General features: G+C 36.8%; 2 protein-coding genes and 2 long non-coding RNA genes across 10 annotated transcripts; 1 reads left to right on the forward strand and 3 right to left on the reverse strand.

The window, feature by feature from the left end:
• Positions 1–9215: 9215 nt before the first annotated feature.
• On the reverse strand, positions 9216–13400 carry LOC139122451 (uncharacterized). Its single transcript, XR_011549475.1, has 2 exons — positions 13210–13400; positions 9216–11842 (listed from the first exon to the last, which is right to left on the reverse strand). It is a non-coding gene; the product is annotated as an uncharacterized lncRNA (long non-coding RNA).
• LOC139122450 (uncharacterized) lies at positions 12786–19652 on the forward strand. Of its 2 annotated transcripts, XR_011549474.1 has the most exons (4): positions 12838–12852; positions 13043–15695; positions 17278–19289; positions 19329–19652. It is a non-coding gene; the product is annotated as an uncharacterized lncRNA (long non-coding RNA). The 2 variants fall into 2 exon arrangements; XR_011549473.1 differs by having other exon boundaries at positions 12786–12852; positions 17278–19652.
• A 15733-nt stretch (positions 19653–35385) lies between these two features.
• Positions 35386–61234, reverse strand: LOC139122452 (uncharacterized). The gene is made up of 3 exons (XM_070687832.1): positions 61042–61234; positions 38681–38847; positions 35386–37775 (listed from the first exon to the last, which is right to left on the reverse strand). Exon 3 carries the CDS (start codon positions 37555–37557, stop codon positions 35785–35787), a length of 1773 nt encoding a protein of 590 aa, XP_070543933.1. The 5' UTR covers positions 37558–37775; positions 38681–38847; positions 61042–61234; the 3' UTR covers positions 35386–35784.
• A 15321-nt stretch (positions 61235–76555) lies between these two features.
• On the reverse strand, positions 76556–194473 carry LOC139122459 (adhesion G protein-coupled receptor L2-like). Of its 6 annotated transcripts, none has more exons than XM_070687847.1 (25): positions 194250–194471; positions 167480–167626; positions 126335–126459; positions 115669–115788; positions 105784–106086; positions 104959–105282; positions 103364–103423; positions 101286–101405; positions 100786–100892; positions 100061–100318; positions 99258–99465; positions 98231–98362; positions 97404–97473; positions 95335–95497; positions 94962–95011; positions 93679–93802; positions 93333–93442; positions 92518–92617; positions 90963–91125; positions 90748–90814; positions 90359–90419; positions 87120–87205; positions 85739–85865; positions 80062–80388; positions 76556–77328 (listed from the first exon to the last, which is right to left on the reverse strand). In XM_070687847.1, the coding sequence occupies exons 3-25, from the start codon at positions 126429–126431 to the stop codon at positions 77260–77262; spliced, it is 3246 nt and encodes a 1081-aa protein (XP_070543948.1). In that variant the 5' UTR covers positions 126432–126459; positions 167480–167626; positions 194250–194471; the 3' UTR covers positions 76556–77259. The 6 variants fall into 6 exon arrangements, with proteins under 6 accessions (XP_070543948.1, XP_070543943.1, XP_070543945.1 ...); XM_070687842.1 differs by lacking the exon at positions 167480–167626 and adding an exon at positions 181389–181476 and having other exon boundaries at positions 194250–194384; XM_070687844.1 differs by lacking the exon at positions 194250–194471 and adding an exon at positions 103059–103089 and having other exon boundaries at positions 103395–103423; positions 167480–167798.
• Positions 194474–215512: the final 21039 nt, after the last annotated feature.

Consider the following 215512-nt stretch of genomic DNA (forward strand, 5'->3'; position numbering starts at 1 on the left):
ACTACTGTTCAAGTTTCATCGTTATTATAAAATCATATTGATGCCTCCATACTTGCAAGTAAACAAATGTCACTAGATGCTGAAGTGAGTGCGTTTGTCTTCAACATGGCGCCATCTGTGTTGTAACGGCGCTTCAGCAAACCCATAAATTTAAATGCTTTCTTCGCCAATTTACAGTATCTCCGAAATCCAATTACTTCAAGATACAATTTCGGTTTGGATTGCTTGATTTTTGTTATTCTTGGGTAAATCAATGTATTCTTCGGTGACGAAATTTTCTGAATACAATTACCTGGATTAACAATATAAATCCCGGAGCACGACGCTTACTCTCTAGGCGTATTTTGTATTTTAAGAAGTCAGAAAATGTATTAGAAACTGTGCAAGCCAGACAGATTATATTTCCCATTACCTAGGAATATCGACACAACATCGTCATCATACACACGGAAGGAAACTAGTGTGACGATGTTAATACTGGATAGCATGATGCAAACATTTCAAATTCTTTGAAATTTTGGAACTACTCTACATTGTGAGATGAAATTGCATATGCATAGAAAACTAACGTTACAATATCTAATATTGCCGTATCTAAGAAGCAAGATAAAAACCTGTTCATTATGTATGTACATTTAACCACGTGACTTTTTTGTCAGAGAATGTTTGATTAAGAATTTAAGGATGTACAGCATGTCTTCTCGAATTATTTTATTGACCATTAGAATGCGAGTATTGCAGCTTCCTGTGATTAGGTAATTAAACTTATTTCGGTTGAGAAAAAATCCGAAGAGATGAGCCAAGATGACGGATGTCAAATATTATCTGTATTGTTGACAAAAGAAAGCCATACGATTATCTTCAATATCTTCCAAGAAAATAGTCAGAGTTTGTATTATTTAAGTATCATTGAAGTGTGATAGGGAGAGTTTAAAAATATCTTTACTTTATATCTGCATTGTAGATTCTTGTATAGTATGCTCATGCTAGCAAGCGAAGATGTCACTCAAAGACGCCTTATATTCGCGCAGATATATAAATTCATACATTTAAAGGTTGGGGAACAGAGATTCGTATTCTTCGACGATAAGCGATGATTCAAGGGGGCAAATTCTCACACGCTGAGTAATCTAAATCCTATCGTCTCCAGTTTGCAGTTCAAAGTTCATTATGGCATCTTAGAGGTTACCATGGTTCCGCATGTCACTTGAAAATGACAGGAAGAACCATAATTGGTTTGTTATTCCTTAAAGATATCCAGTTGAAATGCAAACACACGTCCGAAACTTCTGCACGGCTGAAAGTAACAAAAAGTTGCTATGAGATTTTACAGGTCAAGGAACAGGTCCAAGGTCTCTTGACGATATACTACTAATCAATGTCACTTCAATTTCAGTGGTGATTAACTCATTAACCATTATTTATGAATATCATCCTCCTTAAGATTGGCAACTCTACGTTGTGCTGTTACGAAAATTGATTCTCTTTTCAAAATGCACATACCATTTTAAACTTATTATAAATGACTGCATTAGACATTAGGGAATTTTAAAACCTTACCAGATTGACGGGATGGCTTGTCATTACACGCATGGCTAGATGCAATCAGTTCAATCGAATGGTAAATAGTCAATATCGATACATATCTTTAACTATGCAAATCCTTTGCGATTTGAATGTTTATACAACGTTGACTGAACGCGGCAATTAATTCATGTCTCAGTAATCTAAAGTAATCATACTGCGACAGAGATGACAAAGAAATTTGGTCGGTATGACCAAAAGAAGTGATAAAAACAAAATCGTAAATTTCTGTCTGGTGTCAAAATTTGTGAATTAACAAACTATTGGCATTTGGTTTTGGTTAAGCAGTGATGATGTTTACGTTACCGTGCATTGATTTCAATTGATAAGATTCTGACGCAATCAAAGAGATTATGAAGAAGAGGAGACACGACACACCACTGGTGACAGCCACTGTTTCTGACAGATTTGACGTGATACCAAATCGAATAAAGAATACCGTGTCTGATACGTCAGTGAGAAAATCAAAGCCAACAGTACAAGTGAAATGGAATTCCGAGATAGATTTGACAGTATTTCAGAGAGGACAGACATGGACTTCTCTGTCTACAATAAAACAAATTTTAATCATCGAAAATAATAATAATTTCCGATACAGTGACATATTTGACAGCATGTCAGTTAGAACATACACAAAATTCCTTCGAACCCCCAAGGTGATTACTCGTACGTTCAACTGCTCGTTTTCTGTTTTGACATGACTGACTTGAAACGATTTGACAGAGACTGATATCGTGAAGAAGCGTTCGATCGATTTCTTTTACTCGGAACTATACAGAAAGATTGTTTCGATGTATTTCCGGCTTGTTGCCATTCAGCTTAGCAAATGGTCCATTAAACTACGTAAGACGGTTTATGTTGCTGTGTGAGATTTTCCTTACAATCAATTTTACGGGTCAGAGTATTCTTATCCCTGTAAAAGGCTGGCAAGCGTTCCACAAAGATTTATGGCAAAGAGCAAAGAACTATCAAGAATCATTTAGCTGAAATGAGAGAACTGGCTAAATACGACATTACAACGACAGGCTTATATGAGTACAGGTTTGTGATGTCCATGGCAATTCCTGATTTTCAAAGACCACCGCAATACCTTATTTACAACGTGAAAGGTGACTGTGACCACGCATTGAACGGTCGAGTTGAAAAAATTCTAAATTGAATAAATACTTTTATTAGTCGCTGGTGTTTCATTTTCGCACTTGATATGGTCTTACCATAAAACTTTAGTTTTTCTATGTCTGAATTTAGTTCCAGTTTGAATAGACAATTTACGTCATTAAATCAATGAAGTTCATTTTATAATTTTACAGTTTGTTAAATGCATTCAATACTGATCAGACTACATGATAGTATGAGAGACGGCCATCTGTGTCCCGGCATTTCGCCAAGGCATTTAATAGCTTCGCTGACTTCAAGAGATTTTGTCTATCTTCGTCGTTGACAATTATTTGATACGACAACGATAAAGGGACACCTAGAAAATATTCACATTTTAATGATTCATGGGTCACAAGGAGCTGCACTGCAGTGTACTTAATAATACTGAATAATGTGAACTCTATACAGAAAAAGCTTGAGTTACATCGGAGAAAAACATCATGATATAAAGCAAGAAGATGATCACAGCCATGCTGTCTATGTTCTTGTGTACGTGATAGCGCGTCCTTGAATATCCCATTGCATGAAATTTAAATCGTTCTTCAAGACAAAAGAAAAATTGTGTTAAGGGAACACTAACATCTAGCGAGCAAAATTCCTTTAAGTGAGCAAAATTTCTTCAAAGTTTGTGATAAATATACCGCACCTGTTCCATGGCACTAAGCCTAAATTCTTTGCACCAATGATTATGATTATAATTACAGCTCTTAACTTATTAGTCTTGTTTTGACAATATTATTTATAATTAATTGATCACATTGACAAAAAACCGTTCTGCTCTGACACAAATCAATATTTCATTTCGAGAGTCAACTGTAGAAAAAGAAGGCTTGGTGATTTTAAAACTCCTGAAGTGTAAAAATTTGGAAGTTGAGTTTGAGGAGACCACAAGGAGATACATTTCGGAGCTGTATTAGTCAGTAATTACGACAACTGATGAGTAATACAGCACGGCAATCTTTCTGCATGAACAAGGACACGGTCAATTCCGCCGTCTCGGCTCAATTATTGCGTCCAGGTATGCTAAACTAAGGAGAAGTACACTTTGTTGAATAGAGACTGCCAGCAGTCACTAGAGCCATTTCGCTACCACCTTTTTTGCAAGCTTGTGAGGCTCAACAGATTCCAGGCAAATCACTGTATCCCGCAACTCTTCTCCTTGGACCACGACTACAACCAGAAATCACAGAAATCACGAGCGAGTAACTTTCGTCAGTTTGAGTAATCGCTAATCCGCTTTAGTGGCCTTGTCCCCTGCAGAATACTTTCAACATCAGCTCAAGTATATGGTCATTGCCCTAAGCGGAATTGAATTTATATTAGAACAGACCTTTCTTGCCAAGAGCAGGGAAGGCTAATGAGCGAGGTCGCCTTAACCTTTGTATCTCAACCTCAAATCGGTAACGTAGCCAGTTGACCTTTGTGTGCAAGCATTCTAGCGACAACATATGCCTAGTTTTGTTTTCTTTTGACAGCTAATAATTCAAAACAGACTTGACCTGACACTTACCTTATTTTTGCAAGACTCGGCTCCTTCTGTATTACTGTCTAAAACACTTGAATGATTGACGACTTCATCTTTACTTTCTGCAGAGGTGAACAACCATGTCTTAATGAAACAATATAACTCAGTGCTGCAGCACATGAGAGCAAACCACATTTATACTTTTGTGGGGTTTTATCTTTCTCTTTTGACAAGATTACAATTTTCCACCCAGACAGTTGTATAAGCGTAGTTAATAATAAAAGTAGTGTCTGATTCGATAGTGGAACCGGAGATTTGTCCAGCACAATGGAAGATGGAAAGAGCCATATTCAGTTTAACGACAGTATTTCAATTTCTTACCTGCCAAGTTAGGGTGGTCGGCCTCTTGAACATTTTTATCAAATGTAATTGCATGAAAATGGAACGAGGTTTATTGCTCTAAGCTATGCAGGTCAACTGTTTCTAACCTTTTTAACTTGCCGGCTGTACTCAGCAGTATTGGGGACAAATACAAATGCCACATCAGATAAACTTCAGTGTTTGTGGTTGAGAAGGGTTACATAGGGAAATGAGTTTTAACCTAATGAGTGCCAAGTTACTTTGTCTGAACCTCAAGTACAAACTTTGAATTATATCCTTGGAAAGTAGATAGTCGTCCCTACTCCCATTCTGCGTGAAATTAGTGAAGGATGGACAATCAGTTTGAATCAAAATGTGAACAAAACAAGCCGCTGAAAAGACGCTGCCTTAAATTCGTAGTTTCTTTATTAAGATTTTGTGTGTGGGGCAATCCATGATATTATGTAAAGTGATGATGTGTGTTCTCCATGGTCGGTATATCTCATGCGTCACCACTTCGTGCATATAAGGTGAAGCTTGCTTGTAAGCGCCATCTACGATATAATTTACAACACCGAAGGCAGCAATCATTATATCGTATTAAATTCAAACCACATCCTGATATCGCGTCTACGATTATCTTTACCTGTCAAAGGGAAAGAAAGATGTGGCGGTTACAAAGAGTACACTGTGAAAGAAAGATGTGGCGGTTACAAAGAGTACACTGTGAAAGAAAGATGTGGCGGTTACAAAGAGTACACTGTGAAAGAAAGATGTGGCGGTTACAAAGAGTACACTGTGAAAGAAAGATGTGGCGGTTACAAAGAGAACACTGTGAAAGAAAGATGTGGCGGGTACAAAGAGTACACTGTGAAAGAAAGATGTGGCGGGTACAAAGAGTACACTGTGAAAGAAAGATGTGGCGGTTACAAAGAGAACACTGTGAAAGAAAGATGTGGCGGTTACAAAGAGTACACTGTGAAAGAAATTAAAGCTGCGTAGGAGACACTGAAATCAAGTCATGTGTTCAAAAAAATTTTACACGGCAAAGTATAGACTGAATATCGATTTAGAGACAGTTACTAGTGCTTGATAGGCTCTGCCTTTATTTGCAACTTGTCTCAAATTCTTGGCTTCCGTTTCAAACTTTCTTAATCAGCTTCTATCGCAAACCATCTTATAGCATTTACTCTGCAGTCAATCATATATTCCTTCGTAACTAGTACATCAATGTTGAGCTGCATGTTGCCACACATTTTTTTTCAAAGCAGTATTTCTCATCTAAGATGACAAGGAAACCCCATCATACTATGTATTTTCAAAAAGCAGAGACTCCAAATTTACTATGGTAGCAATAGTTACTCGAAGGATTAAGGTGCAGTATATTTGGGGTAAAAAATTAACTTTGGTATTAATGATAAAAACTAATTTAAGTCAAAAAGTTGATACTATTTTCTGAAATGTAGTATTTCACTTGAAACAAGAGTAGATGAAGAAAATAAAAGACTTTTTTTATTTTTCATTATCTATCCTCATTCTAAAGTGGCATGGGTTGAAAGACTGACACCCTAAAAAGTGATTAAAAACATGATTAGCAAAATTAAATGCCTCTTCAAAATGTAAGAACTTTATTGCCAAATAAAATAGTCGTTTTGTTATACAGTATTTAAAGAACATAGTGTGTAATTTCAGAAAATTTGTCCCAGCCAAAGTGGAGTTAATATTTGGAAAGCTTGAAATTGAGAGAAAAGAGAAGCCAGGAAATCGGGTAATATGCATACATTTGCATAAATTAATTTCTTTATCACGCAACTTACTACTGCTTGACAAGTTAACAGGTGAACCCGGCCAATATTTTAATCTTTGGTTGAAAAATCAATTAAAATTAAATAAAAATATGCGAAAAAGTGATGTTGAGCAAAATATGCTGTGTTGGGTGCAGTTTAACACTCACAAACGTTTAACTTGGCCTGTCTCTCATATGAAGTACACGTATTGTCTCTAGATCTTTTATTATTCATGAATACTTTTCCTTGTCCTGGCGTACTATGAAAGGGTGATTTGCCTCAAGTTTAGTCTTTGCGATCAGGTGAAGCTATTTACAACGAATTATTTCAGGTTTAGCAGCGTGTAATTCAGTGAAGTCACATATACCTATTTGCGCCAGGCCAGAATGCAGGTGCATTCTCTATGTAATGCGTACGATCTGTGGTAACTTGTCCCATGTTGTGGAATAGACGAATCATGTGTTACTCTGATTTATACATTTACAAAGCTGAAAAGCCTGCTTAGTTTGAAAGTGCTCAGTAAATTTTGGAGAGTGCCAATGAGTGAGAAATATGCCATTATAGGCAGGTAAATGAGCGATAATTGTTCTAAAGGGTGAAATCAATAATAAATATCTCACTTTTTCGCCATAAAAAGTGAAAGCGGTGTAGAAACTTCACACTTGAATATTGTAAATCGATTTTTCAAAATGTCAGGGAAAATCAGCAAGGCAGAGCGGCTCTGAAGAGACACCCAGGGAAACAATACGACCTACTACAGGAGTAGGTTGACTCTAGATAAACAAACCTTTGTTGGAATATGTCCTCAAAATTATAACACGTTGACAATAAGATACTTAACTGTACAGATAGTGCCGGTGTCAATAGTCTCTGAATGTAAAACGGTGCATACAATTTTCAGTAGGTCATAGAGTGTTTCGTAGGATACTTATTTCATGGGGAAAGCTGTTCTCTTCCAACTTCAACAAAGTGATCTCATTTTCCAACACAAACTGTTCGTTAATATAAAAGTATGCTAATACCTGATTTTTAAATTGTCATTGTATTAGTTTTTGTATTTCTCTTCTTTTGAAGGCTTTATAATAAAATAATAATAATAATAATAATAATTGTCAATTAATATTGTTAGTTCTCACTGATAGTATAATGTAATGTTCATAAGATGTATTCCTTTTAACTAGGATAATATATGTTGAAATTGTTATTTGTGAGGTATTGATGCTATGGCAGATTCAGATAGACAACAGACAACCTGTGTGTTATTCATATCTTCTGAAACAGTTAGGTTCGAAGTTATTGGAGTCGTTCCTTAGTTACCGTCTCCACAAAAACAATCGTCATTTAATGAATTTAACACTACAAAGTTGGTTATCTTCAGCTACAGGAAAATTAAAAGACAATGGAAATTTGGGGATTTTTTCCTTAAAAATCAAAAAGTCTCCGTAGAAGCCGAGAAAGCACCGTCGAGGGCGCTAGTCCTTTTCTTGAAATTCCGAAAATCCTATTTATTAAAATTCCGATTACTCTTCTCAAGCTAGATGATGTGCGTAAATGTCATCTCTCTCTCTCTCTCTCTCTCTCTCTCTCTCTCTCTCTCTCTCTCTCTCTCTCTCTCTCTCTCTCTCTCTCTGGTCCACAGAGGCGATGGCGGACTACATATTTCAATTGTTTGCACATTCTTTTAAAGGGACAGTCATAAATCCCAGATTCTCGCATTAGTCCTTGTCGACATTGAGGATTTACATGGTGTTAGCCCTTTGTTTTCCATTGAAATATTTAACTATGTACTGATTGGCAACTATTGCAATGGACACACACATTATGTAACACCATGCAGCCTGGTACATCAAAATTGGTGATACAATCTACCATAGCAAGGTAAAAATGTCCTCTTGTAAAATTGTATTACTTGGAATTGATGTAAACAGTATTTGGTAATAAATCAAGCAGTAATATTTAAGAAAACAACTTAGTAGGCTTTCAAGATCGTTTAAACAGTTCTATGGTAGATATGGAGACATAGTTTCTGAACACCACATTTCTGTGACACAAATGATATGTGACAGCGTTGCTGACTTCGACTTATAAAGTCACTCAGAAGCTTAACTGGATTATTTTTGATTTTGACACTTTTGGGCCATTCTTCAAGTGTGGCATGCTAGCAGGGTACATGTACCCATTCCGGACACCTGGTACCATCATATACGTGGTTCAAGAGGGTCCTTTCTGAAATTGTCATTTTTGTGTTTATGCGACCTGATAACTTTATTACGTTGAATGATTTGGATTATTGGGTTTGTTTTGACGTCATATTATTATTCGCTTGGAAGTCTTTGGTTGTGTTTCTGTAAGAATATCACAAACATGTATACTTCTTGCTCATAGTTACTGATATTTTCACAAACTTTATACTTTTGCTGCTCATTATTTTTTCATTTAGCATACTTTTTGCCAATGACGACTTCATTCAAACTAATTCCCATTTACAGTTTAGCAAGCACCTACACACCAAATACAAAGGTGTAATATGCAGTGGCTCTAAAGTTTATGCAATTCCACCAAGGAATTCATGAATGAGATATGTGGCATATTTTCGGACCAAAAAAATGTCGCAAAAATACAATATTGCATATATTTATCACAATTTGAATGTACTCAAGTAAGTTTGCCCCAAGGAATATGCATACAAAGTCTCAAAGCTATCGGACAAGAGATTTTAGGGAAAAGAATTTTTTTGACGAAAAATGGGAAAAATTGCCTAAAAATACGAATATGAAACTGTCATCACAATATAAATACTCTCAACTAAGGTTGTCCCTATTTATATGCATATCAAGTTTCAAAGCAATCAGAACAGTTAATTCAGAGAGATGTTTTTAATTTAAAATGCAAAATATTGCCCCCAAAATACACATACTAACATTTCACCACAATTTGAACAAAGCTGACAGAGGAAGGTGCTAGGATCCTGCATATCAATTTTCAAAGTAACCAAGCGAGAACTTTGGGGAGAAAATGATTTTTTGACCAAAACTTGGAAAGATTTCCCAAAAATAAAAACATAAAAATACAGTCAAGGACACTATGTGCTCACATTCGGTTTGAATTGGTCCATTCAAGAAATATTTAAACCAGAAAAACAAGAATGACAAACGCAAATAAGGTCTCCAACTTAGTACTGGAGCTCATCTTTAGGAACATGCATCTCAACTGCTATAGCAATGGGACAAGCAGATCCTAAATACATAAGCAAATGTCAACAAAAAAATTAGCCAGAGAAGGCTTGATAAAAAGAAAACGTGCGACTGGGGAAAAAATGTACAAGGGATCTGGTAAAAAAGTAATACTACCTCATCAACCTTCTAGACCCTACCCCCTCCTGAATATCAAGTGTTCTACCCCTCATGTTTACATAAGGCCAGATGGCAGGACATGTATTTATAACCTTGGGGATTTTTAATTAATGCTATGAGTGCTATCATTCTAATGTAAACAGCACTTATTATAGTGAAATGCCTTCCATTGTGAGGTTGATGACGACATCTGGAATTATCCTGGATCCAAATTTCTCATCAGTTCTTGTGTGTCTTACATAGAAAAGTTGCAAAATTTGGTCCGCAAAGAAAAAATAACCTCAGCTTTGTTTTCTGGGTCAAATTTTCCTACAAATTGATACCAAATATGACAAAATTATGTTCATAGCCTTTGCAACTGTATCACAACATATCCTAGGTTGGTGTAGGTCATTTAAGGTCACAAACTGAGAAAATTACCTAAAATATACAAATTTGGGGGTTTCCCAACAGTTTGAGCACAAAATGTATCTAATAACATCCCTTGGGACTTTTATACCAAATTACAAAACTGTCGGACAAGTAATTTTGAGAACATGGTTTCTTGACCAAAAATGACAAAATTGTCTTAAAAATACAAATTTTGTATATGTTAGGACAACTTCCACATATCTAACTGTTGTCATCTCTGGACATCACTATACCAAACATAAAGTTGCCTGTCCAGTGGCTTTAAAAAGAAAATATTTTTTAAGATTTTTTGACCAAAATGACAAAAATTGTCCCAAAATAATTTTTCCAAGTTTGTCATAATTTCAACAAACTAGAAGGGTAACACCCTTGCAAACATCCCACCCAAATTTGAGAGCAATTGGGCTGGCAGTTCCAGAGTTAAAGAATTTTTACTTGAAATGAGAACAAAAAAATCAGCAAAAAATACAAAATTAAAGGGACTTGCACACAAATTTTTAAAGCAATCAAAACAGCGGTTCTTGATTTATTTATTCTTGACCATTTTCACATTTTTAAAGCTCATTTGCATAATTTTGGCAATGCAAACTTTATTTGGAGAAAATTCCATCTATAGCCCACGATGCATCAACACACCAATTACCAAGCTGAAATGTGCAGCGGTTTGCGAGTTTTTGATGTTGACGGACATACATACGTACAGACGCCACCGACTTCAGCTTATACTATAACCTCACATTGGTATACCAAATGTGAGCTAAAAATTACTAAACTTTAGTTTTGTGTGACGTTTTGTTCAATAGTGGTCCATTATGGTACTTCCAATCAGCAGCATTATCTTTGAAGTCCCCCCGATCATGTAACCTCAATTTTAAAGTTCCCTTGCAATTCCCCTTTTGATGTGTTTTTGAACGCACCCTTATACAACATTTTATCACCAAACACAAGATTATTCAACTTTTCAAATGTATTTATATTGTAGAAATGAATGTTATTTTATGATTTACGTAACAGCCTGAAAACATAAAATTTGAAGAAATCGTCAGCACACAATATGCAAATGATGTATTTCTTCATATTATTGTACATAACGTATTTGTTGGTTGTGTCACATTGTCACATACATGGGAATGGGCAGTAATAAGAGTTCACAATATTGCATAGTCGGTCATTGTTAAATCATGTTAGTGATTTGCATAGATGTATTCAAAGTGTCACAATTCCAATATTTTCCAAGTTGCATAAAATAATTCCATTGTAAGCCTTACAACTCTGTAAACACTATATGAGATCCCCGATGACATTGCGAAATGTCTGGACTGGGTGGCTTTATCCAATGAACTGAGGTAAGTTGATGAACATGGCCGATTGTTCATTGCACTCGTGACATTCAAATCGAATGAGAGGTATTGTCAGAAATTGGATGACACATCCTCGTAGAATGTTGTATCCAGGCTGTTCCTGGCCATTTCTTCCCAAAGTCGTCTTCTTCTCCTTTCAAGGTGTCTGTCTTTGGAAGTATCATTATTTTTATATGAATAATATGTGATACATAGAATTACAAGTAAAGCCATTCCGATTGTACCTCCGATTATCGCCCACATAATAGCATATCTAGCTGATGCAGTCGAAGTCCATGGGTTTCCCTCCGTGTCACGACGATTACGGATGGCTATCTTTCTCTTATCCGTGGATTCGATATTCTCTTCCTTGTCATCTTGCTTCTGAAAAACAACACAATTAATAGTTGCATAAAGGTAAATTCCCCGACGAGAAGAAAAAAGTCTAGAAAGGAAGGTGTGCATACTAATGAAATTTATCCAAGTTTAACGACCTCCTCCTTTCCAATTTTATGGCGACCTAGAGAGGTAAATTAAAATTTAAAAGTACTTGTCAATCACACTTGCATTATTACATGTCAATGCTAACTCTCAGCGTTGTATGATATGCATAGTGTCGATGTCCTGGTCGCAGCCACTATCGATGTCTTTTGACGGTATATCATACTGAAAGCATTAAAACAATAACATTATTCTCTCTATTGCAGTCTTTAGTCGATATTGAGGGAACAAAATTTCTAATCAGCACGACTTTACAAAATACACTTGCATATCATCCTTGTTAATGTTTAGTACTACTGCAGATAGTCCGTTTGATAATTTGTCTTCCTCGTGGAACCTCTAAATTTTGGCGTGTTCAAATCGCCATTAGATATGCATATGAGCTTGTCAGTGGAACCAGACAAAGTTTGGTTAACATGGCATTGTTTACTATGGCGTCACTGAATCTCGCGATACTTGCGTAACATGAGAAAGCAAATATGTTAGCCAACGAAAAGGGCATCAACTCGTTACGCGAGCGTCACTGATTCTGACACGGGTTTTAAAGTAACATCGCAATCGGTAAATCGACCGTTGACTTTGCGTAGAAGCGCAGAAAAATGGAACATAAGTCAGTATGATTTCCAATGTACATTTCTTTTGGCAATTATCACTAACATTTCACACAGGACCTGGCATCGTTCAGAGCAGACAGTGCAGACCACATAAATAGTCTGACCACTCTGCGTCAACGTACTTCCCAGTATTATACCGGGAATGATGACAGGTAGCCTAGATCCTTTCCGTCCGCTTGCCTCCGTAGTGGGGACGGAGGTACGGAGGCAAGCGGACGGAAAGGATCTAGGCTAGATGACAGGAAACCATGGCCGTGATTCGATATACACGGAAATTAGGTACCAGAGGCACACTGTTACAAGAAGTATTAGAATTCTCAAACTTTATTGCACTGTGGATGTGCTTTAACAGCTCTTATGGAATGTTACTGTACTACTGTACGTATGTTTGTTCAATCAGTATGTTATCTCACAAGATTACTATAATTTTCTGCTTTATACTTGACCTAATTCCGTTTCTGTTTTATAGAGTACACTCACGTTGGTGAAGTCAGCCCTGGTGTTAGTGTGAAGGTGGTTTTCATGTTGGTAGTAGAGACTAAATGACACATCTATGTTTAAATTGCAAGCAGTGTTACCGTTGTGTCAATAATTCTTATGTTTACGACGGAGACAGAAACAAGCGTAAAAACAAACCTTAATTCCGACATTTGAAATGTAGGTTTTGTAAACTGTCTCGAGTTCTCTCAAGAAGGGGCCATCGTTGGAGCTTTCTACGCCGACAAATATGGAGGTCAACACGATAAGGAGAAATACTGGTGACATCACAGTAACACGCAAGGCAAGGCTAGGAGACCGTTATGTTGAGCGTAGACGAGTCTGCCCTCGGCGAACTCAATGTGACATTTGAAGATGATAACTGACAAAGTAGTTGTGTCAAGACGAATGCACACAATGAAAAATAGTAATGGGGAAGGATATTGTGACGTCGTCTGTTGCCAACAAAGTTAATGATTAACAGTACTGGTATGTCATACGATAGGTGATAAATATGTCAGGTCAAAGGTCATCATGACTACTCAGGAAGTCCAAGTAATATGATCTCTCAGCTCTGTGAGCATAAATTTGTTGGTGTAAATGTGCAGCGTCGCATAGCTTATTGGTTGGCTGAATGTTACTGTTATTATTCAATCACTATCTACGATGGTTGACTGGTAGTGAATATGAACGTGTCTTACTTGAAAGTCTTTGTTTGCATCACCCGTAAATCCTGTAAGTTATACCGTCTTCTTCGTTCTGTGAGTTCTGTGAGAATTACGCACGGTATATGGTAGTATTGTATCAGGGACAAATTACCTGTGTCTTTGTGACGATTCAAAATTACACAAATTCATCACACCTCGAGCATGTTCAGTTTAATAAAGAGAATAGTTCGAGAATGCTGGATGACAATTGTCGTTAATTCAATTTTCAGTGTCACAGCCATTCAACTTCTCCAACATGTAACTGGTGTTAGGAAATGTGATACTATTACTTTGTAATTAGCGTTGGACCGTTTGATATCCGGCAAAATGATTTCGAGAGGTTGCATTTGAAGCCAAAGATGGTAGAAAAAATATTTAAAAATTGCCATTAGATATTAAGTAGAATAATGCATGGATAGTTACTTTAGGTCTTTACAAAAATTTTCTGCGCGCCCTCCGGGCACTCCGGGAACTTCATTTTGTAATATCTTTCATTTATGGCGTGTCCGACGGTACCTTAATTTTGTAACATCTTTGATTTTTGACGCACCCTTTGGACCTGATATTGTCAAAACATTTCATTTTGTTAATGCCCGGATTTGATTAATAATTTCACTCACACTTTTGCTGCTGTTTTTAACATATACTCTGTGTTTCAATTTGAAGCATAAAGGATTGCATTATTCATTTTTTCTGCTACAGTTTCTCATGCTTGCACCTTAAAATATCTTGACTACTCAATAGAATTTGTCCACATAGTCTGCACCGGATATCGTGTGTCCATTGTTGTTCTTTACAATGATGTGCCAGGCTTATCATGACTTGTCAACAAAATAAGGTTTTATATAAAGTGGTTCCCGTACTCTACCGAATATTAATGTTTCTAGAACTACTCTTTTCAATTTCTAACAATTTTAATCAAAACGTCTGCAATGCAATGTGACGAGTGTTGAACAAGGATGCAAGAAGTTCCTTTTCTTATTTATTTGACTTCTCCTGCGCTGACCCGGTTGTGACACTCTCAGGGACAGTGGGTACTTATGCATGTTCCCAAAATCACGGAAAAGGGGTGTTTTTGTCCATCTACAAGTTAAGGTCCTTGAAAACAAGCATAAAGGGTACAATCCAGAAACCTGGCCTGTTAAAGGATTAGAGAAATCATCGGATACTTCAAACTCACAGAAAAGTACATAAGTTTAGGTCTCCTTTTTTAGAACCGACTAATACCGTGAATTTAAAATGTAGATCAGTGCATCATTTAAAATGCAACCCTTATTCTGGAGAGTTTATATTGAAAACAATCCAATGTGTGGAACAGGTTGGATACCTATCTATCCTGGGAATGCCACTCAAGAGTCATGGACTGGACTGAAACTAAACGTGAGAAATCCGTCCATGTTTTCTATTTGATCGAATGATTATCATCAGAACACGCTAACTTTATCCTCTTGTAGTTCTTCAAAATTTTAATATCATTAATCTTTGATTTACGATGTCATTTCTCTTATTTTGTCTTTGGATTCAATCATGATCACTGTACTAGCATTAGCATCAGCCTACAATGGCTAACTTCACGAACATTGCAATGTGAGTCAACGTTGTTTATCTCTCAGAGTAAATATTTGATATATGTTGTACATTAATAATATTTAAATTACGTAGTATGACAGTCTGTGCACGGATGACACGATCTATTAAACATTAACCCGGATGAGCAAGCGGACACGAACTGAACCCGGCAGAGGATGGTACACATCTAAATCAAAGACTTTGTGATTTTCGTTCGATCAAAATATTCCAAAGAGTTTTACAGGAGAAGAAATGGATTATCTAGCCTCTACATTTGTTGTATTATGTTTTATGGTGACAGGATCTTTAGGGAACCATGACGCGGAGCCTTCCAAAGTAAATCACGTATCAATAAATCGTGATGGCGAGGTATGTTTACTAATCAGACCGACTGTTGATATCCTGTATACTTTGATGGAAACACTTACTGCTGTCTAATTATCGTGTCAATCATCGTATCAATCATTGTTTGAAAAATTAAATATCTGTGATTAAGTTTGAGCTCATGGAGTGAACTAAACTGTAGTTCGTAGAGAAAACGGCCCGAGTCTTCAACCGTTGCAATCATTTATGAGGTCAAAGTTCACTGCTATGTCAACTATAACAATGCCAGCGATTCTACTGATGTGCGTATCAACTTTGTAAAAGAACTTTTCAATTTGAATAGTTGGTTGTCGATCTTTTTGTAGTGCGTAAAATCGTTTTACGATACTGACGATTGGATCATTCGTCCATTTTGTTGTACGGTGATCTCGTTTTCCCTTATTGTTTTGAATCGTATAAATATCGCCAGGACGACTTGCATTTTACTGGCATTTATCTGTTCAACAAAATTCTGAATTCAAAATCTGAGATGTTTTGGAAGCGTCGTGTTATACTAAAATGGAAAATACAATAAGCTTGACAACGACTCACTGACAATTTTTATTCGAATACATTACGGCTACGCTAAGAGTAACCGTGAATAGATGTACTTTGAAATACCATCGCTCCTTTCTAGAGATAGGAGTTCTTCGATAGATTTTACAAAATGAAAGGGTTAGGAACAGGTTCAGCCACCAAAGCAGTTTACGCCGTGGGGGAGGCACTATTCTTAACGGGCATTTGCTTCGTTACGTGTCAGTGGCATTTAAAAGCAAGAAAGTTGCCGGCTTAACAAAGGAATAATACTTTGCTTAGTCGGATTAAAACTTTATTAAGATTGTATTGTTTGCGAGGTTTGTCGGTGAGGAAAGTTAAATCATGAAATGGCAGAAATGGCAGTAGGGCATCAAATGGGAGGGGGCATTGGGTAGCAATTCTGCAGTGAGAAGAGGTCACTGGGGAGTTTTTGCACTAGGAAAGAGGCTCCCAGGGGCTTTGTAATAGGAAAGAGGATTCCTCAGTTACCCTGGCAGAGGGAGAGAAAGTAAAATTAGTGTAGCGGAGAGGATTTTTAGTCGTAGTGGGAGGTTAGTTTTAGATAGATTATACTTCCTCTCCAAAGTATGATTTTGCTGAAAATAAGACAAAATCTCTGTTTACAGCTAGTTTCCTGCTTCAGTCCAGGGAATTTGTGAATAAATTGAAAATTATTCTCTCTTTGTGATGTTGATAATCCCCCGTGTTTTTGATCGACTGTTATTACACTTTGCAGTTACTGGAGAAAGTCAAATGAGAAAATACATGACATACAACGATGGATGTGAAATAGAGAGCGTTATTAGTCTACTTTACCAAATTGAATGCAAGATATGTTACCTATTTCGAGAATATTTGTCAACACTACCTGGCCCTTTCCTCAAAGGATAATATCTTATAAAACGTCTTTTTATTCAATCAGTTTTTTACAGTATCGTTGATCATACAGAACATATAATGTGACATTTAAAACTTGTGTTGTTTATTTATTTCTGACAAATCATGAAAACGTGATAATGACCCTAGAGAGATTATGCTTGTGTTTTGTCAGATACAGCATGATTTGATCAAGACGATGAAACAATTGAAGGCAGATAAACATCAACTGGATGACGCGATATTGCCATACATCGACGCCAATACCAATGCAAATACATCGTGGAGTAACCCATGGCGCCAGCCTGTAGATTCTGCAATAACTTGGACAATCATAGGAGCTACGCTTGGCTTTAGTATTGCCGTCATTCTGTTGTTCACATTATGGTCTCTGATTTGTAACTCGTCTCCAGAAAAGAGAAAAAAGGAGCGAAAACGGAATGATCTCAGCAGGGAACTTGAAGAAACAATGGAGAATCAAGCGACAGAAGCAGCTACCTCGCATACTTCAAAACATGACCCATACAACGATGAAGACTTGTGGGCATGGGATCGATCGGAATCCAGATATTAAAATAGCTACTTTGTTGAGATAAATAGACAAATCAGTTATCGCAGATATCTAACATTCGTAACTGTCACATATCAATCATATAAATAAAACAATTTGCTTGCCCAAAGTCTTCTTTTCATTACAAATGCAGATATATTTACATCGAAAAGAAACACCACAATCAAAGAAAACCTTAACATTACCTGATATGTTATTGCGTTTTAAAATGTTTACATCGCCACATGTTCGTGATTTAAGAGTTATTTTAAATTGAAGTAATTGTTTTGGAGACTGTAATGACTGATGGTGCATCAAGCCAATTATGAACAGAACTCTTATTCCAAGTGTAATAATGCAACATATAACATTTTTCAAAAAATGTTTTTATAGACATTTTGAACATGATATTTTCTTTGCTTAATTCTTCACTAAATTTACTAAATGTTTTGATGTTGAAGAAATGCGGTATTCAATTCTAATGTCACAAATATTTTATATAACGTTGCATTCAGGGATTCTTGAAGATTTCCCAAGACTGTTCAAACTTTGTTTAAAATTTTGTTTCATTTATATTCCTGTATTAGCTCTATTCAGAGAAATCGAAATATTTGTGTTGTTACAGCTTTTTTATCTCCGCTTAAATGCGCGTTTGATCTCATACATCTCCTCAACATCAAGTCGAATACTTAGCCTTGTTCGACTTTCACCGCAAATTAATTCTTTTGCCACAGCTACCGTTAGATAAGCTGACTCAACTCAAACTTTTGATGTAATATTTTTAAAGTTCATATATGTTCCGCTTGTCACGGTTAGCGTGCATAAAGTGTCATGAATCTGTGCCATTATTATGCCATCAATCAGTGCCATTATAATGAGCACTGCTCTTGCATCTTTGAACTTGAATTTTTTCATTCGAATTTTGAAATTCTGTATTATGATCATGAAGTGCTTAGAGAACAAATAGTCAACCTCGTAAGGCAAACACTTGTCTCAGTCACTTCTCACCGTCAGCTAAACCAATCTAATGTGTAAAGTTACCAGCTAATAAAGGTGATATCATCTAATGTGTAAAGTTACCAGCTAATAGAGGTGATATCATCTAATGTGTAAAGTTACCAGCTAATAGAGGTGATATCATCTAATGTGTAAAGTTACCAGCTAATAGAGGTGATATCATCTAATGTGTAAAGTTACCAGCTAATAGAGGTGATATCATCTAATGTGTAAAGTTACCAGCTAATAGAGGTGAATCATCTAATGTGTAAAGTTACCAGCTAATAGAGGTGATATCATCTAATGTGTAAAGTTACCAGCTAATAGAGGTGATATCATCTAATGTGTAAAGTTACCAGCTAATAGAGGTGATATCATCTAATGTGTAAAGTTACCAGCTAATAGAGGTGATATCATCTAATGTGTAAAGTTACCAGCTAATAGAGGTGATATCATCTAATGTGTAAAGTTACCAGCTAATAGAGGTGATATCATCTAATGTGTAAAGTTACCAGCTAATAGAGGTGATATCATCTAATGTGTAAAGTTACCAGCTAATAGAGGTGATATCATCTAATGTGTAAAGTTACCAGCTAATAGAGGTGATATCATCTAATGTGTAAAGTTACCAGCTAATAGAGGTGATATCATCTAATGTGTATAGTTACCAGCTAATAGAGGTGATATCATCTAATGTGTAAAGTTACCAGCTAATAGAGGTGATATCATCTAATGTGTAAAGTTACCAGCTAATAGAGGTGATATCATCTAATGTGTAAAGTTACCAGCTAATAGAGGTGATATCATCTAATGTGTAAAGTTACCAGCTAATAGAGGTGATATCATCTAATGTGTAAAGTTACCAGCTAATAGAGGTGATATCATTTACACCTCCATTATGTTTAATTTGTTCTTGCATATTTGCAACTTTATTTGCTGTATATGGTCATCATTATTCGAGTGAATATATAGAGAGGGAACGAATAAAGATTCCTGAAATTAAATGAACTTGAGTGGATAGCATTTTTCCTTGACTCCAAAAATCAGGCTGATACACCTTATGTTCACAGGTTGACAAGTAGTACCAAATAATGGGATTTAATTTCTTGAATCCCCATTTCTTACCCAGTATTATCTGCAAAGCTTAAAATATTTGTAATATAAGACAAATACGAGGACAATTTGATACTGGAATAGTCGATTCGGAAAAGTTTGCGATACGGAAACAATTATGCCCTTACAAATTCCGTAAACAGCAAAATTTATCAACAAAAAATGACGGCGCACGACATAATACGTACGTGGCTCCACGCTTACCCACATTAGGGACCGTTCAGTTTTTACGGCCTGGGGGCGGCAAAATCCATGGAAGGATCATCGTAATTTTGGAATCCGCGAAGGGGGGGGGGTTATCACTTTTTCAAAAACATAATACCTACAATAAAGTTAACTTTATGCCATGGCCATGATCGACCCTCTTTACCAGCGGGCTACCTTCGGTGGCCCGCTACAAGAAATATACTTTATGTATTACGCCTTTGGTGGCCCACTCCAATTAGGTTTACTTCGTGCAACGGCAATGATCGACCCTCTTTACCGGCAGGCCACCTTCGGCGGCCCACTACAATAAATTGACTTTATGTAATAGCCCATGAATGACCCTCTTAATGGGCGGACGCCTTTGGTGGCCCACTCCAATTAGGTTTACTTCATGCAATGGCCATGATCAACCCTCTTTACCGGCGGGCCACCTTTGGTGGCCCACTAGAATATTCACTTAACGTAATGGCCCATGACCCTCTTAACCGGAGGGCTGCCTTTGACTAACCACTCCAATAAAGTTTACTTTATACAATGTCCATGGACATAAGTTGTCTATGGAAATGAAGTTAAAAATTGCCTCACAGCTGTCCTAATTAACAGACGTTTGCATGGATGTGGCTGGGAAGTTTGTGCACTAGCATCTCTGCTGCACGAATAAAGTGCGCCACATACCGGAGTTCAAATCCAAACTGTGCGAGTAAATTTGACATATAAGTTTTGGTTATTTTTCAGCGGGGGTGGGGGCTGGGTGGGGGGGGGTCATCAAATTTTTTCGTCTGACTAAGGGGGGGGTCATCTTTTTTTCACGAAAAATGCAGGGGGGTCTATATTTTTTTAAACACCGGCGACAAGATTTCCCCATCCCCCAGGCCGTAAAAACTAAACGGTCTCTTAGGCCAATAGTCTGGTTCCCTTACCCAATTCTACTGCTGACAGCGCTGCTAATGAAAATAGGGTCAGGTATGGGCTAATGTTTCAGTCAAAATTTTGGCTGCATATTAATGAGCACAGTCACCTGACAAGATCATGTGATCAGCACATCTGTACAGTGGCAAGCTCGGAAATTAGATGACGAAACATCGAACGTTGAAGTTGTTTGCACGGCTTCACTTTTATTCAAGTCTCCGATGCTGTTCTGCCATGATGGTATTTAGTGTGGACGATAATTGTCTATGATTTTTTTCTCAGAGGTGACCTGGTGACCATAGTGACCTTTAGCATGTGCGGCAATGACTCACAAATACATGATATTTCGTTTTTCATTCAATGTCGACATAGGATGCTTGATTCGTGAAACTATGGAGATAAAATTACTCCATGGCCATACGAAATCTAAATTCTAAGTTGGAAATTCTAAGTTGGAAATAAATTCAACGCAGTCACTGCAAGCGTACTGTTAATTGACCGAAGATAGCCATGCTTGCAATAGCCCATACCTGACCCGATTTTCGTAAGCAGCGCAGCCAGCGGTAGAAGTGGGTCAGGGAGCCAGAACAATTCCAACTGCCCACAGACTGAGGAACAACACAAAGTTAATTTTAATATGAACAGATGGACATTTGGGACAAACAGGTGAATGACACGGGAAAGTGGGTCATCGTTTCAGTCCGGCGTGATATCGTAGGGTGTGCAATTCTGTTCTTGGCTGAGATCCTGTAAAGATATTTTGAAGACTTGATCGCTAAAGAACCTTCAACCGCATTAGGTAATATTGTGGATGTGCGGCAGTGACGTCATTGACGGCAAATCTTAGAAGAATTTCATCAAACAGAATCGAACATGTAGAATCCAAGGCACTCAACTATGAAGGTAAATAACTGTCCAACCAAACACCCTTGTAACATTTTCACTTGACAGGAAAGTAGTGCCGCAAAACCGACACTTTACCAAAAGAGGAATGTTCAATATCACCGAGCAGGGCCAGTATACTTGGCTGTGCGTTGCCGAAGACAATAATAAGACAACACTGAATGTCTTCGTCGAGCAAGAACATATTTGATCGTTAAATCGAGACGAGGGGCAAGATTTCTACATGTCAAGATTTCTCTGGTGACAGCGGGTAAAAATATAGGATTCATGTGTTTGCTTGATAGCACGATATGGGTTAAGTTGTCAACGTCTTGATATTACGTTTAAAATGCCCTTGATGATGTTAATGGAGCAACGTCGAGATGCACAGAATGGGATTATAAGCTTACCTATTTTTGAAAACTGTGTTTGATTTTTGAAAATTATGTTTGATCAAGTATAAAGTAAATGAAGGAAAATTCAGACATCGGATCTGCCTTTGTTGGTGATACGATCTAGTGAGTGGATCATTGGAAAATGGGGAGACTAGTTGCACCTGTTTGTCCATCAAAAAGATATTTACTTTTCCCCATTGATATGAGAAAGGAAATTTGCATGTTAGCTTTTGTTAGAGAATAACATTCTCAGTTGGCGACAACTTGCTTCCCAAAAGTATTGCATTTGTAGTATCTGCAGACCACAGCATTTTGTGGTTTTATTTGATGGGTTTTTTGAAACCTTTACCGTAATATCTAAACATAGTTTTTAAATGTTTCACATCTTTGCTAATATGCAAATTCTATTAGACAGGCAACCTTCAGGGGTACATATCAAAGAGAATAGTGGGTAATTTGTAGGATTGTTAGTGTCCAATTGAAATTCACACGAGTCACAGATACAGTACAACACAGGTGAGATCAGTGTAGCCAAACGGTCACTGTGAGCCTACACTATGACATCCAGGAGTATCCGGAGAAGATGCCGATCAAATTATTGTAGCCTTAAGCTAGGGTTCATTTAGATGACAAACAGGATTTAGATTTGAAGTATATGGTACAAAGTTTGCATCTGCAAGATCTGTCACCGTGTCATTTGTCAGTTATGTCGATGAATTTGAATTTTCTATCATTGGAAATTGTAAAGATGTAGACAAACTTTCCAAGGAACGGTTATCTCTATGTATTGAGTGTCGTGTGTTTACATGTTGTATTGGGTGCCAAAAATGTCAGCGAACTTGCAGAATCTACGTAAAAGTTAAGCAAACATTCAAGCGTGTTTGCGATCGTCTTCCATTTAACTTAGTAAGTTTATCAGGAATATGTATTACATACGTAAACCACTGAATAGAGAAGTTTGATGTGTTCATATCATCTTTACTATTCTGACCCTTCGTTCTTATCATCGATGTACAGTTTATACGGGACTCATTATTTCCATTGCGCTAGATGATACTTCATTTCATCAAGGTTCCGTCTGAAAAATTGCTCAGCACAATTTTGTTAACAATTACAATGCAAATGTATGGAGTTGATTATGCCCTCTATGGCTGTTTTGGTAAAATATACCGTGTGTCACCAAACGTTTTCACTGCAGAACACAAAAATGAAAGACCTTTTGAAAGTTATAAGCACACCTTTCAGGAGAGATATTGATTGCAATATATTGAAAATAAATGAAGTGTTTCCATATTCCCGTTTTAATACATGGTTTGATGCAAACAAGATCAAGATTCAGCAATAGTCTGACAGATTCCGTTTGAAGAATTGTGAGAAACACGGAAATTATTTAGAGAGAAGAGTAACATCAAATTATCTTTCGGCAAAAGTTACCGTTTTGCATCGTCGATTTTCATCATGCCAAAATGTACTTGGATGATAATTCGTTTAAAGACTTGGATGATAATCCGTTTATGCTTTGCTGATTACTGAAATTATGTTTTCATCACTGAGAGTAAAGCTTAACATATTTACTACTAAGGGACAGTTTTGAATTTTGAAATTTCAATTTTGGTCTGCTGAAAGTTCACTTGTTGTGTTACAGAGATATTTTATCTCAGGCAAAGGTTAATGAACCTAGCGGTCATCGACACCAGTAAAATGGTTAATTAAAACAACAAGAATTCAATTATAAGTCGATATGCATAAGAACCATATTTTAGGCACACGCACAATAACGCTAATTCCGTTTTACGAGGGTGTTTACGGAAGTCAGGACGAAAACAAGAACATGTGTCACAGTGACGTTTGAATATTAATTGTGACACTGATGTTTATGATTGGATGTATCATTTTATCTTTAATTCATGTCTATCGTATGATCGAAGCCACGCCTTAAAGATAACGTTTAAAATCCCATCCTTAAACATACAACGAGCAGAGAGAGTTGCTCGAGGAGATTGGAACATTGAGAGAGGAACACAGCGGACCCAAGACATCTAGACTATGGGAGAAACGTATCTTGGGCGATGGCAACTGTCAAGCTTGTCTACAGAGAAATAAAGTCTATGTAGTACCAACGAACTCTAAACGTCTCGTGTAGTCAATACACTGAAGATCCCCAGGTACCTCTCGGCAGCCAAGGCGAGTTCAACACATAAACTCCCCTTTGAAAGAACGAATAGTAATAGGGTGGCCGGAACGTTACTACTTTGAAGAAAAAACGATAGTAACAGTTTGCAAATACATATGCAAGTTTCAGCTTAACACTGGACATTGTAACACATTGTAACCCTTTCACCATCATGGTGAAAAGGTTCAGAGAGAACCTTTTAATGACAGATTCAGAAAAGAAACTATCACAAGTAGTAGCATAAACAGAGTAGAATCACGCCTTTGCCCTTTGCCGTGGACAAAGTACCACCTTATTTTACATTTCAAGACCCTCCTATAGTGTCCTATACCTATTCTAAGACCATAGGTAGGAAATTGTTTAATTACAATAGGGTCTTGAAAGAAATTGATATTAGGAACAATGTTCATGATGGTACTTGTGATTGTATGTCATCTCCCTTTTGTTACAAACCTCACGGTCATATAATAACAGGTGACATGAAAATAGTTCCACATCCTAAGCTTCGGCAGCTGTTCCAGTTTGGCCCAAAATATCGCGAGCCACCCAAAGTAAACTGGAACTTTAACTTTAAGTTAATCATGGATGCTGCTGAGGCTTATGCTAAGAAGTGGGCTGCCCTTGAAGACGAAGACGTTGGATGTCTTTCGGACTGGCTTCGCACTGTCCGTGATAAGGTAAAATCTCGCATTTCACGTCTTCGTTCTTTACACACTGTCATCAACACTACATCTGCCTTCGATGACCCTTCTGTACGGGAATGTCTAGATGCTTTACACGATAAATATGTTGTTGTGCCTGCAGACAAAGCTTCAAACAACATCATTTTTGTCTGCAAGCAATATTACATTCAATGTTTAAAGAACGAACTTCAGATTAACTCAGATGATGAGAGTAGCACAACATACTCTCTTTCAACCTTATCTGAAGAGGAAATATTGCAGAACCATTCAACAGTTTTGAGTGAGTTTGGCATCGAGTTAGCACAAGATGACAAGGTATTACCTAATCTATATTGGATTCCTAAGATCCATAAGAATCCCTATAAACAACGTTTCATAGCTGGTTCCAGTAAGTGTACAACAAAACGCTTGTCACAACTTTTAACCATCATTTTATCAACCATTAAATCTGGTTTGGTACGGTATTGTGACAAAATTTATGAAACTAGTGGGGTCAATCAAATATGGATATTAAAGAACTCCAAAGAATTGTTACATGTTTTACAAAATAACAAAAACATGTACAATTCAATCCACACATTTGATTTTTCAACGTTGTACACAACCATCCCACATAACAAACTTAAAGACAGACTATCATCTCTTGTGAAGAAAGCCTTCTTTTACAAGAATGGTAGTCGTAGGTATGAATACATTGCCATCAAGCGCAACTTAGGCTATTTCACCAACAATAGTGATGCCAAACTCAAATACAGTGATGTTGAGGTGATTCAAATGCTATATTTCCTAATTGACAACATATTTATCAAGTTTGCTGGCATGACATTCAGGCAAACCATAGGCATTCCCATGGGCACAAACTGCGCCCCACTTCTTGCAGACTTATTTTTATATTCGTATGAAGCAGAGTTCATGCAATCACTTCAGAAATCTGGGTGTAAAAGGATTGCCAAGCGATTTAACAACACCCACAGATATATTGATGATCTCATCAGTTTAAACAATCCTGGTATATCCAATTATCTACACCACATCTACCCAGATGATTTAGAAATAAAAGAAACAACTGAAAGTGTGGACTCGGCATCATACCTAGATGTATTGTTTGAAATTAGACATAATACACTATATACTAAGCTGTATGACAAAAGAGACGATTTCAATTTTGAAATCATAAACTTTCCTTTTTGTCGAGCAATATACCATCATCTCCAGCTTATGGTGTGTATATTTCACAACTCCTCAGATACAGTAGAGCATGCCATTCATATGAAGACTTTCGAGTTAGACACAGCCTATTAGCTCAAAAGTTAGTGAGGCAAGGATTCTCAGAAAGTAGATTAGTGAAATCATTTAAGAAGTTCTACGGTAGATACGGAGATGTTGTATCCAAATATGACCTGTCTGTTTCTCAAATGATGAGTGACAGCATACCAAATTTTGACTCACAAAAGTAATTTGGTGAATTCACCAAATAACAATGAATTTGTCGCTTTTGGTCAATCTTGACGGGTGCGGCTAGCTGGCAGGGTACGCTTACCCATTCCGGACACCTGGTACCACCACTATTTCGTGGTTCAAGATGGCCCCATTGCCTTTGTCATCATCTATATGTTCCTTGGACCTGGTAAATTTCATAGTTTACCTTGAATGATAACGATTATTGGACCTGATTTGATGTCTATTACCATAACCATGAACAGGAGCAAAGAAAAGTGGGCATTATTTCTTGATTCAATTTCATCTCCTGAGAAGCCTGAAGAGCTAATTTTATAAGTTGTAGCCAAATCTGATGTACACAGACAGTGTAGCCAAATCTGATGTACACAGACAGTGTAGCCAAATCTGATGTACACAGACAGTGTAGCCAAAATCTGATGTACACAGTGTAGCCAAAATCTGATGTACACAGACAGTGTAGCCAAATCTGATGTACACTGTGTAGCCAAATCTGATGTACACAGACAGTGTAGCCAAATCTGATGTACACAGACAGTGTAGCCAAATCTGATGTACACAGACAGTGTAGACAAAATCTGATGTACACAGTGTAGCCAAATCTGATGTACATAGACAGTGTAGCCAAATCTGATGTACACAGACAGTGTAGCCAAATCTGATGTACACAGACAGTGTAGCCAAAATCTGATGTACTCAGACAGTGTCATGCTTTCTAATTAAATTGCAGATTTCATGTTGAGTACACTTTGCGATTTCAATTTAGAAACAAGTATCTCGATTATACAAACATCAAGGTATCTCTGATATATATATATATATATATATATATATATATATATATATATATATATATATATATATATAATAGATTTCATTACTTTGTACTTGAAGTAATCTGTTTATTTATTTATTTATTTATAACGCTCTGCTTTTTGCATTGAGCACTGTAATTTCCCTCGAGGACATCTGTATACTTCGATATATATGTATATATATATATATATAATCCCATGGTATTTTTCTCTGTTTGACGTCATCCTACAAGAGTGTTTTTCGGCTCCGCGAAAAACACGAGTATACGATGACGTCAAACAGAGAAAAATTCCATGGGATTATATATTTATCACATGAACAGTCTTCCTTTTTTTGATGTTGATGGATTAAAATTATTGTAACAAATTGCATGATTTTTATCGCGATTTTGTGTTTTATTTATGCGGATTACTTTCATTTAATGAGTAAAGCGGCTCGTCACCCAGGAGATGTGCGAATGTTAACAGGTATATTTTCATTCATTTCATTCGTCGAACTTTTGATACATGGAATGGTATCTCCACCAATCAGACATACGTATTCGGTCAAGTGCGCGTGTCAATCATTGTCTCGCGCTGGACCGATGCCAAGGCAAGTCTGCCATCGGTGGAGATAGTTTTCACCGCGCTAGTGACGGATAACCATAGTATTTTTTATTTTTTTGAGTTATTTAGAATATTTACAATCATATTTAGGAAGCTAATGCAACAACAAGATCGAAACAGTAGTTATCATTCTTAGAGATGCTGTGGATTTTAAAATATCACAAGTTTACGACCTTGGCGAGCCCGAAAGATTCAGATCGATGACACACACAGAATGTACGCTTGCAGTGGGCACTGCCGTCATCGGTCTTCGCCGTAGGCCATCGCGGTCGTCAATTTTTCGTCTTACGGACTTTGATGTTTGCTGTGACACATATATCGCCGTAGGTACATCTCAATTTTGTTACTTGACGGGAACTCTGTTCTGTTTTGAGTGTTGTCTGAGTCAACTTTCGTAGCGCTGCACAGCAGCTAGACTTAAGGCTGCAGGTCGACAGCTTATGTTTTCACTACAGCGTTACGCTTTAGATTTGATTCTGATCAAGAAACGACGGAATAATTTGTGTGATGAAGGAAATTTATTGTTGTTCGTCGAATGGCGTTATGCTTGTGCCTGCTATGTCGCTTTCCCGAAGATAATACGGTACTCATTTATAAAATTTAACTTTCGTTGAGGTGTATATTTCGGCTTTATCGCCAACCGGGATCGCCAGGTACGACGACGTCCACATTGAGCTTTACGACTGGAGCCGTGACGTTACTGAGCCATTAAAACGATTGATGGTATCCTCATTCGATTCTTGGGAATTTCGTTGGTCATGCCTTCTATATTTCCATATCTTGATTTATTGGGTCACCTTTTTTGTCAAAATGCCATGAGAGCACGGCATTGATCACGACAAATCGGTCTGTGTCGCGACGTGTATGTACGAAAAACACTCTTGTAGGATGACGTCAAACAGAGAAAAATACCATGGGATTATAAATATATATATATATATATATATATATATATATATATATATATATATATATATATATATATATATATATATATATATATATCTCGAAGTATACAGATGTCCTCGTGGGAAATTACAGTGCTCGATGCTAAAGCAGAGCGTCATAAATAATAACACAAATTTACTTCAAGTACAAAGTAATGATATCTGTTACTCAAGTTTCATGCCTCCTGCAATCATTAGACAGAAGAAGTGAAAGTATTCTTAGCTCAACACTCTTACATATGTATGATTGGGACGTACCATTCTATTTGTAGGTGGTGTTACAATTTGATAAATAATATTTGTTTTGGTGGCGGCAGTTTGAAACCAACTCCCAGCGTTTGTTTAACAGCGTGCATTTGTAAGCGTTGATAATGTGTAGTTTTTCTGATATACAAAGCTTTGCTTTTTCCGCTTGCTTATATTAGAGTAACTTGGTACTTGTCAATGATTGACCTCGAAATGCCAAAGACCTAATTCATTTGTCTCAAGGACCAGACGTACTTGGACAACTCCGTACAGTGTCGATATAATACATTTCGTTAGGAAACGATTGCATGTGATTAGCGAAGCGCGTCTTGAAGGTGTTATTAGTGAGTCCGAAGTAGACCTTCTCGGCGTTGTCCCCCGTTGATACCTTGGCCTTGTAAACCACATCTTTGACTTGACAGTTACCCTTCAAGGGGCATGTAGATTTGTCCCGGCAATTACAATCAGCTGGTCGATCTTGACGTTGGTCTCCAGTAAATGCTCTCTTATAAATAATGTGATTTGATTATAGGCCTACTAGCCATATTCTTCATACAGCTGTAACTCACTTTAATTGTGTTTCTAGAAGATCTTATGAAGCTTAGACCCCTTTGGAAAGTGATTGTCAACAAGTTGAAGGAATTTCTTGCCGATATTAGTTTCCACGTTCTTGCTGAAAGGGGAGTTGAACCACGTGATGTTACGTTTCCTGTTATTGTTTCTCATTCTGATTGGTGGTTGGTCTTGACATATTCACTTTGGTCTATGTACCCGCTTGACTTTAACGCTGCGTCGTGGTGACCTTTGTGTTTGTCAAAGATGCCTTTATCACTGGATATCGTTGAGATTCGATCGTTTGCTTATTGCGTCAGGTATGTGTTTAATTATAGTTGGCAGGTGATTAGGGACTGGTCAGTTTCTTTGGCCTGGGGGACGGTGGATTATTTTTTGCCGACGTCAAAAAGTGACAGACCCCCCATTCCAAATTTTGAAAACAGGGTGACCCCCATCTTCGCGCGACAACGGTAAAACAAAAGGTGGATATAAATTATATATATATATATATATATATATATATATATATATATATATATATATATATATATATATATATATATATATATATATATATATATATATATTATAGTTTATATATATTAATTTCAACAGTCATTCTGTGTTTTAATGAAATTGTTGACTTGTCAGTTGTAAGATAGGATTTTCAAAGAGTCAATTTTAAAGTTTGAATACAGTACATTTTGAATGAGCTGTGTCTTTCACACTTTGTATGCTTAACCAGATATCCTTAAGTGTTGTACAGAAATGGATGTCAATTACTGATATCAGAGAGGAAAAAGCAGTAAGCTAAATCCAAAACTTTGATGGGTGACCCCCTATTACCAAAGTCAAAAACAGGGTGAACCCCCCATGAATCCAGTCATCCTATTAAATCTCCTGAGAAGCCATAGAGAGCTATTTTAAATCTGATGTGGGCAGTGTCTGAGAGGACCTTTTCTTGTAACATTGAAACCATAAAAGCACAGCTAATAATGACGAAAACTGCCTTTTTTAACTGTTATTTTAGTCATAAAAAAGCATCTTTTTAGAGAAAACCTGAGACACAAAGGAAAATAGTTGCATCAATGAGAACGAAAGATATCTTGTCATTTTTCTATCTCTAAACTAAGTCACTGTATCAAATATATATATATATATTGTGAAATATTTGTGCATGTTGCTTTCTCATACTGAATTCTCATAGAGACTATAGAAAAGTATCAGGAATTTGTCATGCTTTCCATATGAACTGTATATTTCATAATAGTACACTTTCACTTAGCAAACATCAAGGTATCTCTGACATATATATATATATATATATATATATATATATTATATATTTATTTATTTATTTTATAAGTTACGCGCCGAGAACGGCAATTGAATGAGTAATTCGTGACTGATATGATGCATTTATGCAATTTTGAGCCAGTGTCCTGATTCAAAAACACTGACCCCCCGCCCCCTATCGAGTATTTTATAAACATGGTGACACCCCAATTCAACGAAATCGAAAACACTGTTGACCCAACCCATGGATACACCCCCAGGCCGAAGAAACTGACCAGTCCCTAAGACTGGGGCTACATAGAAGACTTAACTGTAGTGGATCCCAATTCCGAAAGACCACATAGCAAAGGTTCTCTGACCAGATTCCGTGCGAAACCGTGGAAAATTAAGTTTACACGTGGAAGCGGCAAGCGTAGGATAGTGGTGGATATTCGTCATCGGTACAACCATATCACCAATATAGTTGGAATTGATTTCTCAAAATAATTGTAGACTAAAATAAAGGTAAAATACAAAAATACGTTGCTTGGCGGAGAGAACATCAGCGGCTTCAAACAGAGATTCACTTGGGGTATCAAACTCTGTATCAAGTGGGACTGTTGGCGCTCTTTTCTAAATTTTGCACATTCTATCTTTGTATTTCATAGTTGCATTACCCCACACAACGCAGTAGTAGTCTATAGCGGACTGAATTAAACCATTTCATAGTTGCATTACCCCACACAACGCAACAGTAATCTGTAGTGGACTGAATTAAACCATTTCATAGTTGCATTACCCCACACAACGCAACACTAGTCTATAGTGGACTGAATTAAACCATTTCATAGTTGCATTACCCAACACAACGCAACAGTAGTCTGTAGTGGACTGAATTAAACCATTTCATAGTTGCATTACCCTACACAACGCAAAAGTAGTCTATAGCGGACTGAATTAGTTGCATTACCCCACACAACGCAACAGTAGTCGACTGAATTAAACCATTTCATACTCGCATTACCCCACAAAACGCAAAAGTAGTCTATAGCGGACTGAATTGAACCATTCCATAGTTGCATTACTCCACACAACGCAGCAGTAAATTATAGCGGACTGAATTAAACCAAGTACAATGTCTTTATGGCGTGAAAAGGAATACATCTATGTCAAATTTATGCTACTTTAATTTTCTTGTTTCTGTAAACTTACCTCTTTGTACCGTCTGTATTCAGACACATCAGCAGGACACAGTAGAGGCATGACTAACTCTGTAAATTTCGAAACTTAATATTTCTCAATTACGGTCGAAAAAAATCTTTAAACGTTCATTATTGGTTATTATTTTTAGAACTTGACTTTCGCGATATAATATCCGTTATGATTGATGATAGTGATGGCTTATAGATGAACTTTGATGTGTTTGGCAAAGACTAGACTTTTTAACTGTACATTTAGTTATTTAGTTAATATCACATGTTATTGCATTCTTACGTCATAACCAAACCAAGTTCAGTTATTAATTATGCAAACTATAACGTCACACATATGTCCTTTGTTGGAATGGTGTTTCGATGCGACCCACACCAGCGGCATCAAATAGTTTCAATACAACTGACGATGGTGACGTTCTACCGTCGACATCAATTCAAATTTAAAATTTGTCTATTGCGCACATTCTCGTCCGTGCTGCAAATATCAGCATGTCGTCAATGCTATGCAACTGAGACAAAATTTGTAGTCTGGAAATAGTAGTGGCAAAGAATGATTAATTTGAGTGGTGGTCAATTGGTCTAGTTGGCCAAGGTCAAGCTCTGCTGATGAAAATTATTGAGTAAAATACACAGGGAAATTATTGATGGTATTGTAATAGTTTATTCATAATTTTATATATCAGTATATGACAAATGTTATTGCACTTGTGTTGTGACATATATTTTACTCTTGTACTAAAAGAACTCATGAAATTACTTTGCACTGACTGCCAAGTTAAATAATTGTATGTACATAAAATTACTTTCAGTGATTGTCGATTTTAAATTGATGTTCATACCACATACTTGCTCCTAGTTGTGAATTCTATGAATTTCTTATTATATGAAGTCTTCTTTTTATTGTTATGTTCAAAGAACATTTGTGAGAGGCGTTTTAAATACAATGCGATTCAAACATTTCTTACATAGCACAAAATTCAAATTGAAAAACCCTGAAGGTTAAAGCTTGAACACAAACAAAACACATGTGGTATTTATTCCTCAAAAAACTATATACCCATTGCTATTTCTTCCTGGTACTTTTGCAGCAGAATTGTTGCTATTAGTCAATCTGTGTCAGTGCAGTTTAAATCCCCAATTGCATTATCACATTGAAGTTTGGTAGACGAATATAACAGTCACTGTCATGAAATGAGACATGGTGCATGTCTATTTGGTGACCTACCGACCACATTTCTTTTGTTATATGTCTATAGGTGACCTACCGACCACATTTCTTTTGTTATATGTCTATAGGTGACCTACCGACCACATTTCTTTTGTTATATGTCTATTTGGTGACCTACCGACCACATTTCTTTTGTTATATTTCTATTTTGTGACTGAATTAAGCAGCAAATATCCCAACATATATTTAGACACAATACGATTTAATAACTATATTTTTAAAAAGATAACTCTTGTCTGATTTAGACTCATATTAGAGTCGATTAGACTGGCAAAGATGGCGGCATAGTTGTGAGTAAGTCACTTAAATGTGTTCCACTGAGGCGTTTCATGTTCCTAAGAAAACGAATGTTGATAACATGTTACCGATCATGAAAATTTGCAAATATTCTTCCGATGTTTAACATTTAATGATGAAATCATGCACGATTTTATTTGCTTTAAATTCTTGAAGATGGCGATTTCCATCGCTAGATGTCACACCTACGTTGTCCCGTTGAAATGTCACATTAGAACCACAAGCCGTGATATACTGTTAGATCAAAAACACTGCAAATACGTTTCCTTTACTGAAAAAACATCTGACACTTAGGCCTATCTATTTATTACAGTTGCTTTGTGACATGTCTTGTAAGATTTTGTTTGGAAATGAAAACGTTTAAAAACAGTGGTCTTTCATTAAATCTCCCTTGTATGACAATTGTCTGCCATTGTCAACTTTTGGTGAGTACATCGATTGTACAAATACGCGATAGGTGAGCTTTATATCGATTTTCATTGTATTACCCTGTACAATTTGATTTGAAATAATACATGAATTATCATTATTTAAAAAGAACGAATGCAAGCTATCTTTATAATCAGAGAGAGACTTCATTCTTGCTACTTATTTACTGAATTTTGTCTCACTATAGCATACTGATAAGAGATGATAAATAAGAAGAAAATACTGACACTAACAAAAGTGAAACTCACACTAGTACGGATGTAACTACACACTTATTAAAAATTAATTATGGTCGAAATTCAGACAATTTATGAAATTGGTAGAAGGTTGATTACCTAAAGCAATATTAATATAACCATCGATCAAAATCGAAGGACAGACAGGTATGTAACTAATTTCTATGACAATCTCAAACCTTGCTTTGCTCTTATAGTATATTACAATGATGTATGATGAACTGACTCTTCCCTCAGAAATGAACAAATAAATCTTAAAAGTCGACAAAACCTATTAATGAATTTTACAAAAATCATATTCATTTATGATGTGTACAAATCAAATCATCACCTAAATTTTGGAACATATTTAATTGAACTAAGAAAGTCCTTGACATACGGTGTGTTCCTTATATATATATAAATATATATATATATATATATATATATATATATATATATATATATATATATATATATATATATATATATATATATATATATACACACACACACACAAAATGTATACAATGTGCCCTCCCGGTTATCACCATAATGTCTTTATGGCAACCTCTGAACTTGGGCACAGAGAGTACATGTATATATATATATATATATATATATATATTATATATATATATATATATATATATATATATATATATATATATATATATATATATATATATATATATATATATGATAACACAAATTTCTTCAAGTACAAAATAATAATATCTGTTACTTAAGTTTCATGCATCCTGCAATCTTCAGACAGAAGTGAAAGGATTCTTAGCTCTACACTCTCATTTATGTGTTGGGACCTACAATTCTCATAAAAATGAGAGTGTGGAGCTAAGAATCCTTCATTTCTGTCTGAAGATAGCAGGATGCTTGAAACTTGAGTAATAGATATTTTTACTTTGCTTGAAGTAATTTTTGTTATTTTGTGTAACACTCTGCTATCCGCATCAATATATATATATATATATATATATATATATATATATATATATATATATATATATATATATATATATATATATATATATATATATATATATATATATATATATAAGTAATTGTTTATAATTGTGACTTGCAACTCTATGAATTGCCTAGCCTAATGGGCTTATAAGTCCCCATTCTATTAACTTTTAAACATTTATACAGTACAATTATGTATATATCACTATGCAGGTCAACACCGCTACTCTGTACTCACAGTTCTACCGGTCAATCTTGATGAAAACAATGCTCAACTGATAATAGATCACTATTTTACTTCTGACTGTACGGATGTCGTTTAATGTTTTCCTCTTTAAACTTTTAAGTATAGAATGTTTTGTTGATAACAGTTTACTAACAAAATGATCTCTTGTAACCGAAAATATTGAGTTGAAATGTTTCGTCTCTGTACATCATATCTAAGGCATTGTCCAATGTTTCAACATATTGCTTTACCTGACCCTTACACTCTCTATTTATTTCAACCATTGTGAGATGTCATGTGTCTTGAGAGATGGTGGCGTTCACGGAAAGTCTCGCCACAAATACCACAGCGAAGTTTCTCTTCTCGTTTTCGCTTGACAGAAGGATCAACCTGGTCTCGCTTGTGGTGAGTTCTCATGTGATAGACTAGATCACTCGTCATCCTAAATGTGGCATTGCACTTAGCACACCAATTTTGGGCAAAGTTAAGTGCGGTTGCCGTTAGAGGCATAATCGCCTGTGACGGTGATTTTTGGAGAGAGAATGGAATAGCAGGATCACCATCATAAAGTCGCGGGTACACAGGAAATGATGACAGCGCCCCCACTTCTGTTGAAGGAGGAGGTAATGGTACTCCAGTGAATCTCACCTGGTCAGAGCCGTTAGGTAATATGCCCGGCAAAACTCCGGATGAACTTTTCATGTTTAACTCAGAGAAATTTTTAAAGGCTCTTCTTATGCTATCGTAGTACTGAGAACTGCTATTTGGTGTTGGAAAGGCAGCCTTTGAAACTGGCGAAGTTTTCTGCAGGTAATCCAATATCCCTGCTTGTTGTACGAGTTGTTCAGCGCTCTGACTCGGTGGAGAAAATGCACTTTTACTTGTGGTCAACATATCTTGGTGAAAACCGGATCTGAAAGCGCCAACGGGGCAGGTTACGCCAATGACAGATGGGGAAGCTGATTTCCCAATATTTGGACCAACATCAGATCGTGTAGAGAACGTGGGTGCGTGAGTCAGCGGTGTTGGCGAAAGATGACGGCGATTAGTGATATTCTGTTCATCTGTGATATTGAGTAGATCATTAAAACGACTTGAAAATGGCCTTAAGCCAACTTGCGGTTTATAACCACTCAAGTTATAGGCCATTCCAATAGGTGACACTTTCCTTTCGGTGTGACCCTCTAAGTCATTGAAACGTAGCCTAGTATCAACTTCAGTCGAAAAGGACGAATCTGTCGACAATTTTCGTTTGGTAACTTCACGAAAAGCACTTCGCTTTACCTCGATCTTTTCCGGCAACGGATCAGTAGATTTCGGAGAGGGGGTTCCATCTTCATTTGCGCGGCTGTTCAGGAGATTTGTTACTGATTTGTAGTCAATGCGCTTATTACCTGCTCTACCATTGGTATTTTGCGCTTGATTTTTGCTGTATCCAAGCACGTCAGTTACTTCGTATTCTCGATCTCCAGGAATGCGTTTTGCGAGTAGAATATCCCGATGTCTTGGCTGGCCGTCATCTTTATTCTCACGCGTTGTTGGTGAGCCTGAACCATCTGTGCCGGTGGAAAAGTCCACATTGCCAGTTTGAAGTTGAAAGTGCCGCCTACTTAAATCGGTAGAACTATCAAATTCGTTGTTAATTTTGTTTTTTTCCAAAACCATGCAAGGCACCTCGCTGTAGGTTTTATCCTTGCTACAGTAACTTAGCAACGGTGGTATTGGCTTCAGTGATCTCTTCATCAAAGGTATAGAAAAATTCGATTTTGTCTTCTTGGATAAAGACACGTCTTCCAATTCCCTGTCATTTTCACCGTCAAACTTTCTTTTATTTGATGTCAATGGCGCCCTCTGCAAATCATCAAAGAATAAACGATGGCTACCGAATTCATCGGCCAACGAAATTTGCTGAGTAGAAAAGCCACCATTATTGGTGTGTTCATTTGCTTTATCTTCTCTGACACCGAGTTGCGATGATATCCCCTTGTTTAACATATGTGAGTCCATTCGGGTATTGTTGCTGTTCTTTGTTTCATACATGGCCAACATATTTGTCTTCTTAAGTAAAAGTTAATCCGACGACAGGTTGTGGCTAATCGATCCAATAATCTACAACACTATCCATCAGGTCAAACACATATCCAAAATTAAGAGATGAATGACCGTTATTTTCCGTCAGACTGAAGATTTAGAGGATGGTCAGTTACTGTTTTCAAAATGGTTTCCTAGAGCCATGAATGTCACGTCAACTGCAGCACTGTATATCTCTGTGAAATGCAAAATACCAAGAAAGCATTATCGGAAGGATAATCTTGGTGATGAGCAGACATCGAGTAGTGATCATTTAACTGAATTTATAAACTCTTTGTTCGTAGACACGTTGATAAAAAACGTTTACACTATTGTTGAATATGAGATAGAGACCGACAGCAACGATGCAATGAAAGCGGCCAAACGTTGATCGATGCCGCGGGCGTTCAGAATTCAAACATAGGCCATCTGTCGGCTCTTTGGGTCAAAGCCTGTATTCTCGGAGTGCTTTCGAAATTGTAACAAGACCTACGGAAGAGATGCACCACTACATTCGCACACAGTAGAGACAAAAATCACGTTTCAGAGATGAATCGAGAAATATTACACCACGTCAAGACGACGAAGAATACATTCACTGTGGAATACGACCCCGTTTCGTACATATGTCATCTCCCATACAAGCAATTAAAATAAAATTACTGAGACACGTGATAGGTGAAGCGAACTAGTGGGGTACAGATGGTACCCCAAGGCCGGTAGTTTGACTATAACATTCAGATCATAGGGATAGCTATATTTGTTAGTGTCTGGTTCACTTTACTGAGCAAAAATGAGAAAATGTGAAGTCAATATCATATTTGACATTTAAATTTAGCGGATTATGATTTGTTTTAGAATTTACGTATACAGGCTCTGCGTTCACGGTGGTGGTGCATGTACTTTGAGGATAGGATACATATTCGAGCCATGCATATTAAAATTATTGATCTAAGCACGCGAGCTGCACGCTCTGAACTCTAATGGTGAAAATCGACAAATGTTTTGTGGCAGCCTGGGGCTTTCAGAACCTGACACCCTGTATTGCCGACCCTGAACACCGAAAATACAACATTCTTTATACAATAAAAGATTTGCTCACCTATTTTATGTATTGTATCAACGGATCTCAGGCGAGTCTTGATACACAAGCCACACTGAACACTGCAACTGCTCCCTTTGCTTCTACCTGTGTGTGCATTCACCTTAGAAGTTGAGTTACCAAGGCGACGTCAAGAATTACCATACAGGACATGCGCAGACATAGATCTGTAAAAAAATGATAAGCGAGTCACAGTGAGATGATGATTCAATACGAATTGTTCTACTAGAGCTTATTGCACCGGTTTTTCCTCAAAATTATGAAAAGTTGCGGGCAATACTTATACACAAACGACGGGAAATCTGCATTTATATTTATAATTGTACAAGGCAAGTAATTCTCAGTGTCTTGTGTATCTGCTTCAGTAAAAGCAGCGTGGTACAGCTCCGTTGTGAGCCGTATGCGATGTGGACAATTTACGGCTGACTCGCAGCGTGTTTGCAAGGTTATATCTGATTGGTCGATTGTCACTATTCACAGCAACTTAGGGAGTTTATTTGTATTATTTCATTATAACGGTACGATTCTGCCAACCAATTGGATAACAGCTTCGAAATCGCTGCGAGTCGGCCCACAATTTATGGCATATGACATACGTCTTACCATACAGTGACATGACGACCGCAATTTCCATGGAAAGATCACAACTCACACACTAAAACGCATTTTGCTGTCCTGGATAATTGGAGCATACCATATCCCGGTCACCGAAATAGACATCAATATTGATCAACTATGTGAGATTATGACTTTAGCGTAGATCGCTAACGTTATAGAGTCAAATAAAGCATTTGGACGTCAGAGTGGGTACCATAAAACCAATATTTCAAAATTTGACATGAATATTTATTGCAGCACGGTTCATGACTCAATCATTTTTCAAGCTAAGTTGAAGTCACTTTACTTGAGCGAGCACTCAGCAGATGGAGCTTCCATACGATATTGAAGCATACTGTACTCTTTCAAGTCCCATAATTACCCCGGAGGTGCATTAGAATTACATTAACTGGTAATTAGGGCTGCAAAATGGACCTGAAAAGTAACCGTGTGAATAATGCGCTGTCCTTTTGGGAGAAAGAAATAAAAATGTTGAGACCCACAGTTTGTCACATCCAACATCCTGTTAATAAAAAGTACATATTCGCATTTTGTGAAGTCATGAATATTGGCAGATCGATATTTGATTTTATTGACTCACTCATATAACAAAGTTATGAAAAAGAGGAAATGGTAGAGCTTGATTATTATCTGAAGACTGTATTACTCGGAAACACCAGCTTATACCAGATGCATATCGTGATAGATCTAGACACTGTGCGCAGAGGTGACTGGTCGCTAATATTCGTAATCAATGATTGTTTGGTAAGGAGCCGAATAGTGCTGAGTGCGAGGTTTGTTTACCATCGTAATGACAATTTTCAATTTCAGATTCTATTTTTCAGTTTGGCAACGTTTAACCGTGAAAAATAAAATGCAATCGACATTAAACTAAAAATGTGACAGGAGAGAATGGCGGAAATATGACTAGCCAAGCGTTTGTTGCTCATGGAAGCAACTGCTGTCTAATCTTTCCATGTCAATTTTCAGGAATCACGGATCATTAGGGAATGTTCCAGTAATTTCCTGACCACTCAATACCGGTTTAAGTTATAACAATCAACTAAACCGAAGCGGAATTTATAACAGGATCATGCAAAATAATGCAGTCGTCCGTTTATTCATTGGGTTCAAAGTGACTGAAAGTAAACAGTTTCAACTTAGTAAATGAAGGAATAATAATCGACTCATTAAACTGATTTCAATGACACTGTTGTAAACCTTCCAATTTAACTTATCAAGTTATTTTCAGTCAGAATGATAGCGTTATTTGTCGGCTGTTCAAGGAAGTGGACCACGCAGACGTTTTGTATCGATCTGCACCGGCGTTTCGGTAAATTGATCAGAGGATGTTGGTGAGCAGACAGCAAGTTCAGTGCCTTTAACTGCCCTTACTCGTAATTTCCTACCATTCAAATGTCTGTAACTCACTTGCATTCATCTAGGTCTATTTTTGTTGCGTTTTGCATGGAAACGAAGCTTGACGCCTTTTTTTACTTTTTAATGACCATAAGTAGTGTTTTTATGATTATGTTATCGTTGACTGGAAATATTTTATAAAAATTTTATTTCTCATATCACCAAGAAATTATGAATTCAATAATAAGAGTAGAAAAATGGTCTGACAGTGGAAACGTTTTAGAGGACGAATCAAAATGTGGGGCAAAGTACCCTAATTACATCTGGTTGCTTTCACTGTTATGTATATGGCATCGAGTCGGACACAGGTGTTTTCATAAATGAAGGAATTTGGTATTATCGTGGACAAAATTACACTTTTGTTCATCAAGTCAACTTTCAAAATATACAACATTCAACAGGCTAAGTACTTACTCTATGTTATTTCTTCAGCACGACAAAAACCTACACCTTCATAGTGATCTAAACTCTTTCACTAGTCATGATATATTTTAATGAATTATTTCTTAAAATCTAGCGTACTACTTGATCTACGTGCCATTGCTGCTTGGAAAGAAGAAAGACATATGTTTGCACTTGGATTGTTGATGGAGCGAATGGTGAATGTTGGTCTTTTTTCACAAAGCAATGAGGAATAGGAAATTGATGATATTTCACATCATTTGGCCCATTTCCAATAAACATTACTTTAATTTACGTCATATGTGTATATTTCCGACAGCTTTTCATCAATGTCAGAATTATGTAATGTGTCAAAAAATAACTGTTGTCTCACAGATTACCCCCTTCTTCAATTAATACACGTGTTGGACGGTAGCGAGCTCGTCAGCTTCCTGGCTGCAACTTCTAGATTTCTTGTTACCTAGCATATGGCTAATCACAATTGGGAGCTAAAACACATAGCCTGGAGGGTTCGTCGGATAGACATCTTGTCCCAACGGACTGCATTTATCAATACTGAAGAAACGATGTCACGGACTCTCCACATAAAAACCTGAAAAGTTCAGTATGACTGATAACCATTGTAATCACCGCTATTGTAACGTCACTGCTATCTTCATCTCCTACGAAGTTGTCTTTCCTTCTCAAATGGTAATTGAAAGCTGATTTTTTTTCATTCTAAAAGCCGATAAAACTGTATCTTGAGGCGAGAGCATGCTGAGAGTTTTATAAGCTAAACATGAATGTTTCCATAGTGACTAAACCGACGCCGAAATCCTTTGTGCGACTCGAAACATGAATTGTAGCGAGCACATGTCATAAAATTATGATTTAAAGTTGGCCTGTCTGTTTGCTTTAGACGAAATAGTTCATTCCGATTTTTTACATTGTTTTCTGAAAAATTGTTTGGTCACAGTTTTGAGTAAATTTTGTGAAAAACATTAAACTGATCTTTCTTGTGGTCAAAACCAAGCATTTTTTATGAAAGAGCTGAAAAAATATGAATCGCCGGGCTTTTAATCTGTTTCTGTCGAGGTTGTCATCATCACGTGAGGAGCTGGCATCATGTATTTTGAGATATAAACATTTCTACATAATCATAAACGGCAAAGTTTATCGAAAAGGTTTTCGCTTTGTAAATGCTTTTTATCTTGTGATGTAGTTGAAAAGTTTAGAGGTGACATGTAATCCCAGTTTATCATATTGTAGAGGACGAATCGTCCGTTGGGCTTGGAGGGCATTGTTCCTCACAACATATTGGTAGAGGTGGAGTCGTCCATTGGCTAGGAAGGCATTGGCCCTCGTACCATATTGGTAGAGGCCGAGTCGTCCATTGGCTGGGAAGGCATTGGCCCTCGTACCATATTGGTAGAGGCCGAGTCGTCCATTGGCTGGGAAGGCATTGGCCCTCGTACCATATTGGTAGAGGCCGAAACGTTCATTGGGAGAGCATCGACCCTCATATTACTGTACTATAAAACATAACTATTTTACTATCTACCATATACTGTAGTTGTGTATTGAATACATTGACAATGATTCGTAAATCTAAAAATAACATTTCTGCATCTTCGATAAATCCCAGCATATCCTATTGGTAGAGGATTAAACATCTTCTCAATTTAGACAAAAGCCTTCAAAATGATTTTAAAGAACACGGCATGGATAAAACTTCAATGCATAGAAATGTCTGACCAATTACTAAACGGTGGACTAGAAGAACACGAGACTCCATCTTCTGCATGACAAAAATCTAGTTTACTTAGAGGGTCTTCCAATCGTGACTAGAATAGAACCCCTAAGATTACTTTGCTTTGTGAAATTGTTATGTGTGTGCTCAGTCTTCATGATGGGTTTTGTAAACGGTCAAACTTCGACAAAATCCATATTTTTCAATACAAAGCATCGCGTGTAATACATTTGTGATCACGTGCCGGGGAGATTGATATCACCGCTTTTGCCCGTTCTGTATACCATGAAAAGTGAGGCCTTATGTCACTCTATTGAATAGTATGAGTTACGTTATACGAAACTGTTGAAGAAATTCATCAATAATTTGGCCAAAGTAAAGAATTTGGAGCCATACCTTTCATCTTTCATATTATCGCGCGTGAAGGGTCACAAGTATATTTAAATTTGAAAAAAAAAAACGTTTATGTAAAATACAAAAATACTTATACTAAACATATTATCAAATGCAATCTTGCTAACTGTAGATTATAAATGATGACCTTGCGTCACGTTGGATTGGAGAGTTCGGTAGATCGTGCGATTCAAATGAAACATTTGTTTGGACTTTGAGGTTCAAGAGAGTGAGGTCACGCACGGAAATACATTCTTGTCTTGTGACTTCCCCAGTATTTTGATCGGTGATGTTTTCTGTGTCGAGATGCCCGTAACACTAGTATTTGCCGTCAATTATTTTATGACTTATCATGAAATTTGAACTGACAAACAAACAAAATCTTTGATCAGGTGTTTGTCGATCAACGATGGTTGTATGAACAAACGTTCAAATTTTCATAACAACGGTCTCGATTTAAACACGGCTTAAGGCAATACTAAATTTGATGAAGAGTATCGCTAAATTGCTGTGCCTGACAAGTGAATTGACGCAACAAAATTAACTTGCATGTCTCAAATACTGCCTATACAGAGACGTGTTCATAACGCACAGTCCTGCATTCTTGACTAATGTTGCAGAACATTTGCGGCCAGCAACTAAGCTATTTTTAAATGGTACATGTAGTGTAACGCCTTGCAGTTTAGTTGAAATTCCAATTCCGCCATCAAAAGTCTTAGTTGTTGTTGTATTTATTTGCTTAAATTAATTTCTTTTGCAATTTTTAAACTGAATGTCTGTTAACATCTAGTACATATGCATGATAAAGCCCGATCGGGTCCTATATCATGTCATGTATACATTAATAGCTGTGAGTCCTAACACTTCACAGGATGTGGTTGGCCGTCACGCTTTTCATTTTTTAACCCTCTCTTCTACACAACGTGCGACAAGAAAGTGTAAGTTTATGATGAGGCATGGCAAAATTTTATATTACAAGATGGCGAATTATTTTATGCGTGCTAATGATTCAATAATGATCAGATCTTCAAAATCTGTTAAATGTACATTTCGAAATAGCATAATGATTTTACAAAATTCATAATACATAAGTGAAACGCCTATTCGAAGTCAAGTTTGTAAACTCCTGATTTCATACATTAGTGCCTCCAGGGAAAGACATGGCGACAACATTTGACCTGGAATCGTGATCAACTACTGTACATTGGGAATCTACTTACCAGCAGATATAGCTGGCAAACACATGCCGCTCTGTAAGGAAATGGACAGCGGTGATATCCATCAAAACCATGCACCATTTTGATGTACTCAAATGATGATATTTAAAGAAAAATGTGCTACTTCATGGAGAATAGGACTATTCAGGATTATAGAATGTCTTTCAGCTTATCACGTATGTATACTTTTTGAGAATAATTATTTCAGGAAAACGTGCCACTGATCAAAGTAACTGAGAACTGTTAAAATGTCATGTACATACAGCGCACTAAACGTGGTGAACTGCACGGAACCATCTAGAACTATACAAAAACAAAACAAAATACGTGCTCTTCACAGCATGTCTTACACATCTCTGCTTGCGGCACCGCAAATGGCACGAAAGGGCCACAAACAGCACGAAGGGCCGCAAATACTCGAGAAAGGAACAAAGGAACAAACTGCCAGTTCGAACATAGGGGGTCCAATCTCCGATGATGACGATGATGATGATTAAATATTTAAAAATGAAGATAAATAAACATATATTTGGACTCAGTAAATTTGTTTATGTTGTTGTTATTGTTGTTGTCGTTGTTGATACTATTTGCAGAAAAGAACAAAGTATGCGCTGCAAATTTCAACACAGCCTAACTATACATGTGCGTCGCAAATTCAATACAGCCTAACTATACATGTGCGTTGCAAATTCAATACAGCCTAACTATACATGTGCGTTGCTGCCTAACTATACATGTGCGTTGCAAATTCAATACAGCCTAACATTACCCAAGGGGTGTCACTTCATTGCCACACACTTTTTTCGATCGCCAAAAATGCACCTAGCATGCATCGAAATCGGTAAAATTCGACGTAGGGTCAAAGCACATTAGTCCTTCTCAATAATACTCCAACATTTTTACCTCTTACCGATGAAAAGTCGAGAAATCAGCAAGTTTTTCAGCGTATCTGGACGTCTCTTACATTTCAGATTTAAAAGGCGAGGCAGTGTATTGAGTCACGTGGGCGCTTTTCAAATCGAACCAATAGCAGAGCTCGCCAAAATGCACCCAGCAAGCATCGAGAGCGGTAAAATTCGATGTAGGGTCAGAGCCCGTACTGAACGAATGGGCCCAGCGTGAAAACCCGGCAGTAACGTAAGTTTCTCACGTCTTTGGAAGACTATGGGTGACACTGTCTGCGTGCGTCTGCATACGAAATTCTGGTAACTTTAACAGTTTCCAGTTCACCCGTAGCAAGAGATCGTTCTTTCCAAAGATGTGAGAAACTTACGTTGCCTCCGGGTTTTCACGCTGGTCCATTCAGCTCTGCTATTGGTTCGATTTGAAAAGCGCCCACGTGACTCAATACACTGCCTCGCCTTTTAAATCTGAAATGTAAGAGACGTCCAGATACGCTGAAAAACTTGCTGATTTCTCGACTTTTCATCGGTAAGAGGTAAAAATGTTGGAGTATTATTGAGAAGGACTAATGTGCTTTGACCCTACGTCGAATTTTACCGATTTCGATGCATGCTAGGTGCATTTTTGGCGATCGAAAAAAGTGTGTGGCAATGAAGTGACACCCCTTGGGTAATGTTAGGCTGTATTGAATTTGCAACGCACATGTATAGTTAGGCAGCAACGCACATGTATAGTTAGGCTGTATTGAATTTGCAACGCACATGTATAGTTAGGCAGCAACGCACATGTATAGTTAGGCTGTATTGAATTTGCAACGCACATGTATAGTTAGGCTGTATTGAATTTGCGACGCACATGTATAGTTAGGCTGTGTTGAAATTTGCAGCGCATACTTTGTTCTTTTCTGCAAATAGTATCAACAACGACAACAACAATAACAACAACAATAACAACAAATTTACTGAGTCCAATATATGTTTATTTATCTTCATTTTTAAATATTTAATCATCATCATCGTCATCATCGGAGATTGGACCCCCTATGGTTCGAATGCTTCAAAAGACTACATTATTTGATACAGAACGCCGGTCAGCCATCAAAAGCCTTGCTCAGGATATGTCATGAAATGGCTTATTAAAGAGCGGCAGAATCTTATTCCGTTTTACTCTCTTATGCGTGTCTAACCAAGTGAACCAGTGGTACGATGAGTGTAATATTTGTTAGAGTTGAAGTTGAAAAGATTTGGAGAGAACAAAAAAAGCCAAGCGGTAATGCTCGGAATGACTGCGAACAAACGTTTTATGCACAATAGTTGATAAGTGGGGCTGAGTTACGTCAGAAATTATTAACTGTCTTAGTCTGATCACTCTAATCACTTTGAACTTTTTCATACGTCTGTTTCAGTTTACTTCTGTCATTCTCCAGTAGTGTGCTGTACTTATTTCGCGTTTCATTCTCAAAGGAAACGTGATTTTCTGATAATTTTTCACCGTTCCTGCCAAATTATGCACGGGTTGACAATTTATTTTTATTTTAATGGGGGAAATTTTTCATCCACAATAATGATTTTATAAATAAGATAAAAAGCGACAAGTCATAATGTTACCATGAAACGTGGCATCAAAAATTGACGCACGTGAATCCCGGAAATAACGAGATAGGAAACTCTTAACGTTATTCCTGTCATCCGTATTTTATGAACATACCTGTTCATATTCGTGCATTTTAAAGACTGACTCATACAGAGTTTTGCTTTGTTCAACTCGGAAACGAACGGTCTACACACACGTGACCGGCAACGATATTTTCTGTTGACAGTTACGGGCTCATAAATGTCATATTATTTCGTTCCTCCTTTGTGTACAGATGCAGCTGTATCTAGTCAGAAAAAAGTGACAGAGAAAACAGAAACGATCACGGCACTCTTGGGAAACATACCTTGCGTAATTCGATCCATCTGGCGGCTCTTGAAAGGTGGCAGATCACGTTCGACTTAGCCAGTTAGTTTGTAAAGATGCTATCGTTAAAGATATCCGAAATGTGCGCACCATGTTGTGAATATATTGAGATCAAATGACTTTACGAAAGCATGAGTGGAATCCTTTATGTGTAGCACTGAAAGAATAAAATCGAACTGAAAATAGCACTTGGCTTCAATTCAATGTGCAATGATTTGAACAACCTTAAACTTGTGCAAAACTTGGTAGCAGATTTGTTCCATCGATTGGCGTTGCTATTTCAGCAGTTGTTTTGTATTGCATGATGTGCTATACCTATGGACTTCTATTCTCACTGTAAGTATGTTACAGACACGAACATCAACACATCTCCCCAACAGACGACGATTCTGTTGTAACCAACTTGAAAACATCACAAATCAATAAGTGAAATACGCGATTTCCAGCATTATAGGCGATTAAAATTTTGCTGTTTTCAATGTTTTAGTTGAAAAACCAATTGAGGGAAATTTTATTGAATGATTTAGTACCATTTATTGAACGCGGTAGCTCTACATTTCAATTGTCTACTTTGGGACAAATTTTACTGAATATAATCACACGTCAATGGGGAATCAAAATTACCTGATTAGAAGAACAGAATATGACGCCTTTATAGTATGTTTATGGCAAAGAAACGTTACTTAATTTGCCGATAAGGATACAAAATAGCAGGTCCTCTGTGCAGTGCGTATTTGACAAGGCAGCATGTTTAGGTAGATCTGTTATTGAACTTTGCTTACCATTAGTGGCTCTATTGTGAGTTTAAAAAATAGTTACTTGAGTCTATTTCAACCGTGTTGGTACGTGTATTTCAACGTGGAACCACTTTTCCAGGAGCACCATTGAATGTTTAGCATCCGTTATTTCACAGTCTCAAAAAAGACACGCATTGCTTAATTACAGTTAAGTTAATCCAACCTAACAACTATCCGCACCACATGAATAGCCATGGGATAAGAAGAATTTTAAGTGATTTTGACTAAACAATTCGACCTAGGTTCAGTTTCGCCGTTTGGATACCACGATGAATGACGGCGCATTTTGAATTAAACTTGTCAAAAAATCACAGTACACTGAAAATAAAGTATGATTTCATTGACATGTACTTCCTCTTTCACTTTTATGGCGTGCTCACATCTCAGTCATATAAAGCGTGCTCACATCTCAGTCCTGTATAGCGTGCTCACATCATCTCAGTCCTACATACACTCAGTGTGACAGTTTTCGGACGACCTCAGTTTTCGGACATTTAATGACATGCTATTCGTTGTACTCACTTCGCTCTGTATTGATCGCGTTTTACAAGTCATAGTACTGCATATTAAGTCAGGTGATGCTGCTGTCCCGTTTTGGATAGTTTTTTTTCGGTAGAAGCTATTTTGGGCGATACAAACTTGGTGAAGTTAGACACACCGTACGATACAAGGCGTCGAAAGCAACACACAGAGACAGTCCATGTCCGATATGTAAGCGCCATACACTTCGAAATATAGTTGCGTCGTCCATGGATTAAACGTAACTAATTTATCACGAAATATTTATATACAGTTTTCTAAACACACCTTAATTGAAAATCGGGGGTTTGAAGTTTCAAAATATCAATATTTAGCCCCTACAATCATATTCCAAATACGACGTCCGATTACTACGCACTCAACTTGGGGTCAAAAATTTGACAACTTTTACCCTCTAAATACCACTTCCGTCGTGTTAACAGTTTGAGGATAAACACAATAAAGTTTCGAATGGTATGATAATAAAATTTTGTTGTGCTTGCCATTTATGAAACGGCTTTGGGCGAAATTCACCATCCTATCCGAAAACTGTCACACTGAGTGTAGCGTGCTCACATCTCAGTCATGCATGGCGTGCTAACATCTCAGTCCTGTATAGAATAGCGTGCTCACATCTCAGTCCTGTATAGAATAGTGTGCTCACATCTCAGTCATGTATAGCGTGCTAACATCTCAGTCATATATAGCGTGCTCACATCTCAGTCCTGTATAAAATAGCGTGGTCACATCTCAGTCATGCATAGCGTGCTAACATCATCTCAGTCCTACATAGCGTGCTAACATCTCAGTCATATATAGCGTGCTCACATCTCAGTCCTGTATAGAATAGCGTGCTAACATCTCAGTCATATATAGCGTGCTCACATCATCTCAGTCCTCAATAGCGTGCTTACATCTCAGTCATGCATAGCATGCTCACATCTCAGTCCTGCATAACGTGCTCACGTCTCAGTCCTGTATAGAACAGCATGCTCACATCTCACTCATGCATAGCGTGCTCACCTCTCAACCTAGCATAGCATGCTCACATATCAGTCCTTCATAGCTATAGTGCTTTATACGACCATGCCAGTCTAAGTCTGACAATATCATTTTGTATTTCTCAGTTTCATTGCATATGACGAGGCACACGTGCATTTTGAGACTAATTACATGTTTTGTTTTACCAATCTCCCTAAACATTTTCTCCTTTGTTGTCAATTGATACATGATCTACGATTTCATGACTGACGTTCTCTACATGTAAACGACAATCTGAATTTGGCGTCTTATTATCTAATACGGGCATAACTTTAAGCAAAAAGAATTATATTTGTCAGGGTTTGCTTTATTTTTCTGTCCTATGTTTAGCTCACGTGTTCACGCACGTGAGCTAATATCGTACAGATGTCTCTGTCTGCCTATCTGTCTGTCTGTCTGTCCGTCTGTCTGAGGAACGGTTCTTCGTGATGAAATCAAATCATGTACATAGCTTTTGTTTGGCAATGACGTTAGAACTGATACGTTTTTGGTGGGTGTGGCTTGTATAACTAATAACAATTCGCATAATTATTTCTTAAGAAATCAGATATTCTCAGAATGACGGTATCATATCTTATGGATCTTCTGACAGATGTTAATACGTTATTGGTGGGTATGGCTCGCATAACTTATGACAATTCTCATGATTATTTTTAAGAAATAAGACATTCTCAGAATGACAGTATCATATCTTATGAATCTTCTGACAGATGTTAATCGAGGAATCATATTGCAGATTTCAAGATAATTTAGAAGTTTTATGGCGATGGCCTTGCTTAGTATTTGTATATTTAACCAACTTTCATAATTAGGGAGGTAAATCTGTATTGACATGACGAAAGTTGATGAAACTTGCGATGTACGTTGGCGACACTGTGATATAAAAGTAATGGAAGTCGTTTTGCATTTTTACATCAGATAATTACGAATTTACATATTTAACGAACCTTCTTAATTAGGGATATATTTCTGGATTGACTGGACCGAAGTTGACGAAACTTATAACTTATAATGAAGATAGAAGATACTATGACATACCGTTAGTGAAAGTGATTAAGAATTTTAAAACCAGCTGTTTACCAATTTGCATATTTAATGACCTATACTAATTAAGACATAGGATTGGCAGGACATAAACGACGTTGCTATGTGTGTTGATGATATAATGATGTCACAGTAGTGAAGAACATTAGTATTTTACGTCAGCTAATTATTAATCTGAATATTTAATAACAATACCAACTTATGAAATTTAACAGGAAAGACTTGGCCAAAGTAGACAAACTTAATATGTATAATGATGAGACCATGTTTTTGTAGTTGTGAAAGGTATTTTGCATTTCACGTCAGGTAATCTATTATTTGCATATGTAAATAGTTTTCATAAGTTAGCATAATAATTTCAAAAACTTTACCAGGGCAATTAAACCTGCTACATAAAGTGGCGATGCAATGATATGGCAGTAGTGAAAGATATTTATCATTCCATTTCTGAATCAGCTAAATGCCGATTTGTATACGTAATGATTTTCGTTAATGGAAGCTATACATGATGAATATTGTTCGTGATGTTGATTATAACTTACAGACAATTGCAACATATAGTGAAACACGACAGTATTTTCAGTTCATATCTGGTTCTGTTCGAGTTTACAGATTTTTATTTAGAGAATGATGTATTGGTAAACCCGTCATTAAAATAACGGGTACAATTTTTGCCTGCTGTATACAGATGGTTCCTCGTTTGTGTAGGTCTGTGTTGGGCTGATGACCTGTAATCTGAATAGCTGTGTTGGGCCAATGATCTGTAATCTGTATAATATGTATACCATTAAACCAGCACCTCTTGTTTGTCAGCGTGGGTACAAATCGGTTTTGTAGGTATTTCATCATCGGATGGGAAAATTGGCAATCTTGAATAGCCTGGTAGAATAACAAAAGTGTGCTGTCGATGTTGTCACAGTTATTCATGATGTTACTGTTGTGTATGCTGCGTCAACGTCACCACTCTGATAAGACAGTGCTGATATTGTCGATAATATCCTATCTACTGAATCTGTGTTGAGTTTGTCTGCTATATAGCTTCAAGTCTCTAGACTACGACTGATTTAATGCATCAACTCACCAAGACCAAAAAATCTATCCCAAGTCAATAGTCAACAATCTACAGTAACACAAATGCACAGTAAGTGAGGCTACCCACAATTCTCCATGATCTGTACACACGGAGATCACTCACTGAACTGAAGCAAATTTCTTCTGTACACAGAACAACTCGGTCCATATTTCAAAATTCTGGCAACATAGTTCTGATAATCATAATTTTCTGATTTCTCACTGTGAATAATGAGAAGATCAACCCCTTTTCCGCGGAGGAGATAGCAATTTTGTAATTTTGTCGACACAGATTTTTGACAGCCATACACAATATTTTCAAGGAAACTAAGGGAATAAGTTGCATCTGTGTTGGCAAAAGAAAGGGTATTGATTTTTTTTAATGTTTGCAACAAAGGAAATTTGCATGTCTGACAGGTGGTATGATGAGACCATCTTAGTTGCTGATAACTTTATCTTGACAAGTGTGCAATTTTTAGCATCTTCAAACATCGACTTCTCATTCAATTTACTCTTGAATTTTAAACATAATCAATAATTTTGGAACATAGTTTTAACAAATAATCCTGAACTTAAATTATAAGTTTAAAATTGTTAAGGAACTGATACAATTGAAAAAGCCTTTAGCAAAAAATGTCTGAGTGAACAAATCAAGGGGAATTGTGGGTAGCCTCACTTACTGTCAAATGTGTCTGCTAAATACAGAACCAACGTCTGTCATAAACAAATCGGTGTGAGCAATCCGACATCAGCCACTATCGCTATGTTGTAATATTTATTATAATTTATTTTTACTCATAGCATGTACTGAATTAAGTATATTTGGGTTTTTTTATTTTATAGGCATCAAACCAGTTTACCGAAACATAATTTGTCGTCATGTTTGTCACTTAACCTAATATCCCAGAGTTGCTGGGTTGTTCAGTTGGTTGGAAGCTATTACAATATATCGATCAGATTTACCCATAGGCCTACTTATTACGACAATATACACACGATACAGTTGGATTCTAAAGATTCTTTAACTTTATCTTTGAGAGCTGTATTTTGTTTTCGTTTGGACTTGAAAACAATTTGCTTGTTTTTATTTTTTTCCTTCCTATCTCAGGAAACTAATAATTGCCACATTCTGTCAAGTGGGAAGATTAACAGGTCTCGCATAAACAGCTCTAACTTTTTGAATACATCAATCGAGCTTTCAAAAGCAATACTTTTCTGTCCTGGTTATACTATTACTTTGTGCCGGCATGCCTCTTCATTCGAGAATTAAAAGTGTTAAAGTCAGAAATACATCGTCTTTTGATGATGCTATTTCACATGGATGTTATAATAGGATGAACACTCGGCACTACAAAGTTCGCTCACATATTATTTTGTGATATTGTCGAAGTTTTTGAAATGCATAATGGATGTCAAACGTGACGGAAAGTGCACAGTTGCATGAACATGTATACAGAGACAGACAATGGTTATTTGATGCTGGCATGTTCAAATGCCTTACAATACAGGCGGTGAAATGTTGGATAGTCGCTTAAAAAGACCGATATTGACCAAAACTAACCCAAGGCTGAGATTAATAATACACACTAGAAACACCCGAAGCAGCGAGCTGGTGAGAAGGTACAGGCAAAGGAATCGCACACGGGTATAACTGTTGGCACACTTTACAACTACTTGAAAAATTGATTGAGATGATTAGAATGATTTTACAGAGTAGATTTATCAATTTTTGAAATATGTGTATACCGTTGTTATCTCATACTATTGAACTTTTAAGGGATTACTCCGTTGTTCTATGATTCTCAATCTTCAATCATTATTCCACCGTGACGTACAAGTTTGGAAAAACATGTTAATGGAAATAATTCACAATAACTTACTTCCAACTACGTAGTCTATGACTGTTACAAAATTCACTCACTTCTACGATTTCCCACGCTTAAAATTAAATTTTAAAATTTTAATACATTCACATTTGAGTAGTTGCAGGTCGTACTTGTAAAATTGGCGATGTTCAATATTTCTGGAATATATGAATGAATGACATCAATAATAAGCTGACTGTACGATTACACTTTTGTTATCATATTAGAAGGCATGTCATTGGTGCAACGTAACTGTCAACTGATTCGTGACGAAAATCTTCTTTATTTTCTCTGTATTCCCCTAGTTTCAATAACAGCTGTTAATCTAAATAATTACATTATATGTTTTACCTTTATCAGACAAGGTTGACGTCTTGATTGCATCTAACTCTGTCTGTCAATGACTGATGCAAATTACCTTGGAAGTCTGAACTAAAATATCGATCTACGACTTGCTCACCTTTAACTTTTTTCCACGTTTGATATATTTGGCTCATCAGTAATGATTACACGGTTAAGTGTACAGACATAAAGGAGCGTGTGGTGAGCCAGAAATCGTTTGGTTATTCGACGTGTCGTTCTGTAGGTCACTGCATAAATTATTCAGGTAAGAAAACGATCATCATCAATTAGCCGTTATTAGAAGTTTTGTTTCAGACGATCGAACATAATCAGTGATATTAAAGTAATATACATACTGCTGGACGATGCTGCATATCAGGCTATTAATAATTAACGGTTGAGTTATAATGAAAGAATAACAAAACATAACGTTTTCTAATCAATTTATGATGACGCTCGCCCTTATCTTTCTCCCGGTTGTATTATCTCTTTCTAATCGAAACACCCTTTGCTCGATGTCACCGATTTTAGAAGGAAGCCGTGAAACATCGCATTTATTCGCTTTAGCTTATCATATCTGTATTAAGACGAGACGACACGAGACAATATGAACTTCACCCAAATCAACGTGACAATATGGAAATAGATTAGTAGCAGATAACTGACCATTCAGTTTGCTTTCTCAAAGTCTTTCTTTTACAAAGTAGCCTTTCAAAACATTTACATATCAATCAAGAGTAATGGACGTCTTCTGCATTACCAGGCCATTCGGGTTATCTATGAATATTTATTTATTAATCTTATCTGTGTCCGTTTTATCTGTATACCTATGCATAACATACCTTTCAGATAAGCTTTTCCTTACCTCTAATGCTGTCCTTGCTGGTAGATTGTTGTTATCAATGAATGTACGTCTGTATGTCATTCAAACCTTCTGTTGAAAAATTTACTGTTATTTTGTGTGTTTCATCTAAAGTGTTCGACACTTTGACCAAATTAAAAGCCTATAAGCCGGCATTTTCGCAAAACGTTTTTCATTTCTTTGACAAAATTACGCTATATAGTGTTCTGAACAACGAGATGATACCGGTTGATATTTCACACAAATATGGTAGGAACTGACCTGGCACTGTCGAAGATAGTCATGTGCACGTGCCTGTACAAATGAGGTAATTAATTCTATGAATCAGCATCGAACATAGACAAATGATGACAGCTTTTTCATCGCACGTTTACAACTTTGCCCAAAGTGAAAAATGAGGTGATAGAAATGAGAGCCAAACCTGCTGTTCAGACAAATTATACGTCATCTCGGGAATGCCAGCGGCTAGCAAGGACTATTTGAGGAACAAATTAGCTTTTGGGCAGAGATTCAAGCCTTACTTTAAGATAATACCATTTCCTCCCCTTTTTATTAACGCTGAAAATGCTTATCAGATTTTGTCGAAGACATATGCAGCGGAACTTAGGTTAATTTCGAGGAATGTAGATCCTGATCACACTAACCCTCTAAATGACATCGACTTTACATATTCGAAATTTTAAGCTATGGCAGAAATTCACAAAATCTTGTTCATTGATATATGTGGAGTTGATGTAAACGTATGAACGTGTTGCGATAAGTAACTAGGTGAATAGAGAAGCACGCTTTGACCCTTCATCATATTATGTTTTAACTAAAGTGGAATAAAATTATTCATTGTGCGAACACATTCCCGCGTGCTACTTTCAACTACCATATTGTGATATCAAACAATGTCCATCGGCCCGAAAATAATATTTTAGATAAGGCATTTTTGCAACTAAATAGGACGGTTGTATACGAACTAAAATCTCAAGCTTACTGGCTTTTGCAAAGAGCTTCGTATATTTTGTGCTCGACGTGATACAGCTATGGCTCTTAGTTGAACAAATTGCCGACGACAAATTTTACCGCCTGTTCTTCTAGTGGGTGCAGGTGCGCTCCTAGCCACTAATCATTTTGCAAGCCCACTAGAGATTTAGCGCCAATTCTCAAAAGATTTGATGGTGACGTCACATGGCCTATAAAGGCTAATAATTTAAATGGTATTTGGGAGACCATATGTCGTAGAATCTTGTGATGTCTGCTGCAACTTTCAAAATGTGCCCGTGGAGCGGGAAACCCTACAACCAACCCCCTTAAGCTCTGCAATAAGGGTCTGTCTTCAACCAGCCGTCGTTGAAATATTACCCATCGAGTCGACAAATAGAAATGTATAAACCATGTTTGTACGTATGGTTGTGACAAATGGATTCAAAAATTGAAACACGCGCATTTATTCGATCCATATTGTCAAACAGATACAAGCTAACAAGAAAACATTTTTGGACTATTGACATAATTTAAATACTGAACTTGAATCGTCCGATTTCGCATTTGTAGTATCGTTCTTGATTTATTTACTCTGTGATACTCTGTTGTTTTCCTAATAATTTCAAGCTGTCAAACAATTAGGTTTCATTCGATATGCCTGCTTTTACGTCTCGAATCTGCTTTTGACCTAGGTGAACACACCGGAAAATATTGGCTGCATCATTTTTTATAAGAGATGGTGGTTCTTTATGACCATTATTTGCTGTATTAGTTTTGATCTATCACTTTTGTTTGCTATGTTCTCTTTCGTCTTTATTGCCGTCCATCGTCGGCTCTCTTGCTGAAAATGAAATCTAACTTTCATGGCATCAATGCCAACACGGCTTTTAACTTACGCATTATAATGCATGCTATATAAGTTGCAAGTATAAAGGTACCGTTCATAAGTAATTCGAAGGCTCCTGCCATGAACAATTCCTGATCTCTAATCAATGGTTCCCCAAAACAAATTTACTGAGCGACGAACAGAACAAACGTTCTGAAACAATACATTAACACAATTGAAATAATTGTGCTAGGGTTATTTGAGGTGAGGTAAAAAGAGCAAGCTAGGGGAACCATTGAGATGTCTTTCCAAAACAAATAATGCCTTTAACATGCTGTTGTATAGTCTACATATGACGACCGATAAGACATGAATCATTGACAAATTCACACAATATGCACTTTGCCACTCTACTGGTCTTCAAGTGCTTAAAGTTAATCCCTTCCCACTACGGAAATCCATCGAGTGGACGCTTTCGCATCACGTAAAACATAAACCGCCACAGTCGTATTATTAAAATTACGCGAATGAAAGCATTACCTCTAACATGGTTTTGTTATTTGCGACGCGTATTCTTACGTTCACGTTGGAAGTATTATTGTAATTGCACATTGTCTGTATGCACTCCTAGTAGAAAGAGATCCGGTATTTTTCATGTTCATGTTTGCTTTTGTTACACTGACAGCAAGTGTGACAGTTACAATTTTTATTTTTAAAAAGTGAATAGTCAAGCGGTTGTCAAAACGCGAACAGACTTGCCCTGAATAAATAGCAAGCCATATCAATCATTTCTGTTTCATTAAATTGAAACAAAAAATAATATTCACATTTTTAATACTTGTTTGCATTTTATAAGGTTGATGGAGAGCTTCAAAGAATAAAACATAGTGTATAAAGCAGCACACGGGGGTCGAATAAAACAAGCGATGTGAGCCTGGTTTCTACATAACTGACGTGAATACATACTTCCCAGCCTCAAACCGAAAATAGACGACGAGTAATCGCCCAGACGACGAGTAATCGCGCATTCGCGCTGAACACATTAAGGCTTATAAACAAAATGCGAAAACTGAGAAAATGTACGCGTTCATGATATTCGGGGAAAACGAATGTCACTGGTTTTAATCTACTGTAAAGGTCAGTAATAAGAGTACATAGGGACGGAGATACATGTATTCTAGACAGGATAACGAGAGAAAGCGTTGCTTGATAAAACTGACAACATTTTAGGCTATACAGAGAGAATTACGTGCTTCTCGGCCATGGTGAGTATTTGTCCTCACATGAGTGATGTGATGAATTTCTACTCATGTCATTCAATCCAAAATAATTCGATCGAACGAGCACTTGAGTAATGAAGCAATCGGTAAGTCTATCAGTTGATCATTACATCGATTCCAATAAAGACAGATGAACAGTGGTATTCTGGGTAATCTACGATTGGTTTACAACTGATCATCATTAATTACAGTACAAATGGTCGATCGATTGATTAAGTGGCTGATAGGCATGGATTGATATTGCTGGTGTTTTTACATATATAAGTTTAATATCAACCTTAATGAAATGGTTATATGCAGTCTGATCACACCACCGAGTACAAAACTTAACTAGCATACATTATGGAATATGCCCAGTCTTTTGAAGACAGATGCCGTACACTATAGGCAATGCAATGATACAAGATTGTCTCGGTAGGCTAATTGGCGGATGTATATGTGGATCATACTGTTACAATTCCTTTAAAATCAAGAGTGAAGGGAGATTAAGTGTGCACAGTTACAATCTCAGAAATGACATTGCGAGTTTTTTCGTCACATCGTATGAATTCTATTTTCTTTTCATTGCAAAAAATGTATTCCCTTGACAGTTTCACTAAATATTACAAACTCATATCTCGGATATTGACTTCTGATTTCTTGAAAAATAATTTTGTTGTACATTTGTCTAAACTTTGAGGTCTAAAAATTTTCACCTCTTTTTTGTTCTGATCTATTGAATCTTTTCGCAAGCGGAAGATATGAGGAGACAACGTAATATGCACAATCTCATGGCGTCTTTCCAAAGCAGATTTGTTTTCCTGAAACGGATGCAATAAAAACTGAATAAACTTGTCACTTACTATCAGCAAATCAGAACCAGAAATATGATATTTACCGTGATTACGTCAATGGACAGTCAGAGGCGTCAAGGACACTGTTGTTCTGTTGTCTTCCTCGGATGTATGTGAACACCCATTGCAATCTGCAAATTTGAAGGTTTCTAACTGGAGAAGCTTCAATTTTACCCATATGTTGCCACTCACTAAATTGACAAGAAATCAACATTGGGAGCCAAGCAGTGTAAACTACCACATTAAATTCCACCAAAGGTTTTTTTTTTAACTCAATCAGAAGTCGACATTTACCGCAGTTTCTGTTTCTAGTCTTGATAGCAAGCTGAGTTAGTTTTAATATGTCCATGAATGCCTCGAAGAAATTTCATGCTAAATGAAATTAAACTAGCTTCAAGATATAGTACACGTTCGCCTGACTCTCATCAGAAATTATTTTTTCTCTCAAATATGAAAGCAAACTGGGTAGAAGTCTATCTTCTTATGAAACGAAATTATTAACTTTATCAGTGAAATTTCGTGATCGTAACATTTCTCCCTCAATAGCTTCCCACAGTTTTTTTTTAAATCCACGATACCATAGCTACTATTTACGCTGTTGAACACTTGGTGTGTTCCCATTTCAGAAAAATTTAGTTGTTTTATTAGACATTGGGTATTCATAATTAAAGCAAGGTTTCAGTGCATGCTATATAACATATATTTCTCAAACGTTGACCACGCCGACGCTTTCAATTCCCCTTGGCGGTCTTAGTGCCTCTTTCATAAATCATTTTAAGAAGACATATTCCGTTTAAGATTACCGAATGTCGCTTTTTATAGCCTAGGTGATGCATTTTCATTTAAGTGTATCAGTTAATGACATCAAAATGGTGTTCAATTGCAATGTCATTGTAAACAATATAAAGTTTGAAAAAAAATGCAAAATTCCAAGTTGCTTGCATTTCATATTCTGTTGTGTCTGAATACTGACGATACAATGCATTTCACCGAAAAGTAGTTTTTCCGGTAATTTTCTTCAACGATATTGGAAGTTGTAGTGGTAAGCATGAGAAGTTTACGTGCCGGTAAGTGGCTATGTTTCCAAATTATAAAAAAACGTTCCGGGATACTGATCCGTCTTTGAAGTGGCGGAAACAACATCATCCCCAATTGCGTGCAATTTTGACACGGTTTTAATAATTCACTCACTGCTCTCGATAAGCCATAATTATTTTACGGGTTTCCATTGTGAGTGTCAACACATGGCTTTCAATCCTTGATATGTCACGCTCAGTGCTCTGTGGGATGAAACAACAGTCTAACGAGTTGTTTACGTTGATTTGGTAACACCAAATGATGAGTACTGTCGGTCGAGGAAAACGCCCTGCGATCTTGGTTGATGAAAATCATCAAATGAAGAGAGAAACACGAAGGCTAAATTATGAAATACTGTCACCATTCGCCGGTCATTTGAACGTAAACGTGCAGATGCAAATGTCGACTCGTGAAGTAATTAATTATTATTTCTTAACAATGACGCTCATTTACATCAAGATAAGGTAAAATACGATAACATTGTCGCAAATTTGAACTGTACGTCTTCCAATTTCTGATCATAGTGTAACTGTCTGTCTGTATCAAATACCTCTGACAAAAAGCTGCTTTTCAATTATCACGTCCGCAAGATCTCGAAAGTTAGGGTGCATAATTGACAAAATTAAATAGAAAACAAACGGTATCTACGCAGTCTTTCCTTGCGTATTGGTGTAATAACCATAGATTGGAGTGCTTTGCCGATATGAATGAAATTCGGCCTGAAATATCAAGACTAGCGTTTGTCATGTGAAGTAACTGCCATAATATGGTTTTGTCACAACACTGACAAAGACGACGCAGACTATAGCACTATTACACAGAATGCTCAGATACAAAGAACATAAAATGTGTCATTCAATGTCTTTCTCTAAAGGACCACACAGTCTTAATAGTATTGGAGGTAAAACATTGAAATGGGCCTTATCTCTAAGGTTTGGGTCACATAATACTTGCACGTGTTGCCATGTTTCTAACGAGAAAATAAATACACAGTATTGTGGTGCTGTAACACAAGCCTTTCAATTGCGACCAAAGACGTTTTGAATAGCCCAGCTAAACTAGCATATGCTGTTCTGGAGTCGAAGCCTGCCACGCGAAGCGTCCTCATGTCTTCCACCATTCATCCGTGATCGAGATGAAGAATGAATCTGCGGTACAGTCAGCTAACGCCATCCTAATTTAACAAGGCCGAATAATTCCAGCAAAAACCTACCTTCTGCTCTTGTCTGTCCGCTCGATCACCAATGTAATGCCGTCCCGATACGACCAGAGCCCTTTGCTATCACGGGCGTACAAATCTGTTATTATTACAAACGCTACGACCAATCTGTTCCAATTTCAATTCACCGAAGAACAGTGTTTACACCGCTCCGGTTTGCCTTGCCAGTTTGAGCAAACGATGCATGTATAAGAGTCCCGTGGGGCGCGCTGTCGAATTCTGCGCACGCGCTGTCCTCGTCCTCAACAAAATTTCACACCTGATTGGTCGCTTTATCGGTTGAATCTGATTATCTTATTGAAAACGTTAGCCAGAGAATAATAGGGTATGACAAACCTTATAGCAGAACAGATGTCACCTTAAAGTTGCACTACTGTTTTATCGGACATATTTGGGGCCTAGCCAATTGGACCAGGAGTATTATGCCAAGGCGGACATGGAAACGGCGTATTTTGCCACTTTGCTTGCCCTTCTATGCTAGTGTGGACGCCTACTAACGTAATTTTGGTCACGGGAGTAGCGACGCTGTGAAAAGTCAAAATTTAAAGCTATGTGAAGGAGAAGCTTCACCTTTTTAGTCATTTCATCGAACATATGTCGGAGCTTATTACTTATGCTCGCTGAATGTATACACAATTTGGCTGTTGACGGTTGGTTTTGCCGGTGTTACTTTATTGGCTAGTGAGCATATCTTTTTGTAAGCTAATAGCATATAGCTTTGTCGCCATCTGTTTCAGTGAAAATGAAGATCGATTCACTTGGTTTTCTTTAAAATATGTCTGTTTTTGTCTATCTGGATTTGTTTTCTTGGAGGATTGTGAAACTTTAATCATGTACGATCGACTTATAGGTGCAATTGAAATAAGCAGCAATGTTTCAAAGACGAAAGATCGGTGGGTATACGAATAGACGCACGCAGTTGTGCTGTAAACGTTATCGAGTTGGTCTGCATGTTACTCGTGTGAACCGATTCAGAGACCTTCAACATCAATCACTGTCACAAAAATGAATGATTACAGAAGGGGTAACGCTGGTTCAAGTTGCCAGATCGCAAGATAGAGTAGTGTAGTGTTAGCTTATAAGGCGGCCCTGGTCTCTATGATTACTGTAGGAGTTTGAATGGCCACGCCTGCCAGTTTGTCTTTTGTTGAAGGGCTTCCTTTGTTACCGCAGCACTCTACAGTCGCAAAGACAGAAATCGAAATTAAATTTGCATTACGTCAAGAAGTGCAACCCGACACTGAGTGGTGATGTCGCTCCATTATCCTTATGAAGTCAGTGATTGCATGTAAGCCTATATGCTAATGCTACCTCCCGATTTTGTTTCTCCTCATCAACGTTTTTCAGTTGGGTTTTCTTCTATATGATGAAAACATCGCTAATTTGGTAAACACTCTGTGACGCATATGGCAAACTCGGATAATTTCGCCACATGGTTGTACGGTTTTCCAAACCTCTGTATGATTTTCTAACCATGTACCAAACATGTTTGAAAAACTGAATGAATACGTTGCAAATTGATGAAATTTTCTGAAAGCGGAAATGTATTGCTACCGCGAACAGTTAGTATATTGCAAATAAAAATCAACCCGTATATCCATGGTGGCGTATTCATAGTGTGTACACTGGATAAAAACTCGTTCTTATTCCAGATTGAACTGATTTAATCGTCTGAAATCTTGTCGTAAAAATATAACAACAGTACTAGCCGATTATGCTCCCAGACAACGTACGCTTTACAAAGTAATAACATATGTTTGTGTTCATTTTTAAAATACGTAAACAAGCGAAGTAACTGCTATGTGCATGCCACCGAATTGTGTTAACCAGACCTGGTGATTTTTCGAAGTTTATTTCAACATGACTCTTGTTCACAAGCTGTACTGCTGTATCACATAAATAACATCACATTTTTATATTGGTAGTAATATAGTTGTTAATATGCGCATTGATGTTTATATGAAGACAACTGTCGACTTGTTCAAAACTAGAATATTGTATATTTGTGGTGATACCATAGTTTCGTCATATCAATAATCCTAACTATTTAAACGCTGCACTATTAATACCAAGGTAGGAATAAATTTTGATTTCATTTTACATCCTCAAGCGACAAGTGGGAATTTTAATATAGCATTTCGCTCCTAAATTACAAGAGTGACGCATCTTGTGCATTTGTTACAAGGGAAAGCCGCCCTGTAGAGGTCATGGTAAAATGCTGCCTACTCTACAAGTCCATAAAAATAATTGAAGTCCTTCACAAGCATTCTGTTTTTGCATTATAGTCATGTATCAGCCCGAAGGAAAGCACTGAGATGCATAATGCACCAGGCAGGCAAGGATCACCTTTGCCTCAGGCGATGCATTGATATGACTTGGCTTTTAGGCAACTATTTTACAGCATTGGAACACAGTAACTAGTTTTAACACAACTAATTCTTTCAATATGCTTAATATCGCGTAAAACAAAGTTGAGCCAGTTGCTTGACTGTTGCCAGTTTAGAAGTCACCCGATGTAATATATCAATGGAGCAGAGACAGCACGCAGCTGCTCTGAAAATCTACATCACCATTGGGCTTTCAAATCACTGTTTCCGGTATGTTTGCACAACACCGTAAGCCTTGGTAATCAACACCGATATATGTAATATATATTTTATACCTAAACTTTTTTCACAATTAATTATTAAATTCATTTTTCGCTCTTTCTGGTACTTGCTAATATAAGACCCGTGCAAGTAATTTCGGAGAAATATTTATAAGTGTTAGTGCAATATAAAAGTTGTCTGTCTTGACTCAGCTTGGTCATAGCATCATTTGTTATCTGTTTTACACGAAATGAAAGGAAATATAACCAAGAATTAGCTTATATTGGCAAATTTTAGTTTGTAAAAATGACATAGTGACAGAGTATGCCATAGAATATGATATTACGTCATATAATTGCTGCACAAGTTACTGCGATGTGGATACATATCAAAACTATCCGTAACACAACGTCTGTTGTTTCAAACCTACCGGGTATACTTTACTGCAAACATTTATTAACATATATTGGATAGCTTTGAATTTAATGAAAAATCATACGCATACTATCACTAAGGCTCTTTGTAACAGTTTCATGGTCACACAGGAACAACGTGTGTCGCCCATTTTACAAAATGTCCTCAATTGGTTGCGGTATTGACGGTGACAGAGAGGCAATTATTTGCATTTTACAATGCCTGCGGAATAGGCCTCTACATTCTAATGTGCGATTATACACAGCGCTTTCATTAAGGCTGCACGGAAAAAACCCCTTTCCATCGTCACATATTTTGAAATCAAATGCGGAGATTACACTCACGTCACTAACATTAGAATAGTTCAAGTTGACGTCAATAATAATTTTTTGTCAGATAATGTCTGTGGCGATTTCCCATTCTTTTCGATCAGTTTTATTAACATGTATGTATGGAGAGGTGATCAATATCCGAATTCAGTTGAAGAATCACTCGCCTCATTTGGTAGAAATCTTTACAAGAATATAGTCAGTAGAGCACGTACAGCGGTGAATCTGTTGGCTTTAATGGCACTCTAAGGAAAGTATCTCAAGAAAATGTTGTAAACACACAGAATGTTTTGAAATACCGAGAAGCTTATAAATTTTTCAACAAAGGATTTTATTATTCTTCAGGGAATATCTATTAAATTAGAATGGTAAGAGTGGAAGCGGGAAAACGTCCACAGTCCTTACAGCATTTCAAAATCTTAATTCTGCTATTAAATATTAAGATTAACACTTTTCTATCGGATTAAAGGATTACGCTTAGATCTTTAAAAAATCATAGAAGGGGTGAAGATTTCAAGGATTAAAGTCAAAATTCACAGCAAGATAATCTGAAACCAAAGCTATCTTATCATTGCTGCAGTTTTTGCTCAAAGTGTTCCTTTAAGCATCATAAATTCGATCCTTCCTCGCCAACTTACACGGCAAGAAATCAATATTTCATTGTGACTCTGAGAATCAGCTAACGTTACGATGCACAAATGTAATCTATCTAATACAGCCATTCTTACATTCAGCATTTCCGCATTGACATTAGAACTATTCAAAGAAAAAAATTAGGTTCAATAAACTTTGATATATTGGCGGTATAATATCATTGCCATGTTATGATTCATTATTTACTGAAAGGGAACTGAAGTTTTATGTTAATTATTTACACCATGACTATGGATAACATCAAGACTGTCATCCAATTTCCCCTAGATGAAAAAGAAGACTAAGATAGGGGATCTATAAAGCGCATTTCGACAGCAAGTTGTCCCTCTTCTGATTAAAAAGTCACGCAGAGACCATATTTCATTTTGTAAAAAGTCGCGAGTCAAAAGTTCACAGCAAAGAGTATTTTACTTGCTTAATTCGCTATTATGTTGGTGAAAATTTCATCAGAGACGCCAACAAAAATATTGTCAATTACAGCATATCCCCAAAACCAATTTTCAAAAATTCTGTACGGGAGATTTATTTTAATATCAATTTAATAGCCTGTCAATTAGGTTGATATTATAAGATGTGGCTTCAAATGTATTTTCTTGTAAAACATGTGACAAGTGGCTTATCGGTTGTCTTTGACACAGCCTTTAACTGCCTTTATATCAAATGTCCCAACAATTTACCGTTATAGCAAGTGACTTAAATGCCACAACCCGAATATATGTTCCCTCTTGTGATAAAGGTGCAAGTCTTGACACTGAGTGGGAAAATGAAACACTGTTTTATCACTCAACATGAGCTACTTCTAGTCAACTACAACATTTCATTAATAAATATCAGCAGAAATTTATTACTGGACTTCTTTCATTTAGAATAATGGAATCATGGAAAGTCTTAATAACGACATATGATTGTTTCTTCCATAAAAGTCAGTAGATTCATTGCCATCACAGAAAATCTATCGTTTTCTTATCACGATGATAAATTGTTTGATAACTCGTAAATAAGCTTTGTTTGTTTGTTTTGTTAGTTTTTGATTGTTTCACAGTTTCAAAACACCACAAACTGGCTATAATGTGTTCCTCTATCCACTTATTCCTCCTTTCGACGGCCTTTGGGGGAGTCAAAATATTGCTTCCCTCAAGGTTCCACTTCTGTTGGTGCCATTCGATGAGCTGATGCCACTCACTCAGTACCTGTGTCTCCCTCTTGATCATTATTTTTATCAATGAACTAAATTAGGAAGTAAATCTACAAAAAGTTCCGTTTACAAACGTATATTCATCACCCCCCCCCCCCATCTCTCTCTTTTTTAATCATCGTTCACACTTCATCTTGCAGGGTCTTTTTGAGCAATATTTGAATTGGTAGTGATTCAGCAAGTTCTCACTCCGACGCAACTTTGGAGTATTTACATTTGGATCAAGTTTTCTGAAGTGCAAGAAATAAAATCAGCGCTTTCACAAGTCTATACCGCTACCAACGCCATTTTGTTATCAGTGGCGATGACTTCTGTCAGAAATGAAATTGACATCTTGAGAGATGAAATATTAAATTAATGTCAAGGCAAACAGCGCAGTGTTACAACTGACGAACAATGACAGGCGACGCCATCTTGACAGTGCATCTCTGATGTACCTAAGCGGACGGCACACGCGAGGTCACACAGTAAGTCAAACATTCCATTTGACTGCAAAATCAAATCTTCTGTGGGTCTTACTCCTGTCACTCGGTAACAAGGTCACACTGACAGTACCCTTTAATCGAGGTCATGAGGTTAAATTCTTCAAGACAATTCCGAGATTGCAAACAATAAAAATACGATGAGTACTTACGATGCGTAAGTTGTGTGGTCTTTCGTATAAAATATTAACTGCAATTTTTCATCTGCTATTGCAAATCAGGTTCATCTAGTATGCGATGACGAATCAGTCAGTCCTCAGTTTGCTGCTATAATTGTGTTAATTTACATGTTGCCCTATTTCCAGTATCATGTGTACTATTCAATATTCATGTTATGCTAGGCTTACTTTTGCTGCCTCTGATTTTGCACTATACAGCACATGTCAATACGTCGTCACTTTCGGCGATCGTGTAAATTGTTTCATCAATATAGCTCAATTGCATCGTAATCAGACATCGAATGCCGTGTTTGTATACAACATACTTAGAATCAAAGTTAGTTTTAATTTTTCTCTCTCACTATTTCTGGCTAAATTATTGTGTACAAGCAGTCAGTATTAGACCTTAGTCATGAAATATTCTTAACAGTCAGCCTCTTGTTCAAATCAGTTAACACATAATCCCAGCACGCCTAGCGTTTCATCAGCAGCAACTTTCAAAGAGACGACTGGAAATTCCAGGATAATTAAAATATAACGGGATTTTGATCGCTATGTAAAATCCGAGTATATAAACATTCCCAGGACCAAATGTGGGTAACAATTAAAATCTAAGTGTGAAAAATGTTAGTAATGATAATATTGATTTGATGAAAAAAAACTAATCAACGTGCATAGCGCTGGTGTAATAAATCTATGTTCATCATTTAAATGACAAGCTACCAAATATTATGACAGATAAATGTCATGAAATGATTACAAATGACGGTAAAAGAGATAATGTGACTTGAAAGTCTTTGCTATCAACTTCACTCTGTATATTTTGTCAGGAGATGGTAAACGTAGCTTGATTATTGAGTCTTTTTCTCGGCTGATGAACATTCTTTATTTAACTACTACTTTCCAGTTTAAGGTTGATTTAAAGAACAATTGACTTCTTGGCTCATGATTGGTTGGTTGATCATGATTGATTGATTTATTATACTGATGACTTAATTTAGAAGAAATAGTTGAATTTGGACTTCCACTTACTAATTTTAAAGTTATGTGACTGATCAAATAGATTCATATAGCCCCAGTTTCCAATGAAATTATTAAATTGCAATATACAATTACAAAAGACGTAAAACTTGTAATGAGAGTTGAAAATAACCGGTACCATATTAATTGATACAGATGAACTAATTTCTGATAATCATGGAATTTTATATTTCCAGGTATTGTTAATGTTGTTGTTGTTGTTGTTGTTGTTGTTGTTGTTGTTGATATTGTTTGGTAAATCTGATCAAAAAGAAATTTCGTGAATGATTCAATTCCATGATAAAACCACGTGACTTCGCATTCAGTGTCACAAAATTATCAGGAAAATTTACGGGCTAAAAATATCAACCATCTCTCTTTCTGATTATTTTCTCTGGCTGAGAAAATCAGAGAAACAATCTTTATCCCATGTTAGCAGGCAAATTTTATTTTTAGCCACACAGCACGATGGTCCAGTAATAAAAATGTAATATTTTACTACTTGCTGAGAAAATTTGTAAGAATTCATCCAAATAAATAATGACGCATTTTAAGACGAAATAATTCCTCGTCTTAATCAAGAGATACATCGCATCAGTGGCATGTTTGTCTTTAAAGAAGAAATAACAGACCTTGTACATTTCCTCGTGTTTTATTTTAAAGAAGAAGTAACAGACTTTGTACATTTCAAGGTGACACAGGGTTTGCTACAATGCCCTTCATCATAATCCACCGATTCTACTACCAGACAACTCAATCAGGCCTATGAGATTTATTCACTTTCACAGGAAATGCAATCAAGTCGCCAAGACATCTGTGTTATAAGTCTGCAGCATAAGTTCGACAAACGCCAGATTAACTCAATTTTAACCGGAGGAAACATCACAAAAGTCAGTTTGCTTTCAAGTATAAGCTGTCACACGATTGAAAAGGAAAACAGGCACATCATCTATATCAAATTACATAAATTAAATAATTTAATTTGCGGTCTTAATATGGAAGTGGCAAACGCGGAAATTTTTAGAATTGCGAATTTTATAAACGCAGGGATTAGTTTAGGTATTCTGTTGACTTGCAAACGCTCCATTCTGATGATAAAATAGCACACCGTGATTAAATTAAAGTGTGATTTGGTTTGCCTGAACAAAGACGGTACGGGCTTTTGGTATATTGGTTTTGAATGGAATTATGCACAAGTCAAAAGACTTTTGGTTGTCATGCTTGATAGGATGGTAAACACTATGCACGGAACATCTAAGAGGACAATAACATTCAAGAATGATACTGTTGATTTATTTGTACTATTCTAACACTGTCAAGGCGTCCCTTTTGTTACTCAAACTCAAAAGAGCCGGTACATTTGTACCCCATAATGTGAAGTGTAACTTATGTACTGAAAAAATTTCAACCGCTACCGAATATATTTCACAATATTGAGATTGAAGTTTTGCTCCTTGTGAAATATAAGATTCAAAAGAATATACAATTTTTGTCAGTGTTTCGTTAGTGTACCAATAATTACCTACATACTCGTTTTGAACGATAAGAAACGTGTTTCTGTTTACTTGCCTTCGTGTCTATGAGATGTTTGTATTTACATTTCATCAAAGGATAGATATAATGTTTGTCCGCTTTTTTTGGTCAGCCAGACTTCCTCTCCATGGCCTTTTAAGTTCCCTCATTACACTGGAAACGTATCCTATGTTATAATTCATTTACACCTTGGGTTAACATTGGTCAAGGGATAATTGCATTAGCAACTTTTCGCTGATTCATTTTATTATTGCTTGCAACATAAAAAAAAACATACAGTATACACACATCGCGTACAACGAATAAAAAATCATAAAGATTACTGGGGTATCTTAAATATTTATTTTTGTAATGATTGCTACTTGTGAGCAAAGCCCGGTTACAAACATGCCACCCTCTAATTAAAACATTCGCACTGATACCGTCTTGTGGTGATAATATGTAAAATTGATGGAGACTGAGAATTATGATTATAAGTGTGATTGGCAGATAGGCCACGAAACGTTAAAGTTTTCATTCTTATGAAATATTCAACAAGGAAAAAGCGATAAACTGCTTTTCTTGGCATCTTAGATTAGTTTAACGGCACGGTGTGCAATATCGTCATCAACCGTGACCAATCGATTTTTATGGTGTCCCAATTATCGCCTACTCTAATATGGTTTATTTTTAAAGTCGCGTCGGACCGCTCAATCGCTGATTCATAACTTTTGTTTTAATCCTAAAAGCTTTGTTTATTTCGAGTCAATGATGTAAATATTGTTGATGTTGTTTACGTAGCTGCATATCCAGTTTTGTCGTACTTTTAAAATTATGCGTTGACAAATTCGTCCACACTGATTTCAGAAGATGGGGCCTTACTCTGTACGCAGCTAGTGAAAAAACCAAACAGTGTCTGTTCTCACTTCATTTATCGATAGCTATGACCAAACCGATATTGTAAATGATAATAGGATTCCCGAACAGAACTTGTCATTACATAGAGACATGTCACAAGTTGATCGCATGGACGTACGGCATCGTCATTGAAAGTACTACTCAACTGCATTACATCATTTTGTCCTGCACCAGTCAATCAAACGTACGATCGGAAAACGTCAGTATCCTCGATTCCAGCAATATGGCTCGTCCTGCCGTAGATCACTTCCTTCTGTAACGAGTAAAATTTATAATATTAACGCTATGGCTTGCCAAACACAAACTTAGATGACAGTTTCACACAAATTAATGTGAGAAGTGAGCGATTCAATTCTTTCTCTAAACATCCTCATTTTATCTGAAATAGCTCCAGTTACGGTAGACTTCGCGTGTACAATGAGCTTCCCAGGTGCTATGAATTAATAATAGATTCACACAAACGCTGGATAACATGTATATTCAACATGTTTTCACGGTGAATTATAAAATTACCGTCCATAATAATGACACGTATAACCATACGTATAAGCATTGTTTGCACCCTTCCCGACATTTTGGTAACAGTTAATAAATTTCAACAAACTGAGTGTATGTTAATTGATAAGCGAAATAGCTCAAAGATTTATATTTTACTCCGGCACTCTACTCCTTAATTGCTGTAAACGAGATTGCGTTTTTACATTGTCTTCTGCTCAGCATCGAAAAAGCATGCAGCTCACCGGTACGTATGAGTACAGCGCTATTTGTTTCACGATACGTTTTTACCAAAGCTTCTATGTGTAAAATGTGGCTCAGTGTACTGGATTACATTATGTTCACAAACTGTAATCCCTCAACCCGAACGGTAACCTTTTGTAGCTTTGTAAAGAGACTCGACCTATGGCAATAATGGAGCCCAATTCTTAAATTCTGGCGCCGACTCTTTGACCTCGTTCGGTAATCAACTTACACAAGAGCAATTCATTACAATACTGATGGATTTATTTGCAAGTTAAAGTTGAGAAATCGACAATAAGCATAGTACCTGTCCTTATATGGAAAATTAAACTGACACAACATTAAATGCGCTTGTACTCTATGATAAACGAAAACATCTCTATGACAACGATCATGAAATCGTTCAAGTGAAAGATTTGCCGGATAAATTTTGTAACAAAATGCACACCTACGTCAGAGTCTCAATAGATTATTAGCAGTACATTGGAAATGATAAAAATAACTTGAAAGAAACAGTTGCTGTGATAAAATCAGATAGTATGCATCAAGCTTTTAAGCTATGACAAATTTTGTAACACCGTCTGAAAAGTGACATTTTTGTCATTGTATGACACTGTGCACATTTTTGGATGTTTCGCACATTTTTTAGTAAAGTGATTCAATTTAATGAATTTTTCAAATAGTAACTATATGGCCTCTTTAACAATGACTTATTCTGTTCTCCTTTTCCTTGACACTTTATAGAAATTGAACAAACGGCTACTCTTTCATGGCAGCTAATTCACCTCTTTCTCTACAACGAGCAAGGATGATAAAATATTCAGCGCTAAGGAATTGTTGAATTTCGATTAAGGGTGTTTTTGCGAAAAATGAAATGGAAGCAGAATGCACGCATGCAGCAAGGTTATCAATAAACGTTGTTAAAGATATAAAGACTTCGACAGTGTTGTCATCATTATGTTACTTCAAATGTGCACATAAGAGGAGAAACGAATGCGTGTAGCAGAAAACAAACAAACCTGAACCGAGTGCATCATCACTCTGGCATCTAGAATGCTTGACAACTTTTGTACTTTTGCTTTAATGTCTGGAGTTGAAGGTCGATGTCGTAACCTTATCCACTTACGTCAGGATTGATCACTTCAAAAATGTCTCCCTATACGTCTGAGTAATCGTATTGAAGCTTGTTATGAATAATTTAATAAAAAAACAAAAATAAAATGGGTTTAGGATTGAAGAAATAAAATCAATGACTGCATATACAATTCAGATATTTGAAACGCCAATAATACTTGATCGAGGAATCGAGTTAAACGAAAAAGCTCGTCATACATCGTAGATGAAACCATTAGACGATACTGATATTGTTCTTGCGATGTGAAATCATGAGCATTCCTTGAAGCCCGTACATGGATATTACTGTAACATCAAGTTCGGTGATACCATCAATCATTTTGTTAACGATAAAACACTTAGTCGCAATATTTACTAGAATGAGTAAAGATTAATCCAACAAAGTCCTCAATTGAATTCTACAGTTTGAATGGTCAAAGCACGCAATTTGATCAATCTTTCTTGAATTCTGACAAGTCTATACAATGACACGACGAATTCAGATATACGGTATTTTCGCGGAAATAATGTGATACTTTATGTTTTTGTAGATGATAGGTTTATTTTTCTGAGGCGGCAAAACTGAATGTGTCGACTGACTCTGTGTAAGTTATGAATGTGTCGACTGACTCTATGTAAGTTATGAATGTTTCCACCGACTCTGTGTAAGTTACGAATGTTTCCACCGACTCTGTGTAAGCACAGACAAATATAGACACAGACTTGCAACGCGGCATGCCTTTTGTTCCATGGTTGTCTCGGTAGACTATTGCCTTTTCATATTAAAATGAGCTTCAAAGGTGTTAAACCTTATGGAGACTTTGTTTGTGGTTGATAATTGCACGAGATTATGCGAAAAATACTACGAGATGGCATCGTGCTGCCAGTCGCGTAGCAACCATAGTTACTTTGTGAGCTCTCAGGGCAGAAACACTGCTTCACGCTAATCAAAACATAACACGCCAGCAGTTTCATAAACATATCCTTCCTTGACGAACGTGCAAAAGGCGGTATGACTGACCGTAAACCATTGAGTAAAACCAGACAGTATCGATAAAAGACTTTCAAATTTGGTTCAAACACACTCATTATATATTCATAAAAATATGAAAGGAATTTTTAAAACGGTAAAACTCACTTTCCTGAAGCTCAAAAAACTCCCGTTTTTGCCAGCACGCCAATGCCGCTCAGCACCACACGACAACAACAACACAAACTTTGCCGAACATACTTTCGCTTCACAATTGGCGAAAATCCGAAAATTGCCGAAGGATGCATGGTCGGCACTCTTCATAAAAGAGAGGCGAGAGCAACCTGAGGCGAGGCGAACATGGACGGGTTACGTAACCGCTTCACGCCTTAAACATTACCCGTTGCGAGTCTGTAGTGTCTATATTTGTCTGTGGTGTAAGTTATGAATGTTTCCACCGACTCTGTGTAAGTTATGAATGTTTCCACTGACTCTGTGTAAGTTATGAATATTACCACTGACTCTGTGTAAGTTATGAATATTTCCACTGACTCTGTGTAAGTTGTGAATGTTTCCACTGACTCTGTGTAAGTTATGAATATTACCACCGACTCTGTGTAAGTTATGAATATTTCCACTGACTTTGTGTAAGTTGTGAATGTTTCCACTGACTCTGTGTAAGTTATGAATGCGTCAGATACGTTTTCATACGACACTTTCAATTGTTACGCGGGCGAGATGTTTCCCACTAAATAATCATTCATTCATTCATTCATTCATTCATTCATTCATTCATTCATTCATTCATTCATTCATTCATTCATTCATTCATTCATTCATTTATGAACATCACTTAGGTCTTTTTAGTATCTATACACATGTTGTTATTGACATACCAGCTCAATTGTGGATTTCACATCTACAAGAAATAAATGTTGTGTCTTGAAATGAAGCAAAGGTCGCTCAATTTATTGTCACACATGTACCCCATTGATAACCATTTTGCTTGGATTCATCCTACATTGTTGAACATGGAATAGAGGTTTGTTTCTTCCTAATACCGTAACACATATAGACAATAAAAAGACAACACAAATAACAATAGTGACCGGAAAGCTGTTTAGAAAGAAACGCCAACATGAACTTCCTTCATGAAATCCGGCTGTTCCCTAAATTATTCAGTTCTATGCGCAAAAATCCCTTCAAAATACAACATAGTTGCCCGTCAAAAAGGTGACACTACTTGTTCTTTAAACGCGAATAAGCATAACACCAAGTTACGCTATCATACTAATTAACATGACAACATTTATTATTCAAATCTTGCGCCATCTCTGACATACCATCAGTGATTAGAGTGAATTTTGCATTAAATATTAGATGATGTACTTTCTGGTAAAGAGAAATACCAAAGTTTTCAGAGTAATATCTATAGGAGACGATTTATGAACTCCGTAGAATGACAATGACGTCACCACTTTCACTTAGAGGTATACTGCGGTGGTTTATTGTTTTCCAGACTAAGTTTTTTTTTCAGAGTTTTAACAATAGCATTAACTTTACCGTTCAATATATTACTAATATGGAATCCAAAATGTAAGATGTAATATCTTAAATTCATCAAATCGAAAATTCCCCAGAATTTACATAAAATTCACTTGAAAGCTCAAAATCAGTGGATCACCGTAGACTTGTTTCTTGTCGATAGATATATCTTGATTGGCATTCACCATTTCACTGAGTCACAAATACACCAGCACATAAGCGACTGGCCACCACATCAACCATGTAGGTCAGTACACCAACCATAGACCAGCACATCAACCATAGACGTGCACATCAAACATGATCAGTACACCAACCGTGATCAGCACATCAACCAAAGGTCAGCAAATTTACCATAAGCTCAGATAAGCACATCAACCATAGATAAACACATTAATCATAGATAAGCACATCATCCATAATCATCACATCAACGAAAAATCAGCACATCAATCATAGTCCGGTACATCAACCATAGTCCGGTACACCAACCGTAGTCCAGTACACCAACCACAGTCCAGTACACCAACCATAGTCCAGTACACCAACCACAGTCCAGTACACCAACCACAGTCCAGTACACCAACCATAGTCCAGTACACCAACCACAGTCCAGTACATCAACCATAGTCCAGTACATCAACCATAGTCCAGTACATCAATCATAGTCCGGTACACCAACCATAGTCCAGTACATCAATCATAGTCCAGTACATCAACCATAGTCCAGTACACCAACCGTAGTCCAGTACACCAACCATAGTCCAGTACACCAACCACAGTCCAGTACACCAACCACAGTCCAGTACACCAACCATAGTCCAGTACACCAACCATAGGTCAGTCTATCAGCTATGTCAGCCCATTCTAAAAGCCAGCACGTCACCAAAAGCCATCACGTTGCCCCTAGACAAGCACACAAGACACCGGGCAGCTTATCACCTGTGCTATTTTTCAATGATAAATGTTCACCACTTGTTTCATTTCGGACTTTACCAATATCTTACATCAAAGCTATTTTTCGACTACGTCATGTCATGATTTAACAGAGGGCGTTATATCCAAATAAAATATACAAGCAAGATTCAAACGTGATTGCTTAAATGATAAATGCTTTGGGATGTGGTAGCGTAAATAAATTCTAAACACATCATTTCTATTTCGCTATTATGGTAGCTGTAATAGCTTGCGAATTTATCTTTCCCTAGTGTTACACAAAAATCTTTAAATCTCACAGAGATTACGATTCCATGGTAACAAATAGGTGTCAGGTCATGTCAACAAAATCTGACTGACACTCAGTATGTTCAGCCCGTGATCCAAACTTATGATTACCATTTTCTTTCGCTCAATCTACTGCATGTTGCCGCCCCGTTACATTCTAGGAACGAATCGTATTCCATTCGATATCGCCTGAGATTTCTGGTTAAATGTGTCGATATTTCTTCTCTGAAACTCATTTTGTAATATTTACAGTGTGGTGACGCCATAACCGACATTCATCAGTAAAAGCAAATTTAGACAAGTTTTTGATCATAAAGTCATGTTGTAATACTTCTTGGGAGAAACTTTAAAATGCAAGTAGGCCCTAAATTGCAGGAATTTTGATTTATTGGCGGTATATACAAATATTTTCATTGACATTCTTCAAACTAGTGAAGCCATTATTTCCAAGGTTATTTTTCCATACTATAATATATTTGTTACAGATAGGACAAGAAAATCACATTTATTTTGCAACTATTTCGGAGGGATGTTCATAAGCTGCCATTACCAGTTTCAGAACAGATAGGTTAAACTTTTAAAACTTACATTCGATAATACGTCATCATTTAAGTAGAATATGTAATGAAACACTGCATACAATACAAATCACAAATATTACCTTTATTTACAAATAATATCAATCTCTGACAAGTACAATGCTACTATTTTATTGTGATGTACGAAAAATGCATAGTGAAACGAGGAGTCATATAATTCATATCATGCTCAAAATGGATGCTACGTAAGTTCTAATTTCTGTTAAATTGCTGATTTTTTTATTATAAAGTTGCATACTTGTAACCACATACAGACGCCTTAGCTGTTCACAATAATGTCTCTATCAGTTTCTTCTAATTTGAATATTATTTCTACTTTTCGATAATTTTGACTATACCTGGCGTTAACGTGCCATGAATGAAAGATTACCACCTTTGGTAAATCCAGATTATATACAGTCATCGTTTTCATAGACCTTATTAATGTCATCGGTCCATGGACATTTCTCTCTTTTGGTACATTGCTATGTGTGAGTTGCATTCTCCTATTATACTTTGCTTTCTCCATGGTTTTTATTCATGGCACAATAAAAATGTACCGTTTTGTAAAAATTAAAATTACAATCTGCTGAATAGTCCATGATAAGTTAAAGTAATTTCTATCATGGCGTATATCACGGCGCAAATATCAACAATACCTAGGTATTCATTTCACTGGGCAAACTTTATTGTAATACTACTGACTAGTTGACTCTCAGGTGAAAATACGTTGCATATTTGCTGTATCAGGAACAGAGTTATCGCTGTAGTCAGTCACACAGTTGTCACTAGTTCTTCACTAAACTCAACTGTGGCATGATCTGTTTTCCTGTTCCTCATTTCCTTCAAAACAAAAGACGAAAATAGTCTTTGTTAGTAGCTGGCAGCCACTGTAACAAAAATCATAGAAATCGGAACAATTCAAGAAATCACGTGAGTTGAGGATAAGATGCAATTTATACTGTGCGTTTTACGTATTTACCTACTTACTATCTAAGGCATTGTAGAGAGAGTGAATATCATGTTTTGATTTATGGCTAAAATGCGTGACCAGCAATGTTCACTGTTGACAACGTAAATTCACAGTGCAGATTTATGCATGATGACAACACAATATCCCATAATGCATGCTGACAAATAGCAGAATTGTACACTCTGTCAGCTCATCCTGACCTCGTTGCTAAAACGAAACTGCGCCATAAAACCACAAAAAACAATGATGAGTTTTATTATTGTCAATAAAACATCGGCAGAAATAAATGATTATTTATTGGCCATGGCTCATGTTTTCGTTTGCACTTAATTCTCGTTGTCAAACAGTCATTAGTTTACTTGAATGTTCCTTTTTCTTACGTATTAAAACATTTTAAACAAAATATTTACTATTGTGCACAAACAGTGTACCATACAAGATACAACATGAGATGTACTTTGATGTGACTATATGAGAACATGGGCCAGAGAATGTAACTTGTAATTACGTATTGTTTCTGATCAGCAATTGCTGGTCACGTTCACACTGTGACATGGCTATGACAAATTTGACTTAGTCGAAAACTTTTTACATTATTAATTCCCTATATTGTGTCAAAAGCTCCCGACAAATGTATTCATTATTACACTTTGATAGAGTATGAAGGCTCCGTTTGGGTGTTTGATGTCACTCTCTTTGACAGATTTTAGAAATTATGTAAACAGATATTTGTTTGTTCCAGTAGAGCGAACGATGAAGTTTTGTGTCTGCGTTGTGGTGTTATTTTTCTGCAATTTTGTTGTGCAAGGGTGAAAATGTACTATTAAAGATCATCTGGTGTCGGAAACGAATAGAGTTTTGAATTGGCCAATCCAAGTGAGGTGTGTAATGGTGATGAAGAGACACCTACGTGAAAATTGAACTGTATCAGAAATGAAATGCAAGCACATCGGTGCATTAGAGAATGTCACAGAGGAACACAACTTTCTTTGACGTAAAGTAATGAAAGCAGACACGAATTGTCCTCAATATAGCGAGTGCCACTGTCAATTACGTTCAACAACACTACTTTGGCGATAGCCTATTCATGTGACACCCTGACTGTCGCCAAGATATTCTTGGCGATGAAATATGGCGAACGGACTAATATTTAATGATTACTTTGGCTGTCTAACTCTGGGGACACGTAATGGCGTAATGAATGATACTGGCTGTCCCAGGGCCCCCGTCCAATATCAACTTGGTGCATTCTCAACATGTTTGCTTTCTGTTGCCGTAAATTCCGTTCAGCTTGTTTAGTGTTCAGGATCTGTCAGCTCTTATCAAGTCTGACAGCAAAAGTATTGAGAGTAAATTATTTAGAATTTCATTTGATAACAGAGGAAAGAACACAAGGGGTATAGAAATTGACACTTCTTACTTCCATCGTATACTTTACCAAGTAGCAAGATATAATTCCAAGTCTTATCTTAGTTGAACTTGGTTCAGATGGAGCATTTTAATTCGGTAAAAAGGTTTAGACATGCACATAATTTATTTTTATCTCCTGCTGAATAAAAGAAATAAATGAATTGATTTCGGTCGTGAGATGAATTCCGTGAATAATATATTAATGTAAAACTTGGCTTGAGCTATGAGAGTAAAATATTAGCGATGTATCAAGTTGACCTTTCTTGAGATTTGTAATCACTTTATGTCTTTAATCAGAAAATAGCAGAATTGTTGGTAATCACTTTATGTCTTTCAGCAGCCAACTACAATAGAATATCGTGGGTTCACTTTAAATAACCCACTTAGTTTGTTATCCATTATAAGGAATAGAAATCGCTGAACATGACTTTAAAATTATTGACAAATCAACATGTACAATATCGCAGTGTTTGAAAAAAATTGTCTTTGACAATAATTTTCAATGCAGCCGCAAAAGCAATATTATGAATTACACTTGGAAACTGGCATTTGTAGACACTGACGCTTACATGTAGTATAACATGCTGAGGTGTACACATGACGATGGGAAATACATTGCCATTGTCGTACTAATATGTAGACATACATATACCGCTATTGACTGATCAAGCCGTTGTTTATTTTTCATATTAAAATTCAAGCGTTATGTGACAACTGAACACAGTATATACACAGTATATGCACAGTATATACACAGTATATACACAGTATATACAAAGGCAAAATTCGAATAATAAAGAAGGAAATTTTTGACAAAAAGAACGCGGAACACGCACACACAGACAAAACCAAGAGACAGATAAACACGTTACTCAGCTGATGGAACTAAAGTGAGTGAGTGAGTAAATTGTCATCAAAATGAGTGGGTGGAGGAAAGGCAAGTAAAGGGATGGATAAAAAGCAACAGTATGAATGACCAACTTGCTTTCTAATAAAAAGTTATAGGGACAGTAACAGTAACGTGAAGCGATAGAATTGAATTATCATTATCCACAACTTGGAAAATCTTGTATCTCAATCACTCACTGGTTTTGACATATGCACATCATGGAAGAAAATAAGGTGAAGTACACGAAACCATCAAGCTTTGATTACGATTAAAAATACATAAACAAAATAAATTAGATACATACAAAATGATTAGTACTGCTGCTAAGTCCACCAGCCCCAACGCCAGCACTGCCAACACCAGCCCCAACGCCAGCACTGCCAACACCAGCCCCTACGCTAGCACTTGCAATACTAGCCGAAGCTAGACTTCCACTGGTATGCGTGCCATGATCTGTACTTTCAGTTCGGTCTTTCTTCGAAGTAGGAGAAGTCGGTGCCCGTCTATATACGCTGTACTTGGTTGAAAATGACGGTGAGGATACGGCCAGACCAAGGCGTGCTCGGCGTTCTCTAAGAGCGGTTGCTACCTCCCCGTTGAGAACGCAGAAAAATACAAAGAAAAACGAACCCTATAAAGAAAAATACGGACATTTCATTTGCATTGAACTTACAACATAGTATAGCTACGCATTGTTCTATTTCATGTCGAAGATATTCGCTCACGAAAACACTTCAAAAAACAAACAAATCTCTTTCACAGATTATGTTTCCGTTTCCTATGTACCATTCTGTATTTATAGTTACAAATAGTGGAGTGCAATTTTCACCAAAGAAATGCAATACTTTTAATTGTAACTGAATAATTCCGTAATTGACAGTCTTATATGAGAAGAGCAATAGTTGAAAATACGACTCTAGACAATGTATTAATCAGCCGGCTCCATAGTAGCTAGCTCTTGGTACAGTCTATGTCCTAATGTGTTAAATAAGTTCATTAGTGTTTTGACATGTCTGTCATGGCGGTAACATCAAGTAAAGTCCTTATGAACTACTCTGTCTTGTAAATTCACACACTGACTACGTTATCTTCAATAATTCACATACTAATAAAATTGAGAAATACCTAGCGTCCCTGAGAGAAGCCAATCACTATCTGTTGCGATAAATGCTTTTAGTGGGTTTCTATCAAAGAGTATCTAGGGACATGCTTGCCGTCCGCAGTTCTTCGATTTTTCACTAATAAACATGGAAATACGACATTGCTTCTTTAATTCAAAATCCGTTACTCAGACAGTCTTAAAATGATATTATCTCGTTCAAAAGAAGTATTTCTCTTCGATATCATGAGCAACATTGAATCTCATATGCATAGGACGCCGCTTTATCTTCTTTCTGACTGCATTTTGATGAAGTCGCCTGTTAAAAGCCCAATAAAAATGCCGCCATGTATTTTTATGCAATCCCGAAACAATCTGATATGGCTGTTTGACTTTTACTCTTCGTCAGTAAGATAAATTACTTAGAGGCTCTTAATTCTCCGACTGTCGCAGTATTCACAAACGAAAGATGAAATTCTGTACCACTGAACATGGTTAGAAAGTCTACGATCATGCAGAAATGTAGAAAATCAAAAATCGTAGAATTTTGATGGGGATAGATGAAAAATTCTAGTTATTTCTAAATCGCCGACGACTTTTAAAGGGTTATAGGTTATGAGAGGAAGCGTATAATAGAGTTATAAATCTTACTGTTAAAAGCAGTAGGGCCACATAAAATATATATCCTGTTGATAAGTATTCATTAGGACATATTGCACTCTTATCATTACGCCGAAGCTCGGCTCAATTTTATCCAAACGACAAGTGTTATCTTTTGGGCGCCATAATTTTAACTGTTAATTTAAATAAATTGCTGCCGCCTAAACTCTGATTGAAAAACTGATATTAGCAAGTCAAGCAAGAAATCAACATCAATTGAATTAGTCTCGTGGTAAGATGTAGCTGTTAGACAAGTAAAGACAGATGTTAGCTTTTCTCTCTAGTATGTCACTTCCCGCCACTTTTGCAAATTTCATAAACATCGCTACTCTGCTCAATTAATACTCGGTCAGATTACTTATATATTTTGCGACAATAAATAACAGGCTTTTCTGTGCACGCAGTGTACCGATATTTAATGTTGATCATGACATTTTTACATGTCAATTCAAACGTTCATTTGTTATGCATACTTATTTGTCAACGCCAGAGATATCCCGTACGACAGACGTTCAGATGAAACTGTTGGAAATGTAATAGACGTTGTGTTCAAAATGATACAGCAGACGGATAACTGAGATGGACAGACTCTGAGATAATTCAGAAATATGAAACCAAAATGTTTAGACAGACAGACAGGACGATATACCATTGATGCCTAGATATCGTATTAAAATGTCAACGACCGAATGAGTATTACCGGCATTTGTAGTTTGCATGCAATCAAGGACATTTGAAAGCAATTAGAAGATAATTTGTTAAAAACATTTCAAATTTCTTAGGACGTCGAATGTGAAGTTCCAATGTTCTGAGGTTAGATATTTAACAAGAGAATTATTATATTAGCCAAAGTAAGTAAATTCTTTGTTTTGCGTCCACTCAAAATCCTAAAAGGTACGCGGGTAAGCGGCTAAAAAACACACACAGAAAATTTAACACAAAATCTGTTTGCCTTTATAGGACAATTTTCCTCAAACCACATGAATATATACTCCTGTCACAGTGTGACACACTGTATGATCACTGTATACATTTTTCATAACAAATGGATCAAAATAAACAGTCATTCTTTGACGTTTGCTTTTCTCTTATTAGTTTTAGATTTCTTTCTTGTGCATTCAAAGTGTCCACATGCCAATACCATTGCACAGCAACTTGACAGCCTTGACAGTTTGAGGAATGGGTACACTATAACAGTATGCAGTAGCAGTCTTCTTGTAGGCCCTACGTGTTTTTCAAGTTTCTTGTAATGCCTATGCTCTGATGGAATGTCATAGTTTTGCTGAAAGGTGTCTGTTTTGAAAGAAAACGCCAAACAGAAATGGTAACTTGTAGCCTCTACATTCAATTTTAGAAAGATAGGGCATCAGAGAGAAGAAGAAATTGATGATATAATTGACAAAAGTATTCCCTGTAGCTTCCTCGGGACCATCCGTAAAACCAGCACCTTTCCTTTCCATCAAATAAAAGAAAGCATTTCGCAATTGTCAGTCTCCACACACTGACTCATCTGACCCAAATTTAGATGGAAGCTTCACATCTATATTCCTTGCACTTTCAAAGTACCACACCCCAGATTGATTGAAAAGATGAAGTATCATGGCATAAATGGAAATATTCTACAGTGGGTCAAATACAAAACAGCGAGTAGTCATAAATGGAGCATCATCTAAATGGAGAATACGTCACAAGTGGTGTCCCAAAGGGTTCACTTCTTGGACCAATACTCTTTCTAATCTACATCAATCATACTGGCGGTGAAATTAGTTCTGAACTTAAAAAATTACTGACAAAACCAAGACATATCATCCCTTGCGAAATTGTAGTGATCCTGAAATTCTACAAGCTGATTTGGACAAGCTACAAAAAATGAGTGAACACTGGCGGACGCATATTGGCTACAACACCCCTTCAATAAAAACTCAATGAACAATATTTCACTGGGACGTACAACTGAAGGAAATGATCTACTTCATTCTACCTTAAAACCTTCAAGCAAATGTGATAAGTTTGTAAAAAAGCAAACAGAATGTTGATCTCATCAAACGAGCATTGTCGATCGAATAAAAAAATGTAATTCTTCGTCTTTACAAGCAACTTGTGAGACCAGAGCTCGAGCATGCAGTACAAGCTTGGTCACCATGGCTACAAAAGGACATAAAAATCTTTGCACGGCCAATAATACCTAAAGTCCAACACTACAATTATCAAAATAGACTTAAACAGCTTGGTTTGATAACACTTGAACAAGGAAGAATTCGCGGGCGACATGATTCAACGCTAGAGTTAGTTATCAAAGGCCATGACCACTGTAACCTTTCACTTGAGTTAGCAGCCGACTCGAGAACTTGAGGACACTGTCCCAAACTTCATAAACTAACCGTTCGACGGACTTAACACAAGAAAATACTTTTTTCAGTAAGAGGTGTGGACACATGGAATAAATTACCAGCCGATGTCATTAATGCAGAAAGTGTGACCTCCTTCAAGAGCAGCTACGACTGCCTACTACAAGTTTGAACTTTCACAGAGGGATTCTAATATACTTTCCAATACCCAAACTGAACAAAAAGTACGTAAAGGCCTTTCGTTTACAGGACTGATCACTGGTTTATTTTTTGTTTCAAGTTAAAATGGGCGAATTAACCAAATTTTTTTCAAACCTAAAAGACCAGTTAACTAGGATAGGCCTCACACTTTCCGATTTTTCCGTCTGCCATAGTACTCTCTGAGTCGTGGTAGCCAAGTCCAATCGGCCGACTGAATCTCTCTCTGTTCAAGTCCCGATTGCTCGCATGACCATGCCTTCAAGTTGCCGTGCAAAGGTTTCCTGTTAAACTTCGATTATTTCCCTGCTTTCATCCATTTTTTATCGTGACGACAAACCCACAACAGGCAAAGCCACAACAGACAGCGAGAACGTTAGGCCCCGGCGTGAGGCTGAGAGTATCGACAGGTGTAAATGTGAGGGGAGTACTGTTTTACGTCACCGCATGCTCCATTAGTGAAATCTGACTGCCGTAAAGGAGTGTTTCGTCGCAAAGTTAAAAGCCACGACTGGTTTTTGCTACAAAATAGCGCCACCTACGGCGAAATTTTGAAAGGAAAGTTTGTGTTTTTTTTCCGAAAAATCTCCAAAAACCTAGGCGCGCGCGGACGCAAAACAAAGAATTTACTTACTTTGGCCTTATCAAAATTGATTGAATCTCTCTCTCTCTCTCTCTCTCTCTCTCTCTCTCTCTCTCTCTCTCTCTCTCTCTCTCATTAGGAATACTTATTCGGCGAAACATTCCTAATTAACAAGACGCCATTTCATAACTTGATAAATTTCTCCCTTATATTGCCCGTAGTAAAAAGAACTTGATGAAGGTGTTCAGCCATAGTCTAAAATTTGCCCGTTCTTCCTTACGTGTGTCAATTGCCCGAATTTTATCTTCCGAATCATAATTACTTTTTATAAACAATAACAAGTAAAGTATGAGTAAAAAGCAAGAACTAGTCGATGAAAGTGTGACACGTACTGCAGATTAACCATGACGGCAATAACAGCTGTACACAATAATGTTCAATTTGTTTTGAAATCATACGTGGTTATATAACATACATGTACGCGTTTGATGCGATATGGTGTGACATTACGTATTAGCGGTATGATATGATATGATATGATATGATATGATATGATATGACAAAACACCGTGATGGTGACATAGAGGATAATGTAACATAACATAATATGACGTAATGTGAACTAATGGGACTCCATGCGGTACTGTGTCGTTTGCAATTCGATGATTTCATAGACGGGTATCCTGTGTGGTCAAGCAAGTCATGGGACTACTATTATTTTACTAGCATCTTAAAATCTCATTAGTAAATCGATGTTGGAATATTTATTATGAAAGACCGTTATCAACGTAAGTCCATCCGGCTCAGAGTTTGCAGGAGTAGTTTAATCTTCAAATGTTATTGCTTGATGTAAAGCCTTTGTCATATAATATGAATAAATTTAAATATTAAGAATGACATTGAATAATATTGAGACTACGCAGAGTGCAATGAATGGCTTTATTAGTTATGAAGAACAGTGCTTTAGCAAGAATCAAGACAGTTAATTTGACAGTCATTTGGAGCTGGACCCTGCCTTGGGGTTAATGTCAGAAAGAACAATCCGTCATATATTCATGCCAAAACTTAGTTGAGGTAACTCTCAAACACGTACCTGTAATATGACAAAGAAAGCGTAGAGAACCTGCAGGATTAGTCCAACCATCTTCACAGAAACAAAAGCAAATGCCCAGGAAATTACGATGAGAGTGATTTGTACCCAGCATCCTTTGCAGTGGTTGCTGAAAGTGAGAACAAATGCAAGTGCCTCAATTAAAATTCTGCAATATTTGTGTATAAACGTTGCTATGGTTTATACTGGTCAGTATTTACATAAGCATTTCTTTTTTCTAATCATGAATTTGGCAATCGTTCAACATCAAAAACGAAATATCAGGAAAGTGGAGTTTTAATTTTGGTTGAAATCTATTCCTCTCCAGTATGTATCAACGACAACCCTGCCCGTCCATTTTGTCAGTGTATATCCAGACGATGACATTACCTTCGCAGACAGCGTTATATAAAAGTATAAACTTTCAATGTGGTAATATCTCTTATCCAGGTTTTTAGGTGGCAAGTCTTAATTTATAATTATATAATTAAGTCCTTTGGTAATTTACATATATGATTTTGACGTATTAACACAATACCTATGACGCTTGACTAGCAGTTAGCAAATGAGCTAAACACACGTTCTACTTTGAGTGACTGGCATACTCACTTTTTACTTGTTATTTTGCTAGAGCTATACATATTGACATCAGTACTTCTAGGGAATTTCGAGTTTCCCCTTTCTCTGGTGAAATTTCACTGTATTTATTAAGAATTACTTGTCATGTCTGCAAAATCGCGTGGTCACAAATTTTAATAGTTTCACTCCAATGACATGTGGTTTATTCCTTCGCTGATTGTAAGATTGAATAATCCACAAAACTCAATACACTGTCGTCAGAGATGAAGGTACGTCCTGCTCGGTGATGTTGTTTTTTGAATCTCATCACCTTCAGGAGTTTAAAATGTCAGAGTCAATGTTGTGACTCCCAAAGCTAGAAGCAGACCAGTAGAAATACCCTATAAAGTCTAATCTCGTGATTTTTGATTTCCCTCTACGAAAACTACAAATTTGTTTAAACCAAAAATGTGCTGAAGCTACTGACATATTTTATTTTCACACTGACACAACACCATCGGGCTATCATCCAATCAAGCAAATTGAACTAGAATATTTATCGTAAAACTCTTTTACGAGCGCATAGTCATATTCTATGCATGGAAGGAAATTAAAACGTGCAAGAGTAATTCTAATCACAATGAAGGCACAACAAATAGAACACATTAGCTGATAAATAGGTATCATTTTTCCTGAACTAATAAACTCTTGGTGAGGACTTTCGATGCTAGACACAAGTGACCTGTGGTGGCGCTGTGTAGCGGAGACAATAAAGGTTGTGACCTCTCCTAACAGGGAGACCTTTGACCTTGATGTGTTTACCTACCTGACAACTTTATTTGCTTGTTTGTCTTTTGAATAGGAACTTTCCACGATATCCTTTCCAGTGAACGTCAAAACGAAGCAGGTTATCTGACGTGAAAATATGGATTCATATAGTAATAGCAATAGTAATAGTCGCGCCAGCGGCTTACTAACTACGCATGCGCATATTCATAATATACTATGCGAGTAACCGGAAGTGTACCCTTCTTTCTCATTGGGCGCCGCCATGTTTTTTTTTTTTTGAGTACTCTTAAATAAACAAATACGAAACAAATTATTATGATATAACATGCCTTTTATAAAATATACCTCTTTTATTAGCCAGTAAATGTTATTATACACCTTGTCGCTGATACAAAGTATCGTTGATATAGATAAACGGAGAAAACTGTCGTGCATATGAACGGGGGCATACGCAAAGAATGCTGGGATTGAATTATAGAAGAGCGCCCTCTGTGTCAATAATTAGATTCAAAAATTGCAAGTTTTTAGACGGAACGCTATAGTTTTCAGCTTGCAAGTGGAAGGTGGGCAGTGCGGTTACCATTGCAATGATAATTATTGCATAATACGTCCCTTGTTTAACGCCATAGGCTGTTATCATTGTAAAAATTGCCAATTTTTGTCCAAAATTTTTACACGCTACAGAAAATCTATACCTGCCTTGCTGCAGGGTTTGACGTCGTGTAAGTAAGTGAACTGCTTTCATCAGAGGGAAACTGGGCATAGTTGTTATATAAACGTTTATGAAGTAACAATTACAGTTTATCATTTTATCATGAATCAATACAAATAACATTGCCAATCTTAACCCCTGGCGCGACACCAAGGGCTGAGCCCTATATAATATTAATACGAATTAATAACACACCTTCTTAAACCCTAAAGTCGGTATGTTATTCTGGTGAACAGTGAGTGCAAGATCAGAATCTGAATGACAGTTCAGAATGAATAGTGAACTGTCTCTATGCGTTACCCTAAATAAATGAAATGGTCAGAATTACTTTCATAGCCTCCACTGATTCTCTAGGATCAGAATATGCTTCTATTTTTGTACAGAGATCTAACCGCTGATGTAAAATGGTATAGATATGGTGACAAAAAAATGAACAATGACTTTGTGCCATGCAAGAACAATTCAGTCTTTTAGAATCGAAGCTTGGTTGGATCGCCATCGCATTATGACATACATTGACCTAATCTATCATCGTTACTTTCCGAGAAAGTAGAAATTAAGTGACGAAGGTGATCACATAGCCTGACATGAAGGTGATCACATAGCCTGACATGAAGGTGATCACATAGCCTGACATAAAGGTGATCACATAGCCTGACATAAAGGTGATCACATAGCCTGACATGAAGGTGATCACATAGCCTGACATGAAGGTGATCACATAGCCTGACATGAGGGTGATCACATAGCCTGACATAAAGGTGATCACATAGCCTGACATGAAGGTGATCACATAGCCTGACATGAAGGTGATCACATAGCCTGACATATAGACATTCAGGGTAGGGGATTCATGAGAAATGAATTGCTAAAATGTTAACACAGAGGATTTAACACTTTCAAATATCATATCAAGTGGAGACGAGAATTTAAGTCTACAGTGTACAGTAAAATAAACAATAGTATCAGTTGGAATTGATTCAAAAATTTTGTCAGATGTTGAGGTATGTCAAAAACGTTGCCATAGTTAAGTGTATAATGTTATCCCTATAACATGTCACGACAAGAGTCTCTTACAACTGTAACAGAAGCCTAGACACCTGTTCCGCGTTGACAATTAATGAACAGCTTCTGAAGTCGTCTTACATGATTATATTATCCTCTCATGATTACAAATTATCGAGGCGAAGCAAAGAACAATTTCATTTTGTTTCAGAACATAGTTTCTATTATGAACACCCAGCAAAACACAATGTCGTCATTAGAGCAAGAAATTAATATAGCTCTTGCTAATTTACTCTGTAGATTACTTTGGAATTCTGATGAAAACTGTTCATCATCACTGCCTACCATAGTAATACAGTTCATATAAGCTGTCATAAATATTTCAAAGTAATTTTTGTCTGAGTAGGTTTATTAATCGCTACGAGGTTTTGGAAACGAATTGGGTGTCCTAATCCACCTAAATTACGATGGTTTAATTAGGGCTGCTGACCTGTCGTACTTCAACTGACATTCGTGTATAGAATGAAGATATCCTTTCCATGTCACGCTGTTTTGAAATCCCTAAGCTCTGATATGAATTATTTGTCATGTAAATGTTCATCTTCGACGGGTGTGATAGAAATACACGCCATGTTATTAATAACTGGTATAAAGCAATATGAAACCTGCAAAGACCAAGTGTGTGAAGTACCAGTCTATTCAACGCTTTGTCAAATCTTGGTCCAATGGATGTTCGGAAATCAATGGCCTATTGAAAGGTGTCAATAAAGTAATTACCAACTGAACTCTAAATTACTGCCTTTTCTTATCAAGCTATATAACTTGAGACATGCTTTATTATTTGGGTATAGGTTAATTATTGGAATATCTCTTCAAAATTGGATAGTACACGTTAACTCTCATACAGTCAGTATTATTACGCTTTCACATAGTAGTATTATCTACTCTGAGCCCTGACTTCTCCTTGTATCCAAAGCCTAATGGCGCAGTTCCCTCCTAGCACTGACTCAAATAAATCAACTGGCCATGTCATTATGCTTGCCAAATTAGAATAGGCTCTGCAATCAATTAAATGTGTAGAACGCAATTTTATACTAATTTTAATGATATTTGAATAGTGTGCGGGACGTAGCGGTGGACAAATTACATTCCCACTATGATATATAAGTTTCCCATGCTGGTTTGTCATCATGCTAACTTAATTGAGACACGCAACGTTAAGAATAGGTTTGATTATATACATCTCACTGCTTGGTTCCTATCACCAGTGAAAAATTCGACCTTAGCCGTACCATTTGCAACGACAGCAATATTGTGACAATTTTGTTAGAATGACGTAAATACACTTCATTTGAACATCAACCATTTCTGACTGTTCAGGCAAAATGCCTACCCTTAGTCACAAGAAATTTGAAATCATACAGGAACAGAAATTTCGCCATGACCTTTGACATTTTGTCTTTAGATGGGTTGAAAGATGCTACACACTTTGACAAAACTCGACGAGTTTATCAATATCTGGTGAAAGTTTCAAAAAAAATATGAAGTAATTTACTCACAGCCCAAACTCCAGCAACGGGCCCGACAAATAACCAAATTTGGTCCATGCTTATCCAACAACTAAAAATAATGAAGATAGGAATATTTGTCAAAGTCTATATTTCTAGTTTTTATAACATCAGTACAATAATATGCTGGTACGATTCTACGGATGCCATGTAAGCTGGAATAATATATGCTCTCATTAGTAGTTAATTTACCTCTTTGCTCTTTGTTCATAAATACTACAAATAATGTAACTGTATTACGCAAATCTTGCCACTATAACGAAGTCGATATCAAAACACATTCTTGTATGAGCTGCTATCCCACACATAAGTTTTCCTTATAGTATGCCGTGCCAAAGTTTCCGGAAATATAATCAGAAAAGAACCTGATATATACGTACATGTCTTCAGCAAAATAGTTTTCCCAGTTTGCTCCCACTAACGCTCCAACTAAGGCACCAGGAAAAACTGGAAAATTGAAAAAATAATAAGTTGACCATGGGTTTGAGTTCATTAGCATCTGAAATTCGTCACACAAATCGTGAAAATTTATCTTTCATACTCTAACAAATGATTAAAAGAGACAGAATGTATGAATAAATTAAATGATACTCACCCCAGCCTATGATGTAATATCTAAGCATAGGTCTCTGTTGTTGTGTTTCTGCATGGATAGAATTTGCTACTTCTACATAGAGGTTAAATGCTTCGTTGCATAGCCAACAGAATTCAGATGTAAAAAAGTAGTGTAAGACGATTGCAAAGCCTTTGCATAGTCCCTGCAAATGTAATTACACGATGACATTATGACACTGCAAATCGCAAAGGCAACAGACAAACAAATACATCAAATGACAAATGAATGCTGGAAATTTATCTCTCTACAACAAAGCATTGATAAAGTGGTACTGCAGCGGGTAGTCGAGAGATATCTCAATATTTAATGATATATCCATTGAAAAATCAAAATCACATCATGATATATGATTTCCTAGCTTTAATACCTGATGTATGTTTGCAATTGTGCTCTGCAGAACTATTTTCTCGAACTTGGAGGCAAATGTACTCAATATGTAATCAAAATTTCTTGCTCTATCGTGAATGTGTCCTGTCAGCTTGATCTACTTGGACGTAATATCTATGCATTTATGTTTCGTGTAACTTTAAAATCCTCTTTGAAATCCAACAGCATAATAGTATACATTAGGCCGAACAAAAAATTGTGCTGTTCCGATAACCCGACCCACCCTATTTTTTACCTGCCGACCCTAAACCTTTTTAGAGCGTAAACACGGAAGTAAAAAAAGAACGAAAAAAAACGTAAAATCACGCGTTCGTTACTTGGCATTTAAATTTGATTTTTACTTGAACGAGGATGTCTTTTATGGTGTTTTTCCCTTTTATATGTATGATACATTTTTCTGGAAATGTTGTGGCTAGTGTTTGACCGCCCTGAACCCCTGAAAAATGCATATTTAAATATAAAAATATTTTGGAAAAAAATTCCTGCCGACCTACCTACCCTATTTTTCAAAACCATGTTATCGAAACAGCACAATTTATTTATTTATTTATTTATTGCCTTGAATGTTTTCAGTATCAGGAAGCCGTTGACAAACACCATAAACGTCACAAACGTCACCATCATTTGCAAACAGTTTTAAAACATCGAGTGTAAAATTCTAAACAAACAGCCTCTCTCTCTCTCTCTCTCTCTCTCTCTCTCTCTCTCTCTCTCTCTCTCTCTCTCTCTCTCTCTCTCTCTCTCTCTCTCTCTCTCTCTCTCTCTCTCTCTCTCTCAGCTCTAGTGGAGCTGTAGCGCCCTCAGACATGTTATTCATTGAATGCGCATTGTTATAATCACCACAATGCACAAAATCTTTATTTAAGTATATCCCCTTTTCTGTCTGACATATTCAACTTATTCATTCTAGGAAAAGTCTTTTCGATAGTACATAACCAGGCCTGGAGTCGATGCCGTCAAGGAACGCGTTTACAGTCAATATTTCGGCTTTTGAATTTTGTGTAAATGAACTGCAGACAGACATGGTAGTAATAAGTAAATAAAAAAGTTGAACTTGTCAATATCTTTGGATTTGTAGCATTGCTAGAACAAGGCTGACTACCGTAACGTACACTTCTATTACTTGTAAACAACTGATATAGTATACCTCATCTTCCCGTCTTGCAACACCGATGACGTAAGAGGTTTGCGCTAAGATTATGGACATTGCAAGATTCCTGTGGACATTTACAGTATCTGACAAACACCTACGAGCAAAAAAGAAATAATGGAATGGTAAGACTTTTCAGATGTTCTGCTACGAATATGATCACGTGACCTATTGTGTTCCGACCATCCACATTTCTTGACCACGTGATTAACATTTGACCGATAACGAGCTATGAAAGAAGTTAGAGTCTTGTATCAATCAAAAAGTCAATTTCTTATATGCAAATTTATCTCGGTCGTATGCACTTGAAATGCTAACATGCATTGACTGCTATTTTATCATAATTCGGGTTTCCTTTATTCTTTTAATTCATTTTGGTCATGGTTAGTGTCCATCATTTTTAGTGTCCATCAAGCACAAAAGGCCAAAGAGATGTCTCAAATGAAAATATTCAACGCTGTTTCAACGCTCAGAGCGAAACTGAGATCGTTGTTGACTGTTATCCGTTCTCTCTGTTTCCGATCCTGGGCAATAGCTTTACTTTATGCTAAGAATATCATTAAGGAAACTAAACTATATGATCTACATGAAAATGTAAGCAATAGTTTTATAGTGATGTAGCTATCAATAAGAAATAGAATAACAGTGACAATTCTCTGTTCAATTCCGTTCTCTACCTAGATGAGAGATATATTCAATCCTTTCTAAGCAAAGATTGGACATCTATTCCTCTTTTCCTTGATCACAACAAACCAGACCAATGTATTGCAACAATTTAATTTTTACTACAAATGCATTCTATCAATACTCACTTGAAATGAGAGAAGAGGATAAGCGAAGCTATACAAAAAGCAACATTGATAATATAACCAATGTAGGCTGGTATTGTCACCTCAAATATTCGCTCATTGCAACAGTTCCACTGTAAAAGAATGGCAGATGATAGTATCATGCGTTAACTCAAGACGCAGGCTGATCAATATGTCATTCGCATCATGAAATTGATATATCGTACCATAAAATGTTTAATTGAGATTCACTTTTGTTGTGACAATATAATGCACTTGAAATAGTAACGGTCAAATTCTACTTTCAACTTATTTTCTTTTACTAAGATTGGTTAATGTGACTAGATCGCAATTACAATTAGCGACTTACGTCGATGTCGTACATATCAGTAGTGAGAGCAAAAATACCAGGATGTCGACAATGACATCGAGCCCCGTCTTGGGAATATGATAATATTTCACAGCCTTCCTTCGTCCACTTCCAGTCATCAGATCTAGAATGAATAAGAATAAATGTATAACATTAGTGATTTGTTGTTGACTCGGGAAACAAATTCACAATATTGCTCTGCAAAAGAAAAAGGGCACTTGCTAGAGGGCGTTGTCAGTGCATCATTTCTTTGTATTTACGCATTTCACATCGCATCGACTTGCCCTGATCTTCGTATATTTACCATTAGTCAATCTATGATACCATTGGAATTGAATTTCAAACGTGGAACTACATCATCGGAAGTAAAATGCTCAGACGAACACAAGTCTCCACTGAAGCATGTGAAAAGTATAATAACTGGTATCAGACATTTGCCGCTTTCGTTGGCGAGAAACCTTGACGGGAGATCTCAAACCACTGCACTACGAAAGAAGCCAGTGATAAACCTGTAGCAACAGTAAACAATTCCTGACAAAGTTTTGCATTCATAGTGACAACATCATAATAGAATTCCATTGATACACAATAGCACTGTTTCTTATCAATCAGTGCTACCCTTTTTTGCATGTGATAACTGACAAATCATGGAAAAAACACTGCCAGGAAGATTTCACGTGTCTAGCTAGCCATCAAAAACTTTACTATCACCGACAAGCTACAACAATAGCAAAGACACGTTTGATCATTTTCCTGATCACAGAAACATTTAAATGATTCACCTCCGTAATAAAAAGGACGCGCGGTGTTCTGCAGTCTCAGTGCGCCCAAGAGATCACGTGATGGCGGTACAAATAAACCCGTGTGTACAAACGCGTATGAAAATACAGAGTGCCACGTACTACTCTTGGCGTTTGTGTACGTGGTTTTAATCGTACTGTAATCCGTTCTAATTCCAGGTTGAACAAATTAACGATAGCATAAGCCAGATGATGGGAACTGTGTTCCGAGATGACCGTACCTCTCCAAACAATACATACCAAAACGCGGGATTTAAGATATCAATAATACGATAATAAAAGATGCGACCGTTAATAGTAAACGAAACAGCAATATCAGACAGATACACATTTTTGACTTGAAAACATGTAATGAACTTATCTTTTTACTATTTGCAAAGTTCAACAATGCGTGCTCGACAGACAGGTAGGCAATTGGCGACGCCATTAATGGTACAAACACGTACACATCACTGACAACAACAATGGTAGGGTAATACTCACGTGTTTGAAATATATAACGTTACACATTCAGGGTTGGAGACGTTGAAAGGCTGAAAATGGTCAAATAAATATGTATCAACTGTAGTTGTCAATTCAACAGATTTCATTTGGTATTGCTCTGAACAAACAGTGAGTCAAACAGTGAGTCTCTCAAATTTCTTCTTCTAACACCGCAAGGGAACCTCATCAGTTAATGATGAGACCCTTAAACTTTATTTCAACATTTTTTGTCGACGGACTTGAAGAACAGTAGCTTCAATTACCTTTATGCTGGTTATTTGTCTAAGTACGTATTCCATAATCATAAGAAAAGTACATCAATAGATTGCCCTTAATCATCTTACTCTACCACTCAATCAAAAAAAATACTTACTTTGTCATAACTTAAATCAATGAGTATGGGCGTGGTCAGGTTTTGAAAAATTTCTTCAGATTCAGACAGATGAATTCGTGTTGCCAATAGCGCTGTGTTTATGTTGTCTTCTTTGTGCGCGTGCTCTTTGGCTTTGTCTCTAAAATGTACCACTCTTATTGGCCTGATAGGAAAGATGGATAATAATTCGCGGTAGAAATTAACAGTAATTGGACACTCTTAATGTACAAACAGGTTGTAGTATTTAAGCCATTTTAGGCATCGACAAATTTGTAACATTCAAACTTAAAAAAATCTTCTTACGGTAGTACTCGCCTCGAAATTGAAAGACTTAAACCTTAGCTTAAACTAAACTTTAAACCATCCCTTTCGAAATCAAAAAATAATCAGGGGTCACCCTACAAATTTGGTACGACGGAAACAAATTACCCAATATTTACTGATACTTGAAATTCAAAATGGAAGCCATCCCTGTCTTAATTCTATTTCAATTTTCTCAAAAATACGACGGTGAAAATTTTAAATTTACTCTAAGCGCTTCAAAATGAGTTCTTACAGGCGGTAGACCAAAAGAGTATCGTAAAGGTTTGACAGTTCTATTATTTGTCACCAGGGCGTATTCAACCTCAAAAGTCGGTAAGGGAGCCTTCATTAATTACTGGGGGTGAGCAGGGGGAATTCCGTGCACACCTGTACTGTAAAATATGACCTTCGCCCTATCCTCCTGTCTAAAATGTGACCTTCCCTCTTGTTCGACATTCTAAAACTTGACCCTTCCCCAACCACTGTAGCATTCTCCCTAGAAATAACTGAAACAGTATCAGCTATATTAAATACCAGTTGGTTTAATTGTTATGTAAGGGACGGAAATTAAGGGGGGAGGCTAGTGTTTTGGGAGGGAGGTTCGCAATCATTCACGCAAGCATTTTGAAGGGACACGATATTTCATACATCTGCGGGAGGATCACCATATTTTGTGAAACTATAAAAAGGCAAGATGTGGCTGATATAGCAAAAATATCAAATAATAATAAAAATATCAAATAATAATACATGGAGTATATCAGGCAACTATTGACAATTTCCCCCAACAAAACAAGTTATATCTGTACATTTACATATGTTTGATATTATATTTAAATGTACTTGAAGTGGGAAGTAAAACGTGCATTTGTGTACAAGAAATTGGATTTTTGGATTTCATCGAAAAAGTTGATTCACTATACAGTAGTCCATGAGGGAACTATGAACAATTTTTTTCAAATATAAAACTAACAATATCTGTGCCTTTATGGACGTTTGATAATTGATGTAAATGTACTCGATTAGACTAGGGTGATTACAAGTCCATGTGTGTACAAGAACTTTGATTTTTGAATTTCACCGAAATGTTGATACACCATACACGGTAGTCTATGAGAGAACTATGAACACTTTTTTCAATATAAAATTAACAATATCTGTGCATTTATAAACGTTTGATAATTTATATACACTTTGCCATGCCGCATATGTTTTTGTCTGTTGTCTTTCGTCAGTTTTAACTGTTCAAGGTGTTTAATGTAGGATACCACTGCATCTTCTTTGCTTGTGATTGTGAAGCTTGTCGATAATGTGCATGTATTTAAAAGAATCGGCGCATTTCGTCGGTGATTTCCTATTCAGGAAATATCACATAGACACCCGAAGGTTTGGCCATAAAAAAATCAGCTTCTGTTAAAAGTGATCCTCCCCAAGATAGGTTTACAAAAAGTGACCCTCCTCCATGGACAGTTTTCTAAAGAGTGACCCTCCCCCAATTCCCCCGGCCCAACCCCTGTAATTACTGAAGGCTTCCTAAAATGCGATCTACGTTCCAACCTGGACTATTTCACCACTATGCCATTCAAAATCGTATTCGCCATGAAAAGTCAGTCTGCGTAACGAGTAAGAAAGTTGGACATATCATCATGAGAATGGTAAATGATGATATCCTTCCGAACGACAGTTAAAAAAGATAAAAGCGAAAAGCCGAACGAGTATTTACTCTGGGTGGCTAGAAAGCGAAAAGCCAAATAATTAGTACTTACTCTGGGTGGTTCGGAAGAAGTCTACCCAAACTATTGTATTTCGCATTTGATATTACCACATATTCAAGATCTGCAAGTTATATAAAGGTATTAAAATTCAATCAACAAATCAAGTCAGTGTTTGGCTGATCACAATGGATAACTTGCCCTTCATAATTTGAGTAGATGTTGGTAAAGGATAGATTTAAGCAAAACAGATCTACTCACGCCTCTACTTGTGCTAACTGAAGCGTATGTAGAGCTATTTGAAAACATAAAGTAAACATAAACACATCTCCTTTTGAGGGATTCTCCCACAACAAAGCCCAAAATGTGAACACCCATCTTCTTGTGAGGTACCTACCTCTTTGCTAATGGGATAGTCTATTTTCTTTTACAAAGAAATATTTAAAGGCGGGACATTCTTTCTTAGCGCCAAAACATATTGACGAGTCAAATCTTTTCAGTTCTCGGAATTCCATTTAGATTACATCGTTTACGATAGTCTTTATTGTCAAAAAAAACACTATAGAATTCGCAGTCATTGTGTTTACATCAGAGAATCTTATGAGGGACTTACTCAGTTTGCTACACGTTTACCATCACCAATATTGCTCACCTCAAACTCTCTCGTTTCGTAGACTGTAATGTACACTTATCTTGAAGTTTTATTGACAATAAAGCACGGGAATGTGAAGTAGTTGCTCAAAACTTACGAAAATCCTCAAAACCCGTAGGAAAGGGCAAATCAGAGGGGGGAAACGTTTTAAGACATTTTGAAATTTGACAACAAAAGTTTCGGAACGAGAATTTATTTTCTCATGGCGAATGAGGGCGTAATAACTCACCAGGTGTTAAATGAACTTCATTGAATAGTTCTCTTGGTAGTGAGAAATGATCGAGTAACAGCAAGTCTTCATGTCTTGTAGGAAACTTTATGCCTCTATAGTTTGATAGTTTGATGGTTATTACATCTAGAACTGTGAGAGAAAACACGTGAATTAGTGGTGAATATAAGTTCAGTGAGATTGAGTAATACAATGTACAAGATAACGTCAAGTTTTCGTTGTTAAGATATTAATCCCCGCATGCGCAAAAATTCTAAAATAAAAATAAAATTGGAGATTGAAAGTGTAACTAAAGGCAGAATAAAACTATTAATCTGTCTGGAAAGTATTTAGATTTCCATACAAATCGATGAAAACTGAAGTTGACCTCGACAGAATTGGGAAAAAACGACATTGACATTGGTGAAATGATTGTAACCTTGAACTTGATCATTAATCATAATAACGATGATGACTTTCCAATTTTTGTTATTAATGCCAAATCTAATCATACAAAAATATCATACTTTTTCATTCGATATCAAAGTCTTACATCTCATGTAGATATTTGGTTCAGAGGCCTTGACCTTAAAGAATTCAACACTTCAACTCAAAGAAACTGGCATTGTATTACGAAAGTTTATAAAACTAACATTGTTATTCTAAAGCTACAGCTATCTTTCCGAAAGTTTCCGAAACGAGAAAAGAACCCAGATTTCATCCAAAAAAGAAATTTAAGTATTTCAACTATATTGCAGAGATGAGCGTAAGTGACGGATCTCGCGGGGAATATTTACTTCTATTAAATAATTGAAGTACCTAATAATGTTACATGCAGGTTGTCTTGACCGTGTGTTTTGTTATATGAGTGTTGTCTTTTAGAATAATCACCGTGTGTTTTGTTATATGAGTGTTGCCTTTTAGAATAATCACCATTTGTTTTGTTATATGGGTGTTGCGTTTTAGGATAATCACCACCTGGGTTTTATCCCGTCCAAAGAATGTCATGAATGTGAGACTAGAATAATGATTTTGCTTAGATACGCACCAAAATTGTGTGTTAAGGCACTAATTGATGCTTCTTCATAGCTAATTTCCCCACGTCTTCTATGCAACGTCAGACTTGTGGCCAAAACATCAGTAAACTTTCGAATTACTTTCAAAAGTTGAACAGCTTCCTGACCACGAGGCTTTGTTTCACTCCAAGCTATTTCATTTTTGGAATCCATGACGGCACTGACTATATCAACAACAATCTGTGAAGAGTTTAAAATTTATCAGTCAATAAATCTAGCAAGCAGTTTCCCCTGAAATGACCGGATAGAAGTACATGTACTGTCAATCTGTCAGAGATTTGATTTTTCCCTTATAGTTTATTTCTTGTTTGTCTGTAAATATTTTCTGTTCCTTTGTTTATATGTTTACGTTTTACAGGAATATTGGGCTTTCGTCCAATAAGATCTCCTAGAAACAATAGAAATAAAGCATAAATGTAGTCTACTGACAGAGACACATATCAAACAAATTACATAGCTACAGACACATTCACAAATACCATAAACGTTTCCTCCAATATTTATGGCACGGGAGAAAGGGAAAAAATAAATGTTGAAGGCGAACAAGGATGAAAAAATAAACTCTTTAATCGTACATAGAGTGCGATAGATTGTGAGACTCTGTGAACATAATTGGAAACGTTACATTCGTTGAGGGCAGCCTTGAAGAGTACTATCATAAATATTCGTCAATATTCAAAATAGTCGCAAAACATTCATAAATAAGGTGTAATTAAAATATATAAATTTCAGATGTATTTCAGATCCAATATTTGTAAAACTAATGATATCTTACCCTAGAAAATTCTGTTGTCAGCGTAAAGGTTGGATATGCAAGGTGTGTCTGGGCGAATTTCAGCATGTCTTCTGACCAAGCAATATCGTGTAGTGATTTTGATTGGAGCTCAACCAACATGTCCAGACAAGCGATATCGATGGCTAGATCAATAGGGTTTGTCTTCCTCAGAAAAGTTTTAGTATAATTATCAAGTTTTCTCGTTAAATAGATTATAAGTGATCCGTTAATGTTTGGTTTTTCAAGGGCTTCTCTTATCTAGATGAAAAAGAAAAATGTGAACTTGATTGAAAAGAACATAAAAAGTGTCTTACTTATCAACATGCTCCTGATCATTTATTTTGACTGTTGAATATTTGTTGCTGATCACTAGATATGTCTTCAAGAATTGATAAATACTCCATTGGTAGGCTTACATTTGCCATTGACACTGCATTTTTTACAAACAGTATTCTATAAGGATTGTTTCACATTAAAAACTCTCTATGGCTACAGAAAAGTCTATGTTGAAACTTTTTCCCAGAACCAAAAGACCAGAAATTTGTTTACTTATTTACTTGGAGGCAAATTCTGGTGATGCACACGGCTTTCTTGCGAGAGTGTATATGATTAGTTCATTTTTTACGTTTATGGAGCACATTTTAATTTGTTTAACAAACGCTAAATCCTATGATATAAATTAGTAATCTTCCGACAGGCAGAGATGAGCCCTTAATTGTACAAACCTCAACACTAAGTTCCAATTGTTCCCGTGAAGCACATTGGTTGATTATAGGTACATCCCATTGTCCATGTAATCCACCTGTGTTCTGACAAGTTCGGTTAGCCCATCCTGAATGTAAAGTTTAAGTTCAAGTTAATTCTCCCAAAGGATAATCTAAAACACGTATGAACACAGTCGTTTTGTAAAGGAATCGTGGTAACCCTAAAAAGTGGTAAGAACACAAATCGACGAATTCAAGACTTTGTTTATTATTTTGCAAATAAGTGCCGCCTATACGATATCTCTCTGTTTTGTCTTTGCAATTGTCTCATATCAGTTTTTGGGCGTGAATGTTGCCGGAATCGGATAGAGAATGGGTAAGCTTATGCCTTGCGATTTGTCTCAAATGCATTGAACTATTCAAAAGTTTGTAAGATAAAGCTGTTTGTCCCAAGGAAAAAAAACATGATAGTGTGTCGATTTTAATAGAAATAACAGGTTTGACAAAACGGTTCAACTCACGCTCCAAAACATTTTCTTCGTCTTCGACATTTAAACCTGGACAAAGCAGAGACTTTGTGTGGCCTGCAGGTGTTCGGGGCCATTCTATATTCCCCGCGATGTCTTGGTTGCATTGAGGGCCTGGAATGAAAGCCAAACATTTTACTTTACATACATTACGATGTCAATACAAATTGAGCCTATCGAGCCCGGAAATTATTCAGGAAAGCTCAAATTTCATTGTTTCATTACCTATTGTTCAAAATCTCTTGTTGATGTTTATGTCTTTTTGGAGTTGGTTAATTATACCGATTACTTTTTGATTTTATGAACATTTTCTGGATCACGTTTTGGTGGATCGTTTTTCATGATTGGTTATTGTATACCATTGTCGTTCTCTTGTTATACACCTGAATCTTGCAATTACAAGAAACTGCATCATGGGATTATATTATCTATTTCGTGTCCGAAGGTGTAATTTAAATATAAATTTGAAACCAATTCTACGACAAACAATTGGTACAAACATATTTTCATTGGTTTCTTAGTGTTGCACATGACTTCTTTATCACGTGATTACTTTCCAAATTCTAATGTGATGGCGACAAAATGACCATTACCACTCATAAAAAAACATTTTCTTTCACAAAATTTATCGATAAATCAAGTGAGATACCGTAAATCTGCATTAAACTCACTATGTGTATGTTCTGTTTCAGAATTTCAACTAAAACTATTGATTTGCCATTTGCAATTTAACCATTCCGAAACTACGTCAACGTTAATCGGAGTAGTCTCAGTAGAAATTTACAATTGCTATTCTTACTCATATTTTTAAAGATTAGGTGGCAGTTTCTTCACAATTCCTGCCAGCTGCATTAAAGTGTGCATAGATACTGTGAATTGCTTTGAAGCATTGGCATTAGACGAACTAGACATATTGTCTAAATCGAGGTGTTGCCAACACTGTCAGGTGCAATTAAAAGCTAAGCGGTAACATGAGTCGATCATAAAAAATCAACTCTGCAAAAGTTGAAACATTGTTTAGCAGGAGGTCAGACGTAGTCTAAACAAAACTACCACATATGTCTAAAGCACTGTCCAAGTCTTATCACTTGCTTTCAGGTGTAGTTGTTTTGACTACATCTGACCTGCTGCGAGACAATGTTTCAACTTTGGCAGAGTTGATTTCTCTGTGGTCGACTGGAATTACTGCTCAGCTGATAATTACACCTGACAGTGTTGGCAACACCTCGATTTAGACTATGTGTCTAGTTCGTCTAATGCCAATGCTCCAAAGCAATTCACAGTAATAATCTTACTAGACGAAGTCAAGGACTCCTAACAATGAGATGAAGTTACATGACAACAGAGATAATTAAACTGTCTGCAGTCCATCTCACATTGCCTTACCAATAGTGTGGCTGCAATAACTATCACATTGTCTTACCAATAGTGTGGCTTCAATAACTATCACATTGCCTTACCAATAGTGTGGCTGCAATAACTATGGCTGCAATAACTATCGCATTGCCTTACCAATAGTGTGGCTGCAATCTCTATCACATTGCCTTACCAATAGTGTGGCTGCAATAACTATCACATGCCTTACCAATAGTGTGGCTGCAGTAACTATCACATGCCTTACCAATAGTGTGGCTGCAATAACTATCACATTGCCTTACCAATAGTGTGGCTGCAATAACTATCGCATTGCCTTACCAATAGTGTGGCTGCAATAACTATCACATGCCTTACCAATAGTGTGGCTGCAGTAACTATCACATGCCTTACCAATAGTGTGGCTGCAATAACTATCACATGCCTTACCAATAGTGTGGCTGCAATAACTATCACATGCCTTACCAATAGTGTGGCTGCAATAACTATGGCTGCAATAACTATCACATTGCCTTACCAATAGTGTGACTGCAATAACTATCACATGCCTTACCAATAGTGTGGCTGCAATAACTATCACATGCCTTACCAATAGTGTGGCTGCAATAACTATCACATTGCCTTACCAATAGTATGGCTGCAATAACTATCACATGCCTTACCAATAGTGTGGCTGCAATAACTATAACATGCCTTACCGATAGTGTGGCTGCAATAGCTATCACATGCCTTCTCTGGGTTAGTATTACATCCCGTTGCTGAAAGAAATCAAAGTCACGTTTATGAATTACGAACGAAAATAAATGAAGTAAACACTGTAAACAAAACTATCTTCGTCGGCTTCATAAGACAAGTGTCTCAACATTACATATTTCAAAACTTATTCTATACTCTGATGGTTAGTCATAAAGTGATTGTATTGTCACCATTGGAACTTTGGTTTATAAATGAAATGGTAATATACAACGTAGAATTAAGGTAGTCTGCGCCTCGAAAGTGAAAGACTCAAACATTTACTAAAACTTTCCTCAATGAAACTTTTAACCATTCTCTCACAAATCAAGAATAAAAATCAAGCTCACCATACTAAAAAACAGATTATCTAATATTTCCCAACACTTGAAGTTCAAAATGACTGCCATCTCTATGTAAACTCTACGGGGAAAATTACATTTTCAATTTTCGGAAAACTAGGACGGTGATTAGTCTTACTCCAAGAGCTTTGAAATAACCCGCACAAAGCGGTAGACCAGAAAAAGATTGTAAAACTTGGAGAGTCCGAATATCTGTCCCCGAGTTGCATTCTACCTTAAATCATATGCATTCAGGACATCGTCTAGTCCAAATAGTTTTAAAAGACTCGGCATCAAGTTTTCAAGACTGATAATTGAAATGCAGGCTAGTCTGCGCTTATCTGCTCTTGTTAATCCAGGTGGTAGGTTTAGAATGGTACGAAACGATTCATTTGCAAAACAACTTCGTCTCACGTACACGTCACAAATCTCAATAAGTAGGATCAATTTTCCCATCCATTAACAGCTCAACCGTACTCGAATAGCGGGATTATTCTATCTAGGCCAATTCAACACAAACTAAATGCATTTCAAGAGCTTTCTCAGTAATCCAGCATTAGTTGAACATTTGTTGGCTGTTCGATGCATTTGGAGTAATGCAGGTAATTTTGATTAGTAATTCAAAAATCAGAAGTTCAAACGGTACTTATAGGGTGACCTTTTTTGTGACGTCATAAGCATCGAAACTTTTTGCTCATTTTTCCTTTTATTCTGTGGGAGTCTTCGATGATTCAAAGCGATTCATGTAGATGAAAAAACAAACATTTATATCCATGGAAACAATGGACCGTGTGGTTAGCACTTCTAAAATATACATGCATTGCAGGCGGCTGATTTCAAATTGTTGGCTTCTATGATGAATGTAGAACGTGCTTCTAGTAAGAAAAGGATTTGCAAAATTAATGTTTGCTCTCAAACTGTCAAGTCCGATAGAACCAATAAATGTGTACTTTTGTCTGCTTCGCTGTGTAGACTACTTAAACTTGAATGAAACGAGCTCGAAGCGATGCCCGAAATTCAACCTGCAATTCAATTGGAGTACACTTATTTCAATATTAATATGTCATTTTCCACACTGAAGTTTACCAAAGCAAAGTTATCAAAGCATTCCTACCGAGCGATTAATACATTGTCTTTGATTTCCGTAGCGGAAGTCAAATTATATTTCAAAATATTCATCGACAGCTGGGATCCAAAACCCAATATTGCGGGAAACTTACCGAATATTCCCGAAGGCCAGCGAAGCTTCATAGACCCTCTCGTGCCGCTTCGGAAGTCGACCCACTGTACCGCATCGCCACATTGCATAAAAGTGCAGTCTTCTGATAATTTCTGTATTTGTGTCTTATTCTTTGCCTCTGTCCATACATTAACGTGACTTAAATCACCCATGAACATTCGATCCTCTTCAAACTGAAGCGTCTCACGGCTTCGCGGAGCCTGACCGAGGACAAATTCGCCAGCAATAGGTAAGGTTATATTTGTCGCTAGTTTGTCACTGCGAACAACACGTTGACCGTCAACGTACCAAGCCCAGTCTCCTCCTGAACGACAGAAAAAACGAAACTAGTTCCTGTTTGATAAAGAGTAAGCTACACCTTTGCTACTACAAACTTGGTAGCAGTGTATGCAATACAACCAACTGTTTGATTGGACTTCATTCATGTTTTTAACGTGTAACATTAATGACAATGGTGTAACATTAATGATAATGGTGTAACATTAATGACAATGGTGTAACATTAATGATAATGGTGTAACATTAATGATAATGGTGTCAAAGATTATGCCAACGTGTAACTGTTTAAACAGAAAATTCGAATCTCAGGTCAAACAAGCGCATATGCATATCTCTCTTCTTCTGAGTGGTTAAAATATATCAATAACTTTCTATTGGTAACTTTCGTTTAAGACAGGGAAGTGATATTGAATTTTTTATAGCCAGATTCAAAAACATCCCGTATATACCGACAATTGATAGTTCCTTAACAGTCTTATGGTTACTCTGTGCAAAGTCAGATAATCAGAGTGAGAGGATCGCTTACGCCTATTTGACCACGTGAACGCTAGATGTTGCCATGTGTTGACTGCAGCCTTGGTTGGACCAGGAGCGAGAACCATCTGACCAGCAACGTATATTTTGGTGTTCTTTCCTCTTTCCACCATAATCTGTGGTTTTTGATCGTTAGTACTGTACGATAAGTAAACTCTGTCTCGGTCAATCTTGGCTGCCTTAACCCACATACTGATGGTAAACGCGGAGAGTTGGGGAAATGTCTTGCCAAGAAGTAATGTGTAGCCGACTGGTTTGACATCCAGAAATTCCAATCTGGAGTCTGCAGCTTTTGCTGTAAATAGACAAGAATGTGATGATAGTAAAGTTATGAAAAAAGTTAGTGTCACTGTAGTATATTATTAAATCCTTTGCCCAAACTATATTAAAGAGGAAACTGTCCATGATGAAAGTTTTTAGACAATGTTCTGGTTCCAATTTGGTTAGACACACCGAAAATCTCGTAATTTTGTCTCCTTACGTAATTCTGTAATATGGTGCCAATACTATTTGTTATCAACGTCATATACAGGGTGAGGTCTTGTGTCATATTGTGACTCTTGGTTTATGAAATGACATACTATTTAAATAACTATTTAAATAATTTAAGGTGACTTCAAAAATGGAACGTTAATGGCGTGAATCGTTTTTGTTATTACTATGTGTGTACGTTTACTGTATGCACCTGCATACATGTACATTTAAAGTGGCTTTGGTCAGGAAGGTAAATTATGCAAATGACTCACTTCTACTGTTGTGTCACCCTGAGCCTCAATGTGCTGTATTAAGGCTGATATGACAACCTATCTTACGTTGGCTTTGAGATTAATTCTTCAAAGTAGAAATGATTTTGTTCCAAGCATAAAATTATACGCAGCAATTTGTGAAGTCATGGTGAAAATCATAAAGTAAAATATTCATCTATTCAATTATCAATATTTTTCTGACAGAAAATATTGACGTCAAATGTGCACAATCTATTATTAATGTTTTTTCACTCTATCCGGCAACGATTCCTGCCCAGATATAGTAAAGTTGTTTATCCAGTGCTGGTGTTCCGTTGTTCGGCATAATTGATTTTCCCATGTGCCTCAATACAGGAAAGAAGGTCACGAACACTTTGCAATATTCATACCTACTCAATAATGAAGTTATCGCCATCTCTGTTTAACTCGCCTCCATTTTTCCCAATGCTATGTATAAATGAAAGTATTTACTCTCAAAATTTTATTTATCTTTGGAAAAATTTTCATCAAAGACCGAATGCCATCGACTTAACTGGCGTCCCTCCGTTGTGATACAATTTAATCGTGTATGATGCAAACAATTCAAAATTCCTCCGCATTTCAATATCATAAATATTTCAACTATCTGGGAAACTGTAATATATGACTAGTTTGTTGGAATCATTTGTTGGTCGTCACGGTAGTTAACGTCTAAAAAATACTTGAGACGATATCATAGAAGGCAGGGAATTCATGGTGATGTCAAGTTACTGTATATCAAAACCGTAAGGATGGTTTAGTGTGTTGTTTTCTTGCCAGTAACTTCGATCCATCATTGTGAACGGACGGACTTGCTAGTGTAAATGTTACACCTGGTGCTTATGGGAGTTGTATTGGAAACAAGGAACTCATGGGATACCTTTCAGATGGACACCGCACTTTGATTATTGAACCGTAACATGCAACGGTCATGAAATTGTGCTGATTTGCATAATTACAGCGAATTAGCGAATGCAACCAACAATACTATACAATGAGGACATGCACCGATGTCTGCAAATTTGAATGTGTACTCAATCAGATCTGAGAATCACTCAAAGCATACATGTACGGGGACGAATAAGAAGGCTAGCGAATGATGTCGATTTACTGACAGCCAATCCCATTCGTACAGCAGAACAGAAGCATGGTGTGCTCGTATACAGATTTAACTGAAATTCTGAACTGATCTATTTACTACATTTATTCATTGATAGTTTATCATATTTGTTCATCTTGACGGTATTTCACATTTTCTGTAAAGCTGTAGACATCATTTGTGTCTCATTGATCCATCTCCTGTACGGAAGTCGCCAAAATCTTTGAATTATTGCAACGTACATTTAGCGAATCCATTGACACATAGCCTCGATATTCATTAAAGAAAAGTACGGTCATACAATTAAGAACATCATTGTAAATAAAAAAAATAATGTCATTATAGTCTCTTTTTTAAGTTTTTAGATCGAAAGACAAGCTATTTGGTAATAAACATTCACATATTCTCTGACCTGTGGATAACATGACCTGATTTGCTCGTAACGGAACGGTATTGCATCTTACCTGTGACGTAAATAAATTGATTTCTTAATTGTTTACACGACAATGCTATGCTAAGGGAATGACCCGGACCTTACCGCGGCTTTATCAAACACAGTGACTGTAAAATGCGTCCAAGTTGCAATAATTGTGCTGCCTTCTCTGGATATCTCTCGATAGTACCGCTCCAGGGATATCTACGCATTCTTATGGCTGTGCGGATCAAATGTAAGCTCCATAAACCAATTAGCACTAAAGTTTAACTTTCCTCAAATTACTGTTGACTTACTCTGAACATCCCTACTAAATGTATCTTTTTGCATTTTCTATCTTCTATCGCGTTCATTGCAAGCCTAGTCACAATCGTATGATAGATGTCTCTTGTTGTTGTTGTTGTTGTTGTTGTTGTTGTTGTTGTTGTTGTTGTAGTTGTTAATTTTCTAGTTTCTCATAACTTGTATCTGCAATAAACCTCATGTGTTCATTGTAAGTGTACGATTCCTGTTGCTTCTGTGTGAAAGTCAGACTGGGGAACCAACATCTTAGACCCAACATCAAGACAAGGGCTGTTACTGCCTCTTGGATCCGTCAACACACCAATAGAAAGGATTGTTTCAGGATCTTTCCTTATAGCTGTATCAAAAGAAAGTTTCAGATCAGCCGCTACATGACTCTGTTCTTCGAAGCTGCAGCCTAGATAATAGCTGTGCCTTTCCAATCCTAACACAACATCAACTTCGTATCTGTCTCATGCGTGACACTACAATATTGGCACTGCCCGGTGAGTGACACAAATATGAATAGACCGGATACCAAGGCGTACCACTGCACTTTGTACAGAAAATATTCCAATTATTTCGAGTTGAAGGATACCTCTACTAAAGCAGTACGCCCGAGACGAAGTAAATGATACTGAAAGCATGGTTCGCTTGTTCCAGCAAGCATCACTGTCTTGGAATGTGTTCCTTGGTGTATAGTTGGCCATTGGTTACATTTTAAGACTTGACTAATACAATTGGTGCCTCACGTTCACCATTCACAATTCTGTTAAGCCATTACAAGGGGGACATCCACGCTTTTGGCTACCCGCAGCTCTATCGCAAGGGTATCTGTGCTCGATTCATTTCTTCGTGTTTCATTTTTACATCAATGGACGCATTTGTTTAACAGATGCCAAATCATAAACATAGAAAACCTTTCCACATTGGCTAAAATAAAGGGGAATGATTTAGCACAATACGAATGATTGGGTGTACACAGAAACAAAAATTAATTGACAAATCACAGACACCTTTGCAGGAGAAGTGCGGACAGACTCTGTATTATTATCGATATTTACAAAAAGCCAAAAACTAGTATAGCAACACTTCTCTTTTATAGTTGTTTGCCATTTCCGAATTTAGTTTCTCCCAATTACTAATGAGAATACATGTTTAAACATGAAACGAGAGAATAACAAGAAAATAAAATGACTTGACCAATTTTATTCTTTGTTTACCGGTATATTGGCTACGTAATTTTATTGCCTTATCAATATGTCTTGTTTCATTAAATTTTATACAGTAATATTTATCATTATTTATGGTTCCCTGTATTTTCCCTGAAATTGTTATTTTACATGCCTAAAGTTAGATTTGACATTTGTATGACGGAAACATTCGTATTGTAAGGATTGCTATATTTTGTAATTGCAGAATTACTTTTCCTTCAGAGTTTAATTGACCTCATCGAGTGAAAACAATTGTGAGCTTGTTTGCGTAATAGCAATTCTTATGTTCACATTGCAATGTCTCTCTGCTGTCAATTTCGACATTGCCGTATATTTTATTGATGTTGTCTTTGCTGTTTCAACGACACCACTGCTAAGACTATATTGTTACCGCCAGCAATATCCTATCTTTGCCTCTCTTTATGCGTGATCTTCCCTATTATATTAACGAAACGTTAAGATTGTGACCATATGGAATTGGCCAATCTTTATGTTTGATATTTCACTAGACTAAACCTATGCTGAGTTAGCCAAAGTATGTGCGCTACAACTAATAATTTAGGGTTTGTCCCAGTCAGGTGATCGACCAACAGTCAAGCTAAAATCATGTTCATTTCAGCTTGTACGAACGGACTGTCATGTACAAATTACTTGACTAAATAGACTTCACCCCTATCGCTGACCAAATTGCAATATTTTTGCGTTTGATTTTTGTGTGCTATTCAAAGAAGGTCTCAGCTAAGTCAAACGATCTGAGAGTCCGTCCGAAAATACCGGACAAAATCTGAGAAATTGTCAGAATCAATATATCCTCGGGGTTCCATTGGTTTCACAAAGCTATGGAAGTGCCCTTCAGAAACCCAATGTTGTTATGATGAGGATTGCTCCCAGTGGTTTTCAGGTCCGCCGTACAAATGGTTGATTGGAGTTTTCCTGTCACTGATTAAAATATGTATTATCTACTAATACTGTACATCGGAGTATCTGCTTATTACTATAGTTGTGGATTGAAGTTCTCCTGTCGACTGATTAAACTATCTACTAACTACTACTGTAGATTGAAGTCATCCTGTCGACTGATTAAACTATCTACTAACTACTACTGTAGCTTGAAGTCATCCTGTCGACTGATTAAACTCTCTACTAACTACTACTGTAGATTGAAGTCATCCTGTCGACTGATTAAAATATCTACTAACTACTACTGTAGATTGAAGTCATCCTGTCGACTGATTAAACTATCTACTAACTACTACTGTAGATTGAAGTCATCCTGTCGACTGATTAAACTATCTACTATTCACCATTGTGGACTGGAGTCATCCTTTCCACGGATTGAACTAGCTGCAATCTACTGTAATTGTGGATTAGAGTTATCCTGTCGAATGATTAAACTATCTACTATACCTACTACTGTAGGTGAAGATTATCCTGTCGACTGATTAAACTATCTGCAATCCACAATTGTAGATTGGGTTATCCTGTCTTTTACTTTTATTACTGCAATGGTGACACCAATCATAGCATTGCACGGTTCAAAAGATACATGATTGTGTGTAACGTCCTCTCTTATAAAAATCCACAGTTAGCTATGATAATATCTTTGTGAGTCACCTTGGGTCTTCAGGTCACATGTCCATAAAATGTTGTCTAATGAAATCTACTTCTTCGACAAAACATTAAATTCTGTCAAATATTTCTTATTCCCTGGCTCAATATGGTCAGTTGGGTAAACTTACGTTCTATAGTCACGGCGCTCTCCTTTTTCTTTGTCTTCTGATAAATAAATATTGACACAAAATATTCGGAACAACATAAATCGTCATCGCTCCTGGTAGTAGACAACAATGCTAACCGTTAGTTACGACAGGATATTCTACAAACCTGACTCGTGTTTTTGTCAACTTACATGTAACAATATTCTCGGAATAAAGTCATCAAATTTTGTAACGCGAAAAGTTGGCGCCCAATATGAAATTTAAGTGCAGCGACAGATATGTCTTACAACAGTTTTTACAACTGTTCACTACAGTTCAATCACATCTTACCGACAGTCACTTTATAAAGAAAAACATCAAAATATTTCTCGTCTTCTCTTCTTTCCATACATTTTATAGTAGGAAATGAAGAAGGGTTCGTAAGCAAACGACATCTTAAAAATTGTTAGAAGCAAATCAAATGGCAATGTCCTTTAAGTTCTTCCCTATTTTTTGTTAAAAATATTCCAAAATATTGTGTAAACATCTTTCGCTCTTCAACGAGATATCGCATAAAACGTCGACCCAGTATTCGGGCCAGACAGATGTACATACATGCTAATGTTCACAATATGTTCATAACGGGCGAAGGATATAAAACTAAATACATCATGGATTCACTTGCTTTAAATTACAAGAACGTGTACTCAAAGGATACATTTGAACAACATTAGAATGTACCATTGAATATGAAATGTTCGACTTTTTCACGGTGGTTCCCTTTGTAAAGTCTAGCGTCGAGTTTTCTCTATATAATCCATTGTGCAATTTGCAAGGAACAGAACAGAATTGAAGTCCACTACATGGAAATAATGTCTTCAAAAGTTCATACATGAGTGTTACGAATGACGTCATCTTCAAATCTCACTGTAAGCGAACTAAGATATAAGCAACGCCATTGAATGCCTAAAAGAGCGATTAAACGAAATCAGCGAAAAAACAAGATTCTTAATGGATTTCAATTGCTAGGCATTAGTGGTAGCACCCCATGCTAACCTTCCTTACTCACAACACGAGCAAGAATAGCAGAAATGCTCCGGTCACAGAGAAAATGGATTGGATAAGATTTTTCCTTCAGATAGCTTTTAAGCGCATTGCCTAAGGCCCGAAGCTGTCAATTTCAATAAAAGACAGTGCCCCTTACGCACCTTATTCAAATTAATGCTGGCAGCTGGGTGATGCCAATATAGGGCAAATAATATTGAAGCTTTTATCTGTTATATGAGAGGTTGCCATGTTACTGTATCGTAAAATGAGTCAGTAAAGGTATATGTTACTAATTTGATTTTTTGGGTTGTCTGAGTTGTGTAATTTGGACTGGAATTTGAGATGAGGGAAAACGGCGATTCGCCATGAAGTTCAGTTTCTCTGATCAAGCTCAGTCACGACTCAGTCACCATCATTCCACCGTGGCTCAGTCACCGTCCCTCCACCGCACCTCAGTTAAAGCCACTCCAGCGCAGCTCGGTCATCGTCCCTCCACCTTGGCTCAGTCATCGTCCCTCAACCATGGCTCACTCACTGTCCCTCCGCCGTGGCTCAGTCACGTCCCGCCACTCCGGTTCAGTCACGGTCCCTCCACCGAAGCTCAGTTAGAGCCCCTCCAGCACAGCTCAGTCACCGTCTCTCCACCTTGGCTCAGTCACCGTCTCTCTACCATAGCTCACTCACTGTCACTCCACCGTGGCTCAGTCACGTCCCTCCACTCTGGTTAAGTCACGGTTCCTTCACCGCAGCTCAGTTAGAGCCCCTCATGAACAGCTCGGTCATTGTCCCTCCACCTTGGCTCAGTAACCGTCCCTCTACCATGCCTCACTCACTCACTGACCCTCCACCGTAGCTCAGTCACCGTCCCTCTACAATGGCTCACTCACTGTCCCGCCATCATCGCCCAGTCACTGTCCCTCCGACATGGCTCACTCACCGTTCCTCCACTCAGTTAGAGCCCCTCCACCGCAGCTCGATCATCATCCCTCCATCTTGAGTCACCATACCTCTACAATGGCTCACTCACTCAGGTGCAGCCAACGGAGCTATTCATCGAAAAAGCTATTCCAGGAGCAATTTTTGAGGGCAGGGGAAATTTTAATTTTGCTAGGGCAGGGGACATGTTTTTAGGTGGTAGGGGAGCAAATTTTAGGGTTTTTTTGTAGGGCAGGGCGGATATCGGTTGATTTTCCTGGGGACAGGGCTTGGCGAAAAACTTTTTGAAGGGAATTGTTTCCAGGGCAGGGGAAATTGGCAAGTTTTTTTCGCTACAGGGCGAGGGAGCTTCAAAAATTCACAGTGGGGAGGGGAAACAGGCAAAAATAATTGGGGAGTGGGTAAAAATGAAGTTTGAATGTGGGAGGGTAAGTCGAAAAATTTTTTGTGGGAGGGCAAATTATGAACAGCTAATTAATTACCCTCTTGACTTAAAATTAGTCAGTTCACATTATTTGTCATGCACAATATATCTTATCATAGTAAGGACCTTTTTAAAAGTGCATTGTTCGTTGGCTGCACCTGACTCACTGTCCCTCCACCATTTCTCAGTCATGCCCCTCCAGTGAGGCTCAGTTACCGTCCCTCCACCGTGGCCCACTCACTGTCCTTCCACTCTGGTTCAGTCACGGTCCCTCCACTGCAGCTCAGTTAGAAACCCTCCAGCGCAGCTCGGTCACCGTCCCTCCACCGTGGCTCAGTCACTGTCCATCTACCATGCCTCACTCACTGCCCTCCACCATGGCTAAGTCACCGTCCCTCCACTTTGGCTCAGTCACCGTCCCTCTATACCTCACTCACTCTTCCGCCACCGTGGCTCAGTCACCGTCCCTCCACCGTGAATCAGTCAACTTTACAACTACAATAATACGTTGAAAACTTTCCCAGATAATGTTAGGTACTCGGTGTTCGACTATATACGTAGAAAATACTGTTTTACTCGGCAAATGTTCAATGTTCGGGACAATGGTGAACTTATGAACTTGTTTCTACAAAGTATGCTGCTCTCTGAATCTCTAAAAAGTCAGTGAACGGAAGCAATGCTCTCCGAATAAGATAATCTGATTCCATGTGTTAATTTATCATCCAAAGAGAAGTTATTTTGTGTGTTTTGGTACATTTACAATTTAGTATGTTTATCAAACCCTCGCATTGTATTCCTTTTCGAATGTTTTTACTGGAAGTTGATTAAGAATCATAGCAAAGATTATATTATAGAAAATCGCCGGATTAACGCCATTAGTGAGTGCTCTCACCTTGTGACGTTGCCAGAACCCATGGCTCGTTTGTGTTTGAAGCATTTAACACCACAAATACGACAAAGTTGTGAGTAATTTTATTGTAACTTGTTTATGATATATAAAATTCTATTGGCAAATATTCTATGTTATCCACCGTGACCGGTACTTTCAAATTCGTTCAATCTTCTATATGTGAATTCGCTATCATCATGTAGTGAAAGTCTCTGCCAGCATGAAGGTCGCTATTCAACGATCGTCGACGAAATCAAATCGCTGTCAACGGCCCGGGTTTATCGAATTTAATTGGTTAGATTTTACGTCTATCGTAGTTCGACGGAATCACATGATAGCAAATGCCGAAAGATATAGCCCACACAGGTAGACTTGCTTCCTATCCCACACTTGACTCATCATCAAGCAAGATACCAACACCTTACACTGTATGGCAAACTTGTGACACGGTCGTTATGTGTCAACCATTCATCAATTGTCTTTCGTACTTTTAAGAGTTTCAAAATACACCATGTGTCTGTCATCAATTATGTTAAGGCTAGAGGAAACAAATTGTTGTTCCTCGCATTTTTTGGCAAAGCTACAAAGCTGGCGGTTGTTTTTATTAATTTTTTTTAAGAACCAGCAAAAAGTCCCACAAGTTACATTGTTACTGATGACTCGTAGTCTAGATTTTACAAAGTGTCCAAAATAACGGAGGCAGTACTAGTGACAGAACAAGTTCTTAGCATTTCCAGATGCTCCAAGAAGAAAACAAAAACTGTAGAAGTAGGCAAAACAAAGATCCTCTGAGAGTTGCAATGCGATACAGAAATACATATTTATCAAAATTTCGAAAAAATAAAATCTAAAGTAGCTAAAATAGAAGCGACGATTTAGAGAAACAATTTAATTTTTCTTTCTGGCCTAAAGAAGCTGTACAGATTGTATAAATATGAAGGACAGGTTACATAAATGTCAAGCTTGTGAACAATGACCAGTGTTTACATCTTTGTATTTTCTTGGAAAAAGCAATCATACTTCCATTATTGACGAGATCAATAATAAAAGCAGCAAAATGGATATATATAGTTGGATAATAGGAGGACCTACCTACACACATGTGACTGTTCCATTCAAAACCCGGTCCGCATTCACAAAGGTAGGCACCTGGAGTGTCAATGCATTTTGGAAACTTGTGATATCCCGGGTGACAAGGGGTATGATAGTGACCTGAAAGTAACAATTGCCTCAATTTAACAAAATTGTCTTCTGTCATTCTGAAGCCCGAGTAGGTCAAATAATACAAAGCAATTTGTATAGCAAGTTCGCTAAGTGTAATTTGTTCAATTAACACATCCTTTGATCAGTTGATATTTTTAGTTCGTCTAGCCCGAATACTTTTTAACTACAAAAAAATATCTGCAAATGACGCATATGCATTCTTCAACCAGCAATGGACTGCAGAATATTAATGAATTGGAGAAGTACCTTTAAAACGTACTATAGCGACATAGATTATCACATTGAGAAAATGAGAAATCGATACACTCAGTTGACGTTACGTGTATCATCAAGATCTACAGACAGGTATCAAAAGTTTGCTAGTTACTTTTGCATTGGTAGATAGGCTACATTTAGTGTATAATGTCAGTAAGATGTGTTTCATCAAACTCACTTCTTTAGTTGCAAAGTGCAATGTACACTGTATTAAAAGCATCAATGGCAGTCGACATACAACGCTTGGTATGTCAAAAATTGTCTTTGACATTATACATTATAAGTAATTTAATGAGATACATGAATATTTTAGACTCTTAACATGAGACTTCAAAACTCAAAAACAACTGAAAAAAGAGTGTTAAAGAATGTTAGCAAACGTGGTTAGGTTTGCAGTTTTCTACTAGAATTTATCGAAAGATATTTTGAACATTGCAATATAATAAAAAAAATGACATGGTCCTTGCAAAGAGCGGGTTGTTGCTAAGAGTTATTCTATTGTTTTGTTGTAAGGATACCGCCGTACGCCGTAGCTTTCATATTCCCAACGAACTGGGAGGTCCTTTAAGATACTATGGTGAACTTAATCATTTCTAACTAATCGCGTTTGAACTTTTTGTATTCTGGAAACCGTCAAGAGCTCTTGCTTAGAATCTAAGAACTTCCAATGATTATAAAATGATGAAAAAAATCATGTTTCAATGAAACTCAAAATCTGTAAAATGCTAACAAATCTAGATCAGCGACGGGGTAAAAGGATCACAAACACAGACCGAACGCGCTATTCTAAGACAATATTGAATTGTACGAATTGACATTGTGCTATTGAGTCTCGCTTAAGATAGAGAACTACCTACGGATAGCGTAGCATAAGCCAATTCCATTGGTTTGCACGTGAAAATGCAAGAAAATATCTTTGTAATATGATTTTCTTGAAAGTTTTGTTAAAATACTTGGAAAACAAAATATATTTAAAAAGTGGTGTTACCGTGCTAGATTTAAAGAAGAAATGACAAGATATTATGCCTTTCTATAAAACCTGTCAATAAAGCGGACGCAGCAGTTTTCTTGGTGCTTTTGATAAGTATGTAATTGTGTACCTCCATTTCATGGTCAGCAATGCACATTGTCTACAGTTCATTTGTGAAGGGACATTTTCAAAACTTTACGCTGCAGTAAATAGCAATGCTTTAGTCTCAATCAGCTCCCTACGTGTTTATGGGCAGAAAAAAATTGTCATAAGCAGATCGAGTGACAAAATCAAAGAGCATCTCAAAATGTAAAATAGAAACAGTTATTTTTCTGATCATATTTCTTGTCTACTCGCTATACCCTAAAAGACATTAAATTACAAGAAAAGGACAGAGCATTTCAAATTGTACAGTCGGCGACTTTGATGTATTGCCATATGACTTGCGTTCAATGTTGAACTGTTCGAGTCTCACTCAAATGTTGGGTTTCACGAATTTGTTCAACGTTCTGGCTCGATGATCTTTGAGTTATATGAGTGTCTTATTCAGTGTTGAGTTCTGCCAGTATCATATCGAGTAAACGTGCTACAACAAATCATTCAATTATAATAAATGAAAAGTCATATAGCGAGTTAATTCACCACGCAAATTACATATGATAACGAACAATGGAGGTTTCACAACGTAAATGTATAGACTCAAGTGAGACTTACAAGTATAAAGTTTGCTTATAGATAAATACATATTTCGTTTGCATGAATTAGAAAATTAGGAGTTCGCTCAACTTCCGAACATTTTTTCAAATGTCACCAAACTGGTCAAGACCAAATTCAAAGCAAAGATGAGCAATTCAATCCAATATTTCTTGTCGATGTGGTAGGCATGCGTAAAAGGTCATCATTCATTTTAGCCGAGCCGTCTTCGACTCATCAGATCGATGTGCAGTTTAATATAATTGATTTGCATATTGGATCACGATTTTAATTAAAAAATGGAGTTTGACGGAGAATGCCAACTACTGTCTAGACGCTTATACAGGCAACACTAAACAACTCCAGTCTGAAAAACGAATCATTTCAAATCTACATGAAGCCTGTGTATATAGAGCACGAAAATGCTATATCCAGAGACAAGCTAAAGGGTTAGCTAAAATAGATCTGTCCATCAGCGGCTCGGCCTGCCCTAAGAGGATGACCTTTATATCTTTCTGAGAGATGTTTCCGTCTACAATTCTATTAGTGAAGGTCGAATGTTGATTGGATTTATTTGTATGCGATTGTGAGGATCTAGGAAATACCATTGAGTGTTTTCATGCGTACATGGTGACTGAAAGGACTGAGATAAAATGTGTAGTGGACACAGTATGGTGCTTTAGAGACATTAAGTTATTATTGAGCATTGCTGAGCAGGTATAATGCGCGATTATGTGTAAATAAAAGAAATAACAATAGCCATACTTCTATTTTTCATTTCTAAACTTGCTCAATGATGTAAGTCAAAACAACCTATTATGGCGTTTCTGAAATTTTTCAGGCAAAGTAGTTAATGATTGCTACGTTTACATCGCTTGCTGAGCTAATATCTTAAGAACAATGTCTTTCAGTGATACTGTTGTATCGATGGTTTTCCATTTAAGCGTCGCTAATGAGCTATCGTTTTCAGTGGCTGCAAAAAATGTGTAAGATGGTAAACATGTAATATCGGGTAATGTTCATATTGTTTCTTTGTTGACTTGTAGCAAAGGCCGACGAAAAGTATCAAGGATAGGAATACATGTTCACTATACTTGCAGCATTTGATTTGCAGGTCTTGCTCAAGGTTGAGAATCCGCAAAGCCTAACTGAAATGTCAGAGATTGAAACACATCATAATCCTATGCCAGCTGTCTAAGCTTCAAAGATAAGCACCATTTTAGTTTCAAATTACATTCAAAGCAAGCGATAACTTGTAGGCAGAGCGGTTTGGTAAAATGAGAATGCTGTAATAAGAGGTTTTGGATGGACATAATGCGGATACAAGAATGCCTATACGAGAGTCATCTGTTGTTGCTGACAGTTCACTGTTCAGGAAATATAGTGAAAGTGTTATGGAAAGTAAAAGAGGGCAATATTTGGCAAGGAAAACCAGAATATGTATTGTAGTGACAACAATTTCAAATGCGTGAAAATTCTTCGTCACTCTCAAACAAAATATGCTCGTGATAAATATTTACGCAAACGTTTACAAAATATTCATTACGTTTTGACCTGATAAAGATCGATGCTATTTTCTTCAGCTACAGGGCATTTTTGATGTTAAACTATCTACGATTTTGCAATACATTAATATATAAAAATGTCACTTTAACTGAATGCTTGAAATTTATTTTTAAAATGCTTGGTCACAAATATGAGACGATCGACACTTGAATGACGTCATCTACACTCAGCAAGACGAACAAACGTTTGATCACATCACTTCCATGACGCTACCAGACATAACCCTCTTCATAAGGTTTTACGATTAGAAAAATGTTTTACGGCTCATGCAACTGAATGATGTATTAATGAGAATTCTCTGCCGAGAATGAAAACAGTCTGATATCTGTTTAGAAGCGGATTAAATTTAAAATTATTTCCTTCACCACCGCAATGACTGGTAGCACTGAACCAATTTGCCAAATTTACTGATAACATCAATGACTGTAGTACTGCATCAAAATGACTGGTAGCACTACATCAAAATGACTTATAGCACTGATCCAAAATGGCTGGTAACACTGAACCAAAATGACTGGTAACACTGATCCAAAATAACTGGTAACACTGAACCAAAATGACTGCATGGTAACACTGATCCAAAATGACTGGTAACACTGAACCAAAATGACTGGAAGCACTGATCCAAAATGACTGGAAGCACTGATCCAAAATGACTGGTATCACTGATCCAAAATGACTGGTAGCACTGATCCAAAATGACTGGTAACACTGAACCGAAATGACTGGAAGCACTGATCCAAAATGACTGGAAGCACTAATCCAAAATGACTGGTATCACTGATCCAAAATGACTGGTAACACTGAACCAAAATGACTGGTAACACTGATCCAAAATGTCTGGTAGCACTGATCCAAATGGCTGTTAACATGGCGCCGCAATGACTGGTAGCACTGCACCAAAATGACTGTTAATACTGAACCAAAATGACTGCCAACATTGCACCAAAATGACTGACAGCACTGCATCAAAATGACTTGTAGTACTGAACCGAAATGACTGATAACAATAAACCAACATGACTTGTAAAACTGAACCCAAATGACTGGTTGCATTGGGTCAAAATGACTGGCAGCACCGAACCAAATGACTAGTAACCCTGAACCAAAATGACTTAGCACTTAACCCAAATGACTGGTAGCACTACACCAAAATGACTGGCAGCACTGAACCAAAATGACTTGTAGCATTGAACCGAAATGACTTATGGCACTGAATCAAAATGACTGGTAACACTGAATCAAAGTGAGTGGTAACACTGAAACAAAAAGACTTATAGCACTGAACTAAAATGCACGTAGCACTGAACCAATATGACTTACAGCAATGCACCAAAATGACTTGTAGTACTGAACCAAATTGTTAAAAATTAAGTCAAAGTGGTTGCGTCACAAAGTCTCAATCCAGTGACTTGTGCCAGAGTATCAAACATTATCTGCAAATATTTCAAATAAATGTTGCAGCGAGAGACAACTTGCTACTGCCGACAAACCTTGTAGTATGAGCTTCTGTAATATTTAAACTCCTAGAGACTTCCACAGACATTCAGCTTTCTAGTAATTTATTTAGATGAAATGTGCGATGAACTAGCTTTATATAACACATTCTTTGCTTATTAAATAGTCTGTTGTCTGTTTTAATAATTATGGAATGGAGAAACGTTTCTACTTAAGCCTTGTTTCACTGTTTTTGGAGTGTTCTGTAAGATGCAAGTATCAAAAGCCCCAATATTGAGCCAAGCTACTTATGGAGTTTCAATTCACTAATGCCCTGTTATAAATCAAGTCACAGCAACGTGTTTCTCTTTTTCAGACAATTTCTAGATGTGTTTGATATCAAGGAATGCTAAGGACATGAATCACATGACTTACACGTACTTACATTATTTTTTCTTAATGGCAACGTACACCACATTTTACGTGATATCTTTCTAGGGATGTTTCTGACTTAATATTCTATACGTATGTGTCAGAGACACAAACACATACAGCGAACGCGTGTCCCTATCTCCATACGACTGCCAAGCCTCCTAGGTTCAATAGGCCAGGAAATCGTTTGTTCAGAAGGGATAATGATGTGTCAGTAAATTGAAATAAATTGTATATTCCTTTGCTCGAGAGACGCATACATGTCCATACTTAAAATGTAGCACTCTGTTTCTTCAAGATAACAGTTTGGAATCTCCTACGTCTTTGTTATCAGTGTGAAAATGTCAAAGTTGAAGTCTCTAAGGAATCGCAAACTTTATAGATAAATCTCTTCGTTCAAAATCTGGTAACGACCTGATTAAGCTAGACACGCTATAAAGCGTCCCCAAAAACTTTCGTTTCAAATATTTATGTTACAATCCATTCAAGGAAATGTATGACACTGTTGGGACTATGAGGATGAAGACCACTGTCAATCTTGATTGATGGGTAGGAAAGTTACAAGATTAGGAGAAATTCTACTTCCAACTTAATTCCATGTGACCATGAGCAGAAACCGTCATCTTCACTTGAGAATTATAAGTAAAGCTGGAACACCTATGAAATCATACTGATAAGACTCCAGGTAAAATGTCACATACTGTTTCTGCAATCTCGTGTCACACAGTTTCAACTACTAAATAAGACATTGTCTTTGATAATTTCCTTTTATAAATATTTCTCAATCGACAGGTATATATCAAGCATGTATACATCAAAAAGACGTTCGACAGTGGCCATTCTAAACTTGTCTTTGCATAATTTTCGAGCCAACTGCAAATTTAATGATAGGTGAGGTGAAATAATATGTGGCGTTCGATATATTCTTCTCACATATTAACCTAAATAAAATCTATTCTTCTGATGTACCATGGCGGTATTAATTGAGCAACTCGGCATTGAACATTAAATTTGGTTATAAATTCGGCTTTAGACATGCTCTCCCATATCCTGGAGAATAGTTTGGTCGTTCGAAGTTTTAAATCAACACTGTATGTATTTTAATCGCATAAGAGTGAAGTTCTTTTTTAAATGGCACAGTATATTCTAATTATTTCCGAAACGAGAATAAAAGTAGAATGGGGACAGTATATTTGATTTTGAAGACTTCAATTTACTTATTTTATGAAAGATGTATAACAAGACATTTTGGTCGTTGTGCAGGCGTCAGTTATTTCAATCCATCAAAGGCTGTCTAGTATTATGGCCTACCTAAATAATAAATGCTATAGCCGAGTCAGGAAGTAATTTATTTGGCATATCCTACTCTCAGCCTTAACTTGAAACCAAAGCCATCAATCATAGAGAATTCCAACATACCAAATGCAATATATTGAATCTGTGAGTTGCTGCTGCTAATATTAATAAGACTGTCACTCTGTGACATTATTCAGGACAACACAGTGAACTAACGTGAGAGACAAGCGTTTTACATAAAATTCCGATTTGTAAAAACGGAATTTTTCTTGGAGATGAAAGCAGTAGTCCTCGCCTTACCTGTGTTGTCGCATGATTACGAAATACTGATGATAGGTAATACGGACGATGTATAAATAGAGCACAACCGAGGCTATGCATGGACTCCGAGATGAAAAACCATATAGTCATTCCGGGTTTTTATTTCGTATGGAGTTGGTTACGCATGGGATGATATCAATTATTTTATGTCAGTATTACATTCAAGTTCACCATCGCAATCACGAAGTTTTAGAAAGTAGAGAAAGTAACAGAAAACTGAGTGCTTTCAAATCTTAGGTGTATGTATTGCCTTCACAAGTAAATCGCATTGGATTAGACTAGCAGGTTTATGAGAGTGAAATATAATAATAATAATAATAATAATAATAATAATAATCTTTATTACCCTTAATCATAATAATATTACAATTCAATGATGAATGTACATCTGAGTTGTGCTGTGATAAAGGGTAAATGGAAACGGAAAATAGCAAATGCTAGTCTAGTCCGTTCCCAAAGCCATTTGATGTTAAAGCAAGGAAACGAAGAAGAAAAAAGAAAACTGAAGTATATCGAGGGTAGTGTACATGAAAGTAGTGGGATTGCAAAGTAACCTAATTGTAACAAAGTAACTAAGTGAATAAAAGAAACAACTACATAAATAAATATATAACTAAATAGATACATTACGAGTAAGTAGAAATGCGTAAAAAAGAAAACGATAAGAGAGAAAAAAAAAAAAACGTATATAAAATATATATATATTTAAATATGATATACATATATGTAAAGTTGAATATAACTCTTCATCACTAAAAAAAAAAACCCAAAAAACAATCGTGTAAAAGTAGACTTGAAAGTGCTAAGTAACTAAGTAAATAAGAACAACTACAAAAAAATACATTACGAATAAGTAGAAAATATGTAAAATAAAATAAAAATTTATATATCTATGATATACATATTTGTAAAGTTGAATATAACTCTTCGTCATGTAAAACACTAACCGTGTATGAGGAGACTTGAAAGGGAGTGTCTGAACGAACTTCTAGTGGTTTTTGTTTTAATTTGTTTAGGTAATGTATTCCAATAGATGCAGCCTGTATATGATATCGAGAATTTACCCAAGGAAGTGTTGACACTTGGGACATAAAGGTTACCATTAATTTTATGACGAGTACTGTAGCAATGAGAAGGCAACTGACAGTATGTTGTAAGACTGTGTGGCAAGTTATTATTTATAAGATCATACATGAATGTACTGATATGTAATTTATGTAATTTGTATATATCGAGAATATTAAGTTGTTTGAAAAGAGTAGCTGAGTTTGCTGTGAAGTCACTGAAAGTTATAGCTCTGACTGCCATTTTTTGCGAAAGAAAGATACTATTGAGATGTGAGGAATATGTTGAACCCCAAACTTCAAGACCATAAGTGATGTGTGGTAGGATGAAAGTTTTGTACAGAAGAATAAGGATATTGCGTGGTAAAAACTGTCTTAATTTGAAAAGGATGCCAACCTTTTCAAATAAAGTTCGGCATTAAAATAATCTCGTTTGTCACTCATAATTACTATGTATATGATTATCAAATTCAAAGATGTCTTGATTCAAGGCAGGAAAACTGTTTCATAGGCATATTTTATCCAATATTCGGCGGTTAGAAGTCACTCAATGAAGCATTATTCGGGGATGTAGTGTTATCAACATTCTTGGATTCTTTCAACCGGTTTGCTGATGTATCGAAATTCATCAAATATCATACAAGTTGGAAATGTAAACGTACATGATAAGACGTACAGAATATCTAGCATTATTTCACTTGTGTTAAAAGTAATAGTTTGCTATCATACTATTATACAGAATCAATTCAGAACCCCTCGAATATCCGTGGCTTTTGAACTTTTACGTTTATTTCAAACAACAGGTTAGTATGGGACTGGTGATTGGAGCCCAGATTCAGTTTACTGATTCAGAGCAGTGTTTATGTCACGCACTCTTTACGACCCATTAAAATAAGTATAGTACCACGGTATACATTGGAGGTAAACTACTAGAATTTCACATGAAATTACATTTCAATCAAAGTGTTAAGCTTTATTCGGAAATATTACGACATAGTGAGTTTAATTTTACGTCTTGATTTAGCTGACACTATTTTGGAGGGCGTCCATGGGTTGACCAACTGTTTAGCTTGCTTACTAAAAATGATTGTCATAAGAGGGGCACAAAATCGGGTTGTATCAAAAGTAAGACAGTAGAAAGATCAGTTATATATGAAGAGTTGTACAGACGTCTAACAAACAACTAGAGTTTGCATCGACTTAACGTAGATGTGTTAACGTCACGTCTACAATTTTACGAGATTCTTGATTTGAGTTTATGTGTCGTAGGAACGGCACGCCTTTGATACAATGCAGGAAATATAACCAGCATTTCGGTAGTTAGATACTCTCATCGACGCAGTGAAGATTTTCAAACATTATTGCACGACAAAACAAAGGGAGTATGGAACATAATAAAAAATTTGAAATCTGAATTTATTTTCAATACTAAAAAGCAAACGATCTCTCCTACACAGTCTGTCAACATGCTGTGCACGCTGACGACATACGGTTGAAAAAATGCAGAACAAAGTGCAATTTTTGACCCCTGACACATCGACCCCATGAGACTTGGTCGTAAATCTTCGGTGTCACTTGAATTCTTGACTCGCTTTTTTAAGGCTTCAGTCATTTATTTTAAACTGCTTAAGTTAGCTTAGATGTTCTTCCAATGCCAGTTTTTTTATTTTTGAAAGCCTCTAAATTTAAGCGATCGCTGAGGGGGATAAATCTGAGGATAAACATTAAATGATTATGTCCTTAATACTAATTGTGTACGGTAAGATTTATAGCGTTGAATCAAGGCTGCAACGTATTACTCCTACAAATACTGTAAGAACTTCAAGGAACCGGAAGATACGCATTACATTTCAATGACCAAATCGGTAGAAAAACCTATTTCATTATTTTGAAGAGAATTTCATAGATTTGGTTCATTCCTTTTCACATTTCTATCAATTAAAATGACGTACATTACGTGGACAAAGATTCATGTCAGTTGCACTATGATTTTTGTGACGTGTTAAATGAAACACCAAAACTAATTCTCACATCAAAACACTTTGTGTGGGTAGTTTAGTATTCCCAGGGGGACAACGACAGGTGTGACAACATTTTACACCACTTTGAAATAATATAATAAACACAGACCTGAATCAAACGCATTCATCATGTCCTATGATGCATTGGATAGTATATTTTCTTTTAAAAACCAATCTAGTGTGAAATATGTTTGCATTTCTATTTTGCACAGAGTTAAAATTTGTCTGCTTCTGGTATGTAATGACGTCATAATGACATAACCAATGACACGCTATCGCTGAGATACAGTTGTCTGTTACATTTGATTGACATTTAAAGATCTTAAATATTTTTTTTAAACGTAAAACTAATTCAACTACAGACAGTTAAAATGGTTGCCATAGACACGAGAAATGTTATTGCATGCGAATAAGAGTATAAAGTTATTACTTCATGGATAAATTATTGTCAAAGTGATTGTATGATAAGATGTACTCACTAGCTGTTACGGGACAAAGGCCAGCCTGAAGTAACTCCAACAGCAACGATAAGCACAAGAGATCCTGCCAGTGCATACTGTTGCCATGACTACGCATTGCATATCTTTGTCTTCAGTTTAGAAACCTATTAAAAGGAAGATACAGAGAGCCAAATGGAATAAATTAACGATAAATGTCTTAATGGTGATCTCAGCATCAACGTGAGCAAATGCATTAGATGATGTACTTGTGACGATGTATCTAGATCTGTTGTAATGACAGTCATGCCCCTAACGACTGTTCTAAATGTCTGGTTCAAAGTACAGAAACCAAGAGAGTAAATCTGTGATCTACAGGATTTACTTCCTGGGTCGCAACATCTTCACATTCCGGAAAATAACGAAAAAGTTGCTTCTTGTACTCGAACAAAAACAGCCCGAGACGAAAAGACCAAGGATTTTGCTGCACGACTATTTACCGGTTAGTCATGTCAATCTTCTTCAAGCCACCTTCAACTTACATGTACATGCAAATCTGACTTCCCTGCGATAAAAAAGCAACGCCGCTTTCCCTTATCAGCACATTGTGAGAACGTAAAATGGATCCCAGTGTTTCTCGAGTAGTGAGCTCTGACCCCAATTTCCAGTGCACCGTGCTCATAAAATGGAATCCAGCTGTGCTCAGCCTACTCTGTTTTAACTCATAAACTGACACCTCTATGGCCGACTTGAATGAATGAAATAATCACAAAAATAATCCAAGATAAAACATTCTCATCTTCAATGGAATAAATATTAAGCACAGCCATCTAAACCTTTTCGGAATCCTGTCATCCTCGTAGAGCTACCAAAGCGAGCGCTTGCCATTCCCCATAGAATGTTGCTGAATGTTATGACCCACGTCATAATGTCACGTGAAACTGCTAATGAAGATACGCCGGGCATGTTGCTGCTCTCAACTGATCATTGCATATTGTCAGAATTCCATTTGTATTGAGGGTACTATATCGTCTGCTGAAGCAGTTCCTCCCCCGGGTTCCTCCCCACGGCTTTCCTTTTTAGATGTCAATCGTCTTCTAAATCTTATTTCGCCAAGATTTCAGATTGGAGACTTTGAAAATCAATTTTGTTGGGAAAAGCGAATACATAACTGTTTTCCCTCGCAAGGATTTAAATTTAACCAGCCTCGTCATACATTCAGTCGTGTGACAGTTCGTTACTGTCTACCGGAATCTTAAGCAACGATCTAGTGCTTTTGCTATATCAATACAGAACAAAGTATGTGTATGGCTGATAGATGCTCTATAAATCATCGAGAATGGTCACATGGTAAGAAAAAGGAACACAACGAGTATCAGCTGAACATGCCGAGAAAGATATAAACAATGCCACTGAAAACATGTGACGTTTCATCACAGTCCAAGTATCTTCTTCCTGCACAAAACAACAACAATCGTGATACAACTCTGTTATTAATGCTCAATTTTCCGATGACAGCCTGACCACTTACTGCATACATCTTTAGGGAGCCGTCATTATTTACGGCTTGGGGGTCGGAGGAATTTCATCGGAAACTCCGAAATTTTGAGGAACCCCCAACCATGATGAATTTGAGTACCCCTCTCTAACTCAGAAAGTTTGACTGACCCCCCCAACTTAGAAAAGTTCAATACCAATATTTGTAAAATTTACAAGATACATGTACAGCAATAGTAAAGATCTTCCAAATCCAGGTGTACCCTGCTAGATTATCGTCGGTTATCCCGTGACGGTTGGAAAAGGTGAAACCAACAAAATGAAATTTAAAGTGACAACAAAATACACAAAAGCTCACGCTATAACCAGTATAGGACCATATAGTACTGTTTAATTTGGATGGTTATCATGACAGTGCTTTCACTAGGATATCTGACTGGACAGAATTTGAAGGTACAGGGGGGAGAACACACGAGAGGTTGCTGGGAAAAGTGTCAAAGGGGGCTGTCCCCTATCTTGCCTGGAAAATTTTGAGAAATTGATGTGTGCAATGGTGCAATCTGAGATATGTTTCAATTTATTTCGCACAAAAAAATTGGGTAATCCCCTTTTTCCTCTCAACATTTTGAGCACCCCTTTGAAGTTTTCAAATTTATGAGTGACCCCTCCAACATACCTCCGACCCCCGTCCGTAAATAATGACAGCTCCCTTATACAGCTTTATCAATGCCACATGAATTCATCACACTAAAATTATCAACCGTCTTAACGTAATTCAAAAGTATATTTGCAAACGCTGCGAAAGATCGACTCTTTGTTTTGTTCCACTAACTGTTGCCCTTTTAACCTTCCCGATTTGCTTGCTGCTTATTAGTCACACCAAAATTAAGAATGAGTAGAATGGTTATTGTCAACATTTATGTATATTGTATGCGAATAAACAGGTCAATGTGCATTTCAAAGTGAAATTTGAATTATGTGAAGCCCTTTCACCAAATGATCTGGACGGTAACGTGTGCCTTTGCCTGATGCAGATGCCGTTTATGTGATCTTCCATTTGGCAAGATTTCGTATCACTTAGGATTCTACAATGTAGAAAAAGTTGTACTTCCAAAATGTATATTTCGTTCTTTTCTGCTGATAAGTATTGTCATGGTAAAAGCGGTTAAACACCACAAGTTCAAAGAAAAAGCTTAGTTTCAACAAGAGGCAGTGAAATATTGTGCAAATAAACGCTTTCTGTCAATCGTTTCAGAGATATATAACTATATTATGATCACAGGATCCTGTATCATATGATACCACAATATCAAAATGTAAACTTGATTTTCAATAACTACGCCAGCTAGATTCAATGTGAAGATCACTCTACAAAATACTTTCCTTCGTTGCTATGCGAAAGCTGTAATGCGGCGGCATTCCTGACAAATTACACTTCATTCATTATGAAATTACTTGTATAAGAAATGGCATTTCTTCGTCACTGTTTTTAAAGGTTTGCTACTTCTAGTGAGCAATAATTTGTTCTAGTTTCGCCTGAAGTATAAATACTACTCTCCAAATTACTCATCGATATAATTAAATGAGCAAGCGATTGCAACGGAGCAACCTCACTGCACGTGTTAATAATTTTCGAAACTTGTGCAATGTGTGTTCCCCTTTTGACATAAAATTTTCGAAAATGTCGACACATTTTTTTTTCAAAACTAGCGTTGTAAAAAGCGATATGGTTCTCCGTAAAAGAAAATGAAATTCAACTATTTGGAACATGGGTTAATACTTGTTATATCGGTATCAGCGTTTCCGTGACTATTTTCAAAATCAAGGCGATGCGTTTCATCGCTGTAGAGTTTTGCCTGTAGTTAAATAAATGGTCAATAGACACATTTTGATGGCAGTAAAAAACGAAGACTCTGCAAATAACTGTACATCTTATACTAAATTGATCACAACGACATGCTAATAATGAAAGCTCCTTGGGTTTTTTCTGTTATTTTGTTCCACAAAGATGCAGTGAAGTAGCATCCAAATTTTATGTTCTTTGCTTAAATATATTATTGCAGTATTAATTTGCTTAGTTTATACAGTTCAATTTACAGATCTTCTTTTTCACCTTTGTATATTTCCCATCTCCCTTTTTCATTTTCTCTTTCCTGTACTAATTGGATTGAAGCTTTCAAAGTCACTTTCTGTTGGAAAGGTAATATTTACTCTGAATTACCTCCACAGGAACCGCCTATTGTATTCACATTTTATTCAATTAGAGCTTAGCCGAAACACGCCTGATCGAATTCCGACCAAAGTGATATGTTTAAGGAACATATCTGGTGTAATATAAGAGGCGCGCTGTGGGATTTAATAAGAAGCAGGAAAGTGCTGGAAATGGATCAAGGATTTGTGCAATTATTACATTATACAAACTTGGAATGGGGCCAATTTCTCTTAAAATCAACATAATTAGGAAATGTTTACTTTTCACCGTAGAGAAAATGAAAGGAAAAAACAGACATGAATGCTAAATGACATCGAAAATCGCATCCTCACAACATGTCCACGCAGTGGAAACAGAAAAATAATTTGGTTGTGTTTTCTAGATCGTGAAATCTTTGCCAGTCGTTATAACCTGAACACTGGTAGTAACAAACACAATTTAATATGATATGTGATTCATTTTCCTCTTTGGTTCTTTAGTTATTACGTCTAGGAGTCTGTCTTTGACATTTGACCCCAGCACTTAGCAGTAGCATAACCTTCTACTCATAGATAAATAATGAATTAGTTGAATGACAATGTCATATAGTTATTGCACTTTTCAAAGTGACAGCCGGAACACAGCTCTACCAAAACAAACCATGTATTAAATATTCATGATTTCGAAGCAGCAGTCAAAGTATAGATTAAAGACAAACAGACAAGCTCAGCCACGTCTTCTCGTTACGTTGCATTCTAGTTCTAGGGTGATATTTAGCGCAAACCTTGAGAACAGGGCCGATCTACGAATGACAATGTTGTAAATAAAGTGTAGTCACAAAATATGTGAATGAAAATGTATGATATCGAGGACATGCATGATAGCGCTATACATGGTAACTTAATTTTAATCACAAAGGCACTCTGATGATTTGCATGGGCATATTTAGTTGCCATTTCGATGTTTTTATGTTGATAATGATGGATCAGCATAATTAGTAAATTGGACACGCTCAGTCGGAAATACGATCAATAATCAGATAGATTTACATTTGAGTTGAAAGGTCAGCAATATTGTTTCCCAATGGCCTTGGGGGTTGATGTGACAATATTTGAAAACATCGAGCCATTTTTTTGTAAACCGAGCAAGGGTAAACCAATGGTTCTAGCTGATATACCTGACAAGACCAATTTTATGGTCAGCAATTAATATCCGTCTTTCTGTGTGCTCCATGTGTTAATCGATCTGTTTTCCTTTTTTTAAGTCATGTCTTAAGATATTTACTATGGTACATATTAACATACTTGAATATTAAATTGAATTATACGTTACCATCATCAGTCTATAGCTAAATCTAATAATTCTCTGCAGCTTCGATAGTGGATACATTGTTGGCATTCTAGCGATGTATTCACAGCATCAAAATCATATTGCATATGATCTCATATATTCAGTTGTCATGAAATTGACGACATTATTGAATTACTACGAAAAGAGGAATATGTGGTACACTTTCTAAAAGTGATGAAGTTATCAAGCATTAGTGAACTAGAAGGGACCATTTTTTTCACACTTGCCTGACCTACAATAAAAAAAACAACTTTCAGAGGTGGCTTTTCAAGAAACCTTTAAGTTACGAAAGATATGGCTCACAACATACACGTGTCCCGTGCCGCGAATTATCGTTCCTTTGCGAGAGTTGGAAGAGTACATAGCTGTACTAAATAATTCATTGTCTTGAGTGAGAAAACATGACGTAAACTCAGTTTTCTGTCAGAATGTAAGTTGATATCCCGCACTCATCATTTGTACTTCTTGACAGTTCAGCACCCATCATTGAAAAATAATCTCTTTTTGTAAAGTACAAAAAAACCCTCAATGATTCTGCGCATTTTTTCTGTCGGTAGGAGGCAGCAGCCATTTTCGAAAATTACGAGTATATTCATGGTGGACAGATTGTTAAGAGAGGTGTAATCTCTTACTTTTGATAATTTGAATGGCCAGGTTCAGGAGGGATGAACTTGACGTTTTCAAGAGGAAAAAATCTCTCTGTTTTGTTTTGGCTGTGTCATCATTCACTTTCATGTCCTACAGATGGTCTTACATTCTGGCGTCTTTATAACCGTAGTTCGACGATATCTGAAATGTTGTTTTTCCATGGAAAATTCAGTTACATGAAAATGCCAAGTTTGCTTGTATGTTAACCCTGGTGTATAGCGCAGTACAGAATTTGATGGATATGGAAGGAATCTGTCGACAAGATGGAGTGGGGCAAAAAATGGAGCAGTTTGATTCGACATGTTCGTTAAGGAACAGAAAAGCAGGGAGGAAACTATGACAGATTTTAAATAATTTTGAAATCAGAGCCAGATTAGGACTAAAAATACCTTGGTGCACGCTGCCCTATACAAATGCATGTCCGTAATACCTTGGTGCAGGTAGATTGCCTGGCCAAGATACACTCTATACATCCTATGAATTCTGTGAAGAACACAACGTACATTGTCAGTTTTACCTGAACTTGCCCAATTATCTTGCTCTTGGGTCGTTTTTTTACATGTTTAATGCTTTGTTGAAAATCAGTACAAACGAGATGACAAGGTGAAGTCAGTGGACCACACACAGAAGCTAGATATGTACGTTGGTAACTGTGGGTCCGCACTTGAACTTGGGCACGAAGATAGCACATTCTATAGAAGACCCAAATATAACCATGTGAGCCCAGAATGTGCAATGAAGAACTTGCCTGGGAGGATGGGGAGGATGACTTTGTATATATTACTGATAAACTATAAGCTTATTAGGCCGCATTCAAAAAAGTGGTAAGGGGCTGGAGGAATTCAGAGAGGGGGATTCGAAATTTTTTGGGGTAGTCGAGGAGGGACTTGAAAGTTTTGCTCTGCCTACCTGAAAATATTTCGACTTCGAACATTTTGATGTCGTCCAATGGTTCTAATGTTAGTAATAATTAAACAAAATCAGAACCGTTTTGTCGCATTGTATGTCTTTAATCTCGAAAAAATTTAAAAATGTATGAGTGCCATTAAATTTTCGTAAAACAAGTTGGCCTTGTAATGGGGCAGGAGCTGCAACTGTTGATAATTTTTTCAATATTTCTATGTAATGCATCAAACACAGTTTCTTGGTGTCTCTCTACAGCATGCTGAAAAACACAATATTCTGTTTGTCAACAAAGCCCGTTTGTCTAAATATTGGTGATAATTGAATGATACAAATGCACGGTACACGTATAGGCTGTGTTGGCAAGCTGAATGCTGGACAGCTCAACATGCCGTAGGGAGTACAACAAGAACGCAGTTGTATAAACTGAACAAAAATATTGTCAAAATAAAAAGTTAATACAACTACTGCCCTGCTACTACATACATGTACAGTGATACATGTAGCTCTGACTCTGATGTAGTTTAAGAAGAGTTTCGGTCACAGGACAATCAATTGACAGTGAAACTTACATCTACTTGTTCACAAGATCCAGCCATGCAGACAGCAACACATAGAAGACTAGGGGACTAACAGTTACCATGGATTTTTGAATTCTGGCATATGAGAACAATCAAATATTAGAGAAAAAAGATGGGGTCACCGCATTTGATCTTATACAAATGTACGATGAAAAGTCCGTTTTTCTAAAATCACTTAAAATCAATATATAAAACCATCCATTTCAAGTTCATGCAGTGAATGAAATTTTCACATCTCATCATACAATAACACACAAGTAAAACTTTGAACAGTAAACACTCGAATTTGAATGGGAAAATGTGTAACTAAATGGAATTATTCATTTTTTATCAAATTTGCCATTATTACACCTAAAATTTCTAAGATTAAAAATTAATTTGATGGAATATTTTAACCTTCCAGTATTGTCAATTTTGTAAAACATTTATAAGTGGCATCTAAATTGTATATGTCCTGTACATTTGGGGGGAAAAATTCGGTAGGTTTGCTCCTTTTTTCACAATTTGGTAAAACGTAGCCAGGAATAAACAATTGTCATACTCTCTCATGATTGTCATTTTGTGTGCTTTTCCGTTGGTGCCATTGACCTGGCCAGAGTTGGATAAACTCAAGTCGGCTTAGACTGAAAAATCCAAAATGTCCACCGATGCATTTAAAAATGAATCAATTTAAGAACTTGCCCTAAGTATATAGCTCTACAACCTGCTGATAGGAGGTAGTGTTTAACATCTGCATGCAGACCTACACAATACGTGTTTATTTTTACTCTGCGTGCATTCCTAATAAATATGCGGCTATATGGTAATTTGGGGGGGACTTGAAAATTTTTGAAGGTATTGAGGGGGATCTGAAAAGAAATAAGATTTCAATCGCGATTCCTCAAGCCCCCCCCCCCCTCACCATTTTTTTGAACGCAGCCTTATTTTGAACACTCCGGGAAAACATGACATTGGTAGTTGTTACGTGCAGAGAAAACGAACAAAAGGGTGAACTCAGCAGTTAACGTTTAAACAAAATTTATTACGAAAAAAAACTAATTGCTAAGTCAGGGATAGAGTACAAGCTTTAAAAGTGTACAGACTACTTATCTCAGCTGGGACGGCAAAGCTCCAGTCTCAGAGTTGTAACAGTCAGTTGAATGAATGAACAGTCCTTGCAGGCTTGCAGCTGCACAAAGTCCACAGTATAAATCCAGCGTTGACAGTGAAGGTCTTGAAAAGTCTTGAGAATGACTACTGCTGGAGTTTATAGTAACACACAAGAGACACGATCCCAAAAGTCTGACTGGAAGCTGAGCGCGTCCCTTTTATAAAGGCATATAAGAACAATCTAGAACTTTTATTGACATGCTAATTACAGTTCTAAAATTATCTCCCTTACACAACTAATCAACTTTCCAGAACATTCCAAACATGACTAATTGAATTCAAGGTTGTGAGGTCATCAAGGGCAGTGACCTTGAGAATGTTCTAGACTATTGAACTCAGGTCATGATGAGTGTGGGTAAATGACCTACATAACACACCCCCTCTTCAAAAAAAGAAAATTTTTCAAAGAAAAATCTTTCTTTTACAAATGTAATCTTGAAAAGATTTAAGTACTCAAAATTTTTTTACTCTAAAGTAAAATTTCTTGAAAGTGAACAACAATAAACTCTAAATACGAGAGAGACAGTCTGCAATTAATTGTCTCTCTGCCTTTGATATGTCTAATGTCAAGATTAAACTCCTGTAACATTAAACTCCATCTTAGCAATCTCTGATTTTTGCCTTTAAATTCTGCAGAAAAACAAGAGGGTTGTGATCAATATAAACCACTATTGGCTGATTTGAAGAAGTAACATAAACTTCAAAATGCTGTAAAGCTAATATCAAAGATAAACACTCTTTTTCAATTGTAGAGTAGTTTCTCTGGGATTTGTTAAATTTGCGTGAAAAGTAGCAAACAGGATGTCCCATGACTATCTTCTTGCAATTTGTTGTTGGAAAACTTGAAATGGCACTGAATTTGGCATAAAGTATGCACGGCAAAGTCCGGTTATTTTTACTGAGTTCGATAAAGTCATTGTTCGGCAAATACTTGGCTTCCTCCTGGAGATATTCCGCTTTCGCAGGATTCAGTCCGTCTGGATGTTGTTCCACTGGATTACTGTCGCAGACATCTTCGTTGTGGTAGATGATGTTTGTCCTCGTTGGAACATCTTGGAACAAATGTTCATGGATTGGTTCTTTCAGCTGTTGTTGGTGTTCTGGCTGGAGGTGTGCCAACTTTGTAGACTCCAGCTTCACCAGATTTCTGAGTTCTGAAGCTTGACCGAGCCCAGCTTTGAGTTTAGAGTATTTTCACTCAAGTCAGTTTCAGTATCACTATCTTCATAATGGCCAGAACTGACGGTACTGACAGGCTGAGTTATAGTAGGATTATCCCTATCCAAATATGGCTTAAGCATATTTATGTGACATAGCTGCTTTTGTTTTCGCCTGTCAGGTGTTATTATGATGTAATTTAAATCACTCAATTTCTTATCGATTAGATATGGCCCAAAGTAACGAGCATGGAGTGGTTTGCCAGGAATTGGAAGTAGAACAAGAACTTTTTGACCTGGTTCAAACTTCCGTTTTGAGGTGTTTTTATCGTATTTGGTTTTCATTGACTGCTGAGATGACTCAAGATTTTCTCTGGCTAATTCACATGCTTTAGAGAGTTTTGTACGAAAATCTGACACATATTGCAAAATATTCAGACAATCATCATCGTCTGATAGGAATTTCTCTTTAACGAGCTTAAGTGGGCCACGGACTGTATGTCCAAATACAAGCTCAAATGGGCTAAAACGAAGAGACTCTTGAATTGACTCTCTAACAGCAAAGAGCAGAAAATGAATTCCTTCATCCCACTGCTTCTCTGTGTCAAAACAGTAGGTCCTAATCATGTTTTTCAAAGTTTGATGAAATCGCTCAAGAGCACCCTGACTTTCTGGATGATAGGCGGATGACCTATACTGTTTAATGCCTAGCTGATCCATTACTTGTTGAAAATACCAGACATAAAGTTGGAGCCTTGATCGGATTGGACACATTTAGGGAGGCCAAATAAAGTGAAAAATTTGACTAAAGCTCTCACTATAGTCTTTGTCTTTATGTTTCTCAGTGGTATGGCTTCTGGGAACCGAGTTGATGTACACATAATTGTCAACATATACTCATTTCCTGATCTTGTTTTTGGTAGGGCCCAACACAGTCTATTAGTATCCTACTAAATGGTTCTTGAAATGCAGGAATTGGCTGTAAAGGGGCCTTTGGAATGGTCTGATTCGGCTTTCCTACCATTTGACATGTGTGACAGGTTTTACAGAAATGTGCTACATCCTGCCTGAGATTAGGCCAATAAAAGTGACTGAGAATTTTGTGATAAGTTTTCCTGACTCCCAAATGACCAGCCCAGGGGGTTTCATGGGCCAGGCGCAATATTTCAGCACGATAGGGCTTTGGAACAACAATTTGATGTTTTATAGCCCAATCGTCATCAACCAAGACATCTGGAGGTCTCCATTTACGCATGAGAATACCAGATTTTGTATAATAGGAAACAGAGCTATCTGAAGTTTTACCTTCATCATCTACCCTGTCAAACAAAGACAAAATATCTGGGTCTTTGTGTTGTTCTGCAATGAGATTTGATCTAGAAAATGTCTGACTTTGGTCAGCAGAAGTTTTACTGGAAGTTTCAAATCCACGAGGGATAACGGAATGATCCGTGTCAAACACCTGACTGAGAAAGGTGTCATTTAAGTCAACATCTGTGACATTATTTTTGAGAGTATTTTGATTCTCGGAAGTTTTCTTTGACATGGCTCGAGTAATGGCACATGAAGGAAATAAATCGGGTATCTCTTGTTCAATTGGCTCTGGATCCTGATCTAAACTAGGATTATCAGTCACAAGTGGATTAGTAATGACCTTGTCCCCAGCAAGGTCGTTTCCAAGAAGAAGGTGAATCCCTTCGAAAGGCAAAAAAGGCCTAATACCTAAAGCCACAGGTCCAGAAACAAAGTCCGAAGACAAATAGACATTATGGAGAGGAACAGGAATGTAGTCATTACAATCTACCCCCTTAATAAGAACTTTAGAACCTGAAAATGACTTTTCAGAAAACGGCAGGGTATCTGCCAACAAAAGAGACTGGGAAGCCCCGGTATCTCTTAAAATTTTGACAGGGGTAGCGGAAGAGAAATCACTAGAAAGTGATATAAAACCATTATGAATAAATGGTTCGAAAATACCCATAATGCTATCTTGAGAAGAATTGACCTTGACCTCATTAATTGGGGATAAGAGGGATTTAACCTCAGAAAATGTGTTGCACACATTATTAGACTCTAATTGAGTTGATGAAGAAATAAAGCCGGTTGGCTTAGATCCACTTTGACCACTTTGACCTTCACGTTTTCTTTTCAATTTGAAACACTCTGACATTAAATGGCCGTCTTTCTTACAATAATTACAAGAAAGTGTACCAAACTGTTTGTCAGAAGGAGATTGAGACTTGGGATCTGATGATGTGGGAGTGTTACTTGAACTCTGTGAACTGTTGTCATTTGATTTTCTACTCTCCTTTGAAAAATTCTTGGATGAAAAGGAGGAGTTAAATTTACCTGCATTGTTTCTGTATGAAAAGGACTGGATGGTTTGCTGAGAAATGAAGATTTGTGGGTCAATGAATAATCATCGGCCAAACGTGCAGCAACCTCCAATGTATCTGCCTTTTGTTCATTGATAAACGTCTTGATGTCACTCCGAATGCACCTCTTAAATTCTTCAATCAAAACAAGCTGTCGTAATTTGTCATAATTCTGACTGACCTTTTCAGAAGAACACCAGCGATCAAACAGTTGTTCTTTTGTTCGAGCAAATTCAACATAAGTTTGATCCTTCACCTTCTCACAATCCCTAAATTTCTGACGGTAAGCTTCAGGCACCAACTCATAACCCTTGAGAATTAATTCCTTCACAGAATCATAATCCGAAGCCTGCTCTACTGACAACTGAATGTAAATTTCTCTGGCTTTACCCACCAAAGCACTCTGCAAAAGCATACACCAGGACTCCTTAGGCCAATCCAGACTCTGAGCAATTTTCTCAAAATGAAGGAAATATTTATCAACATCCTTTTCTTGGAAAGGGGGAACTAACCTGAAATGCTTAGTGATGTCAAACTTGTCTGAAGGGAAGAATTTTCCTGATTGTCCAAGCTCTAAACGTCTCATTTCTAACTGTAGTCGATGTTCTTCCAATTCTCTCTCCTTTTCTCTCTGTCTTTCTTCCATTTGTAATTCTTTGTCTTTCATTTGTAATTCTTTGTCTTTCATTTGTAATTTTTCCTGCCTTTCCCTTTCTTCCATTTGCAATTTTTCCTTTTCTAATTCCAATTTCTTAAGCTCCAAATCTGCCTGTATTTCTAATTCTAATTTTTTGAGTTCGAAGGAAGACTCAGGCTCATAATCTTTTAAGGCAGACTCCTCAAAATGGCCAGAATTAACTAAATGTTTTGCAATCTTGAACTGAATTTCTCGCTTGCGCATAGATCTTTTGACATCTACTTTAAGGAAATTTGCCAGTGCTATGAGGTTGTCTTTTCTGAGGGAATTAAATGTGTCCTGATCAAGGTCATCCATAAATTCGTCTGGCTTGAATTCCGCCATGATTGAATTTCGCTGAGTTCACAGTATACAGTAGTTTTGAAAAGGCTGTCAAAATGTTGTCAAACGGCTCAAAATATTCGTATCCCGGACAAGCCCCCAATTTGTTACGTGCAGAGAAAACGAACAAAGGGTGAACTCAGCAGTTAACGTTTAAACAAAATTTATTACGAAAAAAAAACTAATTGCTAAGTCAGGGATAGAGTACAAGCTTTAAAAGTGTACAGACTACTTATCTCAGCTGGGACGGCAAAGCTCCAGTCTCAGAGTTGTAACAGTCAGTTGAATGAATGAACATCCTTGCAGGCTTGCAGCTGCACAAAGTCCACAGTATAAATCCAGCGTTGACAGTGAAGGTCTTGAAAAGTCTTGAGAATGACTACTGCTGGAGTTTATAGTAACACACAAGAGACACGATCCCAAAAGTCTGACTGGAAGCTGAGCGCGTCCCTTTTATAAAGGCATATAAGAACAATCTAGAACTTTTATTGACATGCTAATTACAGTTCTAAAATTATCTCCCTTACACAACTAATCAACTTTCCAGAACATTCCAAACATGACTAATTGAATTCAAGGTTGTGAGGTCATCAAGGGCAGTGACCTTGAGAATGTTCTAGACTAATTGAACTCAGGTCATGATGAGTGTGGGGTAAATGACCTACATAACATAGTGTTGTATGAGTGTTGGCAAAGAAACATATTTTCGGCCCTGCAGTGATATACCTAGTGCAGGTGATGACGATACTCTGATGTGTAGAATTGATGGAGGCAGAAATGATAAATAAAAGAATATTAAAATACACTAGATTCGGAAGAAAAACTGGGCCTTTGGAAAAGCTCTTTTCCGCTGATGTTACTGTCAACACGAAGTGTCATATCTACCGGTCGTGGCTACGATCGTTGAAATTTTAATTCCAGACTAAATTTGGTTTTGAACAGATATCCAGACAGTGATGCTGAGCCAAATAGCGCTCCTTTCGAATGACATAACCTTGTCAAAAATTTACGATAGTCCTCAATGGTAACTTTGGCAATGGCGCGGTTGGGTCATGAAATTTTCGTCATCTTTGACTCAAGGTAGAATGCACCTCGAAAGTGAAAGTCTTAAACTTCTGCTCAAACTTTCTTTAATGAAGCTCCCATCCCTCCTCTTACCAAATCAACAATAAAAATCAGGGGTCACCGTGCAAATTTGGTACCAGAGAGACAAATAACTTGAGACTTCTCGATATTCGAAATTCAAAATGGCCGCCCTCCCTGTGTTAACTCTATGGAGAAAAATAAGAAAATTTCGATTTTAGAAAAATTAAAACGGTGAAAAGTTTTCCCACACTAAGAGCTTTAAAATGAACCCTCACAAGTGGTAGATCAGAAAAGAATTGTGAAAGTTTGAGAGTCCGAATATCTGTCCCAGAGGCGCGTTCTACCTTAAAGTGAATCATGGTTTTTCTCTTTTTTTGCTCACGTGTTTACACACGTGAGCATATGTCGCAGCGATGTCTGTCTGTCTGTCTGTCTGTCTATCTGTCTGTGTACTCAATATTTCAAAAACGGTTCATCAGATCAGAATCAAATCTGGTACATAGATTCAGTTTGCAAATGGCAAGAACTGATTAGTTTTTGGTGGGTGTGGCTTGCTTACTTTTGCTCATTTGCATAGTTAATGAGTTTAGAAAAAACCGGATATATATTGACAACGACTGCACACAATTTGATGAGGTTCGCCACAATGATCACTCCAAGATATATCAGCTGTGAAAGATATTAAGGGGTGACATAAAAGATAATGGATAATTTGCATATTTAATGAACTTTCCTTATTAGTGATACATATCTGATTTGACTTGATCAAAATTGACAAAACTTGGTATGTATATTGAAGATACTATGATTTAAAATTATTGAAAGTCACTTATCTGTATTGACTAGACTAAATTTGACGAAACTTGCTATGTACATTAAAGATACTATGATACAACATTGAAAGTCATTAAGCATTTTTACTTTAGCCAATTTCTTATTTGCAAATTTAATGAACTTTCCTGATTAAGGATATTTATCTGTCTTGACGAGACCAAAGTTGACGAATTGCTTTTTACATTAAAGATACTATGATACGACATTATTGAAAGTCATTTAACATTTTTACTTCAGCCAATTCCTAATTTGCATATTTAATGAGAACATATCAGTCAATTCCTAATTTGCATATTTTAATGAACTTTCCTGATTGGGGATATAGACTTGGATTTAGAATTAATCTGTGGTGAATATTATTCATTATGTCGATCATAACACTTTCAATGAAGTTGCAAACATGTGGCAAAGGTTCAAATTTACACATTACTGCAATATAATGAAACACGTGAGCATTTTCAATTCATATCTGGTCGAGGGGTGGCTAATTTATTGCCGACCAACCCCGACTATAATAGCTGTACGCTCCGTTACGACCCTAACGTGTCACATAGATTTAGCATGTACCATTGTTCCATTGCTCCTTTATTCTAGTTTTGCTGCTGTAACTGCACTATATAACCGTCACCAAGCAGTCCTCAGTACGGACTTACTGCACTATGTAATCGTCACCAAGCAGTCCTCAGTACGGACTTACTGCACTATGTAACCGTCACCAAGCAGTCCTCAGTACGGACTTACTGCACTATGTAATCGTCACCAAGCAGTCCTCAGTACGGACTTACTGCACTATGTAACCGTCACCAAGCAGTCCTTAGTACGGACTTACTGCACTATGTAACCGTCACCAAGCAGTCCTCAGTACGGACTTACTGCACTATATAACCGTCACTAAGTAGTCCTCAGTACGGACTTACTGCACTATGTAATCGTCACCAAGCAGTCCTCATTGCAATAATTCACTAGTGACAAAATCGCTAATGTCCAATTCTCCATTCCGAAATTCTTTGTCATATATCTTCATTGACAATGACTGTCTTGCATGCATTCGATAATAATATTGCCACGTTTGCATTTGTCTGATGACAAAACAGCTTTATCTGCCATTTTATAATCATCAACTACATATGCATGCTGTAACCTCCAATTCTAATTTGAATTCTCTTGCATGAGTTCAGAATGAGAATTCCTCCCAGGTAGCAATTTTCTAGTGGAAGTTGTAGGCAACGATTTAATCCCTCCCTTAAGGAAAATAGGTCCATCTCAAGATCAGAAAGATTTCGACATTTGGCTACAAATTTTCATCTTGTGAGTCACGTTGTTGATTTTACTGTTAGATTGACGGTTTACCGTGATAGCTCTGTCACAATCTTTGCAATGCGAGGTTTATTAGATTTTTAATTATCCTAATCACCCAAAAAGATCTTTCGTTAAATGTACAATTTTTCCCAATCGGAACGTTCGTGTATGTTATGTTTACTTGTATCTAAACGGAGAGGGTTGGTAGCTCCTAATGGGTAAGTACGGACAGTTTTTAAAGGTCGTTTTGTTGTAAGCACAGACAATTCTCAGCCAGGCAAGTATTTTGTTTACATTCCTTCATAATTACTCCAGACGAATAGTAAATACAGTAATCTATTTTCTGACCGCATTAATTTCAAGGAAGCGTATTTGCTGAAATTGCCCTCTATAATACTTTAATGGCAAATATGTTGGACTACTGGAAAAGTGTTTATTTTGTTTGGTGGTGGATGCAACAGTTTTTGAAATATGTTTTTAAAATTGTAAGTGCGTACATGTTACGCTTGCAAAGTGTGTCTTCCGATTTCATTTCACATGATGTTGTATGGATTATTTACCAGTGTGAATGTATTCCCCAGTGTTGTATCCAGGACGCGCCCTTGCGACAATGTCCTATAAACAGAACACATTCCCGCATTCTCATGTACTGAGGGTCACCTTTTGGCGCATCCGTGGGTCGACTGTGTTGGGTGTAGTCTGTAAGTTATATGTGCTACTGACGGTGACCTCTGTTTTGTACAGTTGGTTTGCGGCTTACATTTACACACTTTCGGAGCTGTGGTTAGAAGTAATTAAAACGTTGCACTTGATATTGTAACTAACTTGTAGTTCGACTGAGCTCTGGTTGGCAGCAGAAAAAGTATACTGCTAAAATAACATGTACTTGCCTGAAAATCAAGCATGGTGATGCGGTCCTGTACGCTTGAATTTTGTTTATGAAACTAATTTGTTACAAAATAGTACACAACTTGATTGACAAATGACGCATGTTGTCCCCAAAATGTACAAATGTCCCCTAAAATGAACATTAGTGGGACACTGTGTCCCCTGACTTGCTGCAACACTGATTCCTGACTTGAAGAGTATAGTATTTCAACTACGATGTCGCCTTTGAGTCGGTTTAGAGTGTAGCCTGAGATATCGTCGATCAATATCATGTGCAATCAGTACCGCTATATGTCACACAATGTCTTTTGTAACAGTAATCGCAAAGTTTTACGGAATAATTTACTGGCAGACTCTCTACTCTTGACTATTTTTGCGTAATTAGTTACCGCTGCCATGTTTCCGAAATTCCAATGTATTGACAAAATTTCAGTTGCACTTTACATTGCTGTGTATACTGAAGACAGCAGTCTCTGCCAGTATGTCTAATCTATACAGGCCTTGTTTGATATAGGCATCAAGAAACCATCACTGAGCATTGCATTGCTCATCATCAGGTCAATGCAACTTTGAAAATCGTTGATACTGATCTCATAAAAGTACATCTATTGTACTATTTTCCTGTAATATGGTATGTAATACGGTCTGTTAGTTTGCTTGATTTTTTTCGGTTATTTGTTTGTTTGCTGTCTTGTTTGCCTGTTTCCTCCTGTCTGAGTACCAGTCAGCATTGTTCTCATTCATCTCTGAAAACAACGGGCAATTCTGGCATGCATTCTTATTTAAACCCTTTCCCGGGCCTCTACATTGTCTGTTTCCTGTCTTTCACGTCACTTTTGTACAAAGTGCAGTGTCGACCTCATTAGATGGGCAACATACATGCCTACTTTCAGATATTTAGTCAAAGATGAGTCAATGACTGATATTAGTCAACCTGAATGAATTGATTTCAGGCTTCTTCAATAGTCAAACGATGACAAATGGAGTAACTACCTGACATGCGTGACGTCATTATATCCTAAGGGACCGAGCACAATTAACGACAGGGGGGCGGAAGAGAAAATGGGGGGCACGAAAAAAAAAGAGTGTTCTTGGGGTGGGCCATGAAAATTCCAGGGAAGGTAAGGGGTGGGCCAAAACTTTTTACACCATGACAGACAGAGAATATTTTTCAGCATTTTTGTTCCTTGTTGAAGCTGGAGTTCCTTGTTAAACTTCTTGTAGCATGATGAAATACCAAGTCTTAAACCTCACAATGCGCTTGTTATGTGTAAAATGAGCAATATTATTATTGAAAATTGACTTGAGCTTGTTAGACTAACTTGGAGATGTGCAGTGAACACTGTCATCATTAAAAATAATTCATGTCTAAATCAATGCTTCAACTATAACAACTATAACAGCACTGAATGAACTTGTAGATTGTTTATAAGGTATTTGGTAATTTCATCATTCTTTGAGATTAAAATAGCACAACACAATACTGAAAAGTAGCTGTAGGTGTTACAAGTAGTAAAGCTTGAACATATGTTATTTTGTTTGTTTATTATTTATATATTTATTTCTTTATTATTTATTTCAAGAATGCAAGAATGTTGTTTTCACTAAAGCATATATTAAAAGTTATAAGGATTATATATATATATATATATATATATATATATATATATATATATATGTGTGTGTGTGTGTGTGTGTGTGTGTGTGTGTGTGTGTGTGTGTGTGTGTGTGTGTGTGTGTACAACTTTGTACCTATGTAATCTTTCTTTTTGGGGGAGGGGGGCCACAAAAATTTTGTTGCCGATGATGGGGGGGCCACTAAAATTTTTGCTGGTGTTAGGGGGGCCTGTAAAAAATATATGCACCACATATTTTCTCTTCCAGCCCCCCCCCCGCCGTTAATTGTGCTCGTTCCCTATTAGGTATCTCTCCTTCGCCGCTTCGGCTGTACATTTCATTCATTGTTCATATCTTCTCTGCCGTGTAATTAAAATTTGGCCGATACATGTGGCCAGACGAGACTGATTTGACTATTTGCTGTACCAGTTATTTCCTTTTATTTGTTTTGTTTTATTATTTTATTTTTATTTAATTCGACACACAGATCAACGGGCAAACCCACTAACAGATCTGCGAAACAAAAAAAGTCACACCATCACAGGACAAATGTACAAGACAACCATAAAAGTGACACGTTACATTAATTTGAAAAAAACATACATGAATCAAAAAAGAGAACTGTTAAAATGACTGGATAGATTATTGCTATTGTTGGGTAAAAAGGAGATTCCGGGCAGCGAGGGTGTCTATAGCGAGTTGTGAGTCTAAATTCCTGATGGTTTTGAGCGTTAGTTGTAATGATGTTCTGTGGTGGTACAATTGATTATTCTTAACGTCACGACTCTACGTACTGAAGTTCCTATCTCTCATGGTAGCCATCAACGTCTCCTAGACAGAATTTAAAGATTGCCATCTGGGTTACAAACACGCTCAAACGAAAACTTTGGATAAAATTTATCATTTTTGCTATGTGGGGGTCACTGAATTAATAAATGAAAAATACGGCGCTGCTGCCGACGGATACCCAATAAAATATCGCTTATGTTCGATGGGTTTGATCTATCATTTAACATTAAGGCAGATGCACACTGTATTTTCAACGGGTCAACAATGTTTCAGGTAATAAATAACATACATACATACATACATACATACATACATACATACATACATACATACATACATACATACATACATACATACATACATACATACATACATACATACAGACGTCAACTGGTAACGTATCAGGGTATTCGGACAGCCTTGTCGATGTCTTGAATTCAATTGCTATTCGTTAAATTTGTGATGTTCCGTGCAGAATGCTATAGGCTCAGCGCAATCAAGATGATTAATTATTTCGCAAATAATCACCAGGAGTGCAAATGATGTTGTGCCATCTTCAAAACAATAATTTCAATCGTTATCTCTAAATAAAACACTGTTAATTGACCCTTTTATTGACTGGTGCCAGTGCGCTGTACCGTGACGACACGATTCTTTACGCAAGACTTTAATGATGTCAATCTTGTTGAACACGATCGGCAAAGTAAAGCTTCCCTACGTCGTATCCCTGTTTGCATGTTAATCTAAGAAATACATATGTAACAGGTATATCGCAGACATTGTCGACCAGCAAAGAATATGTATCTTCGAGTATACAGATGTCCATTACACTTCAAGTTTATTTTAATATACGTTGTTTTCTTTGAGATGTTTCCTTAAAGGAATAAAAGTGATACGATTGGCCGATGCTCATGAGTGATTCATCCAGAATGGTTAATGTATTGTATTGTGAAAAAAAAACAGAATCTGTATCTTTCACTGTTGTGCTTTCTATTTGCTGTCGTATGATGGTGTGCATTGCATTCAATAAGCTTCATGAGCAAACAATAATTGTTTACAATTGGGATTTGTGGCTTTAGTAAAAGAGAAACTGTTTTTGCAATATTTCAACCAGAAAATTTTACGACCACTCACTAAAAGTTCATCGTCAGTAAAATAACCTCCATACTGATTAAATCATTTGAAGTTGATGTACTGTCATTATCATGGCCATACGAACACACAGCGATGTCATTGAATAAATCCAGCCAAATTTGGTTTCAGAGTTGATCTCTTTTGTCACTAGCAATAGAGGTTGGAGTGGAGATGTTTTACCACCACATGATGCCACTCACACATATTCGTAAATAACCATGCCCATCACTTCATTAGTATAGCCAGACAAATTCGTGAGATGCATGGAGTTAGCCAGACCCGATGACGTCAGCGAGTCACTCTTTGGTGTTTGTCATGTATTAGAATGTACAAGAAGCATTGACTTCTTCATCTGAAAACCAAGTTATAATGCAACCTTGCAGCGCCATTTCTTTCTGGAAGGTTTCTTCCCATAAATATTCATAAGATATGACAGTGAGGCAGACTTGAAGGTTATTGACTGTAATGTCAAACAGACTTTCAGGTCTAGCCCACATAGCGTAGCGGTAGAGCTCTACAAGTACATCATCTGCTTTCACAATGATGTTACATGAACTTAAATTTAAGATAAAAGCCTTTATGGTCAATACATTACAATCCATTCTGGTTGTCTATTTATGACGATCTATAATGGAGTTCCCTCACCGAAAGCTAACAGTATTTCGAAGGGCTGAACTCACAAGGTATGATTTTTCAAAATACTGTACTCCATTACATTTATTTCAAAACTTTCAACGGGTAAAACCACTTTTTGTGTATCGCACAAAACTCCGTATGGTATTTTAGATATTTCTAAAAGTAGATTCTAGGGTTATCCATTCCTTAATATTCGGAGAACTTTGGTTTTCTCCCAAATGCAGTCCATTTTTTATCAGCTTTGCTTCAAGATGTCGATATCATCATTTCTAGAGATGAACAAAACCTGGTATTCGAATTTGTGCTGCTGTAAATGTAGCTCTTTCAATATTTTTTACGAATGATTGGTTTTTCTGGTTTGATTGCTCTGAATCTTGAGTCATGCAGCGTGAGTAGATGTTGGTACGACCTTTCATTAACGACCATCGCCTTGAGCAACGTTGCCGTCTCCTTTCAAAAACAGTCATATAAGTGTACAAAAGATCGTGTTTAAAGGCATATGAGAAGCACGATACATCGACTTCATTTGGAGTTGTACTTCTAGGACAGTCCTTCAGTAGTGAGGAGATTGTGAATTCAAGGCGATTTCTGAAAAGTCTTGTCACGCGCATACCCAGGGGATGTAATTATTTTTAAGCGAAAGCCAAATAGGGAAAAGTTCGTTTGAAGCAGAAATCAGTCTCAAAAATAAAATAAGTTTGAAAGAGAAACGGCTGATGGAAAACATATGGTATTTCTCCAACAGTGTCCCTTTTAATTTTTTTGAAAAAAAAACACGAATAGCGACGGATTTGATCGTTCAGATGGGCTGTAATATTATTTAGAACAAATATAATGTTTGAATTTGTGCCGAACTATTCTGAGACATACCTTCCAGAATACAGATTTCAAAATCTCAGCAAAATATATTAAAGTTAAGCGTGTTTTGGTATTTAAATCTATTGCCTTCTCGATAACGAAATGAGACAAGACTAAATGATAAAATAATATCTTACAACATCTTTAAAACTGTCCGACGGTTTATGTTTATTTTTTGTTAAACATCCATATTGGAAAGTGTGATTTTGTATCGATTTGTGTTTGACTTTTATGTTTTAGTTGGTTTCAAGTAATATTCTGTACATCCTGCATTCGGCAGACTGTATCATGTATTCGCAGACTGTATCACGTATTCGCAGACTGTATCCTGTATTCGCAGACTGTATCATGTATTCGCAGACTGTATCACGTATTCGCAGACTGTATCCTGTATTCGCAGACTGTATCACGTATTCGCAGACTGTATCACGTATTCGCAGATGTAAAACCTTGATTACTACGGGAAAAGAGTTGTTCATTTGTGCGTCTTAAATTACATTCTCGGAATTATGACGGGTGTGGATGTATACTACGTACCTTGCAACCGTCAAAGTTAACGGCTTGGATAGGACAGGTTACTTATTGCTTGTCAGTAAACGTTCTGATCAAATTGATTTTTACCCTTTCCGTAAGCTTATGACAGCTACACATTAGACAACACGGAAAGTGTTATGGATGAAGACAGTGACACAAGATTCAACTTTACATATAGAGTCACCTGCTAGCCGTTAACCCTCGTATTATTTTGCCTTGCCATCGAAAGAGATTGCTAGCGAACAAATTTAATTAAAATGGTCAACCCTTTTTATTAAGGCCGATAGAATACAGAGTCACTGGGAATGAAAAGTAATTTGGCAGGTGTGTGAGCTAAGCTAGGCTCAATTCTAGATTACGCTGACTTACAACTGTTCTGTCAATGTACTCCGGTTGAATGTCAAGTATCAGTCTATGTATTTTGTTATTGTTTGTGATCTTAGAATGTGATTTAGATCGAAGTGGCTACCTAATTGCAGCATCTACAGGCTCTGACTTTCAGTTCGTCAAACCGAGCCCGAAGTTCATGAGAATGAAACTCGTTTTGAGAGTTATTTGGAATAGTTTGGAATAGCAGACCTAGTGTTTGCAGTGGACCACACTAAAATTTTATCAGATCTTTTAACCGCTGACGTATTACAATATTAAGACTTGATTATTCATTAAACCTGTACGGTCTCTAAGAGCACCGCCAAGGCTACATATTTAAAAAATTCAAACTAAAAGTAAAGTCATGAACATTAAATCTTTCGAAAAAATAAACTAGTGTAAACATACCATATCAAAGTGTAATATTAAAGAACACGATTGGAACTAATTTGGGATAATTGGATCATCATATTTTTCAAATTTCTCAAAAGTGTTAGGTGTCCCATAGTTGAATATTGCAATATTACAAATTACTCATAAAAATAGTGTATAACTTAAAAAGAAAGGCAGATGAGATAACATTTGCGGATTAAACCGACATAACTTCACCATCCAATTATTCCAAATTAGTTCCAATCATGTAAAATACAGTTTTCTTTAAAAATCGTGGCTGAACTACAAGCAAGAAAAAATTCAGATATGTCACTGTGACCATGATTGACCATGATTGACCATGATTGACCCAAGTAAGGCAATCCAAGTCTAGCACCAGATGAGTCGATAGGAACTCACAACGAAACATATGTTTAAGGTTCCGGATAAGAAATTGCTCCTTCCACGCAAATGCTAAGCATGTAAATCTTTCAATGTATAAGTACTTGGACAGCTATAATGATAGTTTTATTCATTTAAGGGAGCGCAGCACGCAACACGTCGTATTTTGCTCAAAAATCACTTTTTTGCAAATATCCATTCAATTTTAATTAATTTATTACACCAAGATTAAAATATTGGTTGGATTTACCTGTTAGCTTCTCAAGCAGTTGTAAGTTGCGTGTATGCAAATCACCCGATTTCCTGGCTTCTTTTTCGTCCCAATTTCAAAATTTCCAAAGAATTTAACTCCACTCTTGCTCGGTCAAATTTTCTGAAATTTTGTTCGTTAAATGCTATATAAAAAAAACACTCTTTTGTTTGGCATTAAAGTTCTTACGTTCTGAATAAGAGGCTATTTAAATTCTGCTTATCATGATTTTAAACACTTTTTTGAGTGTCAGACTTTCAACCCTTGCCATTTTTATCATTTATATCAAAATATAGGTTTTTACCCCAAATATACACCCACTTCATCCTTCGAGTAAACAATTGCTACATACTAAACTTTACAGTCTCTGCTTTTTGAAAATATATAGTATGAGGGGGTTTCCTTGTCGTCTTTGATGACAAATTTGCTTTGAAAAAAGTTAGTTGTCAACATGCAGTCCCCACTCTTAGAAGTGAACATTATGTGTAATAAAATCAATTGAGGACTAGAATGTGAAAGAAAGTTTGACAACAGTTATTAAACATGTTTTGCTAGAAACCTGTAGCATGTAAGATATTAGGAAACTGAGTTTGAAAATGTTTGTATATTGTTCGTCACATCATCCTCGTATAAATACATGTAATAGTAAATCTGGCGAAGTGGGTTTCTTAAAGGGACAAAGTCGGCCATTTTTTCATGAATTTTGTTTGATACGAGATACTATTTATATTGTTTGACATGTTGAAAGATACTATAAATGAATGGGTGACCATGCGTATATTCGACTCAGGTTTTAGACACGATACATGAAACCATCACGAAAATGAATTAATGGTCATGACCATTAATTCATTTTCGCTATGCTTTCATTTAATTTGTCTAAAACCGAAGTCTAGTATATGCATGGTCACCCATTCATTCAGTATCTTTCAACACGTGAAACAATATAAATAGTATCTCGTATCAAACGAAATTCATGAAAAAATTGCCGACTTTGTCCCTTTAATTTACACGCTTCCAAAAATACGCCACTCACTCACTCACCCAAGAATGGTCATTCTTTATGTTGATTGAATTCTCTCTTGTCGTGGATGCTAATTTGATCTAGAATCACAGATTCATTATGAAGGTGGATTGTAATCTCTAAGTATAATCCACGGAACATTTCTGTTTGAAATGTGAGACATTATATTTATTAAAAAGTAAACAAGCAATACAACTGGAGTCAACATATCGCATAGCTGAACTAATACCTGAAACTACCATTCACGCGATTTTAGCCATTTCTCAGATGATCACATTGCATCACGGGAGATAATATAACTCTCCTGATGCCTACACGTTACATCATATGACATATTTCTAAGTTCTCAGTGCTTCATTGGTTTGACATAGAAAAGGTTCAGTATATAAGGTCACTGGTGCAGACTAGTCTAATCTGTCTTGTGGTTTGTTTGATTGTTTACCACAGGGCATCACGATAAATCAGATTAGAATTCAGCTACATTTACCTAAGAGCGATCTTGTACCAATTATGATTCGTCTGTTCATAATGGACGCCCGCTAATTTCTTTTCATTTTAAATGCATTCACCTTTTTAGGATAGACAATACTACGCCTGGGGGCTTTATTTTGAGTTTTAATAAACGGCAATTGAGGATGATGACATCATCAACCCTGTAAGCGATACGCCAACATATCTTTAGGCCACAATAGTACAAAGGCACTTTTTGACATTTTAAAAACGAGAAAACAAATCTTAAAGGATCATACCTATCTGAATCCCTGATTTGTCTGAGATAAAGAAAAATCACACTTACCCTCAGGTTCACCTTTCAGCAATATATTTGGACGATAAATCAAAACTGAAAAGGCCAAATATTTCAAAAGTACCATACAAATTTATCTTGGTATTTACCGCTCGGCTAATGAGGTTTATGCGACTTTCTAGATTCAAATGACCTTTGCAAGGGGCTAGCTTACCATGACATTTGCAAGAGACTAGCTTACCATGATCATTTCAGGGGCTGGCTTACCATAACCTATGCAAGAGATTAGCTTACCGTGACCTTTGTGAGGGGATAGCTTACCATGACCTTACCATAAACCTTTGCAAGGGGATAGCTTACCATGACCTTTGCGAGGGGCTAGATTACCATGACTTTTACGAGGGGTTAGCTTATCATGACCTTTGCAAGGGGTACCTCACAATGACCTAATTTGCAAGGGGATAGCTACGCATGACCTTTACGAGGGGCCAGTTTTTCATGACCTTTGCAAGGGGATAGCTTACCACGACCTTTGAGAGGGGCTAGCGTACCTTGACCTTTGCAAGGAGCCAGCTTATCATGGCCTTTGCAAGGGCTAGGTTATGGTGACCTTTGGAAGGGGCTAGCTTAGGGACTGGTCAGTTTCTTCGGCCTGGGGGGCCGGTGGATTCATGGGGGTCACCCTGTTTTTGACTTTGGTGATAGGGGGGTCACCATGTTTTTGAAATGCCCAATGGGGGTCAGTGTGTTTTTGAATTTTGACACAGGCTCATCATTGCCTAAAATGCATCGCGTCAGCCATAAATTTCATCATTCAGTTGCATTTTTCGGCGCGCCCTTCGGGCGCGTAACTTTAATAATCAGAGATATTTTTCAGCACGCCCGACTTTAACATATCACGCACACATATATCAGAGATATCTGTATGTTCAATATTTTTCAGCTAGCTTACCATAACATTTGCAAGGGGCTAGCTTACCATGACCTTTGCAAGGGGTTAGCTTACCATGATACTTACTAATTGATTATAATTGTATTACAAGTACGTTGTTTTGATTTCTCGTATAATGCAAGACTAGTCTAAAAAGTGTCTTAAAGATGGCAAAGTCATATTAGTGTCAATGGCCACAACATCTTTTGACATGGTCGTCGTTTACATTATTTAATGCTTTTGTTTTTAGAGAGAATAAATTATACATTGTCACATGTTTTTGAATTCCTGCAGTTCGTGACTATGAAACGAAGACATATCTTATGAGTGATCTTTTATATATTTTGAACAAAATCGTTTGAGAAAATATAAGCTAATAGCAAGTACACCTATTCTGAGAAATAATGCATTAAGAGAAATTATGTGAAAATAGGGAAAACAGACGAGGTATTTTTTCTGTAATAATGAAATGGCATAGAGAAAGGAAGTGGAAAAAACACTAACAAAGTATTCCAATTAATGATGTTTGGGTGAAGTCGACATTCAGTGAAGCGTCTTCTCCAACAATCCTTAGGAGTAGACAACTATTAACAGCAGATTGTGATTTTTACGCGCGAACAAAGCATGTTTGTATATAACTGGTGGTATGGTAATCGAAAGTGTCCAATATAAACAGGCAGGTCACTGACAGCGTTTCTGTACCACTACAATGTCATGTCTTGACTCGGGTATTCGAATACTGCGGTTGGAAATGGAGTTCATAAAACATTACAGCATGTACAGTAGCTCTTCAACAATTGGCCTTTGACATGAAACGCGTCACCGGAAATGAAATCTAAAACCTCTACCCCAACGACATATTGCACATTGAAGAGAAATAGAAAAGGAACGCTCTCAATTCCTTCAGGTGATAAAAATCGTCATGTGCAAATGAAGAAACGTATATGGCATTGGAAGAGACTAATGCAAATTTCAAAAATCTTATGACTAAATCCCAAGGCAGCTACCACTGACTATGTTTCCGTTCTATGGTTTTGGGCCAACCGTGAGATGCGCGGTGACTTCTTGCTTTCCACTCATGCATTAAGCGTACCATCATTACTAAGCTTACAGCCAACCTTCGGGTAAGCCATGGCTGTTCAATTGCCTTCAACTGTTTGTGAGCCGTCACTGCTTTGTTTCTGAATCGTGTGTAATTCAGGAAGTGAAATTAATGAAAGCTTTTGCATTTGTCAGAGTAATATCACGGAACGTTTGCCTGTGCGTATGTACCCATATCGTATGGTTTACGAGTCATCGCGATATATGGCAAGCTATTGCTAAATGTTCAATATATCCTTGTGAAAGGTCTACTGTTTCTGCATGAGTTTGCAAGAAATATCGCCATAGTGATTTGCGCTTACGTACAGTAATTTGTAAAACATTACTTGCATTGCAACTTACGGTCGATGTTGTTTTCGTTGCCAGACGTGTAGAACAGTGATTCAAGCCGGTGAATTGAGTCGAATTTGTTAAATTTCGTGAATGAATGTGCAGTAATATGATTTTGTACTGGGTGTAAACCAATACAGCATGTCTTACTCCCTAAAGTCTTTCGAATAGTTTACCCGAGAGGAAGACCTAATTTACCACTTGAGGTTAAGCTTATGTGAAAAACAAATGGTTCATTTGCAATATACGGTACTCACTACAGATTTTCATTCGTTTTAATTCAATCTAACGTCACTGTGGGGACTCATGGATTGTCGTGTGTGATCAAACTTTGCCAGATAAATAGGCTCTTTACAAGTCAAAACAGTGACTACTAACATCGAAACTCTGCAATTACGATTTGTTGCCGGAAAATCTTTCATGAACTGAGATTACGCTCTGAGATTTGCTGAGTAACTTAACTTGAAAATCTTGCTTAGCCTGAAACATGAAGTTACAGACATATGGAGATTATACTAATAAATCTGTGTGAGTAGAGTATGTTTTATATCAGAACTCAATTCATGGGATGTCTTGTTTTGATTACATGGCTTGGATTGCTTTAAAGCGAGTTAACTGTATCAACTACCGAATGAATTTTATTACTTAATTTCAATAAGCCGGTTTTTAAACATGAAGAGATAAAGTTAGATTTTACGAATAATTTGGAATACGGTTATCTTTAATGTTAGTAAATAATTTAATGATTTCTGTCTGCTATTTTGGGTTTTGATTTTTCGAGACTGTCCAAAATTTGTTGTTGAAAGGCTGACTTTGAATAGTTATAACCGTTTGTGGCAATGTGTAGTGATGCAATCCGATCAGGAAAATCGACATTTTTAAAAATTACAATTTTATCGTTCAGTTTGAAAATTAAGCTTACTTAAATATTTTATACTAATGTTCCATTTCCACTCTCCTTTTTCCTTGATACAGACAGAAATAACATTAATTAATTGAGTCATGATGATAAATAATTTAATCAAAAAAGGTCATGTTTATGGAAACATAAAAAATCCATAGTGTGGCACACGTGTTTTATTAAAGGTGTACAAGTCGACAAATATTTCATTGAAAACATATTTTAAAAGACTGACTAGTTGCATATTTAAAATTAGCAACACGACCTACGTTGATTGAGTGAATCAGGAAAAGTTCGTTTTCAGTCCTTTTGCCCTTAATCAAACTTACGAATTTCAAACTACCTGAGCCTTGGTGAAGTGTCCATTCATATAAATTGAAATAGCGGATTTTCTGAGCAAAAGTGTTTTGAAATAGTGATAGGGTGTATGCTTATAATCAGTTGGAGAAGTTCGTATTCATTCTATACTATCACCTCTAACCCCTGGCATGTTGATGAAAATATGGTGCTGAAATAGTAGATAAAGTTTGTGTGTGTATGTCTGTGTATGTGTGTGTTTGCCTTGGGCAATTCTATTAAATACCATTCACACATGTAAAATATACATCATTAACAAGTTGCCTCAACAGTAACGTCACAAGAGTTACATTCGACACAAGGACAGGACAAATAAATTCATATCCAAATCAATCTGCTTTACGACATCATCATCAAAGTATATAAAGTATAAAAAGGAATAAAATGTACTTGAAGCAACTGTGTGGTATCGGGTCACCAAAACATACTAACAACAACTAAATATGCAAACAATGACGTGGTATTAGTTAGTACATGAACAGTTCTAGTGCATTCAACAAGTTGTACGTAATATTATCAGAGCATATATTGGACTTTCCCAATTCTATTTAAATGTAAATTATGTCGCCCTGATCATTTAATCTTAATGTACAATCTGCTGTAGAGAATTAATTCTTTTTTTTGAATCATCAATATTATTTCGGTAAACTATCAGTTTAATAAAAATGTCTATCAATTTAATTGTTTTTCTCAAAAGTGAATGCAAATTGCTTTCATACGAAACGCTCTAGAATCTCCTGTCATTTAATTAAGGTAGATTTGGAAAACTATGCTGTTATTCGATTTGAATGATCTTTAATGTACGTTGTGTCGCTAATTGACACTGACAAATGCTTTTACATAACGAAGTTACAAATTGTCAGTGTTTAAACATTAGTTAAGTGTCATTGTAAATATAAGAGAGGGAAATGGTGTAATGTTTTGGCATGAAATGTCACCCAGTAAGTGTTTTGTCATGAAATGTCACCCTGTAAGTGCTTTGTCATGATATGTCACCGAGTAAGTGTTTTGACATGATATGTCACCCTGTAAGTGCTTTGACATGAAATGTCACCCTGTAATGTGTAACCTAGTAAGTGTTTTTACATGAAATGTCACCCAGTAAGTGCTTTGTCATGATATGTCACCCTGTAAGTGCTTTGTCATGATATGTCACCGAGTAAGTGTTTTGACATGAAATGTCACCCAGTAAGTGTTTTGACATGATATGTCACCCTGTAAGTGCTTTGTCATGATATGTCACCCTGTAAGTGCTTTGACATGATATGTCACCCTGTAAGTGTTTTGACATGAAATGTGACCGAGTAAGTGTTTTGACATGAAATGTGACCGAGTAAGTGTTTTGACATGAAATGTGACCGAGTAAGTGTTTTGACATGATATGTCACCCTGTAAGTGCTTTGACATGAAATGTCACCGAGTAAGTGTTTTGACATGATATGTCATCCTGTAGGTGCTTTGACATGAAATGTCACCCTGTAAGTGTTTTGACATGATATGTCACCCTGTAAGTGCTTTGACATGAAATGTCACCGAGTAAGTGTTTTGACATGATATGTCACCCTGTAAGTGCTTTGACATGAAATGTCACCCAGTAAGTGTTTTGTCATGATATGTCACCCTGTAAGTGTTTTGTCATGATATGTCACCCTGTAAGTGCTTTGACATGAAATGTCACCGAGTAAGTGTTTTGACATGAAATGTCACCGAGTAAGTGTTTTGACATGAAATGTGACCGAGTAAGTGTTTTGACATGATATGTCACCCTGTAAGTGCTTTGACATGAAATGTCACCGAGTAAGTGTTTTGACATGATATGTCATCCTGTAGGTGCTTTGACATGAAATGTCACCCTGTAAGTGCTTTGACATGATATGTCACCCTGTAAGTGCTTTGACATGAAATGTCACCGAGTAAGTGTTTTGACATGATATGTCACCCTGTAAGTGCTTTGACATGAAATGTCTCCCTGTAAGTGTTTTGACATGATATGTCACCCTGTAAGTGTTTTGACATGAAATGTCACCCAGTAAGTGTTTTGACATGATATGTCACCCCGTAAGTGTTTTGACATGAAATGTCACCCAGTAAGTGTTTCTCTGTAGTAATTGATACAAAAGCTCTAAAGTTTACATTGGTCTCAAGTGTATGTTGCTTGATAATTAAGCTCACCCACTCTTCATTTGTATGCTAGGGTTTAAGATCAGTGTCCCGTTTTTCACTGAATTTTTATTCTATTTTTACTCTTTTACTCATTTTGTAAAAATCCAGCTTTTTTCGTGTTTGATCTTTGACTCCCAAATAAAAGAAATCTGTTACTCTAGGAGACATTGCTGAACATGTAAATTTATTTCTCAATAATTGTCTTAATTCCGGAGACACAGTTTGTCATGAAAGCATAGTACGCGCATATAACTACGTAAAATATGACGTACTTCCTGGTGTTTTGATAAATTTTGAGGCGATTCACCAAGTCTTCTCGGTCGCTGTATTCAATGCGAGCTATGAAATATCAGCGGTATTCAATTACAGCGGTAGAATGTAAATGGTTGCTTTTGTTTGGATTGTTAATTTTCAAATGTCGGCGACATCAAAATATCCCTGCGGATAATTATTTTGCAGCGGTTTTTATCACAGTACTAGTTTGCAGTCATACATCACTTTTGAACCTAAAACACTGCATCCTACAAAAAAGCTGAAGCAACCTGGTTTCATCCTCTATGTTCTATCTAAATCGCATTGTACCTTTGTCATTGCAATCAATTGGCTGTACAACCATGTGCTACGCAGAAAGCTTCATTAATACACCCAGGAATATCAATATAAATTCGTTGAAATATAGCTGACAATTAGACAATTACTAAAAGGAAACCACTGTTAAAATGCTGATGTTAAAAAAAACAGTAACAGTTTACGTTGGAAATACTGGAATGAACCGCGTTTGAATTTCGAGGATTTTTTTGGTCTTTTGGGGGTATTTTTTTCGAACGATTTAAAATTATGTATTGATTCTTTCAATATATGTCTCAGGTTATGGGAAAGTTCATTGAAAAAGCCATGAAATGTGAGTAACGGTTGTTGTGTTGAAAGTGACAGCCAGTATAACGAGACGGACAGTCAAATAACAGGCAGTCCTTAAAAGCGGCCTTCACTCACATTAAATTAATGAGAGAATGTGGCAGGGTTGAGTAAGACAACATGAATTGGTGAGGATTTCGAAAACGCCATGACGTCCAATTACGTTTACACTCCAATTCATGTATGAGATACCCCACTGATCGAAATAGTTCACATAAATGGCAGTTGCTGATTGGCCGCCGTTAGTGTGACTCTCTTCGATCTGCGGGGAGTTGATGGTTCTAATTGAAACGGCAGAGAATGGTAATGAATGGGAAAGTTACAAGACAAAGAAACTAACAAGACCAAAACTGCTCTGCTCGCCAGGTAACGAGTGATACATGACCATTCCTCAAGTTTTACGTTAATGGAATAACGTTTCAGCCGATACAGACAGATTTGTACATAAATTTGTTGTATCATATTTTAGTATTTTTGCGACTGTATCTTAGTATCGACAAGACAAAATTGAAGAGGGGATTTCATTTTTCAAGACCAATCTACAGTCAAAATAATGAATGTGTATCCAACTATAAACAACTGCATGTCTTAAGATTATACTTACGTTCATTCCATTGTCAATGAAAACAAGTTAGTAAACAAAAGCGTTAGACGAATGGTTCAAGACAATGTATCATATTCATTGTACCTTTTATTTATTTATTTATTTATTTATTTATTTATTTATTTATTTATTTATTTATTTATTGATTGATTGATTGATTGATTGATTGATTGATTGATTGATTGATTGATTGATTGATTGATTTATACTTTTAATCAGCGGTCGAGTTACTCAATGAGTAATTTTCATCGAGGCTCCATTCATCATAGACCCTAAACAACAATGTTAATGATGAGAGAAAGTATGTGTAAAATTAATAAGATGTTAACAAAGGAACATGTAGTTTGGTAAATCATCAAATCACATCTTCCCAATATACCGACAAGAAGGCTTTACAAACAATACATTTTGGACTAAGAGTAGACATTCTAATAAGAAATTCTACGCTGTCATTTATGGTTCGGGAATGTGATCGTTATCGTCACTAACTTGACAAAACAATTGAACTGCTTGAACAAACTACGTCAATGTGTACTGATGTTACATCTACTTTCAAAAGGTCCAGTCTGTGTTTAAAAGTCAAACATAGTGATATTCATCATCGATTGTGAAAATAAAATATTTATTATATCTTGGAAAATGTAAATCAAAACCTGATAATTTGGTCATGGAAATGAGTGGCATCCCTATGCTCAAATATTGCGAAACAATATACACGACTTAATCCAACGAATGAACACTGTGCAATTAGGAATAAAAAATCTCTTTTAATCTTGCCTTGCTTTCACCATTTTTGCACAACTATTTTAATCCAAGATGTGGCCAATATTATAGTGCTTTGTCCAAAAATATCAAATCATAAAACACACCTGAGTCGATAGGGCAAATTATTAACAATTTTGCCCTACAAAACAAGCTATATCAATACTTATGTTTATGTACTTTGCTTGAGGTGGGAGGTAAAACGTGCATGTTTGTACAAGAAATGTTGATTCACTATACATGGTAGTCTATGAGAAAAATCGGAACATTTTTTTCCAATATTAAACTAGCAATATTTGTTCATCTATAGATATTTGATAATTGATATAAATGTACTTCATTAGAATAGGGTGGTTACAAGTGCATGTGTGTACAAGAAATTTGAATTTGGAATTTAACCGGAAATGGGGATTCACTTTACATAAGACTGTATGAGAAAACTATGGATATTATTTTCCAATAAATATGAAAACTATGAATAATTTTCTGATATAAAACTAGCAATGTCTGTGCATTAATAGACATCGGATAATTGATATTAATGTAATTTATTAGAATTTATTTTCATTTCTTTACACTTTTATTGAGGGCCGACTTACTATACTGTAATTTTCATCGGGGCTCATTCAGAAAAAAATGAAGAACTACAGATCACAGAAATACATGCAAGAAGAGAGAAACTACAGGGGAATATTCCTTCTGATATAGTCTTTCAAGTTACATTTGAAGGTATAATGGCCAGTACTTTGATATCTGTAGGTCAGGCATTGCACACTTAGAACCCTTGGAAGTGAAACCAACGTAGACCAGCTTTTGAAATACATCTTGGCAAACAACAGTCCTTCCGATACGCATGCCGTGTAGTATTATCATGGACATTGCGGTTGAGAGTAAATAAGCTAGATAAATATTGTGGACAGATTCTGTTCATACATTTAAACATAAAAATTTCCGTAAAGTAACAAATATACTGTCTAATTTACATAACATTAAGAATAAGTGGTTACAAGTGCATATGTGTACAATATACGGTATTTTCAATCGGGTGCGAACCCACAACCTACAAGAAATTTGATTTTTGAATTTCAGGGGATAGAGGGGAGGGTCACATTTTAGAAAGGAGCATCAGGCGGGAGGGTCATATTTTAGAATGGGGCATCAAGGGGATGGTCATATTTTGCACGATGGACAAACCTCAATTTCTCCCGCTCCGCCCCCTACTCATAATAAATGACGACTCCCTTAGATGGTACTTCATAAGCACAGAGACCTCAACTATTGCCTTTGCATGTTACTCACTCATTTATACTGTTACTTCGAAAGAACAAACACAAATGGATTTAAGAACTTAGGGGATAGCTTTCACCTGAAAATCATGGAGGTTGGTCATCCGAAATTTGCATTTTTGGGATTACGAAGACATGTATAAATAAATTGCTATCTTTCTTTTTGTAAACAAACATAGATGATACAAAAAATCCCACTTTTTCAAGCTGCAATAACATCAGTCGTGTTACGGGACAAACATTTTCCTGCTCAAAGTATCAACTGTTTGAGATAAATATAAGCACCTGTGAAGGTCTGTACCGAGGTGTGTCTTCGTTGAAAGGATATTTGAATAGGTTGACGAGAAGGACTCAAGATGGAGGACGTATGATGAACTCGTTGCCAAATTGCCGGCTTGAAAGCCAGCTATCGATTATGTACACCGTAAAATCTATCCCATGTACTAGATACCAAATGACATGACGTCAAACGGATCGGCGATGAGCAACTGCAGACGTCAACAGAACAATTTCGCTTCTTTTTGATCGATCATTGATATCTGTAGTTGAAGAATGATTAATATGATAGTGAAGATGTATCAAAGAGACAAATAACTATTCCCAGTAAAATGCAAACTTCTTTTACTGGTTGCGAATGAGGTAACAAGGGAGTATTATGAAGTTTCGAATCACATGTGAAATAATTGAATAAACAGTTCCGTTTGGCCTTTACGCTTTGTATGCAGATACAGGTCGTTCACCTGAGACAATTTGACTTGAGAAATCGGATGGTACATACATTGACTGATTAAAAAAAAGAAAAGAAAAGAAATTAGATATTCAAATTCAAGCGATAGAAAAGACATAGTATAATTGGGAACTGCATGTTCCCGCCTTCCAAATGAATTGTTGCCATTTTAACACAATGATTTGACACCATATACAGTACATATGTAAATCAAATTACATACCCCGGCTATTTCCAGCGGATTTTAATTGTGTCCAGCTGTATATCCTATGTACAATATTATTATGACAAATTTCGAAATCCAGAAATAATTCAAAAACAATTTACAATGAGTGTTTGCAATAAATCTCCCAAGATTTCATGAAAGCTTATGGCTTCTTGCTGAAAATCCTACGCTTTGCTGAAGACGTCCATTCACATCAGACATTTAATTACAAAGCAACTGCCATGGCCAGTCAATCGTCTCCAAAGAAAATCATTACCTTCGCTTGTTTATCTTGGGCTGATGTCATGAACGTGTAAAATCAGTGATACTCGCCCATTATAATGTTTCTTTTCTCTCTTAATTTTATTAGTATGCTAACTGTGGAGACAGTAATGAAAGTGTTCACAATGTCAAACTCGTTACTTGGTTTTAGGAATAACAGTAATCAGTGTGGCCATGCAGAACACCTCATCAGTAAGTGAACTCTCTCTAATCACTTTTTGATGGACTAAGTGCTGTCTCAAAAGATCGCTCGACTGTATGATGTCTCAATTCTTGTATTAAGGCCAATCGCTGGCATATATCAATTGTACTCAATCCTATATCTAAGGGTCACGAATAGACAAATGACAGAATACTTCTCCTGTTCTTAACACTTTCATACAAATGCCTACTTTTCAACACCATCATTAATTGTGATGTGTCTAGTAATTTCTCCTTCGTTCACAATTTCTTTCCGTCAAAATAATCAATAACTCTCAAACATGTGATCCATACTCTGAATCGAGAAAGATAACAAAAACCATATACTGACATCGATGACGGATGATGATGATGATGATGATGATGATGATAATGATGATGATAATGATGAGGAGGAGGAAGAGGAGGAAAATTTTCAGGGTTGACGAAGCTTCTGTAAATGATCATGATCCCTTGTCATAAATGTGCATTAATCTGTTATTCCATTTACAAAGTCACCCTCAGCAACAGAAATACGATGAAGTTTTGACGCTGGACTTTGTTTTCTCTTCTACGCAATACATTTGTCAATCAAATTAAACCTGGCCCAAGCGAATTTCCTCAAAAAATACAAACATATCAACAAACAGAATATCAGTGAACGATACACTCATGGATGAACAGAAATTAATAAAAGTCGGAAATCAGACATGTTTCTGGCTTCAATCTGTCTGTTACTAACAGAATGTGGCTTTCAAATCCACGTGATCACTTTGGAAGAGCAACACTGGAGAACTTAATTGAAGACAGTTATCAGTACTCGTCCTTTATGAACATGATGTGTTTCTCACACATGCAAGAATCGATCCATACATACTACTCATCATCGTTTCAGTACCCTATTCGTGAAAGTTAATTCAAAACACGTACATTTTTAATTGATCGTGGAATATTTACCGGTGCTGAAATGGTGACATGCAGTTTCGTTTGAAGATCTTTCGGGGAAAGTATCGATTAATTAAACAAATGAAAAGGTTTATTTGAATACATTGATGTGAAAGCATGTATTTTCAAGTTATAAAGTTTTTAAGCTGGCGAGCACGTCCAGTAATAGTTATGTGAACATAAAAAATGTAACGAAACTTGCCAATATTTTGGGATGATAGGCTGAATGTGTACTCTTTGAATTATGTTGTTATTATTACATAGCAAACGAGAGATGGCGTAATGGTTTGAAATGTTGATAATTGCTACAATTTCAATATGCATTGGTTTTGCTGAAAAGAAACTCTACGTTTCTCAACATTGGTTTGGTACAAGACTTTCTTTGACTCGAGGAGAAACAGATAGTCCATCTCCATGTTACAGGAAAGCAAAGTGTTTATATCGGTTTTGCGGGCTGGTATCCAAATACAAAACGGAGAAAGAGCGTTGCACATCGCTCTCTCAGCAAATTTGATATTAAATTCGCCCGCTGGGTCAGGAATGTCCGGGCGACTTCATTTAATGATTGTTCAGCTAGAGGGAACTGTGCAAACCTTTTTTTACTCCACTATAACATGGTTATTTGAACATGCATTGACCACGTGCTGTTTTCTATCGAGATCTTGAGTTAAAATTAGATAGTTTTCCTTTTTTAAGGCCTAGGGAGCTGGATAGGCTATGAGAGTAGAATGACCGTCTTCGTTGTTATGGCGCGGTTGATATTAGTGGGAGAGCAAGATAAATCAAATACTAATTTGTGAATTGTTAAGTTTCGTCAACACGGCTAATTTGTTCGGTGATCGCTTCTCTGTAATAACATTTTGACGGTGTGACCTGTCTTGCTATGACAACTCACCCGTAAAATCAACTCACTGATAAGTCATTGGCATTAGCAGAGGACTATTAAGGCGTTACTATGGCAACCGATGACAGCATCACCATGAATAGCACAAGGAATCACAATAAACGTTCTCATCACAAACATCATTATCTCAATATTTTCCACGCTCAAAAGTGGTCACTGGTAATTTATCTAGCAAAAGCTTTTACTTGAAGCAACGTGCTCATCGGAACAACTCTCGCTTGAGTTTTGATCCCCGTAGAATGTTCCTCTTGGATTAGAATGAGCATTCTTTATGTTTTCGTGCGCGACAAAAATGTCGGGTCAAAGTCTTATAAATAAGTTGGACGGCTTTTTGCGGCAAGAATCTGAAAAATTCTATGATGTTGCATGTTGATCTACTTTTAAATTGCCATCTGACACCAATGCTGTGCAAAGACGCTAGCTTCTCGGTGTGACGTGTGTTCAAGCTAAGGCCAAAAAAAAAAAAAGAAATGTTTCTGGTCAGCGCGCGCGTCACTTGAACAACAGCGCGTCACCCTTTTTTTTCCTGGTTGAGGCCGGCGGCTGTGGCAAACTACATACTGATTACTATAACACCAAACCAAAACGGCTGAAGAGAAAGAAATTCTTTGGGGCACATGATCAGTGACTGCATGAACAGTTTAAATGTTACTATATTGATAAAACTACAAAACTCAGTGTTATCCCCAGGCCATAGCGGTCCCGCTACGCTTTCGCATCCCCCCCCCCCCCCGCTACGCTTTGATTCTCCCCGCTACGCTTTAAAATATTCCCGCCATTCTTAGTTCACACGCTCTGCGTAGCTACCAGTGATGCCTGCATTGTCTACACATAAGCGCTCACTGCAACTTTTAACCTGGTGAAAGAGTTGAAGGTGTGAAGTATGGTATGCATCAGATAAGTTGTCAGGAAGTGTTGAGAGGAACGTTAAAACAATAGAAGAATCGGCTGGGTTGTTCACAAATTTTCATTCCAGAACGACTATTACGACCAACAAAGACAGTATACATCGCGGACAAGTGTTCACAGAGGTAGGCGGTGTAGCACTAGCAGGGCCTTTGATCACATTCCCATGCTTTGATCAACGAAATGGACCGCAAAAGAAACAAGAGTTGACTGGTGAGGTTGATTATGATTGTACAACGATGAGTTTTGTCTGAGTACGATCACGATCGCGATCGAGTTCACATTGCATAAATTCAATATGGCGGCGGCCATGTTGGTCGACAGGTTCATAACGTGTTGACATTGATCCTGGCGTCGCGTGTGGTTCCACTCTGACACGTTCTCTGAAAGATTTTACACCTGATTTTCGAGGGATTCTAGTTGTACTTAGTTCATGTCTTGTGATCATCTTTGTGGTATTTTTAAAATCAAGAATCGAACGACGATATCCAGTGGAAGTAGAAGTTATGTGGGGGGGGGGGGGGGGGGGGGGCCGCTGGTTGAAATCTATCCCCGTGATGAAAAATTATTCGCGGTGTTTGTCGTTCAAAAATGATATAAAATTCAGTTGCATTTGAATTGTGTAAAGCTTAAACTTGTGAATTTTCCTCTTTGTTGGCAAGTTTTGACAATTTATTAGCAATATATGTATTAATGAAACTCCAATCAGACGAACCATTTCTTGCTCTCAAAGTTTCAATCTGAATCTTCTGTTTTAATTGTAATTACAATACTGCGATGATTTATTTAAGTGTAATAAAGATTTTCCATGATGTTCAAACTGCACACTTTTGTGTTACCATTGCATTTTGTTGTGAGTGTACATGTATGTGTGGATGCATGTGCAAGCTTACATCCATATGCAAATATAAATTAATGATATGCAAATGATTATGCAAATTGGCCGCTAAGCTTTGGCGCTTTAACTGACCCTGCTCCCTCCCTTGAGGAGGAAAAAAAAAAAAAAAAAAAAAACGCGGTCGCCGCACCATTTTTTAAAGAAAGGCCTGACCAGAAACATTTCTTTTTTTTTTTTTGGCCTAAGTTAGAGAGACGGTGTAGGTCAGGTTTCAGTCTCTCTCTTGTGAAAACTGGCAATCAACACCACTTAGGCACAGAAATAATCGATTCGGCTAGAGTTACATAATTAAATTGGACAGATTGACAATAACTTCTCTGCAATGAATATATTTGTCCCCAACTGAATTAGAAAATTCCTTAGCCATGCGGCGGGTAGATAGGTTTTGCCTTCCCCTGGGTTGTTAGAGAAACAGTAGCAAATTCTGGTGCAGACTAGACTCAACGTTCTGCCGATAAACGTCATCGCAGAATTTGAAAATATGGTAAAATCCGTCTGTGGAGCACTTTACCTCTAGATCATTGGATTTGTTCGTGTTAAGTTGGCTTATGAATAATGACGATGAAGATGAAAACGGGGACTACGTTACCGAACATAATTCATGAAAACGAGGCGATGAAATCTCAAACTGGAAAGCAATATTTGATAAAATATTGCAAGTAAGACACTTGAGTATTATACAGGCTAAAGCTGCTTCACTGGATTCAACGATGTCATTTTGTACACTCATTGTCTGGACAAACCACTGAATCGATCATGCACGAAACCTTGGCGACAATACAGGGAAATAACCGTGAAAAATTCAGGCCTGGTACATTGTGTGACATACACGGCATACATATATATGGATTTGGCCTATTTTAGTGATGAGAACAATAAAATCATTCATATTTAAAATATTTTACAGGTCATTGCTTAAGGATGCGTAATTACCATACTATATGAAAGTACACACAATTCAGCTGAGAGTAGACACGGACGGGAAGAGAATGGATATTTTGTGTGGTAGAGATATCTTACATGGAGAAGAGATTAATGTGCATAGATATGCACACAGGGACAGTTACATATCAAAGATACTCACCAGTCGCCAAGGAACTTCTGTCATCGGTTTAAGTATCCTTGAGAATTGAGCTGTCCCTTCGGGCCCTGACAATGTTGATTAGTCGTTCAAAACCAGTACAATTTGCAGTAAGACGGGAACAATTGAATTTCGCCGCTTAGTAACTGCCTGGAAATGTTGCACAAACAGTGTGTGGATTATTCAAGGAGTCAGATATGCCAAATGATCACCTCAATTGCTGGAGAGGAATAAAGATCCGGGAAGAACTCAAACTCAACGGATATTTTGCGAGATTTCTGTTACAGGAGAACATGCAGTAAGATTGAAACAATCCGCAGATATAACCCTGCATTGCTTGGTGAGAAAATCAATGTACAGTTAGATCAAACCATTCTCACCAGAGGGGCTGACGCCATATATTAGTGTATCGGAATGTGTGTCGGGGAAGTACAAAGTGGGATCTCCTGAAACCATCGAGTGACTACATTGTTGTGTTTCTCGTTTCCATCATTAAAAAGGAAATAGCCTATATACCCTAACGTTTTATGGAGTTTTACTGCCAGTGTGTTAGCTTGCAATCTATGCTGTTAAATGGCTGTTACTATATTTTTTTATTTGACCTTACATGACCTCTACTGAATCTATTCAACGCTCAAAGATATTGGAAATAGAATTTATAAATTAGAGTAAATTAGGGCTAGGACTCCATCCGAGCCTTGGCCGATTCCGTAAAATTTATGACAGAACTTTACGACAGAGATCTTGAATGTCTTTCTATGTCTTATTACATGCAGTTCTCCGCGTCACTTTACAAATACACTATACGTTTGTTACATTAAAACGAAATGTTGACATGTTATATTAACAGTCAAACGACTCTTTAAAAATCCTAAAAAACGATATTGTCACATGAATACCGTCATGATTGCATAACATATGTTTGTGAAATTTCTAGAATAAACAACACAAGAGATTAATCTCACTTTCTTACCAACTAAAATAAACTTTTGCATAAAAATTATCAAGTATTATAAATCGAAAATTTAAACCCTAGCGAAGGATGCCTGCGGCCATGACCTTAATAAGTTATCGTGTTGTTTTCTTTTGCCCATTTGAGTCTTTTAGAGTAAATTAAGTTTCGCTTTATACTTGAGTCTCCTTCCCCGAGAATGGCACGTATGCTGCTAAGCTCTAAATGTATACAAAAGCTGAAAATATGTTACTGCAATAATTTGGCCTGTATTTAAAGGGATAATGTCGGCCATTTTTCATGAATTTTGTTTGACATGAGATATTGCTTATATTGTTTGACATGTTGAAAGATACTGAATGAATGGGTGACCATGCATATATTCGACCCCGGCTTTAGACATGGTAAATGAAACCATCGCGAGAATGAATAAATGGTCACGACCATTAATTCTTTCTCGCGATGGTTTCGTTTAATTTGTCTAAAACCGGGGTCGAATATATGCATGGTCACCCATTCATTCAGTATCTTTCAACATGTCAAACAATATAAGCAATATCTCGTGTCAAACAAAATTCATAAAAAATGGCCGACTTTGTCCCTTTGAAAAATCGGGCTTTTTACAATTTTTTGCAATCGAATATTTATGATGAGATGTACAGTTTTTCGATCGGACTTCTTTTCCTACGAAATTCAGAGGCTGGCAGTTTTTGTCAACATAGAAACTATTTTATTTTCTTTGGTTTTCTGTCAATACCTTGTGTCCCAAATTACCAGGAATTACTTAACGGACTGTGTCGTGTTTATATTGCCTTGGGTTATTATTGTAGATGACACTTTGGTACATTTACTTGGTACATTGCAAACTCTATACAACGTTTTTAACGGCAAGGGGATCAAACACGAATCTGTTCTGATGATATACAGGCATATGAATAATTAAGACAGATTGAAGCATTAAAACAGTTGAAACAGTTGGTCATCTATGAATTTGTGAAGATTGTGGATATTGCAATGAGTTATGACACGGTACAGTACACATAGCTCTGTTTTAGTAACAAAGATTTAAACCTATCGTGTCTTTCTGTCGATGACCCTTATTCAAATGGTGTCAATTCGTTCATCGATGACGTCATAACTCTAACGGAATCTTTGTTCTTGTTTAATGTAATGTTTTCGTCGTCACGATATTTATCAATAGAATACACACTTGAAATTTTAACTATAAAAACCAACGGCTTCATATGGATAATTTATTTTGTCAGATGAAGTGACACATACTTCAGAAGAAATAGCATTTCACATGCACTAATACGACTGCATTCTGTCTCATTTTCCAATAAAAATCATCCCAGTGCTCAATGAAAGTAAACTGTATTAAACTACTAGATCTGCCTTATGCATAAATTGTGAACTTTGGACGAAAAAATCTTTATGGTAAAACATTTCTTATATGCATCCATAGCGAGTCATCCAACATCTACCATTAACATTTCAATGATTCTCACACTGATCAAATTAGCTTATTAAGTAACGCCACGACAATTACACTTTTGAAAAATATTAAATGTCAGCGTTAAAGTAATAATTCTCTAGTGTACTGCAGTTGACAAATCGAAACGCATTCACAATTGGAATACTGCGCAAATACAAAGCAGAAATGGTCGAAGATAAATTGCTTTTTTCAACGGCAATGACTACTGTTCAACAGCTAAGATTTGAATAAATGTCGTTCCATGCAAGGTAACTTATTGCAAAGCACTTGAATATAATCATAGAAATGTACGCCTATGACCTACACTGTTTTTATTTTCATCTTGTTAAAACACTATTATTTGTCATTATAACATTTCTTACCGATTTTCTACAAATAAATCCTTCAACATTATAAAATTTTTTTAGATATTTTCCTTAAAATCGTTGCAATTTTGGATCCGTTTGTTACCGTTAGATAAACATATGAACAATTGTAGCTTTATACAGAGCCAATTCATTTTGACTAATCTATAACGGATGCATTTGTTCATACGAATTTACGAAAGTTCATTGATATGTTGAAGTCTTTCTAATTTTATACGTTGTTTACTGTAAGCATTTTGCCCTCCCCTTTGTTCTGTTTTCAATGCATAAAATCAAACAAACATCAGGAAATGTCTATCTCTTTACGTATTCGAGTGGAAAACCTCAGTTCATATGCATTGAATGATTGCAAAATACATAATTAATCACATGAGATAACAGTTTACTTCCAGAGAATTTAATCTCTGAAAGACAACTCGTGATCAAGAGTGACGTCATTATTATATTTTAGGACTTTGTTGGATATTTATGACAACGTTTTTGGTAATCAGTTCCTCCACCAATTGAATCCTATAGAAGCCTGATACATTGTATGAACAGTGTAGAAGCACATTATATAAAGGATATACAGAAGCTTGACATATTGTATGAATAATATAGATATCAACAGAAGAAAAGACTTTCCTGTTGGATTCATGTTATCCTAGTGGTCTTTTTTTGAATACAACTTAAATGTCACATTACAACTTCAAAGTATGTAATTAAGTGAAGGACATGTTGGTCGTTGAATTGTTTCACCTTCCCTTTCAAGTAAAATGCAGCCGTAATTTCCTTTTCTGTCACACAACAAATATATTTGGTACCTATCACTCGAGTTTCATGCGTTCATGCGATCATCAGATAGGTGGATTTTATTGTCTGAAATTTGCATCAAGAACTTATAAATGTATCAAGTTGGGTCAGACCATTTGTGACGATCAGTCAAGAGAAAATCTGCATGGTCAAGCAAATTTGTGTTGGTATCGGAATTTGGACACAACTCAGAACGCTTGTTTCACAAGTGAGGTTTATCTACATTAATTATGAATAACTTCACTGTTACAAGAATATTGCATTTCTCAGACTAATTGGAGTAAGTGCTCGCTAAAGTTGAATGTTTGTCCTTAAATTTCAAATGCCGCCACTAAAGCAAATAATATCTATCGAATTTCAACACCACCTAAGACCACGGTATAATAGTACGTCCAAACCATAAAAATGAGAGTAATGACCGGTGGAAAATTTAGTTCTGTCTGTCAGAAGATTGCAGGATACATGAAACTTCAGTAACAGATATTACTACTTTCCACTTTAAGAAATTTGTATTTAATATATATATATATATATATATATATATATATATATATATATATATATATATATATATATAGATAGATAGATAGATAGATATAGATATAGATAGATAGATAGATAGATAGATATACAGACATACAGACATACAGACATACATACATACATACATACATACATACATACATACATACATACATATTAGGATGGCAATAAAGTGAACGTTTCCGTCTGTGACATTACATTTAGTAAAGATGTCATACATGCCTATTACCAATATCAACAACAGCTCATAATACATTGTGGTATATATTTAAACTTTGTTTGTTTGTGTGTGTGTGCGCGCGCGTGTGTGTATGAGAGAGAGAGAGAGAGAGAGAGAGAGACAGAGAGAGACAGAGAGAGAGACAGAGAGAGAGACAGAGAGACAGAGAGACAGAGAGACAGAGACTCTCTTCGCTCTTAGAAAGCATTCACCTTTGTTGAGTGTATTTCAAGACTTAATGATTGTGCTGGTACCAATGAGTATTCGCACGGCATTTCCTCTTTCAGTTCATAATAATTGAATTAAGAGAAACTGAAAGCCGCGTAATTGGACTCGGAGAAAGAGGTTGAACTCAATATAGTTGGAAAACAGACATGACTAAATATATAAAAAGACGGCGACCCTTAAAAATAGAGGTCAACTTGAACAATAGAACAATACTCAAACTAGCTTCCTTCCACCTCATGGCAAAATGATCAGTTGTCGCCGCCATATTCATTCGAATCAGAAGAGCTAATTTCCTCAATATTGAACATGAGTGGAATATGTGAATACAGTTTGATCAAAGTCTAGTAGAACAATTATTTTGATATCAATTCTTGCTATTCAATTGGTATAAATATTTGGATAGATAATGGCAGAGAGCAGAATACGAAAGATTTCAAAATACATACCACAACACACCAAATTCCGTCTATATATCTTAGGCATAATAATTGGCGGGAAGTTGTGAGCAGACGATCACAATGATATTCACAGGTCACTTGATTGAATTTGAGTGAATAACATGACGTGCCCGTGAATTGGTGAGCGTGTCATTATTACTAATGAGCTCAGGGACAATTATGAAATTGCTGGAAGCGACTTTGTTTTTAAGCTGTCACAGCTAGTGGGAATCGAGAGAATTCAACAAGCTATCCTTCGTGACAAAAATTCATAAATCCGGGTATTTAAAGTAGCAAAGGTGTAGTCATTGGATAGGCTTTTCGCGTTTGGATACGTTGAACTACTTTAATCAGATTATGAACAAAAAGCCTTTTAAGTGGGCATTGCAGAAAGGAGTACCGTTGTGTGCCAATTCTCAATGAGTTTGTGAATTTTATTTTTCACAATCACGTTTTCCAGCCACGAAACTCAAAGAGAAAAACTACAGAGCGTGACAAATAATGCTACTCCAAGGCAATACGTCCTGCTTCGAAATTTCGTTTCTAATGACCATTGCACGCACATCAAATTAAGATCACGCACTCACGTTCCATAAGAATCCCTACACTTTCTCATCGTATCACGTAATTTTAAGCGTTTCCATTGTGATAAGGTTTTTCTTTGCGGCATTAATGCCTAGTTTGATTGTAAGATCATATATGAATGCTGGCTGTGTGGCATAGTCCTTCAGAATATTTCGCTAGCTACGTGATAAATCTTCATTAAATGTTTGTGGATTAGTAAAGGTTGTTACAATAATTAAATATTCACTGGCATTTTCGTATTACTTTGGTTCTATTGACTTTATGTTGGATACTTTCCAATACTTGTCATGAATGACGACAAGCTTTTTTTGTTCTTTTCATCACAGCATGTTCAATTTCTATTTATTCACGTTCAGAACAAGCAAGTACGTCCATATAATTTGTATGTTGTTTCATGTCGACCATTAATATCAGATCCGGGCCTCAAAGTAATTTTTGTACGATGAAACATGTCTTATACCGATAAAATGTGTGCCTAGTTCCAGCGTGCAGCGAAAGCACCATTCAAGAATGGTCAAAAATGTCTGCATCATCGAACACAGTGTTAAAGAAGGTCACTCCCGTAACATATATAACCTGCGACAACGCGCATGCGTGAATATATGGCGTCAATTTCTTGCGGGTACAATTAATTATTTAATTACGATAATTTCGAAGAGTAACATAATAGACGTACAGCATTTATCTCTCCTTCTATGCAATCATAATATGAATGTCAATTATTGCAAAACCGAAGCAGCAAATGACAGAAAGTCGTCTATACGATTTTATAGGACATGATTATATTTGTAAAACCCAGCCATATAAATCTGATGAGAACTATCATGGTTCAAAGCTTTGTCTTCTTTTAACAAATTTTATGATCAATCTTGCTCAGGCTGTGTTTATGGCGTTACCGAACACAACGATGTATATCTTTCCCCGCAAATTAACAAACGTGTCACACGTCGTTGCTTCTGTTGTTGTTAGATTTAGCGTTTTATGCTACCACCTGAACAACCAATGTTAATTGAAGGTTAGTGTCTACTTTGCATCTAGGGCCGGGCCAGTAAGGTTAGTGTCTACTTTGCATCTAGGGCCGGGCAAGTAAAGTTAGTGTCTACTTTGCATCCAGGGATGGGTCAGTAAAGTTAGTGTCTACTTTGCATCTAGGGCCGGGCAAGTAAAGTTAGTGTCTACTTTGCATCCAGGGATGGGTCAGTAAAGTTAGTGTCTACTTTGCATCCAGGGCCGGGTCATTAAGGTCAGTGTCTACTTTGCATCCAGGGCCGGGTCATTAAGGTCAGTGTCTACTTTGCATCTAGGCCCGGGTCAGTAAGGTTAGTGTCTACTTTGCATCTAGGCCCGGGTCAGTAAGGTTAGTGTCTACTTTGCATCTAGGGCCGGGCAAGTAAAGTTAGTGTCTACTTTGCATCCAGGGATGGGTCAGTAAAGTTAGTGTCTACTTTGCATCCAGGGCCGGGTCATTAAGGTCAGTGTCTACTTTGCATCCAGGGCCGGGTCAGTAAGGTCAGTGTCTACTTTGCATCTAGGCCCGGGTCAGTAAGGTTAGTGTCTACTTTGCATCTAGGCCCGGGTCAGTAAGGTTAGTATCTACTTTGCATCTAGGCCCGGGTCAGTAAGGTTAGTATCTGCTTTGCATCTAGGGCCGGGTCAGTAAGAGATACTGCAAAGGTAAAGGATTCTGATAAATACAACAGTCTATGCAGGTTTAGTATAGGTAAGACAAGGGTACATAACAAATTGCGAGGGCACGATTTTGGTACAATTTAAATGTTCAATTTACTTCTTAAATGTTAAAGGATAATTAGCTTGCAAAAGGTTTTTAAACTCGTTACGACGCTACATTTGTGATTTCCCTGCAAACACAGAAACAACCAGTAAATATATTTTCACGGTGAGGAATTGTAGGGAATTGAAACAGAATGAAAGAATTAGTTTCAAAGTATGTATTTCACAACTTTATCTTTGGACAAATTATATTTCCTCAAAGCTTTGTAGATAACGCTCTTCTTCTCCGTTTTCTTACTTATATTTTAATTTTATTTCATGGGAGAGATATTTCAAGAAACGTATTGACAGAAAGTGGCAGGACATAACGTTTACACACGGCTTAGATTTTATTTCACAATAGAGTGAATATAAGGTTTAATCAATATTATCTACAGGTTCGATATGGCAATTCTATAAGTAATTATTAAATTTGCAAAAAGTGTTTAATGTTTGCTCTTTCAAATTTACTTGATATAACTGCCATAGTTTTTTTTCTCGTATCCATCTGATATATTCATTTCACTCGTATGAGTTTGTGTGTTATATCCTTTTGAAACTTTACCGCTATTTACATGTAGTAGATATTTACCATGAATAACTTTTACAGTCAATGTTTAATGACTGGTAAAATTTGTATAAACCCATATACTGTTTAATACCAGGAAGTGTCTGCTTGCACATCGGATTCAAAACACGATAGCACTTGACAAATATCTTTTTTGGGGAAAAAGTTTTACTTTGATGTCGTGTACGTTGATTATGATCATTTTAGTGTAAATGTGAAGCATACTACTTTATACTTTATGCCCCTTAGCGTGAAAGTTTGGTACGACTTCAAAATTCAAACTTTGCTAAAATATATAGTACAAATTACAATGATAGACAATGCAGTCATTTTTACCTTTAATGAAATGAGTTGACGAGCTTTTATTTACTCTACTCGGCCTATTACTATGTCATATAAAAACTGACTTCTATTTTTATGCTGTCGATTAACACACATTTGATGAAAAGATCCTGAACATTAAATCCAGTGAATGTTAATTGAATGGCTTCTTTTTATCGGGAATATCAAATAAGGTTATCGAAATAGTTGGTTGTCATAGCTAGAAGTACAACTTGAGTTGACATTTGTCAACCAGTCATTTACATATATTTTTCAGAAAAATGGAAATGGAAATTTTAGAAATTTGGCATCTCATTTCATTTTCTCACGTTTTATGAACATACAAAAAAAAACTAATAACAAAGTTAAATATGAATAAATACGGACAGTAAGGCAGTAATAATAATACAAGTGAAAATATGTAAAGCATATACAGATAAACAGTAAATAACATGATCGACAGTCTGAAGTAACTCTCAACGGGATAATCATTTTAGGGGAAAACATTCACGTGATCGGGGCGACATATGCTTAATAAGCTAATGTGAATTTAGTATTTTGAGAAAAGGCAAAATGCCAGCAAATTAATCAGAACATTTTTGAAAGATATGAATGAACAGTATCCTGACTGTATTGGAGTCAACTGTTGAGTAACTTTGCAGGAGAATGGGTTTTTTAGGGGAAGGTATTCATGTAATTTTGATGAGCCAGACTGGGAACATTTTATATTTAGCTACATCCGGGGTACATTATAGTTTGGATGAAAGCATAAGTAGTTAAGGAAGAACTGTTGGCTCTTAGGAATCCGTGTATTTGTCGAATATATTCATCAAAATCAAAATCTATGTTCATGAGAAATGTATTAATAATTTTCTTATTCCTAATTTAAAATACAGAGACATTTTTGAAATCGCAGCTAACGGCGTTGACCTCTTCAGAGACAATTGGTGGTGGTTCATATATGTAAGGTATAATTTCAAAATGATGTCCATGACATTGAAATTCACGTTAATAGTTTCAAAATGATGTCCATGACAATGAAATTCACGTTAATAGTTTCAAAATGATGTCCATGACAATGAAATTCACGTTAATAGTTTCAAAATGATGTCTATGACATTGAAATTCACGTTAATAGTTTCAAAATGATGTCTATGACAATGAAATTCACGTTAATAGTTTCAAAATGAATTCATATCAATAGTTTAAAAATGATGTCTATGACAATGAAATTCACGTTAATAGTTTCAAAATGATGTCCATGACAATGAAATTCACGTTAATAGTTTCAAAATGATGTCTATGACAATGAAATTCACTTTAATAGAAATAGCCACATGCGGAATGTATTTCAACAGAGGCTTTGATGCACTTTTCACCATTGAAAATGAATACGTGTATACATCAGTGAGAGGATGTAATTCCAAAGCCAGCATGTTGCCATTTTAACAATAATTTATGGATTAACATTAATCTTGCGGATATCTGCAGTGCCTTACGTTCATGTTCCTTATTGAACAGTGTTCCGTTGATTCAATTGATTGCAAAGTGATCTTGCTAGCAGATTACGATATTGCCTGATTAACACCTCACACCAATACTTTATTATCGAACTCTCCCATATATGCTTATATTACACCTGTCCTCAATAATTTACTGTGTTCAATTTTCAAGGATCATTGACTCCATCGTGTTTTATCAGTTAGCGTCATGTCTGTTTTATTTGTCTTCTAGATTGTAAGTATTGGGCCTAACAATCCCTTTCAAAATGCATTTTTATCTTGACTTTGTTACACTTTTAATTTATAGGTTGTCATTTATTTGTCTCCGAAAAGTATTTTATCACGAGTTCAGTAAAATTTATTATCCTAGCATTGTAACAAATCTAGGTTGACCTATTGATAATGTTGGAGTGAATCTTTATAATTTATTTTTGTGTTATTGGAGGTTTTCATACTCGGACAATAGAATACGTTGTGAGAACAAATTTCCTTTCAGTATACGGTATTCAAAGTCTTGTTTTACTTAAACATTTGCATTAAAATTTTTCCTCTTTCTATTTGGATACACTGGCATTATAGTAAGGGTTTTTTGAACAAGTCAAACAGTTTGCTTGATTTTTTTGTTCCACAAATGCAATGTATTATCCACTTGCCATTTGCCTTACAATCCAATACTTACTGCAATCTTACTTTAAAAGTATGGCGTTACATATCTGGCAAGGCTTATGGTAAAACTTTCGTAAAATGTACATATTATTTTAATGCTAATGTTTGCGGTTAGTTCATATGGTTCGATCGTGTAGCATAGTTACAATGCATGCTGGGAAGGTTTCTTTGAAAGTTTATCGTTCCTATTGCACCCAATGCTTGTATCATCAGCAATGTCATAGCTTTGATGTCTGTCTGTTAATCCATGCTGGTGTTTTGTTTTGTTGAGAAATCCATATTTGCCCACCAAGTTTATAAATTAAGGTAACATGGAACGAAATTGAAATTGCACTATGATTTTATTTACGCACTTCATTGGCCTGGCACGCGTCGTGTATATGTAATTCTGATAAATTGCACAGTGACAACTTTATTCAATGTAGCCTCTTGATGTAGACAATAATCCAGTACTGTCTTCTTCAGAAAATACTTCAAATAAGTGTTAGTAATGTTTGAAACGTATAATATATCGCTTTGCTCAAATGTCAGCAGGTATTTTATATGATGAATTCAACAACTCTGCGAGATGACATAGCAAGCCATAGCAAGGTAATGATTGATAACAACTGATCGGGTGCAGTAACGACGCTACCGCTATTGTAACATAACGTGTGATGACAAGGTCAATTAAACCCTTATAAAGTGATAAACGACGATATATGCGTTTGTGGCCAACAAATGAAAGCCAGCCAACTTAATTGTTTCATCGTTTCCATTAATTTCGGAAAAATGTAACTTTAGATTTTTCGCCATAGTCTTGGTCACTTTCATCTATCAATATCGTGAACATTACATTCCTTAAAAAACTAGTATGTAAAAGCATCATTATGCCAAAACTCACAGTAATCATTATAATCATGGATCATGGGAGAATAAAAGATTCATTACAATTTTCTGAAGGTGATATCAGAGACCATTAATCGGAATAAAATATGACAATTTTTTGTAGTTAATTCAATGCAATTTATATTAATCGTGTGCATCTTTTCAGTGGCTATTCAGCGTGTTCGTTTGCTAATCTGCAAAGCAGGCACTTGTCAGACAGTGAGTCAGTCAGGAGAGCATTCAGTCAGTCAAACAATCAATCATGCAAGTAGACAGGTTGAAAAATTACGTCGTGTGATTTCTGTTAGCACAGATTAATAAAATGATTAAATATGTCATGTTTAAATAGTGTGAAGAAGTCTACTGTGTGATAATAGTGTATAGATTATAGTATTACGTCAAATCTTTACGGTCAACCTAAGTGAATATGCATCAAAATAACATTTTATTCTATATCGCCGTTATCTCGTTTGTTGTCAGTCATATTTTTATCCTGAACAGAACAAATTCACGCTATCTTCAGAGGTATTAAAACCCGTGAAGTTTAGATCAATTTTCTCGATATCTTAAAAAAAACACAAAATCCGGAAACACATTACATTTTCAGCGAACGACCATGCGAAGGTCATCACGTTAAAGACGATGTAGTAAACCTGAATATTGAATGAACCGAGCTCGTCACCGCAGTGGCTAGCTATAGCTCCGCAAGATTCTCAAACCGGTAAACGAAAAGCAAGAGTAATTTCAAATGGCTTTGTGCATTTCTTAATTTTGACTTCTGATATATATATGGAGACGTTTATGGTATTAGAAATACAATGTTTGATGTATTTAGAGAAGTGAAAGCATGCACATTGTGTGCAATATTCAGGATAATAGCGTCTTAGCCCCTGGAACAATACATCAACACCCTAACAAAACAGCAAAGAGTACATCTGTATGTCATGTGGTATTCGCTAACGTTTTTGTGGTACATTTTCTTCGAATATCGATAAAACATCTCCTCTCCGAGTACTATACTGTAGAGGTGGCCTACCTTTAGGAATATCCGTTTTAATGGCTGACATTCCCACTAAACCCTTTACTCATCGGTTACAAGAGGAGAGATACACCAGTTACAACTAGAACAGCAGCCAAAACCCGACCGTCATTTCGAGAGTGTTCTACAAATCACATAGCTTATTCACTGACAGTCTTCAAACAATCGTAATAGCTGTCAACACGTTGACAATACAATAGTACTTCCCTTTCTTTAATCATATATTTTTATGGAATTTCAATGGCACATAAGTCCTGGGGGCTGCTTTGCATAAGCCTACACATGACATTAATAAATCGATATATAACCAATGTTATAATCCTTGACAACATAACGAGCAGTATTCAAGATTAACTCCACAACCCTAACCCTGATAATTTAGTTTGATTGTGCAATAGAAATTACTCTGCATCAGATAATCATTTTCCTTTCTGAAATCAATAGGTGTTTAATGAAAGAAAGAAAATAGCATCCAGCCAGGGAAATCGATTTATGAATTCAGTGTTAAATGTTTCTTGCAAACGCTTGTATTGCAACACTTTGAGCGAGGTTGAATTGACATAATGAAAAAATGTATGTAAAATAGTATTTTTGTTTATATGTTTGTCTGTTTGATGTAAGGCGATCGATTCACGACGAACAATATTGGTTTGGTTCAAATGTTTACCAACCCATTTAGTTACCTAGCATAACGTTTTCTCAATGTAGAATACAGGCCTGATTTAGTAAATTGAAAATGTGTGTATTTGGTAAATCAAGTACGATATTAAGGTCCATGTACGTTAACTCGACTCTCCGTAGATGTAAATGTACACCAGTGTTTAAGTATAAATACATACTGTCACCAAGTGACGCTTACTTCCTAATTGCGTCGTTGTCTATCTGTGGCCATGGCAATAAGGCATGCACCATCGTCTCCCGTACGAAATAGCGCTGTCAATCAGGCGGTTTAATAAATCAGCGGCAATAATTACTATAGAGTTGGCAATTCAAGCTGATGAATACACTTAAACCAAGGTTTACTATGGCACTTGCCAAGAAATTGCCGGGTGCAGTCGACGATGTATTACAAATATGAACACGGCGGTTAAATGAAACTGGGTCTTCACTCTTTAATGCAGTGTTGTTTGAGGAAAATCAACACGTACTCTAACGGTAATTGTTTAGAAAACGGTAGTTTCTGAAGCTAACTGTGTCACATTTAAATGATGGTACACTGGGGCCTGAATGGCAAATGGCGCAGAACGCTGTAAATATCTATCAGATCTATGAGTATTCAATACATGCAAATTACAAAATTACTTTACATTGTCAAATTGTAAAATTACTTTTCCATTGAATTTTACAATTACTATCGTATTCTGTATGTATGAAGGCCGTCAGAAATCTACGATTATTGTTCCGTTGGCATTTCGATTTTGATTTCGTAACCATCTCGTTGTACGACCGAATACCATTTATCGGTCCGTACTATATTTGTCCACATAACTCTTGGAATCTTGCAGTCTTCTAAATGAGCCTTCGACAATGTGTTGTAGACGATATTGCATATTTGTACTTACCTCCACGTACGTAGGTCATTTCGTAATCAATCTGACATAACTTTCTGGTCACTAAATATATTCGGGTGGTTTTCCAGTCACTTCGGATCTTTTGAAAAACCATACAAAGATCATTCCCCCACTAATGAGTAACTGTGATCCGCTATGTTAGGATTTCGCCGATTTAAGCTGAGATGACGATGAATTATGCCAATGTTCTAGCTTGCAGACAATGTCAGAGAATCAATTTCTTTGACATAAACACGGTCAGGTCCGCCCATACATTTTTCCAAACACAAATGTAACGTACCGCGCATGTGCCGTACATCAATCTGAAGCAAATTATGGGACGCTTATTAGAGCAATGGAAAGAGAGACAGCTCAGGTCTAAATTTTATCAATATAATCTCAAACGTCGTCCTGTAGATGATTGTTCGTCGATGCAAAGTCAACTTCAAAGTGATAAAATTGTTGAGACGGTTAGTCAGAAATATTGCAGCGAACTTGCGGGTGGTGTTGTTTTACCGGTAATAACCAAAGAGAAATTATTCGGAAAAATACAGCGAGGCAAATTTTGCAGAACAATATCAAGTATAATCCTCTTTTTCAAACGAAATCGATTGAGTTACGCTATTCATGATGAGTTTTCTATAGTGCCATATTTGCGGCCATTAAATCAAAATCGATAAAGTTTTTTTTGTTAAAACTACTTCCGATTGGATTGTACTTGCTTTCGTGAATACGATTATTGTTGACTGAACGGTTACTAAGGACAAAACGACTGACGCAAAACAGAAGCGCTTAACGTTTTCCTTATGTTGTTATTTTCTGGGAAAGCACAGCCGTAAGTATTTCACGAGCGAAATTCCATATAGTTATCACCGGTACCTCTACTCATAATTGACCTTTCAACCTATGACGCACCTATAATGATAATTACATCATTACGAGAGTACGACAAAAAAGGACAAATTACGGCGTGTACTGCGATAAATGACATATTTTGGCTACTAATTTAGCATTAGTAGTAATCTACTAATCTAGTCGTATAGTCTAGAACTTTACCAAAATACTTTCAACTCTGTAAATAAATCATGTTTGCAATCAAGGTAGCCGTGTATACGGCTAATGTAGGTTTAAAAGTGGGAATTGACAGCCATGCATTTCAAGTCAGGGACACCTTAGAGGTCTTAAAAGACGTCTGAAACGAGATTAAAGTAGGTTGCGATCGCTGTTTTCGATTTACTGTTCTTTTGTGTACAATTTGTGCGTTGTAAGTCTGCTGTGATTGCTTTCACGTGTTTGTTGTTTTGTTTGTTTATGATGAACGTTAACATACTTAGTCTGTTTGCTTTCATTTTTCTTAAGACAAACTGATTCGGCGACAAATCCAAGTTTCTATAGTTGGTGTGAGTAGCTTGAAGTGAAGAGTTTACACAACGTTAGAGAAACAAGCTAGAAGTGTTTACATGAGAAAATCACCTACTGACAACACTGACAGGCTTATTTTAAGATATCTCATTGTCCAGCCTGCCGGTCATAATAAGTTTACATGTATTTATTTGACTCATTGTTAAGCTTACTGTTGGAACATTAAATTCTTAAATCCCGGCTCGAAAAGGCCCGGGATCGGGATTAAGTGAGGTGTTAAGAAGATTATTTTGATGTCACTTGTCCGAAAGGTCACGACATTGAGATCGGGTTATTCTGCTGACGAAGATTGTAGTGCTGCAACCGAAAATTTCAGTGACTAAAATCTAGCGTGTTGAGATCAAAAAGTTCAATTGACAGTAAGATTATGAGGTGTTCCTGTCTTTTGTCTTCTTTTGAAATTGCAATCATTACATAAATATGTTACTATATTTTTGGATTAAAGATCCATTAGCAGTAACTTTGGTCATTTTTTTATTTTGTTTGTTTCTGTGTATACTGTGCAGTTTCTGGTGTGAATCCAAGAACCATGGAGAAATTCCTAATATTTAGCTCAAAAATATACCTTATATGCGTATAATCTGCATTGTTATTGTTTAAATTTGTATTCAGGTCCGGACTAGAATACATTTATCAACAATAACAATGGTCATTTCACATATACAGGCTGTGTTGGCAAGCAAGACACCGGGCATTGGTCATGATGATCGGATTATAATAAAATTCTGTGGTTGATACATTGAAATGGAGTAGTGAAAAATTAGTCAACAGTTACAGCTAATGTCCCAGCTAATGTAAGCATGGGGGTTTAACTTTCCATCATATTTGTGGTCTCGAACTTATATCATAAAATAACTGTTCACAACAATTCTCATCTCTGCCGCTTATCACAACAACACAACGGAATGTTTCCAAGATGAACTGCTGTTAGCAAAAGGCACCTGCAAGGTGTTTTATAATAGAGCAGTTGAGTGTAGTATATCCATCTTATGGTGCTTCATAACATAAAGAATTTACACAGCAAAAAAATGACGATAAATGACAAAATTTTAAAATCTTAGCGATATCTATCGTAAAGCTTCAGTCAAAAAGGAAATAAAAGTCGTTGGTATTTTAATCTCCTTCCGGATCATGAAATTTTCTTCAGGAGGTACACTTGTGTTTCAACTAATCTGGCCTAAATCAATCGTAAACTGCATCAGAGATATTTCATTTTCTGTATATCCATGTATGATACTGATATTGTCAGTTTTCCATGCTATTTTATCCTCACATATCCGTAAATTTGAAAAACCCAACTTATTTGACATTTTCTGATAATGAAAGAATAAAGTAGGTGTCGCTGACAATGGCCCGGCACGTAAGCCTAATTAACCAATGAAAGTGTCTCAAATAGTGGTATAATCAATTTTATATCTGTATTATAATTAATTATAACAATAGTTGCTAAGTGAGAAACGCATTAGACGCCAAAGCACTTTGAAATAGTTAATTTGTCAAAATATCACTACATGACATCGATATGATGTCTTTAATTTTCATTGCTATCATTGCAAAAATTATGCTTTATCAAACAATGATAAGTAAAGATTTTTGGTCGCAATGTAAAAATATTTGTGGAATAATTTGCTCTTTTGGATTAACTTCAAATCAAAGGTCACATGGAATTTAAAGCAAATATGATGAAAACTAATCAAGTACTGTTGTTCAAGAACATTTTTATCCGATTTGACTCAATTATGCTCAAGAAATTCAATTTGTTATTTCTTGATCGATTGTATTGAAACTTAGATTGAAAAGCATCGTGGTGTTTTATTGAGAGGAAACCAAACTGTATTTGTAATTTGGTATCAACAAATAATAACAATTACAAAAGACCTCAAAATGGTGACATAAGAGGAAAACGTCTATACCGACATGTCTTGACGTCGGTAACTGCACTGACATCAAATGACATAGTGTCCGTTTTCATAGCAATTGAAGATGATATAGATGATGATGTAGTAAACAGATACATCGTCTCTCTATAGCTTATATAATCGAATCAAGGCTCTGGCGAAATGAAAAAGCAAATTTAACAGCCTGAATTTCTTGAAGAAAAAGTGGATATTCCATTTCATGTTTTACTTTTATTTATTTATTTATTTATTTATTTATTTATTTATTTATTTATTTATTTATTTATTTATTTATTTATTTATTTATTTATTTTTGCTTTGCGACAGCAATTGCTGCAGAGTTCTGTGATAGTGTTCCCGCACCGGCTTTGGGCTTCAACTGGGAAATGACATTATTGTATTCCATGAAGCAGAAATAGAATCGTATCTGTATTCCTTTTACGTCTGTACATTGTATGAGTTGGTTACTGCCGACTCTCTGTCTGTTTTTAGATATAATAGCGTATGTTAATGAATAAATGCAATAATGAAAAATTACTAAAATCATTTGACAACTTTCAAATTTCTTCTCCTCTTTCCAGTCATGGTAACTTATTGTATTTTCTGTTGTGCACGGATGCGTATATATATTGTCATAATTGTTGAAATTTACTCTGAATCCAACATTTTGTGTGTTATTCCGTTAGGTTTTGATGAGTGTAATTAAACTATAGGAAGACGGTGGTCATCTGTTTGTCAATGTCCCTGTGCAATTATTGAAATAAGCGTGACGTCTATGTGTCATTTGAATTGAATTCTTGAAACCATTAGGAGATTCCTAGTTGTAAAATTCTCGGTATTGTACCATGAGTATCAGTCCCAAACGATAGCCACAATCAGGTGGGTATGTTGTTGCCATGACGACGGAGACAGGTGCATCTCCATCTGATGTTGTATTCTGCAGTTCTGAGTCGCGTTTTACATGACATGAAGTAGTGCGATAAATTGATCAATTAAGAATGACGTGTTTATCAGACATGGGCAAAAACCGTCAACGTGTCACCATATTCTAGTGGATATTTCCCTTCAAATTGAGGTTTGGAATTGTATAGTTTACGCTGGAAAATGAGCCATCAAGTAATTCTCAGAAATTTGACTTTCCAATGGGGAAAAATTCTTTAAAATGTTTTTCAAAGTATACGTTATAGAGTAACCATATTTTACTTGAACAAAGGATGAGTTATATTCAGTAATTATGCAGAGTGACCAAAGCCTATAAAATAATATACTTTGTATATCGAGCTCTCGAAATTGAAAAACGACCAGAAACTTTCAGATGTTGGACATTTTCTAATTCGCTGTCTGCATGTCACAGGTATCATACCATTACTCACCGTACCTTTGAATGGTACACAGGTAATTTTCAAGCCGAATTGCTTCTCTGGCTTAAAACAAATGTTATTTTACCGACGCAGACTGAATCTGTCTTTGTCAAATTCTCTACTCTTGATCTTCTATATTTTACCGTGGAATGTACTCTTTGTTTTATTTTCTGTTTATCCATTTATCAGTTTTCCAATCAGAGAAGTGCTGTCTTGCATCTGTCCGCTATGCTTCTGTTCAAAACGTGACTTGTTTTTCAAGTACTATCACAATTTGACAACACTATCTTTCAACCTTCCTTCACGTACGCAAATTGGTATTCTAGCGACGAGTCATGTACTTTGTGGTGGTAAAAGTTAAAGGAAATATGCACACCTTAATGTTGAACATAAGCCTAAAGATTTCGGATAATTTCTATGTTAAGGTAGATCGCGCCTTGGGGACTGATATTCTGACTCTCAAACTTTTACAATTATTTTCTGATCTGCCACTTGTGGGGGTTCATTCTGAAGCTCTTAGTATAAGAAAAACTTTCACCGGCTTTGTTTATCGAAAATCGAAAATTTATTTTTTCTCCATAGAGTTAACACAGGGATGGCGGCCATTTTGAATATCAAATATCGGTAAATCTTGGGCAGTTTGTTTCTGTAGTACTAAAATTTGCACGGTGACCCCCCATTTTTATTCTTGATTTTGAAAGAGAGTGGTTGAAAGATTCCTTCAGGAAAATTTGAGCAAAAGTTTAAGTCTTTCACTTTCGAGACGCATAATATATCGTGAGTATTACGAACACGTTAAGTATTCCATAATATTTGTGTAGGCCTAATGGAACCTCCGCGAAAATCGCTTCATTGATGAACGCGAAAGATTCTGTTTGCGACATGGGATTGGGAAAAACGTAGCATTTTCAGTGCTAGGCAGAGACTTCCGGTTAATCAATGATTCTGACTACATGAACTCCTTAAGCAGCTTCGATAAGCCCTGCTTATCTTGACTTCTACTGTGGCTAGCAATCCAAAAAGAACCCCTCTATCAACCTTCGCAACGGAATCGATTGCCATGGTAATATCAAACCTTGAGGTAATTATGAGGTTCTATCAGCCTACTCCGTGATGTCAAATTAGCCGTATGTCCGCCTGACTTACCCACAAAGGTTTACAATTTGTTCGTCTGTGCTACGATATCTGCAGGTCAGTCCGTCATTTACTGATTATGGGATTACGGATGACTCAAAACATCTAAAAGTAGCGACGGCATTATAAGAGTGTTGCCGGTCAACGTAGCTGGATCATGGCATTAATGGAGGCGTTGATGCCACACTAAATGTACATGGCAACCCACATACTTCTTCAAGCTAGAAAGGACGATCCTTTCAAAACCCAAACAAATTTCCAAATACCCATTCGATTGAGATTTGTGTTCATAAATGGAAAACTTTGTAACGGTATTATTTACGCTATCTCATTATAAAGGCTACATGGTGCGATAGGTGGTGATTTTGATATTTACTTTGCACCTGTTAGTAGACGGCATAGAAAGTCAGACGATGCTGGAAATAGAAATCGGGACTGGCAAACACTGCATGGAAATGTGAAGTCTAGTTTGAATGACCTTGGTGTCATTACCACTAACGAACAGATATCTGTTTTTGGCGACACTGTCGTCTAATATTTTATTTTTCTAAAGCTGCAGAGTTGTTTGGTGGCCTTTAGTGTCCCGAAGCTAGTATAAAGTGGACAACTTAAATTACAAGTACTGTCCGTGCTGCGTGTACACCGCTGAAATTTCAAAGATCGAGTACCCTGAGGGACAGCTCGCTGAAATATGGAAGAGGGTTTAGTTTTCCATTTAAACACACAAACTCTCTCTCTCTCTCTCTCTCTCTCTCTCTCTCTCTCTCTCTCTCTCTCTCTCTCTCTCTCTCTCTCTCTCTCTCTCTCACACACACAACCTTTCAGCCAGATCCCTTCGACTGAACGCTGAATATTTGAAAAAAAGAACGAGATTTTAAGAACGTCTGTAGGGGATGCTTGATAATCACTAAACCCATCGAAAATAGAATCCACATATAAATTAGACTTTAGCTTGAGGTAGGTATAGAGCTACTTTAAACATAAAGGTTTCAAATCGGTGGATTCGGCTGCAAGTGTAAGTGTTAGGTTTCCAAATGGCTTGTCTAATAAAGATACATGCCACGACAACGGCCAGCTTTACTCATAAGATATTATCTGACATAGTAGATTCCTATGAAACTTTTCAACGTTTGCAAAACACAGCAAAGCGATTACAGGCGATCAAATATGGCATGCTTTACCATGGTATCCACATACGGGGCAGTGTTGTATGTAAATGATCTATTTGTGTGACGACGTTGCCGTCAACTGCTCTGTGAGTTAAGCATCCCTATGCTTATTTTCCAGGCTAATATCCAAAAAAAAAAAATATTGTTCAAATACTGTGTCTTTTCAGAAGAAACTACTAGAGCTTTATGAGACCAGGGGCCCCTATTAAAATGGACTTAGGTACTTGAGACATCTCTTTGAGAGGAGAATGACAGTATGCATTTACATTCCATTAGAGTATGTGCTTATCACTTTGTCTTTCACGCTACTATTGGTGATAACATCGTAAGTAGAGGCCATCTACGGATGTTCAACGTCTTCATTGCGGAAGTAAAGTAATAGCTGATTTGCCCAAACGTCCCATTAAACAATACTTTTACTCTGATTTTGCTTAATTATTAATTGCATGGCAGTTGAGCAGTTATGTATTACACAAAACATAAACATAACTGCTACACTTAAACTGACATGATATGTAGCGGCAAGTGTTTGGGGGAAAACGGATACTATAAAATAATCCAGTGATTTCTAGCAGATTTTCCGGCTGTGCATCAATAATTTACATTAATTCACTTTTTTCCGTTAACGAGACTGATATTTAGTGTAAATTAAAGCCTTGCAATGTCACTACATGTAACAAAGATGTGTCAATGTCCTCACAAGCGAGTATATTACCCATTAAAACCTCAAGCATACGAATTTTTCGTTCCCGTCTATTTATTTTGACCACTATAACATAGGGTGTCATCAACGAGCACCGCTGTAAAGTGTATAACGTATTTCCGTGGAATCTAATAATACTGACTTTTTTGTTCTCAATTAACAGCGACACGTCATCATAAAGGCGCCGTAAATATTTATCTTTCATCCATGGTGAAGTAAAGGACATTGACTCTTTAAAGTGTCTCAAGGACTCTTTAAAGTGTCTAAAGGACTCTTTAAAGTGTCTCAAGGACTCTTTAAAGTGTCTCATGAACCCTCACAATCTACTGCAAATTATCACGATTATTATTAACCAGCGACACTATTGTGAACTGTTTGGACTTGTCGCCAATGAAATGCTTCAAGCTTCAGCAAGGGACTACTCTGCAAACATTTGAACCGTTTTACGTCGAATTTTCTACATGTGAGAAAAAGCTAGAAACACTCCTATATATACCCGGAAACTTTCCGAAACTCGAAACATGGGTCTTTGCAAGCACTTAAGAGAAAATAACTATGCGTATCATGTCACTCAGTAAAATTAACTACAATTTTGTAAGTTTATAACGTTGCTTGAGTCAGCTGTTGAGCTATAGTGATTTCGGTTGTGCTTCGGGCTTATTTGTTTAAAAAAATGGAATTATACTAGCAGAACTATCCTTGCATCATAATGGGATTAAGAACATTGTGATAGTTTTTAATGATTTGTAAAATTTTATAATTATTGCATCCCATAAAGATTTAAACTTTTGCTCGTAAGGAAACTTTAAACCATTCCCTTTGGGAATAAAGAATAAAAAATTAGGGGGGGGGGTCCATCGCAAAATTCACCACCAGAGAAATCTATTACCCAATATTCAACGAACTTGAAATTCAAAATGGACGCCAACTCAAGCTCTTTTGTTAACTCTATTGAGAAAAATTTAATTTCCGATTTTCACAAAAATAAGTCAGTGAAAACCATATCTACTCAACAGGCTTCAAAATGAGCCCTAACGACTTGTAGATCAAAAATGTATATTGTAAAACATTGATATTCCGAATATCTGTCTCCGAGCTGCATTCTTTCCTTAAAAGAGGGTTTCTCTCCTGACAACTAGTAAATGTTGTTATGCGAGAAATCTTAATCACGTGCCTTTTGAGGTTGTCTTGTAATTCCACAATAATAATCTATGGAATATTCAAATGATAACGTTTCCCAATACCATATAAGAAAAGTAAAAAGTACGTGTAACCATAGCATGTTCATCTGTTCGGTTGGAAAATTAACATGTTAAGAAACGTCAGCTTGAATTAGAAATGTTGCCATTTTAAAACTCAAATACCTTTTATCGTGTTAAAGATTGACCGGTCTGGTAATTGTCACTGTTTTACGAAAGTACACATACATACTGTTATTGAGGCGTCATCATGAAGGACATTTGTGGTGTTTTGCTGTGACGTGTATGAATTTCTGCTCAGCAGAGTAAAACGTAGGCCTCCGATATTCCCTTACCAAGAGGAGCACTAACTGTCTATAGGTCGGTAAATTTACATGTGTGTGAAGAAATGCATGGTCTGAATTTGTATAAGCTATTATAATTGGGTCACGTAATTCAGAAATCGGTAAGAGAGATAAGGGTCAATTTTAGTTGCTAATGACAAGAGAAAAATGAAAAGAAAAATGGCGATCGTTTGCGATATCGACGGTCGGTGGAATTATGCTAAATATACATAATACTTTGACATCTTGCAGAGACAAACAAATCAATCATGTCTGATAAAATATGGCGCCATCACTGAAAGTTAGAGTGTGGTATCATGACATTTAGCATACCTATCGAAATTGTTTCAGCAAAACAATTCATCTTCTTCATGTCGTTATTGCATTTTTAGGATTTATTATGATACATGTGATACTCAAAAAAAAACTGTGGAATGCTGACATTATCTTGTTTCTTTGTATCTGGTCAAAGAAATGACGCTCATCTTTTTTACTTTCCCACTGGATCCCAAATAAATGAAGTCGTAAACAAGCAAAATATCATTCTTTGTAAATCTTTAAACTATTCTGAAACTAACCGAGTGATACGAGTTCCAACGTATTTATTATCATCTTCTCTCACCATCCATTACCCACAATGCCTTGTATAAACAGTTCTTGGCGATGCTAGACTGTGATAACCCCTATCCACAATATTACTAGCAGAATGGGTCTTGTAACAAAATCTTGGGACATTTTTACATCTTGTAATCATAAAAACTAACGAATCAGAATATTATCAGGATAATGCAAACGTCAGTCTTTTATAAACTACATCGTGTAGCTTCGAGGAAAAAACCTCATATACGTTGCTCTGAACTCTAGTGGTGAGATCAGGTTAACTAGATGAGAAAGAGTACCCAGTTATGCATTTCAAGTGAATGTTTGTCTTTACTTGCCTGGGGTCCATTTCCTGTTTCACCTAGCTAATAACATACATGCCATTGAAATCAGCTAATATGAGATGGGTTTTGTGCACACTATCTTCGACGGTTAAAGTCGACGGCAGATTAGGATGCTCTTACATTTTCACACGGAAATAGCCGGGTATCAGTGTCATGTTTACGTTAAGGAAATATTATTTTGAACCATGTTGACGATGGCACAAACTAAAAAACTAAAATAGGTTGAAAATCATAGGGTCCCTATGTTTTCTTTCTTTAGACGTCTTGGAAACAACGTTGGTCATCTCATCTTGGTAACAACGTAGGTCATCTCATCTTGGAAACAACGTTGGTCATCTCATCTCTAAATGAAAGCAATAATGGGAATGAATATACTGAGTGCAGTCATAGCTATGACGTTCATGAGTTTTTTCATTAAAACACTACATTCATAAAAAAGTGTTTGAATACAGCGGCGCTGTTGATAGGAGACAGTTGTGTATATAAATATGATCTCGGTTATACTTTAATGCCTAATTCATATAAAACACTAATGTAGATCAATGCTGCAATTGAATTTATGATAATTATGAATATCGTACGTTTGCTTAAATTTCAAGTTGTCCTTTTGATGCAGTTCTGTGTACGCTTCGAGCAAAATCTACCGTAATTCTATTGTCTTACCAAAGGCATTACTGCAGACATTGCGGCATATTACCAACATGTACTGTCAAAATTTATCTCTGCATGTCAACCAAACGACATACCGTGAAACTTGATAGACGTCAGGTAGAAACACCTCAGGATCAGACTTTAAGGTGTGTATTACCTTAACACGTGCAATAGATCGATTCGGTATATGGTGGCTTTAGGCTGTACTGGGAATGGTTTTATTTAAAGCTGCAGGAAGATCGATATTATATTGATACATATACACGTCATTCATTTAATACATGTATGGCCTAGATCCTGAAACAAACTGTGTTTAATCAGTCTCCAACATTGTTAGCTAGTAAAGTATAGCTAGACTGACAGTATACTCACCAAAGGTGAAAGGTCAAAGCAAATTGTGTAGCTCAGTAAATATACGCAGTGAAAAGAGGCACTGTATTTATCTTGGCCATATGCCACCTTGCAGATCGATTGAGTGCCCGGATCCCTCGAGGCAATTTCGGTTACGATGGAGGTAAACGTATTTCAAACTAATTAAAATCATGATGATAATTATGAAAACAAAGTAGAAAGTCTCAGAATCGATTATTGACTGTTGACATTTTGTAGGATGGCTAATTTTAATGTTATCTTTCCAGTTTTCTCTAAGCCCATGCTGCGTTGCAATTCTGTCGATGAATACAGAAGTTTACATAGAGGGAACATAGACCACTTAACAAATATAGCCTTTGAAAAGGTCGGCAATACTGAGCATATTAGGGAGCCATTCAAGCAACCGATGTCAAATGCATATAGCAAGCATGCTTTGATAAAACTATGACCTGAAATTATCTGTTACTCCATCACATCAAATAATCAAATAATCCTTAATTTAATGAAATGCAAGGTTATGCTACACGAGAGCAGTAACGTTTCTTTGTTGTAGAGTGTTTACGTTTGTCTGATGTTATTGCAGGTTGTCACATCGCCTTCGGAAGAATTTACAGCCTATCTAAAAAAATTACACGGACAATAGAAAGACACTGAATCTGTGTGACGTCAGATCAGATGTTTACAAAACATCCATTCATTCGACTGAATTAAATGGCAAAGGACGTGCATGTTGTATTCGTACATCTATTCAGAATATAACAGTTTGTATTAGTTTGCAATAATGTCAACTGAAATTAACTTCATCTTGTTCAACGACTGCAAGTTGATAAAATCGAGTAATTTTATCGAGAACTCTCAAGTCCTTTTACACGGATTTTAGAGTACGCCAATATAATTCCATAGAGCCTCAGGAAAGTTTACTTGATATAAGAAGATTGTTTCAAATTCCATGATCCGTCGACAATAACAGACGGTATAGCGTAGCTTTCCCTTCCTCTCGCCATGCCTACCTTTTGACGGCGTTTATGAGCGCCATTTCCACTTCGCACAGTACATACAATGTGAGTCATGTATGTGTTACAATGAATGGTCATTTTGATGCTATAAATAGTTATACGTGTCTCGATCTTGGTCTTTGTACGATGTGTGTAATGAAACCTTCAACCGACAAAGTGATATGTAGAACCTCGTTGTTACTCAGCCGTACCCAGGTTCAAAAGTCAAAGGTCACCATACCTATGCTTTCTTGGTTAAGCAGTGTAATATGTTGTGCCTCGTTCATATACACGTCTGCGCTTGGTTACTATAATTATTTGGGTCTCTTGCAAAAATTAATCGTATAAAACTTTGGTTCAACAAGGAAGACGAAAATCTCTATTTTCTGCGCCAGATGTTGTTTTCGTCGTCGAAATAGTCTTCAAACGTATAGTCGTACTGTAATGTACAGTTAGTTTATTCCCATGGGTATTTCGTCTGAGTGACCACATCAGTGTGAGCTTGACATGTATACTATGACAATTAACCACCGTCTGTTGAACTAAAACCGGTCATATGAAGGCTTTTATCAGGCTGAATTAAAAAAATCATCGTGACCCAACATTTGAGACATGTATTCTAGGTCAGTGAGTTTGATCGTCATTAAACACGAATAAAATGCACATGGCGTCATCGGATATCAGTTGAACAAACATCCTTACCTTTTTATGGGAACCGTTTCCACGCCTTGGGTGTGCAGATGTTGTTACGACGAAATTGATCTTCTCAGAACGTGATTATGCACAAATTCAAACTTTTGCATATTCAAAAGTTTCGAATGTAGATTGTTTATGCGAAACAACGCCGACATTGACCAGTAACAGCGTCTATGTCGATGACCCTGTGGTTGCGGTGGTATGAATGGCAAAGTATTTCGCTATAATGCACTGTGCGTGCTTCAGGTTCCACACTCGTCACTGGGCGACAATAGTGAACAAATAGTAGTCCATTGTTACCATTTTTCTATTAAGGTATTGTCCCATCTGCATTCGATTCATTACTTCGCTAAATGTCATCAAGTACGGCCACCGAGCTACCATGACAACGTGTCTATCTCTCTCTATGACCTTCGAGAGTGTCCCGTTTTGTGATGTGTAAGTTTACTTTTAAGTGTGAGACAGTCGATATTCGTCGATAATTTCTGATACATTGTAAAAATGAAACTACCTCCGAGAATTATCTCACACCATACAACATGTCCTCCAAGTGTTCATCATTTAAAGGGAAACAGTCATCGGAACTGCGCCTGTGCGAGTTTCTTGTTTACAAACAATTGCAATGTATTTCGTGCACGACGTCAAGGTACACCTCATCATCATAGCTGCAACATTTGAATTATTATTTGAATTATGACAGACATGTTTTAACTTTCATCAATCACCATCTTACCTTGGATACAGTGTTGCCATTGTTCGTATGGGTCCCATACGAACGCAGTTCCGACGACTGAAACGATGCATTTCAATTCCCATACAAAGGAATAGTCGTTAATGATACTGATAAGGACAAAATTAATTTGTTTGCCATATTAAACAATACCGTTTTTTTTAGTTTGCAACGGTGTTTACTGAACACGTGATAGGACGCCATTTTGAAGCGAGGCAACTTTTTGGAGACCTAATTTGAACATAGAGTAATGTACACACTGTGGAAATTAATTATTATTCAAAAAGGTTCACGTGCTTGATCAGAGAATCTTGGAAAGCAATACTCTAAACATATCGGCTGAAGACATTACCTTGGACAGAGACCATTTTGTTGAGGGCCACAGTCCCACAGTGGATAGAGGGACTGTGTGAGGGCTTATGCCACAGATTAAAAATGCAAAGGTTACGATACATCGTCATGTTGTTATATATACAACAAGAAGTTTTGAAATACATGACATATTAGAGTAAAATGACTTTTGCATCATGATTTAATCGCTACATTCCATCAGGGCTATGGAAGTAACGAATTACCTTTAAACGGTTCATCTATCTATCTGTCTGATAGTCTGTCTATACGTATGTGTGCGTTTATCTATCCATCAGTATCTTGTCTCTACTTATTTTGGATTAGTTAATTTGTTAACTATAGAAGACATTTTTCTTGAACAAATGAGTCGGGGAAGGAAAGATAGGTTGTGAGCAGATAACAAACCTCAAATTTGCAGATGACATTGATTTAACGTGTGGAAAGCTTACCGAGGAAGATCCCAGACGTAACGCCGAGCTTTTATGGAAAGAAGACCAATGCAGAAAAAATAACGAAACATTGAATGCCGGGAAAGAAGAAATATATATATAGAAAATGAGATTAAAATAGCTGGAGAAAGGTGAAAACAAGCAAAAGCTTTCAAATAATTATGAAAGAGTTGAATCACATCAGACGGACAATCTCCAGAAGTAGACAAATACGATTATCACTTGAAATGTCATCTCTTGCGAATTAGAATCCTTGTGGAAAAGCTCAAAGATCAGGATATATAGAGCCATAACATTCATTGCAGTTTTGTAGGATAAACTAGGAGAGTAGTAACACGATGAAATCAACTGGATAGTGATATAGCATGAGCTTTCCAAGGAATGCAGTCTCTTTCATTTGATAGAATGAAAGTTTGAAGCAACTAACCATAATATATATGGAAGAAACAAGACGTGTACAAAGAAAAATCAACGTGTACAAAGAAAAATCAAAAGGGCGGGATAGTGTTTTTAATACTGTGTCTACCTGTACCATTTGATGACTTGGTATTCGAGATATCCATTTTTTCATAGAGTGGATAGACCTACATCATCGGGAGAAGTTAAACTTACAAAGTATACTTTGAATTTGATAAATAGCAGGCAAGGTGACAGTACCCATGATTATTTTTCAAGCGTGATAGATGCACGCCTTCCAAGCTGATAGGGTTACAGTGATATCTATTGGCACATTACGGTACATGTCGTGAACGACTACACTAACACTTAGCCTACCATTCTAACAGCACTGAGGGTTAGGGAACGGATCGAAAATGTAATTTTGGAAGTCAAACAAAAAAATTACCATATCATACCAGACAAGTTGACATATTAATTAATCCGTTGCTCCGTCCATCGATGGCTTGTACAAGAATTATGAGGGGATGTAGAAATGAAATGAAACACATCTTAAATATAATTGTCTTACAAAAGCCGATAGCTGTAAATGTCCATACAGATTTGACAATACATGAAAATACTGAAAAACTTCCTTATGACACTGTCTCCTATCTTCTCCTTCACTATACACCATGTTTTTTATTACTGCCAACCGTTAAACTAAACTGAATCCCCTTGATATGGTCTACTATGTCAAAAGACCGTCCAACTGGCCACACTTGTACTGTTCTCTCCTAAGGCACATAGCCAGTATTCAGGTTGTCGACGCAGTATACAAATAATGTATTAGTTTACTGTTCTAATTATCAGGCACTGTCCCTTGGTTATTCCCATGGGCAGTCCAAACACCATTTATAATAACAGTTTTTTTACAGTTGTATTCACCTAAGTAGTTGAATTATTTATTTTATCAATATTTCATCATATATAACCCCATTACTGTCTGAAAGAATGTGCCTTGCTAGTTGCTATCATAATGGTTTATCGCGCATGTCTGCTGTTCTCTTGATCTTATCCATCAGACGACAATCCCATTCGTAGAAAACGTCCATACCTCTGTCGTTTTACAACACACGAAATGTCCATAACGTATAATAACAATTTCAAAACCCGTTTCCTCGTCAGACGAGAGTTAGAAAATATATTTTGTCGCTCATTTTATGTACAGAGAAGGCATATGAGAATATGATGAATTTGCAAGAATATAGAACACTGGAATCATACCTAGGGGGTTTTCAGTTATTATGACGGGTGAGTTGAAGGAATTTTCGGAGACTCACATTTTACCCCTGCCTTTTACAAACCTATCCTTCGGAGAGTCATGTTTTGAAACTTTTGCTGAAGAGGGTCATATTTTACACTTGCTAATTTTAAGATGGACACAAATTCTGTATGTGTTAGTCATAGTATTGAGAAACATTTTACAATTATTAGAAAGTCATAGCTGAGGGTAGGCCTTAGTCACAGGCCCTTGGAGTTGCCGTGTGGTATACATAGAGAGAAGGCCCCTTTTCTCCATGTACACTACACGGCAACTCCACGGACTTGTGGCCTATGTGATCTATATTAAGTAATTGTGTGTGCCTTTAAGCGTTGATTCGTTGACTATTGATGTTGATTGCACATAACAGTGAAATGACTTTTTAGACTTTTCATGAATAATCTAACCTCACGTGTTACAAAAAGTTCAGTCTAAAATACTGCCCTCTTGTGTTTCGCTTTGTGTTGATGCTCAATCACGTGATGGACAAGGGCGAGTGGAGCTAGTTATAGAAGTAATGAGCCGAAATTTATCTTTTAGTGTCCTATAATGAGAAAATATGAAGTACAAAAAATCCCATGACAGAACACGACTAAGTTTCCAAAATGATACCATTGTAGCTCTGAGGCTCTCCTAAAACCCAGTCATGTCTTATATACAAATGTAAAAAACGACTGACTCTAGATCTGATGAGGCATCTATTGCACGCACTTCTTGTTTACCGGTGTTTTGATAGCGCTTAAAGGCCTGTGTTGGCACCAGGTTGTCTCATAAGAAAATTTACCCACTGGCTTACAATTTCAATGGAAAACAAAATGCTATCACACTTCTTGCAGATTGGAACAAAGGCGATCACAGGGATCGCCAAAAGGGCCTTTAAAATTAGTCGTAAAATTAGAAACCGTCAAATATGCAAACGCATAAGTGTAAACAATATTTGTTCATCTGTCTTCGATGTCTGTCAAAATCATTAAATTTTACGAAAGCAGCACAATTGATCGTACCTTTACCGTTGATAACAACCACCGACAGGTGCATATAGATGAATATAAAGTTTACGTGGCACTTGAAAACGTTTGGCAAGTGCAAGAACACTATAGCACGGCAAAACTGACCTTTACATCATTACCTTGGGTACAGTGCACCCTTTCTGTCTGCAATGAAATATCTTACCTTTTGTGACAACTGTTCACGAAATGATTTGACCAATTAAATACTTTCGGATGTTTGTCTATCACCGAATCCAAATGACCATCAGAGACATTCGAAATATGGGGTTCAAATTACTTAATTTGAGACTTTGTGTCAGATTTTCATGGTCGAATTTACAAATTGTCAAGGTTATAATCTTGGATCCATCATACTTGCCAATAACACTTTCTAAAATGAAAACCAACTATAGATGTTTTCATGTTTCAACTTTGTCGCTTTCATAACAGCTTGAGAAATAGCCTAGTCCGGCATTTCTGAAAGCGCTCGCATTTATCCTGATACATAGAGAGCAGCAAATCTGAGTAGCTTTCATTCATATAACAAACAAGATGGCGCTTCAAATGCTAAGCTGGCTGATGTTCTGGTTTTAAATGTTATGGTTTGAGTTACGATTTCAAGTATGCTAGATAGTTTTCTGAGTAGCCTTATCTTCAAGAACTTCCAAAGTTATGTTCTTTTTAATGCAATCTACATTTATGCGTTTATCTCGTTAGCTTTTCTCTCTTTGAAGCATCATTACCGCTTCTTTACAGTGTAAAATTAAAAATTACAAATTGCCATACCTCCTAGGCAATATACGACACGGCACGATGTGTTGCGTTCCATACGTAGCATTTCCCTCAATTCTTTATTGCCACATACTTAAACGAAGTCTGTACAACCTTTACAGATTACAGTGAGGATAAATGTTAAAACATGGCCAAAATGCGCTAGGTTGAGACTTTGCCTGGATAGAGCTGTCCGAATTTAGCCGTCTGTTTCGGGTGTCCATATATCAATGTATATTTTCTTTTCTATTCATAGTCAGTTTTCATAAAGAGGTATAAATAATGACCTTTAATTTGCATTATAGGCCTCCGGCCCTATGTGCTAAAGTAGTAACAGCAAAATACATTTTAGTCAAAGGAACAAGTGAAAATATATGAATATTTAAGTTTGTACAGTATCCATTTGAAGATCACGTCGTGCTTTGAAAGCAAAAAAAAAGAAATTTGCTGACATTACGGATAATCTCTGTGGTCTCAATTTGTAACAAACGTGTAAATTTAGAGAAGCTTGGAGGATTGTGGTAAAAGATGGGTATGTATTTCACTCTTAAATTATGATATAAGGGACAAACCAACAAAAATGAAATTCGTCCTCAATAGTTCTTTGGTCACATAAATACACTGTTGTACTCTTGGTAAATTTTCTTGTCTTCCTTCTTCTATAGCCCAGCTGTGACCGGATATACGAAATGAAGTCAGAAAGAGTCTAAACACAGTTTTCATTGAAATACAAAGATAGTTTTTCAAGACAAAGAGAAGTTTTAAACAATAAATATGAGTCAAGTCTATTATAGTTATTAATTGTGTCGTGCCAGTTATGGGTATCAGTTTTGCAGCTACCTAAGTCATGTGTGAATAACTGTATTTAACCTCAAACTTCCATTTTTTAGAAGAGCCTTTTGCAGAAGACCGCTTGGGATTGTACATTTTATCCTCTCCGTTTCCGGCAGTGTCTTGTCGTAAATTATCTTTCCTTTGTCCTTGCAATATCCTTACAATGTTGCTAACATCGAAATCGTATTTTCCTCTATGACTATACCGAAGCATGAGTGACAAATACCAGATGTTATCAGAGTTCGCAAATAAAGATTTGTCTGCAACGCCTGTCACACATATTTTGTTATTCCTTTGAAAGTGAAAGTTTTGAAAGTGTTAAACAAGACACCTCTGCACGAACTATCACATTGAACGGGTCATTAGGAAAAGCTGTATAAAGACTTGACCAGCTCTACAGAATCACTGAAACTAACAGTAAATGTGCAGAGGTCTGAAAGACCATTTGTTATGTCATCAGATTACTATATCATGAAATGTTGGTATGTAGACACTATGAAATCCTTCGTTTGTGTCGATTTCATGTGTCTGAGTTTAATACAAAGTTCACGCCATCATTTAGCATTGCATTACCCAATGAACATGTTTGTTCTGAAAAGCTCTCTGAAAACTAGCCGGAAAAATATAAATTCGTAGAGCTATTAAATTATAAGTAGTGTCGATAGCGGATTTGGACACTTCCCTAATTCGACCATTACGACTTAAAGTTAGAAGTGAAGCCTATACAAATTGCACGACATGACATTCAAGCAATTCTGTGAAGTGTACGATAGAAGTTGCCTTATGAACGATATGATGGAAGGGGGACAGAGGTACCCGTTGGAGCAACCCTGTAAAGTGTACGATAGGAAGTTGCTTTGTGAACGATATGATGGAAGGGGGACAGTGGTACCCATTGCAGCAATCCTGTGAAGTGTACGATAGGAAGTTGCTTTGTGAACGATATGATGGAAGGGGGACAGAGGTACCCGTTGGAACAATCCTGTAAAGTGTACGATAGGAAGTTGCTTTGTGAACGATATGATGGAAGGGGGACAGTGGTACCCGTTGGAGCAATCCTGTAAAGTGTACGATAGGAAGTTGCTTTGAGAACGATATGATGGAGGGGGACAGTGGTACCCATTGCAGCAATCCTTTAAAGTGTTCTATAGGAAATTGCTTTGTGAACGATATGATGGAAGGGGGACAGTGGTACCCTTTGCAGCAATCCTGTAAAGTGTACGATAGAAAGTTGCTTTGTGAACGATATGATGGAAGGGGGACAGTGGTACTCGTTGGAACAATCTTGTAAAGTGTACGATAGGAAGTTGCTTTGTGAACGATATGATGGAGGGGGACAGTGGTACCCATTGCAGCAATCCTTTAAAGTGTTCTATAGGAAATTGCTTTGTGAACGATATGATGGAAGGGGGACAGTGGTACTCGTTGGAACAATCTTGTAAAGTGTACGATAGGAAGTTGCTTTGTGAACGATATGATGGAAGGGGGACAGAGGTACCCGTTGCAGCAATCCTGTAAAGTGTACGATAGGAAGTTGCTTTGTGAACGATATGATGGAAGGGGGACAGTGGTACCCGTTGGAGCAATCCTGTAAAGTGTACGATAGGAAGTTGCTTTGTGAACGATATGATGGAAGGGGGACAGTGGTACCCATTGCAGCAATCCTTTAAAGCGTTCTATAGGAATTGCTTTGTGAACGATATGATGGAAGGGGACAGTGGTACCCTTTGCAGCAATCCTGTAAAGTGTACGATAGGAAGTTGCTTTGTGAACGATATGATGGAAGGGGGACAGTGGTACTCGTTGGAACAATCTTGTAAAGTGTACGATAGGAAGTTGCTTTGTGAACGATATGATGGAGGGGGACAGTGGTACCCATTGCAGCAATCCTTTAAAGTGTTCTATAGGAAATTGCTTTGTGAACGATATGATGGAAGGGGGACAGTGGTACTCGTTGGAACAATCTTGTAAAGTGTACGATAGGAAGTTGCTTTGTGAACGATATGATGGAAGGGGGACAGTGGTACCCTTTGCAGCAATCCTGTGAAGTGTACGATAGGAAGTTGCTTTGTGAACGATATGATGGAAGGGGGACAGAGGTACCCGTTGGAGCAATCCTGTAAAGTGTACTATAGGAAATTGCTTTGTGAACGATATGATGGAAGGGGGACAGTGGTACCCTTTGCAGCAATCCTGTAAAGTGTACGATAGGAAGTTGCTTTGTGAACGATATGATGGAAGGGGGACAGTGGTAACCATTGCAGCAATCCTGTAAAGTGTACTATAGAAAATTGTTTTGAGAACGATATGATGGAAGGGGGAAAGTGGTACCCGTTGGAACAATCCTGTAAAGTATACGATAGGAAGTTGCTTTGTGAACGATATGATGAAAGGGGGACAGTGGTACCCGTTGGAACAATCCTGTAAAGTGTACGATAGAAGTTGCCTTATGAACGATATGATGGAAGGGGGACAGTGGTAACCGTTGGAGCAATCCTGTAAAGTGTACGATAGGAAGTTGCTTTGTGAACGATATAATGGAAGGGGGACAGTGGTACCCGTTGGAGCAATCCTGTAAAGTGTACGATAGGAAGTTGCTTTGTGAACGATATGATGGAAGGGGGACAGTGGTACCCATTGGAGCAATCCTTTAAAGTGTACTATAGGAAATTGCTTTGTGAACGATACGATGGAAGGAGGACAGTGGTACCCTTTGCAGCAATCCTGTAAAGTGTACGATAGGAAGTTGCTTTGTGAACGATATAATGGAAGGGGGACAGTGGTACCCGTTGGAGCAATCCTGTAAAGTGTACGTTAGAAAGTTGCTTTGAGAACGATATGATGGAAGGGGGACAGTGGTACCCATTGGAGCAATCCTTTAAAGTGTACTATAGGAAATTGCTTTGTGAACGATACGATGGAAGGAGGACAGTGGTACCCTTTGCAGCAATCCTGTAAAGTGTACGATAGGAAGTTGCTTTGTGAACGATATGATGGAAGGGGACAGTGGTACCCGTTGGAGCAATCTTGTAAAGTGTACGATAGGAAGTTGCTTTGTGAACGATATGATGGAAGGGGGACAGTGGTACCCGTTGGAGCAATCTTGTATAGTGTACGATAGGAAGTTGCTTTATGAACGATATGATGGAAGGGGGACAGTGGTACCCATTGCAGCAATCCTGTAAAGTGTACTATAGGAAATTGCTTTGTGAACGATATGATGGAAGGGGGACAGTGGTACCCTTTGCAGCAATCCTGTAAAGTGTACGATAGGAAGTTGCTTTTTTTGTATTTATATTGTTTTATTGGTAACATTTTCTTCAGTAACATGAACTTAAATTAAAATGAAGTACAGTGCTTAGTTATCTACAATTTTGTGTAAAATTGAAATCCATTTGTTGCAATGTCTCTCTAATTTGTCTTTTTCAAGAGCTATTTCGTACTCTAGATGGTAGTTGAATTTCACTTGCAACATAAAAGCTGCAAAGTGTGGTTTACTCTGTTTCATTTTCATGGCATAGATGTGTCTTTTGGCTAACAGTAGCAAGTGATTATGAATGTCAGAGCAACCGTCAACACCAAAGAGCACTTCATTTAAGTTATGTCTCGTGAACAAACTGAGAGATGCCTCGAAAAATGTGTGAAACTCGTTCCAGAAGGTCTCAGTGAATTTACAGGTGTAGAAAAGATGATCTAGTGTCTCGTTGCTGTTTTGGCAGAATGAACAGAGCGGTGATTGGTCCATGCCTCTTCTAAATAGATCGTAGTTTGTGTATAGAATATGATGAAGAAGTTTGAACTGGAATTCACGTGTTTTTGTGTCTATGGCTACCTTAGGGAGCCTTCAGTAATTACAGGTGGGGTGGGCCGGGGGAATTGGGGGGAGGGTCACTCTTTAGAAAACAGTTCAAGGGGGAGGGTCACTTTTTATAAACCTATCTTGGGGGAGGGTCACTTTGGACAGAAGCTGATTTTATGGCCAAAACTTTGATTATCCGTGTGATATTTCCTGAATAGGAAATCACCAACAAAATACGCACACACTTATAGACCGCCATGCATAGTGAATTGACATTTGGTGAGATTCCAAAATCAAATTTCTTGCACAACCATGGACTTGTAACCATTCTAGTCTTATCAAGAACAATAATGTGAATAATCAAGCATACATAAATGCACAGATTTATGTAATTTTGTACTGAAAAAAAATTATTCATAGTTTCATCATAGACCCCTATGCATAGTGAATTGACATTTTGGTGAAATTCCAAAATCAAATTTCTTGCACAACCATGGACTTGTAACCATTCTAGTCTTATCAAGAACAATAATGTGAATAATCAAGCATACATAAATGCACAGATTTATGTAATTTTGTACTGAAAAAAAATTATTCATAGTTTCATCATAGACCCCAATGCATAGTGAATCGACATTTTGGTGAAATTCCAAAATCAAATTTCTTACACAACCATGGACTTGTAACCACTCTAGTCTAATCAAGAAAATTAATATCAATAATCAAGAGTACAAAAATGCAAAGATTTACCTATTTTTGTATTGGAAAAAACTATTCATAATTTCATCATAAACACCATGGATAGTGAACCAACTTTTTAGATGAAATTCAGAAATCAACTTCTTGTACACAAATGTTCATTTTACTTCCCTATTCAAGCAAAGTACATTTAAATACATTATCAAACATATATAAAATACAGATATAGCATGTTTTGTGGGGGTAAATTGTCAATAATTTGCCTGATAGACTCCATGTATTATGATTTGATATTTTGGATGAAGCACTAAATCAGCTACATCTTGCCTTCTTATAGTTGCACAAAATATGGTGACCCTCCCTAAACTGTATGAAATACCATATCTCTTCAAAAATTCTTGCGTGATAAATTGCGACTGTCCCTCCAAAAACACCAGCCCTCCCCTCTGTAATTTGACCCTAACATAACAATTGAACCAATTGTTATGTAAATTAGCTGATACTGTTTTAGTTATTCCCGGGGAGAATACCGCAGTGGTTGGGGGGGGGGAGGGTCAAGTTTTAGAATGTCGGACAAGGGGGAGGGTCACATTTTAGACGGGAGGATTGGGGGAGGGTCACATTTTACGGTACAGGTGTTCGCGAAATTCCCCCGGCCCACCCCCCTGTAATTACTGAAGGCTCCCTTAAATGGTAGACTATATATGGGAGACCATGGTCCAGTAAAGTCATATTCTCTTTCATAATAACGTTCATTAATTGGACTTAGTTCCTCTTTACTGTAAATGGCGTTTCTGATGCTCTCCCTGGTAACTTTGTGGGAGGGTCGAAAGTTACAATTAAAAAACACATATTCATATTCATCTTTAAACACCGGTTCTACCAGCAATGGCTCTGGCCACCTAACTCTGAGACATATAAAGAAGGAGGACTTCGTTCCCTTGGAGGTTTTTGTTGGTTAATTTTTCCCATGACAGATACCCCTCCTCGGTAAGTAAATCAAATATTAATTCAAACCCTTTCTGTCTTAGCTTTGGATTATAGACAGAATGCCCTCCAATTAGAACATTTCTGTTGTTCCAAATTGTTTGACAAGTAATGTCAATCTCAGAGTCATTGACCGCAACATTGCAGACCGACCAGGATTCAAGCATTTCTTGGTAGAATCTCGGTAGGGGGTAGGGCAGGCTGAGTGAGTTAAAATCGAAGTTACACTTGAATAGGTACTTTCCACCCACAGATTTTAGGCGATGGTCTAGAAAGAGTTTCCAGGGGTGCTCTATGTTTTCATCTAAATACCTTTTAATAAGGTTTATACGCATAAGCTTTGTGTAGTTTTCACATCGGGAGCCTTTAAGCCCCCCTCTGAGACCCCTCTGACCATTACCTTTCTGGTTATTCTATCTTTCCCATTCCAGAGGAAATTGAAGATAAGCTGTTTCAAATCTCTTAAGAATTTCAGGTGTTATTGTTGTCATTCTCATGACGTAATTAAGTTGTGATAGGGCGAAGGTTTTCAAAATCGATAGGAAGTTGCTTTGTGAACGATATGATGGAAGGGGGACAGTGGTAACCATTGCAGCAATCCTGTAAAGTGTACTATAGGAAATTGTTTTGAGAACGATATGATGACAGGGGGACAGTGGTACCCGTTGGAACAATCCTGTAAAGTATAAGATAGGAAGTTGCTTTGTGAACGATATAATGGAAGGGGGACAGTGGTACCCATTGCAGAAATCCTGTAAAGTGTACGATAAGATGTTGCTTTGTGAACAATATGATGGAAGGGGGACAGTGGTACCCGTTGGAGCAATCCTGTAAAGTGTACGATAGGAAGTTGCTTTGTGAACGATATGATGGAAGGGGGACAGTGGTACCCATTGCAGCAATCCTGTAAAGTGTACAATAGGATGTTGCTTTGTGAACAAAATGATGGAAGGGGGACAGTGGTACCCGTTGGAGCAATCCTGTAAAGTGTACGATAGGAAGTTGCTTTGTGAACGATATGATGAAAGGGGAACAGTGGTGCCCATTGGAACAATTCTGTGAAGTGTACGATAGGAGGTTGGCTTTCTGCACTATATGATGGAAGGCAGTACTGGCTTTTCGTCTCCCAATACAGAGAAGTAACAGTTAGAGGTGAAAAGACATCTCCATTTGCGTCCACCATTTTAACTTTAATTGATCGTATCGAATATGCCTTGGCCAATTTGATATTATCAGACTTGGTCAATCCCTGCGTACACTGTCATTGGGTCAGCTAATATATATTTAAACTTTTGTCACTGGCATGAAATAATAAACATAGGCTATGCGAGCAATAAACTGAAACAGTATGGTTCTTATTTCTACCGTAATAAAACGTATCCTGGACATAATATCTCATTGCAAGCATTTCCAGACTGAGAAACGAGTCAGTTAGTGTGAGATTTTGTAACTGGGAGCCTCAATGGTCGTGGGGATAGCTAGAAAAACCAGAGGGCGCCATGTCTTATTGAGACCATTGTAAAAGTATGGAAGTAACTGTCTGACTTTCCATTGACATCATATTATGTCAGTTAATTAGATACAACTCAGTAGAATTCACTGTCATATGTCTTTGATCATAGAGTTATTATTCTACAGGAACACAAGCTCTGAAGTTTTGGGAAAGGTCGACTTTTAAACCAAAACTGAAAACATCGATATCCACAGTTAATGACGGGTCAGAATTCATTACACAGGTTGAAATATCGAAAGCAGGTTCGATAGTTGCGACAGTAGGCAAGCAAACTACGTTGATATCTGAAAAAGTATGTCATTCGTTTTACTCGACTTTATTGTTCTTTTTTAATAAACTGTTGCATTAATGTTTGAATTGTGAAGCTTTGTAGACGAACTGACAAAGTTAGACTGTTTCCTTGATTATTGACGACGTGGACCGCACTCCCTGACGTAACGCCTTCTTTTATGCTAGAATTCATCAAATGGTAAATCTCTGAATCATCAATATAACGGATGCACCTACAGTTGACTAATCTGAGTTGACAGCCATGTCGTGTAACTGGTCTCTATCAAATATTTACGTATTAATTTAATTCACATTATTTCTTTCGCATCAATTTACCTATTTCCAGTGACACAGCAGATAAAGTAAACCCCAATACGGACGTAATCTTCCTTGGGATTTCCGGAAAGTCATATAAATCATACAAACAGACACAAAATCATAAAAATCGTAAACCTGAAACAAATTGGAAACAATAAAAAGGTAATTTACAGTCCTTATGGTACACAAACCAATACGTTTTGAAAATCTGATGTTCGACTCATGTAATGGACGGTCTGTTAATGATCAGAAATGATAATTAGCACTTTCCTTGTATTCGACGATACCATGAAAATATCTCAAAGGTAATTTCGTCTTGTTAAAGATGGAATACATTGGAGAAATCCAAGATAGGACTTTGTACAAAGGCACACTGTCGATATTTCAACAAAACAAAAAAGTGTGACATCCTGAAATCTGAGTGTATCGTTGGAGTGACTCTTACCTATCGTAAATGTATGGTTAAACTATAATGTACGGAAGTAAAATTAAAATAAACATTTGGCTCACAGTAATTTCTGTAAACACTATTTCCCTTCGTCGAGCAGAATAATGTGTTTATATTTGAAAACACGTGACAAGCTTTGTTACACTATTGAGACCACAAATTTGACACTTTGGTGTGACCTTCCTTTTCATTCGTTGAGGTTAAACCTATAGATATCCGTAGAAAATACCGAGATTTAGCCCTATCGGCATGAGAATCATTTAATAATCCCGCACTACTCTTATCGGAAAATAAATCCGCAAGATAAGGCTACACAAACTGGACTTGTCAGTGAAGCATTAAGCAAAGAGTAAGAATGAAATCGCCTTTCTTTGTCAGTGATTCCGTACTCTGTTTATTGTAGCAACGGCAGATCCAAACGTGCATTGTGTGTTAGTGTGGATCTCGTGCCAGTGTTTTACATCTTTGGGAAATACTTTGTGCTGAATTCTTTTGTTTGTCTGGGGAATATTTTGGAATACTATCAAAAGTTCAATATTTCGCGGTAGATGTGTTATAGCAAACGGCTGTTCCTATGGGTAATCACAAGGAATTTAGTAATCTGGTTGTTGTTGTTGTTGTTCTCTGGTAAAATTCAATAACGCTATTTTGGTGTTGTTGTTGGCTAAATCACATCGTTGTCGCTGCAAGTACACGTGAAGGGATTCCATCATATTTTGGCTTGCAAAGCTGTAAGTACCGGATAGAAGACCGAACGTTATACTCATTCCCATGAAGATATAGAAGGAAAGCAACCATCGGTCCTATACTCGATACCTTCCCGATGCCTGATTATTGTGGCGTTCAGTTACACATATTCGAACCGTTATCAATATGAGTTAACAATAACAGCTACAACATATTAATGTTCTTTACTTTTATTAGTCCCCTGTACGGATTTATGAAAAAACTTATTTTCTTGGATTAACCAAAGTAGTAGGAATAATAATAATAATAACAAGGCAGTATTGCTGAAGGCAATGAGTACTTGGGCCGTGATAGAGTAATTTTGAGGACAATATATACTACTATTCAAATATGGTGTTGAATTTCCTCCTGTCAATTAGGCATTGATTAACTGGTTATTAAACGAAGCAATGCATGACAACGGCAAAATATGTCTAGCAACTTTTGTGGAGTTTGAGGCAGGGGTTCTTTATTTATAGTGGAAATTGCTTAAACTCCTTAAATATTCAAATTACAGCAAATTTCTTTTGTTCTCGATGGTAGATGTCTAATATTTAGATGGGCATATTTAGATTTCTACCCTATAGTTATCCCTATATACCAAAAATCGAACATCCAGCTCTATTGGCTTGCTCAAAATTAGATATGTGCATAATTAATGAGGTACAATATGTGGTGTCATAAGGTGTCTTATCATACCAAATATGAAGGATGTAGCACTTGTGGTTACTGAGTTGTGGACAAATATATATATTTGAGGTCAAAGGTCATTGAGGTCACGTCACATTTTGTCATAATAATTGTATTGCTAAGTTTTTCCTATATACCAAAAATCAGACCTCTAGCTCTATTGGCTCGCTCAAAATAAGATATGCGCATAATTAATGAAGTACAATATATGGTGTCATAAGGTGTCCTATCATACCAAATATGAAGGGTGTAGCACTTGTGGTTAGTGAGTTGTGGACAAATATGTATATTTGAGGTCAAAGGTCATTGAGGTCACGTGACGTTTTGTCAAACAAATTATATTGTTAACTTATCCCTATATACCAAAAAACAGACCTCTAGCTCTATTGGCTCGCTCAAAATTAGATATGCGCATAATTAATGGAGTACAATATGTGGCGTCATAAGATGTCCTATCATACCAAATATGAAAGGTTTAGCACTTGTGGTTACTAAGTTATGGACAATAATGTATATTTGAGGTCAAAGGTCACCAAGGTCACATGATATTTTGTCAAAATGTCTGAGATATCTGCGTGAACCAATGGACTCACTGATGGACTCACGGACGGATATGACCCAATCTATAAGCCCCCTGGACTTTATCCGTGGGGACAAAAAACTGTGTCACTGCATCCTTTAGGCAATATGAATACGATGAGAAACTAATTTTTATTTTTCTTGGCCTTATACATGGGGGTCTATGGAGAACTGCCTTATACATGGGAGTCTATGGAGGTGTAAACTAAAAAAGTCTTCTAACACGGCCAAATTCGATCGCATTGTGAAACAAATCGACGTGCATCTGTATGGGGTTGGGTACTATTCTTGTGCAAAGTTTGAAAGAAATTGACCAGGGCATGTCTGAGATATCTGCGTGAACGGACGGACGGACGGACTGACATGACCAAACCTATAACTCCCCCAGGACTTCGTCCGTGGGCACTAAAAACAACGCAACAGTTATTACAGCTACACCGGCGGTAGGTTCATATCCAGAGCCCCGTACGGTCTCGGAGAAGGCGAGCTGTCACGTTCAAGCTCAGGATTATTTGTCGATCAAAATTCAGTAAATTTACCTTACCTAGATGAAATTTTGTCTATAGGCTGAAATTTCGCCGAAGTTTGACAAAATTGCATCGATTTTTCAGGTTCATATCCGACATTTTTGAGTTTTGAGTGCAGACAGAAATAAGTTTTGAGGCAACATCATTGAACATGGCTGCGACCCCATGTTGACCCCTAGCCCTGCGTACGATGCTATGTGCTGCAGCTAACACACAGCATTGTACGCAGGGCTAGCGAGAGAGTTGCCGACATCGACGGTTATTTACGAGAAGTGAATAAAAGACTGTCATTTTTGGAAGCGATCGAGTAGCTGAGGTAGGCTGGGATACGACTTGGGCCCAAGAACGCTGAATTTCGGCAGTAATTTGGCTTTTTACGTCAAGTCCCAAAATGGATTTGAAGTCACCGACCCTACGTACGGGTCTTTGCAGGGCTGTGGTGAGCGGGGCGATTAGCTGTAGCGGAACACACAGCATCGTACGCAGGGCTAGTTGACCCCAAGTGAAAATGTGTTCGCGATCAAATCTTCCTATATTTTTTTCAGAATTTTCGACAAAATCATTGCTTCTTAAATCTTTTGTAAAATATAGAAATATTAAAATAAAAATGCGATGTGCCATGTCTCCAGATTTCTAAAATATCGTTCGTTGACCGTTCGACGGAATACTCATTTCGCAAACTTGTGACGCAGTTGAAATAATCTTAATGAGACGAGATCATTCTAGACATCCTCCAAATTATCCAACCATTCGCGTTAGAGTTCAGCTCGCTTAGAGTATCATAACATTCTTCGGCCTTCGTTTAGATCGACCCTAATCTCTCCCATTTAGGAAATAAATACACAAGCTACCTTGACAAAACTTCGTGCACCATCCAGGACCAAACGCACTACAAATCTGTCTTGACGTCATCATCTCCTTACATGGTAATCGGCATACCGTATTTTTTAGCAAAGGAGACACAGAATACGTCGGAGTATTTAGTTTCAAAACGTATTACATTGTGTGATGTTGTCAAAAAAAGGTAATGTTACTGCAGTGGTATAAATTACAAAACACAAAAGTTCAAATCAGTTTATTTTGGACTGGCTTTACCCAACATTTCATATTGTTTCTTATGCCAGATTTGACCACGTGCTTGCTGGCGACCCCTTTACATGCAAATTTTGTGTCAAATGGTGTGTTCTCCTGGAAAAACAAACGTACGATTTCTATATGAAGGAGGCGAAATTTGCCCTCAAAACTCGAAACCACCCCTTTAAGGGGTGTACCTAGCTATTTTGAACGAGCTTCTCGAATCTGCAGCTCTATTTCGAAATGATGGTCTGGTTTTCTCAGCTCAAGGATAAGTGTTCTCCATCGCTGTGGGCATTACTATTCTCAACTGGGGGTACAGTTTCCAGTCGTAATTTTTTTTATTGTGTCCGGGATATAAAACCTTTCCTTTTCACACTTTTACTTAGATTAACACTAGTCCACATCTTGTCAGCGATTAAACATGTTTCAAGTTTAAATGTTAAATTCTGGTCTCGAGCCCTCTTGTTCGACCAAACTGAAATTACCCCTCCCACTTTGGCTCGTCCAGTGGGTGTAGCAAGGGTCGTGCCATCGCCTAGGAAACGGAGGGTGCATTAATTGTTGCATTTCGATGCACATTTTGATTATATTGAGAAGATTTTGTGGCAAAAACTCAGATAGAGAAGCATTAATATTCACATCTCACTTATTCAAGACTGGCTGAGAGCAGCACTTCCATTCAGTTAACATCATTACGCCATTTATTATGCCAAGAAAGATGAAGCCAAGACATTTTGCCCTCCCCGGTCTCAGCCAGAAATGGTTATACCTTACAGAGTTTTTTCCCACGGAATGAAAACAAATGTACTTGGGCTGAGGCCCAAGTACAATAATAATAATAATAATAATAATAATAATAATAAAGAGCTTTATAGAACGCCATATTTCCTTAAAAGTTAATAGGCGCTTTACATGACAGTAAAAATCACAGTAAAAATACTTACAAAAATGCAGTCAAAACACGTATACAAAATTTAAGATGCTAAACTCAGATATTGTAAACCATTTAAAAAGATGGGTCTTCAGTTGTGTCTTAAAAGTCACCAGTTTATCACATCGTCTAATATCTAGGGGGGGGGGGGCTAATTCCATAACAAGGGTGCAGCATTTGCAAAGGCACGTTTACCATAGGACAACTTACAGGGTCTAACTCAGTTCCAGAAGTAATTTGGATTTTGAGCGGAGATTTCGTGTTGGTTTGTATAGATGTGGTGGGGCCTGTCCATTAATTTATCGCTTTATATGTAATAAGTAGTTACTTGTATTTAATCCGCTCAGATATTGGAAGCCAATGGGGATTCTGTAAAATTCCTGTTATATGATCGTATTTTCTGGTTTTAGAGATCAAGCGAGCAGCAGTATTGTGTACCTGTTGAAGTTTTCTGACAGTATGGGAATGCCATACATTAAACTGTTCCCTTAGTCAAGCCTCGATTTAACAAGCGAATGGACCAATAGCTTGACTGTATCATCAGTGAGATATTTTTTTAGTTTCTCATTTGTGGCGGGTGATGGCGGGACTGTTGTTTAACTTATTCAACACTTTGCACGTGTCCGAAATTTGTAGAGAATTGTTTTAGCAGTTCGTAACTACCTTCCGAATAGGATATTGTTTCAACATGCTCTCTAAACGACTCTCATACATTATACCTGCGGACCTCTACGTGCTGGGTAGTCATGACGTACGCATGCACTCCCTCAACGGTTCAATCCCCAAACAATACAATCCGATACATCAATACAGTTTTCAAACTTAAAAACCATTTGATTACAGACTTATTCGACGGGTTAGAGTGCCATCGGGATTTCCCTTAGATCATTCACACTGTGATTGGTCAAATTGGTATTTTTGTCCTACAACATGGGCCGACCCAAAGCGCGTCGGAAGCTTTCGGAAGATATATCACCATTGTTATAGCATATATATTCTTACCTGTTAAACAAGTCCTCTGATTAATCTAAGAATGAAAAATAAAGAATTAATTGCCACATGTCTTGAACAGCTTCTGCTGAAAGAGATAAAACATACATATAAAAGTTTCCTTCTCCACTTTCAAAATGTATGGTGGCATTGACTGTGCGCAGAACAGTTTGAAATCTACAATTGACTGAAGCTGAAATATGGTGTTTAACCACAAACAGCTGTAGAACTCATCACCATCAACCACAGTTGAGTTTCAAGAGGCGCACAAAATGTGGTTAAAATTACATGATACAGGACAGGAAACCCTAAAACCGCAATATATGAATGAAAGGAGAGATTAGGGCGAACTGATAACATTGGTAGGGGAGATGACAATGATGATGATGATGATGATGATGATGATATTGGTGTTTTTATGAGTGTTCTGATGTGGATGACATGTGAGTGAGAGAGCTCGAGACGAACCTAAATACTAACAAAAGTTATCATTAAACGAGTGAAAATGATAGCCTATAGCTAGTTTTGATCAGATTAGCTAGAATGCCAATTGTATATTTAGTGCAACTATGAAATCGCATTTTCAATACCTAACAAAGTACGATTTTTCCATAAAACAGAAGGATATCTATTGCCTGCACAGGCAGAACCTCTCAGAGGTCGATTGTATACATGCTTAATAGATATTCACACATATTTATTTATCCAGGTAGTAGCTAGCTCATTGTCTCACTTGCCAATCAATCAAACCGCCGGCAAAAGTTATATCTTGATTATCTTGGATGGAAAGGCCAAGGGGTGGACTATTCGATGACCTGGGAAGGGGAGGGGGCCTTGAAGATGGATAGAGATGAATATTTTTCTTCCTCCCTGCTCACTCGGAATTATTTTCAACTTGCCCAATTCCGGCAACTTTTTTGATCCCCTCCCAAGGAATTGTTTTTAGTGTGCGCGCACCTCACTGTCAATATTCCGTTTTCGTTTGTTAAAATCTACTAGCATTTATTTCCATGATAACTTGGTAAAGAAATGAACATCTGCACACAAAGCTGACATCTAACTGTAGCTACACAATATCTGCTTCAGGAAGTTGGAAAGAGAATGAAAGGAACCTTTACTATTACGATTACTGATGCAGGGTGAGATATTTGCAAAAGAAGTAATTATTGGAGTCGGTCTGTGAAAATGACGCTACCACTGTGTAGCGATTTAATTATAGTTTTGTTCTGGGCTGTAATTCCATACAAACGCAATAGAGTTTTTAAAGACATCATTAAGTGACAAAAATAATCCAACAACTGGGGGAAGTAAGGAGGGACTATCCCCTTCCTGGCACAGAAAATTTTGAATATTACAAATTAAAATGGAATAATTTGATGGTCATGTTGGAGTGTTCTGAATATGCAATTTTCATGACTTCAGATTATGTTGGACACAAGATTATTCCCGAGCATCGCCTTGTCGTCAAAATAGATGAAAATCAAAATAGAAAAAATCCTGATAGGAAGAGCAGCGTCAATTTGAAAACTTTTTCAGCATTCCTTTCTGTATGTCAAGAAATGGAAATGCATCCTCTGTATATGTATGTGGTGCAAACGATTTCTAAAGTTGCATAAAATTTTGTAATACGTGGGCTCTAAGTGGGGTTATCTTTATTAGTTTAGATGAGGTGTATAGTTTGGACATAGTTTGGAAGACAAAATGAATATATCATTATATAAACATACAAAGACATTTAAGAAGGGCTATTGGAAAATGATAATTACCAAGCTTTTCTAACCGTTGTCAAATCACATTGCGAATGTTGTGCTTAAAACTTAAAAAAGAGGCACTATAGACATAGCATTGGCAGTGGGTGCGAGAATGTGGGTGCCTAAACTGTCAAGAACAAC

The sequence above is a fragment of the Ptychodera flava genome, chromosome 22, assembly GCF_041260155.1.
Source record: "Ptychodera flava strain L36383 chromosome 22, AS_Pfla_20210202, whole genome shotgun sequence".
Lineage (NCBI taxonomy): Eukaryota > Metazoa > Hemichordata > Enteropneusta > Ptychoderidae > Ptychodera > Ptychodera flava.

Bases quoted from the DNA above. Each gene is read 5' to 3' on its own strand.
- LOC139122452 (XM_070687832.1), bottom strand. From the start codon at position 37,557: ATGTTGGCCATGTATGAAACAAAGAACAGCAACAATACCCGAATGGAC.
- LOC139122459 (XM_070687848.1), bottom strand. From the start codon at position 126,431: ATGCGTAGTCATGGCAACAGTATGCACTGGCAGGATCTCTTGTGCTTA. The intron at 100,319-100,785 runs GTTTGTACAATT...TTTTTCATCTAG, and splicing joins AATTGGAACTTAGTGTTGAG to ATAAGAGAAGCCCTTGAAAA. The intron at 85,866-87,119 runs GTAGGTAAACAC...TCTCACTTTCAG, and splicing joins CAAGCAAATAAAGTTGTCAG to CAACCACTGCAAAGGATGCT.